The following is a 265,773-nucleotide window of genomic DNA, read 5'->3' as shown; positions in this document are numbered from 1 at the left end:
GCTTAGCTATGGGAGTAAGAGAGGGGAGAGGTTAAGAATGATCCCACGGTTTCCAGCGTTAGTAAGCGCTTAGGTGAAAATACATTTGTCAACATTGAGACTCAGGAAAGGAGCAGTTGGAAGAGTGATCATTTCTGCGTGCGATATACCAAATTTTAAATACCTGTGGTTTTAACCAGCTGGCAATATTTTTTTTCTTTGTTTTTGTGTTCTTTTGAATTTTGGAACATTCCAAACTTATAGAAAAACTGGAAATAGAGTAAAAAAGAAAGAAAAAAAGCCCACGCTTTATACCCCTAAGCCCTACTATGTCTAAGTAAGTTGCTGACCTGATGCCCTCCTAATTCTTCAGTGTGTATTTCCTACAAACAAGAAAATTCTCCCACACAATGGGAAGATAAGCACAAATTAGGAAATTAGCTTGATACACCGCTACCACCTAAATCCTCAAACCTCAGTCAAGTTTTGCCAAATGTTTCATCAATCTTTCTTAGCACAAGAATCCCGAGCCGAATCACAGGCTATGCTCAGTTGCCGGGGCCTCTTTCGTCCCCTTCAGTCTGGAACAGGGCCCCGCCTCTGCTCGCCTTTCCTGTCCTTGACTCCCTAGCAGATTACAGGTCATTTTGCTCTACGTCCCTCAATTCGGGTTTGTCCGGTGTTTCCTCATGATTAGATTCAGGTTATGCATCTTTGGCAGGAAAATCAATGAAATGATGCTACCCTCTTATTGCATTTTATCAGGTGGGGCACAATTCGGTTCATCCTGCTACTGATGATGTGTGCTTTGATCGCCTGATTAAAGTGGTGTCTGCCAGTTTGCTCCACTTTAACGTTACTCTTTTGCTTATGTAATTAATAAGCAAATTGGCTGTTGCTCATCAAACTTGCAGTTTATTCATTCATTAGTTAACATCAGAATGGATTTGGGACTTCTTTATTCAATGGGTTATAATCCATGACTGTCATTTATTCATGTGCTTTAGCTGGTCTAGATTTGGCCCCTGGGATCCCCTTCAGGCTGGTTTGTGTCCTTCTGACATGTTCTTATCATTCTTTAAACACTTCCTTGCTTTCTGGCATAAATAAGATGTTCCAGACTCATCTTGTACTTTTCCTACCAGCCTTGAAATCAGTCATTTCTCTAAGGAGCCTTGTTTCCTTTTAGTGGAGAATACTATTTAGAAGCTGCATTCTGGGAGCTGGATCGTATTATTGCAATGTCACTGTTCCAGCCCCTCTCGGAAGACAGAGCTAGGGAGTGGATTTGTGTACACACATCTAAGCACACGTACAAATGTACAGAGACTCAGACACACATTTATTTCTTTATAAATCTATCTACCTATTGAAAACCCTGAGTTCATACTGCCAACCCTAACATCATAGGGTTTGTTCTAATTTTCTCTTTCTCCATACCTCTAACTTCAATTTCCAGTAGTAAAAAGGCTGGCTTTCTGGTTACTTTTGACCAAACCACCATATATAACCACACCCCAGCTCTCCTGGTGTTCCCTCCCTGGTTCAGATGCCCTCCCCATGCCACTCAGCCTCAGACACTTCCTGCAGGACTGCCCCCCACCCCATACAGGTGCCTTCCTCACCCTACTAAGGCTCTGATAGCCCATTCTGGAACACAGCAAATCCTTCCCCACCCCTTACCCCACCTTCGGTTCTGCCCCACCTAAAAGCTTTATGACCAAATTGTTCAGGAAAGGAAAGGAAGAGAAAAGGAGAGAATGGAAAAGAAAGGAACAGAGGGGAAAGGAAGAGAGAGGAAGAGAGAAATGTTAAGTAGATATATTGAGAAGCACTATGGCATAGGGGATAACACAAAAGGCTGGAGTTCCACCAGGCTCTGCTATTTGTTTTCTGTGACCTTGAGCAAGCTACTGTGTTTGATCAGATATAAGACGTACATCTTTTAATTAAAAATTTTTAGTTAATTGTAGATTCACACGTAGTTTTAAGAAATAATACAGAAAAAAATCCCATGTACCCTTTACGCAGTTTCCCCTAATGATAACACCTTAGAAAAATCACAACAGGTTATTGACATTGGTACAGTCAAGATAGAGCATATTTCCATCACCACAGAAGTCTTTCGTGTTGCCCATTCATAGCCACACCAGTTCTCTCCCGTTCCCATCCCCTCCATAATCCCTGGCAACTACTAATCTGTTCTCCATTTCTATAATTTTGTCGGTTCAAGAATGTTATATAAATGGAATCGTACAGTATGTAACTCTGGGATCAGCCTTTTTTACCAGCATAATCCATCTGTTATTTGTCCAGGTCGCTGTACGTATCAACATTTTGTTCCTTTCTATTCTGTGACACAGAATAAATTCCATGATATGCATATACCACTGATTGTTTAACCATTCACCCAGTTAAGGACATCTGGGTAGGTTATAGTTTGGGTCTATTACCATAAAAGCTGCTCTAAACATTAATGTAGAATTTTTTGTGTGAACGTAAGTGTTCGTCTCTCTCTGGGATTAATGCCTAAGAGTACAATTGCTAGCTCCTGTCATAATGCATGTAGTATTTTAGGAAACTGCCAGACTGTTGACATTCTCACCAACAGCATATGAGTGACTCTGTTTCTCTGCATCCTCCGTAGTATTGGATGTTGTCACCATTCTTCATATTAGCCATTCTGATAAGTTTGGAATGATATTCCAATGTGATGAAAATTTTCATTTCCTTAACAGCTTAAGATGTTGAGCATATTTTCATGTACTTACTGCCATCTGTATATCATCCTTAATGAAATATCTCTTCATATCTTCTGCTCATGTTCAGTTGGATAGTTTGGGTTTTACTGTTGAGTTTTGAGAGCTCTTTATATATTCTAGATACTAATCCTTTGTTGGAGATATGGTTTGTAAATATTTTATCCTATTCTATAACTTGTCTTTCATCCTCTTAACACAGCCTCTTGTAGCACAAAAGTTTCCATTTTGATGACGTTCAATTTATCAACTTTTTACTCTTATGGATCATGCTTTTGGTGCAAGTCTAAAACTCTTCACCTAGCCCTAAATCTTGAAGATTTGAGTTTATGTTTCTTTCTAAATGGTTTGTCATTTCCATTTGTACATCTAAGTCTGTGATCCATTTTGAGTTAATTTTTATAGCAGGTGTGAAGTCGAGTTTGAGATTTAGTTTTTTACCTATCGATGCCTGGTTGCTCCCGAACTCTTTATTATAAAGGCTGTCGTTCCTCCTCTGAATTGCTTTTGCTCCTTTGTCAAAAATCATTTGAGCATAGTTTTGTGGATCTATTTCTAGGATCTCTATTCTGTTCCATTCATCTATGTGCTTATCCCTACACCAACACTGCAGTCTTTGTTTTTGTAGCTATGTAGAAATTCTTGAAATTGGGTAGACTGATTCATCCCACTTTGTTTTTCTTTTTCAAAATTGTTTCAGCTACTCTACTTTCTTTGTTTTTCCATATAAAATTTTTTAATAATCTTACCTTTATCTACAAAAAAAATCTTGTGGAGAATTTTTACAAAGATTTTATTTATTTATTTATTTATTTATTTATTTATTTATTTGAGAGAGAGTGAGAGAGAGAGAGATCACAAGCAAGGGGAAAAGGTAGAGGGAGAAGCAGACTCCCTGCTGAGCAGGGAGCCCGATGTGGGACTTGATCCCAGGACCCTAAGATCATGACCTGCACTCAAGGCAGAAGCTTAACTGACTGAGCCACCCAGGCACCCCACTTGTGGAGACTGTGATACAAATTGAGTTAAACCTGTATGTCAGTTTGGGGGATATTTACATCTTTACAATGTGGAAGGCTGTCAGTCCATAAACACAGGCTGTTCCTCTATTATTTATGGTTTTTCCCCCTGTAATAAGCCTTGTGTGCCTGTTGTCATATAAGTTCTGTTGGTGTTTGTTAGATTAATGCCTAAGTATTTATTTTTTAAGCAATTTTATACGGTATTGTATTTTAATTTTGGTGCCCATGTATTCATTCCTAGTATATAGAAACATAATTGATTTTTGTACATTTATGTTGTATCCTAATTCACTTTTTCTTGTACCTTGAATCTAAATTCACTTATTCTAGGAGGTTTTTTGTATACTGTTGGAATTTTTCTATGTAGACATTTATGACATTTGTCAGTTGGGTAATTTTATTTCTTCCTTCCTGATTGCTATGCCTTTTATTTGCTTTTCTTCCCTTATTGCACTGGCTAGAAATTCCAGCACTGTGTTGAATAAGAATGGTGAGAGAGACATCTTTGGCTTATTCCCAGCGTAGGGAGGAAGAATTCAGTCTTTCATTATTAAATATAACGCTAGCTATTTTTTGTTTTAGATGGGTTTAGGGTTTTTTTGTTGTAGATATTTCCTATTAAGTTGAGGCAATTTACCCTATTCTATTTTTTTCAGAGTTTTTATCATGATCAGGTGTTGAATTTTGTCAAATGTTTTTCCCACAATTAATATGCTCATATAACTTTTCTTCTTTAGCCTTGGAATGTGGTGGATTACACTGATTTATTTTCAAATACTGAATCAACCTCACCTCTATAATAAACCACAGTCATGGTGTATAATTCTTATGTATCACCATATTTTATTTGCTAATGTTTTGTTATGGACTTTTGCATCTACATTCATGAGAGGTATTTCTCTGTATTTTTATTTTTGTACTGTTTTTGTCTGGCTTTGGTATCAGGATAATAATACTTTCAGAAACTGTGAAGTGGTCCCTCCTCTTTCATTTTCTGAAAAAGACTGTGTGAAGTAGGTGTTAATTCTTCCTTAAACTTTTGGTAGACTTCTACAATGAAACCATCTGGGCCTGGAGCTTTCTTTTTTGGGAGTTTTAGAATTATTAATCACACTTTCTAAATAATTACAGGGCTATTCAAATTATCTTTTTTCATGTTGGATAAGTTGTAGTAGTTTGTGCTTTTTGAGTGGAAATGGTCTATTTCATCTAAGTTATCAACTTTATGTATGTGGGGTTGTTTGTAGCATTTCCTTATTCTCCTTTTGGTGTCTGCAGGGTCCGTAACGATACCCCATTTCAATCATATATTGGTGATTTTTGTCATTTCTCTTTTTTTCATTGTCGGTCTTGCTGGACGCTTGTTACTTTTATGGATTTTTTTTTTTAAACCAACTCTTTGTTTCTTTGACTTTTCTCCACTGCTTTTCTTTTCAATTTCATTCATTTGTACTCTGTTATTTCCTTCCTTCTGCTTGCTTTAGGTTATTTTTGCTCTTTTTCTAGTTCTTGAAATAGTAGCTTGGATTATTGATTTGAAAATTTTCCTCTTTTATAAAGTGTACATTTAGTGCTATACATTTCCCTCTCAGCATGTGCTAGCTATGTCCCCAAAATTTTAACAAGTTCTATTTTATATCAGTTAAATGTATTTTTTTAATTTCCCTTGAGACCTCCTCTTTGACCCACAGATTATTTAGTAGCATGTTGTTTAGTTTCCAAGTATTTGAAGACTTTTTTTATTATTCTGTTATTGATTTCTAATTTGATTCCGTTGTGGTCGAGAACCCACACTATGATTTCCATTTTTAAAAATTTGTTGAGGTTTGTTTTAAAAACCAACACATAGGGGCGCCTGGGTGGCACAGCGGTTAAGCGTCTGCCTTCGGCTCAGGGCGTGATCCTGGCGTTACAGGATCGAGCCCCACATCAGGCTCTTCCGCTATGAGCCTGCTTCTTCCTCTCCCACTCCCCCTGCTTGTGTTCCCTCTCTCGCTGACTGTCTCTATCTCTGTCGAATAAATAAATAAAATCTTTAAAAAAAAAAAAATAAAAAAAAATAAAAAAAAATAAAAACCAACACATGGTCTGCCTTTGGTATCTAATTTATGGACATACGAAAGGAATGCGTGTTCCACTGTTGTTGGGGGACGTGTTCTATAAGTTTTTGTTAGAGCTCGTTGGTTGGGACATCGTCGTTGAGCTCTACCAAACCCTTGCTAATTTCTGTCTGGTTGTTCTACCAAGTGTTGAGAGAGGCGTTAAAGTCTTAACTACAATTGAGTATTTGTCTATTTTCCCTTCTGTTCTATTGGTTTTTGCTTCGTATATTTTGCAACTCTGTTGCTTGGTGCATATGTATTTAAAATTGCTATGTCTTCTTAGTGGATTGACTCTTTTATCATTATATAATGTCCTTCTCTGTTTTTGAAAATTTTTCTTTGTGTTAAAGTCTACTTTATTTAATATAAATATAGCCACTTATGCTTTCCTTTGATTAATGATTACATTATATATGTATATTTTATATGCTTTTACTTTCAACCTGCCTGTGTTATTATATTTGAAGTAAGTTTCTTATGGACAGCATATAGTTGGGTCATGTTTTTTAATCCACTCTGCCATCTGCTGTTTTTTAATTGGTATATTTAGACCATGTGCATTAATATGGCTATTGATATGTTAGGGCTTACATCTGCTGTTTTATTTTTTGCTTTCTGTTTGTTCATTCTCTTTTATTTCTTTTTCCTTTTTTGAGCCTTACTGTGGATTACTTAAATATGTTTTTAGAATTCCATTTTGGTTTATCTAAAGTGTTCAGAGTGCATCTCTTTGTATAGCCTTTTCAATGGTTGCTCAAGATACTACACCATATATACGTAACTTAGGACAGTCATCATTGTCCCAGTTCAAGTGAAGTATAAAAACTTTAACCCCTTTTAAATCCCTTCTCCCTTCCCTGTTTATAATATAATGGTCTTAAACTTTCCTCTGCACACATTCAGAATTATATCAGAGAGTTATAATTCTTGCTTCAACCATCGAACATAATTTAGAAAATTCAAGAAGAGAAGGAAAGCTTATTATATTTACCCATCTTTTTTGCTTATGATTCTCTTTCTTACCTCCTGATGTTCCAAGCTACCTTCTTTCACTGTTGTCTTTCTTTTTAGAAAAATTCCTCATTTCTTTAGGGTAGGTCAGCTGTGTTTGTTTTATAGTGTCTAGGATTTTTAGCCATACTAAGCAGGCGGAATAGGGAAAATTATGTCTAATCTACTCCAAGTCTCTAGAAGCAGAAGTCTTTAGATATATATTTTAACTTTTCTAAATGAGGAGCTGTCTTTCAATGGCTGTCAGTCAGGCTGCAATTACAACATGGTGGTTTCAGTCTTTGCGCAAATGTAATCAGAGCTATTTATATTGTATCATTTTAATTGAGTTGGGTACATTGCTTAAGCACGGGATTGACCTTTAAGAGAAAGGAATTCACAGACATCAGAGGTCCTTTCAAAGAAAGTTAAAGGGAAGATTTCTCCTGGTTCAAAAGCCCCTCAGGGCAGAGGAAAGGAAAGGGGTAACAGTCACTGAATGTCATCTGGAATAGCTTTCCATGAGCTCTATAGCACCCACCCAGTATATTCTCGATGCATTTTGTGGACTTTTATAATAAAGAGGAGCTTGCTAGAAAGTACGGTGGTGATACGATTGTTATTTCAGGAGTCATGACTGGACAACAGCATCCTCTTGACATTTCCGTCAACAAATCATTTAAAGACCATCTGAGGAAGAAATATGAACCCTTATCGTTGTCAGAAACCTTCCATTGAGACTTTCTGGCCAGATCAATAAAGTGTCAGCATCAAAACTTGCAGAATGGGTGTCATAATCTTGCAGAAAATAGACAATAATGGGTGTTCTCTCCTAAAAAATGCTACATCACCAGGGCTACGGATAGCACAGAGGACAACTTTGTGTGGAAAACCATGGATATCAAGGACTCAGATTTGAAGAATAATTCAGGAAATTCAGACTCTTTTTCACAAGAGTGATAAATAGTAAAAATTATACCTAAATAAGACTATAAAAGCTGTTTCAATAAATAAAAAACAAGTCTAAGTGCTAGGAAATCATTGTGCAACTGCTTAATTGGCACCATTATTTTCCCTAGTGGTATATAAAATGAGGGTGTATTTTATACTCGATTGCATTGTTTTTCAGTAGCAGATTAAGAAATATAGGAAGTGGCAACAGTGAAGAAGACTGAGAAAGGAGCCCCGTAAGGTATGGAATAAGAGAACCAAAGCTACAAGGAAGGGGGTGTGTAGTCTAAAAAGAGAATAGTGGAGTTTCAAAGGTGGGGGGTTCTTGATGATAACAAAATCTAAGGTATGGTCTTGGTAAACATTTAGGGAAATAGAGATCAAGGTCACTGACCTACAAGAGATTAAGAAGCCGTCAGTTCTGGTGTTCCATGGATCCTCAGATAGACACTATTGTAACCCGGGCATTGGGTTGGAGAGGAAGATAACCAGCAGGAATCCCAGGTGCTTCCCAAGAGCAGGAGAGTCACTTGAAGGTTGGAAGACTGAAACAAATAATGATGGGAAGAAGGGGCAAGGTTGTTATAAATTTGTTTATGAATCTTCAAATTCTCAGGAGAAATGTTTTAAACTGGCTGTATTGTGATTAACCAAATACACTGCAATGAGAAACGTTTAGTCTAACTTTTTGATAGTCATTCATTTCGATACCAAATGAGATTCCTATTGATAGAGAATCATGGATTATACTGAAAAATTTTATCCAAACATCTGAGTTTGGGTATTTCAAAACCCCATATAATTAATATCTTGGACTGTTTTCTGTGTAAATATGGAATTCAGCAGATAGCCTAGTATCTCAATATACTCAATAGCCATGAGAAATGCCCAGATGGATAAAGATGTATTTGCATATAGAACAATAATGCCAAATTGTGACTTATTGACTTGATGGTTGATATTTAAAGCCATAATAGAGAAGATAAATATAACATCTGAAAGTCTAAGACCATTCTATACTTATGTATTATTCCCTTGCCATGATGAAAAATTAAATCATTGTGGGCTGGTAAGGAGATAACAAGTTAGTTGGGCATATCATAAATTAACTTCAAACAGCAAAGCCAAATAAGTAAACTCAACTTTAGAAATGATCTTTTGGCTCAGACTTCAATAAACAGAGAAATGGCAGCGGGTTAATCCTTCACTTGTTGTAAGCCAAAGATAGAGATGTGGCCGTGATGGTTCCAGAAAGTATGTGGAAAAGTGTGCTTGTGTGAGGGTATTTATAATAAATAAATAGGGGGGGCGCCTGGGTGGCGCAGTCGTTAAGCGTCTGCCTTTGGCTCAGGGCGTGATCCCAGCGTTATGGGATCGAGCCCGACATCAGGCTCCTCCGCTATGAGCCTGCTTCTTCCTCTCCCACTCCCCCTACTTGTGTTCCCTCTCTCCCTGGCTGTCTCTATCTCTGTCAAATAAATAAAATAAAATCTTAAAAATAAATAAATAAATAAATAAATAGGGAGGGCATGGTCACCAAGATCAGGACAAATTAAATTACAGCATGAGGACCAAGGCAATAATTTAAGGAAATCCATTATTTATTAGAATAATCACAACTACTCAAAGCAGAGTAAGAGCTGGGGTGTAGAGCTCACTAGCTGTGGAACCTGAATCCTCCTCATATGATAGCACTGGCTCCAGGACAGGTTGCAAGGCAGACAACCTTGGGAGAATCTAACCATTGCATGCCCTTAGCATCAAGGCAAAGAAGGTCAGAAGAGAGATCTTGCTTCTCCAGAAGGGAAGTTGTGCAGGAAATACAAGTTGAAAATGACACACTATGTAGTAAATGGATATTGAAGAAGAGCCATTAATGCCACGTATTTTAGCACCCTAGGAATACTCTTAGGGTAGGGAGATTTTTTTCCCCCCAAGAGAGTAACAAAAGATCCACTGAAAAAATCATTCTTGGCCACATGGAAATGAAAACACTCTCACTATTAATTTTTTGAGAGAGAGAGAGAGAAAGGAAGACAGAACATTCAACTTCCAAGCTTTTAAAGTAATACTGAACTCAATAAATACAAGTAATAAGACTAACGTCTTTAAGCTGGCTATATTGTGGTCAGTTGAGGGGTAAAGAGGAGACATGAGGAAGACGGGGAAATGAAAGAAGGAAGAGAAAATCAGATGATCATGTTCAGTTGTGGCTTTTCCTCCCAGACGCTGCTCCCTTCTCAGCCCCACGTGAACACCTGTGGAGGTCTCCCTTATTCACTGATCCCACAAACAGCTGCAGTCTCTTCCCCTGGCACCCACCACCGCACTTGTGTTAATAAAAGAAAGTTAGTCCAAACCTTCTTCAGGGGCCTTCAGCTCCCAGTGTCACCTAAGTTTGAACAGACAACACTATTTTTAACTTTCCTGAGAAGTTCAAAGTGGTTAGATTTAACCTTCCCAACTCAGTATGTTTTCATCTCTTCATGGTGCCTTTCTTTCCCCCCTCCTATCTCAGGAAAGACAGTGCCCTTTCTCATGTGCCAGCCTCCCCCCTCCACCTTTGTCCTGAAGAGTTCTTCTGTGGCTCTATCCTTTCAACCAGCTCCTTTCTCTCTCAACATGCATATAATGTGGTAGAAGCAACAATCAGATGAAACATTTGTGTGGTATTTTTAGTGTACAAAATGCTCTTGCTACATAATTTCCTTTGAATCTTTACAATCAGTCTAGAAAATAGGTATTATTGTTTTCGCACTTTTAGCTCCCTGAGAAGTGAGCTGACTCACTAAGACTCACACGAGGAATGAGTGGCAGAGTGGGGACTCAAACTCGAGCCTTCCAGCTTCAGACCCAGCGTGCTAACCGGACCACCTCCTTCTTGGGATTGCTATTAGCATGGCTTCCCAACTGCTGAGTACAGACACACTTTCCCAGCCTGGCTAGAAGACAGCTCCCTTGGTAAATCCCTGTGGGCCTCCCAAGGTCCCTATGGGGCTGAGGGGTTGACCCCCCAGGCCATCTCCTGCCAAGGCTGGTCTCACCCATCACTCCAGGATGCTTTACAAATATGTCCGTGACTTGAACAAGGCTGGAAAATGCTATGGTGACCCACCATCCTGTTTGCCCAGGATTTCCCCAGTTTCAGCACTGAAAGTTCAACACCCCTGGCAAATCGAGACTGTTGATCATGCGGAGAAAGTTCTGATCAGTTCTGTGCCCCTCCCAGGGTGCTTCCTATATGCATTTTTTATTACCGTGTTTCAAACTCACTCAGTAAATACTTTTTGAGCCCCTGCTGAAGTCAAGAGCACTACACTAGGCATCAGTACATAAAGATGAACGATCCGTGTCTCTGCTTTCAGGAGCTGGCAGTCAAGTGGGGAAGATGGTGTGTATTCAAATGAGCACAGCAAGTGAAGTGCGATAAAACAAAACAAAACAAAACCCTGAGTATTTTAACAGCCAAAGGAGGAGAGAATTTCAGGGAGGAGACGGCAACCAATAGAATCAAATGTTGTGGAAACATCCAGAAGGATGAAGCCTATGAAAAGCCCACTTATATGGTGCCTAGAACTGATCTGAAGGCAATTCAGCTAGGACAGCAAGGGTAGACATTAGCAGGAATTGAGAACAGCAGCCAGAGCCATCCTCTAAAATGTGAGCTAGAAGACTCCCACTTTCGGTCACGAAGAAGTAACTAGTACCAGACTAGTCCTCCCACCAAAAACAACTAGAAACCTGGACAAAACATACAAATCAACATCAGCCATTGCACACCTGGCAGTTGTCCTCACGAGAAGAAGCCCAATAGAGCCCGAGCCTTCTGCCTGGAGGCATTTACTGGCCTCTTGCTCAGGGACGGGAACCTAAGCAAGACACAGTGTTCACACGAAGCTGAGGAAACCAAGATCGGGACTCGGGGTGGTGGCTTCCCTACCTCCCTGCCTTTCCTTCACTTTTTCTCCAAAGCAAGAATCACCACCTGACATTATAAAATTGATTTTTTTCACTGCTGTTATCATCCATCTCCTTGTGACTCCCTCCCCTGAACGTCATTTTCATAAAGACTGGGGAGAGATACTATCCATTTCAGTCACGGCTGTATCCCTGAAATGGTGTACATAGTGGGTGCTCCGTGATGATTGTTGAATGATTGAAACAAAAAGCGAGTAGGTAATGAGGAAATACTGTCAAGAAAAACAGACAACTCTTTCAAGAAATGTGTAGATGAGGGGAAAGGAGAGATAAGTTGGAAACAATAATGTCCCAGAGTTTAAGGAAGGGAACTTTGTAGAGAAAGGGGATATCTACAATATGAACATGTTAGAGGGATCCAGGTTGCATATGGTAGCAGGCTGATGGGCTGTAACCTCTAAAGAGCTCTCTGAAGACTGGTGGTTGAGATGTTCGGTTGTGATGAAACTGTGGGAGACCCGGAAAGTTGCACTACTGTGGCTAGAGAGAAACTTCATAACTCCAGATGGTTTGGGCTGTCCACTCCTGCATAACAAATCACCCCACATTTAGTGGCTTTAAACCATAATAACATATTGCTTCCCACACTTCCTAATTTGGGTGGGGAATGTCTAAGATGGCTTCCTCACTGATACCTCTGGAGCCTCAGCTGGAATGGCTGGAATAGCTGGGAGCAGGCTGTGCCTCTCTTTCTCCATATGGGCTCTCATATGGCTAGCTTGAGCTTCCTCACGGCATGGTTGTTTCAGAGTAATCAGACTTCTAGCCGATTTCTAAAAGGGAGGAAGTAGAAGCTCCAGTATCTTAAGGCCTGCGTTCAAAGGTCACAGATGTCACTTCCCTCCCACTCTAGTTACCAAAGTAAGTTACTGCCAGCCCAGATTCCAAGGGAGAATAAATAAATTGTACATCTTGGTGTGTAGGGCAGCTTGAGTGTACATGGAAGAGAGACTTATTGGGAGCCATTTTTGGAGGCTAGCTACCATGAAGGCTTAGAAAAGAGCAGTCCTAAATGAAAACAGAGTCTAAGATTACGATGAGGTTACATCAGTGGTTCCATAGAGTGGAGATTATTTTCTTTAGAGTCTAAGAGGTCAAGAAACTGAAGGGTTGTTGTATCATTAATGTGAATACCAGAACACCAGTGGATGTTGGCCGTATATGGGACATAGATCTGAAGTCATTGAGGAAGATAGAAGTTTTCTCTAATATGAGAAACGATGGCGGAAAGAATAAAGAGAGGCTGGCATACATGAATGGTAGACTTCAGAAGAGAAGGTAGTGGAGCTGTTGCCTGCAATTAGCAGAATTCAGGGAGGGGATCCCTTCTTCTCAGCCCATAAGCAAGAAGAGTGACTTTTGGTGGAGAAAGTTGATAAGAGAATTGCATCATGACAGAAATCCTGGTTTCAGTTAAATTGATGAAATGGGGGAGTAAATTAAAACTGTAAAAGAGATCAAGGGACTCCCCATATGGCAAAAGGCACGTGGAGGCAGGTGCAGTTGGATAATAGGTCGTACTGAAATCCGGCTAATGGATGTGGGAATAGCGATTTGCTGGGAGAGCTGTGTAGGGCAGTATTTATCCGAGGGATAACATTAGAAGATAGGATGGAAGATCCCTCACTCTTGCATTCATTCATTCATTCATTCATTCATTCATTCATTCATTCATTCAAGGGAGGAGGGAAGGGTAGATGCTGGCTGGTGCAGATTGGTGTCAAGATTTTACATTCTGTTGCTTCGGAGTGTGGAGCCATCACTTTGTCTCCTTAGTTTCCTTTCCTTTGATGCTGAGGGCTGGGGTAAAGGCGGAGGACAGGAAAGAACGTGAAAGACAAGGAAGGTTTGTCTCAGAGGTTTGTCACAGAGCTTAATAGCAGACGCTTACGTCATGATACCAGACTGTAAATCCGTGTCTAAAATTCTAAACAATATTTTCCTCCTAAGAAGAGGATATCAGTATTTAGTACATAAAGTTAGTCAGTTAATTGAAGATGCATACTCTCTCTTTTAAGTGAAGGAAGAAAGCAGAGGAAGGAAGACATTCTGTGGCATTTTAGTTGGCCAGAACCAAAGAGAATTAACGTAGCATCATTTCAAAGGGTTGGTTGGTTGGTTGGTTACATAACTTGAGCCAAAGGCTTACCAAGTATTTTACATATATGTGGCTCTCTTACCCTGTGAGATAAATCAGCAGAAAACACAGCTCCTTACCTGGCACCGCCCACTCTCTAAAAAGAACATACTTATCAAGATCTTTTTTTTAATTTATTATTATTTTTAAAAATTGTTTAAAGATTTTATTTACTTATTCCTGAGAGACAGAGGTGGAGGGAGAAACAGGGCTCCCCGTGGAGCAGGGAGCCTGATGTGGGACTCAATCCCAGGATTCTGGGATCATGACCAGAGCTGAAGGCAGACACTTAACCCACTGAGCCACCCAAGTGTCCTCAAGATCTTTTTTTAAAAGTAGGCTCCACACCCAGCATGGAACCCAGCGTGGGGCTTGAACGCACGACCCTGAGATCAGTACCTGAGCTGAGATCAAGAGTCAGAGTCTTAACCGACTGGGCCACCCAGGCACCCCCATACTTACCAAATTCTAAGGTTTTTGTTTTTACAATGATATTTTAAGTTTGGAATAGAAAGGACACTTTTTTTTTTTTAGGGAAAAAAGAGGATGGCCATGAAATAGGATATTTGCAATCTGAAATGAATTAAATGTTCTTATTTATTGTGTTTTGTGTTTCTCTTTTTTTTCTAAAGAGGCAAAATACTCTGATAATGGCTCAGTGGCGCTTGCTACTCCATGGAACAGCCACTCGAAGCGCTGAGGGAAAGCACACGGAGGGTTCGTCTGTTTGATCTGATCCTAAGTGCCGCTCTGACTTCCAGTACACAGACAGGTGAGCAGACCTCTCAGTTCGGTGTGGCCTATGAGTCAATGGATTTTCAGAAAACTTCAGGGACACAAACATTCTCTCTTCTCTGACCCCAACAACGTAAGCTGAGAGGAAGGCAGGTTTGCTCCTGTAAGTGGGCTGTGGTTACCAGGGGAGCTGGGGAGACTGTCTCCCCTCTGAAAACTGATAAAATAAGACATCTACCAAGTTCTCTTGCCTAACACTTAAGCCCAGGCCGAAAGGCATCTGGCATTCACCCAACTTCTCTTAGGCCCAGAAATGACTTACTTAAGATAGTCCAGTCAGAGCAGCTGGAGAAAAACCACCTACTCCTCCGATAAAGCAGCATCCCCAGAGGACAGACTCTTCCCCTTTCCTGAAGAAAAGGTAATTCACGCCCCACCCATACTCACAACCAGGGCTCAAGCTGAAGCTGAAGCTGGGTTAAAACAAAATTCTTCCTTTTTTTTTTTTTAAATGTTTCAACAAAATGAGCCTCTCCCTCCTCATGTCTTAAATCATAGGAATTGCTTACATAACAGGACACAAGAATTGTGAGGAAGGAAATCTAATTTTCCTCCACATTTGCTAATGATCTTTTCTCATTGTCCCTAGGGAATCCAATACTTAGCATACTTCCCTGCAACCTCTTAGATCAAGTCCAGGCCTTTTATGCCAAACCAATCCATTACACTTTCCTTCTGGAGCCAAGAGCGGTGGACATTTGTTTTTTGGCCACTCAGCGTCCATACACCCTATTTCTTGTAACTGTGATCAGGGGAGTCTACTCCACTCACTCTTGGTCCCATCACCCTCCCCAGCCCCACAAGTCACTCTAGCAGCTGACCCAGGCCTAAGACGGTGAGTGCACCGTCACGCTCCGCTGAGGTGCTGTGACTCGGCCAAAGGTAAGTAAATGGCCCAACCAGAGCCAATGCAACACAATGAGACCTAAGGGATACTTCCGGGAAAGAGACCGTCTTTCTGCGCATGTTGGATTTGAGAGGACAAGGAGGTTAGAGCTGTGCCTTCACTTTGCCACAAGGGAGAGCTAAGATGAAAGTCACCCCATCAGGAGGAAGGAGCTGAGGGGAGAGAGGAACCCAGCCCAGTGACACGGGTAGAGCCAGGACTCCAAGAAGGCCTGAAGCAAGCCTATCTCTGGACTTCTCAAAGAGTCATTAAGTCTCTTTTCTCCTGAAAAGAGAATTTTGCAACCCAAAAAGTCAGAGCTGCTACTCCAAGCATCATTCCCGGCACCTGTTTCTAGATGCCCGCTACATTGATAAGCTCTCTTTTTATGCACGCTAAGATATTCTGTTGTACTATCCGACAAATGTCCCCTGGCAAGGGCTCTGCATTTTGTTGAAGCCATCCTCATTCATTCCGTGCAAGCCAATGTTGAAACATAAACTCTTTACACTGTTGCAGAATCCTCTGTATCTTTCTCTTCTCTCTTTTCATTCACTTTCAATTCAGGAACCATTTATTGAGTACTAAGTATGTGCTTTTGAAGTCAGTAGGTGCCCAGCAAGGGAAAGGAGCAACAGAGTAAAAACATGACCAGAGGAATGGGAGAAATGGGAGAAATTTGACTAATAGTCAAAATGTATAAAGAACTTCTAAAGCTCAATGGCAAAAAAAAAACCCTAATAATTCAATTAAAAATAGGCTAAAAACTTAAATAGACATTTCTCCAAAGGAAACATGGAAATGGCCAACAGACATATGTAAAGTCTCTTAATGTCGCTAAGCATGAGGGAAATGCAAATCAAAACTACAAGGGGGTATCACCTTCCATCTGTTGGGATGGCCATTATAAAACAAAGCGTGATCCCGGCGTTATGGGATCGAGCCCCACATCGGGCTCTTCTGCTGTGAGCCTGCTTCTTCCTCTCCCACTCCCCCTGCTTGTGTTCCCTCTCTCGCTGGCTGTCTCTATCTCTGTCAAATAAATAAATAAAAATCTTAAAAAAAAAACAAAGCAAAACAAAAAAACGTAACAAGTGTGGGTGAGGATGTGAAGAAATTGAAACTTTTGCACACTGTTGGTGGACATGTAAAGTGGCACAGCCTCCATGGAAAACAATATGGAGGTTCCTCAAACAATTAAAAATGGAACTACTGTATGATCCAACAATCCCACTTCTGGGTGTTTATCCAAAAGAAATAAAATCAGGACCTTGAAAAGATATCTGTACTCCCATGATCATTGTAGCATTATTCATAAGAGCTGAGATGTGGAAACAATGTAATGTCCATCAACGAATGGATAAAGAAAATGTGGTGTATACCTAGGATGGAATCCAGTCTTAAAAAGAAGGAAATTCTACAATATGTGACAACATGAATGAAACTTGAAGTTATTATGCTGAGTGGAAAAAGCCAGTTAGAGAAGGACAAATACTGCATAATTCAATTCACATGAGGTATCTAAAATAGGCAAATTCATAGAATTAAAGAGTGGAATAGAAATGAGTTGCTCCTCAACCCACCTCAGTTAAGCAAGATGAATAAGTTCTAGAGATCAGTCGTACAACATTACACCTATAGTTAGTAATACTGTATTTTACACTTAAGAATTAAGAGGGTAACTCTCATGCTAAGTATTCTTACTGAAATAAGATAAAATCAGGTGTGAGGAATGGGAAGCCTCAGCAACCATGCCTGATCACAGAAAAAAAGGGGCGTGTTCTAGGATCGGAAAATGTAGAAAGTGGTAGAGGACACAGAGCAGGGGGCCCCATTGGAAGAGCCAGGGCCTCCCAGCATTGCCACAAGCCTGTCCAAGATCTTCGTAAGGTCAAATATTTGAGCAAGAAGACATTTTCCTACTTCATTCATGCTCACTGTTCATTCTCTTTGTATATTGGAAGACGGAATTTTGGAATATAGAAGAAATACTTCAGATCAAATTCATTCACCATAGAGCAAACATTTATGAGCATCTACGGTGTGCCTGACAGCGTGCTGGGCCCTGGGGACAGAGAACCTCATGTCAGGAAACTTACATTCTAGTGGGAGAAACAGACCACAAGCAAGTAAAACATCAACAAATGTCTAATATGATGTGAGATGCTCACACCAAAAGTAGAGCCAGGTTGAGGGATGAAAATGATTGCCTGGAGTTGAGGTGGGGCACTGTTGTAGATAAGGTGACTAGAAAAAGGCTCTCTCAAAAGATTCTGCTCGTGTAGAAGCATGAGTTCAGTGAGATTATATGTTGGGTGACCATCTGGGGGAAGAGCATTTCAAACAGTGGGAACAGCAATGCAAAGGTCTTGATAAAGTTGAGTGTTTCATCAGCCTTGACAAAACGAGAGGACCACAAAATGTTTTCATTTCTTTTAAAATCAGAAGGAAAGAAAAGAACTTTCAGATCAAAGGAAATGATTTCATGTATAACATTAACAGTCATCTTTATAGAAATGCTGTGTTGAAATAAAATTTATTTATTTATTTTTTCAGTGATAGAGCAGGCCCACAAAAGTCACAATGCAGCCCTGGGCCCCGGAGCAGGAAAGCGCTGGGCCTTCTGGAAGAAGAACGGGACTGTGTGAGCACAGGAGTCAGAGTGGAGGGACAGGCAGAAAATGAGTTCAGAGAGGTAAGGTATTGGGTGGGGGCACTCCATGGGGATGGCAGGGAGCTGATATGCCAGAGAGAATCTCAGGTCCTGGCTTGGACTTAGAAGTTGGGGAGGGGGTCGCTAAAAGGGAAAGGGGGAGCAAAGAAAAAGCCCCAGTGCTTAGAATTTTGTTGAAGTCCACGAGTGGAACATGGAACATTTCTGGCCATTTCAAGCAAGGGACTTCTATTGACTTTTCAACTTTTCAGCAATATAAACAAGTGACTTCAGATGGGTTACCCATTCCTCCTGCATCCTGAAATCAGCTTCTGCTGCATCTGAGCCTGCTGCTTTCCTTCGGACTTTCTACCTGCTCCCCAGTGGGGCACGGATAACTTAGAACAATGCGGAAGCACTTGGCAGTATTCAAATGCCGTCAGATTGCGTATTCTTGTTATTGCGGTGAATACTAATAAGGAATAATGCTTCTGTCCACGGAGGGACTTTGGCTTAGAGACAAATGACCTTTCTTGCTGGCTCGCCTACCTTGTGTCCATATCCAGCACCATCAGGAATACCATCAATATTTCAAGAAGGACTTGTCACACCGTGTTGCAAACTCATAAAGTTTATGGCACTGCTCATAGCTGTTCATGGACTAATACCAGTGATACTGAAAGCTGTTGATAGTGAAGTCCTGGGCCACTTGCTGCATCGCCCCTTTGCTGTCCTGCACCCTGTTGAGACAACTGAGGTCATCCCCCTCCGTTAGTGTGCATTCTCATATTTAACATGACCTAGTAGAACGGAGCCTGAGCCGGCAAGCTAGGCGCTCTCCACATACCCCCAGATCTTTCAAGGTCCTTTGCAAAGCTAGCCATTGGAGCAAGGAAGGTTTTTTTTTCTGCCTCCCTTCTTAGAAGGAAATCAGTCGGGATGCCTCAAAGTCGGCGAGGTCAAAGGGCTCATGGATTTTGCCAGAATTTCTTCAGGAAGCCACTTTTTATTATGTTCTCCTGCATGGGCAAATACCAAATGAGGAGTAATATAAAAGGACCCCTGTATTTTGGGGCTAGAGAGGGCTTTACAGGAAGAAGGACAATTCGTTGTTTTGATACCTAAAGGTGGGAAGAACCCTTCTTAGAAATTGAACTTGTAAGCTTTTAAGACTACATTTACTGTTCAGTAGTAAAGTGTCAGAAGAGGTGATGGCAAAGCACAGAGTAGGGGGGGAAAGTTTTGTCTTAGCTTTTCAGCACTTCTCTTCTTTGAGCCTCATCTGATTTCTGATGGACACAGCTTCCAGACAGAAAAGTCCATAGACGAACCAGAAAGCCGCCTTTGGTGCCTTTGTCAACTACGGATGAATTTTCAGTGGAAGTGCAAATCCACTCGTACTGCAGTTCCAGAATCCAGAAAGAAATGAAAGTATTTCTTATAGATCAGTTTTGAAGATACCTGATCAAGGGCATCACTGTCCTGGAGGTCTTATTTTCTCTGCCTTTCTCCTTGGAAGCAAGTAAGTGAGCCATCCTAGTGATGCTGGAGACACAAGCTCTGAGGGCCCAAAGAAAAATAATATAAACCTAACACACTCATGGGAGATGGCCTCCGAAAAGCCTGCATTTAGAGCAGGGGAAGCAAGCTTCCTGCTTACCTTCGCACACGCACTGTGTTTGGGCCTGTGTGCAGGGCCCAGACAGACTGGAAGGACTCCAGGGGAGAGCAGAAAGGAAGACTGGCTGCTCTCGGCCAACATTTGGAGCCTAGCCCTGAAAAAGAGCGGACCTGGAGTATGGCTTCAGACAGCAGAAGAAAGAGCAGAGGGCAGAAATGCTAGGTTTCTTTTTCACATTTTTTTATAGTAGTAAAATATACATACATAAAATTTACCGTCTTCACCCAATTTTAAGTGTGCAGTTCAGTGGAATTAAATACATTCACATGATCCGTGCAACCATCACCACCCAATCTCTCCTGAACGTTTCCATCTTCCCAAATTGAACCTCTGTGCCCATTAAACAAAAACTCTCCATTCCCCCTCCCCACAATGCTGTGCACTCACCATTCTACCTTCTGTCTCTATGCATTTGACTACTCTAGGTCCCTCATATAAGTCAAATTGTACAATATCTGTCCTTTTCTCTCTGGCTTATTTCACTTAACAAAATGTCTTTAAGGTTCATCCATGTTGTAGCACATGCCAGAATTTCCTGCCTTTGTAAGGCTGAAGAATATTCCGTTGTATGTCTACACCACCATTCAATCATCACTGGATGTTTGGCTTTGTTTCTACGTTTTGGCCACTGCAAATAATGCTGCTATGAATATGATGGTTCAAATATCTGCTGAGTCCCTGTTTTCAATTGTCCCGGATATATATCCAGAAATGGAAATGCTGGAGTATCTGATCATTTTAATTCAATTATTTGAAGATATGCCATATTGTTTTCCACAGTGGCTCCATTAGTCTATATTCATGCTATCATTGCACAAGGGTTCCAATTTCTCCACATCCTCACCAACACTTGTTATTTTCTGTTTGTTGGATAAAGGCCATCCTAGTGGTGTGAAGGGAAATGCCAGATTTTGATGGACTCTAAGAAGGAGCTGTCTCACAATAAGACCTGTCTGATTCGAGTCTGCCCCATTTTTAGGGTTGATAAGTCAGAAACTAGCCTTGAGAAGTGCTAACCCACTTCCAGAATTGAGAATCTATGAATCTGTAACACACAATGGTACTTGAGGGCCTCATTTATTTTTTGGTTCATATACATAAGAGTAATGTATGAATTACAAGGACTTATTGGGGGTTATGTATAGACAAAGGGGAGATCACAAACTGGCAATCCCCAGATCTGATCTACAGATGTACTTTGTTTAATACATATGTCCCCAGACCTGGAGATTTCTCAATCAGTTTAGATTTCCCGCTTCTCCTGGAAGATGGGAAGATATGACAATGGGTCTGTAGTCCCTGGAGTGGAGAAGCAGGAGGTGCCCTGGCTGCCCTGTTCAACAGCGTGCAGCCCACCCACTCCCACCCCAACCCCCCTGTCCATTGAGACAAGCTATTTAATCACAAATGTATTAAGTGAATCACAGTGAATTCAGTGATCTATGTACTTACAGAGCTTTCAATGAGATACAAGCTGTTTGACCAAAGCATGTGAAATGAGACATTACTGCCTTTATTATTTTTTCCAGGGTTCATATGTTTGATTATTTTGTTAGTTTTTAAAGTAAATTAACGGGATAAAATCTAAGGTACCAAAATTAACATGATTTACAGAAAGGATCATGACTTGTCATTGTGATATTTGCTCTGTGATAGCAGGGACCGTGGTTCTTTTTTCACACTGCACACCCAAAGCATATTTGGTGTAGGTGGATACTAGCTATAATACGCATGCAATGTTATTATTACATATTGAGTGTATTTCGTGGTGAGTTGAATGCAGTTGTCCAACATAGTAACTAGCAGAGTGACATAGGTACTTAAAAGAGAGGGATAAAGAAAGGGGGGTAATCAGAAGGGGGAATGAAACATGAGAGACTATGGACTCTGAGAAACAAACTGAGGGCTTCAGAGGGGAGGGGGCGGGGGAATGGGATAGACCGGTGATGGGTAGTAAGGAGGGCACGTATTGCATGGTGCACTGGGTGTTATACGCAACTAATGAATCATCGAGCCTTACATCGGAAACCGGGGATGTACTGTATGGTGACTAACATAATATAATAAAAAATCATTAAAAAAAAAAAAAGAGTGTGTAATTAAAAGCATTCATTTAAGGGCACCTGGGTGCTCAGTTGGTTAAGTGTAGGACTCATGAATTCAGCTCAGGTCATGATCTCAGGGTCCTGAGATGGAGCCCCGCCTCCAGCTCTGTGCTCAGCAGGGAGTCTGCTGGAGATTCTCTTCTTCTTCAACTCTCCCTGCCCCTCCCCCTGCTCATGCTGGCTCTCTCTCTAAAATAAATAAACAAATCTTTAAAAAAAAAAAAAAAGCATTCATCTATTCAAAGTACATTGAGACAACTAAATTTGTCTCCTGACTTTAGTCCTTTCAAGGATAAAATTCCAAACTAGGATTTGGTTAAACATTATCAAAATTTATATATATGAGCATTTTTTTAAATTCAATTTTATTTATTTTTGGTCTAAAAATCCTCTTTCTGAATTCAGAGAAATTCCAAGTTTATAAAGTATATTTTGTTTTTTACTTTGTTCTTTCTTATTATTTTTAAAAAATTTTTGCTTGCCTATCTGTTTGTTTTGGACACAGAGAAGTGCTAAAAGGGAAAGGGTAGTGCTCATTCAGAACTATACTTTTCCTTAAGACTATAATGTAGACTTGAAAGTAATCCAATGTGGGTTATGATTTATGTCAGATGAATGCCAAATAATACTGGGTCATTTATTTTGTTTCAGGCACAACAATGGGGGTGGAGGAGGGAGAATAGGTTGGTTTAAAACAAATCAAATCATGAAAACCTCAATAAATGTTTTATAAGTGAAATTTATAACTGAATGAATGCCACAGTGCCTAAAATCCCTGCTATTAAAGTCATTGCTCTGGGATAAAGCATGGGGAATCCAGAAAGCAGAGGTAATATATGCAAACTTTGCCTCTAGTAGCCAAAGAAAATGAAAACTTATCCCACGGGAGTCTAGGGGGTAGAGCTGGAAGAGGTTTCCGGCAAAACTTCTTTGAGACCTTGCATTTTGACTTAAACTCTATGCCGAGTTTGGACTTCATGGCATAGTCCATGCCGTCAGGGGCAGTTAACTGCTTAGCGCCTCACACACCGGTTTCACTGCAATCCCACACCAACCTCATAGGGTAAAGAATTTGAAGTCATTACCCCCATTTTCCATAAGGAAAACCAAGATACTTGGTATATCCAAAGATATCTTAATAAAAGTATGTCTCAAATTATTTGAATGTTAAATTACTTAATTTCCCCCCAACAAATATTTGAGTGAAAGGAGCATTCCAGAAAGACGGCCATGTTTATTCAATGATATCTTAGACTCGCTGGCTGCTTTATGGATATTCCTATTTGAAAAAACATGATAGCAAGCTATTTGTACTGCCCAAGACATCAGCATTGAGTAGTTAATATATCATTGTTACTGTGTTTAAATGCTTAAGTCTTAAATTAAAAGAATTATAGCTATATGTTTCAATATTGTGGACAATAAAAGAGAAAAAAACCAAACAGCTCTCATTATCCCATTGGCTATCATTTTTGGAGCATGAAAGCATGAGGTGGCCCTGGGAACTGGGAGAAAACAGAAACGGTTATTTTGAATGTAGAAAGATGATGAGCCCGGCCTGCTGGGAGAGGGCGGGTTTGATGGGCCGTGCAGTGGTTATTCTACATGCCGAAAGGAACAGTGCTGCTGAGAGCACAAGTGGGCACTGAACATGCTGCCAGGGGAAGGGGAGAAGGACGGAGGAGGCAAGGATGTTGGGACTGGTGGAAACCTTGCCCACTTGGTATTTGCTAAGAGCATGGGACTGAGATGGTCCTTGATCCTGGTGGGTTGGGGACAAAGACTTTTCTTTAAGCAACTGATTCTGCTTGCTCTTTTTTTTTACATTTTTATCATCTGCTATGTTGCTCAGCTGGAGTGGCCATAACAAAATACCATTGACTGGGTGGCTTAAACAATAGAAATTTATTTACTCACAGTTCTGGTGACTGAAAGTCTGAGTTCAGGGTGTCAGCATGGTCAAATTCTGGTGAGGGTCTCTTCCTGGCTTTGATTGATTGATCGATTGATTTTTAAGTAATCTCTACACCCAACCTATGTCTCAAACTCATGACTTCAAGATTAAGAGTCACATGCTCTACTGACTGAGTCAGCCAGGTGCCACTCTTTCTGCCTTTTAGATGGCCGCCATCTCCCTGTATCCTCACAGGGCCTTTCTCAGAGAGAAAGAGAGAGAGAGAGAGCGCTCTTCAGTATCTCCTCCTATAAAGGCACTAATCTCATCATGGGGCCCCATCTTCGTGACCCATGCAAACCTAATTACTTTCCAAAGTCCCCATCCCCAAGTACTATCATACTGGGGGTTAGGGTTTCAACATCTGAATTTTGAAGGGACACAAACATTCAGTCTGTAGTATTTATTAATTATTGGCTTCGTATTGGTCTGGGTCTGTTATTACTTCTCACATAGCTTCATTTCCTGTTCTCATATTGGTCTGGGTCTATTACTACTACTTCTCACATAGCTGACCTGGAGAATTTCTGTACTTTAAAAGTAAAAAAAAAAATCATCTCAGTTTTTTTTTTTAAGATTTTGTTTATTTATTTGACAGAGTGAGAGAGACATAGTGAGAGAAAGCATGAGCAGAGAGGGAGAGGGAGAAGCAGACTCCCCGATAGGCAGAGAGCTCATGGTGGGGCTCGATCCCAGGACCCTGGGATCAGGACCTGAGCCAAGGGCAGACGCTTAACTGACTAAACCACCCAGGCGCCCCTCAGTTTTTGTTTTTTAATCATTTCAGTTTTATGCAAAATAACAAAGAAGGGTTAATTAAAATAAGCCTTGGAATTCTGTAAAATCTAAAATAGATAATATTACTATTTGCTCAGCGTGGTATTCCCAGTGGTTTGTGCAATGTTTTACATGCAGTAGTAGTTATTAAACAGTTGGTAAATGAATGAATGAATGAATGAATGAATGAATGAATGAATGAATTCATTAATGAATAGAGCTTGATCAATCTAGGTTTAGTCAGTGAACAGAATTCACCTCATATGGGTCAAACGAAGAACCCCTAATGAAGGGAGTACTTACAGAGGTATGGGTAAGGTTATGGGGAATAAATGAGGACTGGTGAGACATCTAGGGACTACTTATGGTGGGAGGCTATTACCACCTCTAGGACTGAGGGAACAACGGGTGTAAAGTATACCCCAAGTCCAGTGAAGTCTGAGTTGTGCTCAGAAGCTATATTCATGGAAGGACAGAATTACAGCCAAGACATCAAAGCAGGGAAAGAGGAAAGAAGAAATATCCCTATCCTTCTGCCTCTCCCTCGCTCTTTTTCCTCTTACGAGTATCCTCTGTTGGCTGGACCTAACTGTAGATCAAGCCAGGGAGCTTGGGTGATGCAGTCACTTGAGGTCAATTCCTGGGGCACAGAACAGGACAGAGGACGGAGAAGAACTGAGAGAACCAACCGGCAGGGTTGAACCACCCACCAACCATGTACAGGGAATTCAGCGTCCATTTCTGCCTATCTACGTTCTGGTTACTTTTAGAAATTACTTTGTTCTTTTTAGTAACGTAACAATTCATATCTCCATGGGAGCTCACACTCTTTCAAGCAATTGGAAGCAACATTTCCTGGGGAGAGAAGCAGGGCATCTGGGTTTACTCCTTCCCTATTAGATAAATGCTGGGAGTCTCTAGGCCTCTAGGGCATGATACATGGCCCATCTGTTCCTTAGGCTTTTGCCTGATTGATATAGAGAGATCATTAAGGGCTAAAGTAGAATACTAGTCATTGAATTAAAATATCTATTGCTCCAAGTGCAAGTGGTTTAATAACATGGTTTTGAGCAACTTCTTGCCGAAGCCATGCCTCAGCTTCCCCCGCCGTAGAAATGGTTTAAAAAGTTAATGTGAAAATGAATTAGGGAGCCCTTGCTGATACAGTATGTTCTCCCCCCACCCCATATGTAACTGTGTTGACATTCAGACAGAAATATTGCTGAACAAACCACTTATATTATGCAAAAGACACAACAAAACTTCCCACGGACACCCTACAAAGAAGCAAACTCGCCAAGGACTCAGAATATGTAAAAAACCAGCCAGCCACCTAACCCTAAAAAACCAGCCAGCCACCTAACCTTCTCTAAAACAACAAACGAACTGGCACAAATGAAGCCTGAACCTCCTGGGGTGCAAATTTCTAAAGGCATGACCTTTGGAAATTAAGTAATTCCCTCCATGCCCGCTTTCTGTTTTTCAGCACATCCAATAGGAACTAGATGGCAGCCAGTCCTCTGTGCTCTTTGGGAACAAGACAGATGCCAAAGGGAGTCTTGGTCTGGGAGGCTTTTACAAATAGAGTGTCCATGGAGCAGCTCCTCTATCCGAGTGTAACTCCACACTAATTTGCTAATCCCTTCACCAGCGTCTGTTTACCGAAAGGACACTTGCTGAACCAGTTGTGCTCAGATCCTGGGACGAGCTTGTATATTGCAGTTTATCCCTTCTGTTCCTTCCTGTTGTTTTGAGCAGTTTGTAGGTATCATTTTTTTTGTCCTGAACATTTCACAGAGCTCCGTTTTCCCCATTGTCCCTCAGGTATGTAATCCTGAATGCAACATGGAAGAAGGATTAGGTTCCAGGAGCAGCTGCTGTTAAGAGTGCCCATCCTTCCAACGTGAAAATGACCCTGCTGACCTGCTGTCTGGGAGCGGGGCTGGGTGACTCATGGTTTCTGCTTTAAGAGGAATAGATTTGAACGGATACATTGACATTCTTCCAAGGTACCTGTAAACTCCACTGAAAGACTTTTGTAAGACAATTGGCCAAGCCTAAGGGTACCGCTGCCTAACACTGGAATGGGATCAAAAGTTGGGCTTCATAAACACTCTTTTTGTGAAGGTATAGACATTTTATTTTGAAATGTCTGCAGTGTTTCTGCTCAGAAGATGTAGCACCTCCTCTCTCCTTTTTTTTTTTTTTTTTAAAGGGTTTCCGGCTTTTAATCAATAGTATCCATATTCTCAGGGCGCATGCGTGGCTCAATGGGGTTAAGCGTCTGACTTCGGCTTGGGTCATGATTTCAGGGTCCTGGGATGGAGCCCTGCGTCTGACTCCCCGCTCAGCGGGGCCTCTGCTTGTCCCTCTGCTCCTTCCTGCACTCGTGCGCATTCTCTCTCTCCTCTCTCAAATAAAAAAATAAAAAATTTAATAAAATAAATAAAATTAAATTATTAAAAAATAGTATCTATATTCTCAAAGGAATTATTTTTATGGTTTATGAAATTTTTTGGTAATTTTTTAAAGTTTCTTTCTAGCCCCCATAGTTACCCTTTGTTCATATTTAAAAGAACCTTCCAGAAACTCGTTAAATAATATCAAACCAATGCTGAATTTACCAGGTACAATACTTAAATTCCTTAATTTTTTATGTTGTTATATCAAATGCTTCTAAGTCCTGGTTTGCAAAATTGGTTTGTTTAAATCCATTAGGATGCATAAATATGCTCTTGCATTATCCTATGTTTGAGCTCTAGTTCTCTGAAATAGCAAACAGTCACCGGTCAGAGCCCAGCTAGCAGCATCATCCAACAGTTCAGTCCCTCTTGTTCCTCATCTGTGAAATATCAGGGCTAAACCATGTGATCTGCTTAGCACTTTTTGTCCATAAAGTTCTGTGATTTTAATTAGAAGTTCAAATTTTCCTTCCTTATTAAAAATATTAAAATATGTGGGTAAATGATGGAAGAGAGGGAGCAGAGTCACTAACTCCCATGGCATTATCATGTGCTATTATATATGAAAGGACTTCTAATCCAATAAAAAAGGCATAGCCAACCCCTCAGCCATGGAAAAGACACATTTGGAGCTCAAGGTAACTTGGCCTTATCCTCTGTGAGGTATCAAACCACATGAAATATGGCAAAGAACGGATGGAGGCAGACTGGCATGACTACAGACGGAAGAGATAGGAATCATGGAGGAAAGAGTATATACGGGAAACCCACAGGAAGCTTTTTGATTGGCTTCTGCTCCCATTTTATTTGCTGGTCACTAAAAATTATGATACTTGGTGTGTTATAGTTTTGCTTTTTGTTATTTTGATGGTATTATGCCATACAATGCCGTGGTCAAAAGTTGTTTGACATGTGGGTTGGGTAAACATCCTTGCCAAGATGTCCCAGTGGGTGCCCTATTGTGGGTAAAGGGGATGGGGAACAGAATAGCCAAAGGGAAAGATAGACATTGTAGAGAAACAGAATCAGAGCTGATCACAGCCAGAGAGAGGGGCTGGGAGAAGAGCCACAAGGCACGAGGGGACTTGCAAGGAGACAGCAGTATGATTTGAGGCAGGTCAGAAGGTGACTGGGTCAGGCAGCAAAGAAGTACATTAAGCAACCAGACAAATCAGTTGGAAAAATGCATGAAAGTGGGGAGCAGCTGCTTAGGGGATTTTTCATCCATGTAGATTAAAAAAAAGGGCCCAGGGAAGCTAAATTGATAGAGATGCTAAGAATCCTGGCAAATAAGGCTGTAGAGACAAGAGATTTAGTCCCAATTGGGGTTCAAGTTTGGAATGAATAAGGAAGGACTGAGCAACCCAATCATTAGAGCTGACAGGATGGACCAGGTAAGGGAAACATGGATCCCAGGGATCAGGAATTTACCTAATCTGAATATGACTTGTACTCTGAGATGATGCAGAGTTGAAAAACAATTGGTAAGATATTTAAGGGAAAGATCCCATGTACATGAATTTGGACGAAAGACACCCAAAATGCTCTGAAGTGTTTCCTGTGCCAGGTTCTCTGTCAGGTCATATGCTTTTTAAAGCATGGTTTTTCCGAATTGTGACAAAACTTGCTGATCCCAGCCAGGCCCTGGCCTCCTAAGAACACACGTACAGATTACAGCAAATGCTTCTCTCTCTGTAAATGATGACTGGTCATCGTCACCAGATACTGATTTACAACACGTGAGGTCCAGGCCAGGAGAGACGCCAGACCCATTTCTCTGCTTTGGGACAGCCACTAATTATTTAAAATGTCAAATGTGGAGGATTTGGGGGGTAAAGAGTGTCCTGAGGCAGATTGCTTAGGCCCTGGGAAAGAGAGAGACCCTTAGCGGTTTCACTTTCCTAAAGGGCCTAAGGCCAGAAGAGGCCTGGGCCCCGTGTTCAGATTAACCAGCTTGTCCACATGGCTGGACATAGTCCAGTAGGACTTGCTGAATACCTAATTCTCCCCTGTGATGGTTGATTTTATGTGTCTACTTGCATTGGGCTAAAGGATGCCCAGAGAGCTGGTAAAACGTTATTCCTGGGTGTGTCTGTGAGGGTTTTTCCAAAAGAGATTACCATTTGAATCAGCCTCACAAATAAGGGTGGACATTAACCAATTGTTGAGGGCCCCTGAAAAGAACAAAGTCAGAGGAGGGGCGAATTCCGTCTCTCTGATTAAGCTGGGACATCCATCTTTTCCAGCGCTCACCCATAGGTTTCTGTGGTTCTCAGCCCTTCTGGACTTGGACTGAATTGCACCATTGGCTTTCCTGGTTTTCATCTTGCAAACAGCAGATCATGGGACTTCTTGGCCTCCATAACCATATGAACTGATTCCTCCCATAAATCTCCTCTTTTATATACATATATATATATGATATATATATCTATATATATATGATATATATATCTATATATATATGATATATATATCTATATATATGATATATATATCTATATATATATCTATATATATATGATATATATATGATACATATATCTATATATATATGATATATATATCTATATATATATAGATACATATATCTATATATATATGATATATATATCTATATATATGATATATATATCTATATATATATGATATATATATCTATATATATATGATATATATATCTATATATACATATACATACCCTATTGATTCTGCTACTCTGGAAAACCCTGTCTGATACATCCTTTCTGTGTCTCGTAAGGGAGCTCATCAGAGGAGCCAGTCTTGGAGCGCACAAAACCAACTCTCAGCTCCTGAAGCTGAGTGTGTTTCACTATATGAGAAGTTGAAACATATTTACAATGGGATCCCTAGCCTTCTGGTAGAACATCCAGAGAAGGTCTTCGACTGCATCTTAATTAAGTTCTAGGGCAGAGGTTCTCAAACCCTTTGGAATCAGGACTCCTTTATATTCTTAAAAGTTATTGAGGCCTCCAGAGAAGTTTTGCGTCTGTGGGTCATGTCCATGGATGTGTATCACAACTGCAGAATTGAGAAAATATTTACTTATTAATCCACATATAATAACAATAATAAACTCAACATAAAATTGCACAATTATAAAAAATAACCATATTTTTCAAAACAACATTTCAGTGAGAAGAGTAGCCTTGTTTTATATTTCTGCAAATCTCTATAATGTCTGGCTTAGCAGAAGAGAGCTGGATTCCCCTATCTGCTTCCGCATTCAATCTGTTATGATATGTTGCTTTGGTTAAAGACACACATGAAGAGAAACAGACCTCGTACAGATATGTAGTTGGAGGAAGGGAGGAGTATTTTAATAACCTTTTCAGATAATTGTGGATATTCTTCTTTGACACTACACCAAAAATTGATGAGTGGCAATTTCTTAAAAACTACTTATGGTGTCAAATCTGAAACCACATTGATGAACGTTTTATACTCTTACACTAAAATCCATTGGTCTACCTTGTACATTGAACAGATCCTTTACTACACCATAGATTTGTAACATCACCTATTGGTCATTTGGAAAATACTGGTTCACTGAGTTCTGCTGTTCCTCCAAAACGTTGACACAATGTATAAAAGTCATATTCATCAACCTCCCCATGGGTCTCATCAGAAAAGCCTGTATGAGGAAGCTGGTGAACTCACAGTGATGGATACAAGTTATCTCAAATTCTAATTTTCACTTGTAAGTACAAATACTATCATTGCCAAAAAATACCGTGCATTGTTTTCCTTGAAGTTACAGGATTACTTTATTCACTTTTGAGAAATACCCCATTCTGTGTAACTGCAGTTTGTCTATCAGTCATTCTTTCAAATGAAAATAATATTCCATGAAAAACGCAGCCATATCAGCCAATCTCACAAGTGATTTTCCCTGCCACAGCTGATGTCCGTCGGTGTGCACTAGAAGTACTTTCTATGTACCTACCATGTTGTCACAAAGCATATTGAAAAGTCCTGTACTCAAGGGTCAAGATTTCATAAAATTAGTAAATTTTACTCCTCCATCAAGGAGACTTTTAAATGAATCTTCCTTTTTTTTTTTCCCCCCTCTAAATGCCTGGTGGTGGAGAATGACTGCTAATCCATTTTGGTGCCATTGCCTTGAATCGAGCTCCTAAGGTGCCGGCGTTTTATTCCCATTGCTTTTGCATCATCAGTATAAATATGAACACAGATAAAAGGGCAAATAACATCTTAGTATTATTATGAAAATACTCGAGGACCCCTCTAGAGACCACACGTTATTCTAAGGGAAGTGCTCCCTCTGCCTACCCTCTCTAGCAATACTTGGACTAGGCTAGAATGTACTCCTGTGAGAGCGAGCATTTATGAAACATCTTCTTAAAATGCACAATTCTGAGAAAATCTATTCTAATCTCACATTTGAGAGGTGATGTAGATGGGGGTGGAGAGAGTACTATAATTATTAAGATAAAATATTCTTTTTTTTAAAGATTTTATCTATTTATCTGACACAGAGAGAGAGAGAGAGAGAGAGAGAGCACAAGCAGCAGGCAGAGGGAGAGGAAGAAGCAGCCTCCCCGCTGAGCAGAGAGCCTGATGCCAGGCTCCATCCCAGGACCCTGGGATCATGAGCTGAGCTAAATGCAGACACTTAACCGACTGAGCCACCCAGGCGCCCCAATAAAATATTCTTTTAAAAGGTTGGACTGTGGGGGTGAACCAAATGGAATATTCCAGTGTAATGACTATGGTCAACAATAATCCAAGTTAAAGGTTCATGAGTATGTGCATCTCAAAGACACACATTCCCAAAATCATTTATTCATTTGATTTTGAGGTCCACTGTAGCAACTTCCAGCCATTTATCGTCCTAATATTGTAGATCGGTCCAACATTAAAATTAGTTTGTGTTCTCTGAACATATAGCCATTGAGGGTGAGATGCCAGTGCCCTTGAAGAGTGCTTTGTAGCAGACAGATACCAAGCTGAGATTTAAACAGAAATTGTTCTGTCCTTATTTCCATTTTCTATTGTTGTGTACTACTTCAAATAATTTTTGGAAAGTGGTAGTGGTATGAATAAATTCAATTAAAAATGCTTTTGGCTGTTGATAGAATACCTATATAATTAAAAGTTGACAGCGTTTGCCTGCATGCCTTTAAAAGGTTGAAGGAAATGTACTCTACTTTGAGGAAAGGCCTAAAGTGTGTTTTCGATTATAGTGTACTAAGCATTGTAAAGAGTGGTAGCAATTCAGGAAAACAGGGGTGGTGAGTCTATGCAGAGTAATCGTCCTTCGAATCCTAGCCAAAGGTTTGGAAGGTGCAGGCATAGAGTGTTGTGACCATTCTGATTACCCTGTGCTAGGTTTAAAGATCCTGCACACCCAGGGCAATGAGTCTACTTGGAATGGATGGGCTCTGACTTATCATTCATATATTAATTTCAAGTCCAATGCTACTGACAATAGTCAAAGTCATGGTAAATTGAGTTTGGTCTGAGTTGGACAATCGTTCCATTTCAAATTATAACCCAGGGAAACTCAGATAACCGGTTTACTTACGCCAACACTCAGGGAAGAATTGGTTTAAGAATGATGCTCCATTTTAAACTTGACTGCTTTCTGTTTTGGTTTTAGATTGAATTCAAGCAGGTGTTTCAAAACCTGCTTTGGATAGCATTACTAGTCACACGCCGAAGCTGGATCTTTCCAGGAGTTGGCAAGGAGGGTTTCATCCTGATATTTCATTATCAATGAAAAACATTTTATGGGAGATTCAACACTCTTTAAGCTTCCTAATAAAAGTATGCAATATAAAGCTTTATTGTTACTTTTAAGGGGGATGTAGGGATTTATCCACCAGGGCTGTTGTTAACACCACGCAAGTTGTGAGAATTGGCTAGAACCTCCAAGAGGCATTAGCTATCCGTGTAAGCTTACAGAGTGTCATTTTAACGTTCTGTATCTCCACCATGCCTCCACCTTCTTTGATGAAAAAGTCTATTTTAAAATTGGTAAGAAAATATTTAACATAATAAGATGATGAGTCAGAGTTTTTAAAAAGCTAAAAAGGGAAGATGTAGTTAAATAATTCACCTTTTTTATTTTTTAGCTACATCTGACTCATGACATATAATGTATTCTGCTAAGTTCAAAGTTTCCTCTTACAAAGAGAGTTTTATGAAACAACTCTTCTTCAGACCATTTTTACTTCAATTATAGTAGCAGGTTTTGGAGTTTAAATCATTAACAACCTCTGAGTGAACTTTTATCCAAATGACTGCAAGTCACAAAGAGAACAGTCCTCTTTCACCAAGTACCTTTTGTGCTAGTGAGACCATCCTTTTCTATTTTTCCCCTTTATGTCTCTCTTTGAAGAAAGATGTGTGATTTGTAAAGTAATGAAAGTATGTATCAGTTGATGAAAACTGCTATATTTGGGTTCATAATGCAAACTAGAATTGCTTTAGGGTAAGCTTCACATACCTGCACGACAGCAGCAAAAAAAGTAAATTTCAGAAGTCAAGATCTCTCTGTGCACTGTAGGAGAATCATGTGGCAGTGAAATCAACCATGGGGGTGACGGAATCTTATTTTTTCCCCCCTTCGTCAAGGGGATGTAATTTTCATTTCGGCAGCATGTTTCAGTTTTAACTCCACTGAACACTCCAAAACTGGGCACTTATTCCATCAACCTCGTTATCGATTTCACCATATGCTATCATTTTATTTTTTTAAAATTATTTTTATTGGGATGTTTTTGGAAGAGTGTGTGGGAAACTGTAACCTCCACAAACTTAGGGTGATGCGGTGAGAGAGTAATTCATGCAGTGAAAAAGCCTGAAGAATTTTATACAGAACAAAATGTAGTTTAATAAACAAAAGAAAGTTAAGAGAAAAATCTTGTTTTCTTTTTTAAAAAAATCAGCAAGAGTAATGAACTAATCGTTGTTTAAAGAGTGGGGAAAACTTTTTTCCCCCTAGATTTGGCGAATAGCGGGATAAATTAGAAGAACTCCATCCCACCCCCGCACACGCGCCCCCCATTCTTTCCAGACCGAGCGGTTGCAAATCCCAGGCTGAGTCCGCCCTGGGAGCCTTAGGGCACCTTCCTCTTTGCTCTGCGTGTGTGTGTGTGTGTGTGTGTGTGTGTGTGTGTGTGTGTGTAGCTCTCGCTCTTTCCCTCAGTCTGTGCCTCTGTGTATGTGTGAGTGTGTGTGTGACAGAGAGAGAGAGAGAGAGCGCGAGAGGAGAGAGAGAGAGCGAGAAAGAGAGAGAGAGAGCGAGAGAGCGAGCTGTGAGCTGTGCCGCCGCCGCCGCTGCCCTTTGATCCCGACATTAGTGTTAGGGGCTCGGAGACACAGAGCGCGGCCATAGACACCGCCGCACCGGCACTCATTTATTTATACCTCCCATCACACACGCGAGCATAGGACACACACACACTCACACCTATTAGATCCGTTTCCATTGAAGAATATTACGCTCGGGGACAAGCCAGGTGCACGACCAAAAATTAAAAAAAAAAAAAAAGGAAAAAAAGAAAGGAAAGAAAAGAAGAGAACCCCTCATCTGGCTCCAGGAAACAAGCTTCAACCCATTGCACACACCGGAGAGAAGGGGTTTCCCCCTGCCCGCCCGCCCGCCCCCCAACTACCTCCCCGCTCCTGCCAGTGTCTGCCTCTCTGCCCCCACGGGGGTTTATTTGATCTCACATTAACCAAGGAGGAGAATGTGAGAAAAGGGGGAAAATGCCCAGGAGGAAGCAGGAGCAGCCCAAGCGCCTTCCCTCACGTAAGTCATCCCTTCTCCACCTCCTCTCGTGCCATTTTCTCGCCCTCCCTCTCCTCTTTCCCCTCCGCAGCGTCCTCCGTTGTTTTCTGCATGAGTTTAGGGTTACAGAGGTGAAACTGACAAAGACACAGCCCGGGTTACTCCTCGTTTGGGTCTATGCTGAGGCAGCCATGTTGGTGATGATCAGCCCCGTGCCCTTTCTATTCTCTCTCTCTTTTTCTTTCTTTCTCTCTCCCCCCCCCTCTTTTTTTCCTTGAGATCGGGCTTTTTTCCCTTTTCCCTCCCCCTCCCCCTCCTCACTCCGGGTTGCTGGGGGGAGGGGGCAAGAGACGGGAGGAGGGGAGTAGTGTGGATGCCGGGTTTTTTTTTTTTTTTTAAATCGGGGAGTGGGGGGGAGGTGGGAGAGGTTGGAATCTTAAAAAAAAAAATTCCTTGTGGATCCCAGTGCCTGAGGGTGCGGGGGTCGGGGCGTGCGGAGGGCTGGGGGCCGTGACATGGCGTTTGGGGGTGTCGGGGCGAGGGCGCGCGGCCGCCCGCCGGGTACAGGATCCAGGGAGAGGTCCGTCTCCGGCTAAAGGTTGCGCCGGGGTTGGTCGGCCCCGGAGCCGCCGGCGGCAGCGGCGGCGGCGGCGGCAGGAGCAGGAGGAGGCGGAGGTGGAGGAGGCGGCGGCGGAGGAGGGGAGTCGGGGGCGGGCGAGGCGGGAGCGGCTGGGGAGGGTGTGGGGGCACCGCACACAAACACACCGGTACACACGCGCCGCCGGGCGGCTGCTCCCGCGGCGCCCGGGCGAGGGGGCGCGCCGGGGCGCGGGGGGCGCGGGGCGGCCGGGCGGGGGGCGAGGCCGGGCAGCGGCGGGCGGATGTGGGGTGCGGGAGCTGCGCCGAGGCGGAGGCAGGAGGCAGGGCGGCTCGCGGCGCGCGAGGTCCCTGCAGAGCCGAGGGGAGGGACGAGCAGGGCTCCTGGCCGCAATAAAATGCGGGGTCAGTCGGAGCAGACGGAGCCAGGCGAGACTCGGGCTCTCAGACCCCCCTCCCCGGCGAGCCTGAGCAGAGTCCAGGACTAAAGTGCATCACAACCCTCCCCGGCTGCAGCCACACACACCAACTGGAGACACACACCCGCCGGCACGGCCCGGTCCCCTTCCCCTCCTCCACCCGCGCCCCCGGTCCCTCTCCGCCCTCCCTCTGGCTTTTCTTTGCTAGACTCTTAACTTTTCCCCCACTCCCTCTCCAGCTCCCGCCCCCCCCACCCCAATCTTTCTCCGCTTTGAGTGTTCTGAGATGCTGCTAAAGCTAAAAGTGAAGGAGAAAGAAGCAACTAAAAATATCCCCCGGGGCCGCCCGGCTCCTTGAATGCAGGGAGGAGGGGGCAGGGGAGAAGGCGTGGGGCGGGGTGACGGGGAGGAGGGGACGCCGGAGGCGCCGGAGGGAGGGGTCGGGGGAGACCGAGGGTCAATTTCTCTTCTCTCCCCCCGCACTGCTCCCCTCTCCCGGCGGTTTGGCGCTGCTTGGAGCCCGATCCTGCAAAACCCGGGCTGGGGGCGGGAGCGGAGCCGGAGCGCCCGCCCGCCCGGGTGTCAGGCCGACGTGGTCGGTCACCTGAAGTTCACGGAGGGTGGGGGAAGGGTTAAGGTTATGGTGTCTCGGGCTCGGGTTGTGTGTGAGCTTGTGCGTTTCCGCTGCAGACAGGCAGCGCGATCGATCTCCCCCTCGCGAAATATCCGCGGCGGTGCCTGCCCGGGGGCCGGGCAGGGGGCGCGGGTTGCTCGAGCCGAGCGCCCCCGCGGCTCCGTGTCACCCGGGCCGCGGCCGAAGTGGCGAGCAAGGGCACTTGCAGGCGGCCCGCTCCGCAAACATTCCTCTTTCTTTCCCCTTCCCGGTACGCAGGAGTCGACGCACAGGGCTTGGGTTGTGCTTTTTTCCCCTTCCTTTAAAAAAAAATGCCCCTGTGCAGTCCTTTCTTCGCCTGCCCGCTAGAGGTTCTGAGGATAATATCACATATGTAATATATATGCACATAAAATCACTCGCAGGCGGCTGCGTGTGTAGGGAAATTTTGTGCGAGGAAAGAGAAGGCGGTGGAGTCGGGGAGGGCGAGTTGGGAGGCTCCGCGCTGCGATTCACAGAAAACTCGCAGCAGTTGGTGGAAGAGTGTGTGCGTGCACATGGCCGGCCGGCCAGTTCCCAGCTCTTTTCGGGGGCGTGTGGCGGGGGAGGGAGAGGAGGCAGGAATCCTGGGGGGGTCGGGGGAGGCTTGCCCTGCTCGGACAAAATGGGCTTCAGTGTTCTCTGCGAACTTGCCCTTAGATGGCAACTTTGGGAGCTGATGAGCTTGTGTGCGAAAACCAGGGCGGTGAGGTTATTTGGTCATTTTCCTTTCTTCTCTTCTCCCCCTGCTTAAAAAAAATGTTGGCGGGGTTAGAGGGAGGGTAGGAGAGGAGAAGGGATTTATCTGTTTTCGGCTCTGACGGAGATGGACCGCCTTCCCTCCCGTTGTGTGTAGCGCGTTCGGGCAGCTGCAGGCTGCCCTGCTGGTGACCTTGACCCTGACCTCGTGCGACTACCCTCTCAGTCTGAGAGGAAATTCAGGCTCCATTTTAGCTCCTATGCTCGGTGGGCCTCTCCTGCTTGCTGGTGCCTGGTGATTAAGTTATATTTTAAGAGTGGGCTCTCCTACCCTGTTCTCTAATTGAATACTGTTATCCACTCACTTAAAAAAAAAAATCAACTCCTTCCAGTCACATAAAGCCACTTTTACTGAAGTAAGAAGCAATTACCTTTTGGAAACACTGTAAATGTCCCTCCAGTTTTAAAGGGAAGCCTAATTTGCAAAAGCTTTCCCACTTACCTTTGCATTGAATGGATTTTTGTGAATGTGTGCTGCCTGTTCTAAGCATGGTTTACACATGTTTTGTAAGCAATTTGCATTTGGACTAAGAGCAATTTCTGGGCAAATGGTGTGTTTTGCAATTCAGACATAGTAACCCAAGGCTTCCTAAGTGCTGTGTGAGTCTAAAGAAACTCGCAGTGGTGGGGAGAGGTAATAAGTATTGACTTTGGTAAAATGAGTGTAAATTAGTATTTAATGTGGAATATACTTGTAGTCTTAAATCCCAGTTTTAATGCTAAATTCTTTGTTAATTTATATGTGGGGGAGGGTTTTTTTCTTAACCTGGAGAACCTTTTTGTATAAAGTTAAAATAAAGTCACTCTGGGAATTATGGTTGCCCTGAAAGGTCATCTTGGGGTATTAAGAAGTTATGTAGCATTAGATTTTAAACTTGACCCTAATAAAACAAAGGAGAGATGTGTATACTTTTTTGTGGGGGGGAGGAGAGAGGTTGGAAGGGGAACGTGATGGGGAAACTTGCTTTTGAAACCAAAGAACCCTTCTGAGTAAACACAAAAGTGGCTAATAGCCACTATTGATAGAGCTTTAAGAATCTAGAGAACCTGTAAGCACATTTAAAATTAGAAGTAGAATACAAATTAGATTACAAAAAAGAAACTTGTGAAAACTGAATCTATTGAAACTTCAGAGTGCTTTCTACTTTCCCGTAGCACCCCCCTTGCCTCTGTACCCTCTCATAAACCATTGCTACTAATAGACTCTATGTGTGGAACCTATTTTTTCCGTTATAAAATATAATACTAGCCAGGCACAGTGTGGATGGACAAAGTCCTCCCACTCTACGGCACAGACACCAGGGAACCTGGAAGTTCCATCCTCGAGTAGATTAGTCCTGGAAATCCAGACTAGCACTTGGTATTATCTGATACCGAGTCTGGGGTGCGCCTCAGCCCCTGGCACGGAGTTCCAGCAATTCCCCAGGCTGGGCTTCGGCCTGCTAAGGTTTCCTAGCTCCTTCTGTTCCACGAGACGCCCATGGGACTGTTCAGAACTGAATTAGCTTTGGGGATGGGAGAGCCTTTAACCTGACACTACTAACCTAAGCGTTAGATTTCTGATTTAAAATTCTACCTAGTCATTTCCTCCTGGGCCTCTGAAGTAAGAGAGAGAGAGAGAGAGAGTTTGTTATATGGGCCTCATACATATGTAGAAGAGAAAATGGCCTGTCCTACAGAGTTGCGTGGTGATTCCACTGGCCACAAATCAAAAAGAAGTTTTGCACTAGTTTTTGGAGGAGACCTCCAACAAAGGGTGTTAAATCTAAACTGTTTTTTTGAGAAGTGGCTTTAAAAATTATTGCCCCAAATAAAGCCTTTACTTCTTGGCCTAGAGCAATATTATCATCTGGGAATTTAAATAAGATTCTGCTGCTATTGATGGCTCCTTTCTAGAAGTTCTTTCCGCCAGGAAGATCCAATAGCATGTTCAAAAAAATGTCCTAGAGATCCTTTGAACTATACCATGTGCTTATCTGTAGCAGAATCCCAAACTGCATGGCTTAAAAATGTTTATCAGTCTAAGAAAGAGGAAGAGGGGGAAAGTGATACTGTGTGGGTTTGCCAGGCCTGGGGCTCAGCACTTTATGAACATCGTTACATTTGGGGTCACTAACTGAGGAGGGAGAGGGTCAGGAAGGGCTTTCCCCTCTGTTGGTTACATCTGTAAAGCCTTTTACCATTGGCGCCATCCGCACTTTTTAAGATTTCCTCATTAGCTGCAACTTACCCATGAACATGTATGAGTTCAGATCCTATTATATTTATCATTGGAAATCTGCCTGATGCCTGTTCCCAAGGGGGAGCACAAAGGAAACGTTAATAGAACAGTTGTTTTGCCATTCTAGTATTTTCATTGTTGACTCAGTTGTGGGTCAAGACCAGAACAGGTTATTGTGTTCTTCATTAACAAAACTTTAAAAACCGTCTCTTGCTTTCTAGTAAATGTGGGAAGCAAAATGACAGGAAACCAACAGGAGCCCTTATATTTATATTTTTCCATGTCTTTATACATCTGTTGGAAGAGAAAGGGTCGAAGGTTTAACTCTTTCCCCTACTTACTCTTACTAATTTTTTTCAGTGACGAGGCACTTCCTCCCGACTATGACAGGAACTACAGGCAAAATTTTTGAGTCTGAAGCAATAAAATATTTCACTGCTCCTGTCAGGCAGAGCTAATGATTCTGAAGTACTGCGTAGCAGGCTAGGTTGATACTAGGCAATAATGTTCATCTGTTCTCCTAAAAGAAATCCGTGTACTCCTAATATAGCAAGTAGGGTACACTGAGCCTTCCCGTTAAAATAAGGAAGAGAGTTCAAAATCACATTCCTTCGAATGCTTAAAAAAGTTTCTGATAAAAAAATTGATTTTTAATTTATCTCTGTGCTGCCTTCTCGCTCTGGGGATGACACAGCTGGTGTGAGTTGACCAGTCTCCGGCACAAAGCGTTAATAAATCATGCCGGAGGAGTAGAAATTGGACAGCTTCCGGCCAGTGTGAGGGCCGACTGTGCATCTGAGTTTTTAGAGCCTTTGAATGGCCTCTATTAGGAGAGGTCCAAGGGAGGTGTGGAAAATCTCTGTCTTGTGAGTGTTATAAAATTAGATGGACAAAGGCCGTGGAAACACCCAAGGGAAGGTGTTGTGTTGGTGGAACAACCAGGCAGGCTTCTCTTGAGGTCAAAAGGTGGCTTAAAATACAAGAAGTCCTATTAATGTCAAGATGGTCCTATAGGGAAGATTGGGTTTGAAATGTGTGCTGCCTGGCTGGGTTGGTAAACCAGTTTATTTAGTGATCCCAGTCTTTGGAGTTCAAGACTGTGTCTGGATCAGTTTGACAGAAGAGAAAAACTCACCCAGGATCACTCACCCTGGTCACTTGCACACCATGTGGCATCTTTGGACGCAACGGTGATAAGGTGTGATGGAAACTTCACTGTGCGAGGAAGCTCCATTGGTTTCTGTGACTGGTCGGCAGCGCCGTCTGTGAGAGCCGAAGGGCTGCAGGCTTATGCCGGAGAGAAGGTTCGGGTATCCTTTCGCCTGCCTTGTGTGAAGTTGCCTGTCCCTCCTCCATCCTTTTTTAAGTATCTGCGGGAGCATTAGGACAGGAGGACCGAAACGCAAACACAACAGGCTGGAACTGATCTCTCCATTCTGAGTGATGTATTAGTAATTTTCTATAATTTAATCAGACCGATCGCAGAACAAGATAATGATGGTATGACCTACAAAAGAGGACGTTTGGGGGCGTTAAAGGCTTTCTAGCATAAGGTTTTACAAGACCATGAGCTTCGTGGCGAAGGAATAGATTCTGAGTTTTCTCTTACTGGAAGGAAATCCAGACCGGGCCTAGCTATGGTGAACCGTGGGTTTTTTTTTTCCCATCAGATTTCATTACTACTGTATTTTGGCTTAGGTAGAATACTCGAGAATCACATTTTAGAGATAGAGGTTATAAATGAAGGTGCTGTGTCCGGTTGCTGATGTATTCTTTTCTGTTCCCTACCTTGCTAGGTGCAGCTAGCAATTCATGCCATCTAGGGCCAAGCGTACAAAATACTTTATGGTTCATGGTCGCTGAAATGTCTTCTGCCATATTTTATAAGAAACTAATGTGCAAAGTAGAGACCTCAGAAAGAGCTAAGAGTACTCGACGGGCTGCAGTTACTAGCTGCTTTCCCTCTTCTGTGTAAGAGCAAGTTTTGTATTTCTATCCTCTGTCTGTAAATTACATTTTTATGATATCAAAGAATGGTGTATGAATAGGTGCGGAAGCAGGGGCCTCTCAGATGACTCTTATCATTCCCCGAGGACCCACCTTTGGGATAGAATTGCTGTAGTTACAAGGTAGTTTCATAAAGTAAAATCAGACTTTGGCTGGATACTAATCTTTAGCTGCATGGGTGCATATTGCTGTTTATTTTATAAAAGTCAGCTTCACTGCCATGTATACACACACACACACACACACACACACACACGAAGGCTGCACTGTAGCTAATTTTATAAAATGTACAGTGATACACGCCCACGGTCTGAGATCAGCATGTGGCCTTTAGCAACTCTGCTTTTCACAGACTGACCTAGGGTTATATTAAATGCAGGAGATTCTGTGTGCCTAAAAAGGATATTGTTTCCAGCCGTCCATTCCCTTCTTATTAAAAAACAACCTGCACCACTGAAGTTCTGTCTCTAGAGTTCTTAAATGACGAAGGCTGAGGTCCTAACGCTTCGATGTTGAGAATGTCCAAATTCAGCCAAGTTCTCTCAATCAGCAAGGAAGAAATGTATGGGCCTTCTCTGAACCTCGAGCCTGAAAAAGCAGACCCTAAAATAATCTCTCTCTCTCTCTGTGTCTCGCTCTTGTAATTTCTGCACGGTCAGACAAGTGGTTAGACCCCATTAGAAGTGTGGTGTGGAGGAAAAAAGACAAGCAGTGGGAGAGAGGAGTATCCCAGGCTAAGTTGTCTGAGTGCTCTGAAGAAGTTGGCTTTCAGAGGGGACCAGAGAAAGCCAGGGGAAAATGACCGTCTGCATGACTGATCGGCAGCTCTCTGCTTATCTGAGCTTTGGATACTGGACTTGTGGAGGGTGATAGATTTTTCTGAAGGTATACAGCACTAGAATCTTCAGTTGGCTGGTAGTGTATCTTAAAAAGCTTTTGTTGTTTGTAAGGAGAGGGAGAAAATAATCGTGTGACTTTGCCCTCTTTTCACTATGTCTACTGTATATGGTATGACTTAACTGAAAACAGAGGACACACATGCTTTTTAAGTTCCTAGTGGTTAAGTGTGTGGACTCTGGCACCAGGCTGTTGGGAACCCAGTTCTGGCACTCACCTTGCTGTGTGCCCTGGGGAGATTACTGAACTTCCCTGTCTTTGCTTTCTTCATCTCTCAGTAGTGCTAATGGTTCCTCTACCATAGGGTTATTGTAAAGCTTGGTTGATAAAGATCAGTATCAATATTGGTAAGTATCCATCATATAAACACACATAAAACCATGCCTAATTAGTGCCTCCTGCGTAGAAAGAGCTGAAGAAATACTAGCTCTTATTATGTATATGAAATCAGTTTCCATTTGCTTAGATGGCGATTAGACTACAGGCATTTCTAACCCAGGACGTTTTCATGATTTCTGTATTAAAACATTTTTTTCCATATCTTTCATTAGAACGATGAGTAATAATATGATATGGTAAAGTTCTTTTATAAGGCTGTTAAAATAGGGCTTGACTAATACTTGTTTCATAGGCCAACAATATCACACTAGACTTTTACTATCGGAATATGTTCTGTGTTTGTGACTTGGCCTGAATTATGTCTAAACTGTGTAATAATCATATGAATTATGACTGAGCTTTACTATAAAGTGAGGACAATAAATCCCTGCTCACAGACTTACAGTGAGATTCAAATGAGAGAATAGGTATTTAATAAATGTTTATTTATTCATTTATTCAACAGTCAGTCCACTGATTAAAATTACCCAGGGGAAATTTATATTGGTTTTTCCATGTGTTGTTTAGGTAATAGTTTAAATTTTGCACCAAAGAAGGAAAGGCAGGGTCTGCTGTTTCTAATTGCAGAGAACCAGGCCAAGAGAACACATTAAATTAATTTTAAATGAATGATTCAAGGGTGTGTTTTGTGTGTGTGTATGTGTGTGTGTTGTGTGTGTGAGATAGATCGCATCAGAGGTTACGAGCTAGTGGCCTACCGATGTGTTTTACCCTACACAGTATGTTTAAAAACTTGAGACAGCATTTGGAAATGGGCGGTTTCACATAAAAATCCAAATTTCTAGCTTCTTTTGAAAACTTGGAAGAGCCAGCAGCACGGGACCCACCTCCCCACATGGCAGCAATCTGCTGTAGTCGGTGGCGGCTGTCTCCCTTCCCCGGGCATGTGCTCGTCAGTCTGCCACGGTTCCTACCACTCCGCTGCCACGTCCCCGTCTGCATGTACACCTGTCCGCCTCCCTCATGTATATTACCTCCTGGCCCCTGCAGGCATTTGGATTAGAGACTGTTCTACATTTTCCAACATCCTGTGAGCTTTTAATTCGTCGTCGAGGCTAAGGTATTGCAAACCTCATTCTACAGCAGTATTAAGAAGCCGTAAAGGGTGGGGATGGGGATTAAGATCCTGGTGCCAGATGTATGAGACCCGTCTTGGCTGCACCACATTTTGGCCATGACCTTGGCAAGTGACTGCAGTTGTCTGCCTGTTTTCACATCCGTGCAATGGGGGAACACGGTAGGTTTACGTGAACTGAGTTCCTACATGTTGATACGCAGGCTCGTGTCTGGCACGTAGTATGTGCACGGGAAATGCCGGGCACATTCTTGGATGGGAGGTGTAAATTCATTTCAACTAAGGATCTCAGTAGGATTGCTCTAACTGCCGTGTAACGACCAAAGACAACTATTGCTGCCTGTAAGTTTCTGATCACCATTAGGCAGCACGGTGATTCTCAACCCTGGCTGCACATTAGAATCACCTGGGAGATTAAAAAATGCAGACACCCCCCCCCCCAGCAATTTACATGTGATGGCTCAGAATGGATCCTGAGCATGAGCATTCTGAAAAGGCTGCCTGAGTTATTTGAATGGATAGCCAGTGTTGAGGACCCCCTGAGCTTACTGGGTCTCCCACTCTGGGCTGATGCCATTTGTGCCAAAAATAAAGACATGTCATGTTGAGCCTGGGCAGCCTATTGACGATAATTTGCTTGACTTTTAAAACCCTAGAAATAGGGGCACCTGGGTGGCTCAGTCGTTAAGCATCTGCCTTCGGCTCAGGTCATGATCTCAGCGCTCTGGGATTGAGCCCCGCATCAGGCTCCCTGCTCAGCGGGGAGCCTGCTTCTCCCCCTACCTCTCTCCCTGCTTGTGTTCCCTCTCTTGCTGCCTCTCTCTCTGTCAAATAAGTAAAATCTTAAAAAAGAAAAAAAAACACAAAACAAAACAAAACAAAAAACCCTTAGAAATAACTCATTGACTTCCACTCCTCCAAGTTGAAACCAGAGGGTCAGGGAGGGACCTGAGCTCAGCAGGGGGCATAGACGCCAGTCTTTTCTCTCACCCTTTGCCACCATAATCACCAGGGTTTCTCACTAGCTTTGTGACTTTGGGCAAGTCGTTGAACCTCTCTTAGTAGCACCATCTTGTAAAATGGATAATCGTAGATTACCCACACCTTCTGTTTATGTTACACTGGATTGTTCACAAAGCATTTTCACTGATAACATCTGCCTGTAAGCAGGCAGGAAGGACTCCTTTTCCCACCACTTGGACGGAAGTAGAAACTGAGCCATGGAGAGGAAGAAACTTGCTTGAGGTCACCAGTGTCAGCACTGTCAGGGGCTGGACCATCTGCTGGTCTCCTGAGGCCTGCTGCATCTCTGAGGACTGCAAAACCTTCGTGGGGCCCCGCACTTGGAGGGCATGCCTTCGCCACCTGCACTCCTTCTCAGAGACCCTGCTCTATGGGAGGAACCCTTAGGTGCTGGTGGAGCATGTTGCTCTGTGATTCACGAGAACTTGTGCCACCAATAATATATTTCTTTCCTCAAAGATTTATTTTGACCTCAGACTAAGCTGAGGGTAAGAGAATTAGAGTCACATGCAATGACACTTTCTGGGGTCTGAATTACGTGCTCCATATGGAGAACACTGCTTTCGTGTAATGGCCTAGAATTATAGTTGTCTTCTAATCTGTGCTTGTTTGGCCCTACTTGTTAACCCAACAGTCCTCTCCAGAGCATGCAACACAGCTGTATTTGGAAGGAAACAAAGTGTGGGACACCCTCTGCTTCAGGAAATGTTCCTGAAATGTGCTACATGATTTCTCCCTTCTAGGGGAAAGCAAACCTCAAAGGATAACGTACTGGGTTTTAATCTGACCTTAAGAAAGAGGGGAACCAAATTATAGTGAGCTGCTTTCTGACATTGCTAGGAAAAGAGAAATGCCACAATCTAGAAGTGGGGTTTGGGTTGGCTAGACCACTGGATCATATTTAGAGAGAAATGCTAGGCACAGTGGATACTCAAATACTTGCTGATAAGTGAGAAAATATATACCAAAAAAAGAAGTATAAGTATTTTAAATATGACTTAAGTGTATCCATGAGACGGAACCATAGAAATCACAGATATGAATGCTGCTTATTCGTTTATTTTTAAGAGTCTATATTGGCTTTTAATGGCAGACATAATGCATGCTTAGTATAAATAATGAAAACTATGTAGAAATGTTTAAAGTAAAATGTGAAAGCCCCCTTTCCCAACTTCCATCCTCAGAGATAACCACATTCATAGACAACAAGCAGAAAGATAACAAGCCACATTTAAAATTCAGCCTTCATTCGAAAAATGGATGCATTTCAGCGGAGTTGGCTGAGTTAATGCAAGTACTGAATTCAGAACAAGGGTGGCAACACTGGTCTTGTAAACTGATTAGATCACATCTGTACATTGAATGCCAGATCGGGTGCCCTGATTTAAAGGGGGAAATTGATAAACTACTCACCAGGAGGGAGACAACTAGAATCTAGGCTCTCAAAATCATCATCAGAGGAATTAATTATTGTGACAATTGGGAGTTCTTAATTTGAAGCTAAGAGTGAAGAAAGATAACAGTCATGCCTGGTAACTACATTCAGAAATATAAAGTTTTGTCAAGTGGTAAAGGGAGTAAACTTACTCTGAATTGCCATTCCTCCTAAATTTGTAGTTTGTGTCTGATAACTGGTACTTGATTGATTGATTGATTGATTGATTCATTCATTCATTCATTCGGCAGTAACTTTGGGCTTCTGTACCAGGGACTGGGGATGAGTGGAGTTGACTAGAGCATGGTCCCTACTTGCAAGGGGTTTGAGCCAAGGGGGCAGAGAAAGAGATGGAAACAAATAATTAAACTTTGGCTTGAAAGGTATTTTCATAGATTTATGAAATGCTGAGTGGAAAACAGGGACTAGGACTAAGCAGGTAGAAGTTACAGGGAAGATAACTGATTTTTTTTCAAGATGAGGGACTATTGAATAAATACAACTGTGCAAAAAATGACACAGAAGATCTTGTGTTTACAAAGAAGCTGGTTCAACCACCTGGCAGGGGTGATTTTCTAAGGACTTCAGGTAAAGAGGACTGGGATGGGAGGAGACATGTTTAACTCTGAAATCATTTAATATTATGAAAAAGAATTCTATAAAGCAAAGGCTGCTTTGCTCGGTTTCTCTCACAAAGTCGAAATCTGTTCCTACAACAGAGGAAAACATCTCTCAGTATACTGAACTGAAAGCCTTTTCAGGGAATAAGGGTATATGTCAACATACATGGTATCACATTAGCTCAGCGAGGACATGATCCGCTGGGAGTTGTAGTCCCTACTGGGTGCTCATTCATTAAGAAAAAGTTTTGAGCATTTACCTGCCTGGTAGAAATTGTAGAGAAGGCAGTCCCTGCTGACAGTTCTTTCAAATGTTGACACAGAACAATCACGGAGGATAAGCACAAATCAATATGCTAACAAGAGCACACGACAATATAATATGAATTAGATGTGTAAATGTTCCAGGAAACTCAGAGTGAGAGTGATGGGGAAAAGATTCCTGGAGAGAAGTGATACTTCAAACGTCCTCGAGGAAGGGATGGATTTAGATCTTGAGAAGAGAGGAGAGAACATTCCAAGCAGAAGAAATGGCATTAGCCAAAAGTGGTTGAAATAAGCCAAAAGTATGTGGGAGACACTAAGAGAAGAAACTTAGCTGAATCAGAAGGGTTATATTGGTGGTGGAAGGATAGGAGGTAGGAAAAATGTAGTAGGAGCTGGTCCAGATGATAAGAGATTACGATTACTAAATTTTGTAGTTTGGATACAATACAAAATCAACTGTGAAATGTAGTAGTTTCTTTCAGTGTGATAACAAAGGAGATGGAGGATGATGGCCTGAAAGGAAAAAAAGAGCCTTTTTAAGTAGGGAGGGCTGTTGAAAACCAGAATAGATGAATGGCCTGGCTGCCGCCTTGGAGGTGTCTCTGGAAGAGACCTGCCAGTGATGGGCTTCTCTGGGGCCAGCGCTCGGGGCTGCAGACCCTCAGCCAGGGCTGCCTCGTGCCTCTTGCTCCTTCCTCACCTCTTCGGTTTTCCTTGGCAAGGAGAGCTCTAATGCAGTGCTTCCCTTTGAGGCTCGTAAAGTAGGTGCTATTTACAAAAAATCATACAGCTAACATTTATACACAGATAATGAAGTGTAGTGGTGAAAGGGACATCTGTAAACCGACTGCCCAATCTAACACATTTCGACACTGTTGAACCTCTGAGGTGTTCTTCTCCTCTACCTGTTCCCGTTATCCTTAATTTTCTGTTGATCGTTCCCCTCACTTTACCCTGTTTTTGCTTGTCTTTGGGATTTATAAAAATGGTAGCACACGGATGCATTCTGTACTTTGGTTTTCCACTCAGCTATTATCTTTGGGAGATACAACCACACTGACGCTTGTAGCTGTGGTCTCCTTGTCCCTGCTCTCGGGTGGTACACTGACCAAACACACCAGAGTGGACGTATGGTTCGTTTCTCCTTCTTGCTGTGATGAACAGTGCTTCTGTGCACGTGCACGTGCAAATCACTCTGTCTTGAGCGACTGTCAAGTTCATAGTGTAGGGTATGGATTTGCTAATATTTTAATTCTTGCTTGCAAGCTTGAGTTTTATCCTTGGCTACCAATAGTGTCAGTGTTTTCTTGAAGTATCAGCCTTACTTTGTTCGTTTCCAAGAAATAGTGTGCCAGATACCCAAATTCGAATGACCATAGGTCATCAGTTCTTCTTTCATTCAAAGTCATGTTCCATGAAAAGAGTGGCTAGTTCAGCTCTCAACTAAATCACAGATTTACTTTTCCTTGAGATAGCCATCACACTTCAGTAATGGTAGAAGTGCTTCATGGACACATTTCATTACGTATCATATTAAAAAGATGTTTACTCAGGGTCAGTCTTTAATAAAATTAATAATTTTTTCTGCTGCTTCATCAAAGACATTCTTAAGTGAAATGGACAGGGTTACTTACTTTGGTATGTGTGTGTGTGTGTGTGTGTGTGTGTGTGTGTGTGTGTGTGTGTTTTACTATGATTTTGTGACAGTGAAGATTACAGTGATTACTAGGATGGTTTGGTGCCTCTGCCTTGGTTCGAGCTAAGGTGCCAGCATTTTACCCGTTGTTGCTTTTGTATCGTCATTGCGAATGTCAATAGAGTGAAAAGGGCAAATAACATCTTAGAATTGTTATGAAAACAGTTTTGATCTTGAGGACACTGAAAAGGTCTCAGAGACCACTAGAGGTCTGCAGACCACACTTCGAGAACCAGTATCTAAGCTGTCTACATAGGCATGGAAATGCAGGTCTTGGTGTTTGTCTTTCTTCAGCTTTGCTCGATAATGTTATAATGCAGCACTTAGTGAATGTTTGCACTGAAGAACCCAAAAGGCAGAGAGCCCTGAAGACAGGGAACCCTTTGCTCACAAGTGTTCTCAGCTTCTCTGGGATTTCTTTGAAGTCTCTTGTTCTGTCCGCAAATGGGAATGAAAATATGTATTTTGCTCTATAACATATCTGTTCGTTTTGAAATGAAAGTAATGTTTTAAATAAACTTAGCAGTCAATATTTTTCTTCAACAGAAAATTTTTCTCAGACAGACAGATATATATATATATATATAATATCATTGGTCAGTGAAGACACCTGATGCTTACCCTGTGACTTCCCGGTATCCCTGTTAGGGAAGAACTCCACTGAGTGCCACGGGCTAACACCTTACCATGGAGAGTGCATAGCTGCGTCTGACAGATGGCCAAGGGTTTTGGGTCTGGGGAGCTGGCAGTATTGCTGGGCTTCTTGTGTTCTCTCTCTGGGCTGCTGTCCTCACCAACCATTGACCCCCACCCAAGAAAGCTGAGTGCGCTCCTAGGTGCCGTGCTCTGCCTTTCCTCCCGCATCAAACCGATCACCAAGTCTGTTGAGTCCGCTGTCGATGTATCTCTAGAATTCATCACACCCACTCCCTGCTACTGCTATAGTTTACACTCCTATTTTCTCCTGTAAGGATTCGTATCATTTTTTTTTATCCTTTTGCCTCAGCGTCCTGTCCCCTTCCCTCTACCTTAGCCTCTATGTAGCCCCGTGTTCGCACTGCTTCCACAGTAGGCTTTCTGAAACATTCATGCATTTATTTAGGATCCTTTAGACATCTCCCCAAAGGATAAAGTTTGCTCTTCTTAGCAAAGTATAGAAGGTGCTTCATCATCTGAGCCCCCTTTCTTTTGCCCTGCTGTATATACCCTTTGTTTCATTCATACTGAATTATCTATTTTACAGACCACCATGCTTGTATTTCCTTATTTTGGAATTCTTTCTCTCTATTTCTGTGATATCTTCAACCCATCATATTTGCCCAATTACCTTCTACTTATCCATTAGCACTCAGTTTTCGGGGGAGCCTTTCCTGCTTCCCCACCTCCCCGACTATTGTCTCACCTACTGGGCAGAATTAGGCATCTCCACTGGCTCCCATCAGGCTCTCATAATACCTCCCATGCTACATTGTAATTCCTTATTCCTCTATGTCCTCATTGACCATGAGCTTTCTAAGGGCATGGACTCTTTCTTATTCATTTTTGTACATTCTTGCATGTAACAGTACCTGGTATATACTAGGTGGTCAAATATTGTTGAACGAATGAATGAATGAATGAAATTAAGAATGGGTCACAGGATCAAAGAAGTAGGCGGCGTCCCATTAACATTGTTGAATGAATGAATGAGTTGAACGAATGAAGTTCAGAGTGGGTCCCATAGTCAAAGGGTTTTAGAGGTGGAAGGGACTTTGGAGAACATCTGTTGTCATCCTTTCTCAGAAATGAGAACATGATTTGCCTAAACTGTACAGCTGGGCTGGGTGGGAGGTGATGAACAGTGCCACAGACATTCACATGGCTGCGGCCTAGAGATGCCTCGGGAAAGTCATGTGCTTCCGGAGGAGACTTGCCGAGGAGAGCAGAGGCCATGGCCCGCACCACAGGGGGATACCACAGTCGAAGTGCAGAGAGAACTTTTGTGGTTGGAAGTCTGTGGCACATTCCAGACTGGAGAGTCTCCCCTCAGCTATTGGCTGGTGCTCGCTCTCTGTCCTCAAACTGTGCCAAGACTGTAAGATTTTCCTGATGACTGGGCATAATCTACATCTGGATTCCATGGTCATAACAACCAGAAGTTTCCTGTCCTCTTTGGTTGAGGTGATTATGATATAGAGCTGGGTAGCAGTATCAACAATTTTGAGGTAAGCCCTACTGTTTGAAACCTCATGTTCTCTCATCTGAGATTTCTAGGTGCTTGGGAGGGAGGGCAAGGGGACACTACTATTCACTAAGTGCTAACTCTGTGCCAGATGCTTTACTTACATAATTCTGATTTACCTTTGCAATAACCCCGTGAAATAATAGGTCTTAGGTATCCTATTCTATAAAGGAGAGAATAGGCCCGTGGATGGATGTTGGGTGGGTCTATTAGGAAGCAGAGTGGGAGTGTCTGGTGTCTAAGCTTGTGCCTTTTCTGTTTTGTCATGTTGCTTCAGCTTCTAGAAATGTTTTTTTGCTCTTCAAAACCTATCACGGCCTTATTTTATTAATTTGGTGAATTCTTGATGTTGCATTTATTTTATGTACTTAAAAGGAAGAGATCTGTAGTTTGCTAGTTTAACGTTGTCTGTGTTTTGCAGTTTACAAATGCTTTGCCATCTCTGCAGGACCACAAGGTACGGGAGAGGGAATAGGTGTTACTACCCTGCTTTACAGATGAGGGATGGAGGGATGGGAAGCAGAACGTTCCACATCTGTCTGGCTCATCTCCGTATTCCTAACACCCGCTCTGTGGGTTAGTATTTAGTAGGCCCCGGTTTTTGTTAATTAAACATGAGGAGTTATATAGCTGGTAAGTTCCAAATTCAGACGGGAATCCAGGTCCCTGCGTCTGAACTCTGAGCTCTTTCCACTGCTAAACTATTCTGCTTGTCCCGGAGCCCTCATCTGTGGGACCGGGAACCCTCTGGTGGGGCTGTCTGGTGAATTTCCACCATTCTAAATAAGTACAGGTGGCCCTTTAGAAGAAACTCTCTTGTTCTTATTTCTCTTCTTTAAATACCTCAACATAGGATTTTAAATAATTTCCTATCTACCTGACACTTCCCAGTAAAATGACTTCAAAAGGATTGATTATCCAATAATGGATTCATAGAAGATTGACAGCAGGAGGATTCCTGAGATCATTTAATACAGTATTTTTCACAACTTAAAAAAAAACCATAGTGGAACCCTTGAGTTTAAGGGGAGCTCCAGTATGTAGACGAGAGCAAAGCCTGGTTGTGCTGCTTAGATGTGTGCTAAGGCAGGAGGTAGGGCTGGATCCATGCTACCATGCCTTCCCTGGAGTTCTCGGGTTCCTTGACGCTATGGTTTAAAAATCACTGGTCTGTTCTTACCCCTCATTTTATAGTGAAGAAACCGAGGCACAGAGGTGCTCAGTGACTCACAGAGGTGGTTGGATTAAGATGATGAGGAAGCTTGTTGTCATGTATCTGAATTTCCAATATTGTTTTAAGCACCATTCTGCTTTTATTATAAAGAAAAAGTGAAGTACCTATTCTTTCGAGCGGGCGGGGGGGGGGGGTGTCAGCAAACTCTGACCTGGTTTGTGCAGCCCCTTGAGCTAAGAATGGTTCTTACATTTTTAAACAATTTTGTTAAGACAAAAAATAAGCAATGGCAATAACAAAAAACAAAGAATATGGGACAGAGACCGTATGTGCCCTGTAAAGCCTAAAATATTTGCTGTCAGTCCGTTCTCAGAAGAAGATTGCCGACCCTGCTGTATTGGATTCACTACTGCTGACGGTAATGTGGAAATACCAAAAGAATTTGGCTTTCTCTAAGTAACTTCAAAACATGTAGATTTAAAAACAAAGCCTGATTAGTTGAGCATATTTACATCAAAGAGCTTTTCAAACTTGTATTCCTCAAATGAGCTTCTTTAAATGGTCCAACACCTCTTCATCCTTCTTTACAAATACCAGGTTTTGGTGGAGAAAGGTTAGTTAACTAAGTTCTTCAAATACGCAGGAAACATTGCAGCCCAAGGGCTGCCTATAGTTGAAAGTCCTAGAAAATGCAAAGGAAGTGGTGTGCACATTTAAATGCAAAATTAGTACATTTTATAGACCCCCCCCCACCCCCAACAAAGGTTCAGAACAAGAGGAACAAGAGTATGAGTGGTGTGAATCGCTCCTGGTCACTTTGGGGCCGTACCTATGCGTGCCAGAGGGATTTTTATTGTCTTGAGCCTCTGCCTTGGAGTTGAGCCTCCATTTGTTTTTTATATTTTTTGTTATTTTTATAAATGCTTATTTTCATTTTTTAAAAATTGAAATTCAATTAGCCAACATATAATACATCATTAGTTTTTGATGTAATGTTCGATGAGCCTCCATTGAAGCAGGGATCAGTAAAGCACATTTTCCTAATGTCATCCTTAACACTTGATGTGTTTCCGGAAGCATCTGAGCTTTGTTGGGGGAGTGGCATGGATGTTTTCCCCTGCGGAACATCGCTCACGGGGATAGGTGGCTAGGAAGCAGTGCCAGGTCTTTCGAGTAAAAGACCTAGGGAAGGTTTCTCGGTGAAACCCCAAGTGGACAAGCCCGTGCAAAGCTCCCACCCCTGGGAGTCTTCGAAGAGAATTAGGTGGGTGAAACCATAGGATTCCCAGTTGTTGAGGTGAGGGTCATCTAGCTACAGGGGACCCTTGGAATTGCCCCAGGTTTGTTGGTTGGTTGTGATATTTGTTGTTTTCATTGTCTTTGGCATCATTCATGTCTTGTGTGTGTGCCAGAAGGTGGGCAGGGAAAATAAAAGGAGACAATGGATAAGAATACATTTGATCACTTGATAGCAGCCGTGGCACAAAGCCTGGTCAGAGTACAGGTTAAAGTTGTTGGCCTAAATCAGCGTTTAAAGTTAACTTTGAGTTAGGGTTGTCCTTGTAATCAGTGTCATGGGTTTGTGTGGTTAATCCAAAAAAAAAAAAAGAAGAAAAAAAAGTTCTCTCCCAATTCATTACACCAGTATCCTTTCGTGAAAATGTGGTGGGATGGGGGGAGGGGAGTTGGGAGCTGCTTTCTCTGCAGCTTTTGTTTTATATGTATTTAAGCGCTAAATAAAAAGCAATTCCATCTCCTCTCCTTTGGGAAATCTCTCATCCCCAAAGGCCCATTTTCTTCCAGTATAGACATACATTTTTAGTAAATAAAGGACTTACTGTGTGAAATTTTCCTTTGGCAGGCAGAATGATTATAAGCATAATCTGTTTCATTACAAGGTACGTGATGTCAGTGCTTGGCAAATGTGCCTGGGAAGAAATGTATCATTTTATGTATAAGCTAAGATTTCAATAAGTAGCCATTTATCTCTCTATAGAGTGCTGTTCATAGACGACAGAGTGCATTATTATGTTATTAGGGCTTTTTTCGTAGTTAAGTTCTTTTTTGATCTATTAAGAATTTCCTGGTGATTTCAGTGGTTTGGTAATATATTGTTCATCTTATAACAGGTATTGGTAATGTTGGGATGAAAACATTTATACGAGAGGAAATAAAAGCCAAGGAAGCAGATAATCGACCGATTTATCAGCCTTAACAGACAATTTTTCTGATAACGCCATGGTAGCCATGGTAAATTTACTCCTGATTGCTTGAGGGGACACATTCTATATGCTTTTTGTAACATGGAGGTGCATGGAAGGGTGAAGGGAGCAAAGTAATCAATCCGTGGACTAACCAGGAGTGTTTTGGTCTCCAGGTTGGCCTTTTGGCCCGTGGATTCACGCCGTATTTTGAACAATCCCTTTCTTACTAATTTGCCACAACATACGTAGTGATGAGTGTATTTTTGTCCGGAGAGTTTGAAGTACCTCTAGTCCTAGAAGCCTTCTCTTCCCTAATGTCTTTCTCCAGATCTTTCATTTGAACAAAATTTGGTTAAAATGTAGAGGTAGGTAAAAATAACTTCACAGTCTGCTCACAGTCCTCGAAGCCTCAGAGGACTTCACACGAGCAGCAGGGTGGTCAGTTTGTGCGGTAATAGCCTGCTTGTACAGAAACTACCGCACTAACCAAGGCTACAGTTTAGAAGCCGGAGGTGAGCAGATCCAGAAAAAAAAAATGCCTCAGGCCTTCATTCAGGCTTACGTATATTAGTTTTCAGGGGCTGTTGCAACAAAGGATTACGAACTGGGTGGCTACACAGAAATTTATTGTCTCACTGCTCTGGAGGCCAGAAGTCCCAGGTCAGGGTGCCTGCAGAGGCACAAGGAAGACACAGGAAGGATCTGTTCCAGGCCTCTCTCTTCCTTGGCGTGACAGTGTCACTGCAGTCTTCACTGCGTGCGTGTCTGTCTCTGTGTCCACATTTCCCCTTTGTATAAGGACACCCGTCATAGGGGAGTCGGGTCCACTCTAATGACCTCATCTTAACTTGATCATCTGCAAAGACCATCTTTCCAAATAAGGTCACAGTCCCAAGTCCTGAGGGTTGGACTTGACCATCTCTTCACAGGGACACAGTTCCACACTAGGTTTTCATCCTTGGTTTGCACGCAGTGTTAATAAGCCGGGTGATGGTTACTACAGCTCCGGCAGCCAAAACGCCACACATTTACAAGGAGGGAACTCATCTCTGAGAGTGTATGTATTTTGAAATCCCAACAAAATAAAGCTTAAAATGTTGATTACTTGAAGGTACTGTGGTACTTTTTGGTTACCTGAAAAATCACTTTTTTGTCAGGCTACTTGTACTCTTCGATTTCCGGAAGATTTGGGCTTGAACCTTGCTTTGTCTCTCATTACGTGTGTATATTGGGTAAGCCATGAACCTGTGGAATCTTGGTTTCCTGGTCTGTAAAATGAAGAGACTATGGTCTACCACATAAAGGCATTGTGAGGATCACATTTGCTGGTGAATATTAAAGCATCTAATAAAGCACCCTGTACATTTTTAGTGCTTTATGCATGATTGTTCATTCATTCAACCAGTGTTTGTTGGGAGGCTCCTGTGTTCCAGGGCTGGTTCTAGAATTCACTCGTTCACTTCATGATGATTATACCATGATGTAGTAGTAGAAGCCCTGGCCTTTGGAGTGAGACATCTGAGCTCAAGTCCTGTCTATGTTCGTAAATCAACCATGGGACCATGGGCTAATCGCTGGCCCTATCTAAGCCTCTGCCGAGAGACTAGCCATATGGACTAAAGCTCCAAGGCTTTTCCATCTCTAATTCAGACACAAAATTCAAATTTAGCAAATAGAGTTACAGTTCTTGGTCTCCTACAGATCCATGGTGTGGTCCAGGGAAGTTACCCTCTGTGATTTAGCCTTTCTGTCTGAAGTAGGGGCAATAGGACTAGTACTCTCTGTTTTCTGATAGTAAGAATAGTAACAAGGGTAGCCAGCCTTTAGTGAGCTCTTGACACTGCGCTAGATACTTTTCATAGATCCTTGCTTCCCCACATAGGGGACATGTTTCTCCAGAGCAGGTGGAAATCAGAGAAACGTGCTGCATCCCTGCAGAGAAGAAACCCTCAGGGGTTTGTGAGATACACCCCTGTAGTATTTAGTAAGAACAAGCCCGGCTGTAGTACAGAGTAGAAAGTGGAATTCACATGGCACGTTAAGCCAAGAGTCCAAAGAAATTTGGGGCTTACCTGGAGGGGGCTTCAGCTTGGGTCCTTGGTTCCCCTGGGGTGTTTTTCTCTTTTTTTGGCCACTAGGGAGACTGGTGGAAAAGTTTGCAAAACAAGCTCTTTTCCCTATTTCATGTTTGACTCACATGAGAAAAATAGGATTATCATTTGTAATTTTGAAAATCGTTCTCATTTCCAAGACTGACAAGTGCTGCCTTTCTGATTGTTAAGCGCATTCTTCTCTCTCATTCATACATTTGACAAATGATAACTGAGCACCTGCTCTGTGCTCCATCCCATTCTAAGTGATGAGCGTACAGCCGTGAACAAAATTAAGCCCTCTCTCTCGTGGAGCTGTTCTTCTAATAAACAGTGTTGTTGGAGGGGAGACCTGAGGAAGTAAAGGAGTCATCCCTGTGGCTATTCGGGGGAAATTTTGATATGTATTTATTATTTACTAGCAAGGAGTAGGAGATGAGGTCAGAGGGATACAGATTATGTAGGACCCTAAGGGCAAGGTAAGGGTTTTAGATGTCATTCTGAGAACCGTGAGAAGCCATTTTGGAGGCTGGCTGAGCATAGTGGGGCAAGAATTGGAAGTAGGAGGCTAGCTGGGAGGCTACTGCCATCGTCCTCGTGAGGGCTGGCAGCGCTGTAGCTCGGGGCGGGAATGGTAGACATGGTGCGAAGTGGCAAGATTTGGGATGCATGTGGAAGGGAGAACCAACAGGATATGCAGATGAATTTGATGAGGCATGTAGGGAAAGCGAAGAGTCAAGGCTGGCTGCAGGGTTTTTGGTCGAAGCAATCATAGGGATGGAGGAGCTAACATTTGTGTTGAGATGGCAGTTTGTTCGTTTATTCGTTTTTAAAGATTTTCTTTATTTATTTGCCAGAGAGAGAAAGAGCACAAGCAGGGGGAGCAGCAGGCAGAGGCAGAGGGAGAAACAGGCTCCCAGCTGAGCAAGGGGCTGATACGGGGCTTGATCCGAGGACCCTGGAATCATGACCTGAGCCAAAGGCAGATGCTTAACCGACTGAGCCACCCAGGAGTCCCAAGAGATGGGCAGTTTGATGGAGGAGGTTGGGTAGCTCCTCGGTCACTGGAAGATCTGGCAACTTCGTATAAGAATACTGAAACCGGCTGAGATACCGTTGGCAACTCTCTTTGAAGATAAGGAGTGATGTGTTCATTTGTGTTACCTTTGTTTTACTCGTGGACATTTACAACAACACTTGGAAAATACTGCTGTGCGCAAAATGTGTGTCTTGACCCAGAGGGCCTCTTGGTGCTATCTCAGTCTGCGGACTCTTATCCTCTCCAGACTTCCTCCCATTTCCCCTGTGCCCTCACGGCACCTTTTCCCCAGCTGGACTGGTGACAGGAGTCTGGTTGTCTTCTCCACCCTGGCAGTTTTAAATAACTAGCTGTTCTTAAATTTTCCTTCTGGCCCTGCTGACAGCAGTTGGGTACCCTGGGCATCGTGGTATTTCGCTGTGATCCCTGAGGCTCTGGCCCGTGGGGCCAATTGCCCGCCCGTGGGTTTCACTCACACTGTGGCCTTGGAGCCCCAAACCCCTGAGAGGTCTCTTAGTGTCAGGCAAACTGGTGTGGGGAACATGCTGAGGCTTTCCGGCTTCAGAGGGACAATTTAAAAATTGGCAGGTAAGACCGGCCTAAATGAGGATATGTTTTATGCTTAAAATCATCAGATCGGTTCAGAACAGCCTAATGTGCAGCATGCCAAACCTTTATTTAACATTACAGAGGTCATCCTTGTCTTCCTGGTGCCTCTTCCCTCTTCTTTCTTCTGTGACTCACATTAAGCCAATTGTAGAACCCGCCCTCTGGCTTCAGTGTTAAGTCCAGAGAGCGGAACCTGACCTCCAGCAGGCTCATCCAAGGGGAAAGACCTTTCTCTAGGTGGTAAGTGATCCAGAGTGAAGCCAGGTTTTCAGCCTCCAGGGGAAGGTGGCCTGAGAGGAGGAGGCTAACCTCCGAGAAGAGACGAGAAGCAACAAGAGAGAGAGCCCTGATGGTGCGTTGACATCTTCTCAGATCCAAGCTCCATCGTGCCCCTCTCTGGGTTTAGTACAAGGGCTGAGAGCCTTACCTGTCGCTTCATGCAGTCCTGGTGGTCACTACAATACAGAGGCCCTCCCCTACTCTAGGCAGAGCATCGAGCAGGAATATGAAAATGACCAACTTATGGTCCCGCCTCAGGCATTCATAATCTAATGGTCTGATTTCAAAACGAATGGGTATGGTTAAGAAAATTGGTAAAATCTGCACTTTAATAAATCAATAGATGGTCTGTTTTTTAAATGTGAAGAATTAAGAATATAAAAACCAGTTCATGAGGTTAGTTTCGCTAACGTATGTCACCTGAATGTTAGCTTACTCCATGACAGGGCTGTTTCCTGCCTGATAGTTTGAGAAGAGCAAGCCCTCCAATACCTGAATTTCCAGGGTCATCTGAGAAAGTCATCTTCATCCCTTCGAGGTCCATTGCCAAAGCCATCTGCACCACTGGAATTGATTTATGCACACACAGCTCTTGCTCGGTTGCTCTGTGATGGAACCAGCCATTGTGCTTCGGACGCTTGGGCAGCCCTGGCTCCCTGATGATTGCAAGCCGTTGGGCAAGAGACTGCTACATCCTGGGGCTCCCTCTCGCAGACAATAGCTCCCTGAACATAGTAAATGCTCAGGAGATGTTTGTCGAATTAAGTCCATTATTAGCTTTGGCTTTGCTCATAGTTTCTATACAGAGCTCCTCAAGCCACTTTTTTTTACACACCACTTTTGTATAAAATTGTGTGGAAAAGTTGGTTGTCCGATTTGAGGTAGGTATTACAGGTACAAGTGATTCATAGGGTAGGGATGCATGACCTTAAAATTAAATATAGATCTTTAGCTATCAATGTGTGTTAGCTGGAAAGGAAGGACACTGGAAGATTTTTAGATGAAAATGAGCCTGATGGTTAGTTGGGAGATACCAGTGAAGACACCTGTTATCAAGAGAAGGTGTTGACTGCCAGAGGACTGGCCATGAATCAATACCATCCCAGACGAGTCCTAAGAATTTCCACCTTGTTCTCTTCAAACCCTCTGGTTAGATTCACAGCAGACCGACTGGTGGGATGGGTGGTGGGTCGATTTAGAAACGGGGCTTCTCGATTTCCATCTCCACTTATTTTAACCTCAGCCAAAGGCATGAAAATTAATAGGTATCTCTGTCTTGCATTTTTTCCCCCTTTTTTCACTCCCTGTCTTTCTGATCGAGGATCTTCTGAGTTGAGTATTTGTCCAATTAAAAGCATCTGATTAAAACTGTCAACCCGAAGAGGAAGTGAGTTGAAAAAAAAAATGCAGCAAGAGTTGTGGATATCGAGTTACCGATTTTCTGCTTGAGAACTGAATTATAAATAAATGTGTTAGGTAGTGGAATTTTGTTTTGTTTTCCCCAAAGGAGAAATATTCACCACATGGAAACAAAATTTATTCAGCATATTTTCATTCTGTAATTGTACCATTTCTATTCTTAATTCTTTGAGTTTATGATTTAAAGTGAAAAACACCCAAACAGACTGTTGTGTAAAATTGACAGGAATGAGTGTGAACCTGGCTGTCAGAGACATAGGTTGTTGTAAAATTAGCCATGGAAATAAGCTTCCTATTCTGGAGGTTAAAAATAATGTATTTAGAAGGAAGTTATTTACATTGGCCGCTTAGAGGCTTCCCCGGGAGCCTCAGTCGGGAAAGCTGTGAACCGCACAGTCGGGGTGCGCAGGAAGCGTTTCCGGGACGGCGCGGTGTGTGGGGGGCTCGGCGAGGAGGTGCCACGATTCCGTGCTGGTGACAGACAGGAAGGTGGAGCTGTCTCGCTGCCCGGGGGCTTCTCGAATTGTGAAAGAGAGTCCGAAGTCAAGCCCAGCTTGTTCTGAAAGTTCGTGGTGTCCAACAAAGTAATCCCCTCGATTGCAGGAATGCCTTGTTTTGAGCTTCGCCAGCGAGACCGTCTTTCCTCAGAATGTCCTGTGGAAGGTTCCAGAGGTTCCTGCCCACCCCGCTGACGGGGAGCTCCCCGTCAGTGGACCCGTGCAGCCTTCAAGGACATCTCCCGCTTGAGATCCAACGTGAAATACAGAGCAGCCCAGCAGGGGGAAGAGAATCCGTGTTTGTGGGAGAAAATGCTTGTGGCTGCTGTTTTGTGAACTGAGAGCGTGCTGGTGTGAGCCTCTTAGGATTGTTCTACGGCCTCTGCAGGTCTCCACTTCTCTGGCATTCATTTCTCTGAAAGCTGCTCCCGCTTTTCGCTTGACCTCACGGGATGCCAGAGTAATTTCAGAGATGCTTCTCCTCGGCTGTCTGGTCTGGCTGCTCCTAGGCCACGCGTTAGCGTTATTGGGTGATTACTTGACTAGTAATACTCAGTTTCAGGAGCAGCGTCTTCAGAAAGGCGACTAATAGAGCATCGGGAGTTTAAAAATATGCTTCATGTACCCGAGTTTTCTTGCAGTCCAGAAGAGAGTGGATCTCAGAGGTGTCTGCAAAGAACCGAGGACTGGGTATTTGAGACATATCCAGGGATCTTGTAGGACGGAAACTGGTCTGTTTAAGAAATGCTTTGTTTGCTGTTTGGGGCTGCCGTTTTGGAAAGGTTGGGAAAGTTGCTCTCCATGTGGATATCAGCTGTTTGTATCATTCAAGAATGTTCAGATCTCCTTATCACTGCTTGATAGGATTAGAGCCTGAATGGGCAACTTGCGTTTTTGATGTACTCACGACCTCAGCACGTTTGGCGAGAGAGTCTTCTTCCTTGCTGAGGCTGTGGAGGGGCTGGGAAATTAAGCTTTGCCTTTGGGGCTTTGCCAGTAGAAGTGCTGAAATCTTGAGGCATTTGAATCAGTTTTTGACCGCTGCAAGAAAGAAGTTGCAGGGAGGGAATGGAGAGGTTGGAGTATGGGAATAAAGGATACTTACCTCTTAATGGTGTATCTCAGGATAAGGAGTGAACACCGTCCGTATCTATGAGAATTCTCTTGCTTCTTTCTGTTTCAAGAGTGGAAGGATGGCTGACTGGGGATGGGAGGGCAGCTGCTCCAAGTTCTCCAGAAGTTGCCGTGCAGAGGGCACCTGGCAGATGGTGACGTGGGACTGTGCGGAGAAGCACTGGCCGGGTGTTGTGAGAGTTGGGTTCTTGGCTCTGGCATTAGCAGTAGGTAGCTGTGTGTCAAAATCCCAGCAGGGAGCCCCTCAGAGTATTTCATAGTCTCAGTAAAATGACAAGCCTGGGCAAGTGGTTATGATTTTTGTGGTTCTGAAAACCCTGGTTTTCTGTACCTTGTTCTCCGACACTTGCCACGTTGGTTCTAGACCAGTCTTGACTATCTGGAGCTACTCTCATATGACAAAAATATAACCTAGAAGTATTTACTTTTGAATCATTTATTTTCCTGTGTTCATTTAGTGAGTGTCAATAAAGATCAGAGAAAGAGACTCTTTGAGGAGATAAGTCAACTGTTCTTATTGTAGTGATTTTTAATCTTTTACTTTTCTTACTATTTACAGGATCGTTCCCATGTGATTTTTCTAAAGGATGAAATATTTAAACTGAAATCAGGAAAGGTGGTTTGCCAAAGGAACTTAAAATTAGCCCTGTTGTTGAAATTGATGTTGACTGCTTGGTGTTTGGTAAAAAGCATCTCTTCGAGAAGCCATCGGGGAGATGAGTAGCTCAGGGTCCTGCCGGTTTCAGCAAAGATGGAAAATGTTGAAATCGAGTGGGAAGAAGGAAATGTGGCAAATCACAAGGAACCAGACTGTTTTTAACAGAGAAAATTCAATTCTATCTGCCTTTTTTCAGCAAATTCCGTTTGATATTTTACATTTTCTTGATAATTTAATAAAGAATCTCAGGAAGGAGTTGCAGAACTTTAGCTTAGTGAAAGAGAATTTGTCATTTGTGACATTTCTTCTCTAAATACCATGGGAAGATCAATGTATTAGCTTGTAGCTCATGCATTACTAGTTCTAGCTGTTTCTATTCAGAAAAGAAACAGCATGTTATATAGCAAAACTTGGCACAATGGGGAGTTTGGGCTTAGTCCCTAAACATTCATTGAACTCTGCTGGGGTCCAGGCATTGTGCTAGGCACAGTGGGGGATGTGGATGATAAAACTCCATCCCTGCCTCCAAGGAACACCACCACTTACCTTCTAGAAGATACGCAGATAGTAGACAGGTAATTTAGAGTGATATAAAATCAATAGGAGCAAAACACGGGATTGTGGGCTCTGCATTCAGAAGATGCACAGAATCTGGCCGCTTCTCACCGTGGGCGGTCACCTTGAGCTGAACTTCACACTGTCATCCTTCACCTGGGTTCCAGCCTTGTAGCTGGTCTCCCTGCCCCCACCCTTGTGTCTGCAGCCTCTTTTTCACATAGCAGCCAGAAGAGTCCTTTGAAAATGTAAGTCGCATCATATCAAAGCCCTCCGTAGTTCCAATTTCACCAGATGCAAAAGACCTTTCAGCAATTTACAGCGTTGTGCGGGTCTGGTAGCCTCATTGCCGCACCACACACTCCCAGCCACCCTCTCTCTCCCCCCTCCCTCGCTCTCTCTAATGTTATTTCTCTGACTTCCTCTCCTACTGCTCTGACCCTTACTTGTTCCACTCTGCCCACACTGGCCTCCTTGCTGTGTCACGAACACACATGTCCCCACATCAGGGACTTCACAGAGACTCCCTGTACCTGGAACGTTCTCCCAGGGGTAGCTGCCTGAACAACTTCCCATTTCTTCCGTCTTTGCTCAGATGTCACCACCTCCTTGAAGCCCCATTCTGACCACTCTATTTAAGATTGAAACTACCCGTTACCTCCAAACCTCCTTGTCCTGCTGTGTATCTTTTTCCGTAGCACTTATCACCCTCTGGCTTACTCTATGATTTATTAGTTTTTAAAGTTTTGTGTGACATCTATCTTCCTCCACTGGATATAAGCTACAAGAAGGCTGGACCTTTGTTTTGTTCAATGTGGTTCAATCTAGAATGATCTAGAACAATGCCTGGCATGCTGCAGGGACTTCACAATTATTTGTTGAATAAGTGAATGAGTGAATGTGAAGGAGAGATTAATTTTGAGAGTTCCGGGGACAATCACAAGGAAGAAACTTTTGAGGTAGCAAGTTGAAGGATAAATAGACAGTCAGGTTTTCTGGAGGAGAGAAAGACATTCCTGATAGAAGGACTATCTTGAGCAAAGGTGAAAAAATGACAGAGCTCCTGGGTGCTCTTGGCATGGCAGGGAGTCCCGGCTGAGTGGTGCTTGGAGGGCAGTCAGAGTGGTAGTGGTGGATAGATAAATTAGTAGATGGAAAATCATTAAAGGGGACTCTTAGTAGAGGAAGGGAACAAATTCCTAATCATTGCCTGTGACGGGATGGCAGGCATGTTGGTAATTGGAATCCACGACTCTCAAAGAAGTAGCGTGCATAACATGGGAGACGTCGTCACTTTAAGAAATCAGTAATGTGAATAGTGTCTGCTAATGAGGTCTGATTTTTGTGTAGAACTTGACAGTCTGCAAATTACAGCCACATGCTTCTTATGATTTAAGCTTCCTAACAACTGGGTGAAGTTGCAATATATAACAGTAGGTATTATTTACATTTTTGGATAAACTTTTCAAAAAAAATCAGTTGCATCTTCTATCAAACCAGCTAAGCGGCTTTCCGGAGGTCATGGAATCAGAAAGTGGGGAAGCAGCTTCCCACTGTCTTGTGCCTCACAGACAACATTTTCCCACCCTGCCAGGCCTCCTCTCTAATTCTGATGAGACACTAAAGATATCATGCTGGTTGTTTTTTTTTTTTTCCAAGGGAGCGAGTGTCGTTCCGTTTCCCCCACCACTGAGAATAGCAGTCTCTTCATGTAGTTACTTTTTTACCAGATGCATTTTTCTCTCCCCCCTCTCCATTTCAACTTGTCTGGAATAATTATAGAAAGATGAATATGTTTCGTAGGTGGGTGTGTTTTTACCTTTGCCTGTTTAGTATTTTACCTTCTTTCAGGCTTATGCCAAGTCTGTCTGACTCAGCACCTGACATTATCTAGTAAGGCTGTTGCTGTCTTTCTTGTGGTTCTCGGGGTGGGGGAGGGGAAGAGGAAGCATGTCAACAACTCCATTTGAATGTCTTCAGACTTGCTCGTTGCTCACTGGGGAGTAAACCTGATCTTCTTAATTCCCCCAGATGTTAGTAGGCTGGAAGAGGCGGAGGGAGAGCTCAGTGAAGGAGAGCACTGGTATGGAAACTCTTCAGAGACTCCGTCAGAAGCATCCTATGGAGAAGTCCAGGAGAACTATAAGTTGTCTCTGGAGGACCGGATCCAGGAGCAGTCCACTTCCCCCGACACCTCCTTGGGAAGTGCGACCCCCAGCAGTCACACGTTGGAGCTGGTGGGACTTGACGGTGAGGTCCTGCGAGACTCCCTGCAGTGTCAAGACCACCTCTCCCCTGGCGTGTCTTCTTTGTGTGAAGATGACCCCCCAGGCTCCACAAAGCCCTTGAGCAGCAACCTGAGGCGGCTGCTGGAGGCCGGCTCCCTCAAACTCGATGCCACCACCACGGCCAATGGCAGGGTGGAGTCCCCGGTAAACGTGGGCTCGAATATCTCCTTTTCCCCACCGTCCCACCATGCCCAACAGCTCAGTGTTCTTGCCAGGAAGTTGGCTGAGAAGCAGGAACAGAATGACCAATACACTCCAAGTAACCGTTTTATATGGAACCAAGGTAAGTGGTTGTCCAACTCAACCACCACCTGCGGCTTGTCCCCGGATTCAGCCATCCTAAAACTGAAAGCTGCAGCCAATGCCGTTCTGCAGGACAAATCTCTCACCAGGACTGAGGAGACCATGCGATTTGAGTCCTTTTCCTCCCCTTTTAGCTCCCAGTCTGCCAGTTCCACCTTGGCAGCCTTATCCAAGAAGGTCAGTGAGAGAAGCTTGACTCCTGGTCAGGAGCACCCACCTCCGGCCAGCTCTTTCCTTTCCCTGGCTTCCATGACCTCCTCGGCTGCCCTTCTGAAAGAGGTAGCAGCAAGGGCTGCTGGGAGTCTTCTGGCTGAGAAGTCATCACTGGTGCCTGAGGACCCTCTACCACCACCGCCTTCGGAGAAGAAGCAAGAAAAAGTCACCCCGCCACCCCCGCCACCACCGCCACCACCTCCGCCACCACCGCCACAGTCCTTGGAATTATTGTTACTCCCCGTTCCTAAGGGAAGAGTTTCTAAACCCTCCAGTTCAGGTATGGAATCTTTTATTTCCACCATCGTGTAAGTTTTTTTTTTTTTTTCCCTTTTTACTGTAAATTGCCATGTCTTCTTCACTGCTTTATTCGGTTGGGCTCCCCATCGGATCCGAGGCAGGAATAAAAAAGCAGGAGCACAAGAAAATACTTTAAGTAAGCAGAGTAGTGGGCTTTCATGTATGTATTACACAAAGACTTCACAAATAGCTTCATTTTTGAAAGGTAATGAATAATCTTAGAGACGTACAGTACTCCTCCCTTTCATATAAATGATCTTTTTTTTTTCCTTACCAAGTGCAGGCTGGGTCCATACAAGACATATTTAATGGGAGAAGATCAAAGCATCTTTGTCATGGAGTGCATGGCATCACTGAACATAGGGGGAGAAAAAACCCCCGCTGCTTTTGAAACAGTGGACAAGGGAGAGCCCACCCTCCTGCTGCCTCCCATCACAAATGGACTTTTGTATACAGTAACTACTCGGCCCTAATTTATTACACTATACACTTTTATGTTAGCATTTTTATTATTTTTTTTGTGTGGAATTTAAGCCTTTCCCACTTATCCTGTTCTTCTGTAATTTCTTGTCATAGAAGAACTCTAAAGAATATTGTCATTCAGACATAATCAAAGCATTTCCTGCAAATGCTTTTTTAAAAAAATTCAAATCCAATCAGATTCTGAAGGAATGTGCATGTGGAAAATTTGAATCATAAGTTTTTCTTGTGAGGGCAGACTTTCCAAAGGAGAAGTCGCTTGTCTTATGGAGCCTTGACGTTCACAAGTTATTCATCTGAGGGAGAAATTTAGTCACTTGAGTTCTCACGGTGGAAGCATCACTTCTTGTACTGGTTTGTTTTTAAATTGTGTGTATGATAAATTCATGGTCCCGGGGTGGATGTATGGAACTTCAGATGTCTCCCAAGGATATCCTGTCAGATTGGAACAGGAAGTAGGCTATGTGTGTCCTCATCAGTATAAACACTGCCGTTGTGTGTGTCTAGCCAACTTCTGATTATTTGCAGCTACATTGATGAAGAGTGCTTAGAATGGCAAATAATTGAACGATCGCAGCTAGCATCAATTTGACGCACTTCTGACAAATTTCCATTTAAATTGCTGAGTGGGCTATATGCGCTAATTCTAATTATTTTAGAACTTGTGTAAACAGAAGAATAGAACTAGGGGAATGGCTATCTGGAACTGTTATGACGCTGAGTGATCCAAACCATTAACTCTAGAGTTTCCGAAGTGTCCATAAAAATCCTGAAATGTTTATCAATTCTGAGTTTCATGTCTCCTCACTTCTTACCTGCCATCTGGTGAAATAAAAGCGAGAAATGGCTAAAATTAGGATACCAGGAGAAGAGCAAAGGGAGCTGGGTAATTTTGCAATGGAATAAATCACTCCTCGTTTAGAGAAATTTCATTTAGGGGTAGCAGCAGAAAGAGAGGTAGGGCTGTATGTAACATGTAATTTTGTAAATATTCTCCATATCTGGTAATTGAATGGGTGTATTTATGGTTTTTACACTGTAAATTCATCTGGACATTAGTTACTTGGGAAAGCTTATATAAAATTAATAATCAGTGTTAGTTGGCTGAAGACTTGGAAAGAGGTAACTGACGAAACTGTGGCTCCTGAATGCAGATAGTAGCACCTTTATCTTTGTGAAGTGTCTTGGGTGTGACGAGCAATAGCGGTGAAGTATAGTTTTTTTCCCGCTCAAGTGCTTCGATGCATGTAAAGATGTAAGAGAGGCCATGAACTTCCAGTGCACGGGAGACTTTCTGCCTGTTTTGTTGTAGGATATACACCCAAGGGAAAAGATATCTTCCCTTTATGGTTTAGTGCACTTAATCCATGCCAACATTTCCACGAGCTCCTCAGCAGAATTTTACATGGAGACCTATCCACAATTGTTTTTTCCTTTTCTTTTTCCTGAGTTTCTTTTATTGCCAAAACCCTTAATATTTTAATTGACGAGTGTTCAAAATGATCACATTGAAAGAGGGGAGAAAGGAACTTCTTGGATATTGTGTCTCTGCAACCCCCTGCTGGCCGGCTGGTCCCCGTGGCCCCTGTTCTCCACATGCCCCTGGGCACCAGCCAAGAGGTGGGGAAGCAGCTCCGACGAGTCACTCATTTTGTCAAGCTCACACAAGCGGGAAGATCGCTGTGAGGACCACCACAAGGGCTCTTGACATGGTCCCTTGGAAAATGTTCCGTGTCTCCATGTGGACGCACCATAATTCCCGTTCTGTGTCTGACCTCGTGGGTCGGCAATAGGGGAAAGGGCGGCTGTGCGCGCCTCTCGGTTAAAGCGAATGTCGTCCCTTCGTGGCACGCTAGCTAGATGATGGAGTAAGGAGGAGTTGATGGACTATTTCATTCTGTTATTTATCTTCATATCATGGAGAGATGATTTGGTGGCTGTTACAGATTTTTGAATCTGAGGAATGGAAGGAGAGGTGGGTCTTCTCCATCTGCCCTCCCCCCACTTCCCTTTGTACACACTAGACTGTTAGTTTCAGGGCAACCCTGGGCAAGATTCAGATGTAATTTGGCTTTACCGAATAAGCATTACGAGAATGTGGTGAGAACTGTCACCCTTGTTTCTAAACATCTCTCTCTTTATTGTTGTTTTTCTTTACCTTAGAAAGAAATCTTTGTTGAATTCAAAATAGATAGATAGGCTGGCTTCTTGCAGCAGGGAAAGGGTGTCTGTTGCCTAATCATTTCAATAAACAAATAATAACAGCAAAAAAAGATCCTTAAAAATAACGACACACCATCCTGATTTCAAGCAGGGCTTACATTTTGAAGCTGTTTTCCCAAAATGTTGCAAAAAGGGCAGAGAAAGTGGATTCTGGAGTTACAAAGAGATACGTGCTAGAAAAGCCAATCCTGTATTGAGTAATTTAGACACCAGCATTTCTTTGACCTTCTTTAGGTCAAGGGAAGTCCAAACCATGGGGGAAAAAAAAGTGCCTTTTAGGTCTGACCTTATTCCTCTTTTTTGAACAGGATTCAGTTGTTGCCAGGTCATGGTGTATTTAATTCCTTTAAAGAGTCCACCCCTCGGTAGCCTTTCCCCCCTGCAAGAGAGACGTGACACTTGAGGAGGAGGCTTCTTTCATGTGACCCTGCGCCCCAGCACATGCTGCACTGCTCCTCTGAAAGGGGACACGAGAGAGAGAAGATTATGTCCGTTTGCTATAAAGATAAATGTCACACATTGACTCAATTCTCTTTGAAGCTACTGTTTGTTGCCTCTCAGAATAAAGTAAATGGTTTTTATTTTAAAGACAAAGTTTCTTGTAAACGGCCACCAAGATTCCCAGGATGCCAGGCTCCTAGTTAAAAGAACTAACAAGGAGAGTTTTAGAGAGAGGGTCTCCGAAACTTATTTTACTAAACAAAATTTAAATATGCTTAGAAGCAAACTGGTGTCATACAGCTGAAGGCTAAGACTGTTTCCTGGGTCAATAGAGAGAGAAGTTTTCTGGGTACTGTTTTCTTTCATATTTACGTGATGCTATTAAAATTTATTGCAAAGCCATAGAAAGTCCAGAAAGTGAGGTAACCTCGTCCTCTACTCCCATTAGGTCTATGGTTATTAGAGCCATAATCTGGGAATGAGCACAAGGCAGGAACTTGTTTAGAAAATTCACTTTTTAATCAAGATTCAGAATTATCTGTCACTGACCTCAATTATATTTCCCCAGCAATTTAAACTTAGACTGCCTCTTGTCTAGATATCCAGATATCTAAAACTTCTTAGTTTTATTGAATAGTTAGCAATTGTTAAAATATGCATTAATAACATCAAGGTCAATAACAACAGATAAACCCAGTGATACCCATTGCTAACATGTTTTTTTATAACCTGAAATAGCATTTGAGAGACATGCCCATGAAATTCTTTTAAAAGATATTAATTCCATGTATATTGTTAGGAAGGAGGATGGGTCATCCTACACGGATGTGCACCAGTGGGCTGGTAGGCCTGGAGTGGAGTTGGTGATGAGGGTTATACGTACCCAGGGTCACCTGACATCTTGAATGCCTTTGATGTGTATGATAAGGGGTATATGTGGATACTACCTGCATACGACTTGCAGATTAGCTCGATTTTCTGCAAATTGCCACATAGGCTCTAATAAGAGAAAGCTTGATATCAAGGCCTACGAAACAGTTACATTGGTTTTAAAAATTTCTACCTTGAGTTAAAGCAAGCAAGTTCATGAAAGCCTCCATGATTTTTTCCCCCAGTGATATGTGTTGTTATTGCTTTATGGATTTATATGTAACAACAGGTAGAACACCAAACCGGAAGTGAAGATATTGGCTCTAATCCCAACCCTGCTACTAACTAGCTTACACCTCACTTCAGCTGCCTCATCTATAAACTGAGATAGTTGGGAATTATCTCCAAGATTCCTTATGTTAAGATTCCTTGCTTTTCCTTTCTTATTCTTGAACTCATCTGTTAACTCAAAACAAACATAATTTTTTTTCTATTTTTTGAATTCACTATCTTGCTTCTTAAAATTCACCCTCAAACCTCCCACAAGATTGTCTCTGCCTTGGGCAGGTCTTGTCCACTGTAAATAGTTTAAACACTTACTGTGTACCTTACTAATGGTGTAGTCATACTGCATGCTTTTTAAATATCAGCTGCTCCAAATTCATTTTGGAAATAGGTGAGATGTAAGTACATGAACATCTCTCCACACCCATTCATTTGAGACATGTATTGGCGTGCTAGGTGAAAAGCATGTGCTCTTGGGCTGACACTGCGTCCACTGGGACCTGCTGGCCGCTTCCTGCACCTTTTTCTTCCATTTCCAGCACTCATTTCACTTTTTGATACTCTCTTGACCCAGCCCTTTCTGATTACTCTCATTACAGTCCAACACACATTTATTGAATTGTACATCACACCCAGAGCTGTCTGGGTGCGGCAGACACACGGGTAAAGACCTCTTGTCTTGCCCCAGCCAGCCCCTCCTCCCCCGCTTCCTCCCCTTCTCTTTTCCACCTCTCTCTTTTCCCTGCTGAGCTGAACTTGGCCATCAGAGTTCTGCCTAGGCTGAGCTGGACCCTACCCGCGTAGCACAGTGGACACCTGCTCCTTTATTTTCTCCAGGCTTCTGTGACAAACCACCCTTTTGGGCCAGGCCCTGAGCTATGTATTTATGTGATGTCAGTTGTTTAAATTTACATCTGCTGTCCTGCTGAGTTTCCTGCTTTGGAAGGTACGACTAGAGCCTATCATCACTACTATTATTGCAACAGCTACTACCAGGAGCTTTCATTTACTGCGTGACAGGCGTTTTACACGCGTTTAGTATCTCTCTTATTCCAATAATACTGTTGTCTGTGAGGAGAATGTGTATTCTCCAAAGAAGCAAAGTAGTAACTATCCATGCCACTGGGTCTGTTAGCATTTGGTGGGATTTAATTTTGTTTGTGGTGATATTAGCCAGCTAGTGATACCTTTGGGGAAATTGTTTATCAGACAGTTGTAAACTAGGTGAAATAATGAACGTCTGGAACCTATTGCCTTAAGAATGTGTGGTTTGGTCTGAAGAAGTGGTTGTATTTCCTTAGCCTCTAAATTTGAGTGAAATTTACAGCTGTCAGTTCCTTGAAAATAGTTTGGCATACAAACTAGACTATATCCTCACTTCCTCCGTTAGACAGGGAGGACATCCTACTAAAATATCAAAAAACATTTAATAAATAAAAATGCAGATGTTGCCAGGGGAGATTAATGGCCAACTTTGAAAATCGATCCTTGTATTACGGTGACTTTTATCATTTGGGTTCTGTCTTCTTCCTTTCCTGCCATGATCAGTTAAAAATTTCAAACAGTTATAGTAGTGTGGTGCTTCGGCACATTTCATGCCGTTAGTTTCTCTTCATTATGAGTATTCTAATTTTTTTCCCAGTCAATCCAAGGACACCTTAATTTGTACACGATTCGTGTATCTTTTGGTATTAATTAAAGGAAGCATAGCTCCAAAATAAAATAGATTCATGTGAAATGCTACTATGCACGATTTAATGTAGTGGGTTCTGTAATGCACACTAGGGAGTGGGGGGATCAGAACAAATAAGGAAGATTTTGGTCATATTAAGCAAAGTGGGGTGTCTAGGGGGCGCTGGCCATGTTCCTTTGGTCAGTTAATGCCTTTTTATTGCCCTCCTGTGATGTGCCAGGAAACCTCAGGTCAGTGGAGGACATCTCCATTTTTCTGTCCTCTCCCGACAATTCTGTAAAATTAGGCCGGATAGATACTGGGAAAATGGGGATTAGTGGCAGCCTGTTTGTGTATGTCTTTCTTACTATTTTGATGTTCTTACAGCCCCAAATAGACATCATTATCATTTGTTCCCCTCTGGTTTATGACAATAATCTCACCTAGAGGCCTGGTTCAGCCTTTTCTCTCAAATCTATGATTCAATGTGTAGTCTTTGTGATCAAGATACTGGAGTGGAAGAAATGACGATGAAGGATAGAAAATGAGAGGCCAGATTAGGGACAGGATTCCAGGTCAGCAGAGGCTATCAACAAAAACACCAGGAAAGCTAAAGGCAGGTTAATAAAAAAAGCGCATGTTTATAGGCCTCTACAAAGTGTGAAAGAACTGTCAATCCCACCCCATCCCCCAATCAGAAAAGGAAATGCTTGGGACGAAAACATCACAAGTAGACTTTCCAGACTTGAAGGTATATTTTTAGCAGATTCTTTTTCAGGTTGCTTGGTTAGGGTAACCAGTATTGCTTATTTTACCTGTCATAGTGAAACAGAATTTTTGGAATGCCCTAAGTGTATTCCAGAACTCTTCTGGTTCCATCCATGATAAGTGGTCCTTTGCATACAGAGACTCAGTTGACTCGATGAATAAATAATAAGATGATTTTAAAGTTTACACATGAGAATATATCCTTTTAAAATGATAAAAGTAATGTGAGCATTAAAAAATCCAGTGTGTATTTAGAAGAATATAAAATAAAAACAGAAGTTTCCCTCTCCGACCCCTTCCTTTTAATCCACAGTTCTCCAGAGGTAACTGCTTAATGGTTTCTTGGGTATGCTTCCGGACCATTTTCATACAAATAAAAGGATATCGTCTTTTGTTTCATTTACTCATCCCTTTCTTTCTACTCCTTGTCTTTTTTTGCTCAAGCAAATCCCAGATTTTGTATCCATTTGCCTGTAAGTATTACCATGTATATTATTTCCAACAGAGAAAAACTTTAAAAAACACAACAAAACGTAGTAACTATTATCACATCAAACGGGATCAACGATGGTTTCATGATTTTATGGAATGCCTGGGTTACAATCAGTATTCCTTCAGTTATCTCGGAAGTGTCTTTTTTTTTTATAATAATATTTTTTTATTATATTATGTTAGTCACCATACAGTACATCCCTGGTTTTTGATGTAAAGTTCGATGATTCATTAGTTGCGTATAGGAAGTGTCTTTTTATAATTGCTTTGCTCGAGTCAGGATCAAAATCAGCTTCACACCTTGTATTTGTTTGATATGTCTCCATAACCGGGTGCCTTTCCCCAGAGCCATTTCCTTGAAGAGACTGTCATCTGTTCTGTAGAATTTCCAACATTCTGGATTTGGCTGATTCTGTCCCCTGGGCATGTGGGTTTACTGTGTTGTTGCTATTTTAACCACCTGTATTTCTGGTAAACTTCTACACAGAGGCTTGATTGAATTATTTTTGTAGGAATATTTCATAGGTGGCTTATCAGAAGGCCCACGATGTCTGTCCCCTTTTCAGTGATGTTAAGCTTAATGAGTGGCTTTAGGTGTTGTCAGCTTGACCCATCCTTTATAAAGTTTCCTGTCAGCCTTTTATCTCACTGTATTAGCAACAACTCATTCTCATTTTTTAGAAAACAAAAATAGAATCCGCCTAGACATAGAGGTTCCTATCTTGCTTTATCCACAAACTCTAATATCTTGGACATGTTCCTATGTCAGCATCTCTAGATCTAGTTCATTTTAGAAAATGGCTTCATATATTCTATTATGTGAGTGTATGACGACTTATCTAATCAGTTTGGAAATATTTCTGATCCTTCATGATGAAGAAAGGAAAGTCTGAGTCTTCGACTTTAGTTCCCGTATCCCCAGACTGCAGAAGCTGGTGTGGCACCGAGCGATAGAAGGGGATAGCCCAGACATGTAGCAACACAGTGTCACAGCAGAGACCCTTTCCTGCGGGGGTGGAGGAGGAGACAGTTATCTTAGCTTTCCTTGGAGGAAGTAGTTGGTTTGTTTGCTTTCCTGAAAAACTGAAGCGTTTGTGACTGCCTTGTGGTAGCCCTTCCCAAAGCGGGTGCTGGGGCCCAGGGCAGAGGAAGGCAGTGGGTCTCGTTCGCGACAACCAGAGGGACAGAAAGAAGCAGGTGAAAACCCCTGACCTTAAGACCCCTTGATGGCCAAATGGGCGGTAGCGTTTGCTCAAGACGTAACTGAACAAGTCGACAGTAGGATCCTAAAAGTCGTCTCCATCAGAGTTCGGTTTGTGAGGTTTATGATGGCTGTTTGGTGTTCAGTGTGGTGCAGGGCATCCCATTTGATTTGTCTGTATTTCTTGCTGTTTTCTAAGTTTAGGAAATTCAGGTATGGCCTCAAGTCTGGAGGTTTCCTTCAGGAAACAAAAGCCCCTGAAGTCAAGCTTTTCTGGGCTGAACTAGGCCAGGCCAGGCAAAGCCCCTTTGCAGACGCCTTCCTGGGGGTGGGATGGCCTTTGAGAGCAAGACCGCGGCAGCTTTTGAAAGACGGAACCCACGTGGAAGTAATGAGATGAACGTGGGTTTCTACCTGAAGAAAAGCAGTGATGAAACTTCCTCGTGGATAAAGTCTTGGAAATGCCTACGGAAAATACCACATCACTTCTAGTGCTCTTTACATAGCAATGCATGTGAATAAGTGGATGCAGTGTACGTTTTTGTTTTCCTCAATTTTTCTTTCTTTCTCCCTCTTCCAAGCCTCAGAAGAGGAAAGCGGAAAGCCTTTCCAGTGTCCGATATGTGGTTTGGTTATCAAAAGGAAGAGTTACTGGAAACGGCACATGGTGATTCACACAGGTTTAAAAAGTCATCAGTGTCCGCTCTGTCCATTCCGGTGTGCTCGCAAGGACAATCTCAAATCCCACATGAAGGTAAGCCACCTGCGGACGGGCCTCACAGAGAGGCAGGCACAGCCCGAGCTCTTGCACATGGTCCAGTGCAGGAGGCTTCCAGGCAGAAGAGGGGCCGCCGGTGGAGCTGACGGAATGCAGCTGTTCGTTGTCCCAAGGTCGTGTGCAGCACCAATGAAGCATGTGGCAAAGGGTCTCCTCTGTAATGTTATTCCCATCCTTTCTACAACCCAGAACTTAAAGGCAAAGAGAAGCTTCGGTATCCAAACGATAGATGTAATGTAGAGCCCTTTCCTATTGGGGAGCGGCAGCCTACCTTGGCCTTGCATGGCAATGCATGTCTGGGGTGCTGGGAGGAAGACTTAGGGAAGAGCAAGAAGTGGGAAAGACCAGGACGGGCTGCTGGACCCGAGGCCCAGAGAGGGGTCCGTCCTCTTCTGCTTTGCTTTGCTCTCCAGCTTACAAACCCACAGGAACACCCAGAGGCTCATTTAGGAGGTGTGAGGACCTTGAAAGACACCTGGGCTCTAGCTTTTGCCCTGTGTGAGACTGGGGGGGACCTATTCCTGACAAGACTGGGCCCTCCCGAGGCTGTCTGTGTGTGTGTGCTGTCCTAACTTCCAGGATCACACTTAACAAACATCTAAGGACATCATTTTCAGTGTCTTTATTAAAAACAACTGCGTTTCGCTCTTAATGTGAGATGGAGAAAACTTAGTCATCTCGAAATCTTTCTGGCAGACCCCATTACTAATAAAGGTTTACTCTGAAATTCAAGGAAGAAAATCACAAGATCAAAAGAGCATGGGCTCTTGAATTTGATAGACCTGCATTTAAATCTTACTGTGCAACTTACTAGATAAGTGGCCTTGAGCAAATGAACTTTAGGCTCTCAATTTTCTCCTCTGTTCAACAAGAACAATGATGTTTATCTGGAAGAGTTGTCATGACTATTTAAGGAGATAATGGTTTTTTTTTTTTTTTTTTAAGATTTTATTTATTTATTTGACAGAGATAGAGACAGCCAGTGAGAGAGGGAACACAAGCAGGGGGAGTGGGAGAGGAAGAAGCAGGCTCATAGCGGAGGAGCCTGATGTGGGGCTCGATCCCATCACGCCGGGATCACACCCTGAGCCGAAGGCAGACGCTTAACCGCTGTGCCACCCAGGCGCCCCTAAGGAGATAATGTTAGCAAAGTGTCTGACACAGAAATGTTCAATAGTAGTTATTTAATTTCGATAACTGTCTTTGAACACCTTTATTTTCCCACTGATATTTTCAATACGGCTTGGCTGTTGACATTGTTTATAACATTTTTACTTCCTGCCATAAGAAATGTAATATAGGTACATAATTAAGGTATTTGCTTGTTTTCAAAACCTTGTAGTCTAATCCATCTGAATAGATCAGTGATCTCCATTTAGAATTGCAGCTCTAAAAAAGTGTGATCAGACAGAACCTCTCCTGATTTTAAGCGTAGAAGATTAAAAAGAAAAATTAAATCCACGATGTAATTTGTATCCTATCATTTGCTTTTTTCTCCTGGGAGTAGCTTGCCCTTCATCTTCAGAATCCATTGAACCAGGAGTTCTGGTCGGTTGGATTTTACTGAGCCTACTTAGTTTTTCCATTCCCCTCCGCATCCTCTATCACCTCTTCCCAAAGCAAAATCTCGTATTTTACACCTGCAAAGTGGATTTCATTAGCAGGATGGGACTTCAAAAGGAATGCCTTTAAAACTAAAATTTGTTTTCGTTTCTGTGTCCTACGCTGTGTTTAGAAATCAGGTCTGGCAAATTTAAAGCTTCAGTGAGCAGAAAACTTGCATCTAGCCTGACACCTTGTAAGCTTGGTTTCAGCTCAGGGTCACATAAAACAACCTATTTATAAATCCATGGAAAAAAAGCTGGGTTTTCAATAGCAGGAACTACTGACCCTGAAACTACAGGGAGATGAGTTGGGTGCCTTGATGATACAGACGGTCGGCCATGACAGTGTTACAGATGAGAGCTGCAAGGGCTTTGCGGGTCGCGGGGTCTCAGAATGCTTTCAGAACAAATCAATAACCAGTACAATAAAGCAGTTGTGTGAAATAACTACTTTATTCAAACTCATGGTGTCCTCACCTGTTGAGCCACGACTCCAGCTTTTGATAAGGGAAGTGTGAGAAGGGCTCATGCAAGTTTAATTTTATCAAATGGTGTACGCTTTCTTTTCTCTCTTCTCCACCTCACGGATGGGCTGTTTTCTTTCTTTAATTAAACAATTCATGCTTTTGATTTGATTTGACGTACTTCCGTTTTGAGACATTTTTGTGAACACGGTCTACATAGGAGGATAGTGGCGGTGGTCTTGCGAATAGACATCTTCTGCTGCATTCACGAGAGACTAAAAATATGAATGGATTTTCCACAACAAATCCAGCTTGTGAAGTGGGGGCAGGTGTCGCCTATAGATTAAAATCTCACACTGCGTGCGGTCAGAAAGACCTCAGTTAGAATCTCAGTTCCACGACTTTTAGTAGCTGTGAGACTTTGGGCGAATCATTTAACCTCTCCCAGCCTTCGTTTCCACTCCTGGAGATAATCATCCGATCTGTCACCTGGAGTCCGGAGTCATTAGAAGGGTTAAATGAGATAATGGACATCAAGCAACTGAATACAGGGCCCGGCAAGGAGCACACTCAGGAAATGTAGCTAGCCCGGTCATTACCATCCAAGAGTTCTCGGAGCTAGCGTTTACATTTGGAAATAAAGTTATGATGTGGGATAAAAAAGGACTCTAAATTTTATTGCCTTTTTTTGTGATAAATCTTTAATGGTGAAAATTTAGGAAAAGTGGTAAATGGCAAGAATATAAAATCAACCCTGAATCCCATCACCCAGAAATAACGATTATTATGATTCTAACGTATATCCTTCCATATTGATAATATGGACTTATTTAAGACAAATTAGGATTCTACTTTATTTGTTCAACAAGGACAGTATTTACTGTGTTCCCACTCAGTGCTGGGCACTGTACATTTTTTATTTTTTTTTATTTTTTAAACCTGACCTTCCTCCTCCGTAGATCTCGCAAACGTTTTTATGGGCAGCCGAGGAAGGAGCTTGTAAATGCCTCCAGCTTCCTCAGGGTTATCTTAGATTTCCATTAAGTCTTTTACAACTTTCCTGGATGAGTGAGCATATAGGAATTAAATACAAAATTCATAAGCCAAGACTGAACAGAAAAGGTGAGGACTGCTAAAATAAAGAACATTGGTGAAGCAATGGCAAGAACCCGGGCAAGGGTCAGAGTGCTGAGTCTTGCTGGTCTGGGGCCTGCCACTTAAGGAGCCTGAGGAAGCCCCTTCCCTGCCGGGCCGGGTCCCCTAAGGGGTGGAGCAGGTGTGTGCCAAGGCTTCCTCACGTTCATCCCACCGCCACCAGGGAATGGACCTCATGATGTAACAGCGCCTTTAGGTGCTCCTGGTGCAAAATGACTGGTCCGTCAGCGTGCCTCTCCGTGGCCTGGAAAGAATGATATGCTTTAGACAAGCATTTCTTCACATTAGCGGACTTAGAGGGACTTTAAAGCCAATTTTAGGCAAAAGAGATTAAAAACGATCACAGAAAATGCTTTTCTGTCAGGACAGAAGGGAAGAAACTGCAGCGGGAGGACAGAGGGACTCCTTCTCTCAAAGGCCCAGTGAGACATCTCGCCCCTTTGGGAAGGTGTAGCCCAAATAAAATGACAGGTGCGAGAGTCAACACCGCGGCCCCTGTTTTCCTCTAAACAGACACTGAGGTTTCCACAACTAAATATAGCAAAGCCAGGATCTGGTGGAAAAGAAGCCACGTAAAAATACTTTTTGCGCCCAGACTCTTCTCAGTCCAGGGCTCCCTTTCGACTTTAGAACTTGGGCTCGCTCTCTGTCGTTTTCCTTCTTCCAGAAGCTGCTTCCGGAACTTCTGTTCTTGGATTAGCTCCTCTCCTGTCCCGGTCAATAGATGTAAGGACACTTCTGAAATGGAATCCACCCCACCACACTGCTCCCGGGACGACGGAAGCATTCTGCCTCGTGACCCTTGCCACCTGGTCCTGGGCACGCTCTAGTCAGCACCTGTCAGGGGCCTGTGGGGCTGTGACCCGAGCCCCCATGGTGCCTGCTCCTGCGGGAATTGGGTGGAGGAGATGGTGGGGTATCTTCACGATTCTGTGAGAAAGCAAAATGAGGTGATCAGCTCCAGAGTGAAATCCCTCTGTTGTGAAAGAACAGAGAGAGGTGATGTTAACCACCAGTGACAAATGTGTCCCTAACGCCCAGCCCCTCCCCACCTGGTAGAGGGGAAGCCTTTTTAATGAGCAAGGCCTTGCTGCAACTGAATTGAAGTTTATATGGTTATTTCTGAGAAATGCCTGCTTTGGGGGACCCAGAATCTCCTTGGCTGTTTTTTTCAAAAAGCCACAGTGGGGTGCTGTAGCGACAGGATCTCACCATTAACTTTTAATTTCTTTGCTTTTGTTGGTCACTTAACATTATTTAAAAGTATGTTTTGGCTGGTGAATAATGCTTTTGGATTGCATTCAGAATGCATTAACAGCTGTAGTAAAACTTGCTCTCTTGGAAAGGAAGCCTAGCAGAGGGGCCAGGTGGGGCAGTGAATTAAGGAACTAGCCCTTAACCTTTCTTAGACCTGGGTTCAAATCCCACTTAGGTCACCACTGGAAGATGAGGTGTCAGTTCTGTTTTGGTTTTGAATCCCAATCACTTGCTTGTCCAGATCCCACAACTCCCCGAATCATTTGGCCCAAATGTACACAATTGGCAGTTTCTACGCAAGGGAGGGGCAGTCCTGAAATAGCAGGGTGTAGCAGGTCAGCACTGAAGTACATTGGCAGAGCTGAATGGGGAAGTTACAAGCTGACGAGCACCTGCCAGCTCGCAGCCTGGCTCAGTCCAGTGCAATGATTTCCTCACTTTTTCAAGCACTAAATTTGGTAGGGACAGGAAGAAAAAGCTTCTTCCAATTTTTACAGGTATTGTGCATGCAGGACTGGAACTGGATTTAAAAGTCTGCATTCTTTCATGGCAGACATCAGAATCTGGAACCCACTGGAACCACATTTGGGAAAACATTGGTTTCACCTTGCCGAGAATACTTGGCGGGGATCAGACCTTGGTTTTTCTCCCACTCTACTTTGCTTGCTTCGTATGGACGTTTGGTCAAGCCACTGACTCTGGGGTTTCAGTCTCCCCGTCTATGAAACGGGAATACCCCGGAGACATCATTTTCCACATTCTTAATTACCTAGAGAAGCGTTCTGAAAATTGAAATTACGTTTGCAAAACAGAGCTAATTCTCTGAGTGACAATAATCGGGTGCGTGCAACTTACTCTTATTGTGAGAGGAGTTACTTGACAGGTTGCGTCTTTTGACCCCCAGCTGGTAATTATGTAAGTTCGCACTGTGCTGGGTTTATATTTTCTCTGAAGACCCACCGAGATGAGACGACTAGAATATTAGGAGGATTCTCCTGAAAACAGCCTCCATTGGCAGGCAGCGTCCTCCATTGTGAGTGTGGCTCTAATCATGGGCTCTTAACCTACGTAGACCCGCGTTCTGTTTAGGGACAGACCTCATCACCTAGCGCAGGCTAACGAAATGCTCCTCTGGTCTTTCTGTTTCCTGGGCCAGCCCTTGGTACTGTGAGGAAATGGTTGATGAATAGCCTGCATATACAACGAGGCATTTTCCGTAAGCACATGGTGGAGAGCTCATTCTTCTTGCTTCTTCGTCAGGTTCATCAGCACCAGGACCGGGGAGAGACCTTTCAGTGCCAGCTATGCCCTTTCACTTCCTCACGCCACTTCAGCCTGAAACTCCACATGCGTTGCCATCAGCACTTCCTGAGGACAGAAGCCAAGGTGAAGGAGGAGATCCCAGACCCAGATGTCAAGGGATCTCCCCACCTCAGTGACAGTGCCTGCCTTGGGCAGCAAAGGGAAGGAGGAGGGACAGAGCTAGTGGGGACCATGATGACGTCCAACACTCCAGAGAGGACTAGCCAGGGTGGGGCTGGCGTCTCGCCTTTGCTGGTGAAGGAGGAACCCAAGGAAGATAACGGCCTGCCAACCTCCTTTACTCTGAATGCTGCCGACAGGCCGGCCAACCACACAAAGCTGAAAGACCCCTCCGAGTATGTGGCCAACAGTGCGTCAGCATTGTTCAGCCAGGACATCTCTGTTAAGATGGCGTCTGATTTTCTCATGAAGCTGTCAGGTACTTGAATAGGGTTGTATTCTCCCTCTCTTTCTCTCTCTTTCTCTACCAGGATTCTCATCTATTAAATGAGCTGGTAGTACTAGATGATTTCAAGGTCCCTTTAGATTCTAATCATTTGCACTTTCATAAATTTTCTCCTTGACCTTTTTTTTTTTTTCCAGTCCTTTGGAAGTAGTCATTGTTGTGGTTTGGGTCTAGAAACAACTTGTTGATTTCCTTCTGGTTTTTCCCCTTTATGGGTTCTTGTTGTGGGGGACAGGTCACATGGTGAGCCAAGTTGGTAACAGTTCTTTGTGTGACCTTGGGCCATATTTAACTTGTCTCTGCATTTGTTCTTTTAAAGTGCTCGTGCGGAATGTCTCATTTTGCATTATTCAAGTTCTTTATTGCCTTAATTTGAAAGAGTTTTTAAGGACATATATACAGAGACTACTGTTAGGAATTATAGTTTTAAAATTTGAGCAAATGATAGAAATTATCTTTACATTATTTTTTCCACTAGAAAAATTTTTGTTGTAATAAAATATGCCTAACATGAAATTTACCATTTTAACCATTTTTAAGTATACAGTTCTTTGTCATTAAGTACATTCCTGTTGTGTAACCAATGCCACCATCCATCTCCAGATTTTTCATCATCCCAAACTGAAACCTCATACCCATTAAACAATAATTCCCCATTCTGCCCTGCCCACAGTCCCTGGTCACCACCAGTCTACCTTCTGCCTCTATGAATTTAACTACTTTAGGTGCCTCATGTAACGTGGGGAAAAAAAAAAAAACTTAAAAAAAAATTCTTTCCCAACTACCCCATTGCCTTTTGGAAAGAAGATGAAATATGTTATAAAAATGTATTATTATTGACATCATGTTCATCATCAGATTATACATGGTGCTTTGTTTCATTTTTGTCCTTTTTTTCCCCCCAGTTTCTTTGAATAAGTTGTGGAGTTGAGTAGGGGGTGTGGCGGTACTGAGGGAGGACTGTTTTTCCTGACTGTTGGGAGTGATAAAACATGACGTGGGATTGTGCTGCTACTTGTTACATTTTTAAAAGTATGATTTTAAATTGTAAAAGAGATGCGGAGGGTGGGGAAAGGTCAGCTGAGAGTTGGTTCTGTCTTTCAGTGAAGATGGCAGTCCCCACGATGATTTCCAAATGCCATTTCAGCTCTTTGGAGATTGACAATACCCTTTTAAATGGAGAATAATTGGTCACCGCCTTCCTTTAAATGGACTGTGAGTCGCATTTCACTAAATGTCATTGCCAGGTGAATTAGAGGTTCAGCTTCACTCGCTTGGAAGTCCCTTTGCTCAGTGAAACTTCAGTGAGGTGTCTTGGAATGTCCCCAGTACCCCAGATCTTTGCCCCTCAGGAGCGAGCAACACTAGTTGGAAGAAACGAGGAAAGGTAGGGGACAGGACATGAGGTGTCAGAAATGACCCAGGGAGTCAGGTAGGGCAGGGAATGTAACAGCCAGGCGCTCCAACCCGCCAGCCCACAGTGTGAGTGCGGAGTCGTCCACTGGAACTGGTCAGGCCACAGGAAGCCAAGTGTCTCTGTCTGTGGCCTTGAAGAAATCGCAAATTGGGGAGGGGGGCTCCCTTCTCCTCTCCGCCCCTCCCTGCCTCACCCCTCCGCCTGCCTTCTCCCACCCCAATCTAGGGGAAAATGTTTTTGTAGAGTCTTCGAGTTTTCTCTTTAAATATTTTTGAAAATGTGGGGGAAATGCAAACTTCTAGTTTTCCTTTCACTGCTGATCTTTTAGGCTTCACCTCCGACGGCAGGGGGGTAGGGCGGGGCGGGAGAGAGTACAGGGTGTACATCTCTGGTTTTTCCTGGTTGGTCTCTCCCACCAATATTATAGCAAAAGGGCTCCTTTTCTGGGCTCTTCTAGTGCACTCCCAAGGGAAGGAATGCAAATGGCATGTTCAACTGGTGTGGTTTAAACATGGGACGTTTCCTTACTTAACAGATCAGGGGAGACTAAGTGGGAGGGGGGCGGTGAGTAGCTCTTAGTATGGGGTTACTGCCTTTACTCCAGGACTGCAAGAAGTTTTTAAATCAGGAGGAAGGGGAGAGGGGATGAGGAAGGATTGGTCTTCGGAGAAGACACTTGGTGTATGATACACTACTCCTGCTGGGCTCAGGCTGTAATTAGCTCCCAACCCAATCTCAGGGAGCTTAAGATCAGGCCTGCTGAGAGCCAGCACTGCAAACAGGAGAGACTCAAGAGAAGCCAGTTGGGTAGGTTGGGGTGAAAGACTGCACAGAAGCCTTACACTGTGATCTGTTTTCTCAGTTAGTTATTGATGGGACTTGTTTACAGTTTGACAGTGGGAGTATTTACTGACTGATCAATTGGCGTAAGAAAACAGATAACAAATGCACACTATTTATGCAAAAGGCCCATGCAGCTATTTTCTGTTGGCTTACTAGAGGTCCTGAAACCTGACTTGTATGCACTGTTACCTAGCAACCTGTTACAAAGTCACCGGGGAGTGAGATGCATGGGTAATTTTTTTTGTGTGTGCATATTTGGATGTAAATGTAAACTTGGTAACTGTGGCTGTACAGCCCACAGGAGGAGAAGATATATTAAAAGGAAAGGAATACATTTTCTGGGGGGATTTTTTTTTTTCTTTAATTTCCACTAATTCTCTGGTTGGTCGGGCCTTATCACTGATAGCTGCTGTCACTGTGGTGCTCCGCCTGGCTGTGTCTGTGAATACGATCCTGGGACCCAAAGGTCAGATCCCAGGGAGCTGTGGCTGAGTTTCTAGCTCTTGCCATCATCAGATGCGGTGCCGTAGTGGTTAGTATCGGGCCTTGTCCCTCGGCGTCATAACGGCGCCATTGTTCTTGCAGCGAATTTTTGAGCCGGGCTCTGTGCGTGCACCTGCTGGGACTGTAGGGTGCAGCTGTTGGTGGGCACCAAGTCTGCGAGTCTCTGTGCCAGCCACATCACTACAGAACTGGAGCACAGTGACAGATTCAAGCGTGCACATACCTACTTGTTCCCAAAGAGAGATGGAAAACACTTGATTCTTTCTTGCTTGGTTATTAAGGGAGGTCTTTCTTGCTCCTTCAACTAAAACTAAGCATCAAGATGACTTAATGGAACCCAGTGGGATTAAAAAATCGCTGGTAGAATGCTGTTTTCAACAGACTCTAAATCCTTCCCCCCCAGTCTCCGTTTTAAGGTTTTTCCCAGTCTATGTGATTGTGAAATCAAGCCCCTTCTCCGATCTATCAACGAATACTCTGCTGAGCCCACACTTAACATTCCATAGTCCTTCGGGATTAATGTTGCTCCCCTAGAACCGAGGCTCCCAGGCTCAGCACCGTAATTGATTCAGGGAAGAGGATGGGGAAGCCCCTGCTGCTGGCTTTCTGGGCTGATGGAAAAAATCATTTTGTAAACTTCGCTCAGGGTTTCAGCCTCAGAGGCAGGCCATGGAGGACTGTAACCCTACATATTTGCATAGATCTTTCTTGGAACCCGGAAAACCCAGGCAGAATCGTGGAATGTCCGAGCAGGTGATCCAGTGGTCGCATGACTGGGGCATGCAGGGGAGAGGCCCTCACTCAACCGTGGAGCACCTAAGTTCCTGCTGCTTCTGAGCCTTCTCTCCCTTCACTAGCAGCAAGTGTAAACTCAGCTGCACATTATACTTACCTGGGGAGTTTCTAAAAATGCCAGGGCCCAGCCCCACTCCCAGAAGTTAGGATTTCATTGGTCTAGGAAGGGACCTCGTCAGTGGCATTTTCTTTAAAATCCTCCAATGATTCTCATATGCAGCTGGGACTGAGGCCCACCGATGTGGAATGTGCACTTGGTACCTGATACAGTTTCTTCAGTATAGCTGTGGTTCTGTGGTGGTTTTTTGATTTTGTTTTTGTTTTTTCAGTAAAGCTCTCCTTCCTTACTTTCTATTGCAGACCATGGAAAGGGCCTAGTGGGTGGTGTGAGATGAGTCTGAGGCATTCACCATAGGTCAAGGTTGACATGAATAAGAGGCCTGGGTGAGTCATGGCCACTGAGCCCCTTGTTTTTCCTTGTGGGGCCTCATGACGGGAGAATTAGAAGAAGCATCTTCGTGTGTTCTCCGGTGAGAACGAGAGAGTCTCAAGACTCATCCAGAGCATCCAGCAGCTGGGAGTTTCATCATTGGAAGCCTGATTAAAAGTTCCTTGCAACAGGCTTTACATCATTCCTCTTCCTCAGAGCTACACTTTTCAAGATAGAAAATTTAATTCTAACTCTCCACATTGTAACCAAGCAGTTGACAGAAACTTGGCACCTCCATTGGAGGCTGGGAATATCTTTTTGTCCCTGGTTTTCCAAAATAAAAGATACAAGTCATTTCAACTATTTTTAATTTGGAAACTGGCAAAAAAAAAAAAATTTCATACTGTCTCCCACATTATATTAATTTTGTAAAATGGAGTCCAAAATAATTTTAACTAGGAGAGATGGCATTTTTAAAGCAGTGACTTACAAATGGGTGCAGGCCGAGCTGTTTCTGATTTATTAAGAGCTCTGCCGTAACGTAGCAGAGGCTTTCTCGGACAAAGCCAGGTGAGTTGGGGACTATGCTTGTGTACTGTCTTGCAGTCTCCTGCGGGCCTTTGTTCTACTGCTCCCATCTATCTCACACAGTTTTCTGCTCCGCACTTATAATACAGTTGGTCTGTAAATGGCAGCTGCTCTGTTCTGTGAAGCCTTTGTTTGGCTGCTGGAGAAGGAGGGATGAGATGCACGGTAAACCAGGTGGTCCTTATTGCCTGGGGGCTCTGATTGGCTTTCTGTGAAACATCTTTCCCAATGAGCTTTCTTGTAAGTAAATACCAGCCTTGTGCCAGTCATGCCACAAGACTTCCATGCCAGTAGCCAGGGGCTCCCACTTCCCTTCCCTAAATGTGCCTTCCCCACTGGTTTTATTTTTAACCACCTTCCTTTACACCTTCAGTTGGCCCTTTTTATTTTATTTTATTTTATTTTATTTTTATCTTTTATTTTTTAAGATTTTATCTTTTTTTAAGTAATCTCCACACCCAACGTGGGGCTCGAACTTACCACCCTGAGATGAAGAGTCACACACTCCACTGACTGAACCAGGCAGGCACCCAGCCCTTCTTTTAACCCTGCCCTGCTTATCTCATGATGGGCACTCACTGATCATGTGACTGAGATTCCTGGTGTCAGAAGCAGCATTTAGGGCCTTATCCATGTAGGCAAGCCTGAATGCCCTTTAGAAATCCTGGATTTTATTGACTCCGGTGGTGATTCATATGAGAGGGAGAGTGTGACTCCTGTTTTTCAGTGACTTGCTACTCCCTGAGACAAGGACTGATCTGAGTCACAAAAGGAGCAGGTGGCATTACAAGAAAACGGGGCCTGGAGGTATACACCCATGTACTGAAATTTCTGTGGAGACTTGGGGACATCTACTCATTGTTGATTATTTTTCCTTAACAATCACTCATACAGATATAGTGCTTACTCTGTGTCACTTAACTCGAACTTCGTAACAGCTCTATAGGTATTTAGTATTAGGATTCCCATTTTACAGATGAAAACTGAGAAACAGAGGTTAAGAAACTTGCCCAAGTTTATGCTGTTAATAAGTGGTGGAACCGGGTTTCTAATCCAGGGGGCCTGGTTCCAACATTCCCTCCTCCTCCCCTGGGCTACCTGTACCCTTAATCACAAAATAAGGAGGCAACGCGACTGAATTTGGCTCTGTTCTTTGCCTCGCTGTGCTGGTGTGGGGTTAGAGCCCGCAGGATGGAGCCATTCTCTAATGCTTTATGGTAGACACCATTGAAAGTTGCATTAATTCTTTTCGGCTTTTCAGGAATTACTTAGTGCAAATAGTAATAACAGTAAGGCCAACTCAGTTCCGTAGGGCTTTACAGCGTATGGCGTATTTCCAAATACATTGCCTCATGACAAGCATGTAGACAAAGACCAAGAATCAACGAGAGTAGCTGTAAAAGGGTCATGACTGGAATCTAGATCTTTTTTCCTCACTGTATTGGATAGAGTATACCTCATTCTAGAATTGCGCTGAGAATAATTTTTCATCTTGACAGATCCCTGGGAAGATTTATCAAAGTCTGTGTTTCTGCAAACCTGAATCCAAGTCATTTTCTTCCTTCTCTCATTAGTATGTTTTCTTCTACTTAATGCCGTTTGTTACGACTGTTAACACTTCTACTTACTAATCAAATGCGTCTACAGCCAGCCGGGTGCTGTGCCCACAACTTCGTAATTTCTTATTTAACCCTCTTAAAAGCCCTAAGGGGGGTCAATAATATTAAACCTATTTTACAGATGAGGAAGTTGAGGCTTCAAAGGTTTTGGCTACAAGGGAGAGAGCAAAGATTCGTCTCTGCCGAGCTGCAAAGTCTTGGCTCATGACCACTTAATTAGCTATTACTTAATTTTTTTTCTCAGTTGAGCGAACTGTCTTTTGACCTCCGTCTGCTTCACTGTTTATTTTCCTTGGCTTCAAACCACGGCATCATTTCTAATGCATGCTAATTTGGTCACTAATCTGGTTAAATTTTTTGTGTCTTGAAAATGTATCTATAATCCAGCCCTCTGCGTGCAGCCTCTCCCAGCCATCAGCTCACACCGAGGCAGCCTGGCTCTTTGGCTCCCTCCCTGGTACCTTCTCCACCCCAGCGTCCCCCGCCAGGCTCTCCAACACCTTCTAACGGACTCCTCTTTTGATACCTTTTGTATCGGGCTCTGCCCGTCGGGCTCCTTTCTCCAGAGGAACCGTATCCTCACTGCTCTCCAGAACAATGTGGACCGTCTTCACCAGCTCAAATCTACACCCTCTCATTGCTGTTTCTCTGCCTTCACTCATGTCGTTCCAGGGGTCTGGTCATTTGAACTGTGGAGTCCCATGCAGCTTCCTCTTGTTAGGTAAAATGGGGAGAAATCAGAACTTTTCAAAAAAGAATAATAATGTTCTTAAAACGAAATGAACTGTTTTCATGCTCCTCTGACCCACAGTGGTTCCGTATCTTTGTAGGGAATTTCTGGCAATGTTGGGGCCCATTCCTGTGATACCCTCTCCTACTGTTTGGCCTATGCAAATGCTGGTCATCCTTCAAAGAATTCTTTGGTTCCCACTTCTTCAGTAAAACCTTCTCCTGTTATTCTGATCTTTTCTGCCAGACCCTCTTACCCCCTATGAATTCCAGTGGTATTTAGAGTCTTTATCACGCAGGCTGTAGTTGTATTATCGCATAGTTCATTCTATTGCTTGTGTATGATTAATCTGTCTCTTGAACTATTTCAGGTTGCTATGGCGTATATGTTGGGGGGGGCAGATAGTGTTTCTTTTATAACATCTTTATCTTTATACCATCCACGGTGCATTCCACGATGGATTATAAAAAAGATATTCCATTAGTGATATTCTGGAAGTCAGGTTTTCTGAGGTGGTGATATTCCTTTACTTAAAAAAGACTTGCAAATTTGCGACCAGCTCCTTAGTGCTATAAGAAAGAAAATGGAGCAGAGTGGTGGTCTGTGGAAAGTAAGCATGCTGTTCAAAGGGAGCCTTGATGGCAATGAATCTCTTGGTGTCTTCTCATGTCCCACATTCTAGGCCCTCAGCTTGGAGGGCCAAGTCTAGGAACTGGAGTCTGTCACGCAGTTAGTTAAGTAACACACCACTCTACTGTTCAGCAGCTCAAAATAATAGCCATTGACTTAGCTTATGATTTTGTGGATTGGCATTTTGGGCCAAGAAGCACTCCTTCGGGTCTCTCCAGGCTGACTGATCTATCTAAAGTCCGTTGCTGCATGGGCTGGGGGCGGACTGGTCTAGGATAGCCTTAGCTAGGGATGACTTCTCCCTGTTCTCCATGGTCTCTCATCTTCAATGAGCTAGCCCAGACTCATTCACATGACAGCCAGGCAGGGTTCCAAAGGAGAGAGCAGAAGTGCAGGAGGCCTCTGGAGGCTAGACTGAGAACTGGTCTAACATCATTTCCACCACCTTCTGTGGACCAAAGCAAGCCACAGCTCCAGCCAAGATTCAGGGAGTGGGAAAATGTACTCCACCTCTTGATGGGAGGAGCTTCGAAGTCACATTACAAAGGGGTGGGACTTCAGGGAGGGGAATTGTTATGGCTTTTTTTTTTTTTTAAAGTAAGTTCTGTGCCCAATATGGGGCTTGAACTCACCACCCCAAGATCAAGAGCTGCATGCTCTACTGGCTGAGCCAGCCAGGTGACCCCCATTGTGGCCATTTTATAGTCTACTCAAGAGTTCTTCAGGCTCTCAGGGTGTTCCACAATGACAAAAATCATTTAAAAACTGATGTATACACCAGAATGTCAGCATGGTAATTTAAAATGACAAGTGTAACAATCAAGAGGAGATGTCATTTGGGGCAGATGGTCACCAACTTCCCTGAAAAGTGTCGGAAATATATTATCCAATCTTTAGGTTTTCTTTTTTCTAGTCTCAAATCACTTCATGCTGTTCATACATACAAATCACTTCACTGCTGTTCATACATTTCATTCTTTGTACGTGTTAATAGAATGAATTTCAAATACAGCTTTCTTTCGCATTTACTCATGACTTGATTGGTTTTCCAGGACTTGTCCTTCCTGCTTTTGACAAGGGAGATATCCTGTCTCTTAAGCGGATTACTGCAGATAGCGACTTTTGCTCATTATGTGTTGATTTTGCTAGTTTAGTTCATGGAGGAAAACCTTATTTATTTATTTTACAGTTCTGGAGGTACCGCTCATTGTTATTACCCTTGACCCTGCCCTGTGTTGTTTTCCCTTCGTCACTGTGTGTACAGTGGTGGTAGCTGTCATCGGGGACCTGTGTGGTCCTGATTGGAGGACATTGATACCGAATGTGGCCAAAGATTAGCCCAGGTGGGGATTAATGAGAAATACGAGATGGTTCAAACTTCACCAAACACTAATTATAAAACTACTTACAGCAAATTAAGTAGTTTACCTTATTAGAGAGCAAGATTTAAAAATATTTAGCTAATGTTTTAAACATTCTATTTGAATATAATATGCTTAACATCTAAAAGCAACACTCTACTCTAATTAATTATTATTTAATTACATCTTGGCTTCCCTTATAATTTTAGAAGGTGATTTATGTTTTTTCTCACCTAAAGTGCATCGGGTTGTCAAATAACCCCCAGGTCCTGCCAGATCATACACTTACATATACTTACAAGGGAACATGGGTAGTTATTTGTAATGTGGGGAGTTGAGCTCTGATTCTGTTTCCATCGTTAATGAGCTGTGTGATTTTAAACAGATCGTATCACTCTCTGAGCCTGTGTTTACTTATCGTGAAATGAGCAAAGTAAAAACAATAATGGTTTTCACTTAGTTTTTTTAAATGATAAACTCATTTTTCAAACAAAATCTTAAGTGCCGACTCAATATATAAAACACATAGAATGTGTATTTTTTAATATAGCTTTATTTTTTAGGTTCACATTTATCGTATTTATTTATTCAAAAAATCTAGCAATCAGAGCAAAGTTGCTATTTCATAAGCACAAAACATGGGATTAGTGTTATGAGGGGGGAGGTCGTGTAGCAGCATCAGCCTCTAGTATATTTCTAAATTTATTTTGCTGATTGCATTTCCAGAAATACCATTTATACAGGGACGTTGTGGCAAAGGAGAGTAGAGTTGTAACAATTCACCTTACAATCTCAAGATGCCTTTAACTAAATTTATTTAGCTGCTCAAAAGAAGAGTACAATAGTGAAAAGTTTTTCTTCAAAGTCGACAGCATTTAGCAATTGCCCTCATTCCTTGTCTTAAGACCAGAAACATTCAGAACGTGCGATATGCAGTAAAGCCCCCTGTAATCCTATAGTAACTACTTCGGTATTGCTCCATTAACTGGTATTTGGAAATTTATTTACTCTCTCTAGTGTCAGATTCCTCAACTGCAAAGTGGGGGTAATAGTAAGGTGGTTGTGAGGATCAAGTAAATTATTTCAAATAAATTAACACTTAGCATACTTCCTGGCCCCTATTAAGTGCTTTCTAAATGATAGACCCAGATAGACCTATATATCTGCGTCTGTCTGTCTGTCAGCCATGATGAGAAGCTTTACCAAAGCAGATACATTGAAGCCACGCTGGCATTTAACTGAAGGTAACGGTTCTCAGCCAGAGGTGTGCCTAGGGCATAGCTGGCAGTGTCTAGAGAATTTTTGTTCTGATGATGGGGCACTGCTGTTGGCAGCTAGTGGGTAGAGGCAGGGATTCTGCTCAACATAGTACATGCACAGGACAGTCCTCCAGAGCAAACGATCCTGCCCAGAACGTCAGTGGTGCTGAGGTTGAAAAAGCCTGATTTACACATGCACATTGACTCGAGTAGGATCTCAGTTGTATAGTTGTACATGGACACAGGTGCACAGGCCTGAATTTTTTTAAAGATCGGTGCATAGCCAGCCACCTCCTTACTAATGACATATTACTAGATTTCTACCACTCCTGTGATAACGGAGGAACTGCATTGCCGTGAAACCAAGTGAATTCATTCGTCAACACAAGTAAACGTTAGTTGTCTCCATGAGAACACAGATGAGGGTACATGTTTTTAAATAAAATATCCGTTGCCTTAAATAATTTTAAAAACTTAAATGTGAAACAAACATTTGTTGGGCCCCCGGAAGCTTATCCTAGGATTCCTGAGAACACCGTTTGAGAACCACCAATCTGTGGCCCCTTCCAGGTCCAAGAGTCGTTGGCTCTGCTTTAGCATGAGGTAGGAAATAACATTCTTAATGGCCTACTTTTTTTCATGTAGCATTTCAGCATTCACAAAATTGCTAGATTCTGAGCTGAAAGAGGACTCTGCCTTATTAAATGCCAGGAAAGTGTCCTCTTCCTTCACCAGAGGGAACGGATGGAACACCGAGGAAGCAGTCATGGTGCGGCCCGTTCTTCCTCTTCCACCTTCTTAGATCGTCGCAAAACTCCTTCCTACAGAGAAAGGATGTTTTCTGCCCTTTACCTCCAGGTTGTGTCCCATCTTTCCCTTGCTCACTGACAAAGCTTGGTTCACTCCATACCACTTATTTCCAAAGCCTGTAGTCCAACTGCTTAGGGTAGCATCCCTCTCAAAGGTGCTTGGAGAGAAAGGAGAGAGGTTGGGTGCATTTTCAGCCAGAAACTGTGGAGTCTGTCTTTGCGATTGGGAGGGGTTGGTCCGTTAACCTCTTGGGACCTTAGTTCCGTCACTCATAAAATGAAGATAGTAGTAATACCTATCTCCTGTGATCGATGGAAGGGCCAGTTTCTGTCAACTATGCAAATGCTGGGTGTGTGCATTATTATTAAGGAAGTTTATAGAATAGACCTGGGGGGAGGGGAGCACTTAGAAAGGATCTCACTGTGAACTGATGACACTTTGCTCTAAAGAGGGCTTTTTAAAATATTAGTTAATTAATCCCTGCCCATTTGAATTGGAAACTTGGAATCATTTTATCCCAGTGGCTTTCCCATTTTTTGCCATCCGAGCCTTTATCTTGCATCCTGTGTAAATCTGCAAAAAGCCAATTTGTTTCCTTTAAATGGCAGCCCAGATATATGTAATTTATGATCAAAGTGGCTCAGATCCTAAAATGTTTGGAACAAACGGAGAAGGGGTGTCTTGATTAGTGGGGTTTCCTCCCTGCGTTAAAAGTGGAGTATCTGGAAACTTGAAGATACATAAACAGAAGTCCAGGTAAGGGCTGGGAAAGTCTCTTACAAATGGAGTTCCATATATGCACAGATCTTTATGTTAGTAAGAATGAAGTAAAGACCAGGCTGTGAATTGTAATTGGTTCCTTTTTTCTTAGCAGTTTCCCCAAAGAAAAAATAAAACATCTGTAATTCTACCTTTTTCTATAGAAAGAGAATGGGTTTTTTAAAAATAGGATAAAAAGACAAAAGTAAGATAAAAACTATGGCAGTTATTCAGACATATTAATCTTAAAATATAGGCTTTATGTACTGTTTTTAGTATAAATATTTCTGGTATTTAGACCCAGAGTGTTTGGGAAATTAAAACTTGGGCAAACGAGTGTTTCCCACTGGTTTTTTGGTGATCTGTTATTAGCTATATTTACATTTCCTCAGCACTTGAGTAGTTTTATGTCATTCTTGACATTGTCAGCACGAAAACCAGGTATGAAATGCCTGCAGATTTATAATCCAGCAACATGCTAGCTTGCCTGTTGGTTTTTTAAAATGTCTTATTTGAAGTTCTGTTAAATCTGGGTTGTACTAACAATGCTAATTTTTTTTTCTTAAATCTTATGTAACATTTATTGTGACGAATACTTCTAGAAGCTACTTACATCTTCAGAGAGCATCAGCATAAGGTTGCTCTCTCTAGAAATTGGGATTTGCTTCTAGGGCTTCAAGAATTTCTTATCTCTTTCCTAGCCTCACCTTGGAATTTTAAAAAGTTTTAAAATAAAAGATGCAGAAGCATTTTTAAAAGTACACAACTTTCTGTTATTCCTTCTCAAAGAATCAAAGTTTCAGGCTAAACAGAAAACACACCACTTAATTATTTTATTGTGACTAACTAGGATGCTTTTGGAAAAGGATTTTATAAAGGGTTCTGGAAGAAAGACGTAGAGTGAGAGAAGCTTTAGGAGGTAGCCAGCAACCCTCCCCCACCCCGCACTCTCCCCAAACCCCCCTCTCCCCGGAAAGGGTTGAAAGGGGAGAAGTATCCTAAACAAAGTCCTCTTAGGATCTACCTTCCTTTCTGAGGCCAGAATTACATGAGGGTTGCTCTAGAGATCATCATTGTTCTCCTTGGTTCAGATTCTGATGGCACTGTCCCCAAAGGGCCAAATTTTATTTTATTTTATTTTATTTTATTTTATTTTATTTTATTTTATTTTATTTTATTATTTTATTTTATTTTTTTAATGTAATCTCCGTGCCCAATGTGGGGCTTGAACTCATGACCCCGAGATCAATAGTCACATATTCTACCGACTGAGTCAGCTGGGCACCCCAAAGGGCCAGCTTTTAAGTGCTTTTCTTGAAATTTTTCTGGACTCCTCCTTGAGTAATGCCAGAGTCCAAGTGACTGATTATCACAGACACCTCAGTAAGTGCTGTGGTGCAGATAGCAAAGCTTTTATCTCCAGGTCTTATTCCCAGTCTAAAGATCAGATCTAGGGAAAGCACTTCTGATTGCCTTTGGTGGAATATTTTGGGATTTCTGGTTTTTGTTTCCTGTGGGTAATAGTGAAGCACCATCAGATGTCACTGATTTGTAGTCAACATATTTTATTCATTCCACAGATATATATTGAGTGCCTGCTATGTGCCGGGCACTGTTCTAGGCACTCAAGGTACATCAGTGTTAAAGATCATTGCCTTCTTGAAGCCTACCTTTCAGTTAGGGGAAGAGACCATAATGGTTAATATAATAAATAAGAAAATTATATGGTATGTAACTAGTTTGCTTGGGATGCCATGACAAAATACCAAAGACTTGGTGGCTTGAACAAAAGAAACTGACTTCTCACAGTTCTGGAGGCTGGAAGCTTGATCAAAGTGTTGGCAGGATTGGTTTCTCCTGAGGCTTTTCTTTTTGGCGTGAAGATGGCCACCTTCTTGCTGTGTCCTCCCATGATCTTTCTTCTGTGCATCTGCATCCCTGGTATCTCTTACAGGACTTCAGTCATATTGGATTAGGGCCCCACCCTCATGGCCTCATTGAACCATAATTACCTCCCTATCTCCAAACACAGCCGCGTTGTGGGTTAGAGCTTCAATATAAGAATTGGTGAGGGTGGGCACAATTCAGTCCTTAACCAGAAGTTATCAGGTGGTAAGTGTTTTGGGAAAAAAAAAGAAGATAAAAGTAAGGTAAGAGAGATTGGGAGCACCATGGGATAGGGATTGCAGTTCTGAACAGGATGGTCAGGACAGACTTCATTTAGAAGATGGCACTTGAAGGTCAAGTTACATTCAAGTGTTGTCCCCCCAGCACAGGGACCAGAAGTGGAGGAATGGTGTGGTGGAGGTAGGTAAGGTGGAGGCACAGGGTGGGCAGGTCATGGAACTAGGTTCTAGTCCCAACTCTGCATCTTTCCAGTGGTAAAACTTCCAAATGTCACCTTAGTCCTTCAGGGTCCAGTTTCTAAATATGCTGGTCTGTCTGAACTTGTCATTCCAGAACGTACACCCTTAGAGGGCACAAGGGAGAAAGGACCTTGTGCTTGTGTGCTGGCTAGGGTAGGTGGTGGTATAGCAGATTAGAAGAGATTTATTTTCATCCTTCTATTGGTTAAGCAGCAATGGGCTTCCGGTTCCCTCTCATGAGTGTTGCTCTGTATTAGGGTGATATCTTCTTTCTCAAAAGACAAACACATCTAATATAACCAACCTAAAGTTCCTACTGCATGGCCCATTAAAGGGGAGCAAACTGCCTGGGAAAGTGGTCAGTGGTGGCTGAGGATGCTTGTCCTCCTTCTTGATCTTTCCCAGGGAGCGTGTAGCTCAGTGGGTGAAGGCTATGGTGTAGCCAAGCCACAGAAGCCATCCCATAATAGGCCAGTTAGCTCTGCCCTGACCACATACTCCACACCAACCAACCATGCTAAAAATGGAAAAAGGACATGAGTGGAAAAACTGGTGAAATCTGAATAAAATCTGGAGTTTAGCTCATAGCAATGTGAATTTCTTAGTTCTGACAAACGCACCATACTTATGTAAGATGTGAACATCGGAGCACGCTGGGCAAAGAATACATGGGAATTCCCTGAGCCATCTTTGCAACTTCTCTGTAAATCTAAAGTTATTTCAAAATAAAAGATTTTCTTTTTAAAAAATGCCCCTTTGTGAGGGGCACCTGGCTGGCTCAGTCAGTGCTGCGTGTGACCGTTGATCTCAGAGTTGTGAGTTCGAGCCCCACGTTGGGTGTGGCGATGACTTAAAAATAAAATCTTTAAAAAAAAATGCTCATCATGGACTCAGACATGACTTGAACTATAGATACGGATTTATTCACCGTGACTGGAAAAACAGTTCCAAGTGCATGCCCCAGTGTTCGTGGGTCAGGAGTGTCAGTTCATAATAAGGCAAAGTGGGATATCTCTAGTCAGGTTCTATCTCGCAAATTCTTCATCACCTTACCACCCCACCCCAGGTTTTTGCTTTGGGTATTGTCTCTGACTCATGTTTCTATTGAGTATTTTATGGCAGAATAATTGCCTGAAAGCATTATTTGGTAATAGGATTAAGTGGGGGGAGAAGCCTCATAGGTCAGGGAGGCAGCGGCATATAGAGGAAAGAAGACATTTAGGGAGACCAGAGAGAAAATGTCCACTTTGTAGAGGCAGCGCTTCTCAAAATATGATAGCTTCCAAAGATTCAGAAGCCCACATTCTTCAGAGTCCTATGCTCATGGACTGTATTGTATTTTTTTCTGCGCAGGTCCCAGCCTATTTTGATCGGGTTGTGGTCCCTCCTGCTGTTAGCGCACGGTGATTGTGCATTCCATATTTCGTTAAGTCCGGGGGCAGCTAAGAGGGGGAGTGGCCTTTTGTATATGTATATATATACAGTGCTTTTCTTCTTTTGACAGCTGCAAATCAGAAGGAGCCCATGAATCTTAATTTTAAAGTGAAAGAGGAGCCCAAGGAAGAGGAGGCCTTAAGTGCTTCTTTGCCTCGGTCCAGCTATGTGTTCAGCCCGGAATCGGAAGTGCCAGCCCCAAGCATCTCTGAGGACACCCTTAAGCCCCAGGAAGGGAAGGGGAATGTGCTAAGGCGGGATATGTCTGTCAAAGCAGCGTCTGAACTTCTCATGAAACTATCAGGTACTTGATTTATTCTAAAATATTCACATTCTGATCATTTCATTTGCAGCCAACTGGGCTGCTTCCTGCATGGGTTATAATTAGTCTAATGGTAGCAATATCACATTATTGAGGCGAATTCAGGAATGATTGGCTGACTTGGCTTGCCTTCCTGCGTTGTGTGTATGAGTTTGTTTGCAGATATTGTCTGTGTACCTGTCTTGTTAAATACAGCCTTTTTTTCCTGGAAATTGTTGGAAAACACTGCTGCTTTCTAAGATGCAGGTCATAATCTTAAGTGTGTTCTAATGACATTCAAAGCACTTCTGCTAATTGATTAAAATATCTATTCTTTCTTAATGGAGGACCTTTCTTTTTGTGTGTATTTATGCTGTATTCCTTAAGAACCATCACAAATATTTTTCCTAACTTAATAAGCAGTTGAGATGGCGCTTGTAGTAATTAGCAGTAGAGTAGGAATAAGAGATTTTACCAAAAGAAAATTTCATAGTGGTCTATTACAGTAATTAATCTAAGTTCTTACGATGAATGGATAATTTTTTAGTAGTATCTAAATGCAATCCGCCTGTCAGAGGTAGGAAAGGAGGTTATAATTTGAAATTCATGTATTTTGGGTTCCTTTCTAGTCTCCCGTCTGACCCTTCAGAACAGGTAAAAATTTAGTGTCTTTTAAATTCAAAAGTATGACTTTTCAGAGCATGGAAAGAAAAGTTGTATCAATAATAATACACTTACCAAGGCATATCCTAGCCTCAGCTCATTAAAGATAATTTTTTAGAAACTATATGCAAAATGCTAATATGAATCAAAAGCTGTTTTCAGTTTGTAATTTGCTGTGCTCAGAGGATGAAAGCGAGAGACACATTAGAACACTCCTTCCCTGTCATTTCCTCCGCAATTCTGACTGTGTTTCTGGTTGACCAGTAGGTTGGAAAGTGAGAAATTAATAGTGATTTACTTAGAGCCATTATATCAGAACAGTTGAAATTCCTGTATTTGCCAGTTGGTGGGGTTAAGAATTCTTTCCTTTGATGTTAATTTAGAACACACTGAAACTTCAGGGGAACGTGATTTGTGATAGATAAAGCAGAGTACAGTTATGACATCCTTATTATAGCCCTGTTTTTCTAAACTTCGCAGTGATGGTACAGCTTCTCTTTAGCAGATGGGAGGCCTAGCAAGACTGTGCTGATTGCCGAAAGCTGAAAGTTTAAAACTATGATGTTCAGGCCAACATATTTTCTTATACTTAAGCCCTCCTTCCTGTGGCAAAAGGGCTCAGTGACCTAGAGTAATATGTCTGTTGTTCTTCCAATCAAGTCAGAGGGGTCACAGAGCTCTCTGAATCTTCTTCCGTTGCATAGGCTTTCACATTGCAATGACCCTCTTCCAGCAGTGACTCCGGTCGGTAGGATCCCAGTGCGTGCTATTTCTGTTTCAGAGTTTGCTGGGCAACCAGTACCGTGAGCAGAGAGAGATGGGGTGGTACCAGAAGATAATATGCAAAAAATGAGACTTCAGGGAAGATTTTCTTTAAGGAAAACATTTTGTCCTAATCCTTTTAGCTGATGTGATTTTGGACCCTGAAGTATGAACTCATTTCCTAGATAATAATGGGATCCCTCAGATAGAATATGGCCATACAACCATGCACATTTAATGATATTTGTGGACAGCAATGGCCCTTCTAAGTGTTTATGTTGACTTTTGTTGAGTTTATGTGCTGTGGGGTTCCACAACAGTTGATTGGATGACATAGTCGTATTTCCAGAGGGCATCTGCTCTGCTTCCTAGTGTGAAAATGAAAACTTGTTTGAAAGACTAAGATAATTATTTTCTTTGCCTTGAAAAAAATCCCCCAAAGTTTTTTTGTGTGAGAGACTTAGGCCGAAGAAATAGCATCCTAGCCCCTGTCCTCTAGATGCGTATGGTCTAGTCGGAAGTAGTCCAGGGCAATGGAATCCATTCAATAAACATTTTGTGCTTTGAACTCCATACTTCTGCACTCTAGCAGACTATGGTCAGGTAAACCGTGAAGAAGTTTCCAAGTTAGTCCTAGAGATAGACGTGTGACTTAAAAACAGGTGTGTTTTCATTCTTAAGCCCCAAGGTAAAAGGGAGTTACCCTTTATTGGGTTTAGAGTGGATATTAGAGTTTCTGATCATGGATGGATCAGTGCTCTTGGAAGAAGGATGTGAGGGAAAAACTTCCCATGCTTCCTCAAGATGCAGTTTAGCAATTTCAATATTCATGTCCTGGAAGACATCCACGTAAAGGACTTGTCAGTGTCTTCGAGTCCCTATTTCCATGATAGTTCCTGTCCCTCTATAGACAAGAGGGGTAATTCATCTCCCAGAGCAGCCGTGCAAGTTAGTCAGGGCTGCCTCAGGTTCACCTCAGCTGATACCCCAAAGCCTGGCTGTGGGCCTTCTCATGAACACGAGTCCCTATTGCTTTCTGCCTTGTTAATTTTCATGTATAATCTTCTGCCACATTGAGGAAAATCCTTTCGGCCAGGAAGAGTTGGGTGAGTAAGAAAAGCATGCCTCATGCATTATACACATTTTGTTTCTTCTTCCAGTTTTGACCAAACGAATAGCTAAGATGTGGAATAAAAGGATTTTTCCTCTTTGTTGTTTCTTTCCTTGAGATTAGAAGCTGTGATCTGTAGTGTTAGGCCTTCTTAGTCTTTTCACTGAATTAATAAGAGGAAACTGGTGAACAATTTTGGCTGCTTCATTTCCAGTTTTAAATTAATTTATGTTAACTCCTTAACGATGGATGTTGGGCACTGGGCCCAGTCAAACATGATGTGAAACTTTCCCGGGTGGAGAAACGTCTGTAGGTATATTGTTTTCCAAATTGACATTTACATTTTATGGGAAAAACACAGATGAGGTAGAGGCTAGGCTAAGTTTTTCATTAACTGTGTGTTTGGGAAAATCTGCGTTTTCTTCCTTCCTGGGGCTCAAGTTCTACTTCCAGTTGTTAATTGGGAAGTCAAGTGCCTGACAGCTGGGCCAAGTAAATTGATTACCATAAAGAAAGCAACCCACTCTGAGGAAACCGCTGGATGTCTGTGACTACCTGTTGTTATGTGACACAAGGCAGCCAAAACAATCAGACTTTTCTGCTAAAGTGCAGAGTTGCCAAAGATAATTCCCAGAAGCCTTGATGCAAGGAGGCCAAAATCCTGAAGTGTTCAGTACAGAGAATCTGTAACATTAGACAGATGAAGAGAATCCTGTCACTATGAAACCCTGGTTTTGCAACATCGAGTGACCTCCCAAACTTCTGGAACAGATGTGTTATCACGGACAGGATGCAATGCTAAAGGTGACACAAAACTTGATCTGTTCTGTCTCTGTTGTTCCGTAGGAGGAGTATCTAGACACACAGAGATAAAGAAATGCCCCTTCTCCTTTTGGGAAGCCACATGTTTGCGTGGGAATGAATACATAAAATGTATCATGTACGCGGTTGAACCTAGAAGCGGCAGGTCAAGAATGCCATTTTAAACATGTGAATTCCACAAAAATAAAAGCTGAAGTTATTTCAGAAACATGAATGAAAACTTAAGCACTTAAGTTTATCTAACATGGTAGATAAAACTTCACATTAGATCTCAATTTGAGACCCTCTATAGGTTTTCTTACTTCTGTGCACAAGGAAGGAAACCAAGTAGATTTCTATTAATTTCTGATTTATGTTCATTTATCCCAGTCTAGTCTTGGAGAGAAATATAAATTATAATTGTCTCATGTAGAAAAATCCGAACAGTCCTGGATTTGAAATACATAGAGATGTAAGGTTCAGGGAATCTCCTGAGTAAGAAGATAGTGCTTCAGCTGTGAAATATATATAATAATTATATATTATAATAAATATTACATATATAAAAATTTTCTTTTTAAGTAATGTCTACCCCCAACGTGGGGCTCGAACTCATGACCCCGAAATCAAGAGTCATGTGTTCCACCAACTGAGCCAGCCAGGCACCCCATAGCTATGAAATATTTAGAAGCAGGTAAACGTGGGTAAAATGAAGTTTAAGGTGACTTTAATCTCTGCAGTGAACTGAAACAGAGAGGAAAGAGACCCCAAAATTGACTTTATTAGCAGTTTTAATTAGGGCCCTTTTGGTTGTACATAATAAATCCTCTTTAGCCAGTTTAGGCAAGCTAGGGGAATTTAGTTGAAGGTGCAGGTTTGGGTTAACTTATGGAACCCCAGGGCAGGGATGCAGAAGGGCTTGAGTCCTTCACTGAAGCCAGGGTCTGGAGGACCACGTGGAAACCAGGAAGCTCTCACTCCCTACCTCATCCCTGCTTCTCTGTGCTTACAGATGGACCTTTTCTGTTACCCAGCTCACATGGTGGAAAATGGCAATTTCTTGAAGCTTCTGAGTTTGCCTCTTGTTCAAAAGAGGAGCCAGACAGAAATTTCTTAGTCCCAATTCCAAACTCCACCTGATTGCCTCAGCTGCAGCTGGGATCCACCAGTGGAAACTTGTACTGCCACTAGGGCTGAGGGCATGTGGGGCGGACATGGCTGCGGTCATATAGGATGGCCGGGAGGGAGAAGAACAACCAGAAACCCATCTTCGGTGGGCAAGAATGAGGGTGGCATGAAACTAGGAAGATAAACGATATGTATGAACCACAAACGTTTGAGGAGCAAATTATGGTAATTGCTGTTATTTAAATATTGAATGTAAATGTGCTTTGGCCTTTGGATGACTTTGACCTTTCTTTTCTGGTAGAGTCTTGGGGAAGACCTGCCCAGCCAGGACTTTGCCCAGCTAGCCTCTCAACTCTGTAGGAGCTGAGGCAGGGCTCCTCAAAGTGTGGTCCCCAGACTGTCAGAATCAGCATGGGTGGAGGAGGTTAGGGAAGTGTTCGAAATGCAAATTCTTGAACTCTACTCTGGACTTCATTGAAACTCTGAGCTTGGAGGCCCAGCCGTCTGTGTTTTTGCAAGCCCTCCATGTGATCCTGACAGCTGTTTTGAGAAGCACCGTGCTGAGGAAATGGTTAATTAAAGAAATAAGTTTTGTCCATCTGAGAAGAATGCCTTAGGTTAAAGCTGACAGAGAATAGTGCTCTATCAAATGTACATGTTACTTTTTAAAAGACCATCTCTTCGGGGCACCTGGGTGGCACAGCGGTTAGGCGTCTGCCTTCGGCTCAGGGCGTGATCCCGGCGTTATGGGATCGAGCCCCACATCAGGCTCCTCCGCTATGAGCCTGCTTCTTCCTCTCCCACCCCCCCTGCTTGTGTTCCCTCTCTCGCTGGCTGTCTCTATCTCTGTCGAATAAATAAATAAAATCTTAAAAAAAAAAAAAGACCATCTCTTCAGTAGAGATTCTTTTTAACTTATTATGAAATAATAGTATCTGGGAACCTTTTTTTGGAAGGGCACATGTATCTAATAAATCAAGATAGTGTTGCTTGTGAGCCTCAGAATAATACTGCTTTTTTCAGTGTTCTTTGCTGTTAAGTTTCATGATTATTCCTGGGCGATGTTGGCTTTTGTTTGTTTTGTTTTTAAGAGGAAAAAGCTCCTCCTCTCCCCCTCCCCAGCAAATCAAAGACCATGTCAGAGATTGTCCTATTCTAAAGAATTCCTGGAGATAAATATGAGATTTTAGCTAAATTGTTTCTCAGGGCAATAACTATTCACTGTTCTATTTGAGATTTCTCCTTTGGAAAATTGTAGTCTATCAAACTTGATAAGTGGGATGGCTTCAGTAATAATCTGCAAGGACGGAAAGTGGGTGTTTTTGTTTTCTATTAATGTCAGCTTGCACTGGTCTCCTTCAGACCTACACGTTACCTAATTAATTGGTGGAAAGAACATGGGAGGCCCAATCGCACCTAGCTCCTGGTGGTTCTACTTCCTTACTCAGTCCTAAAGCGAACAGGTGGACATGGTAGCGAAGTTACGGAAAAGATGTAAAGAATAATCGTGAAGTATCTGTTGAAAAGCATTTCGTTTATTTATTTTATTAATATTGCCTGTTTATCACATTGTCAAATGCATGGTACCAAAGAATCTGAGAGCATAAAAATGTCAAGTGGCATAGTCTACTCAGCCTGAAATGAGAAGTTCTTTTTTTCACTTCAGCTTTTTTGAGCACCTGGAGAAATTGGTTGAATCCAGTGGTCTACTACTTTTCTAAGAATTTATGTATTTCACTTTGTTATGTTTTCAAGGGGACTTCTAGACTGATTTTTAAGCACCATTTCATTTTTAAAAACATCTTTATTGAGAGATAATTCACATGCCATAAAATTTACCAGTTTAAAGCGTACAGTTCAATGGTTTTCAGGATATTCACAGAGCTGTGCAACCATTGCCACATCTTAGTCACAGAACATTTTCGTCACACCAAAAAGAACTCTGCACCCATTAGCAGTCACTCCTTACCCATTTCCACGTCACCCTCCCCCACCCTAGGCAACCACTAATCTCTCTCTCTCTGTAGATTTGCCTGTTCCGTACATTTCCTATGAATGAAACCATACAACGTATGGTCTTTTGTAACTGGCTTCTTTCATTTAGCATAATGTTCTTCAAGTTCATCTCTGGGGCCACCTTGGGTGGCTCAGTCAGTGAAGGGTCTGCCTTCAGCTCAGGTCGTGATCCCAGGGTCCTGGGGTCGAGCCCCACGTCGTGGAGGCTGCTGTGCCCTCTGCCTCTGCCCCCCTCCCCACCGCTTGTGTGCTCGCTCTCTCTGTCAAATAAATAAATAAAATCTTTTTAAAAAATGAAAAAATAAAGTTGATCTATGTATCAGTACTTTAGTCCTTTTTGTGGTTGAATAATATTCCACTGGATATTATTGGAATAAATACACCAATAATGTAATGCTAACTTCACACGTGGTATACAGTGGATATATACCACATTTTGTTTATTGAGTTGTCTGGTGACGAGCATTTGGTTGTTGCCCAACGTATGGCTGCTGTGAACGTTGATGTACAAGTTTTTTTGTGGACATATGGTTAGTTTCTCTTGGGTGTATACCTAGGAGTGGAACTGCTGAATCAAATGGTAACTCAATGTTTAACATTTTGAGGAACTGCCAAGCCGTTTGCCAAAGCAGCTGCACCATTTTACATCCCCACCAGCAATGTGTGAGAGTTCTAACTTTTCCCCATCCTTGCCAAACCTTATGATTGTCTGTCTTTTTTATTATAACCGTCATACTGGGTATGAACTAGTATTTCACTGTGGTTTTGATTTGCATTTCCCTGATGACTTAAGGTGCTGAGCAGATTTTCATGTGCTTATTGGCCATTTGTGTATCTTCTTTGGAGAAATGTCTGTTCACGTCCTTTCCCTGGTTTTTGAGTTATTTGTCCTTTTATTCTTGAGTTGTAACAGTTCCTTAGGTATTCTGAATATAAGCCCCGTAGCAGATGTATGATTTGCAAATATTTTCTCCTGTTCTGCTGATTGTCTTCTTATTTTCTTAATGGCATTATTTGTAGCACAAAAGGTTTTAATTTTGATATAGTCCAGCGTATCTCTCTTTTCTTTTGTTGCTTGTGAGCACCATCACATTTTCCATAATTCCAGAAATTAAGTAAAAATGCAGATTTGTTTAAGAATAAAATGAAAGCCTGTCTTTTCTTATATGAGAGCAGCATTTAATTTTCAGACATAAATACTATGAAAACGAATTTGTTCACTACAGGCCTCCTAGTGGAATGGACCCGTCTGATTTCTGTATTTGCAATAGCATTCTGTAGTTCAGCTAATGGCAAAGAATATTTGTGTCAACTTTTTTTTTAAATATTTACTTATTTATTTGAGAGAGAGAGAGAGTGCTTGGGGGGAGGGTCAGAGAGAGAGAGGGAGAGAGAGAGAGCGAGCTTGGGGGAGGGTCAGAGAGAGAGAGGGAGAGAAAGACTCTCAAGCAGACTCCCCGCTGAGCACAGAGCCTACTGTGGGGCTCGATCTCACAACCCTGAGATCATGACTTGAGCCAAAATCAAGAATCGGATGCTTAACTGACTGAGCCACCCAGGCGCCCCCTATGTCAACTTTTTAAATGACTTACAATGAATGTGACTAGTAATGGGCTTACAACTAATGGCCACATCACTTTCCTCATGCCCTATATATCCTAAGCAACTCTGGGGATATGCATGTGGATGGATATGTATATGAATATCTGTGTGTATATGATATGTATGTGTCTACGTACGTGTATGTACACACACACACACACACACACACACATACACACACACAGAAAACCCATAACTGGGGGAATTAAATCTTAAATAAGGAATTAGACTCTCTTGAAAACTCAGACTTGAAGGTATATGGAGTATGAAAACTATGTCTTATACAAACAGGGACTAGGTCACTTTAATAAGATAAAAATGTGACATGCTTATATACCAAAAAGAATCCTTTTCTTGAAGGTGTAGATCTTGTTAAACTCAACGGAGATACAGCGGTGTTATTTACCTGACTGTTCAGACAGCACAGAGTAGTACCTAGCTGTGTGCTGTCTGGAAGGACCATTCTTTTCCCAGCAAGAAGAGGGATTCTCCCCCCATAACTGGTGTTACCCTCACTCTTTGACTAGTAAGCGCCCTTCTACTCATTTCATTATTCCACACATAGCTTACAGATCTTGGAGGCACACACCTAATGGCTGTTGCTGCTCCCCTCCCTCATGTGGGAGCTCTTCCGACTCATCCCCAAGGGCCAGCACCTCTACACCTCCTTTTCCCCATAGAGTCCTCACCCCTCTGGTCATCCTTTTGCTTTCTTGACCCGGCTTCCTCCACCTCCCACACCGAGGCCTGGGACTCAGAAGGACTTGGATTCAAAAGGACTCTTGTTTTATTATCATCTCCCTATTGCATAGCTGCATATATTAATATAGCCGCGAAAATTTGTATTGGCACGTGTTTCCAGAAACCAGGCAAGAACTCTGAAAGGAATTCTATTGGCTCCATCTTCGTTATAAATTCCTTTTCTGTTTGGCTGAACTGGGGGAGGGAGGGGTTTGATCACAGCTCTAAGGGTTGAGGGTAGGCCTGTGGCGGGGGTGCAGGGGGGAGGTTGCAGGCAGGGTAGGATGATATGGAGGAGTTCCAGATCTTCCTTGATAATACTCAGCAAAAAAAATGAATGACACCTAGAGAATGTGCTTGAGGTTGCGATAGTGTGCCCTCTTGATTGCTGTGTTGTTTTTGGTTTCCTGGTATAAATGACTACAGGTGTTATCCGCAACACGAACCGTGGCACAGAGAGACCACGATAAATACTATTCGATGGTGACAACTCTACAAAGAAGCTTTATTGTCTGAGGGATCCAACTGCAGTGTGGATGCAAATAGTTGAATAACCAGTCAAACATTCTACTCCATTTTTCACACAGAGGACAAAGGTCCCTGCCAGGTAGAAGCCGTGTGCCTTATCTCCGCCTTCGGATCTCCTATACTGCTCTAGCTTTTTATGGTTCTTGTCCCAGCCTTTTTGGCTATATGTTATCACAGTTATAGTCTTGTCAGGAAGAGCCACGACCATTATTTCCCTCAACGAGAAATCTAAAACATTCTCATTCCACAGTAGCTTTTCTCTTCATTGCCATATTAACCTTTCACCTTTCACTTATTCATGTCAAGGAAAGGGAACATTCACATGTATGATTAGACCCCATGGATTCTGTGCTTATCTGGGTACAAAGTGGTATCACAGATCTACCTCTGGAGAAGGGAATCCTTTCTCCACTGCCAGCTAGCCTGTCCACTGAACAGGGGCTCACGTGAGTGGTAGTGCCTGGGCCTCTCCGTGCACTGAGCACCAGAAGATACCCACAATCTGAGAGCCATGGGCTCTGTTTCCATTGGGTAGGGAAGTGTCCAGAATGGCCCAAGAATGGGAAAATTTTGTAAGGTGAACTATTTCTCTTCTATGGCTTCTTGTTTCAGTTCACTTACTTCTTAAATTCCACAGGTGAGTAAAGCCATATGATATCTATCCTTCTCTTACTGACTTACTTCACTTAGCATTATACCCTCTAGGTACATCCATGTTGTTACAAATGGGAAGATGTCACTCTTTTTTTATGGCTGAGTCATATTCTATTGTGTGTCTCTGTGTGTGTGTCTGTGTGTGTACACACACATCACATCTTACTTATCTGTTCATCTATGGATGGACACTTGGGTTGCTTCCACATATGAGCTATTATAAATAACATAGGGGTGCATATATATTTTTGGATTAGTGTTTTCATTTCCTTTGGGTAGATACCCAGTAGTAGTGGTAATTCTATTTTTTAATCTTTTGAGGAACCTCCATACTGTTTTCCAGAGTGGCTGCACCAGTTTGCGTTCCCACCAACAGCGGGAAGAGGGTTCCTTTTTCTCCAGATTGTCACCAACATCTGTTGTTTCTTGTGTTGTTGATTTTAGCCATTTTGACAGAAGGTATTATCTCACTGTGGTTTAGATTTGCATTTCCCTGATGAGTAGTGATGTTGAGCATCTTTTCATGTGTCCGTTGGCCATCTGTATGTCTTCTTTGGAAAAATATTTATGTCTTCTGCCCATTTTAATTAGATTATTAATTTTTTCGGTGTTGAGTAGTATAAGTTCTTTATATATTTTGGGTGGTAATCCCTCATGGGATATAGTATTTGCAAATATTTTCTCCCATTCAGTAGGTTGCCTTTTTGTTTTGTTGATGTTTCCTTCCCCATGCAAAAGCTTTTTATTTTGGTGCAGTCCCAGTAGTTTACTTTTGCTTTTGTTTCCCTTGTTTCAGTAGACATATCTAGAAAAATGTTTCTATGGCCAATGTTAAAGAAATTATTGCGTATGTTTTCTTCTAGGAGTTTTTTGGTTTCAGATCTCATATTTAGGTCTTTAATCCATTTTGAGTTTATTTTTGTGTATGGTGTAAAAAAATAATTCAGTTTAATTATTTTGCATGTAGCTGTTCAGTTTTCCCAACACTATTTATTGAAGAGACTGTCTTTTTCCCATTGTGCATTCTTGCCTCTTTTGTTATAGATAAATTGACCATATAAACATGGACATTATTATTTTATTTTGGGGCTCTCTATTCTGTTCTTTTGATCTATGTGTCTGTTTTTGTGCTGGTACCATACTGTTTTGATTACTACAGCTTTGTAGTATATCTTGAAATCTGGGATTGTGATACCTCCAGCTTTGTTCTTCTTTCTCAATATTGTTTTGGCTATTCAGGGTCTTTTATGGTTCTATACAAATCTTAGTATTATTCGTTCTAGTTCTGTGAAAAGTATTGTTGGTATTTTGGTAGGAATTGCCTTAAATCTGTAGATTGCTTTGGGTAATATGGGCATTTTAACAATATTGCTTCTTCTAATCCATGAGCATGAAATATCTCTCCATTTTTTTTCCTGTCATCTTCAATTTCTTTCATCAGTGTTTTACAGTTTTTGGAGTACAGGTCTTTCACCTCCTTGGTTATGTTTATTCCTAGGTATTTTATTATTTTTGGTACAATTGTATATTGGATTGTTTTCTTAATTTCTCTCTCTGCTACTTCATTATTAATGTACAGAAATGCAGTGGATTTCTGCATATTAATTTTGTATCCTGTGACTTTACTGAATTCATATTTCAGTTCTAGTAGTTTTTTGGTGGCGTTTTTAGAGTTTTTTGTATATAGTATCATGTCATCTGCAAATAGTGAAAGTATTACTTCTTCCTCATCGATTTGAATGCCTTTTATTCCTTTTTGTTGTCTGATTGCTGTGGCTAGGACTTCTGGTACTGTGTTGAATAAAAGTGGTGAGAGTGGACATCTCTGTCTTATTCCTGATCTTAAAGGAAAAGCTGTCAGTTTTCCACCATTGAGTATGATGTTAGCTGTGGGATTTTCATGTATGGCCTTTATTATGTTGAGGTATGCTCCCTCTAAGCCTGTTTTATTGAGAGCTTTGATCACGAATAGATGTTGTACTTTGTCAAATGCTTTTGCTATATCTGCTGAGATGATCATATGGTTTTTATCTTGTCTCCTGTTAATGTGATTGATGTATCATGTTGATTAATTTGCAAATATTGAACCACCCTTGCATCCTTGAAATAAACCCCACTTGGTCATGGCGAATGGTTTTCTGAATGCATTGTTGGAATTGGTTTGCTAATATTTTTTGAAGATTTTTGCATCTATGTTCATCAAAGATATTGGCCTATAGTTTTATTTTTGTAATGTCTTTATCTGGTTCTGGTATCAGGGAAATGCTGGCCCTGTAGAATGAATTTGGAAGCATTTTTCCTCTTCTATATTTTGGAATAGTTTGAGAACAACAGGTATTAACTCTTCTTTAAATGTTTGGTAGAATTCACCGGTGAAGCCATCTTGTCCTGGACTTTTGTTTGTTGGAAGTTTTTTGATTACTGATTCAGTTTCATTACTAGCAAGCAGTCTGTTCAAATTGTCTCTTTCTTCCTGATCCAGTTTTAGAAGGTTGTATCTTTCTAAGAATTTATCCATTTTTTCTAGGTTGTCCAATTTATTGGCATATAATTTTCATAATATTCATAATATTCCCTTATAATCCTTTGTATTTCTGTGGTGTCAGTTATTATTTCTCCTTCATTTCTAATTTCATTTGAGTCTTCTTTCTTTCTTGGTGAGTCTGGCTAAAGGTTTATCAGTTTGTTGATCTTTTCAAAAAACCAGCTCCTGGTTTCATTGATCTGTTCTATTGTTTTTTAGTCTCTATTTCATTTATTTCTGCTCTAATCTTTATTATTTCTTTCCTTCTACTCACTTTAGGCTTTGTTTCTATTTCTCCCTTAAGGCTTCCATTATTCTTATATGAAGACAAAGGATTGAGAGGGGCATTTTTGCTTTATCCAAATGCGAGGACCAATGCCATTCTTTCTGAAGGAATCTTGGTTTTCTCTCCTCGTAATTCTATTTACGCCACCCATGTATCTATTTTTCCCAAATCTGAACCATCCTGAGTTTGTGCTGTGAGGTGATTTACTTCCTATTTTCTAAATTTGGGATAGCAGCTGGATTCCAGCACATTTCCTGGTTTCCTGTGACTTGCCATGTGCTTGGATCAGTTATCTCCCCAGCTGGAGAAACGGGGGAAGTGATAGAATATAGTTGTGACCCACCACATTTCATCCTAGGGCCAAAATCAGGTGGTGAGGGTTGTCGTTTAAACGATGAATTATGAACTCATTTCCTTACTTCCTGCTACTACCGTTCTTATCCCCATAAACCTACCTAAACATAGACACACAGTTCCCTCCTATTGCTACCAGAAATTCTTCCTAGTGTTTTGGGGTGGACGCATTCATGGAGATAGGCTTACTGGGGGCTTCCTGTGGTCCACATGTATGTAGCCAAAGGTTTGTTTCATAGCCGCTCTGGTCGAGAGGGAAAGAGGCTCTCAGCAAAGCCAAAGGATTAATGAGAACGGAAGGTGAGATTGGAGTGATTTGTGGGACTTAACTTTGAGAGTGGAATCATCTCTGTACCTTTGAATATCGATACTCGTCTTCAGTTGGAATTCATCAATGCTTATTTAGCTCACAGACTGAATATGTAGAGAATACCTTTTTTCCTCCACTTTGTTTTAAAGAGCTGTGGAAAATAAAAAAGAAAACTGGGGAGTAGGAGGATAATTTAACGGAGACAGATGGTGGTCTCTTCTCAGTTACTTGTGCTAAAGCCTTTGTGCCCTGTTTATCCCATTTTAATGCTGTTTAAAATATATTCTCTTAACACATTGTTTATGTTAGAAAGCTCTTCCTATATGAGTCTTTCTCGGCTTTCCGGGAGACATCCAGAGCTAAAGTGTTCATCCTGTGGTAACAGTGAGTCTCAAGCGTTAGGGCCTCATTGTCAGATTTGGGGTTCCCTCCTCCATCTCCCCCCACTGCCGCCGCCGTTTGGCTGTTTTGTTGCTCTTCAGCACCTGCATAGGAGAGGACACAGAAACAGAGAGAGGAAGGGAAATTCGAATGAGTCATTTATTGCTGCTTGTAAGTAGCTTTGATTTCAAAAACATTTGGAAGAGAAGGTTGAAACACAGCCAGAATACATCATGAGGATACCCAGGCACTCATGTCTCCAAGAACCAAGGGGAATTAAGAGCCCAGAGGGACCATTTTCCACCATCAGATGGTCTCACCCCCGGGCTAAGGATTCCCGCAAGCATGGTGCTAGGGACAGTGCCCTAGCAAAAGTAAACGCTCATTTATCATTGGCTATGAGGGATTTGATTTCTGGCCCAAGTATATAAAGATTTCTTGGGGCTTAAATGAACTCAGTACTTTAATTCTCCTCTATCTTTCCATTTCTTCTTTATAGTCTTCCTTCTTTCTTATTTGTTTTTTCTTTCACTTATTCATTTTTTCAACGAATATTTTTTGGGCTCCTACTATTTTCTAAGCCCTGCTTTAAGTCCTAGGGATACAAAGGGAAATAAAACAGTGCCCTCTCTTGTACGGGTCCTTCATTCTCTTCCCACCCCATCTATCGCTACCCATATGTCACTCCCTCACCAGTTAGTTAGTGCCTGGGTTAGTATCTCTGTTGTTATGGGATGTTCTGCTCTTGGCACCATGCTCACCAGCCCTTGCCTGCCTGCTGGAAACATCAACCAATGGAAGAGTAATAAGTCAAGGCTTCTCAACAGAGATAGCCTTGGGGCATTATTTAGTAATATTTAGTACCACCCAAGGAAAACATTAAACTTGTCTGCATATACTTATACCCTGTTACCATCTTTTAGTGGAAAATACTTGTTTAGAAAACTCTCAGCTATTGAAATGGAACTCTTCACTTGCTCCTTCCTGTCTTTGGGTATTAGGGACTCTCTCTGTCCTCCCTCCTCTGTGTGCATAAAGCAGTGACCAACTGATCACTTGACAGAGATGGACCTTGCTTTTTGGTTATTTTCATGTCAGCAGGAATTCTACTGAATCTTGCGGGGATTCTGTTTAAAACCTAAGCACGCACCCTCTTCCCCCTGCCACCCCCAGCCAACATTCGGGTTCATAGAAGGATATATAAAGGCCTATTAATCACAGCAAATGAGGTGGATAGGGCTTAGCTTTATTAAATGGCAAAGGATAATAATGTTAAATAGATTTAAGGTTAGATCAGATACTTTAATTGACCCCTTTTCTCTCTTTCTTTCTTTCTTTCTTTCTTTCTTTCTTTCTTTCTTTCTTTCTTTCTTTCTTTCTTAATGTGAGACAACCAAAGTATATTCTGGACATAAGATGAAAAATAGGTTAATTTTAAAAAAATGAGATCATTTGGAATGTTACCAAATGGCGGACATACAGTTTAAATGCGCCTCTTTAGCTAATTTCTAGTGAAATCATCAAATGAAAAGAAAACAGGATGATTGGGAGAGGTTTTACATTAACACCGGGACACTCAGAGGTCAACAGATAATGACTGAGCCACTCTACATCATCTGCTGGTTGGAGAAACTGATCTCCTGGGGCCCTCGGTGACCGAAGGATTTTTTACTCTTGATTGTCATTGGACACAAGTGAAATTGAATGCAGAATTTGTTTAGTGTGATGGACGTATTCTGACTTGTGATCATCTTCTGTGTGACCATGGAGGGACCTCCTTTCGGTCCCGTGAGCCTCCTGTGTCATCTAACACTAGGCAACGTCAGACCCAGAATCAAGTCTAAAACTTGTGCTGCAGCCGTGGGCCCAGTTTTGTGGCCAATCTGAGGACACCAGCAAATGCCCAGCTGGGCTATCTCGGGCAAGGACCTGTTGCAATGGTTGGTGGTCTGGAGGATGCAAAGGCAAGTTTAAAACTCGACCAAAGGATAAAGCCTCCAATACTTTGTTCTGATGGAAAATAATGTTTCTTGGACCCCTGAAAGAGAATTTCCAGGGCTCACTAACTCTTTATTACCTTTAAAGTTCAAGTTCCATTTTTTAGGGCATATTTGCTCCTTGCAGATTCAGATAGAACACCTGGTGCTCCTCATTGTATGTTTTTATTTTATTATTAAAATTTACTTATTTATTTATTTATTTATTTATTTATTTATTTATTTATTTGAGAGAGACAGAGCATGAGCAGGGGCAGGGGAGAGGGAGAAGCAGACTCCCTGCTGAGCAGGGAGCCCAATGCGAGGCTCAATCCCAGGACTCCGAGATCATGACCTGAGCTGAAGGCAGACGCTTCACCCACTGAGCCACCCCGACGTCCCTGTAGGTTTTTAAAAACTTGATTCTAAGTTGACCCCCTGCTTACCTCGGTCTCGTGAACTGTGATTTCTAGTTGCATAGCTAAGTCTTCAGATGTCTGTGACTTGTCCTTCCTGAGTTGCCAGGTAATGTACGATAGAGGGGAAATAACTCACAGTTTTGGTGAGCCAACTCAAAAGGCCAATTCTGATCAAATGTCTTTGAAATTGTTTTAGGAATTAAAAGTGTGTGTGTGTGTACGTACTGCAGGTCACTGTGGGGCTCTTGTGTTGGAGTGTACGGTTCTCGAAGGTTCTTGTATATTGTTAGAAGAAGCAGAGAAGAATCTGCTGCCCCACCGTTTGGTCTCGCGGTGAACATTTGCCCTCATTTTCCCCCAGGAACAGATGAGCCGTTGTCCATAGGGAGAGTAGCAAACCGATCTGAGTGTGTGTTGCCTCTCTCTGGGGTGTGGCAAAGCCGCAACCTCGGATTTCGTTCCTCGGAACAGGAGCGGGGAGTTGCTCCCCGCTGAGGTCCACCGCACTCTAGGCATTGTGGAAATGAACCAAGGGCCACGCTGTGGAGAAAAATGAAACTTAAGGTAGAACTTCCCAAGGAGAATCCTATACCGACCCAGTCCCCTAAAGAAGGGAAAGTTGTGTCAGGATGCGTGAGCTTGTATTCCGTGTGATCACTACTTTAGAGAGACGGGGTAGGCTGAAAAAGAGGAAAGGAAGAATACCCTTCAGCGTGTCAGACTCGGGTTCTGCATTCCCATACAAAGAAAGGGGCTAGGTTTCTCTCCACTTCGCGGGGGACCCAGCTGCAGTCACCTGGTGAGGGAGTGGCCGCCAGGCCAAGGCTTTCTCACTACCACATTGCTCCTCTCCGAGGAGGAAGAGTCCGACTCGTCGTTTCAGACTTCTGTGGAATAACATTTCCATTTCGGCCTCCATCCTCGCCTCTGCTCAGGGAGGCTTGGGTCTCCGTCTCTCCCTGAGCCACCCAGGAAACCCAGCCCAACTCCTCATTTCATTTTGCTTTTGGCAAGAGCGAAGTCAAGCAAGAGAACGCAAAGGCAGGGGGTGGCCGCCTTTATCAGACGCCAGCGGGTGCCAGGCCCTGCGATAGGATGCCACCATGTGATCTCATTTCTTGTTCCTGGTTGTTCCTTTCACTCCACCTGGTCCCCTTGCCCTGCGCTGTTGTTCACAGAGTGTTGGTAATAAACCCGCAGTCTACAGGAATGGGGTTTTGTATCTTTGAGGATGGTCCGTTGGAGATGAAAGATTTTTAATTTATCTAATGACACGAATATCAGTCTAAAAAGTGTACTGTTTCCACATGGCATAGTTGGTGTTGCTTCTACGCACATTCTTTTAAGCTTCTTGTTATTCTAAGATGCTAGTTCAAGATCATGACCATGAGCCACCTGGAGAGAGAAAGGTCAATTTTTATTGTCTATTTCAGTGCCGTTGGCAATGTTTCATCCTTTCATATTTTGATTTTTGGGTTTTTTTTTTAAAGATTTTATTTATTTATTTGATAGAGAGAAAGCACACGCAAGGGGAGTGGCAGGTAGAGAAAGAGGGAGAAGCAGGCTCCCCACTGCGCAGGGAGCCTGACATGAGGCTCAATCCCAGGACCCTGAGACCATGACCTGAGCTGAAGGCAGGAGCTTAACGGACTGAGCCACCCCGGCGCCCCTCTTGTTTTGTTTTTGAGTTCAGAGCATGTATGAGTTCATAGCATCTATGGCAGACCAAGGAGTCAAGAGACAGAGAATAGCATCACAGGCTGTGTGCTGTGCTTCAGGTGACGCGTGTGACAAATACACATGAATATCGAATGTGCCAGGCCCTGTGCGACATCTTGGGAATGAAAGACGAGTAAGAATCTCGCTCGCCCCCGAGAATTTGGTGCAGAGGGGAAACGCGCATGTGAGTAGTAATTGCGGCGTGCTCCGGGATCTGCAGGGGCTGAACGGTCTAGAGGTAGGATAGAGCAGGGAGAAAGGGTCACTGGACACAGATAAAGGAATGTTGCTCGCAGAGGGAACACCCGAATACAGATGACCCTCGAACAGCACGGGTTGCAATTGTGCAGGTCCACTTCTATGCGGGTCCAAGTATGTGTAGATTTTTTTCGATAAATACAGTACAGCGCCTTAAATGTCTCTTCCTCATGACTTTCTGACATTTTCTTTGCCCTAGTTCACTTTATCGTAAGAATACTGTTTATGACCCATATAACCTACAAAACACATGCTCCTTGCTTATGTAATCAGTCAGGCTTCCAGTCAGCAGTAGGCTATCCGTTGTTAAGTTTTTGGGGAGTCAAAAGTTACATGTGAATTTTTGACTGTGTGGGGGGAGGAGGGGCACCACCCCTAACCCCCGCATTACTCAAGGGCCAAGTGAACTTTTGAAGTCTGAACAGGTTGTTGCTGGGGTGTTTCAGAAGGGAATAGGGTGAGGAACAGCATGGCATGTTGAAGTACCTGGAATATTGCGGTCTCGCAGGACCGTGAAGGCATCTGGAGGGGTGCTGAGGGATGATGCAGGGATGGGGGGTGGGGTTGGGGCTTCACAAGGGACAGAAACTAAGGGAAGGAATCACGGAAGGGTTCAGGAGCCCCAGGGCAGGAACACAGTGGGTCTCCGACAAGCCTGGAGGCTAGAAGCAGGAGGCTGTCATGAAAAAGTACCTGAGGTGTCTCTCTCCTTCTCTCTGGTTTCCATGAACTCACCATGCTGGGCCACTCCCTCTCCTCTTTTCCTCACTCTTTCTTCCTCCTCCCTAAGAGGAGTTAAGAGTAGAGGAAACAGTTCCACCCCATCTGCTGCTCTCTACTCACCTGCCCTTGGATCTCACCGAGTCCTCTGGAGTCGGATGACCTCCGGTCTGTGTGTCACTGGTGACGTCCCTCTTACTGCCCACAGCCATCCCAACCTCCACTTCCTGCAGGAATCCTAAGTACGTAGCCAAAATAGAACTGAAAATGTCCCTCTGTATTTCTCCACCACCCAACTTTTCTATTTTTCCTGCTCCTATTGAGAGCGTCTCCCAATCTCAAGGCTTAGAATCATAGAATGATTTTTTAAATCACGTTACCCCAGGCCGTGTACAATTTTTCTTTGTAATTTCTCTCACATTGGTCTCTTCCTTCTTTATTCAGACTCCTAGCCAGTGGCTTCCAGTTCCTCGCCATTCAACCTCTAGAATATCCTGTGAGTCTTTTCTATCCCCGTGACCTTTAGTTCAGGCCCTCAGCGTCTCCTTGCTTGGATTACCACCCTAAGCTCCTAACAACTGCCCCCATTTCCACTTCCTCCCAGGCCTTCCAAGTGTCATTGCCAGGTTGGCCCTTCTGAAGTGCAACCTGATCGTGCTCCTTCCCTGTGCAAACCTCCTGCGTGCTGGCTCCTCGCTCGCCCCCCCATGCCCTGAGGCTTCCGGGCCCCCACCGAAGGTTCCACATTCTGCCCCACCTACCTCTCCAGTTTTCTTTCTCTGAAATCTAATATGACTCTCTTTGTTAAGCCATTGTTCAGTAGAGGATTTGGCTTCAGCACCAAGGTTCCAGCAGGAAGAATTTTAAGGGAAGGGAGGGAAGGAGGGAGAGGGAAGGGGAGAGAAGGAAAGAAAGGAAGGGAGGGGTGGCAGGGAAGTGAGAGGAGGAGGGAAGGAAGGGGAGGGAGGCAGGAAGAACAGGAAGGAAGGGAGGGAGGGAAGTGAAGGAAAGAAGGAAGGAAGGGAAGAAAGGGAGGGCAGAGGGAGAGGGGGGAGGGAAGAAGGAAGGAAACTCTTATCCTGGAGTCCAAAAATAGAAAGGTGGTTAGAGTTGTGGGAAAAAAAGGGGAATGGGGAGTTAGAGTTGAGTGGGTAGAGCATCAGTGGGGAAGATGAACTATTCTGGAGATGGATGGTGATGATGGTACAATGTGAATGTACTTAATGCCACTGAACTGGACACTTAAAAATGACTGAAGTGGTAAATTTTACCACACACACAACTCTTGGACCTCTTGACCAAACTGAGAGTATAAAAGTGAGAGGCGGTTGAAGATGGAGGTGAGGGAATCTTGGAGACAACTGTGTTGTGATCCCCCCACTACAGGGTGGCAGGGATGAGAGAAGGGGTACCAGCCTCACCCCAAATCTAGAGAGCACGGCTTAAGAGATGCCCCCTGGGGCGTTTGTCGTGTGTTTTCCTCAGGTGCGGAGCCTCGTGCTCTGGTGTCCCATGCCTGCCTGGGAAAGCTAGAGGGTGGGAAATGGCGAGCTGCTTTGGGGACTGCATGTGTGAGAGACGCTGCTGTGCTGTGAGGGGCTGAGCTTGCGCTGTTTGTACGATCAAGTACAGAGGCAGCTGTCAACCGTAGCCCCAGTGTAGACCATTTTTCCGCAGGAGGGCTGGCATGGGTATGGCCTTAAATGCCTTCCAGTGGGGCGGCCTAGCCGATTGGTGGTTGCACAATGACAAAGGGGGATGGAAGTGGACAAGTGGATTCCTAGGGCAGTGGAGGGAATAAGGGACCCCAGACAAGAGGGAGTTCGGCCACATAAAGGGAACTTCGGGGGAAAGATCACTTCAAAGTTCCAGGTCTCTGAAGACCCCACGCTTAAATCCCATGAGAGAAACTCCTGCTGGCCTAAACAGGGTGAAACCATTCTAGAACGGGATAGCAGAGAGCTTTCCATCTTTTCTCCTTCCCTCTCTCCCCCCTGCTCCTCTAGCTCTCTTCTAGGGTCTGAAAAGACAGCTCTGTGCTGGGGAGAAGGCAACAAGAGAGGGAGAAGGAACCAGTTCCCTCCCCCGCAAAAGGCTACCTGTAGACCCTTCCATGGAGGGGCAAAGACTCCCCTCCCAGGAGGTGGAACTGTAGACTCACACGTGGATTGGACCTTCTGGATTCTGAATCAAGACCAAGGACCATACAGCTTTGTATTCTCTAAGAATTCTCAGGTTATGGGCCTGCCCAAGTTTTCACCCAGGGACAGGAAAGGAACTCTTCCTGCAGGGCAGGCTTAAAGAGACAGTGGAAGACAGAAGTAGAGTCGCTTTTATGTTTACACCCTATGAGTCTTGCTTACTCAAGGTGCCATTGCCATCTCTCAATTCTGGCCCTCCAGCCAAAGCAGCCAGGTGGTATTCCCCAAACACCCCAGGCAGAGTACAATTCCACCTTTGTGCTTTGGTTCCCAGTCTTCCTTGACTCCTCTTCCCACACTGTATTTTAATTTTACCTCTTTTGTTAGAGGGCTGTCTATACTTGTTTGATCATTCATGTAGATTTAAAGTGCTTGAGGGCAAGAGCCACGTCTTTGCCTCCGCATCCCACATCTCCTCCGTCCTAGTACATAGGACCCAGTAGACATTTTAAAAATGGTGGGATGACCAAATGACTGATGAATGAAATAATACTAATGATAATTACTTATGTGTACTGTGTTGGTGAAAGTAGAAAAGACCGTATTATGATATTCTCATGATTTTCACCTGCGGTTGTCAAACAGGGTTTGAATCGGACTTACCTGATTTGCAAACCCACTCTTCCAATGCCACCAGGCATAAAAAGTGTTCTAAATGCTTCTAAAAGAGGGAATAATCATCTTTTTATGGGCATATGTAGTCATTTTTTAGTTTTTAAAAATGTAAGTAAATGACAGAATATCTGTATTGATCATAGAAAAATTAAAAGATACAAATGAGCATTGCAATAAACAGTCACCTACAACCCACTTCCCAGGCAAAACCTTACTGTTAACACTGTCTCTCATCTTTTTCCATGTGCCAGTTTTTTTCTTGGAATAGCAGTATAGGCCACTCGGGGTAAAATTAGTATTTGGCCTATTATTTTAGGAAGAGATTCTAAAAGGATTTTCGATATGTGTGGAGAGGGAAGGTGATGGGAAAGAGTAAAGACCCTGGATGGGTAGACATGTCCCTAGGTGTGGGAGTCAAAGCTAAGAGTGAGTGAAATGATTAATTCAACCACTGTTTTGTCAGGACACCTCAGGCAAAGGAGAGAGAGGATCAGTGGGATCTGTAGGCGACTTACGATCTGTTCCCAAATCAGCCTTCCTCCTGCCTCCTAGGCCAGCCGGTCCAGGCACCAGGCTGAGATGGTGAATAATACGTGGGGGAGCCTTAAGCTAGAACTTAAGAGGAGCTTTTCTTTCTTATTTGCCTTGGGTGCTTTGTTTTTTTTTTTAAGATTTTATTTATTTATTTGACAGAGAGAGACAGCCAGCGAGAGAGGAAACACAAGCCAGGGGAGTGGGAGAGGAAGAAGAAGGCTCCCAGCGGAGGAGCCTGATGTGGGGCTCGATCCCGGAACGTTGGGATCACGCCCTGAGCCGAAGGCAGACGCTTAACGTCTCAGCCACCCAGGCGCCCATTGCCTTGGGTTCTGATTCAGTTTGGGGGAAGGGGTTTGAAAACGGAAGTGTGGCAAAAACTTTACAGCAGTGGTTGTCAGTTGGGGTGATTTTGCCCCCAGAGGATATTGGCAACATCTGGAGTTGTTCATGTTTGTCACACCTGGAGGATGGGTGCCACTGAGATCTCGTGGTGGAAACCGGGGCTGTTGCTAACCTTCCTACAGCGCACGGCTCAGCCTCCCCAAATAAAGAAGGATCTGGCCCCAAATGTCAACAGTGCTGACTCGGGTTAAGAAACCCCGCTTTAACAAAAAAAGGCAAGAGAACAGTTGGCAAATATTTTCTTATATATTTCTTATATTATGTCTCACTTGCCCATTGAGATGTCAGCTTGAAAACTCTTCTCTGTGAGTCTGGAATCTATCAGGTAGATTAAAAGTGCTAAAGGTTTTTTTTATCAGTAATCAGTGTTTTGTGCATTTGTGAAAGGTCAAGAGTTGTCATAAGAAAGGGCAGAAAGCACTTCATGTAAATCATACTTGAAATTATCCCAAGTAGCTTTCAAAACCTGATACCATTCAAGCCAGTGGTACACATAGCCAGATGATTTTTAACCCAGGGGTAAAGCTGGGGAAAGGAGATGGAAAAACATAAAGATAATGGAGCTTCTTCCTAGCTGTGCTCTTCAGATCATTGAGATTTTTGTGGAATGAAGTGAATCCTTTCCTAGTATGTTTTTGTGTTTGTCTGCAAGCCTTGGAATGACTTGCAGGGTTGAGAGACATCATTACATACCTGTGTCACTGACCCCACTGTTTATTTTCCAAATATTACGTACTTTGAGGGAGCACAAAGAGGGAATGTGTGTTGTGACTGCACCTACGGGTGAGGTAGCTAGAGGTCAGGGTGGCTGTCGGGCCATCAGATCCCTAGGAGGTTGCAAGGGGTGCAGTCCATCCTCCGGAAACAATCAGGTTGACTACAAATCAAGGCAAAGAAACGAGGCATGTAACCTTGAAAGCTTCATATTCTTTTCTTTTTTCTTTCTTTTCTTTTTTTCTTCTTTTTTTTTTTTTAGTGTGACTGAATCAACTTGGTTTTTATGAGCTTCATAGATACGCGGAGAAACAACAGCTTGGAGGGAATAGGGAAAGAGGGAGGGGATCTAAATTAAATATAACAGTTGCTTGGCAGTTTAGTTGCTGACAAAAAAAAAAAACCAAGTCATTTACCCTGAAAACCATGTGTAATACGTCGGGAAGGAGAAAAGAACAATTAGCCCACTTCTTATATAGCTTTTATTGACAACACTATATTAATTGCAATCATTTAATTAAAAGTGCTCTTCCACCTTTTTTACTACAACTCAATAAACTACACACGTACTTGGCTCTCCCCTGTCTTATGCTTCGTAAGGAAAACGTAGTTTTCTCTAACCACCCAGCTTACAACAATGAGATTCCCCTTTCACATCTGTCCTGTCTGCTTCCTACTGCTTCTTATTGCTATATCCATCCATCCTTCACGAATTACCACAAACTTGGTAACCTAAAACAACAGAAATTTATTCCCTCACAACCTGGAGTCCAGTAGCCCGAAATCTGAAGTCTCTAGGGGAGCCTGTTTCCTTACCTGTCCTAGTTTCTGGTGGCTCTGGGAAATCCTTAGCTTGTGGCCGTCATGACTCCAATTTCTTGTCTTGCTCCGGTCAGGCTTCTATAACAGAATCCATTGACTGGGTGGCTTATTAACGACAAAAATGTATTTCTCACAGATCTGGAGGCTGGCAGGTCCAAAATCAAAGAGCCCAAATCTTTGCTGTCTGGGAGCTCTCTGGAGTCTTTTTTATAGGGGCACTAATCCATTCACGATGGCTCCATCCTCATGACTAACCGGCCCCACATCCAAATACTATCACATTGGGTATGAAGTTTCAACGTCTTAATTTTGAGGCAGAGGGTAGAACACATATTCAGTCCAGAGCACTCTCTCTGCTTCCATGCGCCCTTCCCCTGTGTCTCGTCCTTATCTGTCCATTCTAAGGACACATCATTGGGTTTAGGGCTTACCTGGATAATCTAGAAGGATCTCATCTTGAGATCCTTAACTGAATCACATCTACAAATATACTTTTTCCAAATAAGGTGACGTTCACATGTTCCTGGGATTAAGACATAGACAGATTTTGAGGGGTCACGATTCAACCCACTATTCTCTCTGTGTCCTCTTTTTTTTTTTCCAGAATGCTGAGTACACTATAGTTACTAATAAATGCTTATTGATTTGAAAGTGTGCTCATTTTAAAGTGACCCAAATTAATGGCTGGGCGGATTGCCCCACCTTGTTTCAAAGATGCTCTGTCATTAGCTCTACAGAACGCACGGACCGTAAAGACAGTCCGACTTTGCAAGGCGAATGTATGTTTCAGACTAAAGATCAAACATCGAGTAGTCACACCTAAAGCAACAACAGTCAGTAAATTGAACCATTATTATAACCTGTAAGATTGCTGTTTTTCTAAGCGTTGGTCCTTGGGCTACAATTAACTTCGTAGGTGGTCTTGAGGATTACTAGCTCCCAGCAAGGTATAAATGTCTTGGTTGAATCGACCCTGTTTACCCTTTATTAATTTAGGTGCCCTAGAAGAGAGAGAGAAAAAAAATTGGTCAGAGCTTTAAAAATAGAGGGAGACAATTGTCATATTAAGATGTTCCTTGTGATTTGATTCGCTGAAATTGAGTAAGTTCTGAAACAAGGACAGACGTTCACCACGTTCTCCATTAGTTCTGGAAGCAGCACGGTATAGAGAGGATGGAGTGCACGGGGGAGTGGCCAGGAGACCCCAGTCACCGGCCAAGTGCTAGATTCAGAGACCTGGCTGGGCCTGGTTCTGTTGCTTCGGGTGTGGCCTTGGGCAAGTCACTTTCTCTGGGCTTCAGTTCCCTCCCTTTTCAGGAAACCAGGTGGGCTGAACTAGTCTTCTTCCCATCTGTGTGCCCCTGTGCTGTGGTGTTCTCCCCTGCTCCCAGACACGATCCTCGTGGTTCTTCCTGTGATTAGAAACTGGGTTTGGTTCAGAATTTTAAAACGATGGTGTTCTGGTTTCTCCTCGTTCACCTGCTTACAGCGGAAAGCTACAAGGAAACTCAGATGGTGAAGATTAAAGAGGAGCCCATGGAGGTTGACATTCAGGACTCGCATGTCTCGGTATCACCCAGCCGGAATGTTGGCTATAGCACTTTAATCGGGCGAGAGAAAACTGAACCCTTACAGAAGATGCCAGAGGGCAGAGTGCCCCCAGAGAGAAGCCTCTTCAGTCAGGATATCTCTGTGAAGATGGCTTCGGAGCTTCTCTTTCAACTGTCAGGTACGTTTCTGTGCAGGAAAACGTCAATAATTGGGAATCATTGGAAGGAAAGCCACTCTAACAAAGTAAAAATACCTTATAGGATTTTTCAGACAGAAATCAATTTTGTTACTTTAACATGCATCCTGCCACTCAAACTAACAGTTAACAAAATGTTGCCAAGTGGAACTCCTGCCAAACTTTCTTTAATAAATAGTTAAGAATCATTTGAAATTAGAACTCTATTCAATTCTGTGCCAATGATCCCTGTTGACTAGGCTAAACATCTCACCTCTACTTTTGCTTAGGCAGTTGATCTGATTAACAGCCTTTTTTTTTTTTCTCTAATGTTCAAAAGATAAACTTCAATTTACTCCAACAGTGACTGAATTACCTTGAATTCCAAATTAGTGTGGTTTGAATTAAGATTTTACTGTATCTTGCCAAAAAAAAAAAAAATCAAGCAAAGGGAGAAGATGAAAATGTGAGCACTCTTTCCAGCTCTCCCCTTGCAGAGCATTTTTCTGTAAACCAATTGTTTCTACTTTGAATACTTGGAATTCACAGGTGTAGGAATTACCAGCTCAGCGAAGTGTCTTGATAGAACGGTTGAGGGTCCTCTTGGTTGTTAACTCTTTCAAGCTGCAGAGTGTTTGTCCTTAATAAATTTAACATGCTGTTATTACTGAACATGATTGACATCAAAGATGTATACACATATAAGATTCAGATTCATATGAAATACACACAGCTTGTCCACAGCCGAGCATTGGCCTACATACAGCAGTTCATGTATCAGTAAAGTTTGTTACTAATGTTTGATAAACTCTGTTTTGTTACGGGTAACATATTCAAAACTCCATGAGATGCCTCATTATTTAAGTATTCACTTGCTTTCCCTGCTAAGAAAAATATCAGGGAAAAGAAGCTAGAATCTGCATACCATCATGATAGTTCACCTTCTTCTTGGCCAGCTGACACAGCCCAGAGCTTGAAACTATCAGTTGGTCCCAAAAATGGTGGCCTCCGAGTACTCAAACAAGGATTGTTCTTTGTGCAAAGCCCTGCAGTAATGGAAACAGTAAATTCTGTAAACTTCACAGGACACGTGGATCTTTGCAAGCTTCCCAAAGCTCCAAATCCTACAAGATGCTTTTTTTTTTTAAACGGCTGAAAGCATATCTAAAAACAATATAACTTTGAAAATTACCTAGCAGTTAGAATTTGCAAAAGTGAGGCCGGTGTGGTTTTTCAGAAAGTCTCTGTCTCTCACAGTACGTTATCACTGTCTACTATCAGTGACAAACTTTGTGTCTGAGTGTTCTCACCCTGGCACTCTCACTGCCTGGGTGACCTCAGGCAAGTCTTTTAGCCCCGGTTTCCTGCTCTCTGGAAGAATACTGCCTGTGAATCCAAATTCAGCCCCATTGTCATTGTTGAGTGGACAGAAAGCAACTGTCCACACCAACTCGCACGCCATTACAAAGTCCTGGGCAAATGTTGTAAGCCTTTCATTTTTCCAAATATCTGTTTAAATTTGTTCAGAGATCCCTAAGATCAGGAGTTTTCTACTTGCCTGCCCTGGAAATCTGAAACCCTTGCCGAATGGGCCAGGTTTTCTCTGCATGGTGAAGCCGTTGAGAGCTGTGACAGTCAGGACAGAGTCCTCACATTTGAACTGGATTGGGAAGGCCAGAGTTCAACTTTTGTGTTCTTGAAAGCTAATTAAATAATTTCTGACAGCTGGTAGATACAGACCTCAAGACAGAGTAAGGGAGGGTTTACCTCTGCTTGTCTAATGATATTTTTTTGTCCCTGGTGACATTTATCAGAATAAGTGCTCGATGACTGCAGAACCCAGAGGTCTTATGGCTGTTTTTATATCCCCTCTCACAAAGGGGCCTGACAATACAGAATGCTTAAAGGTTGTCATCAAAGTCAGAAGCGTAACAGTTGCAGCAACTGCGATTTTCATGCTGAATCAGAGGAAAGCAGAAATTTTCAGCTGGGGAAAGATGTAGAAATAACGGGTTCTGCGCACATCTCTCTGTGTGTATGTGTACTTATAAAGGCCTCATTAAAACCAGACAACACACTTGAAATTTGTCAGTGACTGTTTCCCTTTGATTGGTTTCTACTAAAATATTTTTGTGGCTGCTGTCTATATGCTTTTAATGATTGTCTTTACGAATAAGACAGGGAGGGTTTGAATATTTAAAAAGGAAACCAAAAGAAAACCACAAGAGAAAAAGAAACGTTGAGGGAGTTTCTGTTTAAGCCTTAGAGACACAAATTGAATACAAATGACCTAAAAGAGATGTTTCATTCTTTCTCCTTACAGAAAAAGTGAGCAAAGAGCACAATCACACAAAAGAAAACACCATTCGGACGACCACCAGGTACGCCATTTTATTGGGGGGGGGTGTCCCCTCATTGCGCCCCCTGTGTGGGCCATTAGGCTCCAGTCACGTGTTGCACACTGTTCCCCAAACTATTTTCTCCCACCGGGTTCAAAGGAGTCATGCCTTTTTGCCCCTAGTTTGTGTTAGAAATTTTGTGGAAACAATACAGAAAGCAAGAGCGCCAAGGGGAAAGACCACTAATATTTATCAAACATCTAATAGCTGTTACTTGGCTGGAGAATTTTCCAGATGTTCTTGTTTTTAATTCCTTATAATAGTTTCGTGAAGTAGGTCATATGATTATTCTCTTTGCAGAAGTTTCTTGACTTGGGAGTTTAAATGGGTGGCACAGCTGGGATCGAGAGCTGGGTCCATACCTCAGGAAGACGTCACCCGCTCAGGAGACCAAGGTTCTTACGGCAGCTGTGTTCCTAAGTAGCTCCACAGGTGTGGGCTGATCACTGGTCACCCAGGATAGCCCAGCTTTTCACCTCACAGCCTTGTTAGGAGGGCAGAACATTTTAAAGTGAGAGAAAATGCTTTAAAAGGCTGCAGGAAAACCTTTGTCATTAACAGCTGTGGATAAGGATGCTGTACGTTTGCCAAAGGCAGTTGGAGGAGGTCAGCCAGGGTGGGATGCCCATGCGTTTGCCAGGTGGAAGGAGGAGGACCGGCCCATGCCGCCACTCATCCCCCCCTGGAAGGCCGTGCACACGTGAACTGTGGTTCACATGCCCCACCATTGCGAAAAAGGAACCCCGGGAGAGATAGGCGCTCTAGCTTTCAGGGACCGTCCCCCACCCTCAGACCACCCTCCAGTTCCTGAGTGAACCTAAGATGTGGGCTTCACCAGATGAAATAGGAACAGGGAGAATGAGATGTGGGCTCCCAAGAAGGTTTTAAATCAAGGAACTATGCTTTCCCGAGCAAACTTGGATTCTTGCTAATGGGAACAGTTGACTGGTTTTGTGTTTTTAATTCTTGCAGTGGAAGATAAATGAGGTTTGTCTTTCTTGAGGTGGTGTGAGTTAACCTCAGAGCATCGTCAGGCACGTAAACAGTGCTCATCTGAACCTTAACCCGAGTTGTTTTTTTCTTTTTAATTCTATGAATTGGAATCTAGGAATATCAAATGTCAAATAGTAATTAAAACGGAGCCAGCTGGCCTCACACAAAGTTCAGATAGTATTAGGAACACGAAACCTGCTGTAGCAGAACGGAAGAGTGGTACCAGCCTTGCTTCTGCCTATTAAGTACACAGATGGAAAACGGGTCTTGCGATCTGGGCTGCGCATTGTTTTGGGAAATGGATCTTGGGGCTGGGAGGGCTGTTTGTCTGTTCAGTTGGTTGCCCGAATAGGAGATGTTACGTAGATTACAGATTCCAGTGGACCTTCCACATGTAAAAGACTATTTAGTATCTGTGCTTGTGTCCATGGCTCTAAACCCATGAAATTGTCCTGACTGGGAGACAATGAAAGACAGCAGACTAAAAATAATAAAATGTTAGTTTTAATTTGCTCCCGTAGGTTTCTTGAAGTGTTACTGCTCAGGTTCCCTAGAAGCAGAGCCTGAGACAGGGATTCCTGTAAGGGGCTTTATTGAGGGAGTGCTCTCAGAGGACTCTGCTGGGCAATGAAGGTGGCAGGAGAGGGACGGGGAAGTTGTGGAGCAAGAACGTAGTTTTCGCTGGATTCTGGCTTCAGCTCAATCCCACGGAGAATTCTAGAGCATGAATTGCACCATAGGGTAAATTCTGCCAGGAGGCAAGGGGCAAGCTCTTTGGACCCCCATGCTATTCACCAGTTTGGGTCCCCGCCAGCAAGGGATAGGGAGCCTCTTAGTTGCCGGGGCTCCAAGGGTGAAGGCCGTTCTTGCTCACCGTTAGCGGCCAGCACTGCCAGCCACTCGCTCCCTCGCTCGCTCTTGGTGAGCGCGCTAATGCAGTGAAGGAGTATGGGCGGGACCGACAGCACTCCCTGTGGTGGTTTTCTGCTGGACCTTTAAGATCACATCATCATATTTATATAACAGAAAGGTATGCTGCGAAGCCATGTTATTTTATGCTTTTCAGGTGTTCTCTGGGAAGACTAAGAGGAGGTTTGAACCAGCCCCAAATGAGCAAAATGCGTCTCATAGCCTAAATTGCCTTGGCTGGAGTTAGGGCATAATTATAGGATAGAAGAGAAATTTTTTTAGCCATTTGGCAAAAATGAGGCAATCTTTAAATTCTTCTCTTGCTGGGAGATTATGAGTAAGAAGAAATCCAAATCAGATCTTTTGCCCAAAGCAGAGGGAGAGGTGCTTGCTATGAGCCCCCAATATGGTACAGTGGTCATATAGCCGTGTTACAGAGTTCTGGGTTTATTCTCCTTCTATGGAATCCTTGGTGTGTTTTTATTCTTCCTTTGAGTAGGAACTTGTTCAATTAGCCTCTCCTCAAACAGGTCTCTTTTTTACTTTCTCACCTCATTACTTCAGGTGGAATAGAATGAGCGAGCGGCTTTGTGCCAAGAAATCCTCTTTAACCTCAGTTAACTGATAGCAGGGACAGCAGGGGAAAAAATGCCAGCTCCCTCTCTCTTTTGATTCCTGTTTTAGAAGGAACTCTTTCATATTTTGTATGCACAAGGTCAGCTCAGGCGGGTTACGTTTTAGGGTAGGATTTGCGATACTTTTCAAAGAGATTGACATCAAGCCTCCAAATTTCCTTATCTCCGATCTTTAGGTACTTAGTAGAATCTTCTTCTAGGTTTTCCAGAAGAAGCTGGCTGTCCAAAATGGTGGCAGTCCAGCTCATAATCTGCCATGTTTGAGAGTTGCTGGGTACACTAAAGGTAGTTTAATTCTGAAGGGCGGGCTTTGGTACGCTGGCTGCAGCACCGTGCTGGGGTCAGGCTCTTCCAGATGCCGGGGGCGCCTCAGCTCCTCCACTCAGCGAGATCTCCTGCTCCTAGAGTCTGGGTATCGAGGGGGCTGAGAGCAGAGAAGAGATGTGCAATCCTGGAAGAAAGCAACTGATTCTTCCTGTTCTGTATAAACCCACAACTTTCTCCACAGTTGTTTGTCATTTTTTGGTCTTGACTCTCATTCCAACCACAAGAACTAAGGAAAAATGTAGCAGCCTAGGAAGAAACACTGTAGCTTAGCATTCCAGTATGTGCTTACCAACCAGAGGAGATGCGGGGTGCGGATTTCCATGCCTGGGCACCAAGAGAGCATGAAGTTTGGGGATGTGTGTACAGCTCTCCGTCCATCCCATATGGGCTGCTGGTACCTCCCTCCTCGTCAGATCCTTTCCATTGACAATGCTGCTGTTTGTTAATATCTCTATTATAAGATGGGCAGACAGGGAGAGAGAAAATGATGTTAGACAGCGTTCCTTGTAGCAATTTAAAAAGAATGGTTTCGGTGAAGCTAAAGGTTGAAACAAGTAACTAGCAAGTTTCTGGATCATTGGCTCTCTACCTCATTTGTAAAAAAAACTCTTTCAATGGAAAATTTCAAACATACACAAAAGTAGAGAAAGTACCCATCACTCGGTCTGAACAACGATCATCTCATGACCCTTGTTGAGAAGTCCCCTCCTTTTGTTCTTCCTCCCCCTAAATTATTTTAAAGCAAATCCCAGATATCATTTTAAGAACTTGTTTTAGAACACTTTTTCTTTCACCCCAAGAACTGAGACTCAGGTGCTTAAATTAGTATCATCTTCCCAAAAGTGAAGGAGAAAAACAATCTACGGAAGTGCACCGTGTAGCCAGGCAAAAAAATCAATCTACTTAACAGCTGGAATGATTGGATCGTGTGGTCCTGCTCACCGATGCCTTGACCTTAACCCTTCCACCTTTGTTTGTGCCCTCCTAGGGGCACCTCCACTGAATCAGTCCTTTAGTTGGAACTTCACCGTAAATGCTAAAACAGCAGTTCTTTTGCCTGCTTAACCCCAGAGTCTAGCAAATTCAATCTAAGTGTAAAGAAGGCTGTGCATCTCCTTTGAGATAGTGTGTGGACGGAGCGTTCTTAATGCCATTCTACCTGATAAATGAGATGAGGAGACAGTCCAGCCAGACCCAGGAGAACAGAAGGACTGAACACTTAAGAGACTAATAAAATCCTGATTTTTTATTTCCTTTCATAGCACAAGCCTAGATTCTGCAGGGAATAGATAACCAGCTAATATGATCATTTGTTGATGAAAATATATGAGGCATGATATCATAACCAGATCCCAAAGTTTAATGGAATAAAAAGAAGATCTACATCTTCTGACATGGACCATCACCCCGCCAGATGCTGGATAAGATCGAAATAGGAAAATGGAACCCTAGAGTAAGAATCAGATAGCTCCTGGCAGTGAATTGGACATGCTCAATGTTGTGTAACACCATGAACGTCAAACAATGGCTGCCAAGAACCCTCTCTTGGTTATTTGTTCTCTCTTTTACCCGTTAATAATTCAGTGTCCATGGGGATATAAGATTGCAGGCCTTAAGAAAAACTTCTCGCACCTGGCTTACTTTATTCCAAAAGTAAGGAAGTGTTTACCCAAATTGTCCTTTTCCTCTTACAAGACAAAAAGCAGAAGTGGGACAATCGGAGAAAGGTAGACTCATATCACGCCGTGCCAACCAACGTTTAATTTGCCCAATTTTCAGAATTCGCAATGCGGAATCTTTGTTATGATTTCGATAATGGCACTTACAGTGCTCACTAAAAGACGTATGCACTTGGAAGTGTCCAATGTAGAATTTTCCTGTGTGATCGTTTGGACGCATGTCCTTAAATATTTATGATTCAGTAATAGAAATTGCACACATTTGGGAAAGCATCAGTTTGTATAGTTTCCTCTTTTCATTTTTTAGAAGGCCTAAGAGAATTATGCTCTATTACCTTAAAAAGTAAAAGATTACTTACAAAGAACACTGGGTTAGATAAAAGCAATTAAGAAAATAAACAAGAAACAGAGCACACGAAATTGGTGATTTTTGAGTAGCTCTCCACATTTTCTCATTACCCATTAAATTTTAGGACTTAAGAATTAAATGCATTGAGATTCCGTTTCTAAAAAATGGAAATTGCTACTAATTTCATGGAGTCCCTTCAGTTAAAACATTCGGTGCTTTTTTTGGTGAAGGCAAAGCTCCTAGAGGGCTATATGGTGCCATTGCAAATTTTAAGACACCTTTCCTCAAGATACTGCCACCTACTGGAATACTGTCACAGTAAATACATAAATTTTTGATATCTGTGACGTTAAGTAGGCCCCCCCCATGTGTGGTACCTTGGTGCAGTACACAACCTGCACCACTGTCCACAGCTGCTCTGACACAAATGTTAACTTGAGTGTCTTTTCATTGGCAATACATCCTTTTCAACTTATCTTTGAGTTTTCAGTTTTCAAAGAAATTAAACTCACCCTTGAATACAGTAGATTTATATATTTATTTTGCTTTACATATAGCCTGAAATTATTTTGTCCATTGCTGCCGCTTGGGTTTTTTTCCTTCTTATTTCACCAGACCTTTCTCAGTATGTTTTATTCCTGAACTCCATTGTCTTGTAAGTATCACCCCTGCCATTTTTCTTTCCATCTGTGATGCCTATATCGAACATTAAAGTTGAAACAATATGCTTCCAGAACCATTTGGTATTGTGTTATTGTAAAGAGATGAGTTTAAATCTCCTTTTGAGGATCTAAAGAGGGCTGTGCCTTTTCTTCATTTCCCATGAGCTCTGCCGCCTTTCCTTCTACCGGCTTGCAGTGGTGGTCCACCTTGTTTGTGTAACTCAGAATAGCCAGGGATGAAGTATAAATGTGTTAGTCTCTCTGAGTAGATATCTAGCTTTCTCCCTTAGCCACCTTTCACAAGTTAGGCAGGGGTGACATGCCCAAAGGTATATGTGGTTTAGGTGCTAGCTCAATCCTGTTCTTATCTGGGATTTTCTCTCAAGAGCATCTCCATGGTTGTTACTAGAAGCATATCAGACTTAGAAGGGTTGACCTCTGTTTAGGGGTGAAAAGCCCTCTGGGGTGATGCAGCAGGCCAGGGAGCAGCCGCATTTCACTGGCGTTACGTACAGCTTCCACAGGACAGAGTCTTTGCAACTGCAAGGAAGACTGAGTGCATCTGTTCTCTGCTCACCTCAGCAGAAAGCCCATTGTCCTTGTTTATGCATGAAGTCAGAGTCCCGAGGGAGATCCCGGTCCCTCACAAGCTGACATTTCGTGGATCCGGACGTGCAGGTTTACTTCCGTGGCCTGCGCTTGGCTCCAGCTCCCCGGGCCTGGCCTCCCCGCCGCAGCAGCCCTCCACAAGGCCTGGCATTGTGCTTCTTGTCCTGAGAAGTTTCCTGGCCCCACAGTGGATGAATGCTCGAGCTGGAGCAACAGGAATTGTTCCTTGAAAACTTGGTGTTAGGTTGTACAGACAGGCCCGCCTCTGAGACAGCCCTAAATAGAAAGCATTTGTGCTTTTGAAAGAAGAAAATAAGAACACGTTACCAGTAAATATTTCTTTGTAAGATGTTCTGTTGTTCTATAATATTTGCAGCGGCCTCTCCCTTCCAGAGCTTTTGGCCTTTCTCCAGCTGAAGTTGACTGATCCTGTTGGAATCCTAATTTACATACACTTGCGCCTGCCTAGGTCTTAACACTGCCGTGGGTTATATCATCCCTCAGCTTCCTCTTTAAAAGACTAGGAGTCTCTTTAAAAATAAAGGGTCCTAAACTGCAAAACTTAAGTCTTTTTTTAAGTTGTAAAAAGAACTTTTATTGGTGGAGGATATAGGAGAACATAAAGAAGAAAAAACAGTCATTTCTAATCAATGGTGCTATGTAGAGACGGCCACTGCCAAGTTGGTGGTGTATCTCCTGGCTGAATTTTTGTCTGTTTGTATACGTATACTTTCCTATAAAAATTGGATCCTACTATATATACAGTTTTGCAGGCTTCTCTTTTCACCTAGTGATATCCTAAGAACTGCTTTCCATATCAGTAAACATAATATTACTCTTTTAATGTTTACATAGTATTCAATGTTTGCATGTGTCCTAATGTATTTAATTGGTCCTCTATTATTGGATATCAAGGGTTTGGTTTTGTTCTGTTTTCCCAAGTTGTTGCTGACATAAATAAACTTGGGATAAATTGACTTAAAAAAACCATTCAGTTTTGAGGCTTTTGCATGATTGGGCTAATGGACTTTCAAAAAAGTTGAACCTATAATTCTACCAGAAGCTAATAAGAGATAGAGAGAGAAAATATTTCAAAGGTCTTGTGCGTTATCATTTAAAAAAAATTTTTTTTTTTTTTGCCAATTGGGAGGTTATAAATTCTATTTTATAGTTAAAATCTTTCTATTTGTTGATTCCTACTGATGTCAAGCATTCTGTTCACAGGGAACATTTGTATTTGTTCTTTTGTATATTTTCTTTTAATGACATTTATTTTTCTCTGGTGGTTTGTCTGGATTGGAATTTTCGTTTGATTGTTGTTATTGATTTTTTTTTTTTATGAAAAATTTCAAAACAAAGTAGAAGGAATAATGAAATAAACCACTACGGTCCCATCACCCACTGAGAAAACATTTGCCGTGCTTTATTTCATGACCCTTTTCTTCCCTCCAATTTAAATCATGTCCCAGGCGCCTGGGTGGCTCAGATGGTTAAGTGTCTGCCTTCGGCTTGGGTCATGATCCCAGGGTCCTGGGATTGAGTCCCGCACTGGGCTCCCTGCTCAGCTGGGAGACTTCTTCTCCCTCTCCCTTTGCTGCTCCCCCTGCTTGTGCTCTTTCACTTTCTCTCAAATAAGTGAGCAAAATCTTTAAAAAAATATATTTAAATCACATCTCAGACATCATAACGTTCACTCTCAGATGCTTTGATATGTATCTCTAAAAAATAAGAATATTTTCCACAATGCCATTGTACATCGTACAGAATCAACAACACATCTGAGTGTCTTTAATTGCTGAGAAAGTTGCACCAGCCAAGTATGCGGTCATATCAATGGACTAGGAGAAGAAGACACGTCTTAGCTTTTTTGTCAACTCTGAAAATTAAAGATGAAAATCTGGTGCCCATATGAGTAGTAGAATGACCTTGGTTCTCCATCTGCCCACAAGCCCCATTTAGAAACCCACTGAGTCTGCAGTGCCAGCCTCAATTTGTAGATAAATGTCCTGGCTGAAGCCTGCCAATGTATAGTGATTAATTCACGTTTGATTCAGTATAGTCCTTCTTTCTTTGAAAATGTGTGCACCCAACATGAGCAACGACGGGGTTTCCAGACCTGCCCACTGGGGTTGCAGGTGGTCTCCTCTGTTGTGTCCCTTTCAAGCTTGAATCAGGAGCTTGCTGTTTTGAATGGTCAGAGTTGTCTTCGGGTCAGAGGCTTACAGTCAGTTTTAGTCGTGAGCACTCTTCCCCACCCCCATGTTCAAATTCTTTTATTAAAATAAATACATTAAAATCATTCAAAGAATCGGGGGTCCTTATTTCTGTGGTGTTGCAAAGAAAAGGGCGGTGTTGGTGAACACCATTGAAAACTGTTTTCTTTCCTTATAGATGATTACTTTTTTAACGGACTGCTATAATATTCATAGGAAAATTGGCACTGACTGCTATACCTAAAATATTAATATCTGGGCCCATTTCAGAAGAAGCAGCTATTCTGCCATCCAAAACGAAATTGAGGGCCCAAGCTGGAAGTTGGGAGGCCCACATACTGTCCAAGGTGACATAGAGCAATTGTTATACCTGAGCAAAATGACCTAACCAGCGTTTTGTAAAGTATTAAAAATTCTTTTTTTAAAAAAACACTGCTTTTAAATTTTTTTTTGATTTTTTTTAAAGATTTTATTTATCTATTTGAGAGAGAGAGAGCACAAGTAGGGGAGAGGGGCAGAGGAAGAGGGAGAAGCAGGCTCCCCACCAAGTGCCGGGACCCCAACACGGGGCTTGATCCCAGGGCCTGGGGATCATCACTTGAGCAGAATGCAGTTGCTTAACCAACTGAGCCACCCAGGTGCCCCAATACTAAAAATTCTTTCACAGAGATCTGTAGAACTTAGCATTTAATGTATTTCAAATACAATCATTTATTTATTTTTTTTTTAAATGATTTTTTATTATATTATGTTAGTCACCATACAGTACATCCCCGGTTTCCGATGTAAGGCTCGATGATTCATTAGTTGTGTATAACACCCAGTGCACCATGCAATACGTGCCCTCCTTACTACCCATCACCGGTCTATCCCATTCCCCCACCCCCCTCCCCTCTGAAGTCCTCAGTTTGTTTCTCAGAGTCCATAGTCTCTCATGTTTCATTCCCCCTTCTGATTACCCCCCCTTTCTTTATCCCTTTCTTCCCCTACCAATCTTCCTAGTTCTTATGTTCCATAGATGAGAGAAATCATATGATAGTTGTCTTTCTCTGCTTGACTTATTTCACTTAGCATTATCTCCTCCAGTGCTGTCCATGTTGTAGCAAATGTTGAGAACTCGTTCTTTCTGATAGCTGAGTAATATTCCATTGTATATATGGACCACAACTTCTTAATCCAGTCATCTGTTGAAGAGCATCTCGGCTCCTTCCACAATTTAGCTATTGTGGACAATGCTGCTATGAACATTGGGGTGCATATGGCCCTTCTCTTCACTACGTCTGTATCTTTGGGGTAAATACCCAGTAGTGCAATGGCTGGATCATAGGGTAGCTCAATTTTTAACTTTTTAAGGGACCTCCACACTGTTTTCCAGAGTGGCTGTACCAACTTGCATTCCCACCAACAATGTAGGAGGGATCCCCTTTCTCCACATCCTCTCCAACAATTGTTGTTTCTTGCCTTGTCTATTTTTGCCATTCTAACTGGCGTAAGGTGGTATCTCAGTGTGGTTTTGATTTGAATTTCCTTGATGGCTAATGATTTTGAACATTTTTTCATGTGTCTGTTAGCCATTTGCAAATACAATCATTTATAAATGTTACAAAACATGTAGATATGTAAATATATAAAAACATATTAAGCATCTCTTATTCCATTATAAATTATTAGCAAAGAAATTAATCAAGACCAGTGATATTTGAGATAAAAAATAAGCACTTCCCAAAAATTCATGCATTAATCATGAAAATTAAGTTGAAAATGAAATAATGTTACTTGACCTTTTTTAAAAAATAAAATTTCAAAAATAAAGCGTGGTGATGTTCTTTCTGTTGTTCAGTTGTGGGCATATTTTCACACAAGCTACTCCAGCTTCTCAGAAGGTTTCTTCTGACCTTAAAGTACTTGAGGAAATGTTGAGAAGATAGTTATAACTAATCCAAATAGTTCCCCTATTCTTTATCTTAGAATAATCCTGTCTTTTGTATTTGATAGTGGGAAAAGCTTTAAAAAAAAAACAACCCTTTCGTTCTGGGTTCTTGGGCAAGGACGGTCTTGTGTGTTTGTTAGCCAGGTCTAGGTTTGGCTCAAAGAAAACATTTCCAGTTGGCTCTCATTTCCTTTAGTGTCGTTATCTACGCATGGAGATTCCATATGAAAGTTACCTGTATCCATTTCAGTCTGTCACATCCATATTCCACACGGGCAGAAAGTCCTTGAACTAGAGTAAGATTTATTCTTGGAATCACTGTGTTCCCTTGCCTATCTTTTCTGGAGGCTTCTGGAGACGTGGAAGATTGTTTTTGCAGCCGGTGCTTCCTGCTCACTTCAAGATGTTAATGTGGTGTGTCACTCTTGGGGTGTGTCTCAAGGTTGAAGTGATTCAGAGGTCAGAGTTTTTAAAAAAAAAAACAGTACAATGGTTTTAGATTAATATATGGAATTTCAGTCCTTTAAAAATAACAGGATATATCAATACAGAAAGCTCATCTTTTACTGACTTGAATTGTACTGGGCCTTAGAGAAGAGGCAAGCCCTGGAAACAGGGCCATCTGGTGAGGAGGCCGAGGGACTGGGGTCTGCTGGGAAGTGGGTAGCAGCCAGAGAGTGAAGACCTTGACCCCACAGAAGGTCTCCCTCCAGAACGGGACTTCTGGCTCTCCTTTCCCAATATATAACTTCTCAGAAGTATCTGAGTCACATCACTTATTCTTAAGATTTCCTTAAAGTAAAACAAAACAAAAATTAACCCAGATTCTTTTGGACGTATTTGATGCAGCTCTTGGAAAGAATCCTGAGGCCCTGTTCTGTTGTATGATACGTAGCTGAATAGATAATCAAGTACTTTTACTTGACAATACACCGTCTTTTTTATTCACTAAAGAAAAATTTGTGAATATGCAAGTGAAGTCAGAATATCACTTCAGCGTGATTTGTCTGAAACTCCAACGTTAACAGAATTTCATTCTACCCCGAAGTATATAGATCCTTATGGGTTCTGAGTAAAAATTCACTATAGAGCAAAGTCTCTTCTCTTGTTTAATCCTTCTTTTCTGTTGACCATTCCCAAGTTCAGTCCTAAGACTTACTATTGTCTTTTAGAAAGGAAAAAAAATATATTTCTTCTCCGTTGCTCCTTTGAAATAACTGTGTCTTTATTTAAAGTACTTTTTCCTGGGGCACCTGGGTGGCTCAGTTGGTTAAGCGTCTGCCTTCGGCTCAGGTCATGATCTCAGGGTCCTGGGATTGCCCCCCCAACCCACCTCCCACCCACCCCCACCCCGCCCTGCGCCAAAATCGGGCTCCGTGCTCAGCGGGGAGTCTGCTTCTCCCTCTCCATCAGTCTGCCCCACTCGTGCTCTCTCTTTCTCTCTCTCAGATAAATAAATAAAATCTTTAAAAAATAAAGTACTTTTTCCAACTTTCTCTTACATACTGTATCCACCTTCTTCTTTTCCTTTTCCTTCTTTTATTTTGCTAGTGTCATCAACACGAGAATTCCTGTAACAGGCTGGTTTCAATGCTGGTGCACAGGGAGGGGTGGTTTTTAAGTAGATGGGCTTCTGTTCTGCGCGAAGCACAGCTCCCTGTTGGCACTCAGATGTTAAAGGTGGAAATATTTGTGCCACAATCGGCACTTAGCAAAATGTATCACTATTTACAGCCATAATCTTTTACGAACTGTTTTATTATTTATTGTAAATCTTTCCTTCTCGCAGCCCCGTGCTGTTGACCCTACGGTTCATGCCGCCTGATGCCTGGAATTGCCCAGCCACGGTGACAGCGGTGCCCCCTCATATTTTAACCCTTAGATTTTCTGCAAGAGAAAAATGAAAATACACATTCAATGTTCGTTTCACTTTTATCCAGAAAAGAAACTTGAACAGAGGGGCGCCTGGGTGGCACAGCGGTTAAGCGTCTGCCTTCGGCTCAGGGCGTGATCCTGGGGTTGTGGGATCGAGCCCCACATCAGGCTCCTCCGCTATGAGCCTGCTTCTTCCTCTCCCACTCCCCCTGCTTGTGTTCCCTCTCTCGCTGGCTGTCTCTATCTCTGTCAAATAAATAAATAAATTCTTTAAAAAAAAAAAAAAGAAACTTGAATAGATAATCATTTTGTCTTTTCTAAGTAGCAAAAGGCAAGAAAACTAATGGGGGAGTCTACACGGGCAGCTTCTTCTGAACATTTATACGCATTAACTGAGTCCTCCAGGTAGCCTGTCTCTGCCTGAGGCCGAAGGGAGATATGCTGTGGCAGGTGGGGATTTTGTTAGATGAGGACAGCAAGCATGTGCTATGTAGGGCATGCTCCAAGTTCGGTTTTTCTCTTCCTCTTCCTGAAACATAGATGGCAATCTCAGTGGCTGCAAGATGAATTTACAGATGTCCGTGTGGCCATAGTGCCACCAGGAGCTTCATATCTGTGCTGAAGCAGATCTGAGCACCTAATAGCCTCCTTACTCTGACCTCTTCATTCGGGCTTAATAACAGAGATGAGCTTGCCCTCAAAAGCAGTGTGTGCTGGCGGTGGGGAATGTTTAGGATTGCAAATTGACCTCAGGGTTGCAGAAGTTTCAGAAAATTAGGGCCTGTCTTCTAGAGGGAAGTGAAGACTGAATCATTTTCACTTGCTCTGTTTCTCCATTGAAAACGTTTAGTTATCCTGAAATGGCTGTTTTCATCCCGTCAGCCCTCCTTCCTCTGTCTCTTCCTTTTGCTCATTCATTGCAAGGTTCCATACTGTCCATGAGCTGCCTGGATATTAAGGGATCACAGGAGAGCCAGTGTAGCTTAGTGGGTAAGAGTGCAGAATGCAATGCCAACTTGCTTGTATTCAAATCCGGGCTCAGCTCATGGGCACGGACAGTCACTTCACTTCTCTGTGCCTGAGTCTCTTCATCCCTGCAACAGGGGTCATAATAATTGTAGTAAGGCCCTTGTGAGGATTAAGTGAAGTTAAGGTACACAGAGTACTTTAGAACAGTGCCAGATGTTCCGTAGCAATGTATGCGCCAGTTGCTACGTTTTACTGAGCGTGTACTAAGTACTAGGTACTGAAGACTTGAACGGGAAATACCTTACTTAACCCTTGGTACTATCCTTTTTTTAAAGGCATTTTTAAGCCTTTTTCCATGATGAAACTGAGGCTAGAGAGGTGGTTGACTTGACCAGGAGGCACTTAACTATTAAATGGCCATTATGGAATTCAGACTCAGATCTTTCTGATGCCAAACCGTGTGCCAAACCCCTGCACTCCCCTGGAATGAACGCATACGAATGCAGAGCATTGCAGCGGCATGTGGCCTGAGACTCGTGCTCTCCGTTATCCTAATATCATCTCTTTCTAGATAAGACCTCACACCAGGCTTCTGCTGCCTTGACTTGCGAAAGTGTCTTCATTGATTCCTTGCCCCGTAACATTGCTCGTCCTTTTGTGCCCTTTTAGTAGTCAGTGTGACTCCCTCTCCCTCACAAGAAACCTTTTCTGTTCTAAGCAGGATAAAGCTGCATCCGGGGTAGAAAATTATTTGGAGTGTTGTTGCCCTCAGTGATTGTCTCCCTTTCGACTCGATTTCTTCTGAGTGGCTTGGTGATAATAGGGCTTCTCTCCTCCCATCCATGGACATCTGTGCTGTTGCAGAGAACACGTGAGGATGCAGAGCGAGCCCGCTTCCACTTCGTAGCAAAACCTAGGCTTTTCCCAGCATGTAGCGCGGCAGCCTCGGCCTGGTTCACCTGGAAACCTGAGGCTTGGTTTTAAATGTACCTGTGGTCTTTACCTGCCCTAGCTCTTAAACTGTTTTCAATCTGCATGTGTCGCTGCTGGTTTGTAGCATCGGTCACCAGCGTTGCAGTGTCCCATGTGGACGGCTACTCTGGCCATCGACTTGTCTTCTGCAAGCTCCCCATCAGAGATTCCTGGAACTGGAATCTTATTCCATCCGCCACTTTCCTAACGCACAGCAGGGCTTCCCGCGGCTGGTGGGACAAAGTCACGGTCCCTGCACACAGTGTGCCTGCCCAAGGCTTTGGCCTCATGTCCCTCCTCAGTGCGCCTTCTGCCAACTCCACAGACAGGCTGTGTTCTCTGGCTGTGCAGGGGACGTGTCCCCAGCCTCTTGGAACCCGACCACCCTACCCTCCCTTCAGGTGTCAGCTCACCTGTGGCTTCTGCAGGAAAGCCGTGGCTGGCCTTCCTGGCCAGGCAAGACCTGCATTGGCACCCTCTCCTCCACAGCATTAGTCTCCATGCAGTTCCCCTTCATGTCCCCACACAGGTCTTTCCTCTCCCTGAGATTTGCAGCCGTAGCCGGTTTGGCTGACCATTATGTTCCCAGGGCCTGATACGTCACAGGCACTCACTAGATGGCTACTCTCAGACCAAGGGAATGAGGGAAGTATACACGTTTCTCTGTGGCAAGAAGGGTGATATTTTGAGATACCCCTTCGGGGACCCCTCTTGGGATTCTCAGAGGGAAGTCTCCACATTTCAGACCAAACAGTTCCTGGGCTTCCCTGAACTCTCAGATTTCCAGTGCTTTCTATAGCCCAAGTCATGGTAACATGCAGGCCCATCGCCTGACCTTTACTCTGTGCCCAGGGACCAGCTCCTGGTGTTTCCCTTTTGAACTGTCTGCTCAAACACCAGGATAGCTCTGCCTCCTTGTATGGAAACTCCAGGGCTAACGAGGTGGGAATCGAGAAACCTTACATTCTGGGTTAGGCCCACAATCCTCCATGTTCTCTATGTCCTTTAAAGTCCTTTGATCGTAAACAGTTTTTTTACTGGAAGAGTTGGAAATTAACCTCATCACCCAGAAGTCAGCGACTCTTCAAAATCAGAGTGACTTTCTCTTCATTCATTTTATACAAGAAAACTCTACACTTTCGGTCAACTTGTAAGGAAAAGTTGGTTCATTTATGCTCCTCTTTGAGTTAGAGGTACAAATAAAAAACAGCTCACATTTATTGAACACTTCATGCTTGCCAGGCACTAGGAAAGCATATTCCTTGCACCGTCTTATTCAGTGCCAACAGCTTCTCTGTGAGCTGTGCATGCTGTGACCATCCCACTTTATAGACAAGAAACAGAGGCTCAGAGAAGCTAAGTCATATGTGTAAGGTCACACAGCCAAACGCCGTACAGCTGGAATTTGAACTCCGAGCTGCCTACTTTTGAGCACGTGCTGTTAGCCACCGTACTGCATTGCCTTGTCCTTTCGAATATTCTGTATCACTTGCAGGTGATGAGCTGTTTGGCGTAAAACAATATGTTTCCCCATTTCCCACCACCTACTAGCCTATAGCCCATTCGCTCTCTAAGCCTATTGAAATGGTTTTATGTTTAAGATATAACTAAAAAGCATGCCACACAAAGTTGCATTAAATCTAGCCTAACAGTCATATACAATCATATTAATTGTTTTACTTTTTCATAAATAGATGTCTCCCATTTTTATTTTAATATTTCCTTTTAAGATTTAATGAGAGTAACGATAGCCTTGCCGCATGTTTAGTAAAGCAACACCAGTCATGGTGGTCCTAGTCTTGTATGCCGTCGGGTCTTTTCCTTCCCCTGATTGGCAGTTTTGCAGGGGACCGGATCCGGGCAGGCTGCCTCTCCCGGGCTTCTGGGAAGGTTGGGCCAATCAGAGGCCCTGGTGGGAGATGGAGGTGGGGCTTAAGGAAGACCACTCCCTTTCCATTTGCCGCAGCAGCTGCATCTCCCCCATGGCTCTAGCTCCCACAGGTGTCCCCAGCCCTTGGGCTCCATTTACCGCCCCCTCTTGTCCCTCCAGCCTCAGTGTGGTTGTTGCCTCCTGTTCTTCGTGGCTCTGGGCTGCATTACCGCCCCCTATGGACCTCCCACCGCCTGTGTACCCAGTTCCCTCCATTAAATTTTCTCTGTTGTAAATACATTAGGCTTTCTGTTCTCCAGGTTGGACTTACTGAGAACTGCAGTATTCTCACATGTGATCACAGTACTTATTTACAGTTTACTTTAGAGACATGGACAGTGGATGCTATCATTGGGTTAAAATCCTCTGATTTAAAACATGCAAAGCCTTTGTGTTCGCAGTCGTGGGGGTCTTAGAGCAAAACCCTGGCTGGGTGTCTGACATCTGATTCTAGTTCTAGCTGAGTCACTGAGGGAACATAGAATCACTCAAGTCAGAGGCTCGGTTTCATGGGAAATAAAGATCTCCCCAGTTAGCCGGCTTAACCCCTTCCAAACCAAGACATTGCTAGGATGCAGTCTCGGTTTCCGTGGGGACCAGTGAGTTGTCTCCTTGGGGGCAGTGGCCCCTGACTCTGGCCTGCCTGCTGTCCTTATGCATGCTATTGGTCCTGAGAGCTCAGGTGACAAAATGTGGGTGAGCCTCGGCAGATGTCTCGCCCCTCTGGGAAGAACCTCGAATAGGCCTTTCTGATTCTGAGTCAGGCAGTTGGGCTTCATTTGGGCACAACACACTTGCAGGACACATAGTGCAAGAGTAAAATTTACAGCTCAGCTGTCCTGACTGTGGGTTTAACAATGTTTCAAAGATGATGTTTCATCTAGTCACCTTAAATATAAAACCAACCAGCAGAATATACAGATGGCACTTGTCTGAGGTTATATATTTTCTCTTTCTCCATTTTAAGCACAATCTTCTTACATTCTCTAAACACCATTTAAAAGAAAATACCTTATCCCGCATTTGTGTGTGTTTGTGTATATATATTTGGGGCCAGATGCTCTGGGTAATGTAAATAACTTTAATTTACTAAACTTCACCCCCCTCCCCCCACCCCAGCCCTTTCTTTTCAGAAGATACATTTAGACAATCACCATTCACCTCTAATTCAAAAGACCTGCTGCCCAGTGAATCTGTGCTTCACGGAAGAATATCCACGCCAGGTATGGAAACATTATTGACTTTGCTTCTACTGTTGGTTGCTTAAAATTACTTTTCTGAAATGTGTAAATTTTCAGGTACTTTCAGCTTAGATGTGGACGTTATTCATATGAAGCTAGGCTTTTAAAAAGAGGAGAAACTCAATTTAAACAGTCACAAAAGTTTATTAAAATTAAGTGTAGGCAGTAATGAAGTGCTTCATTTTTGCTTTAGGAGCTTATTGTTCTTTACCTGCTGATGTTTCATTCATATAGCAAATTTCCTCCTCTTTGAAATACCGGAGTATAACCTGAAAATAATTTGCTTTACACACTGTTAGTATTTCAGGCAGGCAGCCAGGAAGATATAGGAGGGCAGTGGCGAGAACTAATCGCCAGCAGGGAAGGTCGTGACCCTGGTGGGGTGTGGGTGGCCACAAAGACCACTCTGGTTTCCATGGAAGCAGCACAGCTCATTAAGATAATCTTGCCACCCGGATTCCGCCTCTCTTCTTAATCAGAGTGTCTGCATATATCCATCTCATGCTCCTTTTTGCAATCTCAGCATCAATACATAATTAATTTATTATCCACTCTTCCTTTTTCATTTCTCCTTTCCAGAGTAGAGGGCAAGATGTGTTTGCTATCCCCTTATCAACAGCATGGCCAGCCCTCAGGGCTGTGTGTGTATTCCCAGAGTTATTATGAGACGAGAACATTTGAGAACCACTGCACTGTATCCCATACTCCTCACCAGCCTCCCACCCCCACCCCCAACACCAGTGCAGGGGCCAGGAAACTTCCTGCTGTTGTAACCTTAGTTCCGGCCATTGAGAGAATTTCAGAAGCTCTCCGTGGCCTCTCCACCCATTCACTTGTCCACGATAGTGTGGGAGACCAAGGCTATTAGTGTTCAGGAGAAGCCCATAGCAGGGTTGTTGGGCAGGAACCCCTGCAAGAATAAAGTCCAAGTGTCCTCCACACCCCCAAGGAGGCGGGTGTCACAGATGGCTGGAGATCTGAGTATTTTGCAGTTCGGAAAGAGCCAAGTAGCATCTTATGGAATATTGGTTTTTGGGGTATCACAGGTCACTGGAAGTGGTTTGTGACAAACAGTGGGGGGAAAGGCAACTCTTTGTCACCCTTTAGTCTTGTGATGACAGATCCATTTCTTCTCATCCCAAAGAGTCCGGATACCTACATGCTTTTTAGCTTTGTAGGGCTTTTCTATTCAAACACCATAAATAACATGCTTACACAAAAACACATTACATAATATCTGGTTCTAGAGGTGGAAAGAAATTTTGCTTGGTTGATGTCTTCATTCTCAAACAGGGGCTATTTGAACTACTGTTTACTTCCCACAGTGTCATTTTGAATAGCCTTCTCCCTAGTCCCCAAATTATCACCCTGCTGTTAAGTTGATGGATTGTGACTTTCTAATGTCAAAATAACTGCCTAGGAACTGCCTGTCAGAGTGCTGTGACCCATACAGCCAGCGTCCTGTGATGTATATACAAACCCTGCATTGCTGCCTTAATGTTTGGCTGGCCTATATTTGAAGAAGGGTTTATTGGTCAAGTTACAACTCGACCTCAAAGAGTGATATCAGTGTATGTTTAACTGCATATAGAGGAGGTTTCTGTGGTTTGCTTGACAGACGTATTACAAATTAGATAAACTCACACTTTAAAAGTTAACTTTTATTTTGGGCGGGAAGTCAGCATAACTGGGATTTTGCTAAAATGGACAACTAAAAAGGGATTATTTTTTTAAACAGACAAGGTGAAAATACTTTAGAAATGGAATCAAAACTAGAAAAATTAAAAATGACAAGGACAGCCTTGTAATCACAAAGTTCTCATAATCTGAACACATGTTTTGTAAGGAAAGCCTCAATAATTTGGACTAACTGTGGAGAAGACCAGTCTGAATTAACAAAAGACTACAATATGGAGACTTTTCAACAAAACATTTCTTTCAAGTCTGGATAACAGTAAATGGCCATTGTATTCCTACTGCGGCTCCCCAGTCCCATTCCCACAATTCTAAAATCCAAAAAGCTCTTCCAATCACAATTTTTTAAATAAGTTACTTGGTGGCAAAACCTAATGGGAGGCTATTTATAGCCCATATGTACTGCCAAGGGAGAAATTCATCCATTTGGTCACAGAAATATCAACGTGCTTGATTATGAAGGCCCACTGGAGTGTTAGGTAAAATATGTCTTAGGCACCGTATTAGCACTCTGAAATAAGAACAAATATGAATCCCCAAATACATCAGAGCCCAGGGGTCTCAGATAGAGACTGTGGTCCTACAGTTATTCCAGTACTCTGCTAAATCCCATGCTGGAAGCAAAGAAATTAAAGCTACAGTTGAGGATCTCAAGGTTTGAAGGCATAAGAGTCATGGATTCTTACAGAAAATTCCAGAAGACTTAACGGGCAGCAGATTGCTAAATCACTGGAGATGTGGCAAGCACGAAGAGTCCAATGGGGATGTTCTCACGCTAAGGCACTATTATGAACAAGGGCCTGGGTTAAAGAGAAAAGGAAAAGGTGGGTAGGAGAGGCAGACAAAGGGCTAGTTCACTGGTTTGGGAGACTGGTTAGCTTTGCGAGAAGCAGGTTGAATTAGGGAGGAATAGTGTCTGTGCAGAAATGGGGAAGCCAGGAAGGAGACAGGTAGTGACTAGGCAGAAAATAATGTGTTGTTAGTGTGTAAATAAAAGCCTCAGAGACCTTAGAAATCTTCTCTTCAGTAGTTTAAGCATTACCATTAAAATATTATTTCTATTCTCTATTTACTTAGCAAACTTCTTCTTTCGAGAGATAATGCGAAGATAAATATCAGCCCAAAGAATTGTCTCAGATTCTCAGTTAGGACAGACCCTATGCCTGGTTCCAATCTGAAAAGTCCCTTGCAAATGCTGAAGACCCGTAACATTACTTCGGCTGCATATATTGGTCTGTGTTAGTATACTTTCGATCAGATGTATGCTAACTAGATGAAACTCTCTTCTAAACACCTGTGGAGTCAGACCGTGGGGCAGAGGGGGTGCACCGAATGAGGGCCTCTGTAAGACCCCACAGCTCCAGACCAAAGGGATCCAACCTGCACGTTGCGATTGTGTCTCAGGCCTGTGGAGAATGAAGCAGCAGTATGGGGGATAGCAAAGTGGGGAGAGGTGGGTAGGACTGTGGACTGTGAAGAAATCGAGAATAGCACAGTTAACTAGGCATTTGCCTTCGGCAGATGGTATCTGAGACACACAGCTGCCACCATCCCAGAGAAACAGAATAAACACAGAGCTTCACGGTGTCCTGGCCTTCGTTGCCGCCACTATTTCTAGACTGACTTTCCTGAGAACCAAAGAATGTTCACGTGCCAAGACCTAACATTTTTACTTGCTGTGAATGTCTTAGACAGAGGTAACACCCGGAATCCTTAAGAAAATGATGAGTTAAAAGCCGCTGTCACCTTCTGCTGGACGGGTGGGGGGACCAAACATCCTTAAAGCCATGAGTAGGTGACTGAGGTTACCCTGGGTGGTGGTGGCGCTGATGGTGATTTTACAGAAGAAATAAAAGCGCTTTCCCGTTACGGGGGAGGTAGAAGTTAGAGGCCGTGTGAAATCTAAGGTACTTTGTCTAATTTGTAGTTGTCTCACTTTGTAGAAGATTTACATTAATAGAGGAAAGAGCGTGGGGTCAGTTGTTCCTCAGGGCACTGTGGGCTACTCTGCATGCGAGTGGACGTGTGACCGTCCGACCTGCAGCCATTCACCCGTTGGCCTGGCGTCCTTCCAGAAGGAAAGGCTCTCAAGAGGAGAACTTCTATCTCAGCACCCTTTTCAGACAATGCGGAGCTTCCATTCTGTTTTATTATGATTTTGAAGGCACAGTATGTTTGCTCTGTATTAAGCCAAAAAACAAAAACACAACCAGAGCGGGTGTGAAGGGAAATGTGGGTCTCTGTGGAATTCTCTCAGAGTGTGGAGCTCTGGATGCTTCTGTTTGATATTTCAGAGGGAGCTTAGGGCTAGACAATGCAAAATGTACCAACAATTACATTTGTCCACCCCCACCCTCATTATTTGCCAGCGTCCCTTAAAAAGAAAACAGCACCTTTTGTCACCGTCGTGGTTTATAACACGGAAACAAGACGTAAGGAACATGGGGAAAGTCGAGTCCCTTGCTCTGCCCACCAGGATCTACTGTTAAGTTAAAAAGACTGGTTTGGAGCAGCCGGCCTTGTCACCAGGCCAATTCTTGATTTATTTTCCGCCCTCTGTTGGGCCCATCACTGTAATTCAAGGGGTACCAGCTCATGTGCTTGGCTGAGATCTAGATAAAGCATACCTTGCGTTGAGTGTCCGGCTCCGCCTCTCCCCCTTGCAGCCGACTGTCAGGCTGCCCTGCTACTGGCCAGGTAGGGATGACCTCTTTCAGACCGCTGATGTGCAGGCCACCTTCCTTTATGTTAACCCTTACCAGCTCAGAGACAGACAGACAGACAGACGGAGCTACTGTGGATTATATAGCAAAGTGTTTTCTTTAATCCTTTTTCAAACACAGCAGATTCTTTTTAAATTCAGACTAAGTCACGGATAAACAATAGAACATTGAGTGTTGTTGGTATGTATTGTTTTGTAGCTTAAGCTCCTTTTTGATTCCACAAAGTCCTTGTGCACAGGGAAGGAAGCTAATAGGAGTTCACTGATATGCAGCTTTTTTCCAGTAAATACAGTACAGTACTATAAATGTATTTTCCTTATTATTTTCTTCGTAACATGTTCTTTTCTCTAACTGACTTTATTGTAAGAATACAGTATACAGGGGCGTGTGGGTGGCTCAGTCGGTTAAGTGTCCGCCTTCAGCTCAGATCGTGATCCCGGGGTCCTGGGATCGAGTCCTGCATTGGGCTCCTTGCTTAGCAGGGAGCCTGCTTCTCCCTCTCCCTCTGCTGCTCTCCCTGCTTGTGCTGTCTCTATCAAATAAATAAATAAAATCTTTAAAAAAAGAATACAGTATACAGTACATACAACATACAAAATATATGTTGACTCTTTATACTATTGGTAAGGCTACCAGTCAACAGTAAAACAGTAGTAGTTCAGTTTTTCGGGAGTCAGAAATGATATGCAGGTTTTCGACTGCATGGGGTCAGCACCCCTAACACCCCCATGTTGTTCAAGAGTCAAATGTAGTTATTAGGGCGCAGGACCTATGTCGTCCCATTTAATTCTGAAAACAATTCATTGAGACATGGGAATTATGCTTCCTTTACAAATAAGTGACTGGAGGTTCAGAGAGATTTAATAACTTTTTTCCCAGTTTTATTGAGATATGATTGACATATAAGATTCTGTTAAAGGTATTCAACATAATGATTTGATATATATATATTGTAAAATGATTACACGGTAAGTTTAGGTAATACCCATCATCATACATAGTTACAAATTTTTTTTCTCATGATGAGAACTTTTAAGATCTACCCTCGTAGCAACTTAAAAATTAGCAATACGATATCATTAACTATAGTCGCCAGGCCGTATCTTACATCCCCCATGATTTACTTATCTTATCACTGGAAGTTTGTACCTTATGCAGAGAGACTTAATAGCTTGTACAAAGTCATGCCGTTGGTGAGAGGCAGTACTGGATTTCAAACCCAGAACTGCACAGTTCATTGTCTTTCTGCCCCGTCATTGCCACCTGCTAAGTCAGGTGTGGTGTCCCTGGCAGGGAGCCAAGGAACGCGTCTCTGCAGGTTTGCTCCCACGGACCCACACTTAGCATTTAAAGTCTCACTGGTGGATTGCCCTCTTTTAGCCAGAAATAAAAAGTAGTCCTCTTAGTAAGATATTTCAAAGAAGTTACAAGATAAGAATATACTGTTTATTCATGAAATTCTAATTTTGTCCTCTTCTCTTCCATTTCTCTGTTTTCTTTCTTCCTTCGTTTAATACTTAGATATCTGGTAATCATAGTCCCTTAAACTGTTTCTTTCAGTTAGGAAAATTAAAGAAAGGGTTCATGTTTGTTTTCAGTAATTTTGAATAGATCATCCAAGCCATAGACATCATGTCAGGAAACTGTAAAAACCTCCTGATGAAGTAAAATGGGTAACACCGAAGGTAGTGGGGATCTGGTCAGCAGTGCAGAAGAAAAAGTTCTAGACTGGGAATCAGGAAAATCAGGTGTAATTCTAGCCCAGTTTCCAGTAGAAAGAGAATAGAAGGCCTCTAAGCTCCTTCCATATCCCCTCTTTTTCACAAACTCTGCCATCTGGAACTTCAGTCCCGGTGCCTTGATTTCCTTTGTAGGGCCCAAACTAGAATGCTGGAACTGAGGAAAAACCGGGAAAAAAGAGTCTCTACCCCTAAAATTCCACCACCCCCACTAGGAGTTGGGGGAGGGGCAGTCACCATAAGTAATTCATTACAGGGGTTGGTAGCGCCAGGAAAGGGGTGCAGAAAGGGTTTCTAGGAAGCTAGGATGTTCTGTTTCTCTATCTGGCTGCTGATTTGCATGCATATGTAACTTTGTGAAAATTCACCAAGCCATGTACCATGGCAGTATTTCTGCTTGTTAGGGCTTATTGGTTTATTCACAAATAGGTGGGTCTAGATGCCAAGCGGTCACCTCCAACCCATGAATCTGAGTGCACGCTCACTTCAGAGACTACGACAGTGATGATGAGGACAGCAGTCTTTCAGTTATCCACCTTTTAGTCTGCAGGGACATTTCCATTTGTAGCACGAACTTACTGCCCTGAACTAAATGCCATATAGGCTGAGAGATCTGCCTCCCGTTGTGTTTCAGATTGGAAAGCTATTCTGTGCCGCTTACAGCGTTTCTTTGATGTGCTTGCCATAGATGAGCTGTAGTCTGTCCAGCTGCTTACCACGGGGGGACGTTGTTGTGGTGCTGGGTCTTCCTCGTCCAGAGAGTGTTATTTGAGGCTAAAAAAGATGTGCTCACACCTGGCCCCATCTGTCCCTCGCCAGCCTCCTTTGGTCTTAGAGCATGGGCGAGTTCCGAAAGAGAGCTGTGGACTCCGTTCAGAACGTCTTGCAGAGCAAGGGCTTGCATCAGGAGCTGTCGGCTTGGTGTCCAAGTTAGCCCTCTCAGAACTATCACTAATAGTTTAGGGGTCTCTGCAGACCAAGAGTTGAGGGGTTCACACACTAAATGCTGGCCTGCTTTTTCTTAAGGGTGGTAAGCTTTGCCAAGGACAAACTTGTATGCAGCTTGGATGCCTCACTTGAGCTCTCTGTAAAGAGCCACGAAGACCAGCAGGGGAGGGCGGTGGGAGCGGGGGGGACAACCCAACTGTGGTTGTTTGGCTAAGCCTCTTTATCTCTGCCCAGATGGCACAGAGGTTGAGTGGCTTGGTACTGAAGATAATCATCAACACTTTCATGTTTGTTCTTTGTGGGGAATGTAACATCCAAAAGCCCAGGGGGCTGTGTCCACTTTGGCCGTGGCTCAGTGTCTTCCTATGAGCACAGCAAATGTGTACGTGCTCACATAAAATTTTCTGCACACCATTTACAAGACCTCAGCGGTGCCTGTGGTGGTGATTTTACTTTGGCGAAGACTATTGAGGTGCCTTGAGAATGAATAAAAGGCCAAATTCTCAAGTACGTGTAATGGATGATGAAGAGTATTTGTTTGAAAATTGGAATGTAGTAACCTCTGGCTTCAGTTTGGGACTCGCTAATTCAATCTACAAGGCCTTTTCTGTATATACAATATGTTCTTCCATTCCTTTGCTATCAAAAATACATATTCTCATTTCATGCAATTTCTTCTTTGTGTTTATTCCCTTTCAGGGCAGCAACTGCCCTCCGGTAACCAGGGTAGAAAAAAAGAAAAGTCATTGCAAACTAGACCATCTATTTGCATTTAAACAAACCCATTCTGGATTCCCATCTGTAGGCCACATGAGTGCTTCTCTCGTGGTAAGAAAGATACCCCCACATCACACCACAGCCCTTTCTTGATGGCGTTATAGGAAGGACAGGCCTGGGCTTCATTTTTTGGCTATTCTCCCTCGTGCAGCATCTTTCCTTTTTAGCGTACTTACCATTTCTGTTCTCAGTGTATCATCCAGGAAAGAAAAGTTAACTAGAAGCACGAAAGTAGGGGCAGTCTTTGGATTTGCTTAATGATATTTGGTTCCCTGTACCATCTGCTGGAGTTCTGTTGAAAAGTCCCTTAAGCTCTTTCAATTCAACAGGTCCCAAACTAAGCATAATATTTCCCCCACTGTCCCCTTTATCTTCCAAAACTAATTAATTAGTTGACTGGTTAATTGATTAAAGCCCTCCTCTCTCTTCTGCTGTTTTCTGTCTTAGTGGATAGCATCATCATCACCCACCATGACATAAACCTTAAGGTTGGACACCATTTGTTTGGGTTTCCTTAGGAGCAGATCCTGAGACAAAGATTTGAGTGCATGTAGTTTTTTAGGAAGTGACACAGGAAGCACCAGGAGAGGAATGGGGAAACGAGCCAAGGAAAAGAAGGCAGCCAGTAAAGGGAATGTCATCAAACAGGTCACTTGCTGCGAATAGCTGGAGGTTAATTTCACTGGGGAGCTCTGGGAAGCAATGAAGGGTGCACACCTTGGTTTTTCCTTCCTGAGAGGTCAGAGAGCTGGGACGTTTATGTGGTCAGTGTTTGATCTGTCAAACTTGCTCTCAAGAGTCAATTCCCCAATACTCTGGTCTCTTGCACAGGTAGGCAAAGCAGGCTTCAGTGGCCAGAGAGAGCCCTTGGGAACCATATGCAGGTGCTGGCAGTGGGAAGGCAGGCATTGAAGTAGTAAAGGCCAGGTGACCACGGAAGAACAGTGAGGATGGCACATTTGCTGCCTGTCTTTCATGATTACCTCTTCCTCCCCCCCGCCTTCCACTCAGTTACCTTTCCTCCTGTGCTGATTCTAACCCCATCCCCACCCCAGCTCTCTCCTCAGTGCATTCTTTTCTTTCAGTCCCAACTGCCAGTAACTTCATTCAAGTCTCCATCCTTGGTCCCCTGGATTACAACAACAGCCTCTGGCAGGTCTCCGCATGTCCAGGGTCACCCCCACCAGGCCCTTCTCTCCATCCTGCAGTCATAATCTTTCTAGAAGGCAGATCTCATCATGTCACCCTTGGCCCTGCTGGCTTCCCATGGCTCTCTGGATAAAGACTAAACTTCACACATGCATTCTCCTATACACTACCTGTTGGTTTGGGGTGGTTTTTGTTTTTTGTTTTTTTAATAGTCTGTGTTTTCTTTGGAAATCGTTCCCTGCCACTCCAAAACTGGATTAGCCACCACTTCCTGGAGGTCCTTGGATATTCAGAATTCCCTTTTACTCATCACCTTCTTGATTAACTGCAAACTCTTTGGCGGGCGTAGACTGTCTTGTTGATCATTTTATCTCCCAGAAGCTAGCACCTAATATAGTTGCTCATTAAATCTTGGGACGAAAGCATATTGTTGAAAAACCATGTTGTTTGTAAGAACTAGTGTTAAACGTTCTCACGAGGGATCTGATAAGGCTTTGATTATAACACAGATCTGTTTTTGACTACAGATAAAAATGGATCCCTTTATAAATATAAGATGTGCAGTAAAGCCCTTTCCAAATATAGTTGGTCTCTCTATCTAATGTGAGTAGCACACTACCATGATGTCACTCTCTTTTTTAGAATTAAATGGTTTAACTTGACAAGAGAAAGGTTGCTGGGCTGTTGTGTTCATTTTTTTCACCTTAGATATAGATCTAACTGCCGACCAGCAAAGAAACTCTAGGGCCGCGTTTCCGGAGGCAGAGAGTAGAAAATGCAAGTACGAGAAAACTTTAGACGGTTTGATGTGAAAGGCCAGTAGTTGAATTACGGTTATTATTACACTGATTTTCACATGTAATAATAAACTTCCCAGGCATAAAATCCCCTAGGTCATTAATCTCATATTAAAAAGCTTGGAATTGTTTCATACAGAATTTTTTTCCCATCCATGAGCCAACTGCTTTATCAAACGAGCTTCTCTTTTAATGTAAATTATTTTATTAAAGGACAATGTTACATTTTGATCCAAATAGGGCAGAAGTTCACATAGGAGTCTCATAAATACAAAGGAGGGGTTGCTGGGTGGCTCAGTCATGATCCCGGTGTCCCAGGATTGAGCCTCACATCGGGCTCTCCACTCAGCGGGGGAGTCTGCTTCTCCCTCTGCTCCCGCACCCCTCATGTGCGTGCACTCCCTCTCTCTAATAAATAAATAACATCTTGAAAAAAAATACTAAAGAGAAACTTTGTGTGAGACAGATTTGAATTCAGGTCTAATCTCCCTGGAAATGAAAACATCTTTTTTTTTTCCTTTCAAATCATTAAAAAATTATACATGGCTTTTTCCTCTTGCTTGGGAAACATGTTCCACAAGTCTTCTGACACTTCCTCAATCGCTTCTTACGCGTGAAGAGAGAAGCCGTTTTCTACAGCTCTCAGGCTACACAGCTCCCTCGTCTTACACCTCTCTCCTCGCCTCTATAAAAGACAACAGAGTCAGCCCTACTAGAGCTGGAAATGAACTCACATGCATAGCCATTCTTGCCCTCAGCCACCTGTGCTCTCAGGGCTTCTGCGTTCTATCTCGTCTCAGTCTTTTCCTTCCCTTTTTTCTATTGTGAGCCATTATTGGGACTTACATGTGGCAAGACTTCCATCAAATACTCTTAAACACGTAAATAAGAACTGAGTTCTCTAAGTTACAGAGAACTGTGATGCTCCATGTTATTTCGTGAGCTTCGAACCTGATGCTCTAGGAATTCAATCTACAAATAGACTTGAACAAGGAACGCTAAAGTATATGGACAAGGATCTGAGGTATATGAACAGAGATGTGCTTTGCTACATAGAGATTTGAAACAAACTCAGTGTCCATAGGTAGGGAGGGGATGAAATGAGCCATGGGACATTGCATGGAAAACTCCATAGCCATTAAAAAAGGATGAAGGGAATCTGTAGGAATTTATTTAAAAAAAGATGTCCAAGAGATAATGTTAGATTTACAAAACAACCACACACACACACACACACACACACACACACACACACACAAACTGGCTGCAGACAGCCTGTGTTACATGATCCCGTTTGTGTTAAAAAAAAAAACAAGCGATGTATTTATGTGCACATAATATGCTTGCATGTGCATAGTTAATCTCTCAACAGATAAGCTGTTAACAGTGATTACCATCAAGGAGTGAGAAGGACTGGGATTGGGAGGACAGAGATAGTAAGGAAGAGATAGTAAGGAAGAGGTATTCGTTTATTTTTCAGTATATATCCTTTGTTCTATTTTTTTACCATTAATTTGCATTACTTTTATAACTTCTCAAAATTAAAAAAGTAAAGTATGTGTTCAAATCATTTTTTTTAGAATCTATCATTTTACACATATGATGACTTGAGCCCTAATGAATAATCTGTAAATTAAATGAACCAGTAAAAATAGAGACAAAGCAGTGATTCTTAGCCATCTTCCTTCAGTGAGCAACCCCAGCCAGTTAAGTCACTGTTTCGTACAGCTCATGAGAATATAAAGCAGGTGACGAATCCCCTTGAATGGTATGATCCCATCGTTTATAAAATGTGTGCATATCGGGAAAAAATCAGGAAGGATGGATATAGAAATATTAACTGCTGTCTCCATTTACTTAGGATTTCAAGGGATTTTTACTTATATTTTATGGACTTCCATTTTACAAAAAGCATGAATTATTTTTATAATCAGAAAATATCAATAAGCTCCCTTCATTTTGAAAAAGGAGAAATTATCTCATACATTCTTGTGCTGATGCTTGACACCAGATCTTTCTGGAAGTTTCTGTCATGAGGATATAGGCTTGGAGCTTTGGACAAGGAGATCAACTTCCACAGAACCATATTTAAATGTGACCCCAGAAAAAAAATGGTAGACTTTTACCTAAAAGCAACAAATGTGAATGGAAATATTTTCAGCTAGAAGAGATGAAAATGTCAGGGAAAAAAACCTCGTAAGCGGTGTTTGGAAAGTAGAACCCATCTTAAGATACCAAAGTACCGCAGGCTAAGGCATACTGTTTTCATGTCTTGTGTTTATTGGCACCTACTACCTTCACGATTTCCCCATCTTCTGTTACACGCAGGCTCGGGTACTTTTTCCCATCCAGGCTTTCCAGTCAAAATGACTCATCCATCTGCAGAATCTAGTTCCTGCCTTAAGTATCCAGGAATGAGTCACTCAATCAGTTGCTTCTCTTTTAACTTGAATGGAATTAGGCTCAGGGACGTTCGATTGAAAGATTCATGAATGGGTGGGTCCCAGGAAAGGCAGTGGTGAGGTTATCTGGGAAATCTGCCGTATTCTAGAAATGAGAGAAAGTCTGGGGAAACAGAATAATTAGGGCGTCAGCTAGCCCAAAAGGAGAATGATTTACAAAAAAAGATTAGGTCCAAACTCTGGCTGCCAGTCTTTGCTAGAGTATGGCGGCAGAAATTAATTGGTTATATGGATTTTAGGTAACTATTTTGTCTTTCAGGCAAAATGACTCATACCAATTATTTTCTTGCTCACGAATTTTGTAAGTACCGTGTAGGTACTTGCCAAAAGAAAAGCAGGGGAAAATTTTACTCAGAAAAAAAAAAAAAATGTGTACTCTTGCAAATGCTTTTAACATGTAGGCATGCTTTCGGTATGTGAAAGTTATTTTTGACACTATTTTTGGCCAAATTGGTTTTCATTTTTATGAAAAATGTTAATTTTTAAAGCACTCCGGTCTATCTCCCAACTGTTACTTTTATCACTCGAAAATGTGGTATTTTAAAAATATCATCACTGGTGTCATACTAAGACTTGCCTTGAATTACATGCCTTTCATAGTAATTAATGTTTTTTTAAAAAGGCATTTGGACATGAAAAAGGAATAAAAACGAAAGTTCACCAAAATGTTCATAGCAGTTGTTTTGAGTGGTGATGGATCTGTGGTTGTGTTTCTTTTTTTTTTTTTTCCCCACTTGTGTCTGTTCTTCCTGTTTTCTATCATGACCATGGAACGCTTTTATAAAGAAAGAAGACTAGTTTATTAGAGGGAGTAAGGTGTTAAGGTGCAGAGATAAGGTTCACCATGCTTTAAGTTACACAGTAATAATTATTATGGTCACACACAAGATGGGTCTTTTGTCCTGGGCTCCTAAACATCTTGTGTTACCATGAACAAATGTTGGCAGAGTCATTTCCAAAATTTTCTGTTAAATATCCTACAAGTTACTAACAAAGAGCTGTGAAACCTCATGTGAGATACAAATATGACCACACTCGTTTAAATATAAATTTCAGTTTGGGTCCTTACTCAGTTCACTTAGGGAACGGTTGAAGCTTCAGGATGGTTGCTTATTTTGAACCTTAGAAGGAAGATGAATGAATTAAATTTACCTTAGGGCACCCACTGTTAGAGAAGGACTGAACACCATCTCATTTAACTTGGCCGTGGAAATAGTGTTTCAGGGGACACTCCGCTGCACGCTTGCATCGCACCGCTGGTCTCACAAATGTCATTCATTTAGGTATAATTAATACAGTGATGGCTGCTCTGGAGGCTATTTGCCGTAGTTCTATCCAAAAAATAATGAGCATTCACATTTCCGTTGCATCTTTTTCATTTCCTAAATAGAAGAGGTCAGTTACAAGGACGCCCTCAGTGGCTACAAACAGGTTCACTGACTCTCCCTTGCTGTTGTTTGCATTGTACTCCTTCCGGGTTGGACACTGAGATGTTATGAAATGAGGATTAAGTATAAAAGGATCTGAGTTAGGGGCACCTGGGGGCTCAGTCAGCTAAGCGTCTGAGTCTTGATCTTAGCTCAGGTCTTGATCTCAGGGTCACGAGTTCAATCCCCTGCATGGAGCCTACTTAAAATAATAATAATAATAATAAATTAAAATAAAAGTATCGGCATATCATTAAATATCTGATGAACAGTGTGAGAAGCCATGATGAGGTGTATGTACCACTGGGATGAAAAGAAAATTCATTCACTCATCCAACATATACTTATTGAGCAGATATTATAATCCAGGTACTTTTTAGGTCTTGGGGAATAGCAGTGAACAAAACAAAGTTTCTGTCCTTATGGGGTTTACACTTGACAGAGAGAAGCAGACAATACGCTACTAATTATACAGACCGTATATAATATGTACACTCACATATATATAATAACATCCTGAAAACATGTTATATATATTTATATGTAATGTATAATCACATCATGGGAAAACTAAGCAAGTGCGGGGGAAGGTCACTAAGGTAGGGTGGTGGAGAAAGCTAAGAGAGAGAAAAGGTATCAAGCAGATACCTGGGGCCAGTCTTGTTACACCATACACCATGTGAGGTAGGGTGTCCTGGGCAAAGGGAGGGGTAACTACAAGGCCTGAGGCATTTGGCACGAGGAAGTGACAGCCAGAGGAGAGGGGAGGCTGGAAGGGAAATAAAGGAGAATAGCTTGGAGGGCTTCATGGTGAAGAACAGGGCTTGGGCTTTTACTGCAGCTATGCCAGGAACCAATGGAATGTTTTAAGCAAATGGCATAATCTGACTTCCATTTTAAAAAGTTAATCTGACTCTTTCTTGTTTAATCTTTAAAGCCAGAATAAAGTCCCCTGAAAGGCTTAATGGAAATAGAGAGAGAGGCCCTGCATAAAGATAAGAGAGGCAAAGAAAGTTAATTTAATTTGCTGAGTATTATTTTTATAGTGGATGGAATCTGTGCATATCACTTTAATAATTATTGATGGTAAGTGTTGTCCAATATTTGTCTCATTTAATTTTTCTTACTGTTAAGTTCTTTTAAAAGAGATTATATTGTCATTATGTGTAGTTGAAATTTTTATTTTCTTTCTCAATTATTTATAAATGGTTACCTAGGTATTTAACTGAATATTTATGGAAAAAGTCTACAAAACTCAACCTAATAAAAAGGCTCAGAAAGTTACAGAATTTGAGATCAGAAATTTTTGAAAACAACAAGACAAATTCATTATTTAGAATTCATTGTAGAAAAGAGAATGCCTTCATGAGAAGAGTGACTTTAGCTTCACACAAGAATTGCTCCCGTGTTATTTGTAAAGAGCTTTGTCAGGGAACTATGAATTCGCCAATAAAACTGCAAATTACTCTAACAGATGCTTACAAAGCGTGCCTAGAGGCTGTTGTATATGTGTGTGTTGCCAGTTCTGGCAATGAAGAGGTGATTTACAATCCTAAAACCACTAATGATGGCATTTTACAAATGTTGTACCCAATTATATTGTGTACGACAATAAAATTCATTATTTACAACAGAATTCCTAAATATTTGTTACATACATGCATTACTGACAATCAGAAGGACTCATGTTTGCTAGCACATACTATGAATCTTTTGGAGTGGGAGATTCGCCTTTGCCCCTTTCATGGAAATAGTACTGAATAAGGAATTTCTTTGCCCTCCATACTGAGAAAGACCACCAAGTGCTAAATTATCAAAAACCTGGTTACTAAGTAAGATCGCCACCATCACTGATGGATTCGGGTTCAAGATCACCTTTCAGCGTATGTGCCACAGCCCACGTAATCCTTGGATGTTGAAATCCCTTTAAAAAAATATTCGTCATCCATAATATCTGAGGAAATGTAGCTTCTTCGTAGACTTTTCAAGACTTGTATTATACAAATGTATTTTTCAGCTGCTACATTTTTAAGTCATTTTTGTTTTTTGCCACCAGAATAGAGTAGGTGATTCTCTAGTCTAGACCTGTTACCATTCAGAGGCAGTTTGCTGAGATAGGGAGTGAGATAGTATGTTTCAATGATAAAAGAAATAGTCCACTCCTTGCTGGCAAGCTGTGAGGTTGGCTACTTAATACTGAGCTAGAGAGTGAGTGTGAATTACGCTTTCCTCCAGGATGATGCAAGCTTCAGAATTCACTGTGGTAAGGGGTGAGAGTGGAGAGACAAACCTTTACCAGTGGTCCAGCGATATCTGTTTTCACTTTGTGTGTGTGTGTGTGTGTGTGTGTGTGTGTGTGTGTTCATTTTCTTGTTGCATGTGAAAGCACACTGGTCAAATATCTCTAAAAGGGCTTAGCAATTTTAAACAGAAATTTCCACTGAAGAGATTTTATAGTTAAAAAAACAGAAGTTCTTAAGTCAACTAATTGTTCCCTAGCAATGGTGGCTGCTCTTCAGGGTCACACACCATATATTACAACAATTTAGAGCAGAAAGAAATGAATTTAAGGAAAACTGCATCTATTTGAGAAATTGGATTTTTTTTTTTTTTGGTATGCATAATGAGCCCAACCAGGATGTTCCTGTGTGCTTAGCACACTGAATGCATTGAAGTCATTTTTGTTTTATTGGGGAACTGAGATAAACCTGCAGTTAGACCTTTGGGAAATCATTACTGGCTCGAGCTAAATGACTCTATTACATTTTTAGAGTCTTGGGGAGTCATATACACTGATTCATAAGGAATCCTTTCATCAGTTGGAAAAACCTCTCAGAAGGCAGGCAGAGAAGATGTCTCACAGGTTAGATAGTGTGGTTGACATTCTAGAGATGATGATATTAACTCCTCCCAGATTATCTTTCTTTTGGAAAGATAACACTTTCCAAAACCTTTTGCAACAGCTGGATTCCAACATGACTCTTGGTTTGTGCAAATGAAGAACTAGGAGGTGATTCTGGTACACCGTTTGCTAGCAAAGAAGTGATTTTCTTACCCTCTTGCCGTGGTAACAAGCTTGGGCTAATTTTTTTTTTTTTTAATTGCTGAGGTAGGTGGGATTAAAGAAATTTCTGGAAGAAAAAGTTAAGTCTGCACTAGGAAAAGGATACTTGTTGTTGTTTTAAGTACTGGTTTTGATAGAGTTGGACTCTTAAGAAACTTTATCATAATAAAGTAAATGGAATGATGTACTGAGTTGGTATATCTTTCAAGCTTTTTTGACAAAAACCCAGAGTAAATTTCATGTTTATATAGGAGTATGTGTGTGTATGTGCTAAATGACAATGTAAAATATACAGAGAGAGGTTGGTTGATAGATAAAGATAAATGAAACAATCTTCACACGTTTACCGTATCTAATATTTTCTAATCTATCCAATTTGTTTCACCTTTTTTTTTAATGCTGGTTGAGACCCCTAAGTTCATTTCATGATCTGCCAGTGGGTTACAATCGGACATTGGATATCACTGGGCTAATGGATAAGGATACCTGGAGTCTTCTCCCACCTTTGAGTTCCCTTCTGGCAAATCCAAGAACTACCATCTTTTGTTTTGACTCAGCAGGCTGGTTTGTGCCAAGCACCAATACAAATTCCCATTTATATTGAAATAATTGGATCACTCCAGAACCAGACTTTGAAGCTGTGCCCTACTGTACTAAAAACAAAGAAAACAAAAGAAACCAAACCCTTTCCCAGTGTGGTCTGGTAATATTTAGCTTTGTATCCAGGTAAGAAAGGGAAAGTAATGATGTTTTACATTTGAGTGAATTTCGTTGAAGAACAAATGTCTCTGAATGGCTTTTCAAAATCTTAAAGTAATGGCAAAGTGAACTCAAGTGGGAGGAAAAAGATAGAAGAAATTTTTAAAGTTCTGCCTTTAATTGAACTATTGGAATCCTTAATACCTGAAACTAGTCTTTGGTTTTGCACCTTCTTGGATATAGGTAGCCATGACGATGCTCAGCCTACATTCTTATTCAGTGTGTTAGATAAGGATAAATAACCCTCTCTCCCCAGTGTGTTGCCTTTAATTTCCATTTTTGAAATAATCTCTTCCTCTGAATAGATCACCCTTCCTGCCATCCACCCCCCCCCCCACCTCCATGAAGGGTAAAATGCTTGGATTGAAGTAATGGAGGTTTTTGGTTGCTGGAAATGATGGATTGCAGCAATGAGCTAAGCTTTTAAAAGCATATGTAATACTCAAAGAGAAAAGAAGATATGTCTTGGATTCCACCCACTCCAGAAATCAGCAAAGAGAGAATTCTCTCAATTAAAACATAATGTCATTTTCATCCCACCCTTGGGGCATTACTTCTGCTTTGTTGATGAAAATGAACATCAAATTGATTGGCTTCCCACACCCTGACAATCAGTAATTATACCAAAGGTGCTGGGGACCTTCCTGATGAGTGTAGTGATCCAAACGAAATGCAAGGTGACAGCTTTTCCCTCACCTCACCCCCACAGTTACATCTCAGGACAGGTGACAGGCCTGATGTATCATTTCAGAGTACACTTCTTCCCCCACTCTTTCTAATAGGACAGAGATTTTGAAGATACTATTTGCTTTGAATGAGCAGATCCCATGGAACATAGAACAGTTCCATTCGCCAAGATAGACTCAATACTACGTATTGTGAGAGGTATCAAGGTAGAAGAACTTGACTGGTGGGGCTAAAAAAGCTTACATGTTTGAAAATACCTGCAAATCCTTCTCACTTATTACACATACAGAATATCGAAATGTCTGAAAAGACGGTGCTGGCAACATATAAAGGCTAAAAGGAACTGAAAGTTGAATAGGGCAAGGCTCTCAATTCTGAAGGGTCAGATTTTCTACTATCATTAGACTTTCTATAAAAGAGTTCTATTCATACGCAGGGTTTTTTCTTTTCTTTTCTTTTTAACTTCACACAGACCATTATTTCCATCTTAACCTTGGATAGAGGAAGTTGGACTAATAGTTAAATGTGCTTGGAATTATGCCTATGACTTTTTTACTGCCCTGCGAATTTTCTTATTGAAAGCTTGGTGAACTTCTTCATTTAAAAAATAAAGAATCAGCTTGTTCTCCTTGCCCCTGGTAATCACCAGGGCACCACTATCATGGAAAAGTATATTAAGGATCCACCTGTCTGCATCCCCACTAGAATTTAAATAGTCACAACCTCTGCTTTCCCAAAAGCTGCCACCTGGGATACATGAACTGTAGGGTTCTCAACGGGGGGGTGAGTTTGCCTCCTCGGGGACATTCCACCGTGTCTGTGATATGTTTCATTGTCAGGGCTAGGGGGAGAGATGCCACTGGCTGTAGTTGATAGAAGCCAGCGGAGCTACTAAATATCCTACAATGCGTGGAACGGACTACAACAAAGAATTATCTGGTCCAAAATACCAGTAGCGCTGAGGCAGAGAGGCTGCCTTAGGTGTTGACAGATGTGTACCAAGGGTGTGCTGAAAGCTAAAACGCGTAGACCAGATAGACGAATTAAATGATACCACTTCGACTGTGTGTAAACATGTGTTTCTAGAAAAATTTTCAAGTTTCTAAGCGACAGTGTGGTTATGTAATAGCTCTGTTAACTCTTGCGCTTGGTTCGTAATTAACAACTGGTCCATTTTGACACTATTTCTGTAGAACAGAGGTCTGAAAAACAAGCCTTAAACAGGACAGAGTCTTGCTCATGAATTATCATTAAAATCTCAGGAAACAGTAAATACACATTATAGAGTGAGAGCCCTACACCCTGTAAACGAACTGAACATCCTTTAAATGATTCAAGATTCGTTAGGATAAAGTTTTGGCTGTAAAAACGCCAGAGTATCAGTGGCTTGAAGTCAGTAGAAGTTTCTCTTTCTCTTCTAGAGCAGCCAGAGTATAAACAGTGCGGGGTTCCTCTGGTGGCTTCAGGGTGCTCGGGCGCTTTCCTTCTATCTTCTTCTGCCATCCTTGGCACACGGTTTCCATCTCGTGGTCCAATATGACAGCACCAGTGCCCCCCATCCCATCCACATCCTAAGTAGCAGGGAAGCAAGAAGGAAGTCGAGGGCATGAGCAAGGTCTGGAGGTATGCACATCACTTCTCATCCTCTTGTCCAGAACTTGGTCACGTGGCTACGGCCACCTGTTAGGGAGACGGACAGTGTTTTGTTATGGAGGCCCCATGTCCAGCTAAGACTCAGATGTGCCTTTATTAAAGAAAGAAGAAACCCATGGGTGTTGGAGGACGGCTAGCTGTCTCTGCCTCACATATCTTGTCTTAGGTTAATTCAAGGCAAGGAACCCAAAGACTGCTTAATAATTCCAGATGGCCTTTGGTGAGGATAGAGGTCAGAGACTACGATGGTGTCTACCATGGCCTGTTTTCTCACTCTGTTACATTAATCCAAAATCACATGTGAGGCAGTGCTAGGGCAGGAGCTAAACCACCAGGGTTCAAATCTTAGCTCTGCCACTTGCTCGCTGAGTTGATTTTAAGCAAGTTTTCTTCCACTCTCTGTGCCTGGACTTCCTCCTTTTGTAAATTGCTAATGATGATAATATCTAACTCATAGGGTTATAATAAAGATTACTGAAGTACTACATGGAAAACACTCAGAACAGTCCTTAACATAGCACCTTAGACTAAGAGCTCTGAACATTGTTATTATTGTGGGGGTTCCTGCACCTGACCAATTTCATATCAGCTGATTTGAGCCTTAATTTATTTTTTGCACATAAATATGTTAATTTCATTTAGTTTTAAAATCTCAATAAATATGGGTTGCTTTGATCTAATTTTGAGTTTTAACCCTCACACCCAATAAAGTATCAAAATGTGGAATTTGACAAAACAAATGAATAAACAAACAAACAAACAAAAAGCAAAATCAGACCTATAACTATAGAGAACAAACAGCTGGTTGCCAGAGGGGAGGGAGAGAAGGGGGTGGGCAAAGTGGGTGAAGGGCAGGCAGTGGGAGATCCAGCCTTCCAGTTTTGGAATGAATAAGTCGTGGGGACAAAAGGCCCAGCATAGAGAACATAGTCAGTGGTATTGTAATAGCACTGCATGGTGACAGAAGGGAGCTATGCTTGTGAGGATAGCATAACTTACAGAGTTGTGGGATCTCTATGTCGTGTACCTGAAACTAAAGTAACGTTGTATGCCCACTGTACTTCAATAAAAAAGAAAGTGGGATTTGATTTGAAATGAAGATCAGGTTAAACTGGGATTGATGTAGACTTGAGCTAACTCATGAACCAGTGGGTTGCCAGCTTCTTACAATGAAACCGTATCAGTGGACAAGCTAGTCAGTGTAGACAACTAACGCTCCAGCTGCTTTGTCAGTAGAGAACCTTGCCTCTCATTTGTTGATATCTCAGCAGATGTCAGAGATCTCTGGTTTGATCCAACAAAGTTCACTACACTTGATCGTTTTCTTTACTCCGCAGTAAAGGAATTTAAGAACTCACAGTAAAAACACTGAAACTCAGAAGATCTGCAAATGGCTGTAGTTGTCTTACTTTCTGCACTTCTATATTTCAACATCTTGTAGCAGATATCCTTCCCTGACATTGTCTCTTCAGCTCTAATAAGCAAATGACTAAAAATAAGGTTAGAATATCTTTAAAGCTGCAAACATGCGTGTGTGTGTGTGTGTGTGTGTGTGTGTGTGTGTGTGTGTCAGAGAAAATCCTAGATTGATGATAGTATAGTTTGGCCCTAAAACACCCATGTTCATTGTTAGGTCTCATTGCATACTTTTTACTAGTGTAAATTTTGACAGCACGTCACCATTTTACTTCTGTACGAAGTGATAGAAATGCAAATCATGTCTATGGTTGTATTGAGGGCAGGATGTATTTTCTACAGGCCGTAACATACTCTGGGGTGAATGTGAAGTTAGTGTGAGCAACCAAACTCCAGTACACAAACCTTTGTCTTGATTTTCTTCTCAAAGTCCCATTGGTCCTCACAACATAAAACTTAACAGGCTTATCCTGTATCCATTTCATCTTAAATTCAGGGAAGAAGGATCTTGGTTACTCTATAGCAATTATTATTATTTTACCAACAGAAAATGATAAAGAAAACAATTTCATAGTGTCATATGAACATGAAAATTATTTAGACCGAAATTCTTTAGTGCCAAAATATTTAGTAGGCTGACTAGTAAGCACTCACAAGTCGTGTGGGTTTAACAACAGTACAGTGGGAATTTTCAGAGAAATCATTTCCATTTCTACCACAGAAGCTTTGATCTCTTAAAACTCAACATATTATAGTATAAGCTGAAAAATTATTCATAACTTGAAGAAACAGGTCTCAGAGTATTAATTCCTCCGAACAGAAAAACTGGGGTTCCACTCCTTCCCTCTTTCTTTTGAAAATAAATGAATACAGGAAACAAAGGCATAGGAGCCCATGGGAATGAGACTGGTTGCCTTACATTGGTGAACAAGCTCCAATGAAAAGGGGACAAAGTCCATTTCCTCTAAGGCAGGCATTTGTGAGTAGGGGGGCTAGGAATTACCTCCCAAAAGTTCAGGGACTTCACAAATCTTTCCTTGGCCGACTTGAACAAAGCATAAGACTCATGGGAGTGACCAGGTAAACAGTTGTAACTTGATAGAAAGATAATCCTCTGGCTATTATTATATAAGAGCAGTAAAGGGAGTGTCTGTAAAGGTCAACATAAAGCTTTTGAAAATAATTTTACATGAAGGCAATGAGTTTGCCTTTAAGAGCAAGATCTGTACTTACTCTGTTCTCTAGAGTCTCTTTTCTCCAACACGGAGACTCCTACTCTGACTTGAACCACATATGATTTGTTTGTGGGAGACTCTTGAACACCTCAGTGTTTGTTTTGGAATATGAGATCGTACTAGGATTCCATTGATTAATCATTATTGCAAATGTAGTCCCAGAATTGTGTAACTCAGGGCTGTCCTTGGAAGGACACCCCCCGCATGTCCACTTCTGATCAGCGTGTGTGGTTTGGTTCAGGATCTATGAAAAGGGGACAGCACCTACCATATAGGTTGCTCAGAAAAGCAATGATATAACGTACATCAGGTACGTTACAGAGCACCTGGCACATCATTGACTCTCAGTAGATTTCATTATTGGTGCTGTTGCCATATTTCCTGCACAAGTGTTAAGAGGGTAAATGGAGAGATGATACCAAATCTTTAGGGTTAGTTAGAAATTCAATTTGCAAGTGATGAAATGAAGTGTTCCTCCCACCCTTCTTTCCACCTCCAGTGCACTGCTCCTGGCTCCTACCACCCTCCCTCTCCACCCTTCCCTCCCCCACCCTCCCCCTTATCTGCCACTCAACCAGTGTTACCAGTTTTCATGGCATCCTTCCAGAGATATTGTATATACAGACAAGTGAAAACATATCTGTGTGTATTGATATTTATTTTTGGAACATTTATTCTCAAGCAGCCCTCCACTTGAAAGATTAAAAAGCCTCCTTTCAAGCTGATAATTAAAATGGGAAATGAAGTATGGCTGCAAATGGCAAGTTTTTCTACCCTGTGGAATCAAATGGTTACGTCCTTCCCCATTTAACAGGATATAGAGAATGTTAGCATCTTTTCGATAGGGCACATCAAGGCCCAAAGACGTGGTTCAATGGAGTCACGTTGGAGCGTATTACTACATTCAGTAGGCCATTTTATCTCCATATGGAGACAAGATTGTGTAACTACTAGGCCACATATATGGGTGCCCGGAATCGACAACCCATTCTCTTTTACACATTCTTATATGATGTGTTAGTTGACTGGCTCCAAATGGAAAGGCAGTTGGAAGCCTTAGTTGAGGAGCCCCTGGTATAAGATGCCCTACTCTAGCTGAACAGGTACAAAGAATTTCCGAAAAATGACAGCTGCTTCTACTTCTCTTCTTTTAAACGTGCCCATTGCCCCGCATACATGAACCTAATCAAATCGTGATTCAGCACTTCCACATTCTGTCCCTGAGGACAAAAATGGGTTCAAAGGGCATACTTAACGCCTGTCATGGTGCCTTAGTGAGGGGGTCATGTTATCTCTAAGTAATGCAGCGAGGGAAGCAGCGGCAGACACGGTCACTCCCCGTAAGCAGCTGGTGGTGCCTGATCTTTTGGCAGGCACACGTGTGTGCTTAACAGCCCTAGTCTAGGCATCGTGGTTTGCCATTTGGGTTAAACCTTCACTTCAGAAGAATAGGTGTGCCTGTCTGAAAACCTTCCCTTTGGAAACTCACTTTTTCCCCCGGATCACCTGCCAGGCAAGTACTGGGGATGTGGTGTGATTCAGTGCTCTGTTCTGCTGAGGATGTTACGGTCTCCTTAACAGTAGAAATAGCTCTGTGGCTTTGGTCTTGATAAGTAAAGAGCTTTTCCATTGGCCTTTACGGTGTCGGGTATGTGTGTGCTTTTTAAGTGAGAAAGGGAGATATCTCTAGGAGTTTCACCTGACATTATCTCCTGTAAGATTAGAATGTGACCACATTTTCAGCTCCGAACACACCAACAGGACCTTGAGGCAAATTCATACGCTGGAAAAACAGCCATACGCTGTTCATCAGAATGTGGCAGCATTCCAACTCAAGGAGCATTTGTGAGTCCCCATATTAATATGAAATGCAAGGATCTCTGTTCATGCCACGTTAAGGTTACAAATGTGCACATGCCAAAATTGGGAAAAAGCAGAAAATAAGATTCTCATGGTGACATCTGTTCTCCACTATAGGACATGTTCTATCATACAGTGTACAGTTTGGGGAATGATTAGTTATGCAAAGCCTTCGGTCTGTGGTGTGATTAAGAACCTGAACTTCAGCCTGTGGGCAAGCAGGGGGAGGAGGTGAAGAGGGCACTAGGCTAAGACTGGTTCACTGCCAGTCAGGATTTTACTGTGTGACGTTAGGCAATGAGCTGACCCGCACCTCGGGCTCTCTCGAAACTAGAAGGCATCGTGTGCCTCCTGTTTGGTTCTCCCTAGTCCACAGAAGGTGAGGCAAAGATTCTGCTGAGGGGAAGTCTCCAAAAAAGGTTGAACTTTCATCATCAAAGTTAGAGGGTGGTGGCTTTCTGTTATGGGGTGGGAAGAGGCACCACAGAGATGGGGATGTCTCGGTTTTGTCTCTTTGCACGTGATTATATGAATGTACATCTGTCATGCATCAATGCATATGGTCCCTCTTTTGCCTATACTTAGTGCAATCTTAATCAAATCAACAAATATTTATTGTCTACTCTATTTAAGATCTGTGTAAAGGTAGAGAAGTAGAGATGCTTTCAAAGTTGACCAAGTCAGAAGATGTAAGTAAAGTACATATATACCACCTACAGTAATACAGGGCACATAGCTAGAATATATTGCATTTTCAGTACGGTGGAAGGGACTGCCACTGTTTGTCCAAATGTATTATTTGATTTTTTTTAATGGTTTGATTCATAGCTGAAATACTACAATTGATATCTTCTATTTAATTTATTTGATTTCCATTCAAATTTCAAATCGAAATGGAAGATACTATTTAAAAAAAAATAGATTTCTCCTTTTGCTGAACTACTTTGGAGTTGTATCATTGAGTATTATCTGTTTCTTCACATATTTTCAGGCCAATAGATATTTACATGTCTGGTTTGTGAGCCAAAAATCCATTTTTTATTCTTTCTATCCTGAAATGATTAAATAGAAGTGGCTTAGATTTTCCATTTATTTCTGTTGATAATGGTAATGCCCTAACTTTCATATACAAGTTCAATTCTTCAGACCCCTTGTCGATAGGATATCTGTTTGGAATAGGATTAAATTTACGTTAAGCCTTCCATAGTGTGTTCAGCAGGAACATTTGTGTTCAAGGCAGCTGATAAGACTGTGTTTTCTTCTGAGACCATAGAATGCAGTGACACTTGCCACCTAGGAAAGAGAAAAATGAAACACATGACCATGGCCTCCGTAGGACTTGCCCCAAATCAAGGTCATCAGCCTATGAAGATCTCCAAGCCAGCAGTTGTCAGCCTTTTTCTACTTTGATACAGAGACTAAAGATCCTTCACAAAAAGAAGTGACACACCCCACGAACACACCCAGAGGGTTACTGCAGCATAAGGGAAGCCGGAGATCCCATGTTCTTCTAGCTTGAGTACCCTGGGTTCAGCTCTTGGCTCTGCCTCTTAGCAGCTCTGTGAGAACAGGCTGATTCCTTAATGGTTCTGAGCTTTGATTTCTCTCATCTATAAAATGAAGATAATAATGAGACCAATCTCAATGTATTGTTGTGAAGATTAAATGAAATAATGCAAGCAAAGGACCTAGCCTTAGCACCGTGCCTGGGATGAAGTAAGTGCTAAGTAAACCTTAGCCAGAGATTGTCCACCTCTTAACAATGATATTATTATGGGGATGGCCTGATATAGTTATTTTAAAAGTAAAATATTTGCCAACTGTGTTACTTATTATTCTTGGTAACAAATTACCAGTGCTGCCAGTCAGTATGGCATACTTTCATAGGAAAATACTAACCATCCTTTCCCTCCTCTCCTACCTAACAAGGTATTTCCTGATCCTGTCTATGATCCCTGCCTGGGGGGAAATCATTAAATAAACCAACAAACAGACATCTCCACCGTATGAAAACACAAAACTCTGTTTAATCAAATAGATAGCGTATCTGGGTCAAGGAGAAAAATATTTGTGATCAGTGTTGCCTTAAGATGGTAAAGCTGACATCAACTAACATAAATTTTATAATGTGCTGAAGCCCAAGGTCAAGAGAAAGGCAAAATAGAAGAGTTATATTTTCTATGAATACAGAGTTGAATAGATTAGGAGCAGAGAGAGAAGAAGACTGAGAATTTGAAACTGGATGCAGTCACACAGGAATATTGCAGTGTCTGGGGGCTGGTAAGGGCTTTAAGCACATTTAGAGATCTTTAAAGGAATGGATGATATGATCAAGGCTTGTCCGTAAGAAAAGAGGACTAGAATAATTGAGAATACCAGTGGATTCCAATCTTAGTGAAGAGAAGTGCGGAATCCCTGGAGGCTTACTTGAATAATATTGGGAAATGGCTGTGACTTGAATTTTAAAAGAAACAACTAAATATTTTTAAAATACTCTAGAGGTGTGTTGCATAGCGCACCATATAATTTTAGGAGTGAGTGGATGTTAAAATCTTCGTACCTTAGGAGGTACTTTCGAAGTCTGAATTTTCATATTTTATCATATTCTGCTGTTTTCCTTTAGTTTATTCATCCCCACATCTATTCAGTAAATACATATTAAGCATCTAGTGGAACACTAAAGAAAAAAGATCCCTCTTTTTGCCCAATTCTGTTTGCCCAGACAATGATAATGTTTTTTTCCCAAGATGTTCTCATATGTGCCCATACTTGCTAATAATTCATAGAAGAAAACTCAGATTTGCCATCTCCCAATACTCGGTGGGGTAGCTCCACACTTGAGTGCCTGTTTTTTCCTTTCCTGGGGAAAGTTGGAAGAGTCAATATAGGGTCTTATTCTGGGGCAAGTGAAAGTTGACCTAAAAGGAATTTGGTAATTAAAATGTACTTAATTGGCGCTCAGAGTTTGATAGGCAGCAAGCCGCCAGCAGTCAAGAGCTAGGAAGCAGAGGGAGGAAGTGGGCAAGAGAAATGAGGCCAAAGCTTTGAGTCCACCACTCTGTCCATTTAGGTCCTGGGTAGAAGCATTGGGGTTTCCCCAGTAAAGCCCCCTTTAAATTTATGTGGTCACAGATGCTTCTTCTTGGTGGTCGGTGAATACAGGAAAATTTAAAGTAGAACAAGTCAAAACTGCAACAGATTTGTCTCTGGTAAAAGAAATCAGAACGCTTGCATTTTCTTCTTTGATCTCACAGTATAGAATAGTATAATGTAATGAACGATCAAGGATATGGGCTTTGGAATCAGACAGACTTGGGTTTGCGATAGTCTGTCCCTTACTAGCTGGGTGACCTTGAATTCATTGTTCAACCTCCTTAAGCCTGCTATTCCTTTTTTTTTTTTTTTTTTTTTTTTGGTAAAATGGGAATGGTAATACCAGTAACTAATGCATAGTGTGGTTATAAGGTTCAATGTAATATGTGTAAACTGCATAGTACAGTAGCTCACACAATGGTAAATCCTCCATAAATGTAAACTATTGTGTTAATTATGCATTATCTCCTTAATATACTTTTAACAGACTCTGATATTGTTTTGCATATTGGAGATAAACTGCCAGAATGGGGTGAAACTGGTTATACAATTTAAGCCTTTATCTGTTAGAATTATGTTCAGCTTAACCACAGTGACTTAACCAAATGGGGGTCTGTTTTTTCCACGTAAGAAGGAATTCAGAAATAGACAGGATAGGGCTGGTGTAGCTATTTGAGGACCTAGCCTCCTTCTAGTTTTCTGCTCTACCAGCCCTTATTAGATGGTGTTCATCTTCATGGTTGAAAGAGGGCTGCTGTACCGCCATATATCTGAGGACAAAGAGCCCAGGGTGAATGGCCTTTTTACAAGACTGTCATTTTTTCAGGGAGTGGGGGAATGTCAGAGACTCTCTCCCCAAGAACGCCTACCTATATCTCATTGGCCCGCACTGTGTTTCATGGCTAGCCTGTAACTGCAGTGGAGGCTGGGAAGGGAAGAGCATGTTTTTAACTGGGCACATAACCACCCGAAAAATAAAATAATTGTAGCTCTGTTAAATATTATGTAAACAGTCAGCAGTGTCTGTCACAAAGCCACAAGAAGGACATAGCTCCCAGGCCTGATGGTTTTCTAGCAAAGATTTATACATGTCCCCAACATTAGGACATTCTGAGGACATCTGCTGATACTTTAAGTCCTACTGTCATCATTAAGAAGAGAGATGATCACTGATCTGTGTATTTGGCAAGATAATAACCAAAGTCCTTTAGATGTGACTCCTGAATCAATATTGTCAGTTTGCTTTCATGTTGCAACGTAGAATCAGGTTGCCATTTAGTTCAACAGTTGTGATCTTGGTGATGTGACTGTCTTATGTATTCAGTAAGCACTTGTTGAGGACCCACTGATCTTGGAAGTACAAGTAAGGGGAAAATGTAGCAGCAGCAGCCAAATTCCCAAAGCATTTTTTTTAAGGTTAACTTAGACAGAGGTGACAGAGGCTGGCTGTGATGCTCCATGTTTGGATGCTTAGAGAAGTTTCCTGAAGTGCTCAACTTCTGTATGATTAGCCTCAGTGGAATTAGGGGTACCAAGTCCTAGCCATTGTCAGTCACCAGAGTATTCGAGGTCCAGTTTTCTTCTATTGACTTAAAATACCCTGCACAGAAAACAAACAAACAAAACCAAACAAACATACCAACAGATGTAGAAAGCATTTATGATTCTTTACCAGCTTAAGAGATTACAAGCCGGGCCGCCTGGGTGGCACAGCGGTTAGGCGTCTGCCTTCGGCTCAGGGCGTGATCCTGGCGTTATGGGATCGAGCCCCACATCAGGCTCCTCAGCTATGAGCCTGCTTCTTCCTCTCCCACTCCCCCTGCCTGTGTTCCCTCTCTCGCTGGCTGTCTCTATCTCTGTCAAATAAATAAATAAAATCTTTTTAAAAAATTAAAAAAAAGAGAGAGATTACAAGTCAACTGGTAAGGATTTAGTTGAGGCTAACTGTTGCCCGGCACTAAGGAAAAATTTCATCCCACTTTTCTGGGTTGATCCCAGGATGTTTACTAAGAACCAGTTTTACAAACCGTTCATGGTTGTAGACTTTGGCATTGATTCCTCAAGGCTGAAAGGAGCCTGAATGAGACTGTGGGGCAATTGCTTAAGTACTTTGGGCTTCAGTTTCCTTAAATGTAAGAAGAGAACTTTGGAGAAGAGAATCCTTAAGGTTCTTCCCTGAACTAAGGTTTGGGGCAGCATGGAGCCTTCATAATTGTGGAAGTCTTGATTCTGGTTTTCAGCCTTGATTCCGGTACAAGTTGTGGGGTACCCTGGGGTGGGAGAGGGCCTGGAATTTATGCCTTGGTTTTTTCCTCATGGAAATGGAAGAGTTGGAGTCGAAGGAATCTGTGTCCTCTGCTTGATCTAATGTTCTGTTGAGTAGAGTTTGCTAGAACTCCCTCCCAAATTCTACCAGCTGGGTTTATTTCATGGAAGGTTTTGGAGGGATGCTTGATGGGCTTCATCTTCCTGGGGCCTGTACGTGGACTCTCCTAAGTTTGTTAAGCAGTAAAGTTTGAAATAAGCCTACAGAAGATCGAGCCTGTGAACTCTTATGCCTAAGAATCACCATCCAGTGTTTTTAATTGGTCACAGATTGACCCAAACGATCACTAAATTCTGCTGCCCTAGCTGTTCACTGAATTGACGTCTTGACCGGCAGAAAATCCCATGCTTTGGGAGAGTGTTTGCAGGGGTCCTTAAAGGGGATTTGGTTACACCAAGACCTGCACAGAGGTGACCCTAGGGAACCTAATAGATCTGGTAGGACCTGCCAAGTTACCTTTAAAAATAAAAAAAATTAAGGCTATAGAAGAACTGGAAGCACTGGAGCAAAGGTGTCAACTCCCCCAGAGTCCTTCACCACAGCCGACTCCTTAATTCACAAGCAGTCCTCAGAAGGCGGCGACTTGTTTTAAGCAGAGGCCTGCAGAGCCCATGAAAGCAAAGGATGGAGCCCATAGGGCCAGGATCTAACCAGATAATCACCTATCCAGGATTCTGACTCTAAATGCACAGGATTTCAGAATTTCAGTTGAGATTGGCCTTGAAACTCCAGGCTTGACAATGAAAGAAAGAAATGATCAAAATACCATCTGTCATAATGGAAAACGCAGGCGGCCCCAGAGCCTCTTCCTCATGCAGCAGCCAATGCAGATTTAGTCAATCTGGACAGTTCTTTATGCGCTGAGGTCACATTTTGGCCAATCTTCTGCTTACGGCTTTAACCAAATAAAGCCTTCTCCTCTCTGCATTTCTCTTGCCAAAGTCAGGTTGGTAGATGGTTCTTTGAGAAGATTGTTTTGGCAGGAGATACAGAGATCTCACACAGCAAAGCACACCACCAAAGCCAAACAGTTCACCAGTCAGGGGCTAGATGGTGTTCAAATGGAAAAGAAGCAAACTCAAGTCCTTTCCTTTGCCCTGCTTGTCCTTTTTTTGGTATGGTTTGCCAGGGGTGGGGGGTGGGGGTTGCTTGTTTGTTTGTTTGTTTACCAAAAATGCTCCCCAAGTGTCAATGAAAGGCCCAAGGGAATATTCTTCAGTAATAACTAGTTTACCTCAGAGGGAGCTGGCTTTTAGGATTTTCCCATCTCCCTCTTGTTCCTTCTTTATTCTGACTCGACATACTACAGTTTCTAACTTTTCTGTGGCTGGAAATATTCTAGGCTGACACTTTCAAGAAGAAAAATGGAAAGAAATCCTAGTGTCTGTGAATTGTTGCTAAATCCGCACATGTCCACTTGTAACCAAGAATATTAAACTCAGAGCCAAAGAACAGGAGGAGAAGAAAAATCCCTTCCTTGTTTGTTGTAGACTTTGGCATTGATCCCAAAGGGCTTGGAGGAGCTTCAGTGAGCCTGCGGGTCTGAAGTCTCTGCTCTCCCAGAGTCATGAGCCAGGTTACCTGGGGTAATTGACTTCTCGAGGCCTCAGTTTCCTTATAAGAAAGAAGAGAACACAGAAGGAGAAGATCCTTAAGACTCCTCTCTGAACTAAGGTTTGGGGCAGGACGGAGCCTTGGTTACTATGAAAACCTTGGTTCTGGTACTGAGCCTTGTACAAGTTGTGGGAGAGGGCCTGGAATTTATGCCTTGGTGTTTTCCTCATGGAAATGAAAGAGATGGTTTCGAAGGAGTCTAAGCCCTGTCCTCGATCTAATGTTCCTTCGAGTCTCTCAGGCTCCCTCCCAGATTCTACCAGCTGGATTAATTTCATGGAAATTTTTCGAGAAGCACTTGCTGTTCTCGTCCCAGGACCCATGCATGAAATGAAACGTGTCCCCTTGGATCACTAGGTCATAAGAGGCACAGTTTGGCATACTGTCTCTTGGTCATTAGGCCTCATTATGAATGAGGGGCCACAGTTCACTGCAAACTGTGAGAGCCTCGTTTTGGGACTGCTAAGATGGTGACTCTCCTTTCCGTCAGCTCCTGTTTTTCCAACTGTACCATGGGGATAAAAGTGCTTGTTCCTATATACATATTTACTTCATGTAAAACAGAAATCAGTTTAGGAAAGAGGGGAAGTCCCAAATGACATTCAAGACAAAAGCCACAGGTGGGAAAGTAGAGAGAGACACAGCTGATCAGATAAAACTGAGTAGTCACGAATTCGTGGAAACAATTAATGGATATACTAGGAATCAGAGGCTAAGACAATGAAGGTAAGTAAAATTCTTTGTAGGAATCCTCAGAGACTCTCTGTACAAAAGATATCATTAGAGGAGTATTTTGCTCTAAGAGAAATGAAGAAAATCATTATTCACAGCTACTTAAAATAATGAAACAAATGCTAAGGGATATGGGAATAAAGGTGAAGAAAAGCAAAAATGTTTCAAAATAGTACTTATATTCCAAACTGTTTCGTGACTATGAACTGTTTAAAAGCAGTTACTATTATGTGGAATTTTCTTTTAAGTGTTATACTTCAATAAAAAGTTTTATAATGCAAATTCTCTATGCATCTAAAAGAAACTAAGTTTTGTTTTTGAGCAGAACAGAAGAAGACAGTTGAGGTGGAAATGTGCTCAGCTGGCTGATACTTGTTGCTACTGACAATGAATGGGAAGAGTTCCTCGTGGGGTGCTGGGCTGCTGGGTTAACTGATCAACCAAGTCAGCCAGAGAGTTTGTCTTGAAAAGAATAATCTCCTGGCTTGTTGTTATTGGGAGGAAGGAAGGATATAGAACCTTTGGGGTATGGCTCAGACCCGCAGATATTTTCACTAATAAAATCCTTAAATCACAGTTCTTGGGTTGAGTTAAAACACCTATTTGGAAGGCAGGTAGCCTTATTTTCACCCTGAATTAGCCATAAACCTTAACCAACGCCGTCTCCAGGCCTCAGTCATTCCCACTATAAAAGAAGAATAGTGTTCATTCCCTGCCTCACTTAGATGCTTTCATCCAGTCATTCCTGTAGTCAGCACATCTGTACTACACACTTGTCGTGTATCAGGCACTGTGCTGATGCTGAGGACGCAGAAGTCAATCACGGAGAACCCCTTCCGCTCGATGACTCACACTCTAACAGGGAAGGGGGGCCAGAGAACGCATTTATCGAGCACCGCTGCTTGTTGGACTCACTGGCTGCTGTACGTGAAAAAGATACATGTAATATGGAAGATACATAAATAATATAACAGGTAAAGAGGTGCAATGAAAGTATTCATAAAAGGGCTTTGGGACAGAGAAGGGGAAATGAGTCGTTCTGCCTGGGACCTGGGGAAGGCTTTACCGAGGAGATGAAATCTGGACAGGGCTTGACAATGAGCCCGACTGGGCCGGCGGAAGTGCTGGTGTGGGGTGGGGCTTCTGGTGCCGGTACAACGGATTCGAAAGCACTGCCGGCTTCAGAGGGACTGGTTTGTTTTCCAAAAGGACAAGCAGCTCAGTCTGCTGAGCATTTGGGTGGCTGGGGGTGAAGTGGGGAGCGGGAGGTGGGAGGTGGTTAGAGGATTGTGAAGGACTGTGACAGTCCTCAGAAGGCACTCGAAGGAGCCTGGCCTGGAGGGGCCGTTGGAATACAGGACAAGACACATCAGATTTGTGCCTCTGAAAGACCATTCTGGAACCAGTGAGGGCGGGCTACTGGGATGTAGAGGGGCTGTTCAGGAGGCTTTAACAGCAATCCTGGTGAGAGGTGATGACTCAGTTCAGGCAGAATTGAGATCCCAGAAAGATCTTTGAGATCTTTCGTTAGTTTGTTTCCTAAGTTTTTTAAAAATCAAATAATAGAAAAACTTTACATAAAGTATATCAGTCTTAGCTTCCACAATGTTGTACACATACACACACACACCAGAATATGAAATCTTTTTGTTAAACTTGTAGCCTGTGACCCCAGTGATAGCCAGGCCAACTCGTTCGGGTCCCAGGACAGTGCTGAAGCGGGTGTCTGCGTCTATGAATTAAGATACTCAGGGCTGCTGTCCCCACAGTGGTCTCCTTACTGTAGGGTTACAGTCATTATTGCTGATTCATACAGACTAGTACAGGACTATGTATCAGTTTTTATAAATTTATCAATAAGCTCACAATTTAAGTATTGTAAAATATCTTTTTTAAAGATTTTTTTTTATTATTCATTTGAGAGAGAGAGAGAGCGCCAGTGAGAGCAGGAGCAGGAGGGAGGGTCAGAGGGAGAGGGAGAAGCAGGCTCCCCACTGAGCAGGGAGCCCAACACGGGGCTCAATCCCAGGCCCCCAGGATCATGACCTGAGCTGAACGCAGACACCCCACCAGCTGAGCCACCCAGGCACCCCGGTATGGGGAAATATTTCTGTTAATGGTCAACCATCAAGAACAAGAGCCAGAACATGCTACGGTGTTCTGGCACGCCCCTCGAGAGTCTGCGGCCCCAGCTGCCAGCTCTCAGGGGTACTGCGGGCCAGTCCCGCTTCGAAAAGGCAGACCGTGGACGTTCCCAAGCTTGTCCTTGCTAGGTGCCCATCACATTCAGATCTCCATCTAGAACCAGATGGACAGTTTTTGGTGACTGACTGGATGTGGCAAAAGAGAGGGAGGGAGGAATCCAAAAAGCGTGTGCAGTTTCTCACGTGGCTTTTGAGTGGCCCCGTTTCCAGGACACGTGGAAGAACGCCGCATCCGCCGAGCTCCCTGGCAGCTTCCTTGCAGGTGCATGAGGAGAGCTGCAGGCCCGTTACCTTGGTGCTTGTTTTGTCAAAATAACGCTCCCCTTCGCACTGCCCTCCACTCCCTGGAGCCTCACCTGGCTGCGATTTCCAAGTCGTGTTGTGGGCGAGCTGCAGAGGGCCTACGGTTCCTTGTTCCGGCCTGTGAAGTGAAAACGGCTGGCTGCTGGAAACGCAGACAGCAGGCGGGGACAGGAGCTGGTGTAGACAAGGCTCGGGTCCCGATGCCTCTGGCTGCTCCCCTGTGACTGGAGCGTGTCCTTCCTGCCTGAGCTGCAGCAAATATTCATAGTTTTAATAGTTTTCTAAGGCCCGTGGAGGGAATTGGCCTTCTTATGATGCTTCAAGTTCTCAAGTGTGTGACTAATACTTGAAAGAATTATTAGGAGACTTCTTTAGTTTTAATTGCATCAACTTGTTTGGTATGTGACCCAATTAATTCATTCTTGTTGTGAATGTTATTGGAAGACCCTGTACCCTCTTGACCTCTCCTTATAATTATGACTGGTGCCCTCCTTTGAAGCACCATTTTGATTACACACTTAAAAGGAACGACTAAAATACCCTCTCATCGCCGCATGGCTGAAATGGCCACTGCTTGCTTGGGCTCAAGGACAGACATCTGAGAGTGGTTTTCGTGTCCTCAACAGCTCAATGGCTAGTACCTCCCTTTTTGCCTCCCCTCCCCCCAACTCCTCCCCCTCCCCCCCCATTTTTAGTCTCAGGGCCCTGCTTTAATAAGAGTGGCTGTTGTCCCTGAGGCCCAAAGAGCTGTGTTTTAACAAACACAGATAAATCAATAAATGTGCCTTATCAGCGTTGGGATTGCTGGCAGGTGCCTCAGAGCAAACAGGACTGCGATTCCGCCATCATCCCCCACACCCCTCCCCCCTAGACACACTGGTGTTTGTTTCTGCTTGTCCTTAGATTATACTATCGGGCAAATCTGCGTTCAAACAAAACCTGATCCCGCCCACTCACCCCGATGCAGGTGGAAGCCTGTATCTGGGAAGCAGTTTTAACCAAATTGTGGGAAATAGAGTTGTCTCTTCTGAGGTCTCTGTCCGGTGGTCTGGGCAGTTTCATTGGCATGGATCTTACGAAAAGTTCTTTCTACCATTTAATTACCACCACGTAGTAATTACCACCAGTTCTATAAAGCAGCAGCTAGTGCGCTTTCAGAAGACCCGCCATCATGTACTGAGGTAAAGACAAGCTAGCAACTCGGTAAATTGTCTTGTTCTTCAGAGGGAGGCCTTTCAAGGCGTCTCAGTGGCCCAGACAAGGGTCCTCGTCAGCGTGTCCCCTTCACTCCTTTTTGGTGTTCTCTCTGTCACCCGTCTCCTTCTATTACTGTAGAAGTTACGTTGTGCAGCCCATTACAGTTCAGTGAGGAGAAACACAAATGAGACAATCGGAGGGAATCCTGTGGATGATGATGAGAACATACAAACATTTTAAGATGACAGGAGGGTATATTCGTGTCCACACATCTCAGTCGTGGCTGTGAAGTATGTGCAGATAACTGGCAGCACTCATCACTTTCCTAATAGGCTGAGACCTTCGGGGAAATCCTAGTTGTGCCCTCCTGCCCGGAGAGTTTTATGTGGAGTAGTGTCTGAGTCCACTGAGGCCCCTATACCAAAATACCACGGACAGCCCAGCTTATAGCAACAGTAGGAATGTATTGTTCACAGGCCGGAAGTCTGAGATCAGGGTTCCAGCAGGGTCGAGTAAGGGCCCTCCTCCACGTTGCAGACTGGCTACTGCTCGCTGTGTCTTCACATGGCAAAAGGGGCAAGAGAGTTCTCTGGGGGTCTCCTTTTAAGAGCACTAGTCCCTTCATGAGGCTCACCCTCCCCACCCAGTCAACTCCCAGGGCGTGACCTCCTCATACCCTCACCTTGGGCACTGGGGTCTCAACCTGTGAACTGGGGGGGACACAAACATAGCAAGTGGGATGCAGGTGTCATCACCCAGTCTGTGTAACGTTAGGTTCCTCATTAAGGATTTTGCACGATCCAGAACCTAGGGCAAAACTTCTCTTCATAAAGGGCAGTGGAAGTGTATTTCCTTCAAGGGAGCGAACTATTCGTTTTCCCATCAGAATCCGAGATTTGGCACTCTGTATTTACTGTCTTGTGGCAAGAGTGTGCACGTCTGGTGTTTTAACATGCCACTCAAGCATTCACTCACTTAGCAAATATTGAGTACCGACTGTATACTGCGCACCGTGCTAAACCATGCTACCAACCTCCTGGAGGGTTTGGTTGGCTGACCTTTGGTGACAAAGAGAGAAAACACTGGAGACTTGACTAGAATTGGAATCCATTTGCCACCACAACTTTCAAGAATAGCCTTCTTAGAAACAGGAAATGAAAGTGAAGACCAGAGGTTACTGGGACTTACTGGCAGTTACCACCCACATTCTTCAGAAGGAAGGCTCTGCCAAAGTCCTGATGAATATTGCCTAAAATGAAATTTGTTCACGATGCCTTGCTTACCCCTCATGATGCTTTGCTCTTTTGGCCCAGACACAGAAAAGATAGTACTAGAGGCAGGAAACGGATTGCCATCCTGGAAATTCAATGACCAGCTTTTCCCCTGCGATGTGTGTGGGAAAGTGTTTGGCCGACAGCAGACGTTGTCCCGACATCTCTCGCTGCACACAGGTGAGTCAGGAGCTCACTCCGATGCCTTCTGCACTCTGGATCTCCAGCTCCTCTCCTCTCAAGAAGTTGAGTTTCTCTAAGAGAATTATAACCGGAAGTGGTGGAAATGTTTCTGTCCTGACCTTTCGAACCACTTCACCTGGCACGTTCAAGGAAGGCCCTGGGAAAGGTCTTATTTATATTGAAAGGAGGATTGGTGAGAAAAGATACACACGTAGGTGTATCCAGTAAAATTCCAGGGCTCTTAAGAAACGTATCGCTCTCATCTTGAGGGTGCAGGGGATGGGGCTGCCCCCCATCTCATTGGTCTCATCTTAGCATGGTAAATGGGAGCAGCAGAGGGACAGAGCAGCTGGTAGAGAGACAGTTGCTATCTTTACCTTCATGTAATAGTTGAGAAATGTGCTTGATTCTGCATGTTGCGAAAGGGAAGGCAACCAAATTAAGAAAGGATAAAGGAGGAATAAATAGTAAATTAATGCAACAAAAATCCCTTCCTTCTCCCCCGGGAGAAAGAACTGTATTTTATCGGCACCGTGGCGCTCCTCCCCTAGCCCCACCAAGCCCTGGGCCGCAAGCATTTCAGATGTGGGGGACCACCTATAGTAATAATGACGATGCCTTACATTTTGTGGGAGAAAAACCTCGTTCCTCATTCTTTGCTGTGAAGTAGGTAAGACTGGTATTTGTTAAAGCCCAGCCCAGTAACACAGAGTAAGAATCAGGGATAGAAAAAGAAGTTGCTCTTTGCTTTTTCTGCTACCGTCTGCCACCTTTATCTGCACAAGGAAAGCAAAGCTGCTCCTTTTACTGTAATTAGCTTGATGAGTCGAATGAATTCAGAATGCCACTCTGCGAAGAGTCCTGAAACGTTGTCAGTTTTATGAGAGGGTTTCATTAAGAAATTAATTGAAATTTTTAATTTTATTTGCGTAAAATGAAAATTTCTCATTAAATTATTTCACACGAGTCATTTTTCCCCCCCTGTAATTTCATTAGTTTTTGATTTCTTGGCTGACCTAGGCCCGGAGCTTAGGGAAAATGATGGGGCTTCTCTTACACCAGACCCAGGAAGGCTATGTTCTATTCCCCTTTCCCCAGCTAAGCGCCCACCCTCGGCTGACACGTGGGGAGCACGTGCACACACACACTCGCATATACACAATATTCTTTCAGCCCCTGTAGGGCTCCCCTCTCAGGAAGAGGGACCTGTGGGTGTCTAGGAAAAAGCAGATGGTCCAGTTGCCCTGGAACCTTCTTTAATCTTTGAAAGTGCTAATAAATACAGCCGTGACCTGCTGGATAAAGACTTTTAGATACTTATAATTCCTAGGGGTTCCCTCGATCCCCGTTTGAAATGAGATTTGAACCCTCCTTTCCTGGATAGCTTTAAGTGGTTGCTCGCAAGGTGTTGGGTGTTCAGTTTTAAGAGCAGTCTGGGTTTTTTCCTGTTGCTTCCCCCGCAGAGGAAAGAAAATACAAATGCCACTTGTGCCCCTATGCTGCTAAGTGCCGTGCTAACCTGAACCAGCACCTGACCGTCCATTCGGTGAAGCTGGTGAGTACGGACACAGAGGACATTGTCAGCGCCGTCACCTCTGAAGGCAGTGATGGGAAGAAGCACCCTTATTATTACAGGTGAGCTGTGAATGGGACTGTGCCCGACTTTCTCGAACACCCCCTAGCCCGTGTGCTAGGGCTTATGTGACGAGACCCCTCTTCTCAGTCATGGCACAAACCTTCGTTTTAGTGTTTGCTTTGCTTAGACTGAACCCAGGGGCTGCGCTGACTCCTCTCTTGGCCTGGGTGGCCCTAATAGAATTAATTGAAAGGGAAATGGTCTTGGAGATGACTCTCTGGAGTGCAGCTCCAGAGAGCGGCGGGGGCCCGGGGATTATTAGCTTTTAGGTTTGTATGCAGCTGGGAAATTTCCACCTTTGTAACGGAGCACCTTGCTGCTACCTGGGAACTGTCCTATGGAGAAGAAGAGTAGGAAAAGTAAATCTGAAAACTCTGGGGAAATCGCCCTGAAAGCATTGCGTATTTTCCCTTGGTCGTATTGTCTTCAGTACCTGGAATTTTATGTTTCCCTTCCACATTCGACCGTGAATCGGTATTTGGTTTGGTTGCCATAAAATCCCAAGGGTCAGCATCTTGCCCAACAGGCAGTCCATACAGATTGGTGGAAACTTGGCTTTTGCATGAAATGTCTCCATGGATGGGTGGCTTCTGTCAGGAATTGTCACAGACAGGACTTGCTCCTGCTTGCAGTGCCGCCCAAGGACCTGCATGTGCCTTCATTGCCCCCCAGAAGGTTTCCAGAGCCAGGGAGAGGCTCACGGGGTAGGCTGGGTGCTCCGAATTTAGCAGTGTATCAGCACTGCTAATGTCTTGGCAAAGCTGCACCGCATCTCTTTGCCCAAAGGAATCAGTAAGGTGATGTGTGGCATCTGGAATCTACAAATTTTAATTAACTTTATGATTATTCAGCATCACGGTAGCACGTATAGGATTGTTACATTAGGCTGGCCCTTAATCCATTTGGCACGGTGACCATGTCAGAGGCATCCCAGAAAGCTGAAGAATTTTCTCATGCAAAACCTTTTGGTGGGAGGAAAAAGGTGTGTAAGAGTCCAGTTTTCTGCATGGACCACAAAGGATCACTCTTCTCTCTCCCCTTCTTTTTGTTGTTGTTGTCGTGCCCTCATACAGCTGTCACGTGTGTGGATTCGAGACCGAGCTCAATGTGCAGTTTGTCAGCCACATGTCACTCCACGTGGACAAGGAGCAGTGGATGTTTTCCATCTGCTGCACTGCCTGCGACTTTGTCACCATGGAGGAGGCAGAGATGAAGGCTCACATCGGCACCAAGCACACAGGTAACCATCCCTGTCGGTCCTTCTCTCCTCCGTCCCCCAACCACCCAGGGTGCTTGCCCAGCCGGCGGAAGCATGCTCCTCACCAGGCGACACGGGCCGCTCCTTCCCGCGAAGGAAGGGCTTGCCTGGGAGAAGGTGGCCCCGGGCCCGCCTGTCAGTTGAGGCTCTTGCCATTCTGCGTAACGTCTTCCTTGCAATGACGTTAGCAGTGTGACTTCGCCACGCAGTCATCGTCTCACAAGCGAAGGTTACAAATCACACCAGGTGCGGTCCTTAAGTGAGAATGAGGAGGAGCCCCTCCACTGCCCCTCGCCCCCCACGTTTGGGGAGCTGACAGATTACAAGCTGGTGTTGCTAACTGCCGGCCCTGGGTGCTGGCTCAGCCACTCGCGCCGTTGGTACTTGAAGGCTTGGGTAAGGGGAGTCGCCCTGACAGTTGTGCTGGCCACGTGCTTGGCCGAGAAGGATCTCTCGGTGCTTTAACCAGCTGCTTTGGTTCCGTGGTGCCAACAGCAATAAAAGCTTGCTTTTGTCAGGAGTTGAGCGGCTATGACTTGGGGGTCTGCAGAGAGCCCTTGCGCTGGGCGAGAAGGTGCCATTTGTACAGTCAGTTATCTGGCTCCAACCACATAAGCACCATGGGCAGCAGGGGAGCTGGGAAACCCATGTCAAAGACAAACTGAAGTCAGCATTTCTGGACTGGCTAAGGAAGGGAAAGGCCAACCTCTCCTCCGTTTCCACTGGCTTTTCAGATATTCTTTTTTTTCCTCCTCTTTTCTGTGACTCTCCCATTCTTCTAACCCTCTCCACCCTAAGTATGCCTAAGCCCAGTCAAGAACCTTCTCCCTGGGCCACAGCCCCTCTACCACCACCCCACCTCAAGGAAACCATAGAAACCATAGTGGCTGGAAAGCAGTTGGATGTAGAATCACTTAATTGTCATCGATGGAAACTTCACATTCACAAGTAACCAATGCAAACACACTCACCGCCACCAGGAACACAGAGATCTTGTTCCCTCTGAGGTGGTAGGGCTCCTTGTCTACCTGGGAAGAATATTCTCGTTTGTTAGCACAGAGAGCCAGAGTGAAAGGCGTTAAAGAAGTTGCTTTTTTAATACAGTAGAAGCCTTTAACACTGCTGCTATTAGGGAATAAGGTTATAACCTTTTTTATAGGTTTTTTTTTAGCCAGGGAAACTAGCAGTTTTTTGTTTTTTTTTTTTTAATGTAAGGGCCAGATAGTGAATATTTTAGGCTTTCAAGCCATACAGTTTCTGTCACTACATTCATTGGAATGAATTGGAATTTGAAAGTAGCGCAGACAATACACAAAAAAGCGGGCCTGGCAGTGTTCCAATAAAACTTTATTTACAAAAACAGGAGGCCAGATTTGGCCAGAGGACCCCTTTTAGAAGCTAATGGTCTTCCCAGCAAGGGTTTCTTGCATGTAGTTGTTGTTCTGAAGTGTTTGAATTTGACCCAAGATTTGTTGATCTAAATCTGTTAGTCAGTAAGCTGTATAATTACAAAGTTATGCTACAAAGCAGTATAGATGCTATGTGATACGTATTCTGCCACATATCCCTGCGAATAGGAAGCTTATCTAAGGTGCTGCTGTCCCTTGAGCACCTGGCCCTGTGCGTGTGCCGTGTAAGTGGGGAGTAAATGTTCATCTGGTGAACGAGTATATGTGTGCAAACACATTTACACAATCTGTGTGTGCTGAGCAAGAAAATTATTCCAGCATGGCACTTACCGAACCCTGAGAGTCTACTGACTTACGCATATCATCTATGGGGAAGAAGTTACTTGGGGTGGAGGGAAGCACACTTTGAATTCTAGATCCTAGTTCTAGACCCCGTGTTACCATAAACAGCACTGCAAATGGAGAAACTCATTTAACTCCCCTGGGCCTTCATCCATTCCTTGACTTTTTGAAGGTGCAGGAGATGCCCAACAGGCAGAAGATTCTCTAATTCTGTGGACCTTGTTCTCAGATTTGATTTACCTGTCATAGGAATGGACGCCTTTCCTTTCAGCCCCTAGGAAATCTGCAGCGCTCTCTTGTTATAGCCGTGAAGTTGTGATCTCCAGGATGGGCTTGGTCTCCCACAGAATCCATGTGCTTTCTATGCTTCCTTCCTGGCTACTGTTCCCCAGGCCACACCTGTGAGCAGGGTGCTGAGTGGGTATCCGAGGAGCTGCCCTCTATTTAGGTAGTTTCTTCCCAGTGACCCCTGCTTACCCTCCTGCTCCCACTCCCTGGGTCCTCGTGTCTGCAGAGAACATCAGCAAGGGAAAAATATTCCCTCTGGTGCTCCTGACGTCCTCAGTGCAAATTTTGCTGCAATTTTTAAATGTTGCAATAACAGCATTGAGGAATCGGAATAGCTATTTGGGAAATGCAGCCATCAGTTCTTTACCTCACATCGACACCAAAATAAATATCAGACGACTTACACAATCCCCGTTAACAAATCAGCCCTAGAAAAGCTTGAAGAAAAATAGAATGTTTATCAAACTTCCAGAGTGAGAAGGATTTGTGAAAGCTTAAGTGATTCAAGAAATGGCAAAAGAAAAGAATCAAGAGATTTGATGCATATCTTCTTCTATTTGCCAAAGAAAAGGAAAAGAGAAGGAAAACAAAACCGAAAAACTAGTCTGAAAAATGTGTGTGTAAAATGACAAAGGCTGATATATTTACTGCATAGAAAATTCACATAAACTGGTAAGAAACACTTTAGGTCTCTAAGTGAAGAATTTACAAAAGACATAAGCAGTCAATACACAATAAAAGAAATAAAAGCTAACCACTTGACATAAGGGAAAATATTCGACCTCACTAGCCATCAAAAGAGTGGCTTATGTTTCACCGATTGCATTAAGAATGTATTTTCCAGTGTTAGCCATGGTCATTGGATGCTGCTGATACTTTCATGGCCGTGACCTCACAGAGTGGGAGAACTTTTGAAAACTACTTAGGTATATAGACCAAGAGGCTTGAAAATGCCTGTAACTCAGTAATCCTTCTGGGAGTCTAGCCATCGGGGAAAAAAATCAAGCAATGTAATATTAATTTTCTTTTTTTTTTTCAGTTACATATGATTTGTAACTTTCTTTTTTTAAGATTCATTTATTTATTTTGGAGAGAGACAGAGCATGCGAGCGAGCAGGGGGAAGGGCAGAGGGAGAGAGAATCCTGAAGCAGACTCCCTGCTGAGCACAGAGCCTGACTCAGGGCTCGATCCCAGTGCCCTGAGATCATGACCTGAGCCGAAATCAAGCGTCGGCCACTCAACCAACTGAGCCACCACCCAAGGCGCCCCTGAAATATTATTTTTCACTTAAAATTTAATTTTAAGGAAATATTTAAATAGTGTAGGATAAATCTACCCCATGGATATGATACTATCATTTTTTTAAAAGATTTATTTATTTATTTGAGAGAGAGAGGGAGCGAGCATGTACGCATGAGCAGGAAGAGGGACAGTGGGAGAGGGAGGGAAGCAGACTCACCCTGGGCAGGGAGCTGACTCGGGGCTTAATCTCACGATCTGAGATCATGACCCTGAGCCGAAACCAGAAGTCAGACACTTAAACGACTGAGCCACCCAGGCACCCCTAATACTATTATTTAAAACCATTAATTAATAATTATTTTCATAAATTTTCTGAGAGCTGACTATGTGCCAGGTACATAAAACAGCATGGGAAAATACAAAATGGTAATGATTGTTATTATTATTTATAAGTATTATGTTATATTTTATAATAAAATAATGATGATGATGGTGATGCATTCTTCTATAATGCTTGCAGTGAGCCAGGCATTGTTCTTGGTGCTTTATATATAAAAACCCATTTTACCCCCACAATAAAGATATAAGGCTGCTGCTATTACCCCAGTTTTTAAGATGAGATCATTGAGACACTCAATTAAATCCCTGTCTTAAGTCATTCAGCCATTAAATGATACAGGTGACATTCAAACTCAGGTATTCTGGGGGCGCCTGGGTGGCTCAGTCGGTTAAGTGTCTGCCTTCAGCTCAGGTCATGACCTCAGGGTCCTGGGATCGAGCCTCACGTGCGACCCACAGCGGGTTCCCTGCTCAGGAGGGAGTCTGCTTCTCCCTCTCCCTCTGCCCCTCCCCCCTCCGGCTTGTGCTCTCTCGCTCACTCTCTCTCTCTCTCTCTCAAATAAATAAATAAAATCTTTAAAAAAAAATCAGGGGCGCCTGGGGGGCTCAGTCAGTTAAGGGTCTGCCTTCAGCTCAGGTCATTAACCCCAGGGTCCTGGAATTGAGCCCCGCATTGGGCTCCCTGCTCAACGGAGAGTCCGCTTCTCTCTCTCTCCCTCTGCTGCTCTCCCTGCTTGTGCTCTCTCTCTCTCTGTCAAATAAATAAATAAAACCTTAAAAAAAAATCAAACTCAGGTATTCTGGGCCTGAAGTCCTTATTTTTAACTACTATGCAATTAACGGCAACAATTTTAAAATAGATATGCTTACTTCTTAAAAATAAGAAGTACATAAAAAAGGTAATGGTGTTTTTATTGAAGATAAATAGATATGCTTACTTCTTAAAATAAGAAGTACATAAAAAAGGTAATGGTGTTTTTATTGAGGCAGCAAGACAACTGGTAATTTTTATGTTCTCAATTTATCATTTTGTGTCATTTTAGATTATGAAATATTTAGGTTTTTTTCAAGTTCTCTTTTCCTTGTTATGCTAATGTGTGAGGTCGCATTACCTGTGCACGGATGTCCTTCACCAAGAATCTTTGTGCTGCCGAAAGTGAATGACCCCTTGGATCACAGTGAGCCATGGACACAGTTGACAAGGGCACCCTGGCTCATTCCCTACAGAGCAAAGGGAGATGAGGACTGAGAGCAGAGGAAGCGGTGTGGGGTAGGGATTACAACTTGGGCGTACTGGGCTATTTCTCCGCACCAGATCACAGAGCAGCTGCCATGGCACCTGTATATTTATACGTTTATTAATTTAGGCAGCTCCCCCCAACTCTCCCTTAAGCCTGAGGGCACTGGAAGCTATTGTTAAAGATGGTAATTAAAATGATAGGTTTTTTTGTTGTTGTTTTTTTTAAAGATTTTTTATTTATTCGACAGAGATAGAGACAGCCAGCGAGAGAGGGAACACAAGCAGGGGGAGTGGGAGAGGAAGAAGCAGGCTCACAGCGGAGGAGGCTGATGTGGGGCTCGATCCCGTAATGCCGGGATCACGCCCTGAGCCAAAGGCAGACGCTTAACCGCTGTGCCACCCAGGCGCCCCTAAAATGATAGGTTTTAACTGTAAGAACTAATTTAAAATAATCGCTTGCAAGATTCTGTGGATAAGACCCACCTTAGAGAATGGATCTGGTGAAGCAATAGACTCGGGGCCCCTACTGAACATACTCTGTTTGTCCTCAAAATGTGATTGACCTGGTTAAAGATTTAGATAAGAGACTGGCAATGATAGTGCTAGCTTTCACTAGCTTCCTTGTACCAAGGGTGGGGGGTCTATACTTTAAAGGCATATTCCATCCCTCCTTGTGGGTCAGTGAGTGAGGTCACATAGTGTCTTTCCAGGAAGCAAGTTCAGTTCTGCTAGGAACAAGATTTTTAAAATTGTGAACTGAAGTAAGCTTTGTCTTCCCTGGACATAAGTGCAGTTCTGCCAGGAACAAGACTTGGAAACATTGCAAGAGGGTAAATATTTTTTCCTTCCTCTTTTTAAATTTTTTAAAAAAATTGGACGAGTAATTTATGGTGACTGTAGAACATTTTAAAAACCAAATAAAAGAAAACAAACATACCACTGATAATTTCACGCACTGGCTGTCACCACCATTACAGCTTTGTTTACGTCTGGACTGTTTTATGCCTGTATATAATATATGATTTATTTTTTAATCTCCTGATAAAGACAGTTCATTTCTAGAGTTTACAATCACTAGATTACTTAACTGACCGATTTGAAGGGAACTGACGCACAGTCTCCCCGTATCTCCTACCCTAACCCAAAACGATGGGGTTGCTTTGAGCTCGTTTGGGGAGAATTGACATCTTAACAAGATCAAGTCTCCTAAACGGTGAACAATGTTACCCAGTTATTTGGGGTGTGTAAAGTACCTCGTTAATTTATTACAGTAAACGTTCAAGTGACACTCTTACCGTTTCATATGCAGAGTAAGAGCCTCATGATAGCCTACTCCCCTGTCTCCTCTCCCAGCCTTTATGCTATCACCGTCATATATTTATTTATGTTATAAACCCTCTATGACATTATTCTTTTTTAACAAAATTACTTTATCTTTTAAAGAGATTTAAATAAGAAGGCTCAGGTATTTACCCATAGAGTTGCCATTTCCTGTGCTCTTCATTCTTTTCTATAGATCCATTTTTACCTTTGGTGTCATTTTCCTTCTGCCTCAAGAATTTCTTTTAACATTTTTTCCTAATTCTAGTCTGCTGGCGATGAATTCTTTCCACGTTTTGGGTGGGGAGGGAAGCTTCATTTTTGAAATCCATTTTCACAGAGTATGAAATCTCAGATTGACAGCTGTTCCTTTCAGCACTTTAAAGATGGCGCTCCACTACTTCTCGCTTGTATGGTTTCCAGTGAGAAATCTGCTGTCATCCTTATTTTTGTTCCTCTACACAGAATGTATCCTTTTTCCTCAGCCTGCCTTTAGGGATTTTTTTTCCTTTATCACTGGTTTTGAGCAATTGGATTATGACATCCCTTGGTATAGATTTCTTCATCTTCCTTGTGCATGGGGTTCATTTTGCTTCTTGGACGTGTGGGTTTATAGTTTTCCCCAGTTTGGAAAAATTTTGGCGTTTCAGATTTTTCTGCCCTTCCTACCCTGTCAGGTCCTCCAATTAAACTTATATTAAGCTACCTGAAGTCATCCCACAATCCACTGATGCTCTTTTCATTTTTATGATTCTTTTTTCCCTCTGTTGCATTGCAGATAATTTCTATTACTATTATCTTCAAGGTTCACTAATCTTCAGCCGTGTCTACATTGCTGGTAATCCCATCCAGTGTAGTTTTCATCTCAGATGTTGTAATTTTCATCTCTAGAAATTTGATTTGGATCTTTTTTATATCTTTCATATCTCTATTTAACTTCTTCAATATATGGACTATAGTTATAATAACGTTATGTCCTTATCTGCAGATTCTAACCACTGTGTCAGTTCTGGGTCAGTTTTGACTGGTTACTTATTCTCCCCATTTTAGGCTGTGTTTTCTTGTTTCTTGGCATGCCTGCCAATCTTTCTTTGGATGTCAGACATTGTGATTTGCCTTGCTGGTGCTGGATATTTTATATTCCCATAAAAATTCGTGACCTTTGTTTTAGGATGCAGTTAATTACTTGGAAAATTTGACTCCTTTGGGTCTTCTTTTTGTGACTTGTCAGGCAGGTCTGGAGCAGTGGTCCGATGAGGGCCGATCATTACCCACTCCTAAGAGATCATCTTCAGTTTCCTACCCAATGCCCTAGGAATTGTGAGTCTTTCTAATCTGGCCAGTGGAAACAGCAGTGTTTTCTCAGCCTTTCACATGGCTTTTTTCCCTCCCAGCCTTGGGGTGTTTTTGCACACATGTGCTCTGATCCCTTCTCTGCCGAATACTCATGGGGGACCCCCCGCAGGTCTTTGAGCTCTTCCTCTATACTCCTGTTCCCCCTCAGACACCCTGCCCCGCCAAGTCCAGCCATGTTGATCTCCCCAGACCCTTAGCGCTATCTCCTTGGTTCAGTGAGTCTGATGGGCAGTTCCCCATCCCTGCAGCCTGAAAAGTAAACTCTTTCAAGCAGGAAGTGGGCCACCTCTTTTCTTTCCTGTCTCTCAGAGATCACTCTTCAGTGCCTGATGTCCAGTGTGGTAAAAAACTATTTTTTGAAAAAAACAGAAAGACTATTGTTTGATATATTTTGTCTGGTTTTGTTTTAGTTGTTTCAGTAGCAACGGTAAATCTAGTCTCTGACATTTCATCTTGAGTGGAAGCATTAGTCTCCTGACACTGGATTTTAATGACCTCCTGAGTGGTTTACTCCTGGTTTTGAGGGAGTGCAGTCCATGAAGAGCATGGATCCTGGAGCCAGACCAACTTAAATCTCTGCTCCACCACCCTGGCATGTGACTTAGGCCAAGTTACCCTGACTGTGGCTCCCTTCCCTCATCTGTAAAACCGGAGTGATAACAGTTGTGTCTCATTGCATTTTTGAGAAAATAAAATGAGATAGTGTGTTTAAAGCGTGAAGAGTTCCCAAGTACCACGAGTGTCATCACTGTAGATGGTGTGGACCTGGGATCCCAGTAGGTGCCCTGGGAGAGCTGGGAACCTCACCCTGTGTTCCCTGAATGATGATGTAGCCATGAGACCCCCCCCCCCAATGCTAACTGTTGTTATTCGAGGGTTATCATCTCCTGAATAACAGACCTGGCTTTGGGGTTGTTTGTTTGTTTGTTTGTTTGTTTTTTCAGGAGAAGACAGGAAGACCCCCAGTGAATCAAATAGCCCCTCTTCATCCTCCCTCTCAGCTCTGAGTGATTCGGCCAACAGCAAGGATGATTCAGACAGCTCTCAGAAAAACAAGAGTGGGAACAACCTGCTGGTCATCTCTGTTGTGCCCGGGAGCCAGCCCTCAGTGAACAGCGAGGAAAAGCCAGAGAAAGGTGAGGAAGGAGGTGGGTCGGCCTGCTTAAAAATAAGCCCTCTAGGGGAGTGATGTCGGAAAACAGACAGTAGGCCTGGGAACAGTATAATGCTATCGCCTCAGATTTGTATCTCTTTCGGCTTGATTTGCATCCCCATATGGGGTGGCTGGGTGGGCATCCACGGAGATGCAGGGAACAGTGCCTAAGAGGGTGTAGCTGGGGCAGAGGAGAAACAGGGGGATGTCTGTCCCCCTCCTGCCCCTCCACCCCGCACACCCGTACACCCAGCTCCCGTCCTTACAGGGTTCGAATGCGTTTTTTGCAACTTTGTCTGCAAGACCAAGAACATGTTTGAGCGCCATCTGCAGATACACCTCATCACCCGGATGTTTGAGTGCGACGTGTGCCACAAGTTCATGAAGACACCTGAACAGCTGCTGGAGCATAAGAAATGCCACACTGTCCCCACCGGTGGGCTCAAGTAAGGAAAGCAAGTACAGAACCTTTTACTGTGTTGTTATTAAACACCCTCCCCGTCCCCCCCCCCCCCGAAGGTTCTGGGGTCCTGGAGCGGGAGAGCTTGGATGGGGCTAGTCAGTTAGGCTCCTCTGCTACCTTTAGCTGGCTATGAATCACACCTGTTCCCCAGGCGGTCAGCAGACGCAGCCGGAGAATCCGTTTCACCAACGTCCCAGGATTCCCGGCAAGCAAGACGACGTGTGGGAGCAGCTCAGCCCGCAGGGCTAGACTCACCCTACACTGACTGCTTGAGTTTGGGTCGGCCTTGATTTTATGGACTTGAGGCTTAGTGTCCCCGAGTGTAAATCATTACACTCTCACAGCCCTTCACCGTCTCTCTTTTTTTAGAGGATTTGCCCTGGATCTTTTAAACCAGAGTCGCGACAACCCCACCCGCACCCCACCCCCAAATATTGGATCCTTGCCTTTTTGAACAGGCAGGAGGCAGTGTTTTTCAGGCAGACATCACATGCCTCGTGTCTTCCTGCAAACATGCCTTATTCCTTCCCGGGAACCACGATTGGGATCTCCCTGGCTAGCCTTCATGAGATCTGACATTTCCAGTCACACGTTACTCACAGACCCCCAAAGACCTAGACAACAAGCATCATCATTAACCAATATTTGCAAGAAGCCCTCTGGTCTGAAGTGAGACCCGTCAGTTATTACCACACGCACGGTGTGTCTGCTTGATAATAGGCGCTTGAGGGCGAACGAGGAAGAAAACGTGATTTCTACCCTCAGATGTATGTCCTAGCACCACCAGAATTTAATCTTCCCGGTGATTCTGAAGTCAGCCCCTGTTCACAAGGCACTTAGGATCTAGTAGAGAAAGAAGAAGCATATGTCGTTGAATACAGAAAGACACACAAGTTTCAAGGCATAATTATTCATGTTTAGCTGAAATAATCATGTCATTAAAAGAATGAAAATTTATATTTTACTGAACACAAGGAAAAAAAAACCCTTCTTGTTTTTAAACACTTTTATCTTTGAAACTCACGAATTGCCAGAGAGGTTGGCATGACTCTCCGGAATGGGTAAGGGATGGAGAGACCCAGAAGGACCCTGGGGAGTCAAGTGTTGGGGGTAGTCTGGGGTTGACCCCTCCAGGCTCCTGCCTGGTCGGAGGCACCCTCCTCAAAAACTTTCGCAAACAGAGGAGTCAGGGAGCAGCACCTACTGTCAAATTCCATTTTGTTTCACTCTTGGGGCACTTAAGTGGGAGGGGGAGGGGATGTCTGCAGGGATGGGGGAGGGGAGATTATAATGCAAGACAACCAGTAAATGGGAAATGCCCAGCAAGAGCTTCTTTGGAAATTGGATTTGGTTTGTTCCCACTGTCCCTTTCTAAATACTTGTATACTCTTGTTTAAAAAAAGAAAAAAAAGAAAAAGCCATGTATTTCTGTGGTTGGACTAGCGCTCATTGCCCTTCCCAGTAGCCCAGTCACACCTGTTTACTCTGCGGCCCCTGCCAGTTGCGGCTTTGTCAGTTAGCCGTTCCTTGGGGACCTACCGAGTCCCAAGCCTCCGACCCATTGGGGAGAAAACGCACAGTGAATGCTGATGCTTTTGCCAGTCCAGACACTTCCGGTGCGGTGCTAACGGTCCCCTGTGTAATAGTTTATGTTCTAGGATGACCAAGTAGAAGAATACTTTGAAAAAATTGATAATGCCTTCTGGCTATACAGTGAGTCTTTGTTTTGTTTTGTTTTGTTTTCCCTTTGCCATAGCAGAGAATTAATTTGCCTGAGAGAGTGTCTTTACGATAAATACCGGGAGCACGGAAAACCCTTAGCACTTTGCCTGAGCAGCGAAAGAAAGATTGAGCTGTGGGTCACAGAAATGTTCTTAAGATGAAACAGACTGCCGATGTCTAAATTGCTTTTCTGTGATGGAACTGCTTGTACTCTATATCCTGTTCATATTGCAGATCAAATAAGATTATACTATTATTTTTCTTTTGCCGTAGCTCAGGACAGTGGTGAGTTTCAGACTCCTCTAGGTAAGGCCCAGCTTGGCGTAGGGGTTGTGTGTGCACCTGACCTGGGAATGGGCTTTATATTTCTCTCGTGTGCACTCTTCTGTGAGCTGAGGTTCAAAGGCTAACGGCGAGCTTGGCGCTGAGGAGCAGTGCACGGTGCACTTGGTTGTGTTGGGCTCTGCTGAACACCTCTCCAGACCCTCAGAGGACAGTTCACTCCTGGGCCCTGCCCTGCAGGTGCCAGGTGAGAGCTGAGGCAGCCACTTTTGCATTTGCATTCTTTTTGGAAAGAGAGCAAACACGCTACAGCTATCATTTCAGCCACCAACTTGAGCCTTGCAGCTTCCAAAAGAGAAGCTCAGCAGAATTTGTAAACACGCCCTCACTGCCCCTCCTAGCCCGTCTGGACAGCCAGGAGGCTGGGGGGTGGCACAGCCTCACTGCATAGGATGGAGAAACCGAGCCACGGAGAGGCCCGGGCTTTGTCCCGGGGCATATCCAGCTATGGCCCGATAAAGGTGACGGAGCTGGGACCAGAATCGGCCAAAATTCTGTGTAGAGACCAATCCAGTCATGAGTCAGTGCCTTCCAGGCACTGCAGAGAACACAGAAGAAATATAAGATATGGTCCTGCCCCCCCGAGAATTTATGATCCAGTTGGATTACTATTACTTCCACGATGGAATAATGTTTTCATAATGTCTTCGAAGTGCAGATACAGTTGCCTCCCTCCCTCCTTACCCCTCATTAGTGATGGGCTGGTGGGTGGGCTTCCCTCTCCCCAGCCCCGGGCTGGTCCTCATCTGCCTCCCCTGATGGAGAAGCAGGGCTGTAGGAGACAGGATTTACGAGTACAGATCTATGTACACACACACACACACACACACACACACACACACTCACACAGAGAGACACACACAGGCCTTCTCATCCTAACCACCCTTTAATAAGCACGATTCTGACCCCTACGACTTTCTGTTTGCTGGAGGTAGCTCTCCCCCTATAAGCTGTTCTTCAAAACTCTTAGCCTTTCTGCGTGTGCTTGGTGTGGTGCATGAAAAGTCGATTCTTTGTGTTGCTCCCATCTAGAGGGGCGGTCATGGTTTAGACCTCTGCTGTGTCGGGCGGGGAGCGGGGAGGGCTGCGAGGGGAACGGGCGGGGAGGACGGAGGGGAGCAACGGCTTACTGAGTCCTTGCACTTTCTCTGCTCCCCTTCCTGTGGGCTGGTGCCCGCTCATCCAGTCAGGAGACCCCCAGGAGGCCGAGCGCAGCTTGCCGGAGCCCCCCCTCAGCGGGCCGGCTCTGTCTGCAGGGAGAGCCAAGAGGGTCATCTTAACCCCCCGGAGAGGGAGAGGCGGCAGGGCTGGGCTGGGCAGGGGCAGGCCTTCCGAGTTTGGAGGGGCGGGGGCGGGGAGCGAGGGGAGGCCGGTGAGGAGGGTAGAAGCGGGGCCGCCGCCGAGCCTGTCCGGCTGAGCCTCCCCGTCCCTGCTTCCCCCCGGCAGGTGCCCATTCTGCATTTATTCCACCAACCGCCCCGCTGCCATGGAGTGCCACCTCAAGACCCACTACAAGATGGAGTACAAGTGCCGGATCTGCCAGACGGTGAAGGCCAACCAGCTGGAGCTGGAGACGCACACCCGGGAGCACCGCCTCGGCAACCACTACAAGTGCGACCAGTGCGGCTACCTGTCCAAGACGGCCAACAAGCTCATCGAGCACGTGCGCGTGCACACCGGGGAGCGGCCCTTCCACTGTGACCAGTGCAGCTACAGCTGCAAGCGCAAGGACAATCTCAACCTGCACAAGAAGCTGAAGCACGCGCCCCGCCAGACCTTCAGCTGCGAAGAGTGCCTGTTCAAGACCACACACCCTTTCGTCTTCAGCCGCCACGTCAAGAAGCACCAGAGTGGGGACTGCCCCGAGGAGGACAAGAAGGGTCTGTGTCCGGCCCCCAAGGAACCAGGCGGCCCCGGGGCCCCGCTGCTCGTCGTCGGGAGCTCCCGGAATCTCTTGTCTCCCCTGTCGGTCATGTCCGCGTCCCAGGCTCTGCAGACCGTGGCCCTGTCGGCTGCGCACGGCAGCAGCTCGGAGCCCAACCTGGCACTCAAGGCTCTGGCCTTCGACGGCTCCCCTTTGCGCTTTGACAAGTACCGGAACTCGGATTTTGCCCATCTCATTCCCTTGACCATGTTGTACCCCAAGAACCACTTGGATCTCACATTCCACCCTCCCCGACCTCAGACTGCGCCTCCCAGCATCCCCTCCCCCAAACACTCCTTCCTCGCCTATCTCGGACTAAGAGAACGAGCGGAGACTGTCTGAGGGCAGCCGTGTTCTGTACCAAAAACAAAGAGACAAAGACAAAGACAAAAAACAGAAACCCACAAAACTTAAACACAACCCCAGCAGGTGTATGTTGCTGCAAAACCTACAGACCCCCGGGTCTGAACCACGTGTACTGTATATCTTTAGTAAGGAATAGAGAATTGGCTCTGTGTGTATACCTATCGCATTGACCTGAAAGCTGCTTTACCCAATCTTCAGAGAGGTGACCTACCGCATACTTCTACCTTCAGAGGCATGCCTCCCCAGCCACCCCTCCCACTCTCAGCCCCTCTCCGTACTTTTATCTGGAAGGAATTTTGTCTCGTTAAGCCCTAAAGAGAGTGTCCTTAATAGCAGTCAGCACTTGGACGCTTATATACTGGTGCGTTTTATTTTCTGTCGGGTGAATGGGGTGTGCGGGTGTCGTGGATTCGGACAGAGAAAGCCGTGTGTCGTGTGCCATGCCATTTCTGTTGCACATTTCTTCGTACTGGCTTCTTCAACACTGATGAACGTTCTTTTCCCTCCCGGGTCGTTCATCCATTACAGTCTCTCCCCGAGCTCCTTCATCACCTTTCCCTCTCTATTTTATGGCTACAGAGTGGTAGGGCCTGGTGCTTAGTCGATGAAGGACTGGTAGACACCCACAGTGCTGCTTGAGATTTCCGACCGGGTGCCAGAGACCTTGTGCTCACGTCTTCTTGGTTGTGAAGACGCGAGAACCGGGAGTCCACTCTGGAAGAAATCTCTCGCGGCACTGCAGCCAATATCACAAAACTGAAGTGTGTGTGTGTGTGTCCGTACGTATACAATGTGTATGGTGCACACACACAGTGCATCATTTTTTTAAGGGCAGATTATATATATATATATATACACACACACACACACACACATATATATATATATATATATGATGTATTAGTTCAGTGGTTACCATTCATTTGCAGGAAAAAAAAATCGTATGAGTGAAAAATATTATGGTTGATAAATCCAGCCAAGGAGATTAAAGGGGTTTGGATAAATTCTGGGTATAAATGCTCAGACTAAAAAAAAAAAAAAAAAAAAAAAAAAACGGCAGTTTTGCACAGTGCTTTGGTCTTGCACTAATTTTTGTTTCTCATCTGCAAAAAAAAAAAAGTAAAATAAAAGGAAGAAAATGTACCTTTTATATGGAATGAGTAGACTGTATGTTTGAAAATTTTGTCAGAACCTCTTTGACATATAACGACCCAACAAAAAGGTGCTGTTTAGTCTTATGGTTCAATTCATGCCCCTGAGAAGTTTCCCCTGTGTTTGCAGATCGTCTGGCTATAGCGGTATTCTCCATGTTATTAATAATTCTGTATTCCATTTTGTTAACGCCTGGTAGATATAACCTGCTAGGAGGCTAACTTTATACTTATTTAAAGCTTTTATTTTGTGGTCATTAAAATGGCAACTTATGTGCAGCACTTTATTGCAGCAAGAAGCAGATGTGGATTGGTTGCATAGCCCTTTGCAAATCTGAAAAAAGTAATGGGTGATGTAAAAAGAAAAGGAAAAGAAATCTTTGGCCGAATACCTTAATTGCTTGTATTTGTAAGACAACAGAATTTCCAGTATGAAACAGGCCGAAAGGGCAGGAAGAAATGTGCTTTGTATAATAACAGAAAGTTTGGAATATAAAAGTTTATATATTATTTATCTGTTGAAGAACTGGTGTACGAGAGGAATGCTTTCTTACTGCGTTGCTGTTTTCCATCATGTGTTATCCTAGAGTTGGGATTTTTCTTTTCATCTGTTTCACCAGGGGAAAATAAAAGCATCCCTAATTTTCCTCCTCTAGTCAGTTTCCTTCACTGAAAGCCCCCTCGAACTTGGTACAGCTCTACAGGAAGCCAAGAAGACTGTACCGTCTGTCCACACCATGGACGCCCCCACCCCCATACCCGCCCTTCTTCCCCCAGACCTAGCAGGTGTGCTACACTTCCCTTTGCCAGTCCTCCAGCCCTGGCAAACCTGTTTACACTAAGGAGATGTCCCCAGGGGCAGGGAGGCTGAGCCAGCTAGGGCAGGAAGCTCCTGAACCCTCGGTCATCCTCCGGCAGAGACATTTGTTCTTGGCTATGTTAGAAGCGTCGTTCAACCTCGCCTCGTCAATGTCTCGATAAAAGACACTATAGACAGTTACGGACAATACACTCCAAGAATACTGGGCTTATGGGTGGGTTGGTTTTTTTAAAAAGTCCTGTCTTTATCCCCATATAATGGAGAATGTGCCACTTGGCTAATAATGTGCTTTCAAAATTACAAGTTCAGTGATGACAGAAGAGGGCCACGGTGATCCCATGGAGGCTGGCAGAACAGGCGAATCGCATGGAAGCACCAGCAGGTTAAAAACCTGAACGGGTGGCCCTGACAGTTAGGACTGCAGGTTTTACAGCATGCCACTTGTGCAATATGAGGTCCTCGGTTGAAACTCGCAAGATTGAGAGGGGTGTTGGAAGGAGATGTTTACTGCTCAAATGCCATGCATTTCACTGCTTGCCACTGAACTTGTATTTGAATGACTTAGTTATGCTTAATGTAATTGGGCAACTTTTTTAGCACTTTGGAAAGAGTCATCAATCTTTCTGGTAAATTATAAAAGTTTTCTGAGTGAGAAAAGGTGTGTTTGGAGTTTGTTTGACTTTTTATATTATTATTATTGTTATTAATAAAGAAAAATCTACAGCATTTTTCAGACTCCACCGAGATAATATATACCCCTGAATTTGGTTTGCAGTTCAATACTCAGGGAAGGATTATTCCATAGATATCCTTTCCGTGTAAAACACTAACGTCTTTGAGAAATTCACCTGCCAACTAACTTCAATTCTGTTTTCACTATGCATTCTTCAATGAGAGCTAGCTTATTTGTCCATATAGTACTGCTAGAGTTCTCAGCACTTTCTTGCTTCTATCCTTTTTTTAACTCCTCATATTATGTTCAGATGATCATACTGTCAAGGTTTGTGTACATTACTGAAAATTTGTATTGTATAAAGCTTTTTGCATTACAAGGCTGTACAGGGTCATTTTGACAGTAACTGGTATATTTCTTTGCATCTTATGTTGCATTGCCAATTTCTAGTGTATCCAGTTTGGAAGTATAATATACTCTAATTAAAACAAAAAAAAAGGTTGGCTATACTCTTCGTTTCTTTTTTTTTCTTTTTTTTTCTACCCCCCCCCCCCCGCCCCCCGCCTTGGTTGCCATCCTTGACCACTTGTTAGTCTCAGGGTTTTGTTTTGCTTTGTTCCCATCTTAACTTCTCAGAGCATTTTAAATAAGTTTAGGAAATGTCCAGTACTAGTTATAGCTATTGCAAAATGCAAGTTTGAACAGCCACGGTTATACTGCGAACTGTCATTATGTAAGTCATTAATAGCCATTAAGGCTGAGAGCATATCCATCATACAGTACAGTTGCAGACCGGCTCCTTCCTGAAATTACTTAGTGACATTTTCAAGTGTTCACCAGCCTTACCCTCTCCTGCTTAACATCATTTTACTGACCCCATAGCCAAAGGGCAGGGGGGAAACAGATGAATAATTCCATTTATCCTAATGAAGTTTGGCAACTATGAGATTTTAATGAGGGGGGAAATGGTCTATTTTGCAAGCTAAATAATAATCTATCCAAATGCAAGTAATGATTTGCCATTCAAAGCAAGGTACCAGAGAAAGAAACTGAGGCCAAAACAAAAGACGAAAAGCACACTAAGTTCAAGCAATAATTTTTAAAAATCCATTTTCAAGTTCTGTTCCTTAGAGATCTTCCCTATGAATCTGCGATGGTTGATACAAAATATAAAGTAGCAAAAAAGAATGTTCTATCTAGTTCACAGCTTGCATGCTTATAAATATAATGTCTTCTGCCCCTTGTAAGAAATTATGAACTGCTTCACTCTAACACTAAAAAAGATCAAATTTACTTTTCATAAAATGAGATGATGTAGGAGAAACCACTTTGAAAATGACCACTCACTAAACAGACACTATTTTCCGCTTCACTTTTTCATCCAATAGCTATTTTTAGGTGATTGAATCAAGTTCTCGCATTTGATTCAATACCAGTTTTGTTTGGGGGTGGCTGATATTTACTGAAAACATTAAGTCAGACTTCCTTGCCTTTTGCTAGCACTTCAGGCCAGAGTAGCTTTTCATTTTGTATACGTATTTTTTTTTTTCTTAGATCCCACACCTACCTCACATTGGCCCATGGCTGATTGGCTCCTTTCCTTGGCCACCAAAAACTCCCTGATGATTTAACAGAGGCCCAGTGCTGGTCACAGGGGCACGGGGAGAAATATCAGGGTTTGATGAGCACAGGTACCTCCTTCCCCACAGAAGCACCATATTAGAACTCCTGCCTGCTGAAGGTGACGTGGGGCTTGTGAACAATTTGAAGGAGAAGGCACATCTCGTTAGTTGCTGAAGCAGAACTCAAGTCCCCCCACGGCTATCAGTCTGCAGGGAGGAAGGAGACCCAAGAGGAGCTCTAGGCCTATAAAAGGGGAGGGAGGGAAGGAAGAGGCTAGCAGCTGGGCGACTACATTGTGCTTGCAGAAGACGGAATGTAAAACTGGAATCCTTCCCGAAGGTGCCTAAGAACCTGTAAGCAAAATCACGGGACAAAAGAATGCCCTTGGGGATTTGGACTCCATTCTAAAGAGCCATCAACCACAAATATTCCAGAGACCCCAGCCAACATTCTTACTTATACCACTGTCTCAAAACAGAAAAGTCCTACACAAAGTGAGGTTTATTTTGCAAATAACTGCCATTAACTAACAAAGCAGGTATCCATAAAGCAGCCCCTGGGGTAAATAAAGTGTGGTGACTGCGGGGACTGAGGGACCCATTCTTTCCCTGTCCCGGTCTGAACGGTCTCAGGTTCTCAATCAAGACCTCTTTATGAGGTAGCAGATCTCCCATTCATAATTCTTTCTTGATAGCTGGGTCTATAAAACAGGAAATGCAAGTGTTGCTCACGTTGGTCGGAGCCGCAAAGGGGAAGAAGAAAGTCAACTGCTGTATCCCTTCGGAATTCTGTTTTGGTAAGAGTTAGGATAAGTATTCGTTAATTAGTTCTTAGTTTTCAATAGAATTATCGACCCAGAGCAGAGTCCACCTCAATCCACACCTCAAACTGCTTTTCCCCTGTGCCACTCCCTAACAGGTGGCTTTCTACCCTGGTTAGTGAGACTGTCTGCATTACAGTCTTTTCCAGCCCTGAAGGCCATTGCCGTGGAATCGGACCACCTGACTTTGAGGCCTGACTCAGGAGCTACAGGTTGAACTAAATGAGCTGTAAGACCCCTTCCCCCGCCAACAGATAACACAGAATACACGATGATTCGGTCACTCTTTCTAAGCAAGCAAAAGTCAGCTTTGGAAACAAAAGTGGTCACAAAGCAGAATCCTTGCAAGGCAGTTATAGCAAAAACGACATCTCAGCGTTTTCAAACCACAACAGACTCAATGGAGGAAAAAAAAATGGCTAAAAATATTTTTCTGCCCACGTCAGAGTTTGGGAAGTCTAAAAGTCTCCTCTTCCAAAGATCCAAAGTCACGCTTGGATCGCCGGCAGTCATCTCGAGGGTGGCTTCAACGTATTTTACCAAACTGTGGGGACTGAATCCGGTGAGATGAGTTAGAGGTAACCAGATGGGGATGGAAAGGGCTGGTCTCCATTCCTCTAATGTCGCCCCCTCCTTCTGCCCACTGGCTCTTTCCAGCCTCCTGCAGGTGACTAGCAAGACTGTGACTGCTGAGCTCTCTGCCGCCTCGTTTCAAATGTTTTCTGTAGAACAGCAAACGGTTGCTTGAGACAAGTAAAAAGATATTTTAGTTTTCACGCAATGAAAGAATATAACGAAATATGCTTATTCTGCCACTTGTTTAAAAAGATTCTCAGCCCCTGGGGGCGCCTGGGCGGCTCAGTCGGTTAAGTGTCTGACTCTTGATTTCAGCTCAGTCGTGATCTCAGGGTGGTGAGATGGAGCCCCATGTCGGGCTCCCGGGTAGGCATGAAGCCTGCTTGAGATTCGTTCTCTCCCTCTGCCCCTGTCTCTCTCTAAAAACAAGACAAAGCAAAACAAACAACAACAACAAAAACCCAAGAAACGTTCAGCCCCAAAACTCTAAACACATTATGAAAGCTCCCAGGGACTTCTGGATGGAGAGGCTCCACGTGTTTACAGAGACAGGGAAATAACTATCCCCATCAGCAGACGATTAAAGCCAAGAGAAAACACTGGTCTAGGACCAGGGAAATTTATCTAGCCATCCTCTGGCCTGAATGTAGGACTCCACACAAACCACCCCAGAATGATTAGTGTGTTTCTGATCTTAAAGATTTCTAGACTGGGGATGCCATCACTTGGTTTCAGTGTGCTCTTATTTTAACTGAAATTCCTAATTAGTGGTCCACAGACTTTTCAGTGTGTATTATAAAGGACCAACAAGCCCCTGTCCTCTTGTGTCCCACTCCAAACAGAACGTCTGTTACAACATTCTCCATGCAATGGGTTTGATCCGCACTTGTAGTCTCCCCCCACCAATCTATTTTCTAGGTCCCCCTAAAAAGCAGAACCTTGAGATTTATTTTGGGAAGCAATTCCAGAAACAAAATGGGATACTAGAAAGAGTGACCCAAGAAAGGAGGGAAAGTCAACCCCAGGGGTATCGGCCAGCTGGTCACTGCTGTGAACCAGTGGGATGGAATCCCTCCAGAAACTCTCACGAGAAGCTGTGTAAATGTATCTCAGAATCTACAGACAGAGGGATGGAAGAAAGAAGGGGCTAGAGTAGCCCCAGCGTGTTAGCTGCCTTGCACTTCCAGGTTGGCCATGGTTTAGAATGGCTGTAGGTTCCCATAGGCAGCCACAAAGGTGACAAAGAAGCCAATGGTTCAGAACTCGAGAGCTGCAGGGTGAGGCTAAGCTCAGGTGCTGTCAATGATACCTGACCAGAGCGGGTTACTACAGCAGAGGCTGGCTTAAGAAGGTGAGTTTGTGAGATGGGGAGCAATAGGTATCCAATGAAATTATCATATTTGGCAAGAATGTTGCCATCACATTGGCCTCTAAACTAATGTTGGCTACATATCCAACCTACTGAGTTAGCTCAAAGCTCTTCTCTTTCCCCCTGGTTGGAGTTGGTAGAGCCAAGGACAGTGTTGGGTCATGATGCTATGGAATGGAAGAGGTGGACATTAGAAGAGGTGAAGGCTCTACATGATAGAGTCTGCCCTCTGGGGTTTGCTTTTTGATTTCTGTGATGAAATTGAGCTCTTTTAGGACTCCATTGGGGGAAGCCACTTGACAAGGACCCTGGCTGCCTCCCATCTCAGAGAGCCTCCTTGACCTGGGGAAGCCACATGAGAGCCCAAATGAGGCCAGAGGAGAGGAGTCCTCCCTCAGCCTTCTGAAGCCAGCCTCAAGTCCAAGCAGAAGGCATCCTGGTAATTCTCACAGGTACCAACTTGCCATGAATGGGGTCTAACGAAGGGGTCAGTAGCCAGACCTCAGGAATAAAATGATTACATTTGGTTTGCCTGGCGTTGTCTTCGTTCATTTATCTTTTGTACATACATCTCCCAAGCATCTGGCACTCAACAGGGAAGTATCTGTCCTCATGGAAAACAGATGATTGAGGGTAGAAATAGGATATGGGTCATCTCTGTTTCTTTCAATCTCTAACCCACAACCAGCGGTCCTTTTGCGAATGGAGGATTGGGCTAAGCGTGGACCAGACCACTGGATAGCTACGTAGATACATAGAAAATATATATAAAGAATGCATACAGTATATACATAATATAGATATAAACGTAATAGAAATGTATTTGTGTGAGAGCGTCCAGAAGGAAGGCCATGAATTTTATTATTCTGGGATTCACATTATTAAAAGATGATTTTTTTTTCATTTTTCCTTTTTGCTGCTGAAAATAAATACAGGTTGATGAAAGAGTAACATATGAAAAGAATAATTAAGGGTCAAAGAAATCCCATTAATCAGAATATCCCCTAGCCCATCTTTTCTACAATTAAATAAATGGGCACAGCAATGGGTCATCACCATACTATCAGTCAAGGTCCCATCTCTTTACGGCATCAGACAATAGACCTAGCAGACACAAGAGCTAAATACGTGGGAGTCTTGGTTACACAAAGAGACCATGTATCTTTTTAAATGGGCAGAATAATAATTTCCCGCTGATGAGGGACTTTACAACTGGCTTGTCTGCCTGCGAGTAGGGCTAAATTGTATACATGCATGACTTTGTGTCACAAGATCCTGTCTTTAAATATGAGCCCCTCACATTACCCCGAATCCATTGCCTCCCTCATTATTATTCCCCGCACGTATTCTTCCTACAGACTGTGCCCATCCCAGTTGGCCAGATTCTAAAGCAAGTCCAAGTCTATCCTACCCATCACTTCTCCCCTCCACTAAACTCCCCTGCATTCTAACCTCGACCAGTTCCTCTGCTTCACATTCATTATTTAATGAGCAACAAATATGTGGGAAGTCATGTGCAAGCAGCTGGTATGAAAGAGAGACATAGAAGATACATTTCCCAGCTTTGAGGAGTCTATCAACCCATAGAAGAAACGCAGGTTTGAGCAAATGCATTCTAACGCCAGGAAAAATACACATACATTGCTGTGGAAAAAACTGAATAAAGAGTTACTAATTCCACCCAGGGCGAGAAGAGGCTTTCTGAGGGATGTAATCCCATGCAAACTGCAATCTAAACGATGAGTGGAATTTTCTAGGCAGAAGAAGTGGGGAGGGCATTCCAGATTGAGAGAACAGCTTGAGAAAAGGCAAGAAGGTGAGAAATTGCATGGTGGGTTCTGTCGTGCTAGAAGATTGTAATGAAACCAAACAGAGCCAGCTTGTGCACGGCTTCAACCCCTTGTCAAGGAGACGGACTGTCGAAACCACTCCATAGTTAATAAGCGCTAAGAAAAAAAATTTGAGGAGAATGGCATGATCTGACCCTTGTTTTAGGAAGATGATTCTAGCAGCGCTACCAAAGGAAGACTTGAAAGACAAAAAAGGCAGAGAGATGTGATATGTTCAGAATGTCCTAAAGGGAAGCCATCATCCTCTCCCTCAGACCTGCTCCCGACCCTTAACCACGTATTCCTTAGCTCAATAAGGGCACACCATCCTCCAAATGACCCAAACTGTAACACCTGGGCTCCACTTTGCCCCCTTTTCTCTCTTCTCCTCTTTTCTCTTCCTCGCTTTCTTTGGTCAGCCCACCCATCAGAGTTGGGTTTATCTGCCAAGAATTTCCCGAATCAATCCTGTCTTTCCACTCTTAACGTGCTGGTCCAGGTGTCTTGCAATAGCTTCCTGTCTGAATGGGACATTTTTGCGTAGGAAAGACTGTAAACAATTTATTCCAGAGCTCAGAAGAAAGTTCATGATCAGACTTGTGGACACAAAGATGAGAGGTGGGGCCAGTGGACAGGGGGATAGCATCGGGGTAGCAATGGCACCAACAAAACAATGGCCGAGGCGCCAAAGACAGGATGTTGGGAGATGCCAACTTAGTGGAGAAGTAGGAGGAAGCAACTCAGGAGACTTAGAAGAAAGCAGCAGAGACGTCATAGACAAAGGCAGCATTGTCAGAGAAGTGAAGGTTAGAGAGACTTTGACATGACATTGGACAGAGGGATGAGTAAGGTGAAGGTGGATTTTAGTCTTTACCAATGTGATGGTCCTCAGTGATCTTTGAGGATGTGGTTTCAGTGATAGGTTGGGGATGGAAACCGAATTCCTGTAGGTAAAAGAATGAATTGATGGTGAGGATCTGGTGACTAGAGGAAAAGACTGTTCTTATATTAAGTTTGGTAGTGAGAGAAAAAAATCATGTATGCCTGGCCCTTGCCAAAAGAGGCCCAATCTTCCCTTCTCTCTCAAGGAAATCTACCCTTTCCCCTTTCCCTACGTCACAGGCCTTCATAAGCTGCTGACATTACAAACCCCAGCGACACTCCACAATTTTCCATATCACGTTTGATATAACTCATCTTTTGAAGTGCACGAAGTCTGTCTTCACACCATGCCCCCTATTGCTGGGTCTGCCTGGACCAGTTTCTGTGAGCCAAAGACAACCGCGGGAAATGGGCTGCACGGATAAAAGTTAGTAGCGCTTCTTCTAAATACAACAGTCGAGAGAAATGCAAAAAAGATGGTCAAGAGATGGAAAGCCGCTCCCCAGCCCCCCTCTACTGTGGCTAGAATTATAAAATACGGATTTCAGTGCGGAAAGATGAAGGCTTAGAAGGGAATATGATAGGTCTCTAAAAAAAACCATGATGGATGTGGCCAGAGAGCACAGACTTAGTCACCAAATTCCAGAATATTAGACCCAGGGGGTAAATCTTGAAGCTTAAGAGAGGTTGTTTATGTTGGAGCCCTGACTAACTGTCCCTTTCTAAGGTTTTGCAAACCCGACCTTTGTGGAGAGCAACGGATCTCAAATCCTTCTAGGCTGTACACTGCTTTGGCTGGGAAAAAAGAACTACAGCTCAATTATTCTACCCCTTCTTGCTGTCATTCCCCCCAACAGGAGAAAAATCACCCTCATCAGACATAATGGGAAGAAAGGTACTGGATTTTATGAGGTAGAAATGAAATAATCTGTTTTTTATTAAATATCATGAGAAAATTATTAATTCATGCCAGAAACACAAATACAAACATTATCATATTAAAAGTATTTATTCTGAAGGAGACCATCTGGCAGGGCCTCGCAGACCACACTTTGAGAAGCACAGGGTATGTGTCACCATGGCGGACTTTTCCATTAAAAGCAGCAAGTCCAGAGGAAGTGAAAATTTAAGGGTTTGGAGGGGAATGCTTTGCAGTAATGACATCTGCTAGGTACTTGTCATGTGTTTCTTGCGAGGTAGGCCTGCTTTTACTAATGTTGTTATGTGAAAACCTACATTTTCAAAACAAGGGGTGGATATTCTTCCAGAATCTCTCCCTTTAAAAATGGATGCTTTCCTGAAATTCCAGAGAAGTATTTGCATACAAATGTATAGAGTGCTAACTGTTGAACGTAAAGACTAGACAGAAGATGACGGAGAGCATGTAGAGCGCTAACTGTTGAACGTGAAGACTAGACAGAAGATGACGGAGAGCATGTAGAGCGCTAACTGTTGAACGTGAAGACTAGACAGAAGATGACGGAGAGCATGTAGAGCGCTAACTGTTGAACGTGAAGACTAGACAGAAGATGACGGAGAGCATGTAGAGCGCTAACTGTTGAACGTGAAGACTAGACAGAAGATGACGGAGAGCATGTAGAGCGCTAACTGTTGAACGTGAAGACTAGACAGAAGATGACGGAGAGCATGTAGAGCGCTAACTGTTGAACGTGAAGACTAGACAGAAGATGACGGAGAGCATGTAGAGCGCTAACTGTTGAACGTGAAGACTAGACAGAAGATGACGGAGAGCATGTAGAGCGCTAACTGTTGAACGTGAAGACTAGACAGAAGATGACGGAGAGCATGTAGAGCGCTAACTGTTGAACGTGAAGACTAGACAGAAGATGACGGAGAGCACGGGAAATGTAAGGAGTTAGGAGACACGATCCATTACAGATGAGCCAAAAATTGAGAATACCGTACCGCATCACGATTATAAAGTAAATACATGGTTCTTTTCCCATAAAACGCAGTCTTAAAAACCTCAGACTGTCACACTTTTTGCAGAAGGGCAGGGATATCTATAATTTGGAAAGCACATACCCTCTCTGGAGATGGGCAGAGCACTGGATACGCACAACGTAGAGAAAACCTTGCCTTCCAGCAGAGAAGAAATGCTGATGGCAACTTGAAGAAACACCCAGTTCCCTGAGGATGCAAGGGAACCGCTTTCGCCGCTGCCCTATATTTTCATAGGATTCCTGAACTTAGTGTTGTGTGGCTCTTCTGCCTTCAGAGATGCTATTGTCAGTTCAACATCAGTTCTGGGTTTCCCTTTTCCAAAGCTCTCTCCTCTGTGTCCCACATGAACTCCAATGGGTGCACCTCGAGAATCTATGGAACAAACTCCTCCGTCCAGAACAGCGAGGGCCGGCGGACCTTGACCTTGACAGTCTCAGCACTTTAAGAGTTCATGCCCGTCATCCTCTCCCATCCTACCCAAGACCATCAGGCACCCACGTGCCAACGTTCAATCGTGATGTATGGAGTCATCTGAAAAGGGCCACGCCCACACCGAAATGGTATTAATATGATACGCTGCATTCCTACTTAGGCATGTCTCAAATTCTAATGAGAATAGCCACGTCTATCAATGCGGAGCTCAGTCTTTGTCAGGGGTGGTGGGGCTGCAGTTGCTCAAGCCCTAATTACCGTTTAGCTCAGAGAGGGAGTAACTCAGAGTATACAGGCTACATATGTTTACCGTCTCTTCATATCAAACACTTTCATGTGTCTATTTAGAAGTGGAAGAAACAGCCGTCCGGCAATCCAAATCTCCTAGAATTTGGACCCTCAATGATGACGCCTATATTCTTCATACTTTTAAAAGTTTAATCACAATTTTTAGTACTAAGAGGTAAGACAGGCACATGATAAAACGCAAACTGATTCAATGAATAGGTTTCAAGAAGACTAATTGTGTTGGCATCTTCTGTCCTTGTTTGCTCAGAGATGCTGTTGTAAGTTGAGCCTTTCCCTGATCTCTCCTCTATGCCACTTACCAACTCCAATGGGTGGACCAAGAGAATCCACGGAACGAATTCCTCAGGCTAGAGCAGTAGCTTCTGGGGAGGCTGGCAGAGCTTCACACGCCAGACCTTACACAAGAGTCCTAACCTGCTATAAGCTTGGTCATGTGCTGTCTTCTCTGTCCAAATCTACGATCTACTCATGACAGCTCATTTAGTGACTAATAGATTACAGAGATGAGGGAATGAACTATTTGTCTATGCCTCTTATAAGCTATTAGCCGTTAAAAAAGGTTTAAAGTAGGTAATTGAAAGATGAGGAAGAGAGAGGGAATGAGAGTCAGAGAAATGGCAGGACTTCAGAGCACCTAATTCCACTTCCTCATCGTGTAAAAGAAGAACCTGTGGGCTGGAGAGGGTAGGACAAGTTAAGAGAGGGGGGGGGGGGAGAGAGAGAGAGAGAGAGAGAAAGAAAGATACTTGCTTAATAATTAATAATAACTAATAATTGTTTCTATAACTAATGAATCCAAGGCAATCTTCAGGTTCAGTGCCATGGAAAAAGCAGAAACAGCAATTCAAGTTTTAGCCTCTCCATAAAACACCAAAGAGGGGAATATATTCTTGATGTACATGCAAAATCTTAAAAATCTTCTGAGGATATTTTCTTCACCTTACTCTTCTCCCTCTCTCTGGAACCCCTTAAAATTCCCCTTCCAACACGCGGGCCATCCAGTCCCTCTCCCCCCGTCCTTAGCACTTTAGTATAGAGATCCCTGCAACTTTTCTGGTTTTTTCCTTACTGCCCCACATCCTAGAACTAAAGAAAGACTGGAGCTCTCTGACCGAAAGAGCCTATCAGTCCCCAAACAGGAGAACCTTTAAAAATAAACTGACACCTAGAGATATAATAAAACTCCAGAACATCAACGTGAAAAAGTCCTAAAAGGTAAAACAGGATACAGATAGATGACCTATGAAGGAGTAAAATTCAGATCAACCGTAGAAGTTTCAAGAAAATAATGGAACGACACCTTAGAAATGTTCAGGAAAAATAAATTCAAACTCAGAGTCGTATAACAAGTCAAACTCACGCTCAAGAAAGAGATCAAAATATATTCTCAGACACTAAAGCTCTCAAAATCTATTATCCACAGACACTTGCTAGCAGAGAAAAGACAGAGAGCAAACCTACCAAAGGATATACTCCAGCAAAAAGAAATATGAATATAAAAGGTAATCGAGTGGCAAATTAAGAATGTATTCAGGGTTTGTTTTTTTTTTTTTAAGTAAGCTCTACGCCTACCACGGCACTCGAACTCACGACCCCAAGATCAAGAGTGGCATGTTCTACCAGCTGAGCCAGCCAGGTGCCCTGGATGTATTTGTGTTTTATTTTTGTAATTAAAAGGTTATTTTTGTGGTAGTTGCCATGGTGGGGCGGGGAGAGACGAGCAAAATGGGTGGGATGGGAGGTACAGGTTTGCAGTTACGGAATGAATACATCACGGGGAGCACAGGGAATAGAGTCAATGGTACTGTATAGCCTTGTATGGTGGCAGATGGTAACTACACTTGTCATGAACACAGCGTAACACACAGACTCGTCAGCTCGCTGTGCTGTACACTTGCAGCTAACGTAACATTGTGTGTCAACTATACTTCAGTGAAGCAAAAGTAATTTTTGTAAAGGTTGGGGAGAAAGGAAGGTGGAAAACACAATTCAATTCTTTACTTTTTAAGAACTTTATTACAGAAGTATAATGTACGTACATTGTTTTGTCAGTTTCAAGTGTACAACATCGCGATCGGGCAACGCTATACGTTACCCAGTGCTCTGTCACCATCTGTCACCACACAATGTTATTACAGTATTACTGACTCTATTCCCTGTGCTGTACTTTTCATCTCCATGACTTCTTTATTTTATATCTGGAAGTCTGCACCTCTTAATTCTCTTCACCTATTTCACCCATCCCCCCACCCCGTCCCCTCTGGCAACCACCAGTTCGTTCTCTATATTTATGAGTCTGTTTCTGGTTTTTTGTTCCATTTTACCTTTGCATCGTATGTCATGACAGTTTACAAGATGCTTTCAGATAAATTGTCAGTAGCTAGTATCACAGGACCTACAAAAATATGTTTTAAGAGAGACCACGTTGAGGCAAGTAATAATTCCAACAAGACTTGGAAATGCGCTCTCTGAGCACGGCAATGCACTTCGTGCCATGGAAGTGCACTGCTTTGCACCAGTCATCACAATGACAATGACAGTGGGTCTGGGGAGGGGTGACAAACATCAGATTCAGCAGGCTGCTGGTTCTTCTTATGCTGTCTACCGAGCTGGGCTACATTATGAATTGGTAGAGAAGGAAATGAACGGAGGTAAGAACTGCAAGATCTCAGACCAGCTGAGCGTACCGCGAAGGGACTCATCAGAGGTCCGGGCCGTGGGGTCTGCGGATGAGAGGCCTCTTGCTGCCCCAGTGCAGCGGGAGGACTCACTCTGAGCTAGAGGCCTGCTGATGAAAGGTCTTCGCTGCACAAAGGCTTCTGTCGAGAGGTTCATGGGACTATCGCCTATGTCATACGCCATGAGTTTAAGGCTTGCGATCTCCCACTTGAACTTTTTTACGCCATCCCGGTGTATGCAAAAAAAAAAAAAAAAAAAAAAAGCAGCTGCCAGAAAGCAAACATTTTCCTGTCTCTAAAAATAAAATGCTGGCAACACTTCAGGCCTCTGTGCCAAGCCCTGGCCCTTCCCAGGATAAACAATAGGTGGCCAAGCTGATCACAGGCGAGCACTGAGCCCGGGAGCGGGCCTGGGGCCAGCCTGGAATGCCTAGGTCGGGGCATGTGCAGCTGTAAAGCTAGAAGCCAAAGGTGGCCCTCCCTCCTCCCCAGCCCAGGAAGGGCAGCTGCCACCCCCCAGCCAGGGACCAGGTGTGGCTGAGCGGGGAGAGCCTCGGGTTACACCAGAAACCTTGACCCAGCAGAGGTCACAGAGCTCCTACCGTCCCCTGCCCCCAGAGCCCCAGGGTGCACAGTGACAGATTTGAGGGCTGTGAGAGCGTGTTCAGAGAAAGCGTCCTAGGAAGGAAAGTTTCCGAAGGATCCGTCTGCATCCGTCACTCAGGCTTGTGCCCATCACCTGTCAAACCCTTCGTGGCCAGCTGAGAGCCCTCACCTGCTAGACGCAGGCCCGACACAAGCACCTTAGTGTATGAATGCGATAATAACGGCCATCGTGCCCGCTCTAATTGCCTCCCAGCTTCTGCAGCATTTGTTCAAGCCCCTGTGCCTTGTCGTCAGGGTTCAAAACTTCCCTGGACCACAAGTTTGGCTTTTGGCTGGTTTGGGGAGTTGAAAGGGCTAAGAGGGGGTTAGGGGAGGAGAGGGACTAAATATAGCAAATACTTGGAGGCATAATCACTCCATAAACATGCTTCAGTGGAACAGAGCGGAGGACCGACCCAGATGACGGATGTCACTCACCCGAGTGTCACATCATAAATAAAACTGAATGAGCCCATTCTCCTGCAGAACCAGAGTGACGGCTGTTCACACTATAAATATTTATGAAGTCATGGTCCTTAAAAGACTTTCTTTTTCCAGGTAAGTAGACTGTAATGAAAAAGTGGAGCAGAGCTTTTCCTGCAATTATGGAATAGTCACTGTAGCTTTTCAACGGGTATTCCATGGAAAGGGAAAAAAAAAGAAAGAAGAAAAGGAAAAACAAGGCCCCGTTCCAAGAGGCTGCTGCACGGAGATCTCATTTGTGCCAGTCAAGACTCATTCTCATTCACAAAGTGACAGCCTTCTCTGAGGTGGCGGAAGCCAGAAGGAGCGCTCTCAGTCCCCTTGCACCCAGGCCTGTGTAATGAAGGGAGCACAAACACATCCTTGTCACCCAAGCTCAGACCCCTCCCACCACCTCTGCCGGCAGAGACCTTCTCCAGAGCGCTCTCGGCCTCTTAGTAACAGAAAAAATGCACACCTCACCCCATTACTATGCTCATGTGCGAAGAATTCCCAGAATGTGCCGATGGGTGCTGCCTGGGTATCCCTCGGGGGTTTATGTCCAGCCCCCCACTCCTGCTCTTACTCCTGATTGCGTTGGCAATGGCACCCACAAAAGGCGCCAAATCGGACCAGCTTTTCCTGCTTCACCACTCCCTACTGCAAAGACAGCAAACACCCCTGGGGCTCCCAGCCGCTCGGCCACATTCCCCTCCCCCAAGGCAGGGTGACAATCCCGTCACCTGGAGTTCCCAAGCCATTGTCTGCAGTACAATACAAGCTAATCCTCCGGTCACTTTGCAGCACATGCCTTACTCATCACCTCAGTGCACCAAAACCCTTGCCCAAGTCCAGCAAGCCTGTTTCTTTCCCCAGGGGGGCCTTCAGCCCCGGCTCCCTTGCCCTGCAAACTTCAAGGTGGCCCCTGCTAGGTCAGGCTGCACCGGCCCCATGGGGTAAAGTTGAAGATCCTTTGGCTCTAGCCTCCGGGAAGTCTTGTCCCACAAGGAACACGAGTCTCTGGTTTTATGAAAATGAGTCACAGGCTGCCTTGACTGTGCCTATCTGGGGAGGCCGGGGCTGCCATGTATGGTCCGAGCTCTGTGCCACCCACCTCTCCATGTAAGTCGGAGTTCTTTGCCAGGACAGCCTGAGTCATAAAACTCAGCACATTCCTTAGGCGTTGGATAGTCTTTCCTCGTTATTACTTTGCTTTTGTTTTAGGCAGCACCTGGTTTCATTTTAAAAACCCAAATAAAATCTCATGGCCAGGGCTGGGGGGAGGGGAAGGGAAGAAAAAGAGCAAGAAGGGAGTGAAGCCTAGGTTAGGGGAAGCAAGAAAGGGCTGTACCCAACCCCCCCCCCCCACCCAGGGGAGACCCAGAGCAGAGCAGGGAGGGAAAACTGCAGGGGGAAGAGCAGGAGAGAGAGGACGTACTATAACTGAACTGAGTTTGATCAAAGTCCTTTTTGCAGGATATGATAAGGCACTTATGTCTCGGGCTCCTCCTCAAATTAGGCCACAGTGAAAGCCCAGTGTCCTCCTCTGAGGCTCTCCACCTTCTGAGTCTTCTCAATAAACCAACAGGCTTATTTTTGATGAATTCTAAGGAACTTTGCAATTATAACACTGTGATTTTATGAACCGGACTGTTTCCTTTTCTCTTGGACCACAAACCCCAATTCATGTGTAAGGGAATATTTTCCCACAAGCTAATAATATTTGGTTTTTGTCTGTGGTGGGTAGAGGAGTGGGAGACAACAAAGGAAAAGGTGTAGGCCCAACCACGCAAATGTTGCTGGTGGAACTCAATTTCTGTGGCCAGGTTATTTTGTAAAGCTGTTAAAATAAGAGTTTTAGAACTAAAACAGAATTCTAATAAGCAGTGCTTCGCATATAGCAAATACTGAAAGAATGGATGAATGAATGAATGAATGAATGATACCAGTTAAGATGGAGAATTGTATTTCCCTGGAGTAGTAAAGCATATTAATTACAGCGTAAGACCAGGACCATAGGGTACTGGACTCAGAACTTAAACAGGCTTTTTCCTCCCTCTGCCTGAGATTCTCTAAACGAGGCTGGCAAAGGCAAAAATCCTGGAGGTTCTTGAGCGGCTCCAAGGCTGCATTTTCAACGCACGGTTTGGCGAGCTTAATGGAAACCATACGAAGGGATCCCGGGAACCAGACCAGATGGCTTCCCGGGAATGTGTTTAGCTTAACCTGGGCTAAAGAACAAAAATAACCACTAGGAGTCTGGGGGCGGGGGGGGAGGGTTTGTGGTGGTACGACTTTTAATGAATTACCTTTTCTATTCAGCAGGAATCAGGAGAAGACGGTGTGGGTAAGTGGAAGTAAATGGAGCTGGGGCCAGAGGGCGGGGCGCGAGGTGGGGAGGAAGGGGTAGGAGGCAGCTACTTTCGTAACCACACAGTTCCGCCGGCCCTCAAAGGACACCAGCCTTTGGGGCCCTTTGCTACCCGGGACAGCGGCGAGTTCGTTCCCGCGCGCCAGGTTCGTTCCTGCGCGCCGGGTCTCCGGGCCGCCTCCACGGTCGCGGCGCCAGAGCCCCGCCTCCAGCGCGCTCCGCACGGCAGGGCGGGCAGCGGACGGGCGCCGGGGGCCGCGGAGGGGCGGGGCGTGGAGGGAGGAGGGGGCAGAGGGAGGGGCAGAGGAAGCCCGCGGCCGACAGAAGGGCGGGCCGTGGGCGGGGCTTCGGGGCCGCGAGGCTCCTCCGGGGAGAGCCGGGGCGTGAAAGGCCGCGATCTCCCCGCCCCCAGCTCCCGGCCGGCCGCGCCTCGCGTAGCCCTCATCCGCCCGACGGCGCGGGCGCATGTGTCGGCGCGGGCGCGTATGTCGCCCCGCGGCGCCCCGCGCGGAGCCAAGGCGGGCCGCGGAAGGCTGCGCCTCGTTGGGGCTAGTGCTCTGAATACAAACAAGCCTTTCTCCACGGCCCTGCCGCCCTCCCCGCCCGGGACTCCCACATGGAAGGGGCTGGCTCCTCCACGCCGGAGCCACAGCTGTCGGGGCCGCAGCACCGTTTCTGTGGGGCTTGCGGAGAAGTGGGACTCCCAAGTACTTCCTTTTAAAAAAACCAGTAATGACTGTAACGATAACGTTTGTTCCCGCTTCCAATTTACGAGAGAGAAATGGAGGGCGGAGGGGTGTTTGAAGCCCGGGAAGGTGTCCCAGAAAGCCAGCCTGTGAAGGTCTCGATATTGCCGGGCCCTCGCCTACCTCAGAGTCGTTAATTAAGCAAACTGCAGGCCTCCACCTTTGGGACTTGGTTTTCCGACTCAGCTAAGTGACGACAACGGTCCTTCCAGACTATAATCGGAGTACCGATCACCTTCTGAGTCTTCAGATGAGCCAGGCTTGCTCGCGGAATTACCCTGTTCCTGAAGCTGGAGAGAAACGGCCGGTCGTTAGCCCTCGCCCGTCCGCACGGGTTGCTGTGCGCGCAACTGGGAGCCAAGAGACCTCATTCTTGAGCAGGAGTTGGGACTGTCCCTGCATTTTCTTCCATCTCCGTTAGCCTTCCTCTTACATATATGGTGCCTCTGTCGGGAAGGCCAGCCCATTAGCAGGAGAGAGAAAAAAATGCAGGAACTGTGTGGAATCACAAAGAACGACCACTGCTTCTCGAAGGGCCTTGCCTAATCATCCATTAGTGGTAAGATTCTTCCCCCTGCCTTCCCTACTGTTCCTTTAGGCAGGAATTCCAGGGTGTGCATTTCTCTGCTTTCCAGTTTTACAACGTGAGTATCTTGAAGATAGGACCCAGAAATAGCGATGTTAAGAAGATGGTTACCAAGGCATTAGACACCAGGCAAATACTTTAAAAAGTGAGAATGGTGTTAATGATGGTTGAAAATTTCAACCCTCTAATCCTTACTGGTCGCTGAAAATGTCATTCAATCCCTGCTTGTTGCTGATGGGGGAGTTTATGCATTTTACATCTCAGTGCTTGTTCTCCCCCCCCCCCCCAAATATAGCACCTCTAAAAATAATTAAGATTTTGCCTTGTCTAATAAATTAAAGGTCATGATTTATTATTATTTTTTTGGTTAGAACTTCAGGCCCAAGTTTTCCCAAACAAGTGCCCTACATTCATTGTGGGAGCTGGGGGCGTGGGGGGGGAGTATTTTCAGCCTGTTATTGTACCGTAAAAACAAGAGTAGGATGTAATGCCGCTAATTTGTCAGGAATTGTTGACTGAGAAGAGGCTACTGTGAGGATAGGAAAATCACTTTAGGGGAGGGGGTTGGGGAAGTACCTCAAAGAGAAAGGCAACTGTTCCCCAGAACAGCTGCAGCCCCTGGCAGTGGACCGGCTTGGCGCCAGTACAGCTCCATGCAGCAAGAGGGATTTATTTATTTAGCAATAGTTAATGATTCTCCCAAGCAACTCCCAGGAGGCCCAGCTAGCAGTAAATATACTTTCAGGAAATCATCTACCCTTCCTAGAAGGATGCAGCAACCCGACAGTGAAGGGAGGTCCCTGGCCCCCTGCACAATATATCTTTTAGTAGACTGCCCAACTCCAAATGCCCCCAAAGAACTCCCTGCTACAGCCCTGCCTTCTCACGCTTGCCATGCACCGCAGGAAAGTTATCAATTCGTAAAGCAGAAACATCAGGAAAAGTGCACAATTCCTGAAAGGCCATCATTCAGTGGACCAGTTACCTGGGAACCCAGGTAGGCTGTCCAACCCTGCCCCATTAGCTAACTTTGTCAGATTAGCTAGTTGGTGCCCATAGACTAGCATTTTCCAAAGTGATACGTGTATATAACCGGTGGGTCTTGTGATAATGTTAGGTGGTACTCAAGTAACGCTTCTTATTTTAACGGTCAGGGGTTTTTTGTTTTTTTTCCTAATACACACAACTAGAATACCAAATCCATGGTGTCACAAATATAATTACTTAGGGTGAGGCTGGGATTTTTTTCGAGTCCATTTAAAGATAAATCTTAAACAAAAGTAAGAAGATAGCATATTAAATGACGTGAAGTCAGTGGAGTGCTTGCAGAAACTAGTTTTTATTCCTTTTTTTCAACTCATTCTTTAGGAATCTCTGCCAGAACTCTTAAGACATAAAAAGAATTCCATTTTAGCACCCTGTTAAAAAAATTACTGGATTTTGAAAAAGTCTGACCAGGGGAGACAAAGCCCCTGCCCTGGAGGGCCATGTGAGGGGGAGCAGAGATGGTAGATATCGGGTGGCAGAACAAGCATCTGAGGAGAGTGAGCCCAGGACAGTGGGCACCCAGAAAGGAAGGACAATCTGAGAATTCATTGCCTTTTTTGCAAGAGGCAGAATCCAGCAAATCACGGCTACTGCGGATGAAAATTTGGGCAGTACAAGAGAAATTCCCAATTCCCGCAAGCCTCTTCGAGGCTTGCTTCCACAACAGCTGGAGAGATCTATACGGGAATGTTCATGATGCTTTAAGAAAGAATGGTCAGCAGAACGGTCCACTTTTCTATTTGTCACTTGACTGTAATTTGGGCTCACCTTCACACCAACATACACACACCACCGTCCTCACTGCCACACTGCACACACTTACTGACACTACCCCAGGGATCCACTGTTGGGTGACAAGCAAAAAGATTCTTACATGCTTCAGAAAGTCTTTCTTTAGTTGATTGTAGTTCATCAGGTTCTTAGATACTGGCTTTTTAATTCTCATACCTAGTAGAGACAGGCAAGGTATAAGTGCTTCTGGTAGACTCTACCATGGGATGAATACATGAAATTTACTGATATTCCTAAATCACTTTTAATCAGTATTTCCAAACACTCACAACCATACTAACCCCCAGCCCCACCCGACTTCTGCTACCACCACAGTCTTCTCACACGTATCCTTTTTTTTTCAGAGCCTCTGCTGGCAAATGTCTCTCTGGGATTTCTCCCTCCTTTTATTTCTGCATCCTGCCATCCTTAGTGTTTAGGAAGGTACAACAAAGCAACAAGGTGCATGACAGGAGGAAAGAAGCAGAAATGCCAAAGACCTTAAATGGCCTCAGACTCTGGAAGGGAGGAAAATATCAGATAAAGACCATAATTAAAATGAAGGCAGAATATGATATAAAGTGATAGTTTGGGACAGGACTTACATGATTTTTCATAATTTGGAGGTGCTGGAGAAAAATCACCAAACAGAATTTGGTGTGCCTATGAAAAAGAAAGATAAAAATAAATACCAACTACCTTCGCAACAATAGATATTTAATAAAATTTCCTTTTCCAGTGTTGTGCTTCTTCATTCAAAAGGCAGTTTTTGATACTGCTGTCAAAAGCCATTGTAATAACAGACACTAACAGTAAAATAGAAAGACAAAATTGGGGAAAATATTGCTAAAATAGGATAGGCAAAAGAGGACTATTCTAATATGGAAATAGCATATACAAATCAATGCAGTAAAGTTAAACACCCTAATAGAAATATGGGCAAGGAAAATGAATATAGTCAATCTTCATTATTCATGGATTCCAGATTTTGCAGTTTTCCTACTCAATAAAATTTATTTGTAACACCAGAGTCAATATATGCAGCACTTTTGAGGCATTCAAGGACATTCAGAGAACAGAGAACAGTTTGAGTCACCTGACATGCATATTCTCAGCCAAGGTCAAACAAAAGGACACTCTGCCTTCTTGTTTCAGGTCTTATCTTTAAACAAATGTCCTTCTGGAGGCCTAGTTAGTGCCACATTTTCTGCATTTTTATGTGTTTTGTTAGTGATTTCACTGTTTAAAATGGCCCCCAGTGTACTGCTGACATTCTCCGTGATGATTCTGAGCTCAAGAAGACTTTGATGTGCCTTATGGAAAAAACACGCTTGTTCGATAAACTTCATTTAGGCATGAGTTAGAGTGCTAATGGCTGTGAGTGCAGCATTAATGAATCAACCATTCTTATGAAATAAGGTTCTCTTCGAACAGAAACACACATAAACACAAATTTACAGTTGATGAAAACGTTGTGACCAGAGGCTCACAGGAACCCAGCCCTACATTTCTCCTAGGAGCAATAGTCCAGTAATTCAGTGTTAGTAGGGACTTTAGAGAACATAACTTCCTCAAATGATGAGAATTGACGGTAATCACAAAAGAACTGTGAATAACTAATAGAAGATGCTCAAACTCACTAATAATCAAAGAAATTAAAATTAAAAGGAAATTAAAATATCTTCATCTATCCAATTGGGAAATATTAAAATTATTTTTTAAAGCCAGTGTTAGAGAAAATATAGGAAAACAGGCACTGTTGAGGACCGTTGGTGCATGAGGCCAGTTTTCTAGAAGGCAATTTGACTGTATATCAAAATTTAAAATAAGCATAACTCCTGATCCAAGACGTCTACTTATGAGAAAGTACCCTGAGGAGATAATTGTACAATTGCAAAAATTTATATTTAAATGTATTCATCACTGCATTGTTTATGATAGTTGCCAATTTGAAAAACCTAAATGCCTGGCAACATGGGATATTTTTAAATTGTGATATATCCAGTCAATGGAATCTTACATATCCATTAAAATGATAACTATTATTGTTAACACTGAAAGAATATGTCCATGAAAATATTCAGTGATTAAAGCAGATCCGAGGACGGTAGATCCCATCAATGCATTCTGTGTGTGTGTGTGTGTGTGTGCACGTGTGTGCATAAGTGTAGCGAGACATGTCTAAAGAAGTTCACTAAAATGTTCATGGTGATTATCCCTGGGGGGAGGGAAAGGATTTCAGATAATTTTTACCTTTGTCTCTATTCCTCTGTATTATTTGAAAGTTTAAAATCTGAGAAAAGCTGTTTTTGTTTTTAAACAGTCAATATAATATATATAGTTATTGTCTCACATGGGAAAGAGGAGAAGTTGGTGACTCTGAAGATACAACATCATCAGTTAACAATTTATAACCTTCGTTGTTTATCTTTGTATCCCCATCACCTAAAAGAAAGCTACACTCAAAATAAGAACTCATAAATAGGGGCGCCTGGGTGGCACAGTGGTTAAGCGTCTGCCTTCGGCTCAGGGCGTGATCCCGGCGTTATGGGATCGAGCCCCACATCAGGCTCCTCCGCTATGAGCCTGCTTCTTCCTCTCCCACTCCCCCTGCTTGTGTTCCCTCTCTCGCTGGCTGTCTCTATCTCTGTCGAATAAATAAATAAAATCTTTAAAAAAAAAAAAAAAGAACTCATAAATAAATGATGAATAAATAAGAATTTTAAACAGTAAATCCAACCCCCTCTGGTTTGTTTTTTATGAAAAACACAGGGTACAATGATTTAAGCTCTCTCCATGTAAATGACGGCTGAGAAATAGTGGACTTACCACACTGTGCTTGACATCAGGTGAATTTTTAAAAGAACTGCTTATTTGAGGAAATAGTCCTGCATGCATATAAAGAGGGAAAACCATGATTAAACCCAGTGTTAGAATAAAATCTCTTACACTCCCAATTATACCATACAAACAAATTGTACACACATGCCTTATTTCATTTTAGAATTTGACGAACAGAAAAGTAAGAGGTAAAATGAAACTGGCTAAAAGTTAATTCATAGTAAATAATTTGGAGCTTTTGAGGGTGGAGGTAATTTTTTATGGTACACATTTCAATTTTATTTTAAAAAGAAGACCATATTGATAACAGCTAAGGGGACACTGAAATTATATAAGCCTATAATTTAAAAATGTTATCAAAATAATTCAGTTTTACACGTCCTTTGGCTTTCTCGATTAGGTTTTGCTGAAGTAAGCCTAAAGTAGAGGCTGTGTTTCAGTCTTTGTTAATTTTCTTGAGTTTTAATTCAGCTAAAAATAATTATCTATGTCCCCTTTCCCAACTTAAAATAGTTAGCCTTTCAAATGCTGCTCTTTTTTAAAAAAAAGATTTTATTTTTTTAGAGCAATTTTAGGTTCACAGCAACATTGAGAGAAAGATACATCAAGTTCCTATATACTCCTGCCCCCACACAGGCATAGCCTCCCATTATCACCATTCCCCCACCGAGTGGGACATTTGTTACAACTGACGAAGCTACACTGACATATCACGATCACCGTCCGCATTACCATTTACTCTTGGTGGTGTACAATCTATACGCTTGGACACATGTATAATGACATGTGTCCATCATTATAGTGTCCTACAGAGTATTTTCACTGCCCTAAAAATCCTCTGTGCTCTGCCTATTCATCCCTCTTCCTTCCCAGCCCCTGGCAACCTCTGATCTTTTTACTGTATCCACGGTTTTGCCTTTTCCAGAATGTCAGGTAGTTGGAATCGTATAGTATGTAGCCTTTTCAGATTGGCTTCTTTCATTTAGTAACGTGCACTTCACATTCCTCCATGTCTTTCCATGGCTTGAGAGCTCATTTCTTTTTAGTGCTGAATAAATCTTGCATTGTCTGGATGTACCACAGTCCATTTATCCATTTGCCTACTAAAAAATGTCTATATCTATCTATCTATCTATCTATCTATCTATCTATCTATCTATCTATCCATTTTAAGGAGGCTCCAAGCCCAGTGCAGAGTCCAGTGTGGGGCTTGAACTCATGACCCTGGGATTAAGACCTCAGCTGAAATCATGAGTTGGATGCTTAATCGACTGAGCCACTCAGGTGCCCCAATTATTTGCCATATTTATATCTTCCTTGGTGAGGTGTTTGTTAAAGTCTTTGGTTTATTTGTTAGTCAGTTTTTTTTGTTTCTTGTTGTTGAGTTTTAAGACTTCTTTGTATGTTTAGAATAACAGTTCCTTATCAAAAGTATCTTTTGCAAATATTTTCTCCCAATCTGTGGCTTCTCATTCTCTTGACATTGTCTTTTGCAGAGCAGAAATTTTTAATTTTAATAAAGTCAAGCTTATCTATTATTTCTTTCATGGATCATGTCTTTGGTGTAGTATCTAAAAAGTCATTACCACAGCCAAGGTCATCTAGGTTTTTCCTATGTTGTATTCTAGGAGCTTTACACTTTTGCATTTACATTTAGGTCCATGATCCATCTTGAGTTAATTTTTATGAAGGGTGTAAGGTCTATGTCTAGATTTTTTTTTTTTTTTTGGCATGTGGATGTCCAGTTGTTCCAACAAAATTTGTTGAAATGACCCTTTTCTCCATTTTATTGCCTTTGTTCCTCTGTCAAAGAGACATCACCTATATTTATGTGGGGTCTATTTCTGGGCTCTCTATTCTGTTCCATTGATCTATATGTCTATACGTGAATTTTTTATAGTACAGTATTATAGATGTATGATTTTCCTTATGATTTTCTTAATAACATTTTCTTTTCTCTGGCTTATTTAATTGGAAGAATAGTATATAATACATATAACATACAAAATATGTGTTAATTAGCTGTTTATGTTATCAGTAAGGCTTCCAGTCAACAGTAGGCTATTAGTAGTTAAGTTTTGGGGGGGTCATAGTTATATGTGGATTTTCTACTGTGCAGGAGGTCAATGCCCATAACCCTCACATTGTTCAAAGGTCAACTGTACATACATAAGACACATTCATAAGCTTACATGTTGAATACATTTTACTATTATCATTTTGAATGAAATATTATCTGTTAGATTAAAAATGAGATAACTAAAATTTCTACTTTACCTATACCTATACCTTCTTCAGTGTTTTTCCTTTCTTTTTATAGATCTGAGTTTCTGACCTATTCTTTTCCTTCTCTGTATAGAACTTTTAACATTTCTTGCAAGGCAGATCTACTGGCAATAGATTACCTCACTTTTTGTTTGTCTGAGAAAGTATTTATTTCTTCTTCACTTTGGAAAGATAATTTCACAGAGTACAGAACTCTAGGTTGGTGGGGTTTTTTTTCTCTCAATACTTTAAGTATTTCATGCTCTTCTCTTCTTGCTTCCATAGTTTTTTTTTTTTATTTAATGATTTTTTATTATATTATGTTAGTCACCATACAGTACATCCCAGGTTTCCGATGTAAAGTTTGATAGACCCATCACCGGTCTATTCCATTCCCCCACCCCCCTCCCCTCTGAGGCCCTCAGTTTGTTTCTCAGAGTCTATAGTCTCTCATGCTTCATTCCCCCTTCTGATTACCCCCCCTTCTTTATCCCTTTCTTCCCCTACCGATCATCCTACTTCTTATGTTCCATAGATGAGAGAAATCATATGATAGTTGTCTTTCTCTGCTTGACTTATTTCACTTAGCATTATCTCCTCCAGTGCCATCCATGTTGCAGCAAATGTTGAGAATTCATTCTTTCTGATAGCTGAGTAATATCCCATTGTATATATGGACCACAACTTCTTTTTTTTTTTTAATGATTTTTTATTATATTGTGTTAGTCACCATACAGTACATCCCCGGATTCCGATGTAAAGTTCGATGCTTCATTAGTTGCATATAACACCCAGTGCACCATGCAATACATGCCCTCCTTACTACCCATCACCAGTCTATCCCAATCCCCCACCCCCCTCCCCTCTGAGGCCCTCAGTTTGTTTCTCATAGTCCATAGTCTCTCATGTTTCATTCCCCCTTCTGATTTCCCCCCCTTTCTTTATCCCTTTCTTCCCCTACCGATCATCCTAGTTCTTATGTTCCATAGATGAGAGAAATCATATGATAATTGTCTTTCTCTGCTTGACTTATTTCACTTAGCATTATCTCCTCCAGTGCTGTCCATGTTGCAGCAAATGTTGAGAATTCATTCTTTCTGATAGCTGAGTAAGATTCCATTGTATATATGGACCACAACTTCTTAATCCAGTCATCTGTTGAAGGGCATCTCGGCTCCTTCCACGATTTAGCTATTGTGAACAATGCTGCTATGAACATTGGGGTGCATATGGCCCTTCTCTTCACTACGTCTGTATCTTTGGGGTAAACACCCAGTAGTGCAATGGCTGGATCATAGGGTAGCTCAATTTTTAACTTTTTAAAGGACCTCCACACTGTTTTCCAGAGTGGCTGTACCAACTTGCATTCCCACCAACAATGTAGGAGGGATCCCCTTTCTCCACATCCTCTCCAACAATTGTTGTTTCTTGCCTTGTCTATTTTTGCCATTCTAACTGGCGTAAGGTGGTATCTCAGTGTGGTTTTGATTTGAATTTCCCTGATGGCTAATGATTTTGAACATTTTTTCATGTGTCTGTTAGCCATTTGTATGTCTTCATTGGGAAAGTGTCTGTTCATATCTTCTGCCCATTTTTTGATTTGTTTATTTGTTTCTCGTGTATTGAGTTTGAGAAGTTCTTTGTAGATCTTGGATACCAGTCCTTTATCTGTAGCGTCATTTGCAAATATATTCTCCCATTCCGTGGTCTGCCTCTTAGTTTTTTTGACTGTTTCCTTGGCTGTGCAGAAACTTTTAATCTTGATGAAGTCCCATAAGTTCATTTTATCTTTTGTTTCTCTTGCCTTTGGGGATGTGTCATGAAAAAGGTTGCTTTGGCCAATGTCGTAGAGGTTGCTGCCTATGTTCTCCTCTAGAATTTTGATGAATTCCTGTCTCACATCGAGGTCTTTCATCCATTTGGAGTTTATTTTTGTGTATGGTGTGAGATAGTGGTCAAGTTTCATTCTTTTGCATGTAGCTGTCCAATTTTCCCAGCACCATTTATTGAAGAGACTGTCTTTTTCCCACTGGATGTTTTTTCCTGCTTTATCAAAGATTAGTTGCCCAAAGAGCTGAGGGTCCATTTCTGGGTTCTCTATTCTGTTCCATTGGTCTATGTGTCTGTTTTTGTGCCAGTACCATGCTGTCTTTGTGATCACAGCTTTGTAGTACAGCTCAAAATCTGGCATTGTGATGCCCCCAGCTTTGCTTTTCCTTTTCAACAGTTCCTTGGAGATTCGGGGCCTTTTATGTTTCCATACAAATTTAAGGACTATTTGTTCCAGTTCTTTGAAAAATGTCCTCGGTATTTTGATCGGGTTAGCATTGAAAGTGTAGATTGCTCTGGGTAGCATGGACATTTTAACTATGTTAATTCTTCCGATCCATGAGCATGGAGTATTTTTCCATCTTTTTATGTCTTCCTCAATGTCTTTCAAGAGTGATTTATAGTTTCTAGAACATAGGTCCTTTACGTCTCTGGTTAATTCCAAGGTAACGTATGGTTTTTGGTGCTATTGTAAATGGGATGGATTCCCTAATTTCTCTTTCTTCAGTCTTGTTATTCGTGTATAGAAATGCAACATTTCTGAGCATTGATTTTGTATCCCGCCACCTTACTGAATTGCTCTATAACTTCTAATAGTTTGGGAGTGGATTCTTTTGGGTTTTCCATATAGAGTATCATGTCATCTGCGAAGAGAGACAGTTTGACTTCTTCTCTGCTGATTTGGATACCTTTGATCCCTTTTTGTTGTCTGACTGCTGTTGCAAGGACTTCTAGTACTATGTTGAATAATAGTGGTGAGAGTGGGCATCCTTGTCGTGTTCCTGATCTTAAGGGAAAGGCTTCCAGCTTTTCCCCATTGAGAATAATATTTGCTGTAGGCTTTTCATAGATGGCTTTTATGAGATTGAGAAATGTACCCTCTATTCCTACACTCTGAAGGGTTTTAATCAGGAAAGGATGCTGTATTTTATCACATGCTTTTTCTGCATCAATTGAGAGGATCATATGGTTCCTGAGTCTTGTCTTGTTGATATGATGTATCACGCTGATCGATTTGTGAATGTTGAACCATGCTTGCATCCCAGGTATGAATCCCACTTGGTCATGATGGATAATCCTTTTAATGTACTGTTGGATTCTATTAGCAAGGATCTTGTTGAGGATTTTGGCGTCCATATTCATTAGGACGGTCTGTAATTCTCATCGGTCTGTAATTCTCCTTTTTGAGGGGATCTTTGCCTGGTTTGGGGATCAAGGTAATATTGGCCTCATCGAATGAGTTTGGTAGCTTTCCTTCTGTTTCTATTTTTTGAAATAGCTTTAGGAGAATAGGTATTATTTCTTCTTTGAATGTTTGGTAGAATTCCCCAGGAAAACCATCCGGGCCTGGAGTTTTGTTATTTGGGAAGGTTGTTTATCACTGACTCAATCTTTTCATAATTAATTGGCCTGTTTAAGAAATCAATTTCTTCCTGTTTCAGTCTTGGTAGTTTATAGGTTTCCAGGAAGGCCTCCATCTCTTCCAGATTGCTTAGTTTTTTGGCATATAGCTGTTGATAATAGTTTCTAATAATCCTTCCAATTTCATTGGTGTTGATAGTGACCTCTCCTTTTTCATTCATAATTTTAATAATTTGGGTCCTTTCTCTTTTCTTTTGGATAAGTCTTGCCAGTGGTCTGTCAATTTTATTGATTCTCTCAAAGAACCAGCTTCTAGTCCTGTTGATCTGCTCTACTGTACTTCTGGTTTCTAATTCATTGATTTCTGCTCTAATCTTGGTCAGCTGCTTCCTCGTGTGTGGATTAGCCTGTCCCTCTGTTGCTGTTCCAGCTTCTTGAGGTGAGAATATAAAAACTGCATTTTAGATTTTTCTATTCTTTTGAGTGAGGCTTGGATGGCTATGTATTTCCCCCTTAGGACTGCCTTTGCAATATCCCATAGGTTTTGGACCATTGTGTTTTCATTCTCATTGGTCTCCATAAATTGTTTAAATTGATTTTTGATTTCCTGGTTTATCGAGTCATTCCTGAGCAGGATGGTTCTTAGTCTCCAAGTGTTTGAGTTTCTTCCAAATTTTTCCTTGTAGTTGAGTTCCAATTTCAGAGTGTTGTGGTCTGAGAATATGCAGGGGATAATTTCAATCTTTTGGTATCAGTTGAGACCTGTTTTGTGTCCCAGAACATGGTCTATTCTTGAGAATGTTCTATGGGCATTAGAATAGAATGAGTATTCTTTGGTTTTGGGGTGTGGTGTTCTATATATATCTATGAGGTCCAACTCGTCGAGTATGGCATTCAAAGCCTTTGATTCTTTGCTTAGTTTTTGCCATGGTGTTCTGTCTATTTCTGATAGTGGGGTGTTGAGGTCCCCTACTATTAATGTATTTTTATCTATATGTTCTTTATTCTGGTTAAGAGTTGGCTTGTGAATCTTGCTGCTCCCCTGTTGGGGGCATATATATTTATAATTGTCATATCTACTTGTTGGATACATCCTTTAAGAATAATATAGTGCCCTTCTGTGTCTCTAACTATAGTCCTTAGTTTAAAATCCAATCTATCTGATATGAGAATTGCCACCCCAGCTTTCTTTTGAGGTCCATTTGCGTGAAAGATGGTACTCCATCCCTTTACTGACAGTCTGAGTGTATCTTTGGGTTCAAAATGAGTCTCTTGTAGGCAGCAAATGGATGGGTCATTTCTTTTTATCCAATCTGCAACCCTGTGGCATTTATGGGAGCATTCAAGCCATTTACATTGATAGTGATTATTGAGAGATATGATTTTAATGATGCCATGTTGCCAGTAAAGTCTTTGTTTGTATCGGTTGTGACTTTCTGCTATCACTCTTGGGGCCTTTTTACCTTTATAGAACCCCCCTTAATATCTCCTGTAGGGCTGTTTTCGTGGTTACGAAATTGGTTAATGACTGGCGATTCTGGAACGTCTTTATTTCTCCATCAATTCTGAATGACAGCCTTGCTGGATAAAGGATCCTTGGCTGCATGTTTTTCTCTGAAAGAGCTTTAAAATTGCCCCTTCCCCAACCCTTTCTCTCATTCCAGGTCTGTGTAGACAGGTCTGACGTAATTCTGATACCTTTGCTTTGGTACGTGAGAAATTTCTCTGCCCTGGCCGCTTTCAATACTGTATCCTTGGGTCTAATATTTGCGAATTGTACTATGACGTGACGTGGCGTAGGTCTGTCGTGGTTGAGCTTGGGTGGGGTCCTCTCTGCCTCTTGGACACGAATGTTTGTTTCCCTTGCTAGATTAGGGAAGTTTTCAGCTACAATTTGTTCAAATATCTCTTCTAGACCTCTGTTTTTTTCCACCCCCTCGGGGATGCCGATGATTCTGACATTGGATCGTTTCATTGAGTCGGTAATCTCCCATTACCTACATTCGTGGGTGTGGATTTTTTTAAGTCCGGCTTCTATTTTCGTTTTTTCTGCTACTAACCCATCCTCCAATTCGCTAATACGTTCCTCTGCCTCGGTGACCCTGGCCGTCAGAGCCTCTAGTTTTGACTGCATTTGGCTCATAGAATTTTTAATTTCGGTCAGATTTGCTCTCATTTCCGCCCTTAGGGATTCTATATTCTCAGTAACGTTTTCGTTAATACTTTTTTCAAGTCTACTCATCATCTTGACCATTGTTGCTCTGAATTCCATTTCTGATAATTTGGTTACATCCATATCCATTATTTCTGTGGCAGAGGCCACAGACTCATTGTCTTTTCTTTGCTGGGGGGGACTTCTCCTTCTCGTCATTCTGATGAGGAGAGGTTGTGGGGTTGTCCAGAGCCCAAATTATCGACTGGGACCCAGGCCATGAGCCCTTGTTTTATAGGGATCTTGGGGATGTGGGCTTCTTCTTTAAAGATTTTATTTATTTATTTATTTATTTATTTATTTATTTATTTATTTGAGAGAGAGAGAGACAGTCAGCAAGAAAGGGAACAGAAGCAGGGGAGTGGGAGAGGAAGAAGCAGGCTCCCAGCGGAGGAGCCCGATGAGGGACTCCTTTCCGGAACGCTGGGATCACGCCCTAAGCCGAAGACAGGCGATCAATGACTGCACCACCCAGGCGCCTCGGGTTGTGGGCTTCTTGATTTTTCAGCCTGCCTTCTGGGGGAGGGGCCTGCCGCGCCGATACTCAGGCAACCCTGTGTGGGTAGAGTCTCCGTGTCCCCTGCGAGGGGGGATGGGGATGGGCACTCTCTGAGCCGGTATTTCCAGGCTTTTGTTCTCTGGCGGCTTTCCCTGGCGGCCGGCTATGCCTCTTCTGAGGGTCAGAGCAGCAGAGGCTGCATTGTCACAGAACAGAGGGATTGCGGCCCGTTCTCCACTGATGTTCTGGCCACTTTAACTCTGTTTCTGTTGGTGCTGCTCAACCCTGCGGCGTCCCGGGATGTGCGCCCCACACCCGGCGTCCCAGCCCTCACTTCCAGGGCCGGCGCGTCTCTGTCCTTTGTGTTTCTAATGCCGCCAGTCTCCCCGCGCGCTCCCGGGTCTCCCGGTCCCAGTCTGGATCCAGTGAGCGCACCGGGATTCCGGGGTTCCGCGAGATGCCTGGTGGTGCGGGCACCCGGCTCACGGTCTCAGTCTGCTGTTTTGCGGGTGCCGACCGCGAGCCCCGCCCGCTCCCCCGTGCAAGTGGTTACCGCTTCCCGGCGCCCGAACGCGGCGGCTCCCTCCCCCTTCCGTTTATCTTCCGATATCTGTGCACAGTTTCATGGCTCCCCGCTTCGTACCTCAATACTCAGCGCTGGAGATGTTCATTTGTAGAGATCCAGATGCGTCTTCCTGCGTCTCAGGCTGATTCCGTGGTTGTTTAGGCTGGTCTGGTACCTATCCAGCTCGACTCGGAGGACCGGCTGAAAAAGGGGTCCCCTACTCCTCCGCCATCTTAACTCTCTCCTGCTTCCATAGTTTCTAAGGAAAAGTTGGTTGTAATTCTTATTTCTCTATAGGTAAGGTGTTTTTTCCCTCTGGCTTCTTTCAGGAGTTTTTTCTTTATCTTTTATTTTCTGTTGTTTGAAAATGATATGCTTAGGTGTACTTTATTTGTTTTACATTTATCCTGCTCTGTCTTCTCAGAGATTCCTGGATCTGCGGTTTGGTGTCTGACATTGATTTATGGAAGTTCTCAGTCATTACTGTTCATATATTTCTTCTATTCCTTTCCTTCTTCTCCTTCCAGTATTCCCGTTACACATATATTACACCTTTTGTAGTTGTTCCGGTCTTCGGATATTCTGTTCTGTCAGTCTTTGTTCTCTTTGCTTTTCAATTTTAGGTGTTTCACCTGAGATAACCTTAAGCTCAGAGATTCTTTCCTCAGCTATGACCAGTGTATTTATAAACCAATTAAAGGCATTCTTCGTTTTTTTTTTCAGTGTTTTGGATCTCTAGCATTTCTTTTTGTATCTTTCTTAGGATTTCCATCTCTCTGCTTAGATTGCCCATCTGTTCTTATATGCTGCTACTTTATCCATTAGAGCCCTTAGAATATTAATCATAGTTGTCTTAAATTCCTGGCCTGATAATACCAAATCCTGCCATGTCTGGTTCTGATGCTTGCTCTCTCTTCAAATTGTGTTTTTGCCTTTTAGTATGCCTTGTAACTTTTTCTCAATAGCAGGACATGATGTACCAAGGGGGAAAAAATTGCTGTAAATAGGCCCTTAATAATGAGGTGGTAGGGTGTGGGGGGAAGGGAGCATTCTACAGTCCTATGATTAGGTCTCAGTCTTTCAGTGAGCCTATGCCTCTGGACAGTGAACTTCATAAATGTTTCTAAGTTGTTTTGTTGTTGTTGTTGCTGTTGTTGTTTGCTTGTTTTCCTCCCCTGTTAGGTGGAATAGGATGGTTAGAGTGAGATGGAGTATTTCTCTTTTCCTTCATGGAAGGCTAGAGTAGGCTGGAGTTTGGAATTTCTTTTCCCCCAGTTCAGTTAGGCTATGATAATACCCTGAGAGATTAGGCTTTGGTAAAACAGCTTCTCCTGAGGGCAGACCTTGGTAAGAAGAACATAGTACTCTGGAGTACTTGAAAATAGTACTTTCCCCCTCCTCCTGCTGGAAGCACTAGGAAATTTTTCTCCGATATTTACTGTGGTAACCTGGCCAAGTTCCTGGAGGTAAATCTCACAATACTGTAGGGGCTTTCCTATGCCTGGGTTCCCCTGGAGTTTTTAACTCCCAGACTTGTCTGCACCGAGTCTCCAGCAATTCGTCAATTATAGTCAGATATTCAGACCCTGTTACTGGCACCTGTGGTGGTTTCTGCTTGTGAGTGTCTGCTCTGGTAAGCTGTGACTACCTATATTCAACTTCTCCATCTTTCCATTCTTGGGTGCAGCAGTTTTCCCTGGGTCCTCACCTCTCTTATGAACCCAAGAAGAGTTGCTGATTTTTAATTCTGTTCAGCTTTTTACCTGTTGTTAGAATGGAAGGGCAACGTCTAAGCTCCTTATAAGCAAAACCAGAAACCAGACATGGATAAACATTTTTATGCCTGGAACATTCTATAATACACAGCTTGTACTTTTAGAATCAGAGGGAACCAAGGCTACGCTGAAATTCTAAGGCTATAAATTCTTCTCAAGGTCTGAAGAGGCTCTGGTATATTTTAAAACAATTTTATTGAAAAAATTTTATTGAGATATAACTTACATATCATAAAATTGACCCACTTTAAGTATATAGTTAATGATTTCGAGTAAATCTATTGAGTTATACAACCATCATCATAATACCATAATCTAGTATTAGAACATTTTCATTATCCCAATAAGATTTCTCATGCCCATTTATGGCTAATCTCCTTTTCTGCCCTCAGCCCCAGAAAACCACTAACCTGGTTTCTCTATAGATTTGCCTTTATTGGACATTACGCATAAATGGAATCATATGCTAGGTGGTTTTTTATGTCTGCTTTCTCTTAGCATAATGTTTTTGAGGTCATGCACATTGCAGCTCTTTGGTATTTTGTTCCTCCTTATCGATGAGCAGTACTCCTTTGTATGGATATACTGAATTCTGCTGTCCATCCACCGGCTGATAGACATAAGGGTTATTTCCCATTTTGGCTGTTATGGAAAATGCTGCAGTGAACATTCATGGGCAGGTCTTTGTGTGGACATATGTTTTCATTTCTCTTGGGTATATACCTATATGTGGAATTGTTGAATCCTATGGTAAAGTTTATGTTTAACTTAAAAGAAATTGTCAGGGGCGCCTGGGTGGCACAGCGGTTAAGCGTCTGCCTTCGGCTCAGGGCGTGATCCCGGCGATCTGGGATTGAGCCCCACATCAGGCTCCTCCGCTATGAGCCTGCTTCTTCCTCTCCCACTCCCCCTGCTTGTGTTCCCTCTCTCGCTGGCTGTCTCTATCTCTGTCGAATAAATAAATAAAATCTTAAAAAAAAAAAAAAAAGAAATTGTCAAAGAGTTTTCCAAAGTGGCTGTACTATTTTACAATCCCATTAGCAAGGAATTAAGGTTCTAGCTTCTCTACGTCTTCTTTAACATTTCTTATTGTCGGTCTTTGTGGATATAGCCATTCTCATGGATGTGAAGTGGTTTATCTCACTGGTTTTAATTTGCATTTCCCTAATGACTGGTCATGTTGAGTTCTCTGGTATACTTTGATTTAAAAAATTAGAGAGAAAAAATTTTAGTTTGATTGAAAATAAAGATCAGGGCACCTGGGTGGCACAGTTGGTTAAGCATCCAACTCTTGGTTTTGGCTCAGGTCATGATGCCAGGGTTGTGCCCCACGTTGGGCTCCATGCGCACCACAGAGTCTGCTTAAGATTCTCTTTCCCTCTCCCTCTGCCCCTCCTGCTTGTGTTCTCTCTCTCTCTAAAAAATGAATAAACAAATCTTTAAAAATAAATAAATAAATAAATAAATAAATAAATAAATAAATATTGATCTAAAAGTAGGAGGGGGCCTTGCTTGGCATAATATGATGGGGTCTCTTCATTAGGAATGAGTCAAGGGAGAGGAACAGTTTTTGTCAAATGCTCATTGGTATTTGTGCAATTTTATGCTGATAAACTTTTAAAAACAAGATATCCTAAGTTAAAGTCAAATACAGAGTCCAACAATTATTTAGTTAGATTCAAGAAAAGCCCACTTTTTCACAGCTAAAGTAAAAGCAGGTCGATAAGAAGTTTATCCTGCACAATTAGTTCTGATTACTCCATTGGCTGTGAATCCTTAGCCTTTCAAAGCTCTATAAGACTTTTATAAATCCCACAGGCCTGCCAGAAGCTTTAACTAGTTTTATGTCACCCTTCCTTTCAAGAATTATATGAGATAATCAGTAATTAGTAAATGATATGATTCCATAATATTAAAGTTTTACAGAAAGTATTTTTGGTGGATTATGGGAAAAAACAGGCATTAGAATTTGTGCTAGACTGTGTATGAGGGATTTACACATATATATCCATCTTTTACCCAAACTTGGTCATTTTTCTGAGCTAGAAATGTCTCTTATTTTCTTTAGTCTGTTTATGGAGAGGAACACCAGCAAGCCCACATATGTTGGTGTATGGTTAGCTGGTGATTTTTTTCTTTGTGAATTCACAGTTGATGAAGTAGAGCCCACAGTGCAACCTGACAGTGAGTTTTCCCCAGCCTTTTAATTAAGGACATTTCACATTACCCTGATTTGCTAGTGTGTACCCACCTCCCTCCTTCCCCTTCCCAGTCCTAGAACTGTTACCAAATCGAGCAATCTTGCTGATGAAACTAACAGTGTTAATAACATCCAACAAATTCTGCCTTTACATATTAGTCCTTAAATATCGTGCCAATACTGATGGAATGCTACCGGTATCTGCTTTCTAACAGCACGTTGTCAAGGAAGCAAGTGGAGGGTTGTGAGCATCAGCGCTTTCGGGATCAGAGACACTCAAGTTTAAAAGTATTCTTTCAGGGCTTCTGATCATTTAGTCCGCCTCCTGTGCGTCTGTCATAATATAACTCTCAGCCGTATTTCTGATTGAGTTTCCTTTTCATGGAGTGGAGGTATGATGATCTCCTACCTACCCACCTCTGAATTCCTTGAATGAAGGAATGAAGACTCCTGACCACAAAACAAAGTTAGAAAGTGAAGACAAACTGTTCTTAACCTTTTCCGAGAACTATGGTCTTAAATTGTATGTGCACAAAAGAGGAGACTTTAGATCAAAGATTAACAACACTTAACCTAGAGTCCGTGGACACCCTGGAGGGATCCAAGATACATGCATTGTTGGCTTGCAGAACTGTCTTTATGGACGTTTTTCTGAAGATAGGGCCCAGAGCTTTCATTCGATTTTTCAAAGTGTTTCAAAAATGTGAAGTGTCTTGAAGAGAGAGCTGCTAACCATTAGGACAGATGACAGAGCAGGTCTTTTCCTGACAGATTTTTAAGAATAAGGCATGTCATAGTGTGCTTATTAGGTAAAAATTCTATCAATATTAAGTTTCTTGGGTGTGATAATAGTATGGTGGTTATGTAAGAGAACATTCGTACTCTTAGCTAAGTGCTGAAGTACTTAAGGATATCCTGTTATGATATCTGTAATGTACTCTCAAAAGTGCAGCGAAGAAGTGTATACAAGTATCAGTATAAAGAGACAGAGATAAAGCTACATGTTAACAAATGTGGCAAAATGTTAACAACTGATGAGTACGGCAAGAGTAAGTGAACACTGTGCTCTTCTATCAACTTCTTTATAGATTAAAAGAATGAAGTTGTGGGGGCGCCTGGGTGGCGCAGCGGTTAAGCATCTGCCTTCGGCTCAGGGCGTGATCCCGGCGTTATGGGATCGAGCCCCACATCAGGCTCCTCTGCTGGGAGCCTGCTTCTTCCTCTCCCACTCCCCCTGCTTGTGTTCCCTCTCTCGCTGGCTGTCTCTATCTCTGTCGAATAAATAAAATCTTTTAAAAAAAATGAAGTCGTAAATGAAAGAATAAAGCATTCTTTATCGACCTTACTTTCATAATTATAGGTAAAGAAAGAGTGCTGTGATCATATTTTATAGATGGCTAAAACCTGGCAGAACAAGATTTGGAAAACCAGCTAGTATCATCCCAAATTATATTTGAGCCATAACCAAAAACAGACCTAACAACCGTGCTTTGCCTTTTCCCATCTTCTCCCCATATAACCCTGTGCATCCCGTAGGCAGACAACATGGTTTGTTCCCACAAGCCCACTAAAATCACTGTAGTGCCCACTGTAGTGCTGACTTTTACGTTCACAGGCGGAATCTCTCGCAGCCACCTCCTAGTCTATGCTATGCTTGAACAGTAAAGTGCACACGGGAACAGATGGCATCTTGTGACCTTCTTAATAACAGGCTTGGCTGCCAATGTTCCTTTGTGTCCAGTCTCTGCAGGGAATTTGGAAACTGTTGCCTTGCACTTGAATATTTTCTGGCAAACTCGTTTAACCATTTATTAGACCGGTTCCTAATTTAAAATGGTCAGAGAGAGCAAAACAAAATTCCCAACTCCTGAAAGGGACATTGGTATTTCCTGAGTCTGGGGGCCCATTCCTGGGATTCTTTGGAGTGTGTTGGCAATCATTCAGCCTATCTGTCATTTTTAGTGTGGTGAGGACATCAATCCCAGGCAAACTGCTTCTCAGGCGATCCAGATTTATTGGTGGCCAATGTGAGAATTTTTTTTTTCTTTCTATAGTTTAAAAGAAATGCATTTCCCCCAGCAAGGCATACAAATGAGCCAGAAAACAAATTAAATCCCAGTATCACAAGGTCCTTCTGCTGTGACAGCTCACACCAGGAGTGAATGTGGGAACCCTGAGGTGAGTGAGGTTTGTTCTAAGTCATCCTGTTCCCTCGGTTGCACACCCTGGGCAGCCGGTGGCTGTCGAGCTGCTCCTCAGTGAGAGGAGGAGGAGGGAGAACGAGGGCACCAGGTGATTAGGTAAGGAGCGAGCGGTGTGCTGGTCTGGCCCTCCCTGAGTCCTCAACTATCCCACAGGGGCAGCTTTCCTCTGGCACCAATGGAAGGCAAACAAGGATGGCCACTTCTTCTTTTCTTTTCTCTCTTCCTCTCATCCCCAATCATGCTTGCCATCTCTCGTTTATACTACTGTATGTGTATTGTCAGATTTGGGGTTTGCCTAGCTGTATCTCCTACAGCCCACGGCAGATCGGGGGGGGGGGGTGTATATACCTAAAATCGTGTGTACGTGCAACAGTGCCAGATGCCATTTATCTACTTGGTGTTTAAAGTATTGCAATCTTATGTGCTACAACACGGGATTCTAAAGACTGCCACTGGAAATGCAAGTTTTTGAAAGGTTGCTTCTGTGAAAACTACATTCTGATTTTTAAAAGCACTTTATAAACTCCCTTTTGGAAGACAAATTACAAATAAGAAACTGCCTGTATAAGAAAGTATGTTGTGGGGGGAAAACATCTATAATGGGAGGTTCATAAAAACCACTGTTCAACACACAACATAGGGCATCTGGTTTATGTCAAGCCCTGTCCCAGGTGCTGGAGATACAGAGGCAAACAAACAGAGAAGTCTCTGCGCTCATGAAGCTTATGTTCTAGAAAAGGAAAGAAAAAATAAGTAAACTAATACAGTAGTACATAGAAAGCAAGCAAGGCGCCAAGATAGAAATTAAGAGGGAAAGAGTGTGAAGAACTTACTTTAAATATGGTAGGCTGGGAAGACCCCTCTGAAGAGGTGACATTTAAATTCTTCCCTGAAGAATGCAGCTCAGCAGAGCTAGGATAATTGCATACCAACAAAGGGAACGTATGTGCAAAGGCCCTGAGGTAGGGAGTGGCTTAGCATTTTCAAGTTACTAAAAGAAGCCAATGTAACTGGAACAGCAGGTGAGCAAAAGGGAGGAGCCATGCAATGAGACGGGAAAGATAGGCTGGGTCACATTCATGCAAGACCTTACAGGTTTGGGTAAGGGACTGGAGTCTTATCGCCAAGTGTAAAAGGAAACAGAGAAGTGATATCATCCTGTTTACGTTTTAAGCTCTCCATGTATGAAGACATGACTTATAGGATAGTCTGGTGAGTTCTTACTGCTTTCAGAAGTCTTCCAAGGTTTGGAGAAGGCTTCTCAGAATGAATGTGGAAGTAAAATAATAGGTAAAAAAGAAGGATGTTACACATGGACACAAATACTCTTGGACCAACACAACAAACTATCTTCATGGTGCCCTCTTAAAATATTAATGTTCTCCTAAACGCTGTCATCCTCATAAGAGGCTATATACCATACAAACAGTTCCCATTCCAGAGAGCTGCCTCGGGGACTTGGAATTTGTTATCTGTGGTCAGGGAATATCCCAAGGAGATCTCACGCATGTTGTGACATCTGGGCTTTGATGTGGTCGTATTATATAAAACCTCTTCCCTAGTATATATTACGTCTCCTGCAAGAATCAAAGAGGCCAGTGTCCCTTTTGCAAGGGTAACTTGAGCACATCCTAGAGGGATGTGAGGACTGCCTTGTATTCTGTATTCCACCACAGAATAAATTGCTTCTGCTGGAGAGAAGCTTTAATTAAAAAAAAAAAAAATTGCTAGTGTCTGCTTTAGAGTGTAAATGGAGAGAAAGTTGAATGGTTTAACAATTTCTGTTTGTTGTACTGCAGTTTTATAATGCTTGATCTTTATTTGTTGAGCCCAGAAATAAACCCACATAGATAGATGATCAGTTTATAACAAAGAAGCCAAGAGGGAAAAGGAGAGTCTCTTCAATAAATGTTGTTGGGACAACTGGACAACCACGCACAACAGAATACAACTACACCACTCTCTTACACCACACACAAATGGGTTAAAGACTTGAGTGTAAAATCCGAAGCCATAAATCTCTTAGGTGAAAACATAGGTGACAAGTTTCTTGATATTGGTCCTAGTGATGCTTTTTGGATCTGATTCCAAAGGCAAGAGAAGCAAAAGCAAAAATAAACAAATGGGACCACATCAAACGTAAAAAGCTTCTGCACAGTGAAGGAAGCCGAACAAAAGGCAGCCCACTGAGTGGGAGAAGATATTTGCAAATGATATATCCGATAAGGGGTTAATATCAAAATATATAAATAACTCACGCAACTTAACAACAACAACAAAAAACCCAAACAACCCAATTAAAAAATGGGCAGGGACACCTGGGTGGCTCAGTCGTTAAGCATCTGCCTTCTGCTCAGGTCATGATCCCAGAGTCCTGGGATCAAGTTCCGCACTGGGCTCTTTGCTCAGCAGGGAGCCTGCTTCTCCCTCTCCCTCTGCCGCTCCCCCTGCTTATCCTCTCTGTCTCTCTCTCTCTCTCTCTGACAAGTAAATAAATAAAATATTTTTTAAAAATGGGCAGAGGATCTGAATAGACATTTTCCAAAGAAGACATACAGATAACCAACATGTACATGAAAAGATGCTCAACATCAGCCATCAGGGAAACGCATCAAAACCACAGTGAGAGAGCACCTCACACCTGTTAGAATGGTCATCATCAAAAAGACAAGAATAACAAGTGTTGGCAAGGATGTAGAGAAAAGGGAACACTTGTGCACTGTTAGTGGGAATGTAAATTGGTGCAGCCACTATGGAAACCTGTATGGGTATTCTTCAAAAAATTAAAAATAGAACTACCATATGATCCAGCTCTTCCACTTCTGGGTATTTATCTGAAGAATAATGAAAACACAAATTTGAAAAGATACATGCACACCTATGTCCTTTGCAGCATTATTTATAATAGCCAAGATATGGAAACCACCTAAATAGCCATGGATTGATTATCCACTGAATGGATAAAGAAGATGCGGTATTTACATAGTGGATACTACTCAGCCATAAAAGACAGTGAAATCTTGCCATTTGTGACCATAGGGATGCTAAGTGAAATAAGTCAGAGGGAGAAAAACAAATACCATAGGATTTCACTTCTGTGTGGAATGTAAAGGACAAAACAGACGAAGCAAAACAAAAACAAACTCATAGATACAGAGAATAGATTGGTGGTTACGAGAGGGGAAGGGAAGTGGAGATGGGCAAACGAATAAAGGCGCTCAACTATGGTGACAGGAGATAACTAGACATATGCCGGTGATCACTTTGCAGTATATACAAATACCGAATTATAATGTTGTACACCTGAAACTTATATACCAATTATATGCCAATTTTACTTCAATAAAAAGAAAAGATTTTATCTGTAAGTAGCTCTCGCTTTGTTCTTCTTTGAACATGAGGGACGAGCATGTGATGGACCATACATAGGAGGGAAAGCCACAACCGAATCAGACCCTCGGAAAGAAAACGAATAGCAATGGAAAAGGAAGACCACATTAGTGCAGGTGGAACAGATAAGACTGAAGGAGAACTTTGGAAGGCAGCTGTGAAAACGAATTTGAGAACGCATTTCCTACGATGATCATAAATCACACTTAAGAACAGCCCATCTGATTTGCATATCTACGAAGGGATCTATATCTGCAAAGAGACAATCAACAGACCCGTGTTCACTTGACATCATGCTTTAACTCCCACCGTTAGGGGCTTCTAGCACAGTTACACTTGATAATCCAAAAATTAAGCATGGAAATTGAAAAGAAGCACAAGAAGTTATAACAAGAAGTTACTACTTGGCCAAATTAAGTAATTCTACCTTGATGGTCACCTCTTAAGGGAGAGAGTGGTCATCAGGGAAGTTAAAATGACCGTCGGAGGAGAGTGGAAAAGGCAACAGGGGCCAAGTCCCGTAAGAAGAACTCATCATGGGGGCACCTGGGTGGCTCAGTCAGTGAAGCGGCTGCCTTCAGCTCAGATCATGATCCCAGGGGCCTGGGATGGAGCCCCGCGTTGGGCTCCCTGCTAAGCGGGGAGCCTGTTTCTCTCTCTGCCCCTCCTGCGTGCTCTGCTCTCTCTTGCTACCTCTCTCTCTCTCTCTCTCAAATAAATGAATAAAATCTTAAAAAAAAAAAGAAGTCATCACCATGAATATGCACTGATGTCGTCTCTACCTTTCCTCCTACCAGTACTATACCATAACAATAGCAGAGGAGGTAGGAAAATACAGTAATACCTATCATGTAGAAAAGGATTGCTTTTGCTGCTCATGTTATCACCCTTCTAGAACTTCCACCCATCCAGCTCCGGGACTGCTCAGCTCCCGGCACTCACGGGCCACCGGCGATTAGCATGGTTAATCAGCATTCTGAAGGGCACAGATAGCAGTATAAATGCAATAGGACAGGACTCTGTGCCACTCAGATCAGATGCACTGTCACCTTAACTTACTGTGAAGGACGTGATCAGGCTGTTTAATTCCCCGCGCCCTAGCTCAGACGTGTCTCCCAGCTATGCAGTGTGTTTTAATTTTATGTTCATTACTGCAAAGCGGAGAAAGAAAGTCTTTCCTGATTTTAACAATAGCACGAATGGTTAGCCGCCCTGTCCTCTTGCCTCAACAAATTGTAGAAGAACACAGAAAACCCACCTCAGATGTACTATTCCGGTAAAGCCAGATTTTATTAGGAAAGCCAGTAGAAGAGTGATTGTCCCAGGCAGCCATTAAAAACTTTTATCTCCATTATTTAGGAAAACCCCATAAGGCTGCAGGATACTTCTTTTTACCGTCCACCCTCCTCCCCCACAACACATGCATGCATGTTAAACCATTAAATACAACAGCAAAACAAATGACCAGAATATAAAGTGCTAAAACGTCCTAATTTGAGATTTCAGTCATGAGTCTTATTAAACTCTGGAAGATGGAACCCTGAGAGGTGGAAGTTATATGGGAAAAATCCATTGTGTTTCTTCTTCGAAATGAGCACGTGTGGTGGATGACCAGTTGCTCCCTTCCCTAGTACGCAGTTGTTACCAGAGGTGGCTGCCCAGCCCAGGAACCCACTTGTGAGCTCTCTGGAATCTAGGTGGAGCCTGTGGCTACTTGTGCCACTGGAATGTGAGCATGAGAGCCACGTGTCATTTCCAGGCTGAAGTGGTAAGAAAGCAGGTGTGCCTTCCCTACCCTTCATCCCGATGGAAGCAAAGGACTCTGGCGCCCCAGGGGATGATGGAACCTAAAGCCCCAAACTCTGGCAGAAGTAACATTCTGGGACTAATATGGAGGAGGATGTTTTGGCCCTGGAATAACTCATATTCAAGAGTGACAAATCCAGAAGGCAACACACTCGTCTTCTTGCTAAAGACACCTTGCCTTTAGTAGGCAAATGGAAATGAACGGACTACAGTCTGAAAGTTACAAAGACAGCAACCCTGGCAAAAAGGCTGTGCTCACAAGTCACTGTTGCACTTACCCTTCGCGTCTGTCGCGCCTCGGGAGCCAGGCCTGCAGACCGTGGGACTGCAGGCAGAACTTGGTGACGATATCCTGAAGCAAATGGAAGAAACAAGTTATGAGTTCATGGGTCTATAAGCCAAAATCTATGGACTTAGAGGGATTTTCACTCATCTTCTCATTTGACTTCGTAAACTTTTGCTTCTTCTCCTCTCTTCTTTCCACGCTCCCAACCATAACCCCAAACTCCCATTAAATCAACCCGAGTTGGACTTTCTCATTGTCCTTAGTGATTTGTTTGTTCTGTTTTGTCATAAAAGGGTAAAATGTTCAGCTTTTATACATGATAAGCTCAAACATTAAGTTCATAATTGTTTTAACAGGATTTGTGGGTCTTTCTCCAGGGAGTTGTTTTCAGAATAAGCAAAGTGCTACGAATGGAACAGGAAATATCACAGCAAGTGTGTTGATTTCCCAGGAAAGTGCAGAACTGAATAGCAGAGCAGTAATTCAGGAACTTATAGATGCTGTGTCTATCCTTCAAAACACATCTCTATCTCAGTTTCCCCGAATCCAGATATGATACTCTTTTAAGGCAAGCAGAGTCTTGGTGGGAAGCAGTTATTTTGTATGGAATGGACGGTCCTCAGTTTCTAGTGTGCAGCACATTGTTTTTGGCCTCTAATTAGGGGGACGGAGGATCTCCAAGCTCCAAGGATCTGGAACTGTGTGTGTGACGTAGGGGGAGAGTAGAATTGATGTCAGCCTGTGGAGTCCCCAAATGATCCTGCACATGCATTCAGCCAACAAACTAGCCCTAATCATCCCTGAGACAAAGGCTGCTAGCCCACTGTGCTGCTTTCTTCTCCCAGCCTACAACGGCAGATGAGTCAATGGGGGGTATTAATTTTAAAATGCACATTTCTGAGCCCAATCCCAGTAATTAATTTTCAAAAGGTTTAGGGCAGGTGGTCCGATTTAAGTAGGCAGTGGACCAGTTAACTGACTTCTCTAGCAATCTTTCTTCTCTTTATACTTTTTATCACCTAAGCAGACATACCCAAACACTATGATTTGGGCTATTTTTGTAAAAAAACATGTAGAAATGGAATTATACGATCTGTACTGCTCACAGTACCCATCATTGTTTGTGACATTACTGGGCATAACCACAGTTCCTATTCAACGACATTGGATGAATATACCACTGTCTGTCCCCATTCTGCTCTAGGTGAACAGTACTAATTCTACCTTTGGCCTTTTAGCTTTTTTACTATTATGAAACATGCTGCTATAAACATACTTGCACATATGTGTCTCTTGGTGCACGTGTGAAATGCATTTCAGCTCTGTATACACTTAGAAGTGGAATTGCTAAGTTTTAGGGTATCCATGGCATCAACTTTATATGATAAGACCGAACTGGTTTCCTTTTTCTTTCTTTTTTTTAAGTAGGCTCCACATCCAGTGTAGAGCCCAATGAGGAGCTTGAACTCACAACCTGGAGATCAAGGCCTGAGCTGAGATCAACAGTTGGAGAGTTGGACGCTTAACAGACTGAGCCATCCCAGGTACCCCAAGACCAAACTGGCTTTCTGAAGAATTTTATCAGTGTCCATTCCCATCAGCTGTATATGAGAGATCTCACTGTTCTATATCCTCACCAGCACTTAGCGTTGGTGGTCTTTTTAATTTTAACCTTTCTGGAGGGTTATCTACATGAGTAAACTTTTGTGGCTTTAATTTGTATTTCCTGAGTATTTATGCAGTTAAGTACCTTTTGAAACATTTATTCATCACTTGGATATCTTGGTTTGTGATTTTCATTTTTTGAAATCTCTTTCCCATTTTTCTAATGGGTTGTTTTTTCCCTACTTGTTTGTGGGAACTCTTCATACTCTATCATAGTTACAAGCCCTTTGTCAGTCACTGAGTTGAAAATATCTTCATCCTCCCTGTGTCTCACCTTTTCATACCTTTAATGGTGTATTTTGTTACCAGGACTTCTTAATTTTAAGGTAGTTCAATTTACCTAACTTCTTCTTTGTGCTCAGTGCTTTCCGTGTTCTGTTTAAGAAATCTTTGCCGACCTCAAGATCAAGAAATTCTCTGTCATCTAATGGTTTTATTTTTTTGCCTTTCATACTTAGATCATTAAGTCATCTGATAGTAATCTACCCAGAATTGAAAACATGGATTTTCTCTACTGCCCTGACCCCTTTTTCATAAATAAGAGTCCATATATACACAGGTCTGTTTCTGGGCTCCTTGTTCTGTCCATCTCTTTGTCCATCCTTGTGCCATAATACCATCTTGCTTTAATTACTGAGACTCTGTCATAAGTTTTGTTATCAGTAGACAATCCCTCTAACCTTGTTCTCTTTTGAGAGTGCCCTGGCTATTTCCTGGCCTTGAATCATCTCGTCAAGTTCCACAAAAACACCTATTGGAATTGCACTGAATCTATAGTTCAATTTGCAGAGAACTAATATTTTTACAATTTTCAACCTTTCAATCCAAGAACATGGTTTATCTCTCCATTTACTTAGATCGTCTTTATTTTCTCTCAGTAATGTTTTATAGTTTTCTGTGTGGCGATCTTGCACATCTTTGATTACATCTATTCCCAGAAATTCGGCATACTTTAGCAAATTAAGTGGCATTTAAAAAAAATCATTTTTGAACTGTTACTTGTAAGCACTAATTTTCTTTTCTGTTTCCTGCTTTAATTTAAACATTTGTGACAATTTTGTATTGTTATCCTCTCCTTTATTATCAAATCTCTACATCCCTTCATTATAAAAGCATTTCTCCTCTCTGTTCCCCCCGTATTAGTTTTATGTGGCTGCTGTGACACACTAATGCTCCCTGTGTGTCTTGTGGCTTCTGGGAAGGCCTGGCCCCGTGCCTCTTCACTCCAGAAGCATGGTCCAGTGTGCTGCTGCTGCTTCATAAAGGGGTTTGTCTCCATCAGCACCAAGTCAGAAAGGAAAATCACTGCTTTCCGAATACTTCGGGACTATTCTACAGGCCCAGTCGGAGTTACCATAGCTTTCAGGGGCTTGTATTCCTCCTGAACAACAATGAGGCCTCGTAGGAGTCCAAGGCTGAGCTAGGGAAGCAAGCACTACCCTAGGGTGTGAAGGAGAGTAGAGGTTAAACCCCCACAACAGCCAGTGTCTCCTGCAAGAGTGAGTACTCAAAGCCCCTGACGCAAGTTTGGCCTCAGGTGGCCATGCTGCTAGAACGGATTTTTCACCCTCTTACAAAGTGGCGCTTCCTGGTGTTTTCTGATCATAAGAATCATGTGGAGCATATGTTAAACATACAGATTCACGGGTGCCTCATAATCAGCATTTCTAAGGGGAGTGGCTTAAGAATTCTTATTTTTAGCAAAACTGATCATTCGCGTGATCAGACAGGTGTAGGAACCATTGCTCTCAAGAACTACCGATGGGAGAGTTTCAGTGCCACAAACCCTGATGTGCTTACCAAAGTTCTGCAGTTTTCCTGGAAAACACACTCTTCACGTTAGTGCACACCTGCAGCTAACTCCGAGCTCTGAAAAAGTGGATGTTGACAGTTTTTCCAGGGTTTTCTGCTTTTACAGAGGAATGGATATACATATGTCCTCCCTCTGCCTTCCGGAAATCCTGTCCTTCACAAGTTATTATTCCTGCTGCTGTTGCTATTTTATAAAATGTACATAACATAACCATTTTAGCCATTTTTAAAAATTAATTAATTTATTTTTAAGTAGGCTCCATGCCCAGCATGGAGCCCAACTCAGGGCTTGAACTCACAACCCTGAGATCAAGACCTGAGCTGAAATCAAGAGTCAGACACTGAACTGACTGAGCCACCCAGGCACCGCTTAGCCATTTGGAAGTGTACAGATCCGTGGCAGTAAGTACATTCACAGTGTTGTGCAACCATTACTACTCGCCATCTCCAGAACTTTGCCATTATCTCAAACAAGCTCTGTGCCCATTAAATAATAATTTCACATTTCCCCCTCCCCTTAAGTCTATTCTACTTTCTATTCTAACAGCTATTCTACTTTCTGTCCCTATGAATTTTCTTATTCTAGGTCCCTCATATAAGTAGAATCATACAATATTTGTCCTTTCGTGTCTGGCTTCTTTCACTTAGCGTAATGTTTTCAGGATTTGTCCAAGTCGTAGCATGTGTCAGAATTTCATTCCTTTTTTAAGGCTGAATAATATTCCATTGTATATCTGTACCACCTTATGTTCATCCATTTATTTTTTGATCAACATTTGGGTTGTTTTCACATTTTGAGTATTGCCTTCACATTTTTTATATATCATATTTTATCATTCAATTCAAAATATTTTCTAATTTTCATCATGATTTTAACTCATGGGTTATAAGGAATGTATTGTTTAATTTCTAAATACTTAGACATTTTCTAGTTTTCTTTTTGTCATCTATTTCTAGCTCCCTAACACTGGTTAGAGAACATACTCTCTATGATTGGAATCCTTGGAAACTTGATGGTCAGTCTTTGAAAATGTTCCACATGGTCTCGAAAAGAATGTATATTCTTGGGGCACCTGGGTGGCTCAGTCGGTTAAGCGTCTGCCTTCAGCTCAGGTCATGATCCCAGGCTCCTGGGATTGAGTCGCACATCGGGCTTCCTGCTCAGCAGGGAGTCTGCTTCTCCCTCTCCGCCTGCCTGCCTGCCTCTCTCTCTCTCTGTCAAATGAATAAATTTTTTAAAATCTTAAAAAAAAGAGAGAAGAATGTATATTCTTCAGTTGGTGGGTTCACTACTCTAGATATGTCGCCCAGGACAAATGTCTTAATCATGTTCACATCTGGTGTGTTCTTGCTGATTATTTGCTTGTTCCACCAGTAATTGAGAGAAGTGGGTTAAAATGTTCAATTATGATTGTGGATTTGCTTATTTCTCCTGTTAGCTCCTCCAGTGTTACCTTTTTAAAATAAGAATTTAATTTGAAAACGCTTTTAGATAACAGAATTATTGTGAGGATAGTACAGAGAGTGCTCACATACTCTACAACCCAATTACCGCTATTATTAACATCTTACGTTAGAATGGTTTCTCTGTAACAATTAATGAACCAATATTGACACATTATTAACTAGAGTCCATACTTATTCAGATGTCCTCAGTATTTTCCCTAATGTCCTTTTACTGTTCCAGGAGCCCATGCAGGATATGACATTACATTTAGTCATCATGTCTTCTTAGGCTTGTCCTAGTAGTGACAGTTTCCCAGACTTTCCTTATTTTGATGACCTGGACAATGTTGAGGATTACTGGTCAGGTGTTTGGAGAATGTCCCTCTATTGGGAGTTATCTGATGTTTTTCTCATGATGAGATGAATGTATTATGAGGAAGAAAACCACAGGGGTAAAATACTATTCCCACACCAAGGGTAAAGACTATGAGTATAGCTTATCATCGTTGATATTAATTAACCTTGATCAGCTGGCTTGAAGTGGTATTTGTCAGGTTTTCCCACTTTTCACTTTCTATATTCAATGGAAGAAAATCACTACGCACAGGTCACATGTAAGTGGTAGTGAGTTACACTCCACCTCTTTGAGTACAATGTAAATACTTAAATTATGAAAATGTTTGGCATGGGAGACGTGTTCTTTTCCTTCATTAATGAATTTATTCAATCATTCATTTATAACAGTATGGACTTGAGGTTATTTTATACTTTGGGCTATAACCCAATATCACTTTATTTTGTTGCTCAAATTTTCCAGCTTCAGTCATTGGGAGCTCTTTCAGATGGCTCCATCATTGTGGTTTTTTTTATTTGTTTTGTTTTGTTGGACACTTTCTTACTTTCAGGCACTATAAGATACTCCAAACTCATCTTGTATGTCTCCTGCTCCTGTCTGAGAATCAACATTTCTCCAAGAAGCTCTGGTTCCGTCACTGGAGACTAGTCCTGGAAACTGAAGCCCGGGTACTCGGTGTGCTTGCTGTCACAAAGTATCGCTTCTGGACCCTCTCAGCTGATGTCCCGTGCTGATATGGGCCGCACACAGGGGCTTTCTTCCAAAGAGTAGGGAAGTGCATGTGTGCATAACAATCCGTGTATACACACAAACCAGTAAATGTTTCTTTACATAACTATCTATATTTATATTAAGCTACGCATGAATTCATACTGATGTATTCAATTCTAATCCATTACCGATGGATGATTCTCACCTCTTCCCTTTATCATTAACCTCCCACTCCAACAACAACCTGGCCCCCATCATCCACCATCCATGTACTTAATTGCTCCATTCCAATATACGTACAGTGGTTTCAGAATTGTTACCTGCCTCCTCTGGGAATCCACTTTAGCAGCCTGAGTCCGTGGTCCTGTGGTGTCCCCCCGCCTTTAGTCCTACAATCTGCACTCATTTCTGAAGTTACTAAGATCAGCACTTTATTCCCACACCTCCTTCGGTGAGCTGATCCTGCATCTGTCCTAGACATTTCTATTCCTTTGTCACATTTTATGCGCCATCCTGGGAACCCTCTCACCTCTTAAATAATGTCTTTAAATTTATATATATGAAATTTTACCCTTTGTTCTGTAAAGTGCTATGGGTTTTCACAAAAACTTAATGTCTTATATTCACCATCACTGTATCATACAGAATAAGTTCAATGACCTAAAAAATCCTTCTTCTTCACCTACTTAGCCCTCTCCAATCCCGTCACCCACTGATCCATTTACGGTCGTAGTTTTGCTTTTCCAAAATATCACATAGTTGAATACGCAATATGTGGCTGACTGTCAGAACAGCTCTTTCAGTTAGGGCTGTGGAGCTAAGAGTCATCCGTGTCTTTACTTAAAAAAAGAAATTGGGGGGTGGTGGTGGTCCTGGCCGGCTCAGTCAATGGAACATCGACTCTTGATCTCAGGGTCATGAGTTGGCCCCCCACACTGGGCATGTAGCCTACTTAAAAAAAAAAAATCCATCCGTGTCTTTTGCGGCTTAATACCTCATTCCCTTTTATTGCTGAATAATATTCCACCCTATGGATGTGGCACCATTTTTTTTATTTATTCACCTATCGAAGGACATTTTGTTTCCTTCCGCTTTGGGGCAAGTATGAATAAAGCTTTGTTAACATTCATGCACGGGTTTTTGTGTGGACGTAAGTTTGCCAATCAGGTAGGTATCTAGGGACATGCTGCTAGATCACTAGTAAGACTTGTCTAGTTTTGTAAGAAACCGCAGACCCTCTTTGTTTTTTAACGAAGTTCCCTATTTGTTTCCTTCAAACACAAATGGCTTGTTTCTCTGGTGTTTCGCTCACCAGACTAGAGGCTCCATGAACACGAGGGCCGTACATATGCTTCGATCACTGATGTAGCCCCAGCACCGATCTTAAAAGGCCTTCCGTACAGTAAGATCGTAATAAATATATGATGAATGACTGACTGACTGAATGAATGAATAATTTAATAAATAAACAAAAGCATCGAGACTTAAAACTTTATACTGAGCCGTACCCCTGTCTTAGGAATTCCAAAGTGCAACTCTTTTTTTTTTCTTTTTTTGATTGAGGTACAGTTGACATACAATGTCACATTAGTTTCAGATTCAAAATGGAGCTATTATTTTACCTTTGGCAGATAAATGGAATTGATACTGACAGTCCACGTTCTGTGGCACACTAATCTCCATTCTCCCAGTTCAGGATCTTTCTTTTTGCATGTTGATGAATTTTACATATTTGCTGTTAAAACTGACTCAGAACCAAATGATTAAGACTTCTGCCAAATTTCTTCTCTCTTGCACTATATGGGTATTCAATGTATGTGGTGACTAGATAAGGTGAATAAAAGGTATTGGGGCGCCTAGGTGGCACAGCGGTTAAGCGTCTGCCTTCGGCTCAGGGCGTGATCCCGGTGTTATGGGATCGAGCCCCACATCAGGCTCCTCTGCTATGAGCCCGCTTCTTCCTCTCCCACTCCTCCTGCTTGTGTTCCCTCTCTCGCTGGCTGTCTCTGTCTCTGTCAAATAAATAAATAAAATCTTAAAAAAAAAAAAGTATTGTGTTTTATATACCTTAATGTTTTCCTGACTTAACACATTTTAAATAGTCATTTTATCTTTTATTCAATAATCCCCCTTGGACCATTTTGATTTTATAGCAGTGTAAAAATGTCTGCTTATAGCCTTACAAAAAAAAATTTTTTTAAAGATTTTATTTATTTATTTGACACAGAGAGAGACAGCCAGTGAGAGAGGGAACACAAGCAGGGAGAGTGGGAGAGGAAGAAGCAGGCGCATAGCGGAGGAGCCTGATGTGGGGCTCGATCCCAGAACACTGGGATCACGCCCTGAGCCGAAGGCAGATGCTCAACGACTGTGCCACCCAGGCGCCCCTATAGCCTTACAAAATTTTAATCAAACAGTTTACTCTCAGAACTTAAGGCATTTGCCTTGGGGCTAAAATTAACCAAGACAAAGATTAAAAACAAAAGCAAATTTAGAAATAATCAGTGTTTTCAAAATGAGCTAAATGTGCCCTTCATCTTCATTTATTCAACCTGTAACAGAGTAAGCTGTAGTCGTGCCAGGATTATATTTACATTTCTCAGGTCCCAAAAAACAGACAGACCTCGCAAGCTCGGGGTCTCCTGTGGTTTGCAGTGTCACAGGGGGCATTTGTTGGAAGGATGCGTGTAACAATCACAGTCTGAATAGGACACAAATTCAAAGTTCTGGACATTTTCACCAGACGCCATATTTCTGCACTTTTTGAGTGATTCAGTATTTTCTTTTCTACTCTGGTGAGTGGATCTGTTTGGATACCAGATTTCTAACACTATTTTCAGACAGGACCTTGGCAGTGCTTAAAGATTCCCCCTAATTGGCCAAAAGTACCTCAAAATGCACAGAATTAGCAAAGGGATTTCCAAAATTAATTGAAATGTCAACATCCTTGAGAGCCATTAAAAATGCAGAGACTACAGTTTGTTGGAATAAATTAGACAAGGCATCCAATAGAAAAGTCATTCTGAGACATTTCAGCTTTAAGCACTGTTTTGATGATTTGGAAAGACCTGGAAGGCAATATAATTAATAATTATTGGGGCATTATTTGAGTTATTACTCACATCTCAAGTTGGAGCCAAAAATCCAATTGATTTTCTAATAAATTTCCAGAATTTGGACAAGATATTAGACAGTTACTATCCAGAGGGACATATTTCATAACAAGTCCTCATATTTTTCCACATTTCTACTTAATGCTTTCACTGAGCTATTTGTGGTGTTCTGATAATTCTTGGGATTAAACACTTCTTTGCCTTTGTGCATATTCTCTCATCCACGCACTGTGCTTTTCCTTTCCCCACCTAAGCCAGCTCAGAGGAAACCTGCTTTACTGAGATCTTTCCAGAAACACAATACCCCTTCCCCCACCACAGACACTGATAAAATCTCCTTCCTTTGCGACTACTTATTTCTATAGTTTCAGTGACCATATTAAACAAATTATTTTTTTCTGTGGGCCTAGCATAAGACTTAGCTTAAAGTGAACACTCAGAAAATGTCTTTCAGGCCCTCACCACTTGCCTTTATTGGGAGACAATACAAGGTGGGGAATGAGAGGATTTAGTCCACTTTCTCCCTGCTCTGAGGGAATTTTGCAACTTCTGAAAGTGGAAAAACTAGACCAGAAACAAAGAGAAATTCTCGGGAGCACCTCTTTGCCAAGCGGAGAATACAGAATACCTACAATTCAATCAAATACTCACATTTTTATCTTTTCAAGAGTACGTAGTTACATATAATTTTAGGACTAAAAGAATACAATCACAATTTCAACTGGTAACTGACATTTAGCTCTTCTTCCCGCTGACATTTACACAGGAAAATGTACAGAGTTAAAGTCTATGAAGTCTCTCAGGGTCTACAATGCCCTCTTCCTCCTAAGAGCATTCTTGTCTATTTATAGTGACATATCCAGGTGCAAATTACAAAGAAATCTTACTGGTTACACTCAGGCTGATGCTGTCCTGCTTTAAAAGAAAATCGGCTGCTGGTGGACTCATCCAGTTGTTTTTTCCTGTAACTGCCCGTGTATGTTGTTACAGAAGAGTCTGACCATCTCGTTTCCTTCTGCCAAGATGCTCCAGCCTTGCGTCTGATCAGATCGAACTCCTGAGAGGTCAGAGGGCTAAAGGGCAGAACGATTTGTGGAGTCAAGTAGAAGAAGTGTGACATAGCTCCGGATGGCCTGCTCTGGATGCCGACTTGTCAAGCCCTCTGAATGATGGACAATTAGTTTCCTTTTGGTCACAAGAGATAATTGACGGGGCTCACCAAACTTTGTAATTCTGACTCTCACAGAAGGCAGAAGCTTAACTCCCTTGAAGTTGCCAAGCAACAGATCACAGAATTCCGCAAATACTAGCCCCCACCCTCACCCCCACCCCCCGAATTATAACTAGAAAATGTGTAAGGTATGTAAGTTTCTGGCCTTTGCTCTGAGCAACATACGGCTACAAACGACGGCGAGAAAGCAGGTGGCAACTGCTTTCATAAATAAAACAGTGAATCCTAATGATGGTCGGACTCTTCTGAGATAAAACAACAGTGCCAGGCATTCATTCTTCTAAAGTTTGGGCACTAAGGGTCTGGAAGCAAAACGAGCCGCTTGTGATGTCAGCAAGAGCAGGTGACTCAAACAGCTTCTCATATGTCCTAGAGCCACGGTGCTTGAGTTGGCTGAGCACGAAAGTCATCCCGGGAGGCGTTCAAATCAGCAGACGCTCAGACCTCACCCACACCCCCATGCCACCCCCACAGGCTCTGATTTAACTGGTCTGGAGTAGGGCCCAGGCACTGGTATATTTTAAAAGCTGACTCCTGGAGAATTCTAAAGACAGCCAGGGTTCAGAATTAAGGTCATTGAAATACCACTGTGAGCCTTTTTTAGGCTGAGGGGTGATAGCATTCAAACCTCCATTCACATGATTTCCTCCATCCCTCACTCGAAATCTGTGTCATTTGTTTGCTTGTCCTTCTCCACAATAACAAACAAGTCACTGACAGATCAAAGCAGATCTTTCAACATTCGTCCTTTTATCAGCTCCTGGAGCAGTTCTCCACCTTCGGGGCTCATGCACGTGACCTGGGGAACTCATCACAAACGCGCATGTCACGCCTCACCCGGATCTCACGCTGGCAACACTGCCAGTGGATCCAGCATCATCAGGAAAACAACCCTCTCCATAGGAGCTGGGGTCAGCACCCACAGGCCCGGAACCATGCAGAGACCGCAGTCCTGCCTTTGCAGACGACGTAGGTCTGAGGAAAAGCCCGGGAATCAGCAAACAAACATTGCTGTGTGATTCCGACGCACCCGATCTCTGAATACTGGGAATACTGCTCCAGGGGCTGAATTCGAACAGTGCCTTACAGTGAGGCTGCCACACCGCGGGCCGTGTTTCTTTGAGAATAAAATTATTTGTAAATAACTGGTAGTATTTAAAATTAGGAGTTTTTTTGTTAGAACTTTGCCATTCGGAACATAAGCACCTTTGCCCTAGAAGAGTTAGGCAGAGGTTTCAGACCCAGCTGCTTTTTTCCATGGGATTGGGGCTCCTTAGAGAAATCCAGATCAGAGAAGATGGAGATGCAGAGGGAAGGAGGAGCCCGAAAACCCAGCTGCCCAGCTTCCTCCAACCCACCCAGTGTCAGGTAATAACCGTGCATATGCTTCAGCCGTTAGCCATTCTAGCAAAAATCGTGGTTTTAGAGAAATCTCTGCTAGCAATATATATTACTTTGAGACAGGAACATATATGAACAGATTGTGAAAGATTATTTGTAGAAAACATTTTAAAATCTTCTTCGTAGGTTGTGCGGCAGTCTATAAACAAATATGTGATAAAATAAGCTCTTAAAAAATAAATTATGGCATAAGTGTACTTTATCATCACATTCCTGTCCTTTATATTATTTTTATTTCTTCTCCCCAAGTCAATTATGATATCACTTTAACAACTATAACCTCAAGAATCAAGAGTAGTGAGGGGCGCCTGGGTGGCTCAGTCATTAAGTGCCTGACTCTTGAATTCGCCTCAGGTCATGATCTCAAGGTCATGAGATGGAGCCCCACATCCGGCTCTGTGCTCTGTGTAGAGTCTGCTTAAGATTCTCTCTCTCTCTCTCCCCCCTTCCACCCGTCCTCCACTCACACACGTGCACACATTTTCTCTCTCTCTCAAAAAAAAATTTTTTTAAAAAGGAACCAAGCGTAGTGAAACTTCACAATTTAAGTGAAAATGTCTCATATTGCGTTTGGGTGGAATTATAGCTTAGTTCATCGGCCTATTAGATGTTGAACAGTCTGTTAAAAATAAGTTGGACTTCAAATTAGAGAATAAACAGAACAGACTAACTGAATTTATTATCATAAGTATTTGATCTGTAAAATCCTAGAATTCTAAAGGACTTCGCACTTATTTTTTGTTCTCATTTGATCAGACGCTTCGCTCCTCTTGGACATTGATACTCAGTGCTGATTTGTATGGTCTGACTTCCAAGTTGAGAGTATGAACCCCCTAAAAACCTCCTCTGGAACTGAATTATGGCAAGCTATGCTGTTCGTTCCCTGGTTTCAATGGGAAGAAAAAGCTAATCAACAGCCCTAGGACAATAACTCTAGATTGTGTGTGAGACGTAGTGAAAACAGACGCTTCCTGAGTGACCTCATACCCAATAAAACCAGCAGGTGGCGCACTGGCAGGTGGGTAGGCCTTGACCAGGTTTCCAAACATAAGCTGATTATTCTAATGAGGTATTAATAGATATTAATTAAAAGAGTTTCGTGGTTAAATAAGTTTAGGATAAGTTGGAATAAACGTGCTTCTTTGCTAGAGGACTTGGAGCCTTTGATATTTCAATGTGCATTATGAATCTTTCAAAGAGGCCTGCATAGTGAGGTACTTCCTAAACTTATCTGACCACACAACTCCTTTTGTGCGGGGAGAGCATCTCTGGGTATTGCCGTTCTATGCAACAGTCCGGGAACTGAAAAGGCTAGTGGTCTCCATAGCTAAGACAATGGCTGGTCTGTAGTCTCTGGAATTTACTAAATCTTGACTAGATCTCCAGCCTAAACCACAGACAGCCTCACAAGCGGGTGGATCAAGGCAGTATTTTTCTTTTTTAATTGAGATGTAGCATCAAACGGGCAGGTACACAGAAATACATATGTGTACATCCATGTACGTCTTGTCCCTTTCCAGTCAAAACAGCGACGCCTGCGCAGGCGCACACACCCGGAGGCGCTATTCCCACGTCTATCACCACAGACTAGCTATGTCAGCTGTGTTCTGCGGAGGCAGAAACGCACTGACGCCGTTCCAAGATGGAGCCAGGAGGAAAACAAGTAGTATAAAGGCCAGGAAAAGCAGAACTCCCTTGAGAAAAAGATCCCATATGAAGCTGAAGCTTTCATCTCAGCAAAAATCTGTCTCCCCCCACCAGCCGCCAAATTCTGATATTTGGGTAAGTGTAGCCAACAGCTGAATGAGCATGCATAATGTGTTCTAGTTAATAACGGCTTGAGTCTGTCAGTTATAATAATATTAATTCTCAGTCCTTGATCTCGGAATACTTTCTTCATACTTATCAGTTCTGTGATTTGGAAATTTTTATTAACTTACTCATCAAAAACATGATCTAAAAGACACAGGAAACCAGTTGCAACAGGACTAGATGGAAATAAGACAAGAGTAAAGTGCAAAGGAACAGAAAAATAAAATTGATAAAATTAGCGAGGAGAAGCCTAAAAGGAATGCTCTTTTGTCTTGTCTTTCCTGAAATTTATTTTTGGTTATGTTTACTGGTTGAAAACTGAAACTGATTGCAAACAATGTATACGTACTGTGAACCCAGTTTTGTTTAATAAAAAGTTTGTAGGTGTGTATATGTATTTATAAGAAAAGGCTTAGGGGACTATATATAAAAATGTTAATATTTATTATAGCTGAGTGGGAGGATTACATGTGATTTTTATATTCTACATTGCTTTCTTTATTGTCTAAACGTCTAAAAATGCATGTATGTAACTCATAATCAGAGCCCAGATGTTATTTTATGAAAACTAAAACAAATGGAATACATCCATAGATAATCAACCTCCAAATCTTGCAAAGAATCTCTTTCAGGTTTACAATGATTTTTCTTTTCCGCTTCTCTCTAGAGTCCCAGCCTTTAAAACAAACAAAGAAACAAACAACTCCAGAGCAAAGAGATTGGAGTCAATTCAATCAAATATGATGTTTCTTAAACTTTCTCTTCTTCTAGTTCTGGGTCCAGTAATCACAGGGAGGGGAAAGAGTAAGACCTACAGCTCTTTCAAGGGTGTGCGTGGAGGGGGGTAGAAAAATGGGTGAGAAAATAGAAACGGGAAAGGAGCAGTTACAGAGTAGACCCTAAAGTGATGAAACTTGAATTAATGACGGAACTTCCTTGAATTCCAAGGAACCCTGTCTATACATAGGCACTCGTAAAGAGGTAATCTACGGAGTAAGCCCACACTGACCAACCAACCAACCAACAAAAAGACTCATGATAATTGGAACCAAACAATGAGCCATAAAAAATGGTCAAGGCTTTTTTGATATCTCAGTGGTCCCTCCTGGGATCAATACCATATCATGATAGCTGGTTTCTTCAGCTCGTTGAAGGAGCGTGTGGGGGAAGAAGACACAAGCTGAACTGGCCCATCTTTCCAATCCTACAAAATTAAGACTTCACTGCATAATTCTGCTTGGACAACGCTCTTAGTCTTAAATAGAACACATTATCAGGATAATCAAAAGTCATTAGGAAGAATATCCCAAAGGCATTTCAAACTTCTCTTCTTGCTCACGTGACCTGAGTCTTAGGAGAGTCTCATGTATGTAATCATAATAACTGGCGACCAAAGAAGCAAATACGATGTTCTAGACCCTTCTCTCCGCCCTTTACACACAATCCTTTATTTAATCCGCACAACAATACTATGAGGAAGGAACAGGCTTATCTCCACTTTACAGATGAGGAAACCGATCCATGGAAAGTTTGCCACTGTCACCGTCACACTGCGAGGAAGTGGCAGAACCTGCCCTGGAACTCAGGCGGGCTGAGACCTGTCGAGACTATTTTAGACTACTCGGAACCGCATCTCTAATGGGCTTTACTCCCCTCACTGTTGTCATCGACCTACCTCTCCCCAGTGCCCCCTTCTCGCCCATTGTCTGGTCCCACACTTGCTGACTGCTTCCCTCCTCATGAGTCCCGTCCAAAAGCATCCACAACAACCTGTATATTACTGACTTTCGTATTCAAAGAAGCTTCTGATCAATGACCCAATAAATGTACCCTGAAAAGAAAGACCCAAAAAGCATAGTCTTCACTTTTTAAAAATGAACTGCCTTATGTCTCCAAGCTGAGATCATAGACTTGTTTATAACGAAGGAAGTGGATGGCCTCCTGTTACACACATTATTTAAATACCTTGAAGATTCTGAAGTCAAGTTTAATAACTATACATCAGGGGTGCCTGGGTGGCGCAGTTGTTAAGCGCCTGCCTTCAGCTCAGGGCGTGATCCCAGCGTTCTGGGATCGAGCCCCATGTCAGGCTCTTCTGCTGGGAGCCTGCTTCTTCTTCTCCCACTCCCCCTGCTTGTGTTCCCTCTCTCGCTGGCTGTCTCTCTCTGTCAAATAAATAAATAAAAAAAAAAACTATACATCAAATCTTGTCAATTAAATATTAACATGCAATGGGGCACCTGGGTGACTCAGTTGGTTAAGCATCTGACTCTTGTTTTTTTTTTTTTTTAAAGATTTTATTTATTTATTTGACAGAGATAGAGACAGCCAGCGAGAGAGGGAACACAAGCAGGGAGAGTAGGAGAGGAAGAAGCAGGCTCATAGCGGAGGAGCCTGATGTGGGGCTCGATCCCAGAACGCCGGGATCACGCCCTGAGCCGAAGGCAGACGCTTAACCGCTGTGCCACCCAGGCGCCCCTGACTCTTGGTTTTGACTCAGGTCATGATCTCAGGCCCGTGGGACTGAGCCCTGCGACGGGCTCCTTGCTCAGCGCAAAGTCTGCTTGTCTCTCTCCCTCAGCTCCTCCTGCCGTCCCCCACCAAACCCCCCCACCCACTCGCTATCTCTCTAAATAAACAAATAAATAAAATCTTAAAAAAATATTAATATGTAAAGCCCTCACAGCCTCAGAAATATTCCAAGCTAAGAAGAGAGCATTTAGGAAGATATCAGCCATGTACATTTCCTAACTGGGATTCTAAAATATTCTCTGTTAAAAAGAAATTCATCTTAGTGGATTCTAGTTCCCAAATGCTTGGAGACAAATAATAGGTAGATGAACTCACAGCTTTAAGAAAAAAAAAAAGAAAAACCTGAATCCTACCTGGAAGGTCATGACAGGTATGGGGGTAAGTACAAAATAAAGTTACTAAAATGATCGGTTAATATAAGCATGTTGGTGAGCAAAGACCGGAAGAGAAATCCTCTTAAGATTTAACTGACAGACCTTCTTCCCTCCCTGTTCAACAAGGGGAGTTTATTTGCTTATGTTGTTGACTTAGTCAAATACGAATCCAAGTTCTACTTCCTTTTCTCTGTCACTAAATCTCACTACGTGCTGATTTGGGGTCCGCAGGTTTAGAGACATGCAGGAAGGAATGTACACAAGACCTGAGACCCGACTACCCTAGAACGATCAAGATTAATAGTCCACCCCACCTCCTTTGGACCCTTAATCTGCAGGATGGCAGATTTGTAATGTGCACAGGTATTTACATGCCTGTTTCTGCATCTCCGGGGTTATGCTGAGAAATGCTTTGAGCTAAGAGACATACAACGGTATTTAGTCCTACAGAAATGTGGGTATCCTGACAGATGCAGTTTTAGGGTATGCTGGATAACTGGATTAATTCAGTATATTCCTGCCCTTTGATCTGATTCCTGCCCGTTCTTTGCAGGGGCTGTCGAACATGTGGCTTTGTCTCTCTGTCTCTGTGGCTACGTACGAGATTAACTCAGAATATGTTCATTCATCTAGTCATTCAGTAAATATTTACTGTGCACCCACTTGGGCCCCTGAACAACACCATTTATTTTTTCGTGCCATATTGGTTTATTCCTTACAGATACAATCATATACCCTAACCTATGGCATTCTTCCTGTCACCCTGGTTGGGGTCCGTTCGCTGATCAAGAGTGATTTCAGTAGGGAACTATGTAGAAAGGCGGCGTAAACCTCATACAAATTTAGATGGGTACACCTTCTAAATACTGGCAAGTTGGGAGGTGGCGGGGGGATGGGTGAAATAGATGATGGGGAATAAGGAGGGCACAGCACTCGGTGATGTACGGAGGTGTTGAACCACTGTATCGTACACCTGAAACTACTTACACTGTATGTTAACTAACTGGAATTTAAATAAAAACTATAATAAAAAGAAAGAAAGAAATGTTGGAAAGTAGGTAAACCATGTGCAGTGAAGTAATTTTTGTTGCTTAGAGATACAAATGCCTATTACGATTTCTCAGCAAATTATTACGGCTAAATTATTTTGAGCTAAAAATTGGTATTGCCAATGCCACATGATAGGACTTGATGCTGGAGAAGCGTAGGGAGTTTTATAAGGGCAGGACACTCTCCGTATACTCTATCCCCTCCCCACAGACATTATCTCCCCAAGACAGAGGAGCCGGACTGGCCATACGTTTCAGATGGCTTTCCTGCTGCTCACGAGGCTGATCGCCTTAGAATGCCTCTGTCCTTCCCGGAATCCCTCTTAAAGGACCCAGCCTCCCAGACTTGAGACATTTAGGTCCTTTGGGATAATCAAAGCCAATACTGAGTTCATTGTCAAGGGATGACAGAAATCGTGGGATACCAACAGAAGCAAGTTACCTTCGCATTTTGTTTTATGGGTTTTCGAGGTACTGAAGGGAAGCAGAACTGGGAGGTCAAAGAACATATTATCTGGGGTGGGAGGAGTGTAATAAAAATCGTCATAGAAGTTTCCCTTTTTGAGTTCGGCTGAGACAGCGGTTGACAATTGTATCAGTTTCCTCGGGCCGCCCTAACAAAGCACCCCAGACCGGGTGGCTTGAAACAACAGGAACGGTCCTGGAGGCTGGAAGTCTGAAGTCAAGGTGTCAGCAGGGCCCAGCTTCCATCTGAAGCACCCGGAGAATCTTCCCTCACCTCTCCCCAGCGTCTGCTGGTTTCCCGGCCTCTTCAGCGCGCAGGGCCGAGCAGCCGCATGGCACCAGCCTCTGCCTCCGCCATCGCAGTGTTCCCCCTGTGCGTCTTTGTCTTCGCACGACTGTCCTCTTATAAGGACATCAGTCATATTGGATTGAGGCCCATCCAACTCTAACATGACCTCATCGTAGCTAATCACACCTGCAGCAACCTGACTTCCAAATAGGATCGCGTTCTGAGACCCTGGGGATGAGCACTTTAACATGTCTTTTTCGGTGGCAAGTCCAAACTCTAACAATGGCGGGATGGGACGCATACTATATGGACAACAGAGTGTTCTGAGATTCACTGGGCAAAATAGTCCCTATTTCCTTTATTATTCCAAGAGCCCCAAGTGACTAAAACTAGTCAGGCAAGAAAGTTTCCAGAACCATCAATATCACTGGTTTTAAAAAGAAGTGGTGTGATTTCTAAAATTCTTATTCTACATAAAGATGTAGTATGTGTAGCAGACCTCTGGTAAATAATGACATTTCTAGAATTAAGTAAACGGATTACTAAGGACGAGCAGGAATAATTTAAAAGATTATGGTCAACAGGCAATATATTTTTCTTAACAGCTTGAATCTAACCCATATAATAGATCACTGAGTAAAGAGATGAGGTAGGTTTGAGTCTGAGTCATACAGGCTACTTAAGCAAGTCACCTCACCCCTCTGAAACCCATTCTCCACCCAAGTTATACACATAACCTGTTCTGTGGCAGAAGTAGACATCGCTGCCCGGCCCACCCCAAAACCCCAAGAAACCATGCCTTACAAACTGTTCTTGCCGAAAAAGGAACTGTATTTATACTTTATTCCACCACCCCCCTCCCCCCCGAAACACAGGTTGAGGTGGACAACTGATTCTGGGAAACCCGCCCCCAGGTTTCCCTCACTGACCTCTGTTGACTCCGAAAGATGAACAATCGCATTTCTATGAGGAATTTGAGACTGGGAACCAAGAAACTATGAAGTGTTAACATGGGAACTAGAGCTATAAAATGGATAAAACTGGAATAGAAAGGGCCTTGATAGTCTGTGTGAGACAACAGTAATGGAAAAGTAATGGTACAGAAAAAAGACAGAGGCAGAAGGGCCTGAGACTTTCTAGCTCATGTATGAGAGTTGCCTTCATTCTTTTTGTCCTTGGTCCTCTGCTGTTTCAATACAATACACCAATATGTGGGATTTTCTTTTCGTTTTTGGCATTTAACCTGTCCAGTGCTCTCTGAGCTTCCTGAATCTGTGGTTTGGTGTCCGCCATTAACTTTGGACAGTTCTCAGGTATTAGTACTTGAAACATCTCTTCTCTCTCTTCTCCTTCTTGTATCCCAGTGGCTTGTATATTGTATCCTTTGAAATAGGTTCTTGAATGTTATGGGTTTTTTCATCCTTTTTATCTTGCATTTCAGTTTGGAAAGTTGCTCACGGCCTGTTTTTAAACTTACTGATCTTTTTTTCTTGGCCATGTTGAGTCTGCTGAGGAGCCCATTAAAGGCATTCTTCATTTCTGCTAAAGTATTGTTTTTTCTAGCATATCCTTTTGATACTTTCACAGAGTTTCCATTTCTCTGCTTACATTACCCATCTGTTCTTATCTGTTGTCTATTTTTTCCTTAGAGCCTTTATTACCATAGTTATCTTAAATTCTGTTTGATAATTCCAACATCTGTGCATATCTGAGTCTGATTCTGATGACTGCTTTGTCTCTACAAACTTTTTTTCTTGCCTTTTGGCATGTCTTGCAATTGTTGAAATACGTCATGTTGTATTGAATAACAGGAACGGAGGTAAACAGGCCTTTACTGAGGATGTATGTTAATCTGGCTAGGTGTTGGGATGTATTTCATGTTTGCTGTAGCCGTAGGAGCCAGAGGCTACAGACGCCGCTAGTGTCCTTGTTTTTGCCTCCCCTCTTGACTTTGAGCTTCCCTAGGTTCTCCTCCTCAGTCTGTATCTTGCAACTCTTTCAACTGTAATTCATTGTTATTGTACCAAAGCCTTGATGGCATGACAATAATGTGTGTGTATGTGGGGGGGAGGGTCCTTGGGCTGTGACGTTTACAAGTATTTCTCCTGCAGTGTACCTTCCCCTACTCCCACTCCCTAACCCATCCACTGGCTACAGGGTTTCCAATCTACTCTCTTGAAGACCTGACCCCTGCTGTCTATGTTCCCCTCCCCACATTAGATGAGGAGAAACAGAATAGAACAAAAATGAACCCTAGGGGTTGGGAGGAATGTCCTCATCCTAGCTGGGATGAGACCCCATCAAAGTCTTTTCCCCTGGAGAGTGGATCTTATGAAGAAGATCCTGGGTGTACTATGCACAATTATTCTTCCCTTCCTCCTGCCAGAGCCATGAGGGATTTTTCTTGGGTCTTCACTGTGACAACACAGTTCCTTCAGGTAGAGTCCATGAAAGTGTGTGGGCCCCCAGAAGCCTGCAGCCCCCGGAATTTCTCCCCCCTTGGTTCACACTCAGACTTCAGCAGTTCTTCAGAGTAAGCACGAAGCGCTCCTACCAGTTTATGGCCCGCACAGCCTCTGCTCCGGCTAAGCAGCCTCTGGCTGTGACTCTGGATGTACCCGTATCTCCAGATTTCCGGGTGCTGGTCTCTCTATAGGTCCAAGAAAAGTAATGAATTTTCAGTCCGACCAGCCTTTTCTAAGTTCTAAGGATGACAGTGAAGACTTCCAAGTCATTTACATGTCAGAGTTTAGAATTTAAGTCCTCGTCGTTGCCTCCTTTCCCGAAGGCTAAACTTTGATTCCTGTCTTGGATTTTTGTGAGATCTCCATATTTAAAATAAATCGATCTTCTCCTGAGTCGTCTTGTGTAGGTGAACCATGCAATCAAAAGACCCCTGCCCAAAATTTATGGCCGCCATGAGCTGCAGCTTCTCCAACGTTATAAAGGAGTACTTATGCTAAAACAGCTCTAAAATTCCTATTAATCAGTTAGACATAAAAGGGAAAGAATACCTAAAAGATACTTCACTTTTTAACACCATTCCTCTTTAGGGTGCTAATCCTTTCTTGTTTTCAGATGCGTCTTCACTATAAGGAAGGGCAAAATAACCTAGTGGTGGGGGTGGGGAATACTCTACTTGTAAAGCTGGATTAGGGAAAGATATTTTCAATAAGTAAGAGTGGTACAGCCACGAGCTTGAATGTAAGTGGCAGCTGACTACATGAACGACACTTGTGTGTTCTGGTGATAGATTACCAACAATTGGGTTAGTAATTAATTATTTTCACAAAAATTACATCTTTTAATATAACACATCTATAACATTTATTTATACCTCACCTTAGTCCAAAACAGACAAAACAGATTGAAGCATCTGTAGTAGGGGCACCTGGGCGGCTCAGTCGGTTAAGCTTCTGACTCTTGGTTTCGGCTCAGGTTATGATCTTGGGGTCGTGGGATCAAGCCCTGAGTTGGGCTTCCTGCTCAGTGCAGAGTCTGCTTGAGATTCTCTCTCTCCCTCTGCCCCTCCCCCAGCTCATGCATGCACTCTGTCTCTCAAATAAAATCTTTAAAAAATAATTTAAAAAAAAATAGAGCATCTGTAGTAGACATGTTTTTGGTCTGCCCAGCAACCTTTGCCATGGAGATGAACCTATGATCTTTCAGGCAGGTGAGTCTGAGTGCTTCCCTGGGATTTTCAGAGTTGGATCTGTGCAGAGAAGGGAAGTTCTTCCCCTGAACCCAAGTGCTGCCGGTTGCCCATAGCTGGAAGCTAGGAGAAGGGGGTCAATATGCAGAGGGGAAGAAAAGAAGAGACGAGACATGGAGAATCATAGCACCATTTATGTCCCTGAATAGCTTCCTGAAGCCCTACCCTTCTCCATGTACGATTGGATGAGCCAATAAATAACTCTTTTTGCCCAAACTAGTAGGTTTCTCTTATTTCTGGCTAAGAATCCTGGCTAATATAAAAGCTGATATTAAGTTTTCTTTTGGTTTGGTTTTTAATGTCTAAAAAATTATCTTCAAACATTAGCAGAAAAGTCTACTGGAAAAAATACCTTGAGGCACCAGTTTCCAAAAGAGCAAAATCTAAGATAGTAGGTTACAGAAGAAAGGCCTTAAAGATCAAACACTGAGCATGATCTTACCATCTGGATTAATGTACAAATCCACCCTCTACTACAGAGGTATCCTAAATGAAGGTAATACCTGTCAGGAAACTATCTTACAGGAAGTATGAAATGAAGTTCGTAAAGTGCCTTAAGCAACTTGGAAAATAGTATTTTTATAACCGAATGTATATGTCACATTAGGAACAATAAATCCAGATAAATTTCTTAATATTCTTATTGCTCAATTTCTTTTTCTATAAAATGGGGGTAATAACACCTCTCTGGAGGGGTTGTTGACAGAATTAGCAATCATATATGTGTGAAGCTGGAAGATCACGACTCAACCTAAGCTTGATCTGCCAGGAAAGGAGAGACTGCCAACTACTCAGGAGTTTTTGCAGGAGTTGATAGACATTTTGAAAAGGGAACTTGTGAGGGGGAAACTGTCTGCAGAGAGTATGTGCCTAAGTCCCGGGGGAGGAGACAGGAGAGCTAAGTACAATGAGAAATGGTATGGCAATTCGTCCCGACCCCAGCCCCCAGGAGCAGCCTCTAGGAGGAGAGGCAAGGATCCTAGTCTCTGGAAACACAGGTCTATTTTGGAAACTTAAGAGTATCACAACTGGGGAACATCTAAGCAAGGCGGCCTTCTCCTACCGGCACAGCAGCAACTAAAATAGTGGAAGCCCAACAGAAGCCTGGGAGAAGCACGCTGCCCCCAAGGGCATGAGCTTGTTTGTAGATCAGTGAGGAACCCCTGGGACTTCCAAAAATACGTGAGAAGAGGACTTCTCAGGGGACTGAGATCCTGCATGATATGATGGAATCTCAAGTCAGCAAAATTTGAGTATAAAACCTAATATGATTTTATTCATAAGAGAAGGGAGTTAATCTTCGCAATAGTTGGGTTCTGTAAGTAACAAGATTTGGCATTTAAGTATGAGCCCGAGAAATGGCTTTATTGTCATCCTAAGCTATCTCTCTATGGACTCCTAACCACACCTCACGATTGGCTAGGCAAATGTTACAAAGCTTTGAGGATGAGGTCACTTGATTTCCTCTGTGTTAGTTGAAAACAACATTAATTGAGATTAAGCACTAAGCCTTGCTGTGAGTAAAATAGTTCACTGACTTCCATGTGCCCTCAACTCACTCCCATCAAGAAGCTGAGGTGGCTAAGCAAAGTGAATTGCCCTGGGCGCCTGGGTGGCTTAGTCGGTTGGGCATCTGCCTTTGGCTCAGGTCAAGATCCCAGGGTCCTGGGATCCAGTCCCACATCAGGCTCCTTGCTCAGCGGGGAGCCTTCTGCTCCCTCTGCCTGCCACTCCCCCTGCTTGTGCTCTCTCCCCCTCTCTCTCTGGCAAATAAATCAATAAAATCTTTTTTTTTTTAAAGATTTTATTTATTTGACAGAGAGAGACAGCCAGTGAGAGAGGGAACACAAGCAGG

At 43.0% G+C, this 265,773-nt stretch overlaps 1 protein-coding gene across 6 annotated transcripts; it reads left to right on the top strand.

The window, feature by feature from the left end:
• Positions 1 to 34,380: 34,380 nt before the first annotated feature.
• ZNF827 (zinc finger protein 827) lies at positions 34,381 to 199,895 on the top strand. 6 transcript variants are annotated; one of them, XM_045798888.2, is made up of 15 exons: positions 34,383 to 35,032; positions 64,989 to 66,041; positions 75,075 to 75,247; positions 81,012 to 81,492; positions 97,135 to 97,368; positions 123,099 to 123,338; positions 125,659 to 125,716; positions 142,906 to 143,009; positions 180,201 to 180,338; positions 181,805 to 181,976; positions 183,051 to 183,217; positions 191,717 to 191,908; positions 192,194 to 192,371; positions 194,384 to 194,416; positions 195,899 to 196,036. In XM_045798888.2, the coding sequence occupies exons 1-14, from the start codon at positions 34,990 to 34,992 to the stop codon at positions 194,397 to 194,399; spliced, it is 3,249 nt and encodes a 1,082-aa protein (XP_045654844.2). In that variant the 5' UTR covers positions 34,383 to 34,989; the 3' UTR covers positions 194,400 to 194,416; positions 195,899 to 196,036. The 6 variants fall into 6 exon arrangements, with proteins under 6 accessions (XP_045654841.2, XP_045654844.2, XP_045654843.2 ...); XM_045798887.2 differs by lacking the exon at positions 194,384 to 194,416 and adding an exon at positions 194,035 to 194,101 and having other exon boundaries at positions 195,899 to 195,974; XM_087866484.1 differs by having other exon boundaries at positions 192,194 to 192,384; positions 195,899 to 195,929.
• The last annotated feature ends 65,878 nt before the right edge of the window (positions 199,896 to 265,773 follow it).

The sequence above is a fragment of the Ursus americanus genome, chromosome 13 (assembly GCF_024610735.1).
Source record: "Ursus americanus isolate L20-20 chromosome 13, mUrsAme1.1.p, whole genome shotgun sequence".
Classification (NCBI taxonomy): Eukaryota; Metazoa; Chordata; class Mammalia; order Carnivora; family Ursidae; genus Ursus; species Ursus americanus.
The sequence above is the reverse complement of the archived record's forward strand: the minus strand, read 5'-3'. Positions and strand labels throughout refer to the sequence as shown.

Bases quoted from the DNA above. Each gene is read 5' to 3' on its own strand.
- ZNF827 (XM_045798885.2), top strand. From the start codon at position 34,990: ATGCCCAGGAGGAAGCAGGAGCAGCCCAAGCGCCTTCCCTCAC. The intron at 180,339-181,804 runs GTGAGTCAGGAG...CTTCCCCCGCAG, and splicing joins ACATCTCTCGCTGCACACAG to AGGAAAGAAAATACAAATGC. The intron at 183,218-191,716 runs GTAACCATCCCT...TTGTTTTTTCAG, and splicing joins CATCGGCACCAAGCACACAG to GAGAAGACAGGAAGACCCCC.